The sequence below is a fragment of the Enhydra lutris genome, unplaced genomic scaffold, assembly GCF_002288905.1.
Source record: "Enhydra lutris kenyoni isolate GAN:26980312 unplaced genomic scaffold, ASM228890v2 scaffoldscaffold13, whole genome shotgun sequence".
NCBI classification, from domain to species: domain Eukaryota; kingdom Metazoa; phylum Chordata; class Mammalia; order Carnivora; family Mustelidae; genus Enhydra; species Enhydra lutris.
This window is the reverse complement of record NW_019154097.1, coordinates 49,702,806-49,981,762: the sequence shown is the minus strand read 5'-3', so window position 1 is coordinate 49,981,762 and position 278,957 is coordinate 49,702,806. Positions and strand designations below refer to the sequence as shown.

Sequence of the window (278,957 nt, the reverse complement as noted above, 5' to 3'; positions counted from 1 at the left end):
CAGCTTTCCCTAAAGGACTTCAACCTCTGGTAAGGCCCCTGATGTCAGCTGGTGCCCATCCAGAGTTACGGCACTACTTGTCAAGGAACGGCCCTGTGCAGAGCACTCCAGCACTGGACCGAGACCCTCACACAACCCAAGAGGAAGCTGTCTGCAGCTCCATTTCCACCTGGGACTTAAGGAGCAAACAGCAGACCTCTCCGCCCTGTGCTGTCTTCTACCTCACCCTGGCAGTGACACCAGAGAATGCAGGCCAACAATGGTCAGATCAGGCTGGGGTAGGGGAAGTATCCATGGAGCTGGGCGCTCTGGTGGAAGGGGCCATAGCAGAACCCTCCGTATCCCTGGGCATTACTTCAAGTGCAACATTTAAGTCTGAATCTGTTGTTCTGTTTCTCCCTGCTGGGTTCCTAATGGTGAGAAAAAATTATTTTTGTGTTTTTGGAGAAGTTTCTATAGAGCCTTTAGAGAATGAGATGAAACAAATCTAAAGGCTGAAGTTGAAGCCCCAACCCAGCCATTGGGAACCTCAGAGCCCAGGAGGCAAGGGCAGGGGAACTAGGCCTCAAACACCCCCAAACCCCACCCCCAACATGCCAGTCCCTGGTCCAAGGGCCCAGGTCCCAAGGCCCAGCAGCAGAAATTACCGTTCTCTCCTTGAAAGCTCCTTGGGCCCATCCAGGTCCAGCTGTGTGACCTTTTTGGTTGTCTGTGCCACCCGGTTAGGGTTCTCGATGTCAATGAGCCCTTCCACGCCTTTGCGCTTTTGCTAAGACAGGACAGGAATGTGGCTGTTGAAGAAGTCGGGTCTTGCAGAGCCCCTGAGGGCCACTCCCACCATCTCCCAACAGCCCACCTGGACAGGGACAAGCTCCTACTCCAGCCCTGTCCCGACACGATGCTCAGCCTGAGCCTCCTAGTGGGAACAGCACTCAGCAGAGTTTCCAGCAGCCTGGGAGGTACAAAGACAGCGACTGCACAGGACCAGAGCCCAACCTATGCAGAGTCCCAGCAACTGGGGATTATTCTCTCCGTTTCAGAGGTGACAGAACAGACACAGGACTAACTAACTTGCCTAACGCCAACCAGGGAGTAGACAGCAGATGAGCTGAGAGTCCAAGCCCAACTCACAAGCTCTCAACACACAGCACTATGTCCCCACTGCAAGCCCAGCAACCCCCCCCACCCCCGCCCCAAGCAGCTTTCCATGGAATCCCACGGTTGATGGCAACAAGCACGGCTGGATCCCTGATGCAGGCCGGGCCAAGGACGTCAGGACCCTTTCCAGCTCGCTTCCAGCTCGCTTTCCAGCTGCTAGCCCTCCCGGCTAACAGGACCTAAGTGACTTGAGAATGAGCCATGAGATCACAGTCTATGGAATCGAGGAACCTGCCCCTTCTACCTCCCCTGGAGGAAGTTCAGCCAAGAGCTCAAGTCCTCAATGTAGCAGGTTGGGTGCAAGTTTCAGGCCCTGTCAACCCCTGCTTTTCTCTTTAAGTGACCAAGGAGACAGCTTCCAAACAGCAGTCAATCCGACACAGAGCTCCAGACACCAATGTCCAATCCAGCTACGTGCAAATGCCTCCACTTGCTTAGTGACATCGTGACGTGAACGTGCCTCGTGCACCCTGCTCCTTCCGACCATCCTTAGGCCACAGCCGTATGCCTCCTTCTCTCGGCAAACCCCAATGAACCCAACTCTTAAAACATAGTGTTAATCTGCCCACTCATCTCCACTGCCCCTGCCACCATCCCAACACAAGCCACAATATCTTGTACGGAGACCTACTGCCGTTTCCCTTATAACCTCAGCACCCTACGATTTACTCTCTGCAGAGAAGACAAAACCACTTTTTTTTTTTGGACAGAGAGAGAGATCACAAGTAAGCAGAGAGACAGGCAGGGGCGGTGGGGGAGCAGGCTCCCCGCTGAGCAGAGAGCCCGATGCGGGGCTCGATTCCAGGACCCTGAGACCATGACCTGAGATAAAGGCAGAGGCTTAACCCACTGAGCCACCCAGGCGACCCCCAAACCACCTTTTAAAAGCAAATCTAGTCATCTTTCCCTCCCACTTCAAGGCCTCCACCAGCTGCCCCCCCACCCACAACAGTGAAACCCAAACCCTTTCAAGTGCCACATGGGAGCTGCCCTTGCCAACTGCTCCTCCCTCATCCCTAGCCACTCCTCTCCATATCCACGAAGGCACGCCCCCAGCAGCCTCCTGCTGCTCCTGTTCCCACCCTAGGCCCTCTGAGCTTGCTAATCCAGCCGCCCTGACTGCTCTGCACGATAATTTTCACACACCTGGATCTAGCCTGTTTTTCAGATCTCAGTTTAAACGCTGCGTCCTCACCACACACGACTTTGCTACTACTACTACTACTACTACTACTACTTGTTCACAATACCTGCCACTACTTGAAATTGTTGTCTATTTCCTTATTGTTTGTAACTCCCTATTAGAACATAACCCCTTAAGAGCAAGAACTCTGTCCGCATCTGCAACTAGAAATGGTGATCAACAAGCACTTGATCAACGTCTGCTGACTGAGTGAGTCCAAGTCCCAGGCCCCCACCAAACGCAGTACCTGGTAATCGTCTTCTTCATCTTCACTCTCATCTGAGTCTAGGGATTTCTTCTCCTTTTTGGGGTCACCTGCAGCCCCATCTCCACCTTCTTCTTGCTCCTCTTCTTCCTGTTTCAGAAATGGACAACCTGCAAAATCAAAAATGCACAAACCCCCTAGACTGTGACCCCTGCTCCCACCACCTCCAGACTGTGGACCCAGAAAAATTAAGCCCCCCAGAAGGCTGGGACCAAGCAGGACAAGGTCCTACTCTGCGACCCTGGCCCCTAGAAGGGGACCTGGGTCAGAGGCAGCCTATCTACTCGGCCCCACCGCATGAAAGCCCTTCTCCATGAGAAGTTCACCTCCCAGGGTCAGGAAGACTCAGCTGTGGGGCTGGAAACCACAGTCCCGCTCAGCTCCCCTCCTCCTTCCCCAGCTGCCACACACAGCTGCCAAATGGTACTTGCTTTCCTGGGCAAGTCCTTCCCTGCTTTCCACTCCCACAGTCAGTGGCAGGCCGGCCACTCCAACCTGCCCATGCGGAGGCCTCGCTGCGCTGGCTTCCTAACGCAACACCCAACATGCTGCTTCCTTCCACCTTTATTGCTTTCCTACCCAAAATATGCCTAACAAAAACAGCAGGTCCTCCTGCCTTAGCACTAGCCCACACATTCTCCAAGGTCCTGCTTAGCTGCCAGCTCCTCCCTCAAGCCCTCCTCCCCTCTCTCCCAGCCACATGCGGCCCCTCCCTTCTAGGGGGGTCCCAGGCACTTCACAGCTGTGTCACTCATCATGCCTAACTGTGCTCTTTGTGGCCCTTATCCAGGAGACGATCTAATGGTGTAGTCAGGGATGTGGACATCAATGATGATGAAAACATTCTATTTCCTGACAACAGACTGGAAATAACACTGCAGGAACAGAGTAGAGTGAACTCCTAAGCTTGGAGTAGATAGGGAAGGGTGAAGACCATCAGTGAGAGTCACAGAGGAGATGACGTTCAGCAAGGTCTGCAGAAACGAACAGTACTTTGCCTGCCGGAGGTGTAGGAAGATAGGGCATCACATCATGCTGGGTCTGGCAAGAGGTCTGGCATGCCTAGAGCAAACAAATGGGGACTGCTGGAAGCCTGAGCTGTGGATGGGCTGAGGCTGGCGGAAGGACAGCTCCCAGAAGGCAGGAACACAGGACTAAGAACAGAGACCCACTAAGGCGATCACTGCTATAAGAACAAAGTTCTAATGGATTCACTCCAGAAGATGGCTCTCCTTTTCACTGTCGGTTGTTCTGGGACACCCGCCTGCTGTCCATGCCCCACCCTCCACCCTGAATCTCAGGTGCTGACTTCTCCCTGGGAATAGGTGGTCTTTGCCTGGCCTCTCTGGATGCCATAGAGGCATGGAACCACCGTGGGCCACTCCAGTGGCCTGAACAGGCACGTACTCACCCTGGCCTTCTGCTTCTCAGCCTGGAGCTGTGCGTCGATCTCCTCAGGGCTTGTGTACTGCCTTGCCCGGCCTTTGTGGCCTCCCTTTCTCCCTGTACAATGATTGGCAGTTTAGGAAGGTGGGAAGGAATCGGCTTCCTGGATGGCTGTGGGCCCCAGGGGGCTGTGTCCTGCTTGAGGTGCTCTCATCAGAGGCTGCAGAGACCTCCCCCACCCCCCCACCCCTCACCAAGCATCACCCAAACCTACACTCTCCTACTTTCACACGTTCAAAAGAAGCAACACGTGACCACCTGAGGCAGCTCCAAACTGTGTGCTGCAGGTAGCTTCCTACAAATAAGACCTGAGGGGAGGGTATGGGGGAGGGCACACTGCACATAATAACTGGCCAACTCCCCTGGACCCTTAGAATCCAAACACGGTGGGCCAAAATGCAGTCAGAACATATTAACACTCACATCCCTGCTATGACTACAGGGGTTTTTACTTGCAAATGTTCCGTCACAGCCAGGCACTCATCTGATCCTCAGAATAAACCTATGAGGAGTGACAGCTGGTCCCATTCTACAGACAAGACACTTAAGATTCAAATCTCAGCTCTACCACTTGCTCTCTTTGGGCAGGTACTTAACCTCTTGAGTCTCCATTTCTCCATCTGTGTCCTTATCTCCTAGAGTTGTCATGAGAACGAATCTGTTAACTTAGTAAATCTGCTGGAACAGTGCCCAGCACTGGATAAGCACTACAGAAATGTATGCTACGTTTGTTACTTTTCTAACAGAGTATTTTGGCAGGAGAAAAAAAACAAAGCCACTGACCACATCAGTGATTCACTGTAAACATCACAGAATATAATAAAATACTCCAGGTTCACCTAAATGGTATGGTAGAAAGAAAAAACCCAAAACCTATGGGAAACTTTCTTTTGCTTAGAGTAGGACGCACAGCTGGGAAAGTTAAAGTTGAAAATGAAGCCGACTACCTTCTAACAGTTAAAAATGTAACTGTAAGGGGCGCCTGGGTGGCTCAGTGGGTTAAAGCCTCTGCCTTCGGCTCAGGTCATGATCCCAGGGTCCTGGGATTGAGCCCCGTATAGGGCTCTTCGCTCAGCGGGGAGCCTGCTTCCTCCTCTCTCTCCACCTGCCTCTCTGCCTACTCGTGATCTCAGTCTGTCAAATAAATAAATAAAATCTTTAAAAAAAAATGTAACTGTAAATTAAAGCTCATCTGAGATTATCAGTTTTACAGTCGATCCTCTTGCACCAGGACAAGAGACTGACCCTGCTAAAGCCACCAGCCAGTTTTACAGCAGGATGGCACCTGCTCTGGTGGTCCTGAAGGATGCTGGCGTGGTTGTGGCCTCATCCATCCCCTCTTCTAGAAGCTTTGGCCCAGCTGATTTCCAGTGTCTCACTGAGTGCAGAGAATTTGTAATTAGCCAGCCAGAGCTTCTCGGGACTCCAGAGACAGTAGCACAACTACCCACCTCCTACTTCCTAGACAGCAGCTGCAGAGCTGTAATTGGGCTGCTACAGACCACACCACCCATTTTTAATGACTACCTGGGTTCCCAGGGGTGTCTCAGTCTATGCTCATGAAAGTCCTATTGTGAGAGATCAAGCTTGCCGTTAAAAAAACCCAACACCCTTTCTTGCCCTCTTAATATTCCAGGCAGTAGTCACAACTCAAAACTGGCTACTGTAGGCTCTCATCCTACACACCTGGTTAGGGGAGACTGACCTTAGTCTGGCCTACCATAACTCTTATCAAAAGCTCTTCCTGCCTTTAAAAAAATGTTTCACGTTTACACAATGCCAACAAGAGTGCATTCTTTTCTCTCAGGGAATTTTATTCTTGAAAATTAAAAAAGGCCTTTCCTTTGCTTTTCAAGCAAATCAACACAAGCAAGAAATGTAAATCTTATCTGCCATGAAGCTTTTCACAAGCCAAAGATCAAGTCACTTAACCAAGATATTCAGGATTTTCTAATTGTAATCTCCAACCCTGACTCAAAGTGTCTATGAAACAGGATCCTCAGAACCAAAATTCTGGACCCCGAAGGGTTCATTTAGCATCCCCCGTTGGCAGAACACAGGAATGAGAAAAATGGAAGAGACGTGGCTCTTCCTACCACAGATGAAATCAGTAGGGAGGTAAGTTTAAATGGATTCAGCTCTGTAAACCCCAGTATCTCTGCAAGTAAAAATCAGGAAGTCATTTAGGTTTGAAAAAACTCCAAGTAGATTTCCTGTGGGCAGAAGCATCTTAACCAACATGACACATGAGCTACCACTATTAACCGAACATCTGTTCTGTGCCAGGAGTTAGCCAGGCACTTGGAGTGCTCTATTTTTTTATGACCTCTATATCTCCAGCTCCAAGAGAAGGGTTATTGGCCAGGTGCTCCAGATGAGAAAGACAGGCTGGAACTAAGTGATTTCTTCCAGGCCATGGGGTTAGACAGTGACACAGCCAGACTTCAAATCAAAAACTTCTGACTCTTAGGGAGAAGAGAATGAAGGACTGGTCTACCCTGGATCCTCTATTTTCCTGGCCAAGAAATTGACAAAACCCTACAAATAATGCTTAATGGGCACTTAACGACCGCCCCGCGCTGTAATACGCACTCCACGTGGATTACCTAGTTCAAGCCTCCCACCAGTACTATGAGGTAGGTACAATCGTAAGCTCGGTTTGCAAAATGAGAAAACCCAGACAGAGAGATGAAGCGACTGGCTCAAAAAGCACACATGGAGCCACTACCGAATAGGGGCAGTCCAAGCTAGCTCTGCCAGGCTCGAGAGCATCAAGTTAGGTCTCGTTAGTCAGGCCCGGCTCGCCCAGAGCTCGAGAGGGCCCACATTTTACGCGCAAGGCAGACGGGCCCGGCACAGGCGCGGGACGCGGTGACTCAGTCCCCGGCGAGCCTAGAAGCGGGAGGAAACCCCAGATCCCCCAAGCCAGGAGAAGCGCGCCCTAAACCCGGCCTTCCGTGTCGCCGAGGACCCGGAGCCTCCGAGTCTCCCCAGACCCACGAAGGAGTGGCTCGTGGCCACTCCGGTCCTCAGTTTCTCCAACCGGACAATTGGGCGTCGAGGCCCAAACCTGGCTCTCAGCCGGCGCGGACGTTCTCCCTCTACGCCACTCTCCGAGACGCCCGCGGGCTGAATGAACAGAGGGAGCGGGACTCGGGCAGCCCCTCGAGGCCCGCGGGCCACGCGCGCTCGCCCCTCACCTCCTTTAGGCATCGCGGCTCCTGCGGCTGCGGCGGCGGCGGCGGCGCCTCGAACTGACACCGGAACCGGAAACACCTCGGGCTCGACTTCTTCCGCCCGGCCCAGTTTTCTCAGCGCTTGGCCGCCGCCGCCGCCGCCGCCGCCGCCGCGAGGGCTGGGGACCTCAGGGAAGCCGGCGCACGGAGACTGTCCCGGGCGTCGCCTGAGTCCAGGCTCGCCTACACGCTGCCCAGGCAACAGAGCCTCCGGTCCCCCCAGGTCCCGGGAGACGCGTGAGCCTGCCGGTCCCCCCCGCGGGATGCAAAGGCAAAAGGCAACAGCGGCTGTAAAATTCTATACAGGCAAAACTGCGGACACCTAAGATGACGCAATCTCCGCGCGAGGTGGGGAGGGGCTCCGCGAGGACCTCACCCTGGAGATATCACCTGGGAAGCGGAAGCAGTCTGTAGAGAGGTGGAGGGTGATGGTGACGGTGTTTCGGGTGAGCATTTTTCTGTGTTCTCCAGTACCTTGATAACGGCTAGGGCCAGGAATCGGAGGTCTGCACTGGCCCAGCAGCGATCAGAGCGGCTGGCCAGGGGTGGGTTCGGGCCTCTGGAGCGGAAGGTCAGGGTGAGTTCCCGAGAGGAGGTGGCGCCTCGTTCGTTCTGCCCAGAGAATGGGAGATTTGGGGTTCTCTTCTAGGTTCCCGCTTCTCCCGCTCTTTTCTCTGCTGAGAACGCCTTCTGTCTAAATACTGTTTGTTCTTATAAGCCCGGTTCAGATGCCGTCGTCCCTAGGAGCCTTCTCCTACAATCCCCACTGTCAACGTTTTCTCTCCCTCGCTCCGCACGCCTTTCTGCTCGTTTCTTCTCCCGAGCGCTACCACCTCTTAACACCGCCCGACGCCTCTGGATCTAGTTGCTTCCTACCTGTTACCTCCCCCTAGGTAACACATGGACCAGGGCTCACGAATTTCCCTGGGTCGTAGCAAAGTGCTCATCCCGTATCTCTGTCTTCTCGCCAGTGCGCGCTGGGACAGGGTCCAGATTCTGGCCATCTCTAGCTTCAGCATAGGGGAGACCTGTGCAAAGACCACTGATTAGCGAGTCTGGAGCCTCCCCATCAGAATCATATTCTGCCAGTTCTCAGCTTTTGCGACCCTGACTTTACCTCTAGAAGTTTCATTCCTCACCTGTAAGGTTGCTAATGGAGAATTCATGAAAGGAACCAGGGGATGTTTGTATGCTGGCGGGGAGGATTTTGTAAACTGCCCGGCATCCCACGGAAGGGAGGGACTGGATGTTTGGGAGAGAGGAGTCTGCTGTGCTTCAAAATAGGAGATAATTAACCTGTGTCCTCTTGGCCAGCTAGGGAATGACATGCGGTTTGAAAAATGTTTGTATATTTGTGCTGGCCTGTTGTATGGGCTTTATCTGACTTGCCTTTATGTAGTATTTTTTGGGCGGGGGGGTTCAAAGACTCTTTGCAATCCAGCTAATTCACTCCTCTCATTTTACAGACAAGACCTGAAAGGGAAGCGACCTCCCCAGAGTCACAGAGTAATTGGTAGAGTTGGTCAAGAACCTAAGCCTGTAACTGAAGAGACCAGAGGTCTTTCTGTTAGACTTCTTGGGAAGAGACGGTAAGGTACTTTGGCTTTATACCATCTTTTTCCTTTTTAAACCCCCGGTCTCTCGGCTCTCCCAGCCATAGGCCTTCTCACATTGTATTATAATTACGTTCTTACTTTCTGTTTCCTTGCTAGAATGTCATCTTTCCAATGACAGAAGTTGTGTCTTATTGTTTGTTCTTTGTTCCCAACTTCCAGTATAGGGCCAGGCTCATAGGTGATGTTAAAGGTAATGGGGAAAATCTACTAAACACATTTAATGCAGGCATGTTCCATGTAATTATAATGAAATCTTCACAATGGCCCTCTATGCAGTTTCTAGTATTCCCATTTTACGGATAAGGAAACAGATTTAGGGAAGGGAATGTGCACCAAAAGGGTGGCTGGTGAAGGCCTTTGGGGATTTCAAGTTCAGAAACAAATCCATTTAATTTTCCTCCTCCAGGTCTTTGCAAATTATCTTGTAGAAAAAATGCCCAAAGTGAAAAGGAGTCGGAAAGCTCCCCCAGATGGTTGGGAGTTGATCGAACCAACGCTGGATGAATTAGATCAAAAGATGAGAGAAGGTAAGTGGGGAGTTTCTAATTGGGTGAGCAGCGTCTAAGAGTCACAGGCTTTGATGTCTCCAGGGGGCAGGCAGAAATTCTAGTATCATATTGGAAGAGACACGCCACTGTGGCCTCTAGACACTGATCTGTTTTGTTTGCTTATTAACTCAGGAATATTAAGAGTTCTGGAAAATAAGATGGCACTAATGAAAAGGTCCTCAAAGACATTTTGGGGCCAACTTTGATACAGAAATCTTCGAGAATAAAGATCGAGTAGTCTACCTCTAATTATTTACTGTTTTGGTTAGGTACATATTTAGAGTCTTACAAAATATGTTTACTTGGAAAATCCTGTCCTTTTTCATGTTCACATTTTCTGTAAGAGTTTTATCCAGATTTTTCTTGGTCTCTGACACAGGTTTCATCGCTTTGTTTTTGCATTATCTACTAGTTTTCCAGAATGGGCCATCTTCAGTTCCCTCAAAATGCTGTATGATCCTGAACTTGATGAATCAGTATAGTGTGTTTTTAGAAATCTTATCTGAAGCCATGAGCATCTGTTGGCCTTTATGATCACAGTGTGACCACTTACTCAATTGCTTTTTTAAAAAAAAGAAATTTTTTTTTTTAAGATTTTTATTTATTTGTCAGAGAGATAGAGCACAAGCAGGGGGAGTGGCAGGCAGAGGGAGAAGCAGGCTCCCTATTGAACAAGGAGTCCAGCATGGGGCTCGATCCCAGGACCCTGGGATTGTGACCTGAGCTGAAGGCAGACACCCAGCCAACAAAGCCACCCAGGCACCCCTAAAAATTTTTTTAAGAGAGAGTGAGCGTGAGGCCTGGGGGCTCAGAGAGAGAGAATCTTAAGCAAGTTCCACATCCAGCACAGAGCCCGACTGATGGCTCGATCTTCCAACCCTGAGATCATGACCTGAGCTGAAATCAAGAGTCAGACACTCAACTGACTGAGCCACCCAGGCGCCCCTAAGTGGTTGCTTTTCTAAGAATTTTAAATTAGTGGGACGCCTGGGTGGCTCAGTTGGTTAAGCAGCTGCCTTCGGCTCAGGTCATGATCCCAGCGTCCTGGGATCGAGTCCCACATCGGGCTCCTTGCTCGGCAGGGAGCCTGCTTCTCCCTCTGCCTCTGCCTGCCATTCTGTCTGCCTGTGCTCACTCTCTCTCCCTCTCTCTCTGACAAATAAATAAATAAAATCTTTAAAAAAAAAAAAAAAAGAATTTTAAATTAGTTAAAGATCAAGCATAAACACTTGCATAATGAACATTTAGCTAGATTTTTTTTTTTAAGATTTTATTTATTAATTTGACAGAGAGATCACAAGTAGGCAGAGAGGCAGGCAGAGAGAGAGGGAAGCAGGCTCCCTGCTGAGCAGAGCCCAATATGGGCCTTGATCCCAGGACCCTGAGATCATGACCCGAGCCTAAGGGAGCCTAAGGCGGAGGCTTAACCCACTGAGCCACCCAGGTGTCCGATGTTTAGCTAGATTTTTAAAGAATAACACTTTAAAAGAATTGTTGCTGAGGTTTTGAAGTTAATGGGCCATTTCTTTTGAAATTTTTGGCATTAGCCAAGTGGCAAAAATCTAAATCTAGTCCATGCCAGGGCACCCGTATGTCTAGTTTTCCACTTTGTGTTCCACTTTGTGTGCAGACCTGCATAAAACAACATCCAGGAATGTTCACATGGTCTTGTGAAAATGGGTCCAAAAGGGATTTTAAAAATGGGAGTGCTGCTCTGATCTAAAGATTGAGAAATGACAAAAGCACGGGGAGGGAGGCTCTATTTCCAGTTGCCCTATAAGCATGTTTGCCCCTATCTTTTGAATCGAGATCTAGCTGACATAAAACACTGTATGTTTTAGCTGTATGTGATTTGATGTCTGTATTATGAAAAGATGAACAATAATTTAAGGTTCATTATCTTACAGTTTTGTTTTTTCTTGTGAGAACTTTTAAGGCTTACTTTCTTAGCAACTTACAAATATACCATACAGTATTGTAAACTGTAGTCACCATTTCCCAGGACTTATTTATAACTGGAAGCTTGCTCATGTAACCCCCTTCCCCCATTTCACCCAGCACCCCCTTTGTTTCTTACAGACTCTGATCAGATGCCCCGTTGTGCCTTCTTCGAGCACCTGTATAAAATGTCAGCCCCCACGTCCCCTTCTGCATGGTCTTTTTTGTGGACTTTACCACTTACTCCTGGGGGCCAGTCTGCCTCCCTGCCCTGGAACACCGTCCCCAGAGCTGCTCTGCCTGCCCCACTGCTATGCCTGAAGGGCAGGCCTTCAGCCCACACAGGCTGCACTTGCTCAGTCCGCAACACCTGCCTTTTGCCTGAATCACAGAATCCTGTGTGTGGAGCTGAACTCCACATCCCAAGTAATAGCGTGGCCCCAAAGTTAGAGGAATGGAGGTACAGTTTTCTTGACCACTCCTTCCGTCTCTCCCCTGCTGTAAAAACTGAGTGGAGGTAGTGGAGGTAGCAGGCAAAGATCAACTTGTAGCTGCTAACGGAAAGAATTGCACTTCAAACAGTCCTGTTTAAATCACGTGGCTTACTTTATCTTTTTTCAAGTCACAGCTCTATTGAAATAGAAGTCCTGTTCTGTAAAATGTGCCCTTACGGTGTTAGGGGGTATTCAGTGTTTTCTTACCTCCTGAAGAAACCCTGCACCCTTTGGTAGTCAGCCCCTTCCCGCATCCCCCCAGCTCTCCCAGACTGAGGCAACTACTCATCCACTTTCTGTCCCTGTAGGCCGTCATCTAGTAGGTGGGCTTTGGGGACTAGTTTCTTTCACTGGGCATCATGTTCTCAAGGTTCATCCGTGTTGTAGCGGGTCGTTTCTTTTTCTGGCTGGATGATGCTCCGTGCTGTGGGGGGTTTTGTTTATCCATTCTATCAGCTGATGGACACCGGGATTGTTTCTGCTTTCAGGCTGTTGTGAATACTGCTGTTCGCATGTTCATAGGAGAGTTTTTGTGGGCACGTGTGTTTTCAGTTCTCTGGGCTGTATACCCAGCAGGAGATCCGCTAGGGCATATGGTAACATTAACTTCCTGAGGAAGAGCCAGACTGTCCCCCAGAGAGGCTGTACCATGTTACATTTCCACCAGCAGCCTATGGTCCAATTTTCCTGCATCCTCAACCCTGTGACTGTCTTTTTGATGATAGCCAAGCTAGAGGGTATGAAGTAGGATTGATACTTTATCCCTACTTACAAAAAAACCTGTATCTTGTGCAGTGACCACTGCCTGCCACAAGAAAACAAACACACACCTTTTTTTCCGCAGCTGAAACAGAACCTCACGAGGGAAAGAGGAAAGTGGAATCTCTGTGGCCTATCTTCAGGATCCATCACCAAAAAACGCGGTATATTTTTGACCTCTTTTACAAGAGGAAAGCCATAAGCAGAGGTAATGAACTCAATTCTCTCGGCTCACCAGCTTGAGTAGCTTTCACATTTACTTAATGGTTCCTGTTCTTGCAACCTCAGCAAATGTCAGTTTTCTTATTGGTAAAAAAAGTGGGGAGGGGTCAGCGTTGGCTAAACAGTCTTTTTAGTGAAGAGTAGTGATGGGCTGGGGCAGCTTTGTGATACCACGGTCTGACGCCCTTTCCCTTCTTCTTGACAGAACTCTACGAATACTGCATTAAAGAAGGCTATGCAGATAAAAATCTGATAGCAAAATGGAAAAAGCAGGGCTATGAGAACTTATGCTGCCTGCGCTGCATTCAGACCCGGGACACCAATTTTGGAACAAACTGCATCTGCCGGGTCCCCAAAAGCAAGCTAGAAGTGGTAACGTCTCTACCCCTGTAATGGCTGATGATCGAGTTTGAGGTCACTTTTTCAGTTCTGAAGTTTGCCCTAGTTGGCGGCAGGGGACTGAACGCGATTTTGCTGGCTGTCCTGCTGGCCATGCCCCGGGGAGTGAGTCCCTCTCCTGTGTGGTCCGTGCCAGGCGGTGTCGCAGCTGCCATGTGTTAGGTCTGGGGGCCAACTCCACTGCACCCTCGGGCAAGTTACTGAATTCCGTCCTCACACAGGAATTGGGGGTTAGGACACCTGCCCCCAAAGTGGTGGGGAGGGCTGAGTCGGGGGAGCTCAGGCCGGTCAGCAGGCACTCCTGCCCTTCCCCTCGCATGCTCTCCCCAGGCACGCTTTTCTCCAGGCCTTCTCCTCAGATGTATTACATCGTATTTCTTCTGTCAGAACTTTGTTCTAAAACTTGACTGGGCAGCTCAGGAATGGTGCTGCGTATGCAGCCGCTGAGCTGACGGCGTCAGCCTTTCTGAAGTGGAAGTGCAGGGGGAGGGAGGTAGTTCCTAGGACATTGGCTGTGGTGGCCTTTGAGGGCAGCCCCTTGGCTGACCGTGGTGGGCCAAGCCGGGCTGTCAGGCGGGGCTGCCCACCTCCCTGGTGGCCACCTTTCACACAGGTGCCTCATCACCAGTCCCTTGCAGACCAGTTCTAGTTTGTAGAGCTCTGGGCCAAGGGCTTTACCTCAGCAGGCAGCTCTGTCTCCCTGAATCGTCTGTGAAGTCAGGGAGGAGTGGACATCAAATGAGGGCCCAAGGACATCAGATTCTCCCCTGAAGAATCTGGGTGCTGGTTTTCAGGTGGGGGCAGGGAGAGGTGGTAGAGTGGCGGAAGCCACCACACCCCCCTCACCCCGGGATTCTACAGTGGCATTTGATCAGGGGTGTTGCCCCAGCCCTGTGGCCAGAGTAGAGCCCGCTTTTGTCACCATCTGATCTTGTGCATTTAGTTAAGGGTCTTGCTCCTCCAAAAAAATAGAACAAAGGAAAATATACATAAACCACTGCTCTAGGTCCTTCTGTTGAGCAGGCCCTCAGCCGGACATCCGGGCACACCCGGCCCAGTGGACAAGACTCTTCTGCCATTCAGATTCCAGTGCACATCCTCTGCCCCTGTGCCTCTACTAGAACATTCCCCAGCCCAGAGGCCCTGAGCCCCGTGAGCAGTAGCGGACCCACTTCCAGCTCATTGCAGGGTAGCTCATGCTCACTTCACAGAACAAAAGAATCATTCACAGACTTTTTTCCCTTCTGGGGGCCGGTACGTACAGTGACTGCATAAATTAAATGCACAGAGGTGTAGCTTCAGTGTGGGCATCTGTCACAGAAGACTTTGTGAGGAGTGTCCTGTAGACAGCGAATGTCTGGTTGCCACCTTGTTGGGGGTGGAGGTGGGGGGGGGTGGCCCATGGCAGGAGTGTAGCATCTCAGCTGTCCTCTCTTTCAGGGCCGGATCATCGAGTGCACGCACTGCGGCTGCCGGGGCTGCTCCGGCTGAGGCCCTCAGGCCCAGACCCCTCTTCACCCTGAACTTTTGGACTTCGTGGGTTTCTGCCTGTCGCGCCACCCCCTTTCCTAGGAGCAGCTCTTCTCGCAGAGCAGTGCTCCTGGCGTGAGTTGGAGCACGGTCTCTACGTGTAAAGGCTTTGGTGTTTCTCAGCCGTGATTTGTAGAAATAAAATTTTTAAACCTTCTGCGTCCAGCATTTATTCTGTCCGAGAGCCAGCAGTCTGTGGACCCCAGTGCACGAGCACCAGGCCCTAGAAACTGGTCCCCTTGGGCCTCCATCCTGACTCTACCTTTTAGATGCTGTGTGACTGTGAGCAAGTTCACGTTCCTCATCACTGCAGGGACAGCCACCTCCCAGATGAGGGTGACCGGAGATGGTCTGTTAAGGTGGGCCATGCTGCTCTCGGACCTGCCATGAACTTGTCAGGCACCCTGGGCCCAGCGTGTGTCCTCATACCAATGCCTGCAAAACGCTGCCGCGCTCACTCCACGCTAGACCCTTCCTCAGGCTTGAGGCCACACGAGTACATGCACAGGCCTGATGTGGAGAGGCTCCTGGGGCTCCCACGGGGCCCTGTAAACGACACGCCCTTCGCCCCAGCTCTGATGGAGGCCCAGCACCTCCCATCACCTGCCTCCATGGCCTCCGTCCACATGGACTTCTGTGATGGGGTCTTGGTCCCCCTGGTGCTTGGTTCGGAACTTCTGCCACGGGTGGGGGGTTTCCTCTGCCGGCATCACTTTCAGCCACTGCTTATAATAAGCTCGGAAGCCATCAATCTTCTCCAAGTAGGTGTTTTTCCCTTTGTACTATAAATGGAAAAGCATGGGGTTCAGAGGAGACTTTAGTCACTGCATGCTACCTACGGCTCATCCCAAACCAAGGCAGCCAGCTCCGGTCTCAGGAAAGCTGTTCTCATTTCTAGGTGGTTAAGGGGGGAGGGCAGGAAAACTATGGATACTCAAGTCACCTACTGTCAAGAAACAGCTGCTGTGGGGCAGACCACATTCCCATCTGCTAACCATCCCTTGAAGTCAGTGCTGCTGTGCTACACCCAGGGATGGCCCCCTGGCCCCCCAAGCTAGAATCGCTGGGTGCTAACACTGCCTCCGCAGCCTAAGCGCCTCCCCTGTGTCCTCTCAGCACTGCTGCAGTGGTCTCGAGAAGGGGGGAAGAAACAGAGGAAACGAGAGGTTCGGCAGATGCTAAAAGAAAGCTGGTAAAGAAATGCATAGAAATAAAAAAAGCCAAAAATATATTGAAGATAAAAACAGCCCACGTGGACAAACAACTAGATTCAAAAGATTTAAGAATTCCAGAAGTTGTATGTATCTAACCCAGCCTGAAAGTACATAAAACAAAAACTCGACAGGGACAGACAGAAATAAGTCCCCGTCCTAAGGGAATAGGAGTGTGATCTAAATCCAGTAAGCTTTAGGCCTGCGGTAGGCTGGTATCTGGACTGAACCTGAAACGATGCCGTCAGAACAATGCACCACGGAGTGGGGACAGGTCCACTAACCGGAAGATACTTGCAACATGGAACAAAACATGAGAATCCAGAACACACGAAGACCCCTGAAGAACCAGTAAGGCAAGACTAACCGCTAGATGTTCAGATGCCCAGTTATGCCCTCTGCCTGGCGTACGCTCTGCTGCTGTCTCCCAGATTCTGACTGAGCCCCCAAAATGGCCCTCATGCGTTGCACCTGCACAGTTGTCCCTGACACCATACCTGGTGTGTCCGTGCTCCTCTCCCTCCCTCCCCACTGGGATGGTGTTCCTCCAGGCCACAGCTGCCCTGGGGGCACTCAGCATGGGGGACTCCCATGGCCCCTACATCCGAACCCCCCCCAGCCTGCGATCCTCAGCACAACAGGGAGAGAAGTGGCCGTTACAAAGCAGACTCTATCACGGCCTGGCTGCCATCCCCATTCACTGGACGAACAATGGTCTATACGGGGCACCAGTCAATGGGCAGGTACCGGGGAGCCAGGCGAGCAAGGCGGTCAGTCTCCAGCTCCAGGGGCTTATGGGTTCTGTGAAGGTGACAGTCACCTGTGCAGGTGTAATTACTGGCTGTGAAACACAGCGAAAAGGAACAGCGCTGGATGTGAGGGGCAGGAGGGAGCAGCAGGGCATCCCTGAGAACGAGCCATCCAAGCTGAGACCGACAGGGTGAGGTGCCAGTTACAGGAAGCGGGCAGCCTACTCAAGGCAGAGGGAATACAAAAACCCCAAGGCAGAAGAGACTGTGTCATACAGAAATGACGGAAGGCCAGTGGGACTGACAGTGAATCCAGGAAGAGTGAAAAGAGATGGAGTGGGCCACAGGGACTCATGGGCTGTGGTTTAAGGAATTTGGGATTTCTCCTAAGGGAAGGCACTGACAGTTTAAAGCAAGGGAGTTCCAGCTCCCAGAGGCCAGACCTGGGGCGGGGGGAGCAGGGGGAGGCAGGGCAGTTAAAGAGAAGACAGGCGAGTGAGAGGTTGGCACACACACCCGATCAAAGGAGGGCGGGTACTGGGCGGCAAACTCCAGCTGGCGGATGACCACCTCATTCACAGGGACCCTGTTCTGCCTCATGTCCTTCAAGATGTCAATGAGATAGGTGTAGTCCAGTTTCTTGAGGGCCGCGTTGATGAGGGTGCTGTAGATGTGGGTGTTGGGGGTCATCTGGGATTTCTGCAATAGCACAGACATACGATTAGTGAGCTAATGGCAGCCACTGGGACAAAGCAGCCCTCTGGGTGCGTCGGGCCATTCAGGCCTGCTCTGCAGACCAGCCACCAGGCCAAGAGTACACCCCACTCCAAAAGGAAAGTACACGTGCCCTGCACTGTAGGTCCATCCCACCCGGCCCCAGGGACCCTATCTTCCCTGGCCTGAAGAACTTGCTCAGAGATCAGCAGACCCAGGCAGTAAAGCACATGCAGAAGACCACCTCCTCGGCTCTTGCCTGTGGGTTTACTGTAATCCCTGCTCCCAGAATGCTGTAGCACCCCTGCTCTAGTCATGCCTCCCACCCCTCCAGAGTCGGGGCCAAAACCTGTTCCTCCCCACCACCTCTCCCCACTGCAACCACCTTCAAGACTCTAACACCCTGTTTTCAACGCCAGATCCTGAAGCAACTTACCAGAGTCTACTTTCTCTCCACTTGGGCCAGTGACCTTTCTACACTTGAAGCTAGAATGACCCCACACTCCCTGCCCCCATGCACACTGTTTGGGCTGTTGGGTGCAGAGGTCTGGGGGTTCAGGAGGGCCCAGCTTTCTCCTTGAGCACCCCTAGTTAGCCCCATGGGTCCCCCCAGGCCTGGACCCACTCACCTTCATGTCTGCAAGCAGCTGCAGACCATCCCTTGGCCTGTGGCACCCGATGGCCAAGTTGCAGAAGGTCTGCAGGTTAGGGACAATGCCCCTCTTTGCCAGGAGTGGCAGCAGTGCCTGTGGGGACAGAGACGGCATCCCTGGAAGCTGTGACCCACCAAGCCTGGCAGGAGTCTTCTCAGTTGAAGGCCGTGGCTGGCTGGAGACCTCGGGGGCACAGTTCTGCTCAGAGGCCTCACCACTCCCTCCGGGACCACACTGGATGAGGGTCTCGGCCTGGCTTGCAAGTACGCAGCTCCCCAGAATTTAGCCGCTCTGCGAGGACACCCTGCCTTCCGAACCATCTCCACCATGCCAACCCCCTGCCCCGAGGCCCTTCATATTCCCAAGTCTCTCTGCTTCCCTGCTGGCTGTCCATCCAGCACTCGGCCCTTCAACGTCAACTGAGCACCAGTGGTCTCCCAGGCCCCTGGCCCCACAGTCCAGGGTGGGAGGCAATGCCAACAACAGCGTAGGACGTAAAGCTGAGGCTGTGGGGGCTTGGGGGTGAGGAAGAAGATGCCCTCGTGGCCTGGCTGGCTCAGGGAGGGGCTCTGTTGTGCTCAGCTAGTCTAGAGGAAGGCGTGCTCTCCACTGAGGCCCTGAAGAAAGAGGCTGTGTCCCTGTCACCTTTGATGCCCACAGGAGCCCAGCTCAATGCTCTGACCAAAAAGCCATCACACAGACACATGGACAAAACCGCATGAGGGCTCCGGTGCCCCATCTGTGGAATGGGGGTAGCCTTGTACTCGCAGAGCCTTGTGGCGTGGTCAGTGGAGTGAGGAACGGATGGGAAGCTCTTCAAATGGGCATCTAACACAGAGGGCTGTATCAGAGTGTGTGTGTGTGTGTCTGTGTGTTGGGGAGTGTGACTGAAGGGTGGGGACACTCCTGAGCCACCAGGCTCTTAGGCCACAGGTCCCACGGCCCCTGCATGCTTTGTGCTCCTCAGGCGGTGTGAGGATGTCTGGGGTCTGCCATCTGTGAGCTCCTCGGGGAGGACAGGCAGCGCAGCCGGCCGCTTCACCCCTCCATTCTCAGCTCTGCCCAAGTCCAGGCCCAGAATGGAGGCTTTGGTCAGTCAGCTCACCTACCCCAGGAAGGGGTGACGCCCCCTGCAGGGCAACCAGGTCCTGCAGTCAGAAAGTCTGAGGAGGGAAGGAGAAGGAGGGGCCCCAGCCTTGCACCTGGTGCCTACCTCCCAGCCCCTCACCTTTGCCCCCTCCAGATCACCAGACTTGCTCTTCTTCCTCATCAGGGTGTTGAAGAACGTCACGTCGGCTTCCACCTGGTACGTGTCCAGGATGTTCAGCAGTGAGGACTCTGAGGGACTCCCAGGTGCCACCACCTCAGCCAGCAGCGTGAGGGTTTTGATGTTGGGTCGGAGCCCATGCTCTTCCATCTTGCCCAAGAAGCCCTCTAGGCCCCCCATCAAGGCCAGCCTGTCAGCTGGGGTGGTCACAGTCCCAAAGGAGACCACAGCTGGGGAGACTGGTCCCAAGGTCAGGAGGTTAGCCTCCAGCCTGCAGGGAGAAGGTTCTGGGGCCAAGGAAATGAGGGCCACCTTGTGGTCGGGCTCTGTGTTCATTTCCACCTCAGGCTGGGCCTTGCTGGGGACTCTGGCTTCGAGAGGCTCTGGCAGGCTCTCAAGCACCTGAGAAGATTCCAGAAACAGCTGCCTCTCCAAGGCCTCCACATGCAGCCTGACTGACACACCATCGTTCACCCGGGCCCGGGCTCTCCTCCTTGCCCGAAACCCACGTGCCAGGGGCTGGAGCATGACGGTCTCCTCCCTGGGCCTCAGGAGCAGTGCTGAGGCCACCTCCGGGTCCCCCAAGCCGCAGTCTCGAGCTGCCCCCAGGAGTAGGTTGTAGCCGTGCTGACTCGGCTGGAGCCCCAGACTCAGCATCTGCCTCCATACCTGCCGGAGAGAGGCAAGCTTGGCTCTGAGACCCTTCTCAGAAGAGCCTTCAGCACAGCAGACAGAGAGAGTCAACCACTGCTCAGCAAGTGCAAGGGGCACCGGGAGAAGCTGGACAGCATCAATCCCAACGCCAGGCTCCAGAGAACTAGGAATCCTAAGGACCTGAGGACTCCCTGGGAGATCTCATGGGGGTGCTACTCCTTTCCTCTCTAGCTCACCCCTAAACTGTTCTCCCACTTTCATCTCTCTGCCCTCTCCCAGGGCCCCTGTACTGGGAACAGACTCTCCCTGGGTCTCTGCCCACCTCTGCACTTCTCTGGGGAGGGATGATCACAGAGGCTAGGTTCTGGAAGAGTCTAGGCTGACTCAAGAACCGGATTCAGCAGCACTTTCTGAGCTCCCACTATGGGCTCTGCCTCATGCAGCCTCTGGGAAGGATGAAAGCACAGGGCAGGCACAGCAGAAGGGAGCTCAGCGAGGAAGAGCGCATCCCAAACTGGATGCCCGAGCAGCCCCGTCTCCTATTGAGATGAAATCATTTTCACCCCACAGCATGGTGCCTAGCATAGTATACACTCCACAAAGGACAGCTCTGACCCCATCTATGTCCCTCTGACACCCAGACCACGCCATTGCTAAGATGTCAGGAGATGCGACACAGGGGTCACTAGTCACCCTGGATTCTTTGTCTGTGGGCTCAAAGGGCAGCCACATTCAGGGGGACAAGACTTCACATCCGACTTCCTGTCCTCGTCAGGGCTAAGTGTGCAGACAAGGCAGGGGCTGGTCAGGCCCATGTGGGTACAGCCTGCAAAAGGTCCACTGAGCATCAGACAGAGTCTTAAGGAGGGCAAGGATCTCAGCAGGCACCTTCACAGGAAAACACGGACAGAACTGAGGCTTAGCAGGGATTCGGGCTCTAGGAGTCAGACGGACCTCGGTTCAAATCCCAGCTCTCCTTAATAACTGTGGACCTTAGGGCAGCTACTTAACCTCTGTGACCCTCACTTCCCTTGTCTGTGAAACACGGCTGATGCTGCCTAGCTTGAGCAGCTGAGTAAGTGCACGACACAAACCAGCTATCAGCATTACAGACTGTTTCTAACTAGAACAGCTCTAGAACAGAGATCTAGATCTTGGCTGATTTTCACTAGAAAGCTACTGCTTCCAGAAGACAGGAAAGCATCCGTCCAGGGCTGTCCCAGATCACTGGGGCTCAGCCTCCACGTGGGTTAACCACCTGGGGGTCTTGCTGAAATGCCAATCCGGACACAGCAGGACCAAGGTGGGGCTGAGACCCTGCTTTTCTGACAAGCCCCCAGGTGAGGCTGATGCTGCCAGTCTGTGGGACCCACTTTAAGATGGAGGGCCCTAGGTGAGCTCTGGGTCCTTCCCACCTATGGTACCGTTGCTAATACCGCCACCCCACAGGACTGGGGGAGGGGAAGGTTCTCTCTGGGGATCTGAGGTGGAATCAGAGCTGCGTGTCTCAACTCATGTCCGGGAGAACCTCCCAGGACTACATGCAGACCCCTGGGTCCCACGTGCAGAGATGGTGAGTGGCAGCCCATGGGAGGAGGGACCAACAACCACTCTGGATAAGATGGTAAGCTTTGATAATCTGAGCTAGCTGCCCAGAAGGCCACTTGGCGAAGGCAAGAGCGTGGGCTGTGCCCTCACTTGGAGGCAGCCATGCCGCCTCCGAGGGCCTCCTCCCCCTGCCATCTGGAGAACGGTGGGCAGCAGTGTGCTTTGCAAAGGCCAAAATATTGCCAACATAAATCCACCCAGCATGGGGCAGCCACAGGTGCCCAAATGCCCATGTGATCATCATTTGCGCCCGACACGGGTGCACAGGGGAAGGGGGGCAGCAGGAGGGGCAGGAAGGCAGAGCTGGGAGGGACAGACCTGCAGGGCATATCGGAAACCTGTCTTCTTGTCCTGGATGCAGCCCATGAGCAGGTAACTGAAGGTCTCCTCTGTGACTGCATGTCCTTTCTGGACGATCTCCTGGAGGAGGGAGTGGAGGCTACCGTGAGAACCTGTGGCAGAGCCCAGGGCCCGATAGGTCTGATTCAGGGCAGACAGTCCTGGGGCAGGCGAGACCTGAATCTGGCTCTAGAGTGGCTGGAAACCAGCTCCTGAGCAGACCCATCCAACTCTGCCTGCATTCCCTGCCCCTCTCCTTCCAGGCTGCTCTTCCTGGCTGATACATCACTTCTGGGTAGCCCCTCTGCAAAGACCATGCCAGCAGCCACTTTTAAGCCCTGTGCCCGAGACACTGGGACCACAAAGAGCTGGCTTCAAGTCCCAGCTTTGCACACCTGTGAGTGTGGGCAAGGCAGGGAGCTCCCTGGTCTCAGCCCATCTGTCATGGGCATGACCTACCTCAGAGGGTGTCTGGAAAGCCCCACAACAGACTGTGGTGTCTGTCCACAGCACGTGCTCGAGGTACTTGCTACCCCTGGCCTCCCTCAGACCTGTCAGGGTTGGCCATGGCCTTCTTGAAACGTTCTTCTGCTGTTCTTCCTCTCTTCCTCTGTCTTGTGAGCGTGGCTCCTCCCACACTACCCCACCACTGCCACTCTCCCGTCCCCACCTCTGTCGCCAACCCTGCCACCTTAGTGGTTTTGTTGCTGTTGTTGTTTTAAGATTTTGTTTATTTATTTGACAGAGACAGAGCGAGAGACAGAATAGAAGCAGGGGGACTGGGAGAGGGAGAAGCAGGCTCCCTGCTGAGCAGGGAGCCCTACGTGGGGCTCCATCCCAGGACCCCAGGATCATGACCTGAGCTGAAGGCAGACACTTAACTGATGGAGCCCCCCCCAGGCGCCCCTCTCAGTGAGGTTTTAGTTCGTCCTCCCTCCTCCTGGACAATCACAGCTGTCTCTTAAGTGGTTCCTCTCCCCCACCAGCCGGAGTGACCTGCATAAAATATCAGTGGCATCTCTGGACAGGTCAGAGGCCTATCAACCACACTGCCCTCTTCTGGAAGCTTCAACCACCTGCCTCTCACATGGCACCCTTTGGAGGGATCTGTCTCTCTCAAGGAACTCTCCGGGCTTGAGACCCCATGATCCTGCCTCTCCTGCCAGCTCAAGGCAGCCAAACCAGGGTCTGGTCAAAGGCTGCTGTGCACCACGCAGTGCCTGGACAGCTCATCAGGTCGTCTCTCCTGCCAGGAGGGGGGACCTCACTACGTGCAGTGAGGAAATATGTCAGTCAGCAGTGGAAAAAGCAAGACAGAACCTAAGACCAGAGAGCAAGTGTGCCCATGGGCCTGAGGGAAGACAAAGCTGCCAAGGGTGTGCCAAGGTTCTCCTGAGGTTTGGTCGTGGGGACCTAGAGCCTTCCTGTAGGTGTCACCTCATGTTTGTCTCCCTCCCCACCCTGAGAGGGCAGAACCACCAGCCCGCTCATGCTCCTCCCTACTTAAACCGCCTCACTGTCTCCTCTGAAACTGGGAATAAAAACACTCCTTACAGCTGGACGATAAAAGAAGCCACAGGGGGCATATGCGTGGCTCATCTGGTCCTGATCTCAGCTCAGGTCTTGATCTCAGAGTTAAGAGTTCAAGCCCCGAATGAGCTCCAAGCTCCAACACGGAGCGCAGTTTTACAAAAAGAAAAAGAAAAGAGGGGTGCCTGGGTGGCTCAGTCGGTTAAGTGGTTTCCTTCAGCTCGGGTGATGATCCCAGGGTCCTGGGATCAAGCCCCGCATCAGGCTCCCGGCTCAGTGGGGAGCCTGCTTCTCCCTCTCCCTCTGCCTGCCATTCTGCCTGCTTGTGCTTTGTGTCTCTCTCTCTCTGTTAAAAAAAAAAAAAAAAAACTTAAAAAAAAAAAAAAGAAAGAAAGAAAAGAAAAAAAGAGGCTTTGGGCCAAAGGGCCCTCAAAGGCCAAAGCCCTGACACAGCCAGGCCCCTGCTCGGCACTCCCATGTCCCCCTCCCCTGCTTCCCTCAAACCTGGCACCTCCTGGAAATCCAAGGATTTTTGTTCCCACTGCTCTCACTGAGCAGGAGGCCTTGAGGCACTATGAAGCCCCGCCCCTCACTGTGGCACCAAGGAATCCCACATAACAAGTCCACAGCACACACAACCCACTGCCATCCTAGGGGCAGGGCCTCTTTATCTGTCAGACTGAGGCCTCTGAGCATTGCTGAACCCGAGCCCGACTCCTTATCAGCCTCTGAAACCTCCCGTGAGGGACACAGAGAGCCACAGCCTCACATCCGCCGCGTGAGACCGGCCCCCCATGGGGCACCCTCACCTTGAACACATCAAGGCACATCCTGAGGTCTGCACACATGGCAGCCATCTTCAGCAGCGCATGGTACGTTTTCAAGTTGAGCTGGAAGTTTCGGGCCTGCAGCTGCTGCCGGAGCTTCAGGGCGCTCTGCAGAGCAGAGTCCTTCCAGGGGGACTCGGCGCAGACGTTGAACAGGGCTGTATAGGTGGCATCTGAGGGCTCCAGGTCCCGCTTTTTCATCTGTGGAGATGGGAAGACACCTGGAGGCGGCTCTGGGGTCAGCTGCACATACAGGTGACAGCCGAACGGAGGGAAAGCTAGAGAGGACCCGGCTCCTGCATTAAACAGGCCCACTAGCAGGGCCAGTGCTAAGGTGGGGCTGAGTGGTGCGTCGGAGCCTCCTTCTCCCAGACCCTGACTTGGCCTGAGGGCCTCTGAAAACGGACACTGCATCCAGACACACCAAACAAAGAGTCATCCTCAACACGGCCACCAGCCCACTGCAGGCCGGAGAGGGTTTTAGCAGGATCCTCCTGATGCTCCCAGGTCACCCCGACTCTTAAGACCCAAACAGTGGATCTGGTCTGGGAAAAGGCAGGAGGAGACCATCCAACCCCAGCTCCAGACTTTACTAACTGAGGGGTCACGGGCTAATTAGCTCCTTGTTGGGAAAATGCAGATGATACCGACACCCTGAAAGGCTGTTGCAAGGGTCAGCTGAGAGAGTGGCCCCCAGACCAGCAGTGGCCAGGAGCATGTCACTGCAGCACATCTCAGGACACCCTGTGTCCCCCGGCCCTGCAGAGTGACAAACCACAGGGTGAGGCTCCCGCTCTGCTTCTCAAACCCTCCGGGTGACCGAGGAAGCTGGAGTCTGAAAGCTCCCAGTAAAGCCAAGTGCTAATATGGGGATCAGCTGAGGGACGGGTATTTGAAAACTTTCTTTACTGACTTTGCAGCTTTGGTATAAATCTGAAATTGCTCCAAAATAAAAAGTTTATTGAAAAAAAAAAAAAAAGCAACAGATTGATAGAGAATAACTTAAGAAAGAGGGAACTGTGCTTCTCTGAGGTGAGAGGTAGCAAGTCACTTAAGTCAAGGTGACTCTCACCTCTGAGGTGACAGGTAGCAAGTCACTTAAGGATGCTCCGGAATGTGCAGAAACGCTGCGACCACACCGTGAACTGAGAACCACGGGAAACGCCCCCTGGCACCAGCCGCCCCTCACTTAGCACCTGAACGCTTTTCTGCTGGTCAAGGAAAACCCCCTGCCGCTCTCCACCATGGCGTTTCATGAGGTCTGTTAGAGGATACGTCAGTTTATCATTTATAACAATTCCTCCCCCTTGCTTCTAGCCAGAGACGATCCAGCCTCGAGGACATCCATCGCAAATGACAAGAAGTCTTGCTGGGATGAAGGATGAACCCAGGAAGGAAGCTCCCCCTTCCGGCCCTGGGGCCCCCCCACTTACATCATTGTAGAGCCGGAAGGCCTTCTTCAGGTATCCGGCCCGCCCGCAGCCCCCGATCAGCACCGTGTAGTTGCACTCGAGGGGCTGGAGTCGCTCCTCCTTCAGCATCTGCTGCTCAAACAGGTCCAGGGCCTCGGCCAGCTGGGAGGAAGGGAACATGGGAGGAGGCTCAGGGCAGCCTCTGAGACCCTCAGCAGAGGGAGCGAGACTGAGACTGAGGGACCCTCCTGGGCCCGCCCAGGAGCCACACAGCCACCCTGGCCTTCTGCCACCAGCCTCTTGGTCCCTGTGCTCTGCAGCAAGGGAGCTTCGTGGTGGCCAAGAAGAAAAGCCCACTAAACTTCCACCACCTATGAAGGCTCTTGGCCCCACCGCCATGGCTGCCTTCCCTCCAGCCAGATGATGAACTCCTTGAAAGCAGCGCCATCCATGTCTTTGCCTCTCTGTGGGCCTACAGTAGAGCCAGGGCCTGGCTCTCAGTAAGTCCTCAGAAAATGTTAATTCTGCAAATCCTGGGATCTGTCCTGCCCTTGCTTCCTGGTTGACCCCATCCGTAGTGCCAGCCCTCTGGTTCTAAGCGGGAATGGGAGACCGCATTCTGCAAAGGTTGGTGAGCACACTCAGGGCTACTGTGCTGCACGATCGCAGGGGAGCCATTCATAGCAACAGACTCCTGCAGTGGCACAAGACAGCAGCCCCAAGGGACCAGCTTCCACTGGCTGCAAATCCCTTTGGCCCACAGTCATCTCTACCCCATCCCTACTCCTTATACCATCCCCTTTAAATCCTCGGTTCACCCCTTCACAAGTTAATTTTTTTTTTTCATCCAGTGGTTTAACCAGTAATGACTGAATCCTGCAAGGTCTATTTGCTAGGGATACAGCTGTGAACAAGAGGGAGCTCCTTTGTGGGATACATCTTCTAGTGTGGAAAGACAGACGCCAAGTGAGAAAACTAAGACAAAAAAAAAAAATACTGTGTCAAATGGTGTTAGGTTTTTTGTTTTTGAAGATTTCATTTATTTATTTGAAAAAGAGAGAGAGAGAAAATGAGAGGGGAGAAGTTCAGAGGGAGAAGCAGACTCCCGCAGCGCCAGGAGCCTGATACGGGGCTCAATCCTGGGACTCAGAGGACTCATGACATAAGCCAAAGGCAGTTGCCCAACCGAGCCACCCAGGCACCCTGGTGTTAGGTTTTAAAACAACAAAGGAAGAAGTGCCAAAAGAAGGGGATGTGAGATTCAGTTTTAGATGTGACAGCCAAGCAGGGCTTCACCCAGAAGGTGACAGAACAACAATCTGAAGGAGGTGAGGGAAGGAACAACACTGTCTATGAAAACAGCCAGTGCAAAGGTCCTGAGGCAGGAGTGTGCCTGGGAGTTGGAGGAGCAGAGAGGAGGCCGGGATGGCTGTAGCACCGTGAGGGAAGGGGAGTTAAGAGTAAAGAGGTAGGAGAGATAAAAGGAGACCCTGCAGGCTTCATAAGCTATTGTGAGGGCTTTGGCTTCTCTTTATTTCTCAACTTTTAACTATGGAATGGTTCAAATGTACACAAAAGTAAAGAAAATAGTATAACTACAATGGTTATTAACATGTGACCATGGGGTGCTTGGGTGGCTCAGTTGGTTAAGCATCTGTCTTCAGCTCGGGTCATGATCCTAAGGTCCTGGGATCAAGCCCCGCGTCAGGATCCCTGCGGACAGCCTGCTTCTCCCAGTCCCTTTGCAGCTCCCCCTGCCTGTGTTCTCTCTCTTTCTGTCAAATAAATAAATAAACTAAAAAAAAAAAAAAAAAAAAAAAATCTGGCCAATCTTGTTCATTCATACCTTGTACTCCTGCTCCAAACTGAATTTTCTTATTTTTAACCAGGCTCCACACCAAAATTAGAGCCCAACGTGGGGCTCGAACTCACAACCCTGACATCAAGACCTGAGCTAAGATCAAGAGTCAGACACTTCACTGACTGAGCCCCTCAGGCACCCTGAATATTAATTTTTTAAAGCACATTTCCAGACATTACATCATTCATTCCCCAGATCTTCAACACACACCTCTAAGAGATTTTTGAACACAGATGCGATGTCGTTATCAACACCTAGGTAAGTGAACAGCAGTGTCATCGAACACATTAAGAGTCCTGGAAGGGGGGCGCCTGGGTAGCTCAGCGGGTTAAGCCTCTGCCTTCGGCTCAGGTCATGATCTCAGGGTCCTGGGATCGAGACCTGCATGGGGCTCTCTGCTCAGCGGGAAGCCTGCTTCCCCCTCTCCCTCCCTCTCTGCCTATTTGCTGTCAAATAAATAAATAAAATCTTAAAAAAAAAAAAAAAAAGAAGAAGAAGAGTCCTGGAAGAGTAACATAATTTGCTTTAACAGCGTGGCTCTGTGCTTCGCACATTCTTGGGAGGAGGGGGTAAGGACAGCAGGGAGCCCAGTGGCAACTATGATAGCTGAGGGGGTGAGGATAAAGTGAGGCCTGGGCTTCCAGGGGTAGCACTGCAAGAAGTGTGAGGACTGGCAACATTTTGAAGCTCCCACTGGTGAGAGAAAGAGAAGAGTTAGGGATGGCCTGAAGGCTTCTGGCCTGAGTAGATGGAATGATGGGATCGCCATTTAGTGAGAAGAAGACAGTGCAGGGAAAACAAGGCTGGGAACTGAACTTTCAGGCCCGTATGGGTGAGTGTAAGGGAGCTGGTGAGGTAGCTAGATATACAGACCAGGAAGGCTGGGCTGAAGGTACTAACATGAGAACTGCAACAAGGAGCGGGAACCCCAAATGTCAGGTGGCTGGTGGATCGCCTGGCGTAGCACCCGGGGTGAATGAAGACAGAAGAGCCCTGAGCATCCAAATACTTAGAGATCAGGAAGGTAAGGCAGACCCTCCGAAATACTGGGCTACCAGGGAAGTCGAACCAGGAATCCCAAGGTTCCCTCACCTTCCCTTCTCTGATCAGGCGTTTGCACTGGAAGAAGTACCAGTAAGGCGTGTTTCTCCGGCCCCGCCATATCTCTGGCTCCAGCTCCGTTTCCTCGTCTTCAGCACTCTGTTCCCTGAGCCGTAGGTTATACAACTGGGCTGTTGATTTTTGGAACATTTTCCTCGAGGAGTACTTGTTGGAGAGGGTCCCAAAGCTCTCTTCCTCTTCCTCCTGAGAGGCCACGGGGTCAGGCTGGCTCAGGTCAGAGCTGAGGCTGCTTGTGTTCTTCCCGTTCCCCAGGCCAAGGGGCAGCTGCAAGGGGGAGCTGCTGCAGGGTCGAGTCAGCCCCGCAGCCCTCAGCCATGCAGGCCCCTCCCTGCCTCCTGTGCATGTGGCTCTGAGAGGGTTAAGGTGCTGGAAGGCAGACAGTCCTACAGGGCGGAGTCCAGAGAAGAGCCGGGCCAACTTCGCAAGGTCCATCTCTGGCTTTCTCCTCCAGGGCCTGGCACAGGTCAGAAACATAATGAAAACTACTGGGGTCTGTAGTCCCGAAAGGCAGAAAGAAGACAGAGAAGTGGTCACAAGCCCGAGTGCTGAGGCTAGAAATGCCTAGGTTCAGATTTCATTTTTGCCAAAGAACCATCCGTGAGTCCCTGGGCACTCGCCACTACGGTCAGTCTCCTGCCCTGTGAACTGGGGTTACCTAGACCTAATACCCACACAGCACTGTAGCAATGATCGAATGAGGCCTCCAATACAGAGTGTGGCACGGTGTTGGCAAGTAAACCACTCAACAGATGAAAGCTAGTGGTATTCTCAAGCTATGATCTAGGAGACCGGGCACTGAAGTTAGAGCTGAGTTTGACTCCTGGCCAGAGCCGTGTGACTAGGCCCATTCCTTGACCTTCCTGTGCCTAGATTTCTTCAGCTGCAGGATGAGGACGAACCCACCAACCTCACCACAAGGTTATAAAGATCAAATGAGATGTTTTTAGTACTTCCCATTTAACAGGTATTTAAAAAATTGTAGCTATTTTAATATGTTACTAAAAAAAAAAAACCATTCTGGGCCTCTGTACAGGGAAGTTAACTCAAGCATGGCTTTTCTGCAAAATTTGTGGATAAACGGGCTAGAATTGTGCTGTTAATACACTAACTACTGGCCACATGCGACTACTGAACACCTAAAATGTGTCTAGTCTAAATGAAGATAGGCTTTTTGTAAAAATCACACACCAGATTTCGAAGATTTCATACCAAAAAAGAAGGTAGATTAAACACAATAATCTTGGGGCACCTGGGTGGCTCAGTGGGTTAAGCCTCTGCCTTCGGCTCAGGTCACGATCTCAGGATCCTGGGATCAAGCCCCACATCCCCCTCTCCCTCTGTCTGCCTCTCTGCCTACTTGTGATGTCTCTGTGTCAAATAAATAAATAAAACCTTTAAAAAAAACAAAACAAACAAAAAACAAAATAATCTTTCAACATATCGAAATGATAATTTTGGGTATACCAGGCTAAAAAAAAAATTTAATATTAGTTTTCACAATTTGTAAGCTTTGTTTAATGCAGCTACTTGGAAATTTTAGATCATATATGTGCTTGCATTCTAGTTCTACTGGACAGTGCTACACTAGAGATCCTGGTCTGCATACTTGAAACTCTTCAATAAAAAAATATCAGGGGGCACCTGGGTAGTGGAGAGCTCAGCTTCTCCCTCTCCCTGCTGCTCTCCCTACTTGTGGTCTATCTCTCTGTCAAATAAATAAATAAAATCTTTAAAAAAATAAAAATAAATATCAGGGAACCCCTGGGTGGCTCAGTCATTTAAGCATCTGTCTTAGGCTCAGATCATGATCTTGGGGTCCTGGGATCTGCTTCTCCCTCTCTCTCTGCCGCTTGCTCTCTGTCAAGTTAATAAATCTTAAAAAAAAAAAAGAAAGAAAGAAAGAAAGAAAATGTAAAATTACATATGTGCTCATATTATATTTCTGTTAGAGTGGCAGGCCTCACCAGATATGCAATGGTAAGGGCCCTCTGTACTAATGTCAGCAGGGTGCTGGTCAACAGAGGCTGTCTAATACGCTCCCCAGACCTGGGTTCACAGGCAGCCCAGTTCCACAGCCTGCCAGTCTCACCTTTGCACTCGGCTGAACTGCTACAAGACCCTCAGCAAGTTACTCCCCTTCCTGAGCCTCATTTATTAATCAATCTGCAATCACTTCAGAGGTCTAATTTTACATTTTCAAGTAGCCACATTAGATAAAGTGCTTCTTTAAAAAAAAAAAAAAAGGATTTTATTTTTTGACAGACAGAGATCACAAGTAGGCAGAATGTCAGGCAAAGAGAGAGGGAAAAACAGACTTCCCACGGAGCAGAGATCCCAATGCGCGGCTTGATCCCAGGACTCTGGGATCATGACCTAAGCCCAAGGCAGAGGCTTAACCCACTGAGCCACCCAGGCGCCCCTAGATAAAGTGCTTCAGTGCACTAAATGAAATGCAGCGCATTGCAAGAAAAAACCCCAATGATATTGAAATAACTGTCAAGACATTAAAAAAAAAAAAAAAACCTCCGATACAAGTACACATGCCGCTTTTTTGACGCTTTAATACCAAGATCCTGCCGTCCTGTCACAGCAGTGACAAGCTAAATGATAGCTTGTGGTAGCTACAGGCACTCCGTCTCTAACCATAATTTACACTCATCACCATTAGAAACCCGACTTAGGGACGCCTGGGTAGCTCATTGGGTTAAGCGTCTGCCTTCCACTCGAGGTATGAGTCCAGGGTCCTGCGATCGAGTCCCGCACCCGCTACTTGCTCAGCGGGGAGCCTGCTTCTCCCTCTGCCCGCGGCTGTCCCTGCTTGTGCTCTCTCTAACAAATAAGTAAATAAAATCTTAAAAAAAAAAAATCACGACTTAATTCAGGGCGCTCTTAACGCTACTCTGTCAGTCACGGAAGGAAATGCTCATTTCACACCGAGAAAACTAAAGGTGCAATTTTCTTTCTACCCAAGTTCCTCAACCTGCCCAAGCTAATAACCCCTGAATTAGAGACGCGCCGCCGCTGTCCTCTCTGGGGCACCCGCCCCTCCCTAGACGCTCCACCAGGCGCTCTGGCCAGTCCGACCCCTCCGCACTGGCCTTTGGAGCCTTGGTTGTCTCACTAGACGTCCGACCCCAGCTGCGACACTCCCTGTGCGGACTCCCGCTCCCATGTCACCCCCAGTCCCGCTCCGCGTCACCCCGCCGCGTGGCCCTCACTCCCGCTCCAGCCTCACCGCGCGGCGGACCAGACTCTCCTTCCCAAAGACCTTCTGGTAGGCGCGAGCCTCCGCCGACTTCACGCAGGCGCACTCGGAGACGCGAACTCCCCGCCCCGTGCGCGCGGAGGCGGGTTACCCCGGGCCGCGAGGAGAGGCGGGAATTCGGCTGGCGGCTAGCCTGGCCTAGCGAAGCGTCCCGTACTCCCGGCTCTGTTGGCCGGGTCTGGACAAGCCAAAGGCCGGCGCGGGCTCCGGGAGCTCCCGGCATCCTTCGGGCGGCGGCGGCGGCGAGGCAAGGCGAGGCGGAGGACCGTGTGCGGCGGGGCCGGTGGCGGGTAGAGGTGTGAGGGCGGCGAGGGACCTGAGGAGTAGTCGGGCCGGTGTGGCCGCCGCCGCCGCCATGCAGGAAATCATCGCCAGCGTGGACCACATCAAGTTCGACTTGGAGATCGCAGTGGAGCAGCAGCTCGGGGCACAGCCGCTGCCCTTCCCCGGCATGGACAGTGAGCGCGGGGCCGCGGGCGAGGGGCGCGACCGACTCGGCCCCGGGACCCCTCCCCCTCGGTTCGGGACGTCCTCTCCCTGGGTCCTGGGACCTTCTCCCCATCGGTCCTGGAACTCCTCGCCTGTCCTGGGACCCTCCTTCCCCCATTCAGACTCGGGAGCCCCCCTTTCTCCAAGCTCTGAACCCCTGGGACTATTCTAATACAGTCTTCAAGAGGGCAGGACCAGGTCTGGCTGTTCATATAAGTCTTGAATGAAAGCTGGTGTCCCGGATTGGAAATTACTTCCCTCCCCTAACTAAAAGAAAATAGTTAGGTATTCCTTCTCTCCACCTCCAGCACCCCCACCCCTCCACTTTGAGCACCCTCTTCTTGCTTTCATCAAAACTGGGCGGTTGGAAGAGTCTTACTGGAGGAAGGCCCACTGTCCCTCTCCGCGACAGAGATTCTCGGTTAGACTCTCAAGCTCCTTTGTAGGATGTGCACTCCTGAGAGCCTATCCCTCACTTTTCCTCTGGACCCCAGTTCGGGCCATTCATCACACCTGCGCAGCTGTTTGAGCTCCCTTCATTCTCCACCTTCAGATGATAGCTCCCCCACCCCCAACTTAGGTGCTGTCTAGTGCTTTAAAATAAACTAGCAGTTTTCTTCTCTCCTTTCTGGACATACTTGGAATCTAATGTTATAACATTAAAGCTTAGAGGTCTTTGGGTTCAGTCCACAGATGGGGCATCTGAGGCCTGGGCGGGGGAAGGGACGTGCTGGAGACCACTTGGTTGGTGGCAACTAGGTACGTGGTGGAGCCAGGTGAGCTCTCCAGTGTTCTTGACTGGTTCAGTCTGCAGTTTCCTGTGCCGTGTCCCGTAACTGCCAGAGGCCCTGTTCTCCCACGTGTCCGTGGCCTGGAAGAGCCTCCCTGCAGCCTCATTCCCCTCAAGTGGCCACATTTCTCATGCACATGTGACCTGAGTTGTCCCACTCATGCTGACGCTTCTCTCTAAGATATTGCTTCTACCCCTGAAACATACTTCTGGCAACCTTATTTTATACGCACACCACCTGCATCTCTACAATACACATCTTACAAGCGGCTGCTGGCCCATCGACACATGTGATCACTTCCTGCCTTTGCGTGCACGACCACCTTTGCCCATGTGGCCTTTCCCTGTGTTGATGGCATTAGCCTGAGGCCATGAAACCATCCATGCAGGGCAACTCCTTCCCACCCACCTTTCTCCAGCTTGGGACCGCACATACTTGAGTCTGTGAGGACAGGTGAGTAGCGAGGGGCCTACATACCTGTTCTGAAGAGGGTGAAGGACATGCCTGGCCACAGGTGCTGCCCTAGTTTGGACCTCAGACTTGATTGTCACCCTCAGCACTCTGCCCACAAGCCACTTCAGTGTGTTAAAGCCCTGGGAGGCCACAACCTTTTCTCCTTTGCCGCAGCACTTCATTGTTATCTTAGTTTTGGGAGAAGTGTCAGTTCTCCCCTGAAGGCATACTCTTAACCTGTCTGCCTGAGACCCAGGCCCCAGGACTGTGGACTTCTGGCTTCAAGGAATGAAGCAACGTTAGCCTCTGAGAAGAGCCCAGAAATATTCTTCCATGATGCTTTTCTTAATGTAAGGCTTTTTTCAACTTTTTGAAATGCAAATGAGTGACAACTTTTTGCCTTAAGCTTTTTGAGATGCAAATGGATGATACCCCCTTGACAGCCTTTAGTCTGTCCTAGCAAAATCTGCCTGCTTCCGAGAAGCCAAGGAATCTCGCAAGTTAGCAAAGCGAGGTATGAAAGTGGCTTTCCAAGATGCTGTTGGTGGATTTTCAGTAACTCTAACATGCCGACTGATAGAGAAAACTGTGAAGCCATGGACGGTTTATTCTAGCAGTCATGGCGAGTGAATTCCTGGGCTCATTTTGAAGGCTTACCCCCTGGAGTCACTAACAGATACCATGGCTGCCTCTGGGGAAGCAGAAGACTGTGCCTTTAATAATTGTGTTGGTGTTGCACCACTATGAACTAGATCACGGGCAGCCAGAGTGCCTCTGTGCCTTCCATTATGCTCTTCCCTCCGGAATAGCATCTCCTCTGAGGCCCACCCCTTCTCTGGAGCTTGTTCCGCCTCATAGTCCCCATTTGATTGATTGTGTCTCCTGTGAGCTCATTCCCTCCTTCTGCCTCATGTTAAAGGGCCTGTGAGTTAGCTCTCTGGAAAATCCAAGTCCGAACTGGGGGTACTTCTGTGAATTTGTGCCCCATCCTTCCCACACCCACTCCTAACTCCTTGAAAGCATCTCGCTTAGAGGAGGCTCTCAGAGTAACTGGGCTCAATATCGGTGTCTCACTTTGCAGTGAGTGTCGAAATGAGCAGCTTTGGTGTTTACCAGGCCTTGCTTTTTTTTTTTTTTTTTTTTTTGCCAGCCCCTGAACCCTTCATTGGTCAAAGGCAAGAAGGGTCCCCTCCCCGTGTCTTCAGCTGTCCCCAGGCACACTTCACTTTGTTTGACGCCTCTCCTTTCCTTCTGCAGAGTCAGGGGCTGCTGTCTGTGAATTCTTTTTGAAAGCTGCCTGTGGCAAAGGTAAGAAACCCCTGACTCCCCAACGTTCATCCTAAGGTGCTTTCCACCACCCTGCCCCCTAGCAGACTCGTAGGCCGGCAGACCTCTGGCTTGCATTGCTTTCTAAAGACTAGCTGTGTCCCTAGATGAAATTACTGCACTTCACAGGCGAGGAACATGAGGGGGTATTCTGCCTGAAACCTTCAACACAGGACGGAACCTCACTCTGAGTCTGCCTCCTCACCTCACTTAGCCTGTGGCCACAAGCTGACCTGTGACATGAACAGAAGGGCCAAGCACCAAGGTGTTCAGGAACTTTTCAAGATTGCAAAGTTAGTGAGTAGCTGAGCCAGTGTCTGGACCCAAGCCTTTCTGCTTCTACAGTCTATACGAGCTCATTATCTTCTGTATCATGTCATCAAAAACCCAGCGGTAGTCTGTCCTTGGGAGCCTTGTTCATACTAACCAGGCTCCAACAGGGGCTGCTGGAACCAGACTATCCACTAATTCAGAAAGAGACAGATTGCTTGCCGGGACCTTACGTGCCATGTATAGGTCTGGGCATTTTTCTTCCTGTAGGCAAATTTATTTGGAAACTAAATTTTTATCAGTGAGTAAGGAGCACAGAATTAGAGCAAGGGAATGGTTTTAATGGATGCTTTTGGCAAGTTTGGTTCTATAACTCAGTCACTTACTACAGAAAGAATAGACTTGCTGGGCAGATCAGCCAGGTTGATCGGGGCTGTCTGGTTAGACTATCATCTCCCGCTGGGCCCCTGGTCTTCTTCCCATGTCTGGACTTGGTAATTCTGCCTTCTCACCTGCCACCTTCTGTCAGACAGCTGTCCTTAACACAGGGCACTGCGGCTTATCTCTGTGTTTACTACTACTACTAGTTAGTTAACACATGTGGCCCGGGACTGCCATATTGGACAGCATAGATATAAGAGCATCCCTGCAAAGTTCTGTTAGAAGGGGCTGGTCTAGGTCTTTCCCAGTCACAACCTCATTCCGGTTGGGCCTTCCCAGTGGTCCTGCCAAGCCACAAGTTAGAAATAGGAATTTCCAAGGGTATGGCTCTGTCCCAGCTGGCGGCTGATCGCTCAGGTCCTGCTACAGAAGGAAGACCTCCCCCAGTTTGTATACAGTGCGTTTCTTCAGTTCCAAGGTTGATTTTCTTTCTTAATTCTTGGATGCTAAGTGGGCACTCATAACTAGAGGTGAAACCTGCTCGGAGTCCAGGCTTCTGCTCGTGGGCCTCTTTACCTTGTTTCTTATAAAGGGTTGCGTTTCCCAAACCCCAGCCTTTCCTTTACTACCCCTACAATTTTTTGCCATGTCTGCGTATATCATTAGAACTATAATTCAGTTAAGAAATGAGCTCATTCCCCCACCACCTTTAGAGATGTCTGTGAAATCCCACCTTTAGTTAGGTCTTCGTAAACGAAGTACGAAAACTTAAGATGTGTGGCTCTGTGCTGCCTGAAATCACATAGCCTTTCGCCAAGAGGCATCCACCACCTCCAGGACATGTCGCTCTCAGGTACTGGAGGGATGTGTGGGATGCAGGCCCCGCCCTCCTCATAGCACCCCATCTTCCTCGGCAGGGGGCATGTGTCCCTTCCGCCACATCAGCGGTGAGAAGACCGTTGTGTGCAAACACTGGCTGCGGGGACTGTGCAAGAAGGGGGACCAGTGTGAGTTCCTGCACGAGTACGACATGACCAAGATGCCTGAGTGCTACTTCTACTCCAAGTTTGGTGAGCAGATGCCCGGCTTTGGGAGCCCCGGGGAGGCTTCACGCAGATCTGAGGCCCAGAGGGGAGAAGCAGCTGCTCGGGTACCCGCATTTTCTGCCATGTCCCAGCTTTCTGGCCTCAGAACCTTAGGCCGTTCCCACCAAGTTCAGCTGGCCCGCTAGTTTCCAGTACTTTGGGGAGTTTGGGCGACCGTGCGGGGTAATGTAGCAGGTGCGTGCACAGTGCAGCTGGCTGGAGGCCTTCTTTCTGCTCCCAGTGGCCTTTTCCTCTCAATCAGCTGCTGCTTCCAGCATGGCGACTCCTTGTCCCCGGGGCTTCAGTTGGTTCTTTCTCTCTGGGAAAGTGATCCCAGGTCGTAGTTTGTAAGCGGGGGACTGTCTCCTGGTGGCAAAGAGCTCCACTCCTCACCTTGAGATTGCCTTGATCCCTGTGTAGAGAACATGAGTGCCCTTTCCTGTCCTGAGCGGACTTCGTGGAGAAGCTGGGGTGGGCCAGGGCTCAGCAGAGCTGTTATGCTCCCTGGTGGCACTTGAACCCCCTGGCTCTCTGCTGGGAGCCAGGTTGCACAGAAAGCCACCCTGTTGGTCAGGATGAGGGTGGGCTTTGGCTCTGGGATGCTGGCCTTGTGCTGGGGCCTGGCAGGGGGCCGGACACCTGCTCTACTCCCCACGGTGGGCTGGGTGGTACTGGGCATGCCGCACGGTTGCAAAGCACTGTCTTCGGGAGACATTAATTATTCCAGCAGCCCAACAGGGGTGGCCCACCAGTTTATTAAAGACATTTGTGGCTTTTTTTGTAGAGGTAGTGTAAGCTATGAAGTCAGAGCACAGAGGGTCAGAAATAGCTTCTCAACCCTGCCTCACCCATACTGGAATCAGCACGGGAAGGGGGCATCCCCTTCCATGGGAGCCATCTCCCATCTGGACCCAAAAGCAGGAGCCAGCCCTCCTGGACAGACCTTTCAGGGCACCTCTGCAGCCTGGTCTGGGTTGCTTCATTCCTGCTGGGCCCGGCAGCCCCCCGATGCCTCAGGTGCGCCCCCCGACAGAGCCTCGCCAGGTGCGCGGGTACTGTCTGCAACTCCTCTCACCTGGGACACAAGTGAGGATCCTAGTAAACAGGACAGACCTAGTCCTTGTCCCGCGGTGCTTTTGCCCTAGTGGCCCAGGGAAAGAGGCCGCTGACACCAGTGAGACAAAGATGGAGATTATTGCAGGACGTGCTCTCAAGGAGCTAGACAGTTATGGGACCACACGAGGACTATTGTGTCCTTTAGGCTGAATGGTCAGGGAAGGCCTGTATGAGGGGTGAGAGCAGAGCTGGGATCGGAAGGCTAAGAAGGGGCTGGTCAGGTGGGGGGCCGGATGGGGTGCCAGCATGGCCAGGGAGGGGGAGCCTGGGGAGGGGTGGGCTGCACCTCACAGCGATTTCTGGTATGTCTGGGAAGGAGTACGTACATTTCCTCTGACCAACAGAGATCAGATTGGCCTTTCATGTGTAACATGGGTCGGGGAGGGCAAGCCTGGGGATGGCACAGCCCCCAGCTGGGTCAGTTGCTCCTGAGAGGAGTTGTCATCACAAAGCCTCCATCGCACTCGACCCCAGGGATCCAGCCTCGAGTTCCCAAGTCTTCCCTACTTTTGTCCTGAAAGAAGCAGAATTCTCAGACCTTCCCCTGTCCGGCTCGTAGATGCGAAGGGCTGATCAGAGCAGACCAGTCATCTCCTGGACTCAGTTGGTGCCTTTGCGCATTTGGGGCCCCCCCCAGTGCCCAGGATACCCCATTTAGGTAAGGGGTAGAGCCATGAATTATTTGAGGAGTGTGTACCCTGTGCCCGGCTCTGGGTCCCTGACCCTCAAGGCAGCATGGACACGTGAGAGGGAAGCACCATGTACAATTCATGTACACAGTCCCCGTATAGGTCAGGAGACTATGGCTCTGTGACACTGCCCTGGGGCTCAGGACTTGTCAGGCCAGGAGGGGACATGAGAAGCACCTGACCCTCTGCCACACAGCAGGCCACAGCCTCGAGAAAAGCTGAGGGGGGTCTGAGGCCCCTGTCCCTGAGCTGCCCCGATGGATGTGTACCTGGCTTTCCCTGCAGGGGAGTGCAGCAACAAGGAGTGCCCCTTCCTGCACATTGACCCCGAGTCCAAGATCAAGGACTGCCCTTGGTACGACCGTGGCTTCTGCAAGCATGGTAGGTGTCGGGTGGCTGGGCCCCCAGCAAGAGGCCAGTCCTCTCTTCCTGTGCCCACACGACCCTCTACCTGTCCCACCTGTCCCACCTGTTCCGTCTGGGGCTAGCGAGGCTTTTTTACACCCTCAGGTCACCTGAGCCTCCCAGACCTCCCGCGTGGACGGCCTTCTCTCCCGTATTTTCTATAAGGAAACTAGCATTGAAGAGGTCGTGGGCCCTGCCTGCTATCCTCTGTGAATGGATACAAGGCAGAGCCCGCATCTGGGGCCTTGCTGTCGTTCTCTGCACCCCAGGCAGTGGTGTGGGCAGGGCTCTGACTGGCCCAGGGGCACGAGGGCATCCCCCGAAGCAGGGCGTCTGAATGTCCTGGACACTTGGCTCCGCAGGTCCCCTGTGCAGGCACCGGCACACACGGAGAGTCATCTGTGTGAATTACCTCGTGGGATTCTGCCCGGAGGGGCCCTCGTGTAAATTCATGCAGTGAGTAGCCAGACCCTATTCTCCCACCCTGCTCCTGCCCGAGGCCCTGCTGCCCTCTAGATCTTTCCTGTGTCCACCTGGCCTTTGATCACTGCAGGTGTCACAACTGGGCCTGGGGCGGGGGCCACTACTGCTCCCTGAGCTCAGAGGTGGCTCTGCCTAGTAGGCCAGCACTTAACCTTTCCTGGGTCATAGATCTGAAGAAAGCTGGTCTCCGTGGTCCAGGAAAGCTCATGTCTTGCATGTCAGTTAGGGACCTCTGGTTAAGAACCTGGGCCCTAAAGGAAGGAGACTTCAGTTTGGGGGCCTCCTCTGTGGAGGCCGTAACCTTGAGATTCCATGTACACTAGTTCAGATAGCTCTCCACAAGTGTGTGTGTGTGAACAGAGAGAATAGAGAATGTCCCCATTTCACACCTGAGAACACCGAGGCTCGGGGCTCAGCCACTGGCCAGGGTCTTGTGGCGGTAGGGCTGGCACCTGAAGCTGGGTTCTCTTCGCCCAGCAGGGCTCTTAGCTCCTCTCATGGGCCTTCATGCACATCTGTCACTTGGGGTGACTATGGAGTCGGACTTCTCCGGGTACTGCAGAACAGTGGTGTCCCCCAGTCCCCAGGCTGCTTCCATCCACCCCAGTGACACCTGCGCAGAAGCACAGGTGCCCGGTCACTGCCACACGTGGGCAGGTGGGTGGGTGCTGCGCACTTGGTCCCACTCCCGAGGCGAGAGCCAGGGAGCGTGTCCTGCTAGCGGTGGTCTGGCAGCTGAGCTAGACCCTCGGGAAAAGGGCGCATGTTGTGGGAGGCAGCACTTGCTGCGGGTCCCATGGCTATAGGTATGAGCAGAGCTGGGTCTGAGTCCAGGCGAGTCCATTCGTTTCGCCTCTTTCCCAAGGCTTCAGGGACAGAGCTGAGAGCCAGCACCCACCCCACGTCCAGGCTTGCCCTGTGTCTGGGCAGAGAGGCTGCCTGTGATTTCCCAGAGCCAGAGTTGGAGAACAGTGCCTGGCCTGGCCCCTCACTCATCCCCTCTTCTCCTCCCCTTGTTCTCATACCCTCTGGCTGCGGGGTGACCAGCCCTCGATTTGAACTGCCAATGGGAACCACCGAGCAGCCCCCACTGCCACAGCAGACGCAGCCTCCGACAAAGGTACCGTGCCCCGGCCCCAGTGGTGCCTGCCCTGGCACACAGTCGGCCACTCACCCGGCTGGCGACATGTGAGAGGCAGGGGAGGAGGTGGGACAGGAGGGGAGTCACCCTGAGTTCCAGCAGAAAATTCTGCATCTCGCTCTAGAGGTGGAGGGCTGTCTGCGAGAGCCGAATGCTCCCTGGGCTTCTCTTCCCTTCTGGCCTGGCCAGTGGCCCTGCGGCACCCCCTCGGGAGCCAGAGTGGGGGGCAGCACGAGCGCTATGGGTCTGCTGCTCTTGCTTCAGGTTCCAGCCCTTCCCTTTATAAACAGGGAAACAAAGTCCTCGAGGGCGGGCCTCACTTGAGGTCCCACAGCCGGGCAGGAGCACCTGCGAGCTGACCTGGGGCTGACCGGTCCTCCCACCCGTGCCAGTGTCCTTGCTGCCCCGTGTGGAGGTTCCTGGCAGGGAGGGCGGGCTGGGAACAGGGATGAAGGACCAGCTGGCTCCACCTTCCTAGACAAGGGGGTCCCCTTGTGATCCTCAATCATAAAAGGAAGAGATGCCAGAGACACGTGGGAATCTGCAGCGCCCTCCCCCGACCAAAACGAAGGGCACCCTGGGTTTGGTTATGGGAGTGGAGTGTGGGGGGCCCAGAAGAAAGGCTGTTCAGGTACGCTAAGCAGGGTCTCAACAGGCTGAGTAAAGCTGTCTACTGATCTTGAATTCTTACCTTTTACTTGGTTGACCTCTGAGCCCTTTGCCAGAGCCCTGTCCATCCTTGCGTGCTAACAGGCTAATTCAGGAAGGCATGGGGCCGGCCAGACTCCTTGCACTGACTCCCGCCCTCAGGCGGTTGTGGGATAACTCAAATAGAACCCATCGCAAAGCCAGGAATTCCCGAGTGTGGCAACAGCCATGACAACTGGGGGTTTCTAGCTCACTGCTCCTGTATTTACGAGGTCCAGAGCCAGGAACCCTCTTGGTTGGGAGGTGGCCTAGCCATCCAGTCCCCACCCCAGGAGCCCCTGTCCCCCTTGCTCACATGACTCCCTAGTGGAGGGCCCTCTCAGCCCCTAGACCACAGGTCAGCATGTCAGCCTCCAACTGTTTTTCTGTGACTGTTGCTCGCCGTGTAGGCTGCTAAACATCTGGCTGAACCAAGCGTTCATCCTGACCTGAAGCTAGAACCTCAGAAACAAAAGTAAGGCCTGCTCATGCCCTCGCCCTGCTGCCCCAGAGACCTCCTCGTCTCTTTGGTGTTTTGTTTTCTACTTTTATTTTTCGTTTTTGTGTGTCTGCATGGTGTTTTTCGGGCAGCGGCTCCTGCCATCATCACCAGATGTTTCTTTTCTGCCCGCTCTCCTGAGCGGGGCCGCCACGGAAGCCCTTCTTCCTGCTGGTCATGCGGGAGCAGTCCCGCCCTCTTTTTTCCTGTCCCCATTGGTAGTCTGCGTGCACGTGTTTTCCGCAGTAAAACCGTGTTGTGTAACTCTTTCCAGCAAAGTAACAATCCGCCATTACAAAGGTCGTCCTCCTTGATCCAGTTAACGAGTCAGAACTCTTCTCCCAATCAGCAGAGAGCCCCGCAGGTCATCGGGGTCATGCAGAGTCAAAACAGCAGCGCAGGCAACCGGGGACCCCGGCCGCTGGAGCAGGTCACCTGTTACAAGGTGAGTCCCAGGGCTGGGGGATGGGGCGAGGCCATTCCCTCATTTCCCACATAGTTCATTTTGAAAAATGATACCGTCATTGTTTCTGGACCGTAAGAGTGAAAATGGGCTACTCTGGTGGGCTAGAGACCATCCTGCTTCCTTCCACGACGCACTAAGGCCAAGTGAATGATCACACATGCTGCTGATGAAAGGACGGAGCTTGTAGGAAAGGGAAGCTGGTAATAAAGTAGAAGCACATGTCCCTGGGAAGGGAGTAAGCCCTGAAGCCTCTGGATGTCCTCACATCCTACAAGGCGTCCCCAAGGGAAGGGGACAAAGCTTTAAACCCACGCAGAAAGAAAAGCACTCCTCCCACCAATACACACACACCCCTCAGGGAATGGGTGAACTTTTAAAAAACCTATTTGAAAGCGTCTCATTCTTAGCTCTGGAAGGAAAGGTAGAGGTCAGTGCCTTGAGAGTTTATAGTCACCAGGGGAACCTTCATGAGCTCGGGGCCGTATTCACACCCCAGTGAGGACTAGAAAGCTATAAACTGAGTTTTCCAATCTGAAACAGCCCCACATGGGGGCCCCTGGTGCCTGGCTCTACAAGAAATTTATTCTCAACCCAATCACATATAATTCCCACAGCTAAGTCCTGAAGAATGAGTTCGTAATTAAAAATCACAAAACCTAGAAGGAAACAGCCACCACTGAGGGAAGTCAGCAGAAACAACTGATAACAGAACTAGGCCAGAAAAACTTCAGATTTGGGGATTATTAGACAAAATACAAAGTTACCTTTCTGGTAGAAACGTTTAGATGACACAGAAATGTTGGGAGCAGTGTTGTCCCCATTCCCACCTTTCCTGAACCAGCCGCTTGATTCCGTGGGCTGTGTCATCACAATCTTTGGGTTTTGGTGCTCCTTCACATCCCACGTGGAGAACTGCTGTGGCAAACTTTTATATTCACACAAGCGCAAGGAAAGTCTATTTTAATATAAATAGGGCCCTGGGATACAGAATGTCCTGTAGTCTTTTTTTTCTTGATAATACATTGTGGATCATACTGTCGGAAAACGTAAATCTAATCTGTCTCACTGGTGCCTTAACAGAACTGCAATTTACCAGTCCTCTGCTGGTAGCAGTTTGGTTTCCACTGCTAAAACCAGTGCTGAATCTGACACGTAGAGGTCTGTGAGCTCTTGCCTCATAGCGGCATCCGTGCCTACAAGTAGAAGGTCCAAGTCAGGAGACGTATGCTTAGCTTAAATTGGTCCTAGAACTTTCCCTCCAGGAAGGCTGAGCCACTCCCACAGCCATGAGACACTCACCGAGCCCCTGCTCTGGACCAGCCCAGCTGAAACAGAGTGTTCGCACTCTTTCCTGGGTGGGAGGGGGGTTGTGTTCCGCAGGGAGGGGACGGCAGGGGCCCCAAACCACTAAAGGCCACAGATTTCTGAGTCTGAGTCCCACCAGGTGAGGAGAGTACAAAAAGGGGTTGTGCCTCCAACCAGTCACTACCCAGTACGAGGATGGGCAGGTGTTCTGAGGCAGTGCCACTAGCATCCCGGCCCCCCGCCCCTCTCGTCCCGGGACCCTGCAACAGGCTCTCCTACATCCTGAACTTAGGTGGAGCTAGAACCTACTACCTCTTCTCACCACACACGCTTTACAGGCACCTCGTGGGAATCCTGGGTTCTCCAGGATCGGCTGTGGAGGCCAATGGACATGCCAGGTGCTGTGAGCAGGGGCCTGGTTCGTCCTTCCCTCTGCTTCTCTCACTGGTGGGAAGGGCCAGCTGGCAGCTCCACGGACCATTCAGCCACACAGTCACACCTACAGATCAGGCAGACTTGAGAACACGGGACCTGTGGGCTTGGGAGACACAGCAGGTGGGAGATCCGGGCCGGGACCGGGTAGAGCCCAGCATTCTAAGCCGAGGAAGCCAGGACTGCGAGGGCCCTGGGTGGGTTAGTGCAGAGTGGGTGCCCCCTCCTGTCTCCTCCTGACCCTCTGTTCAGTGCTTGAGGCTGCCATTCAACATTTTAAATCCCTTCTGCTTTCTGAGTAACAAGAATGAATGAAGAGAAGCTAAGGAAGGGCCTGGATAATCAGCCAGGACAAGTCAGAATCCGTGCTAGATTTTTGAAGTGATGCTCTGGGTCTGTTTGCCCAAATCTAACCATTGTCCCATCTCTCTGATCCTGTAACAAACCCATCTGGGGGGTAGCTTGGGCAAGTGTCCAAGAGCCAGGAGGGAAAACTGGGTGCAGCCCACTGTGTCCATGACAATGAGTTGGGGGGAGGAGCCTGGTGGCTTCTCTCACGTTGTTGCCTCCTGTCTCCAGAACAGTGCCTCAGAAAGGTAAGTGACGGGCCAGCCACACAGAGGGGCTTGGTACCCAGGCAGGTGGGGGAAGTCTGGTGCCATGGGATTCTTATCGTCCTGCCACCCACCGTGAGACCTCCCATGGACAGGCCCGTGCGGACATGGGCCCAGCCTGCAGGAGCTCCCCTGCCGTGTGCTCTCACATCAGCCTCTGGCTCACAGATGTTCTTCCATCTGCCGAGTTGCTGCAGCTTCTGGGCCACTATACTCTGGAGCTCCTTCTCCTTCGTGTTTGAATGAGTCTGTGCCACTGAGAATTTCAGAGTCCCATCCCTAACCTGGTGTTCAGTGGGTGCAACCTTACTTGAAAGTTGCATTTGAAAATGGTGTTTTTTTTTCTGTCTCCTCCCTCCCTCCCTGCTGTTCCCAGTGTGGCGAGAAAGGACACTACGCCAACAGATGCACGAAAGGGCACTTGGCCTTTCTCAGTGGACAGTGACAGCAGCTGGAGCCAGCTCAGAGCAGCCCAGAGGGCCCCGCTGTTGGGAACCACTCTGGGCCCTCGCTGGGAGCGTGCATTGAACTGTTTAACGCCAGTGTTGGTGCAGCGCTGGCTGGGGCTGGCAGACAGGCACGCTGGGGCTATCGTTTTGAGGGGCTACGTCTGTCAGTTTCCTTATCACTTTGCTGTAATCTTTTTTTAAAAGGGGACAAGTGCTCTAGTTTGGTCCTTCCAAGTCGGCATCATGTTTATCTAGTATCCGTACCTCCTGTCCGATCTCCCTGCACACCGCCCTTGGGGGAAGGGAGGAGGTTGTGGCAAAGGGCTTGTGCTAAGCAGTCGGTGTGGAAGGTAGCCCTTCCCCTCGAGGCCTCATCATTAAACACCAGTTCTTGGTGACCCCGGGGGCTGGTGGATCATTTAAAGCTTCGACCAGGTCATGCCTGCTTCTTCCATGTCCTGCTGAATTCAGAAGCTATGCCTGTCGATGTGATTTGAACGGGGCAGCCCTTCAGGGCAAACTTAAATGCACTTGTTGCCTCAGCCTGGTCCTGCTCCAAGGTGGCAGTGGTGGAGAGGAAGGGCACAGGGCTCTCCGGGGTGAGGGTCTTTTTCCTCTGGGCTGATTTTCTTGGAGCACCTACTTGACTGTGGGATATCTCAAAGTGTACCTTCAGCTGGAGCTGCAGAGCACCCGTTAAATCGAGGCCACGGTCCATCTGTGCACCTACCTCCTGGCCTGCCGAGCATCTACACAGTCATTCAGCTTTGGCCTCCGGAGACCCCCCTGCCCCCGAACCTGGAAATGTGAAACTGTCACCTGCAACCCACTGGGCAACTGGGCCCATTCAAGTTCCATCACAAGAAGACTTTTTATGAGGTTGATTAAAAGCTTGTTTTTTAAGCCGCGTCTCATTACTTCAGGGACCCCACGCCAAGGAGAGGACTCCGGCTGCTGGCCGCGTGAGATGCCCGGGCACCAAGCTTTGATACCGGTGCTTCCTTGTCCCCTTTCGACACATACATCTCCCGGAGGGAAGGGACTCTGTACTGGCAGCTGATAGTCTGGAAGCTTTGGCCTTGTTTGGAACAGCCAAGTGAGGTTCTTACGTCATCTCAGATGCTGGATTATACCTGCTTATTCAAATTCGGATCTTCTACAAGATAATTAGCCACAGCATCAGTTTGTTCTTACCATACACCCCAGAACTGGTTTCTAACTTCCCTTTAAGGAAGACCTCTGATGAAGGGTAAGGATGGGGTTGGGGGGGAGCTGGATACAGGGGCAGTTGTGAGCTCTTGTCAGGGCCTGTGTTTTCCCTTGCTTCCCTGAATCCTCCCCCAGGCAAGGAAGCTTCCTTAGCAGGAGGGCCCACAACACTGCAGCCTGGCAGCAAGGTGGAGGAGGGGAAGGCGTTCTCAAGCATTCTCAAGCATTGGGGCTTCGGGGCTTCTGTTCTGATGTAAAAGCATCAGCTGACAAAAAGCCGCAAGTGCTTAGAACACTCCAGGTGCGAAGAGCAGGGCGACCCCTCCAGGCACTTCACAGGCTCAACTAGATGACAGCCCACCTCCTGTGAGCAGGGACCGGTCCGGAAGCCCACTGGTTCAAAGGCCTGAGCTGTGGACACGAATGGCCCTTTGGGAACTACTGCAGCAGAAGCTCAGATAGGGCAGGGAAACGGCTACACCAGGCAAGCAGTCCAAGTACCAGTCATCTTTTATTGGACGTTAATTCTGAATTAGGATATGAAAGGATTCAAGGGTGCCAAGCAAAGGTCATGGTCAGGAATGCCGCGCGTGTGCCTCCACACTGGGCCCTCTTCAGTGGTACTTGCGTAGCCGCTCGTGTTCTGAAGTTAAAAAGGCAAGATGGTGAGTTTCTTTAAAGGTGTAGTGAAAGTGCAAGATGACAGGTGGGGGAGAGAAGGCCATCCCGAGAATTTCAGGAGATAACCCAGAACCTGCCTGCCAGGCTCTCAGCAGAACGAGCAGACGTGGAGGTAGCACCCCAGGAGCCAATCTGCTGCCCAGCCAGCCTCTTCCCGGAAGGAACACACGCTCAGACCCAGTCCCCGAGAGCCTGGCCTCCGGAGCCAACATCACCCTGGCTTTCTGACCGGTGGGGGCTGCTGCAGACCCTCTGCCACCATCTCCCACCCATAAGCCCTTCTCGGGCCTCAGACCCAGGACAAGCTGCCCTTTTCCAGAACACAGCACAGACGCCAGACTGTACCACTCCTGTTTCTCTCTTCGCACTGGCTGCTAGGAACATGAAGCCAAAATTTTCCACCAACCCTCAGCGGAGCCTGCAGCACCTTACAGAATGCTTCCTAAGTATTACCTTTATCTGGCTTCGTGTTAGTTTTCCTGTCTTTTCTTTGCCACAATTTTCTCGCTTAAAATAGCATCCTCTATACTATATTTTCATAAGTCCCTCCCAATTTTTCAGCTGCCATAGAATGGACTTGTAAACCTGACAGCGAACCAGTCCCACCCAGCAATGAGAAAACCCAGAGGGTGGGGTGACCAGAGAGACACTCACTGAGTTCCTTATAACAACGAAAGTAGTTGAAGACCACATAAGCTGCCAGCACCATAGAAATCCCAGCGACGCCCCCCTTCTTCACATTGACATACTTGTTGTAATACCGGTAGTAACCTGCAAACACGAGAGGAGGCCACTGTTTGCTGTGAATGCTTCATGTGGTGCAAAGTCGAGTCTTGTCTTATATTCAGGGACCCAGTTCCGTTCTGACTCTTGAAGCCACTCACCCTCAATTCACTGCCTGGTTACGGGAAAGTCCCAGTCCCCCTTGGGTCTTGCCCTGGGAGCCCAGGACTAGGCCCACGTGGATCCTACCCTGATGCTCTGGCCTTCACCTTAACAGACTTGGCTCAGCCTGCCAGCCTTTGATCCTACCTCACCCTCATGTCCAGCCCTAGGGATCCCCTTACCCTAATTCTGACCAAAAATCCAACCCTAAGTAAAGGCCACATGGCTGAGGCTGGCTAGGTCTCCCCCTGTTGGGGAAGAAGGCTTTGTGCCATCATCTCTTTGCTAGGTACCCCCACCAGTGAGGAAACAGTTTCTGCCCTCTTTTGGGCTTGTGGCTTGGCTGACAAAGATTGAAATGATTCTAGAAGGCCCTGGTTTATAGCAGTGAGGGAAGCTATGAAGTCAGGGACTGTTGTCACCAAGTATAGGGAAAAGGCAGAGAATTCTAATCTAAGGAAAGGCCTCAGAGGGGCCTGAAGCCAGAGACTACACAGCATCTGTGGGTTCATGTGAGTCTCTGATTCCTGGAATGAGGACAGGGACCCCATGGGACTGATGTGACCATGCACAGACCTGAGGGACAGATCATTTCAAACATCCATCCTGGAAGTTTTGCCTGACAGGGGGATGAGCATTACATTATGGTCTAATGTCCACTATGCTTTAAACTCATTCTCCTCTTTAAGACATCTTATGACAAAAATGCTCATAGACATTTCTTTAAGATGATGGCAGTGGTGCCAATTCCAAGCAGCAGAAAACATTTTCGTGGCTAAAATTAATCTTAGAACTAGCCTCTGATAGGGCCAGTCACCAAACACCGAGCTTCAGGGGCTAACAATCTGACCCTATCCTCCTCTACATACTGGTCTGAGACAAGGCCTTGACTGCTCGATTAATTCAGGGAAAAGGGAGACCAAAAGACCCAGAAATTTGTTCTTTTTTTAAACGTGGCTCTGACCTCTTTGAAATGCGCCAGCAATGCCCTTAGGGGTGAAATCCCGCATCAGTATCCAGCTGGGCAGCTCTCCTAGTTTCACATCCAAGAGCTTCTTCTCCTTCAGGGGTACTGAAAAGGAAGAGCAGAAAACACACACTGAAAACCCTCCAGTAAGACAAATAGCATCCTTTTACGTCACTTACTTCAACCATCCATAAAGTCACTACACAGAGGCTGCACACAAGGAATATTACAAATAACTATATCACACGAATTCTCACCGTTTTAAGCCAGAGGGTATGTAAAGTTTTACTAATGATCAAGATTTGAAATAACACCTTACTGGGAATAACTATGTAAAAACAGAGCCTAAGGGCCATGAGGAATTAAGTAATCAAGTGGAGGACAGAAGAGAAAAATGCCTACAAAACTAATATTTACATGTATTACCTCATTTAATCTTCACAGTAAGTAGCTAATGCCTTTGTTTTACGAGTGGGGGAGACTGACTCAGAGGAGTGAGGCAACTTGGCCAAGTTCACACAGCATGCAGACAGTAGAGGCAGGGCTCAGCCTTAGGTCTGGCTCCCATGCTCCTGCGGACAATCTGATACTTCAAGCATCCTACCTGGGTCCATAATGTTAATATGCCATAATAAAATGTTAAATGTTAAATGCCATAATAAAAACCACCCCACGTGATCCAATGGGCCCCAGATAATACTCCAGTGAGACTGGGGACAGAACAGGAAGGCTATATCATAATTATCTCGGCTTAAGAGTAGATTAGGAAGGGGACCGGAGGAGGCAGAACTGTGAATGTTCAGATGATCATAAGGAGAGAATAGTCTCCTTTCTCATCCTTCCCACAGAGATCAACTTTAAAAAGCTGCTGGGCAGGGGTGCCTGGGTGGCTCAGTGGGTTAAAGCCTCTGCTTTTGGCTCAGGTCATGATCCCAGGGTCCTGGGATCGAGCCCCGAGTCGGGATCTCTGCTCAGCAGGGAGCCTGCTTCCCCCTCTCTCTCTGCCTGCCTCTCTGCCTACTTGTGATCCCTGTTTGTCAAATAAATAAATAAAATCTTTAAAAGAAAAAAAAAAAAAAGCTGCTGGGCAGGTACCCTCTTCAAGGCAAGGAGTCAAAGACTATTGTCCTTTCTTAAAGATTACCAACCACAGAAGGACTCAGACCAAAATCACTCAAAGAAAGATTTCTTCTCCATTTTGGGGAACCAAGGAAAGACTAAGGCTCGGTAAGGACCAGCCTCACTGAAGGGAACCCCAGAGATCTTCTGACATCTCCCAACACTTAACAAAGGCAGGGGTGGTTGGGCCATGAACAGAAATACACGGCTTGGGGCGCCTGGGTGGCTCAGTGGGTTAAAGCCTCTGCCTTCGGCTCAGGTCATGATCCCAGGGTCCTGGGATCGAGCCCCGCATCGGGCTCTCTGCTTACCAGGGAGCCTGCTTCCTCCTCTCTCTCTCTCTGCCTGCCTCTCTGTCTACTTGTGATCTCTGTCTGCCAAAAAAATAAATAAAATCTTTAAAAAAAAAAAAAAAAAGAAAAGAAATACACGGCTTTATGGCAGCTTCTCATCTGCTATGGGTCACCTGGAGAACCAGACATTGGCCCAAATGGACCAGATCCAGTGTTTGTCAAGAGGCCACAAGTGACAGGTGGGGGAACAAGCCTAAGACTTGCAGACATCTAGGTTGAGGGTTACGGTTTAGGCTGTGTGTCCCAAATAAACGGGCCTGAACCTTCTATCTAGTCTCAATCCAACAATACGGAGCACCTACTGTATACCAGGCAGTGGGCGCCACAATGTGGCTACAGCACTGACCGCAGACAGGGGCCTTGTTCTCAGGAGCCAACATTCTATCGCCAGACGACCATCTCACCCACTCATCTTAGCAGGCTCACCACACTTCCGCTAGACCCCTTTCTGCTTCTTTACCTGAGGGCCTTTGTATGTGCCGTGCTCTTAGATCACCGCACAGCCAGCTCAACTTAAATGCCATTCCCTAAAAGGCCTCCTTCTCTGCCCACTTCACCTCAAGCACTAAACATGACTTCCTAAATAACCTCTGAGCTCCAGTTTCCTTGTCTGTGAAATGGCTTACTCCAAGCACTAAATGAGAATCTACATAAAAACTTTTGGAACAGCACTCGGAACTGTGAACTATTATATTATTCTTGCTGAAATGTCATTACGGTCTATGTGAAACAAATGAAAAAGACAGAAGTAGACAAAGAAATGGCTCACAAACCAAACTTAAGGACATTTTAAGCAGCTGGACTTTAGGGATTAATTGCATCCTTTAGTTCCTTTACAAACAAAACTGTGATGTGATTAGTGTGGTGCTATTTTTCCATATGAGATAGTCTCAAATGAATTTCGGGATATGTTCCAAATCTCTGTTGGAGAGGTTAGTGTCAACGATAGCAATACCACACAATCATGTCATTAGAGAATGGCCTCTACCTTTCTCTGTCACCCTGTCCATGCTATTCTTAGAAAAGTTTAACAAGTACACATTTTTACAGGCCAGTGTTGTCTTCACTTGGTTCAGAAGGCCACGGTCCAAGAATAACTATACCATGTTCCTTCTTGAACAAGAACACATTCAGCACCTTTGCTACAGTCCCGAAGCCTTCTTCCATGCAGTGAGGAGTGCAAACATGTGATTCTAAAACCAACTGGCTTTATATATGGCCACACGGTGGGGAGTGCAGGACAAAAGTATAGATGGAACTAGAAGGGCCGAATGTTGCTAACTGTTGACGCTGGGTAATGAGTCTAAAGTGTTCATTACATTACTGCTTCCCTTCCCTTTGAAATCGTCCATAATAAAAGGTTTAAAAATGCTTTTAATCATAGGACTATGTTGGGGGAGGTATACAAAAGAAACAGTGTTTTAAGTCAAAGTATTTTTGACCAATAAGGCTGGTAACTTAAAAAAAAAAAAAAATCAGGTCACTTCTGATCCCACAAACTTATGAAAACATACTCGGCACTCTCACAACCACATTCAGAGGCTGGCATGGTGCCTTGGCACATCACTGGAGAAAGCAGCCAACAACTTAAAATTCATTTTTCTGTATATTTAGACATATAAAGAGGTTTTCCTTAACAAAAACTAAGAAATTTATAAAGACGGGGGAAAAAATTCACACTGGGCCTAAGGAGAGCCAAATACAGCACCATCATAAAACTCTGAGAGATCATCAGATTGGTCAGAGGCACATCTACCCTTTTTCCAAGACTGTGTCTCTTAATGGAAGAGGAAGACCTCAGTGCTGAGCAGCAGAACTGGAACCCTCCCCCCAACACTTCCCGCAGTGCCGCACATCCCTCCCTCTGCACTCACTGGCTCCCACTAGTAGAGGGCAGTGGTAAACAGGGCAGACTTGGGGGAGTCACGCATTCTGGGTTCAGTGCCATTTTGCTGCTGTGTGCCCTAGGACAAGTACCTGCCCTCTGTGCCTCAGTTTCCTTTGTAAAATAAAGTTAAGAACAGCAGCCATCGGGGCACATGGGTGGCTCCGTCGGTTAGCATCTCCCTTCAGCTCAGGTCATGATCCTGGGGTTGAGCCCCTCATTGGGCTCCCTGCTTCTCCCTCTGCTGCTCCCCCGCCTGTACTCTCCTGCTCTCTGTCAAATAAATAAATATCTTAAAAGAAAAGAAAAAAAAAAAAAGAACACCAGCCACCTTGGTAATTGGCTGTAGGTACTATGTAAATGGAAATTATCTTTCTGTCTATGAGCTATGTGAAGGTGGGAGCAACCCCACACACAGTTCATAGTCATAACAGATTTCCAGTGAAGGCTGAGAAAGGACCGTATGTTCTTGGGAGAGTAGGTGGCTCCTTGGTCTGATTTTATGACTTCAAAAAAAGCATACTGTCCACCTATATGGAGAGACATGAAAATGCTAAGTGTCTTCTGGGTGCTAAATACACCCTAGGGGTCGGCCACAGAGTAAAGAGCCTCTGTAACTTTTTTTTTTTTTTTTTTTAAATTTAAAAAAAACCATTCTATTTCACACGCCATACAAAAACAGATCACAGGAAATCTAACCCATTGGCCACAGTTTGCTGACCCAATCTCATCTACTGCTGTTAATTCATATTTCCATCACTTTGCTTGCTAAGGAACTAGTAGCTTTATGCTCTGGCGAAAGACACCAGCTAAAAGACTGTTGAGTACTTCAGAGACCTGGAGTTCAACTCCTTCACCTAGGGTGATGCTGAATGGGCCAGCCATGGCATGACCCCGCTCAAAGGTCACAGAGTGGAAGCTGAGATGACAAGTACTCTAACAGCAGGCCAGGCAGTGTTTCAAGAACCTTACACGTACTAAGTTGTTTAATCCTTCGTCCACAGTGCTCATCACTTCTCTCTACTGAAGTGATGCAGAGTTGCAATGCCTCCTTTTCACTTGTCCTCTTGTTTAAACAACACAACCACGGCTGATTAATACTCTCATGCTCATTTGTTACAAATGGGAAAAAATAGCACCATTCTCATCTTTTCTGATCCCCTCTTCATTTCTCCAGGCTGATATTAAGAATATAATAACTGAGGGGCGCCTGGGTGTCTCAGTGGGTTAAGCCTCTGCCTTCGGCTCGGGCCATGGTCTTGGGCCATGGTCTTGGGGTCCTGGGATGGAGCCCCAGGTTGGGCTCTCTGCTCAGCGGGGAGCCTGTTTCCCGCTCTCCCTCTGCCTGCCTCTTTGCCTATTTGTGATCTCTCTCTCTCTGTGTCAAATAAATAAATAAAAATCTTTTAAAAAAGGAATATAGAAATTGGGTAAAACACACGGGTTAATCAAAACTCTGCCTCAGGCAGGCTACACACATTGCTGACCCTTATTTTCAACTTTAATATGGGATCAATGTTCCAGACAGAGGCTTACTGACAAGGCTACTGAGAGAAGCGCTGGGACTAAAACATGGTTTCCGTACTTAAAAAAAAAAAAAAAAATCGGTGTGCACAGTCCGGTAAGTGTAGATTTACTCACGCATGTCACTGAAAAACCTGCAGATCATAAAGCCATCCTTGCGATTTAAACTCCGTTTACCACGAGGTCCCAGACTCCTAGGTTTGCATCTCAGCTCAGCCCTCTCACTAGTCGTGACCTTGAGTAAGTCACCTCACCTCTCTAAGCCTATTCAACGCGTATTCCACACATACGCGTCCAACCCGACGTGGTCTCAGGCACCGTCCTAGGCGTTCGCTCCTCCTGAAGAAGCTTAATCTGAGCTTCAGCTTTGTTAAGAAGGGCAGAAGCTGCGCGCAGGGTTCAAATGCAAAGCGCCTGGGCTACGACGGGTCAATATTATTCAGCAAGGAGGAAGAGTGGCCGGAGGTGGTGCAGTCCCCAGCTCGCAGACGCATCCTCCGGGTGCCCTCACTCCCGCCGCTGCAGCCGAGGGATGCGGGCCCTTGAGCAGGTGGGCTGCGCAGCTGAGTGAGCGAAGGGTCGAACGGTGAAAGGCTCTAGACAAAAGGCTCGGTGCACCTCTGGTGAGGCCACAGGGAAGGCCCTGAGCGAAGGGCAGGCGTCTCCGCAGCCCCCTCCCCTCCCAGTGTAGCTCTGAGCCCCGAATCCCGGAACACGGGTCCTGCCTTCAACCTTGCAACCTTAACTGGGTACAAGTACTCACCGACTGACGCCATCTTGGAGTCCTGGGTGTCCGCTCCGCCGGGCCGCGCAAGGACTCCTGGGTAGGGAGCTGGCGCCCCCGTCGGCCGGGAAGCAGAGGTTTATGGGAAGCAGGTCGCGGATGCCGGGAGTCTGGAGCTGCAAGTGCACCATATGGGGGAAGGGCAAGTACCTGGAGGGCAAAGCCCCAAGATTCCGCAGGGGTAGAGGCGGGTGGAGACGGAGGGATACGGAGAAGGGGGACCGGGTGGTGATAGTAGGGCTCAACCTGAGCTTTCCATCCAAGGAGGGAGGAGACTGGAAGGGACCTAAAGATGGGAAGTGAGGAGAAAAGAGCATCCCGGCTTTCTTACTTTGTCGCCTTCAAATTGTTGTGGGAGATTACAGGGGCCTAAGATATATGTCCCAGCTCTGGGCTGGGCTCTGAAGACAGAAAGAAGCAAGACCCTAGGGGTACACAGCTCCAGCCCTTATTTCTTCCACTTTTCCAAACACAATGATGCCTCACCATCATTTTATTTTTTTCTGAAAAGGCAACGATAACCATTCCTGGTTAAGGAGTTCTGACTTGGACAGGACGCTTCGACTCCCTGAACTTCATTCACTTCCTTCTCTAAAGTAGGGGTACAATGCAGCCGGCACCAGCAGACAGTGGCAGGGGAGCTGCCTGCCTCAGGGAACTCTAGGATGCCACAGTTTTCTTCCCTGTTCAAGAAAGAGCCTAAGTGTAAAAAACCAGAAGGATTTGTAGACATAAATAAATAAATAAGGATTTGTGGTTATGTGAAAAACCAGGACTGACAACGCACTCTAGAGTTACCATGCACAGGGTTCCCTAAGACCCATGATTTCTAAGCCTTAGCCATTCACCTTCAGAAGAAAACAGGGACAAGGATCTTGCTGTCCCTGGAGCATGATGTAAACATTCTGGGCTAGAGGCTGAGTGCCATGATCCATGTCCTCGGCAAGAGGGCTGCAATTTTCTCCCTTCATAGGTCCATCAAGAAACTGGACTGTGCACTGGGGCAGAGATACACTTTGTTGATATTTGTTTCCTCATAAAAGTTTAATTCATTTGAAATACCTTTTCTTGGGACACCTGGGTGGTGAGTCAGTTAAGCATCTGCCTGCAGCTCAGGTCATGGTCCTGGGGTCCTGGGATCAAGTCCCACATTGGGCTCCTTGCTCAGCAGGGAGCCTGCTTCCCCCTCTCTCTCTGCCTGCCTCTCTGCCTACTTGCAATCTCTGTCAAATAAATAAATAAAATCTAAAAAACAAAATAAAACAAACAAACAAACAAACAAACCCATGCTCTCTGAGGTGGCTTTGGATGGCATGTTCATGAGTTGCTGGAAAATTACTTCTCCAGTCCTGGTAAATTCAACAACTTGTCACCAGCAATGGATGGGGGTAGGAGGCATCATTACCCATTAACACGTGTTCTTTTGTTTTTTCTTTCTGGTTTTGGGGTTTTTTAGAGAGGGAAGGGCAGAGGGAAAGGGAGAGAGAGAATCTTAAGCAGGCTCCATGCTAAGCATGGAGCCTGATGTGGGGCTGGATCTCACGACCCTGAGACATGACCTAAGCTGAAATCAAGAGTCAGACACTTAACCAGTGGAGCCACCCAGTAACCCCTCTCTTAAAAGGCACAAAGATTACAAATGAAATTTATACCATAAGTCATGAAGACAAAATGAGAGATGAGGGAACATAAAAATAAGTTGTAAAAGGTGGTGAAAAAATTGAAAATGGGAATCAACAAAAATATAGCACATTATAAAGAGAATTTAAGAGACAGTGTTGTAGACGAGGAATGATGTTGAAAACACAACGGAAAAGAAAAGTGGTACAAAATATCATATTTTTAAATGATGAAGGGATCAATAAAGGTAATGGGGAAGAAAGGTGTGAATGTGTATAAAAATGGAGAAATGTGGGCACCTGGGTGGCTCAGTTGGTTAAAAGACTGCCTTTGGCTCAGGTCATGATCCTGGAATCCCAAGATTGAGTTCCACATCGGGCTCCCTGCTGGGTGGGGAGTCTGCTTCTCCCTCTCCCACTCCCCCTACTTATGTTCCCTCTCTCACTGTCTCTGTCAAATAAATAAAATCTTTAGGGGCACCTGAGTGGCTCAATGGGTTAAGCCTTTGCCTTCGGCTCAGGTCATGATCTCAGGGTTCTGGGATCCAGCCCCACATCAGGCTCTCTGCTCAGCAGGGAGCCTGCTTCACCCCCCCATCCTCACCTCCTACCTACTTGTGATCTCTGTATGTCAAATAAATAAATAAACTCTTAAAAAAATAAATAAAATCTTTAAAAATATATATTTGTGGGACGCCTAGGTGGCTCAGTGGGTTAAAGCCTCTGCCTTGGGCTCAGGTCATGATCCCAGAGTCCTGGGATCGAGCCCCGCATCGGGCTCTCTGCTCAGCAGGGAGCCTGCTTCCCCCTCTCTCTCTGCCTGCCTCTCTGCCTACTTGTGATCTCTCTCTGTCAAATAAATAAATAAAATCTTAAAAAAAAAATATATATATATATATGTTTATTTGAGAGAAAGAGCATACACGAGAGAGTGGGGGGAGGGGTAGAGGGAGAAAATCTTCAAGCAGACTCTTCCCACCCACTGCCCCCCCAACCTGCCCCAGTGCAGAACCCAAAGAGGTGCTCAACCTCTCCACCCTGAGATCATGACCTGAGCTGAAACAAGAGTCGGGTGCTCAACAACTGAGCCACCCAGATGCCCCTCAACACGTGAATTTTTAGAAGATACAAACATATAGTCCATCAAAGAAACCTAAAGAAGTGATGTAAATAGAATTAAATGGTAATTCTCCAGAAGAATCTGTCCCCGTCACTCTCAGCTCATGGGCAGAGGAAACTCACCGAGCTGAGTTTGCTGGCCCCAGGGTGCTGGTGATTGGAATTGACTGGCTGTGTGTTTAGGAGGGGGGATGACTGGATCTAAGGTTATAGGGACCTGGTGAAGTGATCTCATTTCATACTAGAATGTGATTGTCAAGTCACCCACAAGAGCCCTGACACTTCCCAGTGTGGACATTTTTGAAAAAAGTTTTCAAAACTATCAAAGAGTGTACTTTCTCGGGGAATTAGTGCTGAGAAATCGATTGGGACATTTTCCAGATGTGATGTTTGTGTTAACAGAACTCTACATGTGAGAGTTGGAGTTGGATACTGTAAAGTTGTTTTTTTTTTTTTTTTTTAAGATTTTATTTATTTGACAGAGAGAGTGAGAGCACAAGCTGGGAGACAGGGGAAGACGGAGAAGCAGGCTCCCAGGGAGCCCAGCACAGGACTTGATCTCAGGACCCCAAGATCATGACCTGAGCCGAAGGCAGCCGCTTAACCAACTGAGCCATTCAGGTGCTCTGGGTCCTATAAATTTAATTCTGTACTGGGGAAGCAACATTATGTTGAGATAATTAAGATACTGGCATAGTACCTTCGATGGAACACGATGCAATATTTAAAGTTGTGATTGAAAGGATTAGGCAAAATGGAAGATGTAATACTTAAGTAAAATAGATTCTGAAATGGTATTTATTATATCTATCTATTTGTTTGTTTGTTTGTTTAACTAATTTATTTATTTTAAAAGTAGGCTCCACACCCAACATGGGGCTTGAACTCACAACTCGGAGATCAAGAGTCCCATGCTCCGGTGACTGACCCAGCCAGGTGCCCCAAAATAGTACTTATTATTTTTAAATAATTATTTAAGACAAAATTTTTACAAGTGGATAATATCTGAAGGGAATGTTAAAATATCCTCGTTAAATGATGGCGCTTTGGTGTTTTCTTCATTTAAAATTTCTTTTATTAAGGTTGTATTTTTAGGATCCCCAACAGTTCTGTACAAACTCTGGGCTCCCCAGCAATCTGACAGTGTGTTGCTCTGACCCTAAACTGCATATCAAAGGTTTTGAGAACTGAAGTAGAGTAAGCAACTACCCAGGTCCCAGACCAACCCGTGTGTAGTGTACACGCAGGACAAATAAAAAAAAAAAACAAAACACTGCAGAGCGTTGGACAAACTCCAACACCCACTCATGATAAAAACTCTCAGTAAACTAGGAACAGGGTGAAACTTTCTCAACTTGAATAAGACTATGTATAAAAAATTCTCCAGCCAACATCATATTCAATGAAGGGAAACTAGAACCTTTCCCACTAAGATCAAGAACAAGGCAAGAATGTCCCCTCTCACCACTCCCTTTCAGCATGGCACCAGAAGTCCTTGTTAATGCAATAAGGCAAGGTATACGACTTTGGAAGAAAGATGTAAAACTGTCATTATTCGCAGATGACATGATTACCTAGAAATTCTGAAAGAATCAACAACATTCATGGAACTAGTAAGTGATTGATAGTAAGGTCGCAGGTACAAGGTTAACATACAAAGGTCAGCTGCTTTCCTATATAATGAACCAACAGAACTTGAAATTAAAAACACAGTATCATTTTACATTAACACCCAAAACTATTAAATACCTAGGTATACATCTAACAAAATATGTACAAGATCTACAGGAGAAAACTTCAAAGCCCTCCCTCATATGGTTGGGGATTATCCCTAAAAGGAGGCCTTGTCTTAGAGAGCACGTGTTTGTACAAGTAGACCGGTGGAATGGGCGATCTCTCTCTCTCTTTTTTTTTTTTCCTGCACATGGATTATTTTTGGCAGACCTATAACATTGAATTCGTTTAAGATATACAATATAATGATTTGATATATGTATATATCATGGAATGATAGTCCACTCTTTTATATATATAAATTTTCATCAATTCCCCACAGAGCTGCTTAGTGCCGGCTCCGCCCAACGATCTGTGATGAGCTGTGAAGTGTAACTGTCCGGAACAATCCTGAGACTTCCCACGATGAAAAGCACAGAACTTTGCGATAAAAACGCAGTTCTTACCTCATGGCTAGTTTTCCTTGGTCCCTGGGTTCTGAAAACGCATTAGTAGTGTCTGCAGGGGAACGCACTTGAAGCTGTTCCTGTCCTGCGGAGTACAAGTATCTCTGGAATAAGGGGCACCCCCCACCCCGTTCATTAACTGAAACCTTGGCTTTTTTATGTATAAAATCCAGGCTTCTGGCCCTCAGCCCTCCACCCGAGGGAGTGGTCATCACGCGCTCGCCTCCGGACTCTGGGGCCTTCCAGGCTCCGGAGGTCTGCACGGTGGGCTCGGGCGACGCTTGTGTCCCCCACGCGTGCCAGGTGGCGGGTGGAGCCGGGGAAGAGGAAGAGGGGACGCAGCGGCCACCAGCCGCTCCTTTCCTCTTGCTGGTGAGCCGCGCGCGCAGCGGTCTCCAGACCCTGCTTTCCAATTCACGCGAGCCAGCAGCTCCAGAGCCTCGCCAGAAGACAAGCGCTGTTCGCCTCCAGGTTCTCCCCTCCAAGCTGCGACCTTGGATCAGACCCTCGGACCTGGCGTGGCACCCGCTGAGGACAAACCAAATCTGTGAAAGAGACGAGGACTCCCGAGGGAGAGTAGGGAGGACAACAAGCCGCGCCCTGCGTTAGGTGTGGAAGATCTGTCGGGTTCCTGCGCCACTGGTGGGGGCTCAGATGCCACCAAGGAAAGTTCATTCCCGGAGGGCGGGAGTTATAGACCTCGGTGCAAGGGCAAGGGTCTCCCCATACTCGGGATGCTTGGGATCAGCAGGCCAAAACTGGAGGTAAGCTCTGTCTAAGCCTCAGTTATACCCCCAGACACCGTCCTGGGTCAACAAGCGCCCGAAGCGAAAATTGAAATGAACTTCGAAGAGAGTGCAGGACACACGAAACCATTTCCATGCAGAAGAGGAAGGGATCCAGGAGATTCGCCTGGAGGACTCCACCCATCGCTCCTTCTCACGCCCGCAGGAGCTCGGCTGGGGTTGCCGGGGCCGGAGGGAGCCTGGGAGGAGCCGAGGGGAGCCGGACGCGGCAGCTGATGGGGCTAGCGCCTGGCTGGGGGCGCGCTCCTACCCGAGGACTGCGGGGATCTGCTCCCGGGAGGCTGGCATGGCCGGGCGCAAGGGAGGGAAGGGTGGAAGAGAACTTGGCTGCCGCCCTCCGCCTGGGGGAGAGTGTACAGCCCCGAACTTGGGTGTTCGCCGCACCAAGGCGCAGCCGCTTACCTCTCTCCCTTTCCCAGATGCGGGGCGGACAGGGGAGCAGACTGTCCCCTGTGGGCCCAAATCGCCCCAGTTGAGGATGAGAAGGAGGTACCGCTGCGAAGGGAGCAAGCGCACAGGGGCACAGCGACAGTTGCCTTCGCACCTGGCTGGTCTTGAAATCTTTTAAGTTTATTTATGTGTTTGTGTGTTTGTGATCTCTACACCCAAGTGGGGCTGGAACTCACGATCCCCGAGATCAAGAGTCGCATGCTTCTCTGACTGAGCGGGCCAGGTGCCCCTGCTCTTGGAGTCTTGAAGGGTGCACTAGGAGGGGGCACTGCCGAAAACCATCAAGGAGCAAGGAAGGTGAAGGCCACTGCACCGGCTGTCGGTGGCAGGATCCTGAGGCCCTTGAGTTCCCTCAGGTCTCCGTGCTGCGCGCATCGTCCTCTGGGTGGGAAAGGGGGAGCAGGAGCGCGGAGATTAGGACTGGAAAGAGGCAGAACTCTCTGATGGAGGTCCAGAGAGTCCTGAACTGCAAATCTGCTGTCTAGCCTTGATTTTCCGGCCAAGGATGACTTCTCTGTGAGAGTCAGGTGGGGATGGGGACTAACACTAAGTCCCATTGTGACCTGTCCCCCCGCCCTCGGCCTCAGCTGGGGACTGGGGGGTGGGGTAGGGGATAAAAGCCCAGGTCATGCCGCCCAGCCAAGGCCCTCCAGGTTCTGTCCTGTTGGTCCCTTCTTTTCTGGAGCCCTTTAAAACTGACTCTACAGAGGGGACCACTCTGGCCCGTTGCTCCTCTTCTGAGTCTCAGGCACAGACTTTGGGTTCCATCTTCTCACCCCTGTGTATTTCCTCTACCCTCAAGGAAGCCAAAGAAAAATCAGGGAAACACCACACTGAGCCCCACTGGCTTTGGAAGGAAATACCAGCTGGTGGAGTAGTGACAACAGGAAGGGCATCACCAGCATGAAGACCAGTATGAGCCAATGACCCAGCATTATGTGACATCTCAGAAAACTTGGCTGACAAGGGAAACTGAAGCCAGGTTATGAAAGTGCTGCCCGCAGTAGTCTGTTTGGAGAACACCAGAGTGAGAAAGATGCAGACCTCTTCCCAATCCAGAGAATAGGAGGGGTCAGATGGGCAAGGGGCTGGATGGACCTTGAAGAGGTTGAATCATGACAGGTCCTTGCTGCATGTGGCATAAACCGGAGAGGAAAGTGTAGGTAGAGTCTTATAACAACAACAACAACAACAACAACAAATCAGAGCCCTAATGAGCACTGTGGTTAGACGTTCTGGGTCTGCAAGAGGAGGAGAAAGAAAAAGAAAGGAAACGCTACGTGCTCAGGCTCACGCAGCATCTTTCCTTCTCCATCAAAGCTGATGGATGTGGAGTGCCTAGGTGGCTCAGTCTTTAAGTGGCTGCCTTCGGTTCAGGACCTGCTCCCAGGGTCCTGGGATGGAGCCCTGAGTTGGGATCCCTGCCCAGTGGGGAAGCCTGTTTCTCCCTCTCCCACTTCCCCTGCTTCTGTTCCCTCTCTGTCAAATAAATATATAAAATCTTAAAAAAGATAAAGTAAGCTTGTACTGAATTCCCAGAAAACTCCTGAAAATTGATCCCAAAGTCTTCAAGACCCATAGACACTGCCCTTCCCTAAGGGAGAATATCTAGTTTTTCATGTAAAGTATGAAAACCTAAAGCCCACTTCATACATCAAGGTGAAAGACTGGATGCTTTCCCCATAGAATCAGGAACAGGGCAAGATGTCTTGTCCTGGCATGTAAGCATCAAGGTCAAGTCTGAGTTCTTGGGGGTGGGGGGTGGCAAGGGTTGGGCTATGTGTCTGGAGGTCCCTACTTCAATGACATTTTAGGACAGGGTGTACATTTTAAATCTGAGCAATATTCAAATTGCGTCAAGTCTGCTCCAAAAATCCTTCCAAAAACTCACCCATAGGTGCAGGCACCAAGCTGCTTGGCACATGGCAGAGCCCAGCCTTCCCAGGCCAGGCCCAGGAAGGTACTGTGGTTTTGTTCCAATAAAAATACAGTTTTGGGGGGCGACTGGGTGGCTCAGTGGGTTAAAACCTCTGCCTTAAGCTCAGGTCATGGTCCCAGGGTCCTGGGATGGAGCCCCACATTGAGCCCACATCGGGCTCTCTGCTCGGTGAGGAGCCTGCTTCCCCCTTTCTCTCTGCCTGCCTCTCTGCCTACTTCTGATCTCTCTCCATCAAATAAATAAATAAATAAATAAATAAATATTTATTTATTTATTTTAAAAATGCAGTTTTTTGAGAAACCAATGGTAGCAGTTTTCCATTGTGAATGTTGAATAAAAGAGAATTTTTTTGTTTTAACACATTTGCCCTTTTCCCTCTTCTTTTAATGTAAGGCTACTGGAGAATAAAAGAAAGAGTATTACATCTCTGCCACCAATACCCCTGAATCGTCTGAGGCCACAAAGAGCTGTTAAGGTGAGCTGTCAAGGTGGTTGGCAGCTTCATGCCCAGTAGGTGGTCCCTTCCTAAGAGGGCATTCAGTGTTAGGGGTCTCCCTGTAAACAGAAATCCAAACACTCGGGGTGGAGCTTGGGGAAAATCCTTCATTTTAGATAGAGAGATGATCCCCAACTCTGTGTCTTGGAGGTGTTCACTTTACTGTTCTGTTAACTTTTTAAAAGATTTTATCTTTAAGTAATCTCTGCAGCCAATGTGGGGCTCGAACTTAACAGCCTTGAGATCAGGAGTTGCGCACTCTACCCGCTGAGCCAGCCAGGTGCCCCTACTGTTCTGTTACTTTAAAATCAATTCCCATTAAAAGGATATAGATCTATACATCTTTTACATCTCATAACTCTATCTCCTCAGTTTAAAATTAGTATCACTTGCTGTATTTGAAAAATACAATATGTTACTGAAACAATAAAGAGGTACTTTCCTTCTTTTTTAAGATTTTATTTACTTATTTGACAGAGAGATCACAAGTAGGCAGGCAGAGAAGCAGGGGAAGCAGGCTCCCCGCTGAACAGAGAGCCCGGATCTGGGACTCAATCCCAGGACTCTGAGATGATGACCTGAGTTGAAGGCAGTGGCTTAAACCACTGAGCCACTCAGGCACCCTGATATTTCTCTTCTTGATGCCACTTTGAGTGGCTGGGTCCAAGCTCTGAGAAATGCCAGCAGAGTGAAGGCTGGTTCTTCCGTCACTACAGCAAATCCACTGCAGCATCTTCAGTAGAAGCTTTGCTGTCGGTGCTCTTTCATAAACAGAATGAGACCTTCTCATTGTTCTCCAGGAGGCCTGGATACATAGGCAAAAAGTAAAGCCCGTGCTGAAAGGCAGTCTTGAACCGGAGACCTCAAATCTTCAGTCTAAAGCGTCCCTGAATAGCGCTAGTCCTGACTGGGTATGCCTATGATGGAGGAATGAGGAAATATCTATAAACTATTCTTTGATCCCAACTCAAAATCGACATCGTGTGCCGCGAGTCCTAAAACTCAGAAGTGGAAGGTTTCTCCCTACACCAGCAGCGATGAGGCAAGATCAGTCTTGGTATTTCACCCAGGAAGCCTGTATGATGCCCAGGGCGGGGACACCTGGGCGTCACATGGCTCCTGGGTCCAGAATCTCCCTGACGTCAGGTCCTCTCCGTTCACTCAGTGCCATCAGTGAACAGAGCACTGCTACCAAAATCCTATTATCCACGGTCACACTGCACATCCCAACCATGAAGCATTACTCTACCCTCCACTACCCATTGCTCTTTAACCCAGGAGATCACATCAGGTGGCAACATGTACAGAGCCTGGTGTCCGCAGGTGCTCTGACACTCCTTACCCTAGTTTTTTTGGTTTGCTTTCCTATCTGAGGAGGTTTCCACAATGAATGAGTGTGTGTGTGTGCGTGTTTAAGCAAAAAGTGAAAAAACTTCTAAGTGCTCCTTTCGGAAAGTGAAAGTATTCTTCCTCCATAGGCGTTACCGGGGTGCAAATCCCCATGGTGCTTGCGTGCTGAGAACTTGGATCCCAGACGCCCCCACTCCTGCCTTCCCTGAGAGTTGCAACGGACATTTTCCAGACGCTTCCCATACTTCGCTCCCTAAAAGCCCTGGGGAGGAGGGTTTCCGGAATCCCGAGCGCGAGGACCCTCCCGCACCCTGAGCTCCCTGCTGGCGTCATTCACATTTATATTTTGCTTTGATTAGTCCCGTTTTAGGAGGGGCAAAGAACTCAGAGTCAATTCCAAGTCAAAATACAGGCGGCTTAGAAAAAACTTAGTAAACGCTGCACCTGACACCTGCTGCGATGGACGTCGTTTAAACGACAACAAACGGGGCAGCTCGCAGGACCTCGTGGCGCAACGGTAGCGCGTCTGACTCCAGATCAGAAGGTTGCGTGTTCGAATCACGTCGGGGTCACGGCCGAGGCTTTTCTGTTTAGACCTTTCAGTTCGTACCCTTATCAGGATTATGCTCCAGATAGGATATTAAAAGAGGGCACGAGGTGACTTTGTTAACAAGTTTTTTGCTTTTTTTTATTGGGCCGCTAGACGGACATGGCACAATATCCCTGGTCGATATTTGTGTGACCTTGAGGGAGATGTTGGTTTCCCAATTCTCCCCCACCCCCAGTCTCGGAGTTTTCATGGTTTGCACTTACTGTCAAAGGCCCCTGAGCAGGGGCACCTGGGTGGCAGAGTCGGTTTCAGCTGAGGTCATGATCTCGGGGCCCTGGCATCGAGTCCCGCGTGGGGCTCTTATCTCAGCGTGGAGTCATTCTCTCCCTCCCTCTCTGCCCTCCCGCTCATGCTGTCTCTCTCTTTAAAATAAATAAATAAAATCTTAAAAAAAAAAAAAAAAAAGGGCCCCTGAACATTGTGGTTAAAGAAGATACTGTGAGCTTGATTAGAAATTTATTATGTCGAAGATGCCATTCTTGAACTTTCTGAAAGCGGAAATTACCCTGGCATTTACCACTTTTTAATTTAGGATTTTTTTTTCTTTTCTTTTTTTTTCTTTTTTTTTTTTTTTTTTTTTTAAGTAGGCTCCATGCCCAGTGTGGGGCTTGAATTCACGACCCCGAGATCGAGTCACATGAGCAGGGACTGAGTCAGCCATGCGCCCCAATTTAGGATTCATTTAAATGCATTCCTCCAATAGGGATTTAAAACAACCGAGTTTCAGACACAAACTAGTTACCCTGACCTGAGAGAGAGGGTAAACACAGGCCAACAGAGATGGAGACGTGGTGGATTTACCAGGATTAAGTTTTCATTGCCTCAGCCTCACTTGCCCTTCGGGTTAAAAGTCTGTCCCTTACTGGGGAGGGTATATACTACGGTGAGGAAAAAAAAAAAAAAAAGTTTGTCCTTGGCTGAGCTTAAAAAAAAAAAAAAAAAAAAAAAGCAAGCATCCTCTACAGATGTATTTTTTTTTTTTAAAGATTTTATTTATTTATTTGACAGAGATCACAAGTAGGCAGACAGGCCAAGAGAGGGAAGCAGGCCCCCCCGCCAAGCAGAGAGCCCGGAGCCCCGCCTCCGGGCTCTCTGCTCGGCGCGGGGCGGGGCTCGATCCCAGGACCCTGGATCACAACCCGAGCTGAAGGCAGACCCAGCCACCCACCGAGCCACCCAGGCATCCCAATACTTTTCTTTTTTTAAAGAGCACTGTCTACACCCAGCGTGAGGCTTAATCTGAGGATCCAGAGATCAAGAGGCCCAGCCCTATCCACCCAGCCAGCCAGTCCCCCCTGTAGGCGTGCTTTTTAAAGATCTCAGTGACTGATGAAATCCTGGAATCGACAGCGTAGCACCTACTTTGAGGTGTAAAGAGATGTGAAGGTGCAACCTTCTGCACCAGTCAGATGGGTTACTGTGGGGTCATGGTCACAAGCTCCAGATCCTTCTTGTGTGTTTAACATAGGGTCATTACCTCACTTTTCAGTTTCACAGTTCAACGTTTGCTATCCAGGCAACCAGACGGTTTGGGATTCTCTGGGTTTGGGAATTCTCTGGGCTTCTGATCCTTTCGTTAGGAGATGTACCAAGTAAGGTGAAACAGTCCGTAAACAGGAGGGGAGGATGCCTCCGGGAAATACTTGTCTTCACCATTCTGAAACATCCCGCCCCTCACAGGAGATTTTGAGGGGCCGGGAGTCCTTCCCCGCAGCGCTGCTGATCCTGCCTCTTCTGCAGGATTTCAGGTTCCAGCATATCCAAGAACAGATTTTACTCAGAAGGAATGTGAGGTGGGAGGGGGAGAGTTCCTTTGATAGACGAGCGTCCTCTGAACTGGCCAGCATCGGGGGAAACTCTACCTCCCCAGGGAATGCGGCGGGGAGCAGACACAAGGAAACGCTGCTGAAAGTCAGTCGTTTTCCTAGGAGCGGCTCTGGGAGCTTGCTGGGATCTTAACTGGAGCCAGAGTCCTACTTGGAGGACACAAAGGTGACCTGGGGACCTGATCTGTGGTCTCTCTCCCTCCCTAAGTTCACATTCCTAGAAGGGACCTGCAGGATTGACTCCCCAAGTCATCCTCCCAGAGACGGACTGGTCAATCTTGACCATCCCTCGTTTCTCTAAGTTCCCCAGCCTAGCCCAGACGATCCTGGGCCTTCCGTAAAGACAAAATTGAGCTCTGCTATGGAAATCTGGATTCTGGACAGGTTGCTTCACTTCTGAAGTTTTTCACAGAGTCATTCGCAGTGACTCTGAGAGTACTTTTCCGAATTTATTTCCTAAATAAAATATTCTGGACAGGTTGCTTCACTTCTGAAGTTTTTCACAGAGTCACTTGCAGTGACTCTGAGAGTACTTCTCCGAATTTATTTCCTAAATATTTGCATAATCGTAATAACATAACTCACACACGAGGCGTTCCAGGATATAAAAGCACCATTCTAAGGGCTTGGGACAGGTCAGAGAACAAAACAGACCCATCTTCCAGGGAGATACCAGCCTCTTCATATATGTGAAAAGATTTGGACAGGTGACAGGCATAACACAAAGGGCCACAGACGAGGAGATCACGTGATGGGGATGGGGTGTCTCTTCCTTCTAGCCCTTAACACAGGAGTGTCTTTGAATTACACCTATGAGGTTTGTTTGCTCTGTTTTATTTTTTTTTAAAGATTTTTATTTATTTGACAGACAGAGATCATTCGTAGGCAGAGAGGCAGGCAGAGAGAGAGAGGGGGGAAGCAGGCTCCCTGCTGAGCAGAGAGCCCGATGTGGGGCTCGATGTGCGGCTCGATGTGCGGCTCGATCCCAGGACCCTGGGGTCATGACCTGAGCTATAGGCAGAGGCTTTAAACCACTGAGCCACCCAGGTGCCCCTGTTTGCTCTATTTCAAAAAGAGGACAATTGCTACTTTTTTTTCTCTTAAAGAGTAAAATATATTATTGATTAACTTTTTAAGTAGGCTCCACACCTAATGTGGGGCTTGAACTCATGACCCTGAGATCAGGAGTCCCATGCTCTACTACTAAGCCAGCCAGACATCCCTAAAATATATTATAATAACAACCCTGACATGAAGGGTCGCCAGCTCTACCCATTGAGCCAGCCAGGTGCCCTTAATGTGTATTTCATTTTATTTATTTATTTTTTAAAAGATTCTATTTATTTATTTGATAGATCACAAGTAGGTAGAGAGATAGGCAGAGAGAGAGGGGGAAGCAGGCCTCCCGCCGAGCAGAGAGCCTGACCCCAGGACCCTGAGATCAGGACCCAAGCCGAAGGCAGAGGCTTAACCCACTGAGCCACCCAGGCGCCCCATTAATGTGTATTTTAAAAACAGCTTTATGGAGGGAATGGAGGAGAGGAGAAAGGAAGAAATCTCAAGCAAGAAAGAAAAAGGTTGCAAAACTTGGCTACCCCAGCAGAGAGCCCAATGTGTTTCTCATTTAAATGTCTGTAGAGCTGGTTTAGAGGGGATCTGCAACCAGTGTTCCCTTGTGAGGTTCTTGGTTTACATTAAATATTATCCATTCATTCCACATTTCCAGGTGTGGGACACCCATTTCTTCCCATTTTTTTTTTTTTTAAGTAATCTCAATGTCCAGTGTGGGGTTTGAACTCACAACCCTGAGCTCGAGTCACATGTTCCACAGCTGAGCCAGCCAGCCACCCCAATTTCACCTTTGTTTGAATTGGTTTCTTTTCCAGAATATCAAAAGAATTCTTTATTAGTCCTTTCAGTATAAGAGAACTCAAAAAAAAAAATTAAAATTTGCAAAACAATTAAGTCAAACATTTTTTCCCCCAAGAGAGGAGATTTCTGGGCTAAAGGACATAAGGTTTCTCTCATTAAAACTTCCAAAAAGAGACGTCTGGGCCTTAGCCGGGAGTCCATTTACTGTGGTGGATGTGGTTCCTCCTCTGAGGCCAGCCCAGCTGGATTTTTCCCTGTTTGTGTAGAGCCAAAGGCTCTGCACACTGGAGGAGTGGAAGAGGCACAGAAGTGACTTTGTCATTCCCAAGACTCAGAGAAGAACAAATGCATCTTGATTCCAGCCACGAACAATATGAAACTGCCCATTTTTTTTCAAGGACTTCCAGAAGTGGCCAACTGGTTTACTGGCTGAGTCTCTGAACCATCAGGCAGGGAGCGGGTTCCAAGGTGTCCTTTAGCCTCTGCTTGTTTCTGCTGTGCATGGTATGGGGAGGCCCTGGAGCGTCTTATCCAGCCCAAGGGGGCACAACTGAGGACACGCTGCTGCTTTCTGTTCAGGGTCGCTGGCCATCTGACCCTCACTCGTCTCTGCTCTACTGAGATACAGGAACGTGTGCTTTCTGGAACTGAGCCCTGGGACTAACATACAGGGACTCCACAAGACTCCTCCACATTCTTTAGCTACATCAGGGGCTCCTGGCTCCTCTGGGATTCTCCAGCCTCTAACAGATAAGAAACAAAACTGGGGGTGCGGCTTTCAGGGTTCTGGACCAGTCACCTGTCTGTCTCACTGAGACAGGACTGAGAATGCAAACCCACTAGTGTGAGCCCGGAAAGCAAAATTTAAGAGGATGCCCAGAATCTCAGTAATTAACATCAATAATATTTTAATTGTGGTAAAATACACATAACATACAACTTAGCATTGGGACCGTTTTTGTGCAGTCATCACAGCCATATATACATAGAACTCTGCATCTTGCAAAACTGAAACTCTGGGGACGTCTGGGTGGCTCAGTTGGTTGGACGACTGCCTTCGGCTCGGGTCATGATCCCGGAGTCCCGGGATCGAGTCCTGCATCGGGCTCCCGGCTCCATGGGGAGTCTGCTTCTCCCTCTGACCTTCTCCTTGCTCATGCTCTCTCTCACTGTCTCTCTCTCAAATAAATAAATAAAATCTTAAAAAAAAAAAAAACCTGAAACTCCGTAGCCATTAAGCAGTAACTCTCATTCCCCTTTCCCCGGCTCCTGGCAACGATCCATCTACTTTCTGTCTCTATTTGACTCCTCTAGATCCTCCTACTTTAGGTACATGCTCACAAAAGTCCAAGAAGGCCCTAACTTCCACTTCTGGCTGATTTCTAGGCTCAGGGCAAGCAGAAAGTGAAGGTTAAGCTAGAGTTGTAAATAGCCTGGCTGAGTGTCTCAAATGAGGGCCCCAGCACAAAGCCAACTTGGAAAGACGGGGAGAGTTTCTCTCCTTCTCTTTCTGGCTCCTGGCCTTCAAGAAAATCTCTGTCAAAACGCTTGTTTCATGCCAGCTGAGCAAACAAGAGACTTCAGAGACTATGGGACCCAGAATAAAAAATTAGTTTAGAAAAGTCTCTAAGCAATCAGCTGCGGCCTACAGCAAGCAACAACGACAACAAAACCCAAAGAGGGGGAAGAACCAGATTTTCAAAGCTACCACATTCTAATATTAAAAATGTTCATTTTCTTTTTTCTTAAAGAATCATTTATTTTTAGAGCTAGAGAGCAGGGATGGGGAGGGCCAGAGGGAGAGAGAGAATCTCAAGCAGACTCCCCACTGAGCAAGCAGCCTGATACAGGGCTTGATCTCATGACCCTGAGATCATGAACCTGAGATTATGACCTGAGCCGAAATCAAGAGTCAGACGCTCAACTGGCTGAGCCATCCGAGTGCCCCTCAAAATGTTCATTTTCAAGCAAATATTGTGAAGCATGCAAAGACATAAGATGTCCCATTTACAGAAGTTAATAGAAATTCTTGGTAATCTCAACTATAGAAGTTTTATTTTACTTTAGCATTATAGGAATATAGAGCAAGCCAGAATCTCCAACTTTTTTTTTTTTTTAAAGATTTTATTTATTTATTTGTCAGAGAGAGAGAGGGAGAGAGAGCAAGCACAGGCAGACAGAATGGCAGGCAGAGGCAGAGGAAGAAGCAGGCTCCCTGATGAGCAAGGAGCCCGATGTGGGACTCGATCCCAGGACGCTGGGATCATGACCTGAGCCGAAGGCAGCTGCTTAACCAACTGAGCCACCCAGGCGTCCCAAGAATCTCCAACTTTTTAAATGTAATTCAAGCCTAGAGAAAAGTTGCAAGAATAGTATATGGATTCTCATATTCTCCCCACTTAGATTTACCTTTTTCTAAAAAACATTCTGGGGGGGGGGGCGCCTGGGTGGCTCAGTGGGTTAAAGCCTCTGCCTTTGGCTCAGGTCATGATCCCAGGGTCCTGGGATCGAGCCCCGCATTGGGCTCTCTGCTCAGCATGGAGCCTGCTTCCTCCTTTCTCTCTCTCTGCCTGCCTCTCTGCCTACTTGTGATCTCTGTCTGTCAAATAAATAAATAAAATCTTAAAAAAAAATGAAATAAAAAACATTCTGCCACATTTTTTAAATAGAGGTATATAAGTCCAAACACATATATACATATTATTTGTGCTATTATTATCATTTTTGCAAATCATTGGAGAGTAAGTGGCAACATCATGACCCTTAACTCCTAAACATTTTAGTATGCATCACACTAAATTTTAGCATGTATTATGCAAAAGAAAAGAGGCATTCTCTCATATAACCTCTGTAAAATGACCAAATCCTGCAAATTAAACATTAATACAATAAAAATATCTAATATATACAACATATTTAGATTTTACAAATTGTCCCAGTAATGTATTTTATAATTTTTTTTTCTAATTCATCATCTAATCCAAGATTATGCATCACATTTAATTTTCACGTGTTTTTAGTTTCCTTTGATCTGGTACATTTCTCAGCCTGCCTTTGTGTTTCATGACATTGATTTTTTTTGGTTTTGTTTTTTAAAGACTCCATTCATTTATTTGACACACAGAGAGCGACAGAGAGGGCTCAGCAGAGGGAGAGGAAGCAGGAGGCCCCCTGCTGAGCAGGGAGCCCAATGAGGGCCTCCATCCCAGGACCCTGAGATCATGGCCTGAGGTGAAGGCAGACACCCAACCAACTAAGCCACCTAGGTGCCCCTATTTTTGTTTTTAATATTTTATTTATTTATTTATTTGAGAGAGAGAACGTGAGTGGGAGGAGGAGCAGAGGGAGAGGACAGGCAGGCTCCATGCTGAGCATCTCAGTCCCACGACCTTGAGATCATACCTGAGCCGAACTGGAGTCAGACACTTAACTGACTGAGCCACCCATGTGTCCCCCCAACATTGATGTTTTTGAAGAATGGAAGTCCATTGTTTTTAGGATGATCCTCAGTTGGGCTTATCTGATTGTTTCTTCATGATAAAACTTACAGGGCGCCTGGGTGGCTCAGTGGGTTAAAACCTCTGCCTTTGGCTCGGGTCATGGTCTGAGGGTCCTGGGATCAAGCCCCACATCGGGCTCTCTGTTCAGTCTGAAGCCTGCTTCCTCCCTCTCTCTGCCTGCCTCTCTACCTACTTGTGATCTCTCTCTCTCTCTGTCAAATAAATAAATGAAATCTTTAAAAAAAACAAAAAAACTTAGCTTATCCTTTTTTTTTTTTTTGGTGAGAATACACAGACATGATATGGTCTTCTAAGGAAATTCTAAAATTTTGGTATTTGGAGAAAAAGATGTTAAGGTGTTTGTACAACAGGAGGATAAAATGGAAGCACTTGCTCCTCTCAAGATAATAACAACTAATAAGAGCTAATATTTGTTAAATGCTTTTTTAAAAAGTAATTTCTAGGCCCAGTATGGGGCTTGAACTCATGACTCCAAGATCTCCAAGATCAAGAGTCACCTGCTTTACAGACTGAGCCAACCAAGTACCTCTAAATGCTCCCTGTGCTATTTAGCCTTCACAATAATCCATAAATTAGGTATAATTATTATGCCTATTTCACAGTTAAAACTATAACTCAGAAAGGCTAAATCACTTATCCAGGGGCACACACCAATAGGTTTTGGGACTGGGATTTAAACCATGGAATCAGACTTAGCAACTGAGTGCTTAACCATTATTGTACACCTGTCTCTGAAAGACTAATAGCACTTTACTGAGAAGGCAGAGGAGGTAGGGTAAATAATGCCATAGAAATCATGGCCTTGGTTGAGACCCAACTGGAGGAAGAAAATGATTAGCTGGGGAAGTTTGAATACACCAAACAAAAAGAGTAAATGCGAGAACTGCTGAAAAAATCACCAGTTCAAACTTCACATGGGAGAAGAAAGTCAGGCTCAAATTCAACCCCTAGGGTACAGTATATGAACTTGATTTAGTAAAGTTGATGCAACGGCTTGGGGTTTCAACAAAATTAGAGGTTGAAAGGCAGTGGAGAAAGACTTCTTCAGGCTCAAGGCCATACATCATTCCCAACCTGCTTGGGTACCTACATAACTCAACAGTTAATATAAACGGATATGATGACCTCAGTTCTCATTAAGGGGAGAATTCTGTCACCATACAAATAGTGCTCAGGTAAACAAGATGAGTCAAACACAATCCATCAAAACAAGTATTTTATATAAAGAGTGGGCCCTGAAAGAGCTGTTGATCTTCAAAGATGACTAAATTGAGTTCTATTTATGCTCAACTACGGGTTTGGACCAGCCCTCCCATGGAACAACTAGAGAAACTACATAAAATAAAACACACACATTTTTGAAGGCATCAGAGAGGTACCCAGGCAATGAAAATTTGCAGAGACAGGATCAGGACGAGGCAAAAGAGGTGAGCTCTACATTTAGTCCACTCTTCTCACTAAGATGATTGCTGATTACAAAACAAGTGGTAGTTAAGAAGTTGAAACACTGAAAAGAGCTACCAGCAACCTCTCCGAGTAGGGGGACAACAGAGTCCAAGGTCCACCATGGAGGAGGAGCCCTGATGAACACCACATGCTTCCACTAGGAGCACTGAGGGGCTGGAGTGTCACTGGGTGAACTGAAAATAGGCCAGACCTCTCCAGGATGGAAGTCCAGCTTAAACCCTGATTGCCTATTTCTCATTACCTAATTTTTATCACTTCATTTTAAATTTCTGATTTACTGACTATCACTGGGTATGGTGTCTTCAGTGATAAATTCATTTTTCCACGTAGTTCAATTTTTTCCCATATATAATTTCACTTACTAACTGCTTCTTAAAACACAGTTTCCAGAATTTTTTTAGCTTATTTCAAGTATTATTTGCTCTTGTTTATTTTTGAATTGATTACGTTTTCATTACTTTCTTTCTCTTAAGTCCTTAAAATTTTTATTTTGGGGGCACCTGGGTGGCTCAGTGGGTTAAAGCCTCTGCCTTCGGCTCAGGTCATGATCCCAGGGACCTGGGATCAAGCCCCGCATCGGGCTCTCTGCTCGGCAGGGAGCCTGCTTCCTCCTCTCTCTCTGCCTGCCTCTCTGCCTACTTGTGATCTCTGTCTGTCAAATAAATAAATAAAATCTTTAAAAAAAATTTTTTATTTTGTTTCCCAAAATGTAATATATTTAGTCAGTTCATTTTTTTCGCTTTCTTTTCTAATAATGAAAATATCCGGGGTTATTGGGTGGCTCAGTTGGTTAGGTGTCTGCCTTGAGCTCAGGTCATGATCCCAGGGTCTTGGGATCGAACCCAGTCGAGCTCTCTGCTCAGTGTGGAGCCTGCTTCTCCCTCCCTGCTCCCCCTGCTTGTGCTGTCAAAAAAATAAAATCTTAATAATAATAATAATAATGAAAATGTTTAAAGTGATATTACTTTTACCTGAACATTTCTTTGGCCTTTTCTTTCTTTTTTTTTTTAAAGATTTTATTTATTTATTTGACAGAGAGAGAGAGAGATCACAAGTAGGCAGAGAGGCAGGCCCGGGGGGGGGGAGCAGGCTCCCTTTTGAGCATAGAGCCCGATGCGGGGCTCAATCCCGGGACCCCGAGATCATGACCTGAGCCAAAGGCAGCAGCTTAACCCACTGAGCCACCCAGGCGCCCCTCTTTGGCCTTTTCTTCATGCGTGTTGATATGGTAGTCTCATATTTTAAAATTACCAAATAGAAATACATTTCTACAATCTATTCATTTTATGAGCAAAATGACCAAAAAGAAATCTGAATCCAGAGTATGTAAACACTGAAACTTATCTTAACAACATAAACAATTCTACACTCTAAATGTTGAGTCGAGTTTACAATAAAAAGTTTGAACACTCCTTTTAAAATTTTAACCTACTTGGTCTAATAATGCCAATAAGTGAAAAGAAGGAAAATGCATAGGTCTATTTTATGATTATAAATCAATGAAATTTGTAATTAATATTTCAGCTTATACCCAGAGAAATTAAGACCTCAACTACTGAGACATTTAAAGTTACCATTTTAGTAATAATTGAGAAAACATGAATAGAAATAATGGCAACTCTTAAGTATGCTCCATTATTGTCTCTGGGGTTTTCTTCTGTTGAAACCCATTCTGACACACCTGTTTACTGGCAGAGGTGTGATGACTACACACTAGAGGCATGTGGCCAACAACAAATGTAAGGTACTTCTGGATAACAGAGATATGAAAATGTAAAAAACTGATTCTAAAAAATTAGTATCAGGGGAAACAGCAAAGTCAGCTTTTCATGATAATACTGTGACAAGCACTCCAGGTTTCTGAGTAGCTGGTAAATTGTGTGTTCCCTACCTGGGATTTTCGGATTCAAGCTGAGAAGTGCCTTCAGTCATACTCTATTAAGTATCTTTGTAAGTCTTTATGAATAGTAGTATTGTGGGTATCTGCACAACACAGGACAGAAAGCTGTGTTGTTAATTCAGTCATCCTTACTAGAATTTTGCAGTTTAGCTGGTATGTGTATTTTTATTATTTCTCTAATTAACAAAAAATTACGTAGGCTTTGTGCTCATCTTGGAGCCCAGTGCTGAGCTTGAACTCGGGACCCTGAGATCAAGACCCGGGCTGAGATCCAGATGCTCAACCAACTGAGCGACCCTGGTGCCCCCAAGCAGGGTTTTATAAACTGTGCTAAGGAGTTTATGTCTTATTCCAGGGCAGAGGGAAGCCGCTGAAGGGTTCTGAGGAGAGTGACATGAACATTTAATTTTTAGAGGCGCCTGGGTGGCTCAGTGGGTTAAGCCTTTGCCTTCAGCTCTGGTCATGATCTCAGGGTCCTGGGATCGAGCCCCGCATTGGGCTCCATGCTCAGTGCGAAGCCTGTTTTCCCCTCTCTCTCAGCCTGCCTCTCTGCCTACTTGCGATCTCTCTCTGTATCAAATAACTAGGTAAAATCTTAAACACACACACAAACACACACACACACACACACACACACACACACACACACAATTTCTAAACGTTCATCTTGGCTGTCTTGAACAGCATGCATTGAGAAAGGCAAGATTAGATGTGGATCGACTATTCAGGTGACTACGGTAATCTGGACTGGCACAATTGATTTCTTTTGGTTTCTGAAGTAAAGAACTGGAGTTTCTGCACAGAGGAAAGGACTATCTTTCATCCGGTTGCCCTGTTGCTCAAGGGGATGGCCCCTTCTAGTACCAATGTTCATAAACCCCAGGTCCGCATAATTTTCCACTTCAAAGCCAATCTCCGTACTTGCTTCTTTTTCACATCTAACTTTTCCTTGTGAATTCATTCCTATATCATGTTTTTTCTTTTATATGTCGTAGTTCAGGACAATGGCTTCTCAACCCTGCCTACGGCTTTTATCAACCAGAATGCTTTCAACAAAATCACAGCACTCAGTTTACAGGTTTGGGGCTTTATTGTAAGAAGGAAAAATACTAAGGAAAAGACTTTGTGTAACAGATCCCCACACCACCACCAATTAATAATCAGACACTGAAAATATTTGGACCTTTTATTTTTTTAATTATTTTTTTTTTTAAGATTTTACTTACTCATTTGAGAGAATGAGATTGAGCGAGCAAGCACGAGGGGGTTGGGAAGGGACCAAAGGAAAGGGAGAAGCAGACTCCCCTGCTGAGCAGGGAGCCTGGCGGGGCTCCATCCCAGGACCCTGGGATCAGGACCTGAGCCGAAGGCAGATCCTTATCTAACCGAGCCACGCCGCTTTTAAACGACACGTTCTCATTTTATTCAGAAAGGAGACCTATCTGATGAGGCATTATCTCCATCTTAACGATGGTACTGAAGGCCTGCAGTTCTCTCCCCTCGCTCTGCAGACGCCCCTCACCAAAGGACAGGCACCGATGTCCCCGAGCCCTCTGGGAAGTGGAGTCCTTCCGCCGGGACCCCCGACCTGGCGCGGTCGCCTCCAAGTGCGCAGATGCGACTCCAGACGGAGCCTCGGGCTCGAGCCTTTTGTTTCCCCGCAGCTCCGCGAGTCCAGAAAGCGACTCCGTCCGCCCCTCCTGTCTTTCCCAGAGCGCAGCCCAGCGGGGACCCGCCCTGTGGCCGGAGCCGAGTGCGCAGCGCGTCCAGGGGTAAGAGAAAGCTGGGCCCGAGGCGAGGTGCGACCCGCCGGTCCATGCGCGCGGCTCCCGTGCCTCTCGCAGCAGCCCCGGCCAGGCTCTCAGATTCCGGCCCCCGCAGGTGAAGGGCCGACCCTGCCCGCGCATCCCGGGCCCACTCCCCGGCGACCTGCGTACTCCTTTCGCTTCCCTAGCTGGGAGGCGAGCCGAGTTCGTAGATTTCGCAGTAAGCTACAAGGCGTCCCGAAGCGCAGTTGCCGCTAATCCCTCTGGGAAGTGGAGTCCAGGAGGTCAGGGGAGGCGTGGCCAACAGGGGGATTCTGGGAGCGGGAGTGCGGAGACGCGGGAGCTTGAGCGCCTCCCATCGGTTTTGGGCTTAAATCATACTACTCTACCAAGAGCCTTACCTGAACTTCTGGGACACAGAGAAAAAAAAAAAAAAAAAATGGGGTCCGTGTGTTACTCATTACCCTTCTGTGCTTTGCTCTGTCAGAGTTTTGGGGTCTTTCTGTTACTTTGGGGCCAATGCAAGGAGTTGACTCTACACACACACACACACACGCACGCACGCACGCACGCACCCTGGAATGCAAGGATTTGGTCAGAAGCAAGGAAAACCTCTGTTGTCATGCAGTTTGCAAACTGGGAAATGGAGCCTTCGTCTACAAACCGAGAATACACTTCGAAGGGGAAGGATTAGGCTCCGGGTTAAAGACGCACAAACCACAAGTTTCAGGTGCCTAGAGACAAGCAGGATAGTTAATAAGTTATTTCTGGTGGCAGTTTCAGGATGTGGCAGCCATTCAACAAGATGTGCTACAGGCGTCCTTTTTTCTTTCTTTCTTCTTTTGCAAATTTTGTTGAATTTTGTGCCATCCTGTCACCTTAGTCTGTGCTGACTGGTTTTGTTCCTCATGGTTATTCAGCCTGATTAAAAGTTTAGTTTTTCTCCCTTGACAGGAGGGAACCCATCTTGTCTGTCAGTTATACTGTCTAATTACCAAAGTCTTTTGTTCTCCTGGCCATGCAAGGGAATCCCTGTCTATACATTTTCAGGGCCTTTATTTATTTATTTTTTTTAAGATTTAAAAAGTATATATTAATTTGTCAGAGAGAGAGGCAGAGAGACAGAGAGCACAAGCAGGGGGAGAGGCAGGCAGAGGGAGAAGCAGGCTCCCCACTGAGCAGGGAGCCCGATGGGGGACTTAATCCCAGGACCCTGGGATCATGACCTGAGCCGAAGGCAGATGCTTAATGGATTGAGCCACCCAGGCGCTCCCATTTTCAGGGTCTTTAAAAAAGAGCAGGTGGGGAATCAACTGCATAAGGGCCCCATCTGTCAACTGCCTGTCTTTATGAATAAGGATGAAGCAATGCTGGGAATCTTGCTTATAGTTACTGCTACCATAATCATAGGCCACCTTATGGCCAGTTTTGTGCTTTAGGGTCTCATGGGAGTTTTGCACAGTCTGGAACCAGGTGTGAGGATCGTAGTTCCCTGCCCTGATTCTCTCCTGGTTTTGTCCTGGTGTGGCATGTAGTGACTGATCTCAGCATTCTAGAGAATGGTCTTCTAGCTGTGGAGATTAATTTAGCCTAAATAATAAAGGTTTCAGGCGCCTGGGTCGCTCAGTTGGTTAAGTGACTTCCTTCGGCTCAGGTCATGATCCTAGAGTCCTGGATCGAGTCCTGCATTGGGCTCCCAGCTCGGCGGGGAGTCTGCTTCTCCCTCTGACCTTCTCCCCTCTCATGATCTCTCTCAGTCAATCTCTCAAATAAATAAATAAAATCTTTAAAGATAATAATTAAGGTTTCAAGCAAAGAAGAATTACTTTTGAGGCCCTAGGACTTAACTGCATAGGAATAAGCCTCCTAGGAGTAGAGATAGAGAGAGGGAGATGCCCAGGGAGCAGGAACCAATTCCAAAGGATGGTGAGCCTAACCTCAAAAATCTCTCTCCAGAGTTTCAGAGTAGAGTTGAATGATTTGCACAAAGAAGCAGATTATGTATTGCTGAAAAGTCCATATCTATCTCATCTGAAACTGTGAATAAGAAGGAAGTCATAGCAATAACAGGACAAGAAAAGAGAAGCTGATCATGGATTATTTGACCATTGAAGCTGAGGAAGAAGGTAAGAATTATAGAAATAGCTGTGGAAGAGAGAATATTACACCTTTCTTGCTTTTATGATAAAAGGCAGCTCACGCCATTCCATTCCCTGTTAAACTCTTCCAAAAGATTGATGAATTGTGGGTCTACAACTTTAGCTTTTCGGGCAATACGCTTTTACTTTATCGTCTTACTCTATCCTCATCCCACCTTTTTGAGTTAAGTCGAGTAGGCCTTGCCTATATAACTTAGCTGGCTTGTGATAGCTTTTGTCTTAGTTAATAGAGTTTACCTCCTTCATGGCTTTCCCCCCCTAGTCCTTCCAGCCATTATCGCTGAGGATGCCTCTCTGCCCCAAAAACAGAACACAGAAGAAATGGAACCTACTGTTGAGCTACTTCCTGTTGAGTTCCAGGCAAGTTTGAGTTTAACTTCCCCCCTCTGAAATCTTAGCTTGACGTTCGTGATGTGTCGTTTCCTTTTTCATCTTGCTTCAGAGGTCCACAACAATCTCTACTACAGAACTGAACCAAAGTAATTTTTCCTTGAAGACTTGAAGTTCTGGGGAGAGCTCAGGCTCAAGCCTTGAATTCGGAAGTAATCTGTGTGAATGGCATTTTAAGCCATGATACTGTGATCACTAAGGGAATAGAAAAGAGATGAAATTTTATTACTGAGCCCTTTAGCTCTTCAACTCTTAATGGTCAGGGAGATGAAGAGGAACCAGCAAAGGAGACTGAGAACGTGTGTGGCCAGTGAGGTAGGGGCAAGTCAAAAGTGTGGCATCCTGGTAACTAATTGGAGAAAGTGTTTCAGGGAGTAGGGAGTGAGGGGCACCTGGGTGGCTTAGTCGTAAGTGTCTGCCTTCAGCTCAGGTCCTGATCCCAGGGTCCTGGGATTGAGCCCCACATCAGGCTCCCTGCTCTATGAGAAGCCTGCTTCTCCCTCTCCCGTTCCCTCTGCTTGTGTTCCTGCTCTCGCTATCTCTCTCTGTCAAATAAATAAATAAAATCTTAAAAAAAAAAAAAAAGGAGTAGGAAGTGATCAGCTATGTTAAATGCTACTGCTAAGTCAAATACGATGAGGCCTGAGAATTGACCATTGGATTTGAAAAATATGACCGCCAAGAACAATTGCATGGAACAGCAGGAATGAGAGCCTGATTGAAAGGATTCAGGAGAAAGTAGGAGAGAAATTGGAGCCAGGGACTATGGACAACTATTTTGAGAGTTTTACTCTAAAGAAGAGGACACAAATACGGTGATAGTGGGAAGGAAGACCAAAGAGGGTTTGTTTGTTTGGGGGGTATGTGTGTGTGTGTGTGTGTTTTGGAGGATTTTCTTTTTTAAATATAGGCAAAATAACAGATTGCTTATAGGTATGTAAGACTGGGTAGAGAGGCAATGACTGAGTTCTGGGGAACTCTAACACTTAGAGCCACTTTTCAAACATTACTTCATTTATTTTAAACAAAAAATCATGTGAGTTAGGGATGATGCCTCTTTCACAGTAAAACTGAGGCTCACAGGTGCACCTGGCTGGCTCAGGCCGTGGAGCATGTGACAGTTGTTCTCGGAGTTATAAGTTCAAGTTCCACACTGGGTGCAGAGATTACTTAAAAATAAAATCATTAGGAAAAAAACAAAAACAAAAACTGAGGCTTGCAGTAACTTGCTCAAAATCATAAGATAGTTGAATCCTAATCAGAACCCAGGAATGTCTGATCCTAAATCCTATGCCTCCTAACCACTGTAGTTTTCTTTCTTTTTTTTTTTTTTAAAGATTTATTTATTTATTTTAGAGAGAGATAAAGAGAGCGTGAGCAGGGGGAAGGGCAGTGGGAGAGGGAGAGACAGAATCTCAAGCACACTTCATGCCAAGTGCGGAGCCCAATGTGGGGCTTGATCTCAAGACCCTGAGATCACGACCTGAGCTGAAACCAAGAGTCAGATGCTTAACCAGCTGTGCCACCCAGATGCCCTTTTAATCACTGTGTTCTACTGACTGACTTCCTCACAAAGTATTCTCCAGTTAATTATGGTCAACAACATATACTGCCATGACTGTCGATAAAACACAGAATATGAAGAACAGTTGATTATTTTCAGTTTACAACCAGTAAATCTGCTCATTCACAACTGTAGTTATTAAAGGATGACTAAATAAATCTGAAAGTAATAGCGCTAAGTAGAGAGAAAGAAGAAGCCTCTGTTAGAACAATATGGCTGGCTGTATACACTCAGGATATCAAACGGAATGTCCTTAAAATCGCTGAATATTCCAGGAATCAGCATAAATTATATATTGGAGACTTATCCCATCTATAACAACTAAGTACAATTAGTAATTAACATTTTGGTTGTCATTCAGTGGTTAATTTATATTGGATTTATTTAGTAAGCTATGTAAGAGACAGAAAAATATAGTTAAGAGTATAGCTTTGATGTCAGATCACTATTGTACACCTGAAACTAATATATTTTATGTCAACTATCCTTTGATTAAAAAAGAGTTAGCTTTGGAGTCAGACTGCCTGGGTCCACCTCTCAGATCTGGTCCTCACTTCTGTAAATAATGTTAATAAGAGTACTTACTTCATAGAGTTATCATTATAAGAGGTAGTTCAAAGGACTTAGCACATAGCAAATATAAATGTTAGCTGATATTATTTTCCTTAACACAGACTAATACTTAGAAATTTTAGACTATTCCATTAAAATAAAGATTTAACCTTCAGATTAAAAAATACTTCCTCTTCTAGATTGTTCTCTTCCCTAAGTCCTATAAGAATGTGCTTGCTCTTCCAGGAATTGGTGACAGTCAAGGATGAGGAAATGGACTTCACTCATGTAGAAGAAGAACAGCTGAATTCTGCCCAAAGGTACATGGGCATGGATATGAAAGTGGAGAATTGTGGGAGCCTGGTATTTTGGGGTAAGGAAGTTATTCTGTAATGCAAACTCCTTACTGGGACATAAGCTTCTTCTGTAACTAATGGCATCGAAAATGCCACAGTTTTGCTTCAGATCCAGAAAGCATTAATGCCCTAGGAGATCCCTGATCACTCTGGGCTCAGCAATGGCTTCTTTTCTCTTTTGACAAGTACAAGTTCACTGTCTCCGGTATTGAAAAAGGACAGTTTCATTACATTGGTTTTAAGATTTATAAAGTTATAGTACTCAAAACCCTGTGGTTCAAATTAATGGAACAGAACAGATGGTCCAGAAATAGACCTACACATATATGGTCAATTAATTTCTGATAAAGATGGAAAAATCAACTCAGTGCTAAAAGGAGAATCTTTCCAGTAAATAGTACTGGAACAATTAATTGAACATCTATATGCCAAAAGAAATATCCATACCTCCCACCATACACGTTACTTTCAATGGATCACAGACCTAAGTATAAAACCTAGAGGAACTGTTAAAGACAGTCTTTGTGACCTTTGTAAGGCAAAATTTTATTAGATAGGATATCAAAAGTTCAATCCATGGGGCACCTGGGTTGCTCAATGGGTTAAAGCCTCTGCCTTCAGCTCAGGTCATGATCCCAGGGTCCTGGGATGGAGTCCCGCATTGGGCTCTCTGCTCAGCAGGGAGCCTGCTTCCCTTCCTCTCTCTCTGCCTGCCTCTCTGCCTACTTGTGATCTCTGTCTGTCAAATAAATAAATAAAATATTAAAAAAAAAAAGCTCAATCCAATAAAGCCATCTGGGTCTTAGGTTGGCTTTCTTGGAAGGTTTTTAACCTTGAATCCTGGTCCCTTGCTAGAGATAGGACCATTCAGATGATCTGTTTCTTCTTAAGTGAGCTCTGGTAATGATTTACCATCTTTCATTCCTGATATTGGTAATCTATATTTTCTCTGTTTTATTTGTTTTCTTAAGAGTTTAACAGTTTTATTGATCTTTTCAAAGAACTGACTTTTGATTTCATTGATTCCTTCTATTGTTTTCTGTTTTCACTTTTATTCATTGATGCTCTTATCTTTACTATTTTTCCCCTTTGCTAACTTTAGGTCTAATTTTCTCTCCTTCCTTTAGTTTCTTAAGGTAGAAGCCTAATCACTAGTATATGATTTTTTTCTCTTTTAATATGAACATTTAATGCTATAAATTTCCTTCTAAGGACTGCTTTGGCTGCATTCCACAATTTTGATAGGTGGTGTTTTCATTTTTTTAAAAAAGATTTTATTTATTTATTTGACAGATAGAGGTCACAAGTAGGCAAAGAGGCAGGCAGAGAGAGAGAGAGGAGGAAGCAGGCTCCCTGCTGAGCAGAGAGCCTGATGTGGGGCTCGAATCCAGGACCCTGAGATCTTGACCTGAGCTGAAGGTAGAGGCTTTAACCCACTGAGCCACCCAGGCACCCCATGGTGTTTTCACCCAGGCACCCCATGGTGGTTCAAAATAACTTCTATTTTCACTTGTCAGTTCCTCCTTGACTCATGGGTTATTTACAGATTTCCAAATTTTAGAAGATTTTCAATAAAATTTGTTTTCAATTCTGTGGTTTGGTTCTGTGTGGTCAGAGATACTTTGTTTGATTTCAGTTCTTTTAAATTTCTGACATTTGTTGTATTACCCATAATATAGTCTTGATGAATGTTCCCTGTGAACTTGAAAATAAATTTAATTAGGTCAAGTTGGTTGAGAGTATTCAGATCTTCTGTATCCTTATTGATTTCCTGTCTACTGGCTTCTACTGATTACTGACAGAGAAGTGTTGAATTTTCTGATTATAATTGTGGGATTGTCTATTTCTCCTTTTAGTTTTATCAGATTTTGCTTAAAGTATTTTGCTTAATGTACCTGAAACTCTTTTGTTAGATATATACACATAACAAATTATCTTCTTGGTGAATTTTTTAATGTCCCTCTTTAACCTTGGTAGTATTTATGTGGAGTTTTATTTTGTATGATAATAATATAGCCACTCTGGGTTCCTGTTTGCATAGTATATTTTTTCTATTTTTTTAATTTTTTCTATTTTTTTTTTAAGATTTTTATTTATTTAGGGACGCCTGGGTGGCTCAGTTGGTTAAGCAGCTGCCTTCGGCTCAGGTCATGATCCCAGCGTCCTGGGATCGAGTCCCACATCGGGCTCCTTGCTCATCAGGGAGCCTGCTTCTCCCTCTGCCTCTGCCTGCCATTCTGTCTGCCTGTGCTTGCTCTCTCTCCCTCTCTCTCTCTGACAAATAAATTAAAAAAAAAAAAATCTTAAAAAAAAAAAGATTTTTATTTATTTATTTGACAGACAGAGATCACAAGGAGGCAGAGAGGCAGACAGAGAGAGAGAGAGGAGGAAGCAGGCTCCCCGCTGAGCAGAGAGCCCGATGCGGGGCTCGGTCCCAGGACCCTGGGATCATGACCTGAGCCGAAGGCAGAGGCTTTAACCCACTGAGCCACCCAAGCGCCCCTATTTTTTCTATTTTTAAAAACCTATTTAACGTAAGTTTCTTGTGGCCAGCATATACATTGGACCCATTTTTTAAAATTAATTAATTTATTTGAGAGAGAAAGAGAATGAGTAGGGGAAGAGACAGACGGGGAGGGAAAAGCAGACTCCCTGCTGAACAGGGAGCTCAACACGGGGCTTGATCCCAGGACCCTGGGATCATGACCCAAGCCGAAGGCAGATGCTCTACGAACTCAGCCACCCAGGTGCCCCATCACCAGTTCTTTTACAGAACAAAGATAAACTGTCAGGAGAAAGAGGATAATTGTGTGAAAATAAGTGATGTAATTGAGGTGCTGTCACTACATCAGCAATCATATTATATGAATATATCAAATTACCATGTTGTGTACCTTAAATTTACATGTCAAGTATATTTCAATTTTTCTAAAAAAGCAATGAATACCATGGACTGGATGAGGTCTTTAATGGAGACAATGTTGTGGGGGATGGGGAGGAGCAACAAAGGAGAGGTTAGATTGAATACCAGGAACATCAACATTTAAGAAGAAAGAGAGGGGGGCACCTGGGTGGCTCAGTGGGTTAAGCTGCTGCCTTCGGCTCAGGTCATGGTCCCAGAGTCCTGGGATTGAGTCCCGAATTGGGCTCCTTGCTCAGCAGGGAGGCTGCTCCTCTCTCCGCCTCTGCCTGCCTCTCTGCCTGCTTGTGTGCTCTCTCGCTCTCTCTCTCTCCCTCTCTGACAAATAAATAAATAAATAAAATCTTAAAAAAAAAAAAAAAGAAGAAGAAACAGAGGAAGTCCCAAATAAATAGAGATCAGGAGTAAACCCTTGACAGCTTAGAATCACAGAAGTCAAGAGAGAACACATGTCAATTATATCCAAATGAAGTTGGGGAAGGAAGGCGGGGGGGATGTTGTTAGGAAGGAGGCAAGGTCACCACTGTCAAGTGCTATTGAGAGGCCAAGCTAAACAAGGAATGAAAACAATCCACTGGGTTTGGGTGACCTCTAAATGGTTAGTAACTTCAGTGAGAGCAGTTGCAACTGAGCAGTAGGGAGAGAATTGAGAACAGGAGCAAGGATGTGATAAGAAAATGTACGAAAGCTTTTTGAGAAATTTGGGTATGACAAAAAAAATAAGGAAGAAAGAAAGGAGGAAGAAAGGAAGGGAAGAAGGAGAGAAGGAAGGAAAGGAGGGGGCAGTGGTTAGTGGAAACACAAAATCGTATTTAAAGTGTATGGTAAAAAAAAATAATAAAATGTATGGTGAACATGAAAAAAGTCTGTGCCTTTAAAAAGGGACTGGAGTGGGGCAGCTGGGTGGCTCAGTCGGTGAAGCGTATGACTCTTGATTTAGCTCAGATCATGATCTCATTGTTGTAAGATTGAGCCCTCTCACTGGGCTCCATGCTGGGCATGGAGCCTGCTTTAGATTCTCCCTCTCCCTCTCCCTCTGCCCCTCCACCCCCTGCCCCCTGCTCTCTCTCTCTCTCAAGAAAGAAAAAAAAAAAAGAAAGAAAAGAAAAGAAAGGGGGACCAGAGGGAACTATTTAAAATTTCAAAAAGTGGTTATTTTCAGGTGATTATTAGAAGTGATTTTTTTTTCTTGTACTTTTTCAAAACTGCCCAATCTCAACTTTTCCTCTTCCCACCCTTCCTCAGATATTTTATATCAATGTTTATTCTCATCCCACCAGGCTCTCCTCCTTCCTGACTTGTCTGCTCAGTTTTCCATTCTCTTAGGTAGATGCTCCTCATCGTCCTCTTCTTGTGTCTTGTAATAGCCATTCTCCCATCTCTGTTAGTCCCTGAGACTCCCTCTGCCATTGCCAGGAGGTGCTTTCTTTCTTTCTTTCTTTCTTTTTTTTTTTTTTTAAAGATTTTATTTATTTATTTATTTATTTGACAGAGGGAGACATGGTAAGAGAGGGAACACAAGGAGGGGGAGTGGGAAAGGGAGAAGCAGGCTTCCCATAGAGCAGGGAGCCCAATGGGCTCGATTCCAGGACCCCAGGATCATGACCTGAGCTGAAGGCAGACACTTAACAACTGAGCCACCTTTCAAATGCCCCAGGAGGTGCTTTCTGAAAACACGCTAAAAATATGTTTAATAAGTGTCATTTTTATTTTCTTTTCCTTTTGCCAACTCAGTCATTTTTTTTCTTTCAACACAGAGAACACAAATATTTGTACTTTTTGTTTATTTCAGATTCTGAATCTATACCTGAAACTAAAGAATACTTTCCGAAGCAGGGACTTTATGATGAAATGTCATCTGAAAGAGATCTGATAATGGAGAGACTTAAGAAGGATGAGTCCTGGGACTCCAGACTGATAGAAACCTGGCAATGCGAAGACACATTAGAAAGGCGGCAAGGAAATCCGAAGAAAGACTTAAGGCAAATCATAATTAAACGCAAGAAAACCCCTGTGGAGGATTGTAATGAAAGTGGTGAAAGTTCAAGCCCAATTCAACATCACATTTACTCAGTGAAAAAGCCTTGGAAGTGCAATGAATGTGGGAAGGGCTTCAGTTACTACTCAGCCTTCATCCTCCATCAGAGAATTCATACTGGAGAGAAGCCTTATGTGTGTAATGAGTGTGGAAAGGCCTTCAGTCGGAGCTCATCACTTATTCAGCATCAGAGGATTCACACTGGAGAGAAACCGTATGAGTGTAACGAGTGTGGGAAGGCTTTCAGTCATCGGTCAGCTCTTATCCAACATCATATCATTCATACTGGAGAAAAACCCTACGAGTGCAATGAATGTGGGAAGGCCTTCAACCAAAGCACATACCTTATTCAACATCACAGAATCCATACTGGAGAGAAACCCTATAAATGCAAGGAATGTGGGAAAGCTTTCAATGATACCTCATCCCTTATTAAACATCAAAGGGTTCATACTGGAGAAAAACCCTATGGATGTACAGAGTGTGGGAAAGCCTTCAGTGACAGGTCAGGCCTCACTCAACATCAGAGAACTCATACAGGGGAAAAGCCATATGAATGCAGTGAATGTGGGAAAGCCTTCAGTTACTGTTCAGCTCTTATTCAACACCAAGGAACCCATACTGGGGAGAAACCTTACAAATGTAATGAATGTGGGAAAGCCTTCAGTGACCGCTCAGCTCTTGTAAGACATCAGAGAATTCATACTGGAGAGAAACCTTACAAATGCAAAGAATGCAAGAAAGCCTTCAGCCAGAGCTCATCTCTTACAAAGCACGTGAGAACTCATACTGGAGAGAAACCGTATAAATGCAATGATTGTGACAAAGCCTTCAGCCAGAGTTCATCTCTTATTCAACACCAGAAAACCCATACGGGAGAAAAACACTACAAGTGTAAGAAATGTGAGAAAACCTTTAACATGCGTTCAGCCTTTCATCAACACAAAGAAATTCATGATGAATAGAATGCAGTAAATTTATGAAGTAACTATGTAGTCTCAGGGCACCCAGGTGGCTCAGTGGGTAGAGCATGCAACTCTTGATCTGTGGGTTGTGAGTTCAAGTCCCATGTTGGGCGAGGTTTTACTTAAAAAAAGGGGGGGGATTATGTATTTTCTCCTAATTGTGTAGACCTGTTCTAAGTATTACAGGGTATACTACAAAAACATGAGGCTGTGTCACGCAAAAAATAGCTCTCTTCCTCGAAAGGTTATTAGGTAGGGGAAGAGGACAAGAAGTACAGTAACAAATCCCAAAAAGCTGAAGCAGTACAGAGAAATCCTAGAGAAGCACAGAAGGAGGAAGTCTGGTTCAGTCAGAGAAACAGACTCAGAAGCTAAGCATCTGATATTATAGAAAAACAAATCAGAGGAGCAGCCTGACCAGTACTTGAGGCTAAAGGATCATTTCAGTAAGGTATGAGGAGTACAGGCAGCTTGAAAGGATAATAACAATCTGTGTCAGCTCTCAAGAGCTCTTTGTGTCCTTATTTCTGCCTTTTCTTTATGTTGCTAATTATAAAATGTCCCCTTCCTTCCTTCCTTTTCTTTCTTTCTTTCCTTCCTTTTTTTCCTTCTTCCTTCCTTCCTCTTTTCTTCCTTTCTCTCTCTCTCTCTCTCTTTCTTTCTTTCCTGACTTTGGATCCTTTTGTTTGGACCTTTTTAAAAAAATTTTTTTATAAACTTTTTTTTAATAAAGATTTTATTTATTTTTTTGACAGACAGAGATCACAAGTAGGCAGAGAGGCAGGCAGAGAGAGAGGAGGAAGCAGACTCCCTGCTGAGCAGAGAGCCCGATGTGGTGCTCGATCCAAGGACCCTGGGATCATGACCGGAGCTGAAGGCAGAGGCTTCATTCAGCCCACTGAGCCACCCAGGTGCCCCTTGTTCGGAGCTTTTTTGTTTTCTCTGACTTTGTGTGAATTGAGCTTCCTGATACTAACTTCTGCTCTGGCCCTCACCCTTTAAGCCTGGATAAAGCTTTCTCAACCACTTCTGCCTATGAGGATCATATATCGTGCTTGCTACCTGTGGTCCACTGGTGGCAAATATTAACCTTAAGAAACAAGAGGAGGACCTCCACACCAGGAATCAGGAGTGGAGATAGAGTGACTAGGAGAGAACCTCAAAGAGTTGAATTTTTTTTTTTAAGATGTCATTTATTTATTTGAGACAAAAAAAGTGAGAGAGAGAATGAGCAAGCACTAGTTGGGGGAGGAGCAGAGGGAGAGGGAGAAGCAGACTCCTAACTGAGCAGGGAGCCCCATGCAGGGCTTGATCCCATCAGGATCATGACCTGAGTCAAAGGCAAACACTCAATTGATTGAGCCACAAGGTGTCCCAAAGACTTAAACTTTTGACTCCAACTATATTGTTGGTATCTTAAAAATTTCCTGAAGTTATAATAAAATTTAGTTGTTTGCACAAATTAATACTGAACTTCAAGGCATGTAGTTGGGAGGAAAGGTCAATTTTAAAAGTTTCTACATTTAATATGACAAAGAATAATAATTCTAAGGAGATTTTTTTAAAAAAGATTTTATTTATTCATTTGGCAGGCAGGGATCACAAGTAGGCAGTGAGGCCGGCAGAGAGAGAGTGGGGGGAAGCAGGCTCCCCGCCAAGCAGAGAGCCCGATGCGGAACTCGATCCCAGGACCCTGAGATCATGACCTGACCCAAAGGCAGAGGCTTTAACCCACTGAGCCACCCACGTGCCCCAATGCTAAGGAGATTATGAGAAATTACAAATGACTTTAAAAAAAAAAGAAATTACAGATGATACTGTAATCCCTATAGAATATCCATTAAATGATAATGTAAGTAGAGGAACTAAATTACATGTTAAAAAAAAAATTTAATCCAAGGAAGGTGGCAAAGGAGAAAGAGAGGCACAGATGGGAAAAATCCTAAACAGCAAAATGGTAGAGCTAAATGCAATCAGTAATTACATTAAGTGTAAAAGAAACACTCCAAATAAAACTCAAAGATTATGACACTGTATAAAGATGCCTGACCCCAGTATATGTAAAAGAGGCACATGTTAAATACAGAAACACAGGTTGAAAGTTTGAAAGATGGAGATATACAGTGAAAACACTAATCAAAAGAAAGTTGGAGTGGACATATTAATATCAGATAAGATAGAATTCAAGAAGGGTATCAGCACAGATACAGAAGGACATTTTGTAATGATAAAATGGTCAATTCATCAAGGTTAGGAATTCTTATGTGTAACTGCATTACATATAGAATATATGTTAATATTATAAATAAGGTTTATAATTTTAAGTTATTGGGGCGCCTGGGTGGCTCAGTGGATTAAGCCGCTGCCTTCGGCTCAGGTCATGATCTCAGGGTCCTGGAATCGAGTCCCGCATCGGGCTCTCTGCTCAGCAGGGAGCCTGCTTCCCTCTCTCTCTCTCTCTGTCTCTCTCTCTGCCTGCCTCTCTGTCTACTTGTGATCTCTCTCTGTCAAATAAATAAATAAAATCTAAAAAAAAAAATAATTTTAAGTTATTAATATATAATGTGCCTCACATCAGGGCTTCCAAAATCACAAGGTAAAAACCAACTGAACTAAATTTTTACAAAGAACAATCCACAATTTTATTATTTGGAAATTTTAACACTCCCGGGGTGCCTGGCTGGCTCAGTTGGCTGAACATCTGACTCCTGACTTTGGCTCAGGTCATGATCCATGTGTCATGAACACAGTTCATGAACACGGAACATGAACCATGTGTCAGCCTCCGTGTTCAAAGGGGAATCTGCTTGAGGGTTCTCTCCCTCTGCCCCACCCCCACCACATGCTTGTGTTCTCATGTGCTCTCTCTCTAAAATAAATGTATGAGTCTTTAAAAAAATTTAATAATCCATTCTCAGCAGTTGATAGAACATCTACACAAAAAATATTAAGGATCTAGAAAAGCTGAACAACACTGTCTACCATGTTGAATTTACTGGCATATGTAGAATACTTTATACACAACTTCAGAGTGCACATTCCCTTTAAGTGCACATGGAATGTTCACCAAGGTAGGTTATGGGCCTTAAAGCAAGGTCAGTAAATGCAAAGGACTGAGAATATTTTCTACTACATTTAATGAAAGTAGAGATCAATACAACAAGATAGGAAATGCCCAAATATTTGGAAATTAAATGCCATACCTGTAATTAACCCAAGTAAAAAAATTTTTTAAAAAGATTTTATTTATTTATTTATGTGAGAGAAAGAGAGAATGAATGAATGAGCGGTTGGGAGGGGCAGCAGGAGAGAGAGAGAGGGAAGCAGGCTCCCCACAGAGCAGGAAGCCTGACTCAGGGCTTGATCCCAGGACTCAGACAGAGACCATGACCTGAGGCGAAGGCAGATGCTTAACTGAGCCACCCAGATGACTCCAAGTCAAAAATTTTTAAAGGAAAATGGGTTGAAATAATATATATTATCCTCTTTGACTATAGTGGGATTAATCTAGATACCACCAACAGGTAATGGGGGAAGAAGCCTCAAGTTCCTAGAAATTAAGAAAAACACCATTAAGTAACCAAAGAGAAAAGAAAAAAGAAAAATAGAAATTGAAAAACGATTTTTTTGACTGAATAAAAATGAAGATGCAATATATTCAAGCTTGTGGATACAACTAAAACAACGTATAGGGAGGGGCGCCTGGGTGGCTCAGTGGGTTAAAGCCTCTGCCTTTGGCTCAGGTCATGATCCCAGGGTCCTGGGATCGAGCCCTGCATCGGGCTCTCTGCTCAGCAGGGAGCCTGCTTCCCCCTCCCCCCGCCCCCCCTCCACCTGCCTCTCTGCCTCCTTGTGATCTCTGTCTGTCAAATAAATAAATAAAATCTTAAAAAACAAACAAACAAAGGGAGTCTGCCTCTCCCTCTGCCTCCCCGCTCAAGCTCTCTCTCAAATAAAATAAAAAAAAAATCTTAAAAAAATACAGAACAGAAGTTTTAAAATACAAAGCAGATATACAATATAGAACATCAACGAAGGCAAAGGTTGGTACTTCCTGTATGCCTGCTTTTACAAAACAAAGCAAAACAAAACAAAACTGAAAGAACATGCAAGAAAATTACATGTGGGGGTTAGAAGGAATGACATGAATGGAGCAGGGCAGAGTGCCACCCTTCACTGTATTTTGGTTTGACTTGAGCCAATCAAAAAAATTTTAAAGATTTTATTTCTTTATTTATTTTAGAGAGAGAGAGATAGAGCATGAGCAGGGGGGAGGACCAAAGGGAGAGGGAGGGGGAAAGAATCTCAAATAGATTCCACATGGAGTGCAGAGCCAGTCGGGGTTTGATCCCAGGATTCTATGAGATCATGACCGGAGCTGAAACCAAGAGTGAGACGCCCAACCAACTGAGCCACCCAGGCACCCCTCAAAACATTTTAATACCTATCCAGTGCTATTCCAAGCCATATTGGATACGGAAGCAAGAAACATACGTACTCCTATATACAAATTGGAAAAGTTAATACAAGCCCCATAATTTAAATGAATAACTATGGGGCAGGCCCCTGGCTGGCTCAGTCAGTAGAGCATGTGACTCTTGATTTCTGGTTTTATGAGTTCAAGCCCCTTGTTGGGCATAAGGTTTACTTAAAAAAATAAAAATCAAAAAATGACTACATACAAAGTCCACATTGCCCAGTCTGTTCACACACCATTGTCAACCTGTACAAAGTAGGATGTGATGGCTTCATGGCCCAGAAACCAGGAGCTGATTGGAAATAACTTCTCAGTGCACAATATAAAACAAGCATTATAAGACAAGCAAACAACAGCTTGTCTTACTTAAAATTCTGATATTTTGTTTTTCATCGATTTTTTTGTATTTAGAGATTTTTTCTTTTAATTTTTGCAGGCTCCCTGCTGAGCAGAGAGCACTATGCGGGGCTTGATCCCAGGACCCTGGGATCATGACCTGAGCTGAAGGCAGAGGCTTTAACCCACTGAGCCACCCAGGCACGCCTAGAGATTTTTTTTTAAAGATTTTATTTACTTATTTGACAAAGATCACAAGTAGGCGGAGAGGCAGGCAGAGAGAGAGGAGGAAGCAGGCTCCCTGCCAAGCAGAGAGCCCAATGTGGGGATTGATCCCAGGACCCTGGGATCATGACCTGAGCCAAAGGCAGAGGCTTTAACCCACTGAGCTACCCAGGCGCCCCTAGAGATTTTTTAAAAAGACTTATTTATATATTTGAGAGAGAGGAGGGGTAGAGAGAATCCCAAGCTGACTCTGAGCGCAGTGTGGAGCCTGACAGGGGTGGGCGGGCTCGATCCCATGATGCCAAGTTCACAACTTGAGCTGACACCAAGAGTCCACCGCTCAACAGACTGTGCCACCCAGGCACCCCCTTTTTAAAGATTTTTAAAGTAATCTCTACACCCAACGAGGAGCCTGAATTCACAACCCTGAGATGAAGAGTCACATGGTCTACTGACTGAGCCAGTCAGGAGCCCCTGCATTAATTCTGATTTAGAAAATATTGCATTAAAACATTTCTCTTGATCACTGAATTTTTTGGTGCCCTCTTAAGTTTTGCACCCAAGGTGCATGCGTCACTTGTCTCACCCTAATCCCTGCCCTGAACGCATTCTATGGGAGCATCTGGAGGTGGGAAAGCTGGAATGGAGGCGATTCGGCGATTTTCAACATGCCCAAGGAAAGCAAAGACTCTTTGTGGACATATTTATCTAAAAACTCATTAAAAAACTATAAAGATACTGGTAGATTTTAGGGAATTCTAAAACTTCATTTGCAGTTCTTAAACTCAGAATCACAGCCTGGAGTTACTGGTCAGTTTGGGTCTTCATCTTTGCGACAGAGGAAATCAACAGAGACATTCATTTGTTACCAATCTCACTCTAGGATTTTCCACTTGGGGGTCTGGAAGCTTCATCTCAGGGGCCATCCAGGGAACCATATGCCTCCAGACAGGACCTGAAAACCCCGTATCCAACTACAGCTGCCAAACTCACCCTCCTCTGCCTCCTCTGATGGGGGATCTCAGCTGGCGCTGTCCATGCCCGTGGCGAGATTGGTGGGACTATATACATTTCCCCAGGTGAGTGATCTGAAGCTCATTTTCATTTTATCACTCTTTACCCGCCAACGTGACCAACCTCCTTGCAGGTTCAACCCAAAGTCGCAGTGCAGCCCCACTCAAAATGTAAATGAGTACACACACATTCCTCCTGAACCTGGCAAACATTTTCCTGTGATTCACTTTCCTACTTCATAGAGTTGTCATGTGGACGCTGTAAATTAATTCATGTAAAGCACATGGAAAAGTCCCCTGGCACACAGGAATCCTCAATAAGTTCCAAGATATTATCTATTAGTTTCGGTCACTAAATAAACTTTCAGTAAAAACATGTAAGTGATTTTAAGGGAGTACCACCATTGGCAAAGAAGTAAAATGCATCATCAGGTAACCAGACAAGTGGTTGGTGATAACTTTGTTTACAGTTTTAAGGAAGAAACAAAAAATTTTTGAGAGTCATGGGAATGAACTGAGAGCCATGGGAAAACAGCAAAAAGAAGTTCAAGGAAATAATCAAACTATACAAGAGAACGAGATATTGATGAACAGATGTTCAAGCCAGCAAAAGCCTAGAATCTTCATGTATTTGCTCAAAGGAGATGAGTAAGGAGTCACTTAAATGATTTAATCTGAGTCTAGTCCCCCTGGAGAACATGACTGTACATGACTGCATAGACTTCCCATGTATACATACTTGCTGAGTACAGGTGTTCATACAAAATGATGCATACTGTTCTTTTGGGGTAAGGTAAAGGACTTTACAGGAATAATTTCGAAGTCATTTGATTTAGCTTACCATCTAATTTCAGAACCTACCCTCCACTGATGTATTTTCACAATAAATAGAATATTTGGGGAATGATAAGATGACGGGTTTGGCTGGATTATGACAGAAAAGGCATGACTCATAATGAGAGGATCCTGAACATTAGGATAAGAAATATGGGGCGGGGGGGATGCCTGGGTGGCTCAGTCAGGTAAGTGTCTGTCTTCTGCTCAGGTCATGATCCCAGGGTCCTGGGATCAAGCCCCACATTGGGCTCCCTGCTCAGTGGGGAATCTGCTTCTCCTTCTGCCTCTGCCCCGCCCCTTGCTTGTGTGCTCTCTCGCTCTCTCTCTCACTCTCTCTTTCTCACTCTCCCTCACACAAACAAATAAAATGCTTTGATGAGCTGCCTTCAATGAACACTTTAAAAAAATTAGGGACTTTATTTTGGGGCCTTCTTATCTAATGATTTTTTTTTTTCTAAGCAGAGGGGTGACAATGGTGACATATCATACAGCAGAACACCAGGTGCAGAATTCCTGGGGACATAGCTATTCCAAATTTATGAAAGCATAATTGTTTCAGCTTCAGCATCTTCTGGGTGCATTTTTTGGCTTTGTTTCCCCCAATATGTGAATTAACGATGCAATATTGCAAGTCACCATCTTGAAATGGTTGCAGTTTGCCAAAAAATAAAATGGCCCAAATGCGTATGCATTACTGAGCAGGCCAGCTATGAGGTCATTGCAACTGTTCATTGTGAGATACACCATCTCGTCCATATCGTGTGGACAGAGCCATTACGACATCATCTGTTGGTCACATTCAGCTTTCAGATTTATTATCTCCTGGCTCCATACGCCATAGGAAATCTTGCTTAAATTATTTTGATCACATGACATTCTTTAATGGGTGATTACTGAAAAAATCCTTTTACTTTTTAAAATTAAGTTTCTTTATTCACTTATTTAAGTCATCTCTACAGCCAACACGGGGCTTGAACGATGAAGAGTCACATGCTACTCTGACTGAGCCAGCCAGATGCCCTAAAAAAAGTTCTTTTAGAAATATATTTGTAGGGGTTCCTGGGTGGCTCAGTGGGTTAAGCCTCTGCCTTCAGCTCAGGTCATGATCTCAGGGTCCTGGGATCGAGCCCCGCATCGGGCTCTCTGCTCAGCAGGGAGCCTGCTTTTTTTTTTTTTTTTAATATTTTATTTATTTATTTGACAGACAGAGATCACAAGTAGGGAGAGAGGCAGGCAGAGAGAGGAGGAAGCAGGCTCCCCGCTGAGCAGAAAGCCCGATGTGGGACTCGATCCGAGGACCCTGGGATCATGACCCAAGCCGAAGGCAGAGGCTTTAACCCACTGAGCCACCCAGGCGCCCCAGGGAGCCTGCTTTTTTCCCCCTCTCTCTCTGCCTGCCTCTCGGCCTACTTGTGATTTCTCTGTCAAATAAATAAATAAAATCTTTTTTTTTTTTTTTAAGAAATATACTTGTATTTGGCTATTTTCTGTATGTAAATTCCCACATTTAAAGTAAATAAATCTTCTGTATTTTTTTTTTCCTTTTAAGTAGGATCCATGTCCAGCATGGAGCCCAACACTGGGCTTGAACTCCTAATCCTGAGATGAAGACCAGAGTTGAGATCAAGAGCCGGATGCTTAGCTGACTGAACCATCAGATGCCTCTAAATCTTTTGTATTCTTGATAGTCCAGGGATGGACTGACCAATTTACGGAGAAATTGCTGTTTAAGAAAAAAAAAAAAAAAACAGAGCATTTATGAAATGAATGAAAGTGCTCCAAACAGCTAACACAGCTCTGCGCTAAAAGTCATCTGTTGTTTGGAAACAATAGATTCCATGTTGTTTCTCCTGTGCTATTGCAATGCCTCTGCCCCCCTTGACAACTGGATGTGTAGCTAATGCGGTTCCACATCCCTCAGGTTCCATCTCTTCCCCCCACGGGCCTGCCCAAGAGGAAAGTGGTGGTCATAATCGCCAGTGGAGAGGGAGGGTGTTTCCAGGACTGCTCTGGTTTCTCACAAGATCTAAAACCGTGAGGGCTGGTGCATGGAGGGCAGAGGAAGTGAGTGTGTTGTTGGGGTTCGGCTGCTTCACACCACGTTCTAATTTTCTACCAGAAAAACACTTAGGAAACAAACAATAATGATTTAACAGGTTATCAACTTTTTGACTACTTTTGTCAACTTACGTGGAGTTGTGTGTGCCTAGGCCCTTAGACTTGTACCAGTTTTACATTATTATGTTGTCAATTAATAAATGCATTCCTAAATAATAAATGAAGCTTTAATTAAGCACTCAAATATTTGCATGACATCTAATTTGAATCATGTTGTGACTGGTTTAAATTAACAATAATTGGAGGCTATCCCTGACTTTGTGCCACCTCCAGATCTATTACCCTCTTTAACTAAGACTTAGCGGTAGTTAAAAGATTAATGTGGCACCAGGATTTAGGGTAAAACGTGGGAGTGAAAAAGAAGAAGCAAGCAGATAAATAAAGGGGGCAACTAAAGCCAAAGTTACCACAGTAGCATAGTTGAGGAAACAGAAAGAAGGAACAAGTATGAAATAAATTACACAGGAATTATGGGCAGAACTCAAGGAAGCTTAGAGATAGAAGATTCAAGATAACTTTGATGTTCTTTTTTTTTTTTTTTAAGATTTTATTTATTTATTTGACAGAGAGAGATCCCAAGCTGGCAGAGAGGCAGGCAGGTTTTGGGGGCAGGGGGAGCAGGCTCCCTGCTGATCAGAGAGCCTGATGCGGGGCTCAATCCCAGGACCCTGGGATCATGACCTGAGCCAAAGGCAGAGGCTTAGCCCACTGAGCCACCCAGGCACCCCTAACTTTGATGCTCTAATCTTAGGTGCACAAGGTACCACTGAGGCCAACAGGGAAGTTAGGTTAGGACGTCAACTTTGAAGGGATAGACAAATAAATGGAAAAGTCTTGATAAGCATTATGGAATAAAGAGAAGGGAATCTGTGACCCTACAATTAAGCAGGAAACTAGATGGTTAAACTCAGGATACCACTACTACAAGTCAAACTCTCCTACTTGGTGGTTGTCTTTAGACTCCAAGAAAGATTCAACCTCCAGTTCTAACTCACAAACCTATTTTACTTGTATTACCTAAATCCATTTGCCTCCTAAGAGCTTTCCGGCTGTACCGCATAGAGCAGAGTTTTGCAGGCATATGGATCACCCAGAGTGTTTGAAAAATTTCCCTCTCTGGGGCCTCTCCTCCAGAGATTTTTTTTTTTTTTTAAATATTTTATTTATTTATTTGACAGAGAGAGAGATCGCAAGTAAGCAGAGCATCAGGCAGAGAGAGAGGGGGAAGCAGGCTCCCCGCTGAGCAGAGAGCCCGATGCGGGGCTCAATCCCAGGACCCTGAGATCATGACCTAAGCCAAAGGCAGAGGCTTAACCCACTGAGCCACCCGGGCGCCCCTCCTCCAGAGATTTTGATCCAGCAGATTTAGCTTGGGCAGGTTGATCTGTATCGTAACATGCATGTGTCTCCGATAATTCGGATGCTCGTGACTGACCACAACTTGTCAAACACTGCTGAAAAGTCTACAAACGTGTGAACACAAAAGAAAAGAAATGGTTTCCCAATGAAAAACCATCTCATGTCTCAAGACCATTTGCACAGAGAAGCTAGGATTCTGAAGCTCTATTTCCAACCGTCCTTAGAGTTCTTAGGCCTTATCTTCTAAACGGACTGTCCCTCAATATAAGATAGACGTTTGCCTTTAAGCTTGGGAATTAAACTCTAAGAGGTGTATTCTAGTTGAACCTAGATTACACTGCCCTCTCCTTGGAGAAGTTTAGGGAGAAATTATTTCCAAGGGCTGAAAATTGCCCCACCTTTATTTAGAAAGTAAGTAAACTGGAGAAAATAATTTACATGTCCATTATGATTTGATATAGAAAAATCATCATAGATGTCAGAAACTCTTTAACTATAAGGTCAGGCTTCACTATTCCTTCTATATGCTTCTGTCAGAATTCATTTCTGATTTTTTGAAAAAGATGTATTCGCTTTCCAGGTCAGTTATGCACCCACGAAAGTCAGCCTCAGTGATAAGACTGAGTTCCTGTTTTTCATAGGACAATATCCAGTGAACAGTCCTAGGCCTAGGAGGTGGCCCTAATCCTGAGCTACTTGAAGTGGACCTGAGTGGGTATTATGACTCAAGATGTTGATTTGGGAACCCAGGGGAGCTCTCCTGTTGGTCACTGAGCTGAAGAAAATGGGAGCCTGTATAGAATTCCTAATTATCATTCCCACCTCCAAGTCTTGGAAGAACATAGAATACAAGGAACTGTGAAGGGCATTGACTTCAAGGTCATTATGAGGTTTCTTAACAGCGTGAGTTCCCTGGTGAGGAAGACTATTTACCGATTCCTATCATGCAGGAGTGGTGTACTGTTGATCTTGACAGACCAGAAGAGAGAACTGGCTTACTTGCTACCATCTTGCGAGGATTCAGGTTAATTTTACTATTATAATTCTATAATAACACCCTTTTGAACGGGGGATAAGAGCAGCAGCCAAGGGACGCCTGGGTGGCTCAGTTGGTTAAGCGACTGCCTTCAGCTCAGGTCATGATCCTGGAGTCCCGGGATCGAGGCCCATATCGGGCTCCCTGCTCAGCAGGGAGTCTGCTTCTCCCTCTGACCCTCCCACTTCTCATGCTCATTCTCTCTCTCACACACTCTCTCTCAAATAAATAAACAAAATCTTTAAAAAAAAAAAAAAAGAATTTAAAATAAAAAAAAAAAAGAGCAGCAGCCAATAGGTATGCTGGAAGGAGAACAGGTACCTTCTCCTAGTATTAAATAATCTTACCCCCTGGTTTGGTCTATGTGAGGCTTAAGAGTAAATAGTCTTCCTTGCCAGGCACTTGCTTGATGGTGCCAGAGGTGAACGGGGGTGAACCCAGGAGAATAATCCCATCATCTAGGACCAAGAGGTCCCCTTATTGGATGCAAATATACATAATTCAGCTTTCTTTCTTTTTTTTTTATTCTAAAGATTTTATTTATTTATTTGACAGACAGAGATCACAAGTAGGCAGAGAGGCAGGCAGAGAGAGAGGAGGAAGCAGGCTCCCCGCCAAGCAGAGAGTCCGATGCGGAGCTCCATGCGGAGCTCGATCCCAGGATGCTGGGAACCTGAGCTGAAGGCAGAGGCTTTAACCCACTGAGCCACCCAGACGCCCCACCTAACTCAGCTTTCAATCTCCTGTAGAGAACAAGCTAAGGATACATAAAATAGCTTGGCCTTTTCCTTTGGAGAATGCAGAGGTGAGGGGCCAGAAAACTGAAGTTCCAAGGCTCATCCAAGGACCTAATGAAGGAGGGGAAATAGAGTATAAACATCCCTAAGTTAATTTATAATGTTAGCATGATACTGGTATAGGTATTTTTTTTCCTGCAGCTGTATTTATGAATCCTAGAACTCCTGTAAAAAAATGAGCAAACATAATAACAATAAAAAATTTTTGAAAAAAGAGCAAATACATTTTTCTATCATTTATAGAAACATATTATAAAGCCTTTCTAAGTAAAACAGTGTGATACTGGCAAATGACCAGATAGACAAATGGAACAGAATAGAAAGTCCAGATATGGATCCAAGAATAAGTAAAGATTTAGTGTATGATCAAAACAGCATTTTATATCAATGGGGAAAGACATTTGTTTTAAACAAATGTTTAAAATAAAATTCTAAAACAACTGTTTTGGAATTTAAATCCGTAACTTCTACCACCTAACAAGTTAAATTCCAAATAGATCAGAGATTTACATATTAAGGAAGCGGAAGTAACAATAGAGGGGAGAACAGTGAGGAAGGGAAGAAAGAGGACGGTGGGGAAAGGAAGAAGAAACCAAAAAACTGGTGAATTCATTTCTAATCTGGGAATAGAGAAATATTTCTTATGATGTCTCAAAATCCAAAATCCCAAGTCTATACTCCAAGAGGAAGACAGTTAAGTATAATTATGGACGGTTCACTCACAAAATGCAAATGAAATTGTAAAAAAAATGCAGTGGAGTAAATTTAACGATTGAATTGGCTTTACTGCATGATTCACAAATTGATAGCATCCCATACAGCAACAGAATGGAGCCTTAGAGGGCTAAAGAAGGAAAGGTTTTGAAAAGCAAAGAGGGGGGCGCCTGGGTGGTTCAGTGGGTTAAGCCTCTGCCTTCGGCTCAGGTCATGATCTCAGGGTCCTGGGATTGAGCCCCAGGTCATGATCTCAGGGTCCTGAGATTGAGCCCCGAATCGGACTCTTTGCTCGGTGGGGAGCCTCCTTCCCCCCTCCTTTCTCTGCCTGCCTCTCTGCCTACTTGTGATCTCTGTCTGTCAAATAAATAACATTTTTGAAAAAAAGCAAAGAGGGTGTGGAACAAGGAAGTCATAAATGAAAAAAAAAAAAAATCTTCTGGCAAGGTAACCTTCCTTTGGGGGACAACAGAACCTGTTAGGAGCATTGCTTCATTGGTGCTGACCAGAAAGTTCCAGACTGACAGGTTAGGATTACATTCCTAGGAAAGGTCAAAAGTAATTAGTTCAGGTATTAAATCCTGGTATGGTGTCATGGGTTTGAGGTAGGGAAACTGAAGGACTCCTGCTTTTTTTTTTTTTTTTTTTTTTTTTTTTGCTCCTTTTCCTGTTTTTATTCTTCCTAGGACTTGCACCCCTACACCCTCACTCCACTCAACACAGGACTCAGAAAGTCCTCCTTATAAGGGACAAGGAGCTAATAATTTCTTTAGAATAGGTAACATCTAAAGAAGGCCCAGGAGAGAATGACCAGAGGAAGCCATTGTAGCATTTGCTTATAGGCAAACAGGCTTGAGTGATGGATTGTAGAAAGGGCCCACAGCGACCCCATAGCTGAATACAGACAGGCCCATCAGGTGACCCACCTCGTAATATCCACAGGCCCTAACTTACCCTAACTTACTACTTACAACTGGGCACAATTACCAAAAAAGGAAACATGCCCTATGTTGCCATTACCTCCTCACCTAACAGCCCCCACCCCTTTCCTCCTTGTAGACAGTCTCTGCTTTGCTGTCCTGCCCTCCGCTCTCTTGGGGGTATATTCATAAACTCCTGTTACCTTTGTTTTGCCTCAGGTGAGTTCTTTCATGCCCCCCCACCGGCTTCCACCTGATCTCTGCCCCACATTTGGGGGCTCCCATCCACTCAGACAGACATCTCATTTAGACACCACAGCCATTATTTGCACATTCCAGACCATGACACAAGACATCTGGATCCTAAGGCCCCTGGCTCCAAGGAATAACACCTGGGCCTTCGTCTTTGTTCTGACCAGTTCCTAGATGCCTGAAGGGACACATTCACCAGACCACTGTCCTTAGTAAAAACTCCCAGACCCTGAACAAAAATGAATCTCCTTCCTTTCCTTTCTGACTCTCCCGGACACTCTGTATCTGCACTTTCTCTACGCCTTCAATAAATTCTGCTTTCATTTCCTGCTAGCATTGTTCCATTTCTATCCTATGCGCAGCCAGGGACTTCCACGGCTGGTCCTGCGGGAATCCCTCTGGGTTTCCAGACTTGGCCTGCTGGCATCAGGTTTAACCCAAGTGATTCCATTTTGGGCCTGTTGCTTCTTCTTCTTCTTCTTTTTTCTTTTAGATTTTATGTATTTTAGAGAGAGAGAGAGAGAAAGAGAGCAAGCAGGGGGAGGGGCAGAAGGAAGGGGAGAGAATCTCAAGCAGACTGTGCACTAAACACAGAGCCCGATGCAGGGCTACATCTCATGACCCTGAGATCGTGAACTGAGCCAAAATCAAGAGTCAGTCACTCAACCAACTGAGCCACTCAGGTGCCTCTGTTGGTTCATTTTAATAGAATTCAGGTATATGAAAATTTTAAGTGCATTCATAATAAAGGAAATGCATGTTAAAACTATACTGAGTTGCCTCTTCTGGATGTGATGCAGTTACTAAGGCTGGGCTTAATGAACTCACTGTAAAAAACTATAAAACTAGACAGAATGTATGAAAAAATGTTTCTGACTGGGGACAACATGCAGTTCAGACCTATGATCCCTGAAAAAAAGCATCTTCTATTCCATAGTATAGGGGAGGAAGGGTCCAAACAGACCACAGCAGACTCTCTAAGATGAGAAGACAGAGATTTGAATTCAAGGAGGTTGAGGTAACTGGGATTTGGGTAGCAGAATCCTAGGGAGCCAGAAGCTACACAGAGAAAATATCTAGAAATTTCTATAATGGGTCGTCTTGAGTCTGTTCCTAGTAGAATCAATGTCCAGCAAAGGATGAACAAGAAACTGTAAGCTGAATAATTCTCAGAGTTCATACAGAGCTGGGAGATGCTCATGTCCTGATTGCCATAATTAGTAAAAGTGTTAAACTAGCCTTAGAGGAAGGTCAAGAATTGCTCAAGCTTCAAGCCAAGGTCACACTCTTCTTGGGGTGACTCATCTTTACAAAGCTACAAAACAAGCCTTGAAAGAGTCAAGCTGATCTGAAAGTAATTTGAACTGTCTTAAAGAAAAAAAATTATTTTATTCTGGTAAAATACATATAACATGAAGTTTAACTTTTTAATTTTTAAAAATTTTTTAATTTTTTAATTTTTTTTAATTTAAATTTTATTTTATTATTTATTTTTTATTTGTGAGTGGACAGTTCAGTGGCATTGACATTAAGGACATTCACACTGTATGCAATGATCACCACAGCCCATCTCCAGAACTATTTTCATCTTCCCAAGCTGAAACTCTGTCCTCATTAAACATCAACTCTCCATTTCCCCCTCCCCTCAGCCCTTGGCAAAAGCCCTTGTACTCTCTGTCTCTATGAATTTGACTATTTTTTTTAAAGATTTTATTTATTTATTTGACACAGAGAAAAATCACAAGTAGGCAGAGAGCCAGGCAGAGAGAGAAGGGGAAGCAGGCTCCCCACTGAGCAGAGAGCCTGATGCGGGGCTTGATCCCAGAACCCCGAGATCATGACCTGAGCTGAAGGCAGAGGCTTAACCCACTGAGCCACCCAGGTGCCCCTGAATTTGACTACTTTAGGTACCTCACATAAGTGGAATCATACAATATTTGTATGTAGCATTTGTCACAATTTCTTTCCTATTTAAGGTTGAAAAGTATTCCATTGTATGGATATAGCACAATTTGTTTATCTATTCATCTGTCCAGGACACTTGGCTTGCTTCTGCCTTTTGGCTGTTGTGAATAAGGCTATTACAAACATGGGTGTACAAATATCTGTTTGAGCCACAATGCTTTCATTTCTTTGGGGTATTAACCCAGAGGAGGGATTTCTGGATCATATGGTTCTAATGCTTTTGAAGAAAAACAACAAACTCTGACACTCAATGTAAAATTCATGATGTCTAGCACTCAATCAAAAATTAATAGGTATGTAAAGTAGCAGGAAAATGTAATCCAAAACCAAGAAAATAATCAGTTAATAGAAACAAAACCAAAAAATGACAGACATTATGGAGTCACGAGACAAGCTTTAAGTAGAATGGAGTGCAGGGATCTCATGACCCTGAGATCATGACCTAAGCTGAGATCAAAAGTCAGGAATCAGAAGCTTAATTGACTGAGCCACCCAGATGCCCCAGAAAACATGGCCTTTAAAATTATGCTTGGGGCACCTGGGTGGCTCAGTTGTTTAAACATCTGCCTTTGGCTCAGCTCATGATCCCAAGTTCCTGGGATCAAGCCCCATGTGGGGGTCCCTGCTCAGCTGGGAGCCTGCTTCTCTCTCTCCCTCTCTGCCCCTCTCCTCTGCTTGTTCTCTCTCTCTCAAATAAATAAAATCTTGAAAAAAGAATAAAATAAAATAATTATGCTCAAGGACTTAAAAGAAACAAACATAACGGGGCACCTGGGTGGCTCATTCAGTTAAGTGTCTGACTCTTGATTTCAGCTACAACCCTGAGATTGAGCCCCAAGTTGGGTGTGGAGCCTGCTTAAGATTCTCTGTCTCCCTCTCCCTCTGCCCCTTCTTGCTCACGCTTTCTCTAAAACAAACAAACAAAAACAGAAACAAATAGAAACAAAAGAAGCAAATATAATGAAAAAAAATATAAGGTAATAGAAACAAATAAATAGAACTTATAGAGATTAAAAAAAAAAAAGACCAATCAGCTTAAAGAGTAGCAGTGGAAACTATTTTAAGATTTACAGTTAGTGATCTCCTCCCTGTAGTGGTCCTTACCTCAAGCCCTGGGAGACTGAAAACACTTCTTTTCCTTTCCCAATGTTTTAGTATAGTTCTTTCGCCTCCTGGTCCATGTAGCTTCAGCTATTGGTAAATATCCTGAGAACGAAATCACCTCTGAATTTGAGGTCCCCAAGTCTCCAATGTTATTATGTTAGCACAGCATAATTTTTCAAAAGTTCAACTGTTTTTTCCTCTATGAGATCAGCGGCCCTTTGCCTGGGCCATGCCTTAAATACTCTGAGTATTTAAATGTGTAATATTTGAAAAAAAATTTTTTTAATTTGACAGACAGAGATCACAAGTAGGCAGAGAGGCAGGCAGAGAGAGAGGGGGAAGCAGGCTCCCCGCTGAGCAGAAAGCCCAACGTGGGGCTTGATCCCAGGACCCCGGGATCATGACCTGAGCTGAAGGCAGAGGCTTTAACCCACTAAGCCACCCAGGCACCCCTATAAACTCTCTTAATAGAGAACAAGCAGAAAGTGCTCCTCTACTTTGTATCCCCCCTTTACCTGTGGAGGGATACATTCCAAGACCCTCCATTGATGCCTGAAACTGTGGATAGTGCCAAACCTTATATATACTACGTTTTTTCCTATACTTACACACTTATGATAAAGTTTCACTTATAAATTAGGTATGGTAAGAGATTAACAACAATAATAAAATAGAACGACTATGACAATATACTGTAATAAAAGTTATGGGAATGTGGTCTCTCTTTCAAAGTATCTTATCGATACTGTACTCACCCTTCTTGTGATGATGTGAGATGATAAAATGCCTGTGTGATGAGATGAAGTGAGGTGAACAATGTAGGCCTTGTAGGTAGCATTCGGCTACCACTGACCTCAGGATATGTCAGAAGGAGGAGCAGCTGCTTCTGGACCGTGACTGACCTCGGTAACTGAAACTGTGGGAAGCAAAACAGGGGATAAGGGGTTACTACGACTCAGAACAACCCTATGAAGTTTAGTCCTAGTCTCATTGTACATATATGGAAACAAATATACAGAAGAGTGAACTAGTTTGTCCCAGGTCAAACAACTAGTAGGATACTGGTAAAACAAACACCCTATCCCTTTCTCTCCCTCTCCTTCTCTCTGTTTCTAGTGTTTTGGCCCACGGAAATCAAGTCTTAAAGGGAGATTTCACACAAGTGTTTTTTCTTAATCTGTTACTTTTTTTTTTCTTTGCTAAACATGGAATCCGATCAAAGGTCAGTCCTACTATCCACTACAACTAATCACCACTGTAAATAAATCCTATGTTGCTTTGTTTAAATAGCATTCAGGTAATTTCCTAATACACAATTTCCGGTAAGTACCTATTTTTCATATTTTTATGTTGAATAACACAGATACGTATAATCATTGTATTCAACATACTATGTTATTCATCTGGTAGGACTGCGTCCAGGGTTAGCGCTCTAAAAAGTTGGTCACTGTACACTACACTCAAAAGAGGAGCTTTTTTTTTTTTTTTTTTTTCCTTAAAGATTTTTTATCTATTTATTTGACAGAGAGATCACAAGCAGGCAGAGAGGCAGGCAGAGAGAGAGGAGGAAGCAGGCTCCCCTAGAGAGCAGAGAGCCCGATGCGGGGCTCGATCCCAGGACTCTGACATCATGACCCGAGCCGAAGGCAGCGGCTTAACCCACTGAGCCACCCAGGCGCCCCAAAAGAGGAGCTTTTAAAATATCCAGCTGATGGGGCACCTGGGTGGCTCAGCGGGGAGCCTGCTTCCTCCTCCCTCTCTCTCTGCCTACTGTGATCTCTCTCTGTCTGCCAAACAAATAAATAAAATCTTTTAATAAAATAAAAAATAAATAAAATAAAATACCCAGCTGCACGAGGGCCCATTCCTAGAAATTCTGATTCAATTGGTGTCTGGGTAGTGGAATTTTAGAGCCCTCAGGTGATTCTTACTGGAGATTCCGGACTGCTCCGTTGGGCGGGAACCGGGTGGGGCGGGTCCTGGGAGTCACGTGGCTCGCCCGGCGCCCTCTGAGGCCGTTGATTGGCTCCTACCACAGCGGCGGGTGCGTGATACTGGAGGCTGCAGCTCTCTGAACCTGACCAAAGAGTTCCGAAGCCTCCGCGCTTCCTAGAAGGTACGCGGGGCGAGACGCGGGGCTCTCCGCGCTCGAATGAGGGTCGGCGAGTGGGGCGGGTTTCTTCCGCGTTCGCGCTCTCGGGTTGGGGGGCGGTCATTGGATCGGCGCCGACCGCATCGCGGGTCCGGTCGGGAACCTCGAGAGGGGAGCCCGGCCCCTATGGCTGCTGCAGGTAGACCCTGAGGACTTCCTGGAGGAGGTGAAGCGGCGGGGGGTCAGAGGAGCGCAGCAGGTGTGGGGGGAGAGGAGCTAGGGGGCGGATAGCGCGGGCGAAGCCCCAATGGCCCCTCCACGGCAGGTGTCAGGGCTCGAGAGACCCTCAGGGGAGGGCGCAGGGCACTTACGGAGCGTCTTCCTGAAGATGTCAACTTTGAATATTTTCCGTGGTGTAAGGAAGAGCAAGTCGGATGAATGAGAGGCTGGTGAATGCTGTGGTTTGGTTTGGTTGTAGGCGAAAAGCAGATGTGATTGGACGTTTCAGGGGTTCACATTATTGAGAAGTGGCATTTAAGATTCTGGCTTCCAAATGCACCATGTTCACGGTAGACAGTTTAGATAATGAAAGGTTTGAGGTCCCTTCCCCAATCTTGAAGTCGTTGGTCAGTGACATTTTTTGGAGTGCCTCCTTGCTTAAAAGACAGAGCATCTTCCAAATAATATTTTTAGGGAACGTGAATTGTGCGAGAGACTTTCTTAAAAATGCACTCACAGAAAGCAAGGTTCACCGGTGGCCAGGAAAGCATAAGGAAAAAAACAAAATGAAAATCACCTCTGTCCCATCACTTGGGTATTCCCAGAGAGTAATGATGTTGAGTTTCTAATGTCAAAGAAAAACCAAAGTAGAGACCACAGTTTGGATATACCCCCAGGCCAACCACCCCAAACTGTGGAATCAAAACTTGAGCTATCCTAATTTCCCCAAAATGCTGACTCTTCTTTTAGGAAAATTAAGCTATCTTCATGTCATGGTGACCTTGTAGCTTCCTAGCCAATTAGCTAAAAACAAGTAAGCTTCTCCAGTGCTTTTTAGTCTAGAAGGATTGTAAGTTTATAGTAAACAGTCACAATAAAAAGCAAGGTACTTCCTCATTTCGTGTGTAGGGGTGGAGAAATAATTTTCTTACTCCATTCTTAGCTGAGATCCCAGCAATAAAAGATTAAGAGAAAAACAAGTTTATTAATATGTATGGGTAGGAAATACAGAGAAATGAGTAACTCCTGCAGTGGGTTAGAATTCAGGCCTAAAAATAAATAAGTTAAAAAAATCTTTAAAGGGGCACCTGGGCGGCTCAGTGGGTTAAAGCCTCTGCCTTCAGCTCAGGTCATGATCCTAGGGTCCTAGGATCCAGCCCTACATCAGGCTCTCCGCTCAGCAGGGAGCCTGCTTCCTCCTCTCTCTCTGTGATCTCTGTCAAATAAATAAATTTTAAAAATCTTAAAAAAAAAAAATTCAGTCCTAAATACCCTCTTAATCGGGAAAGGGGAGAGAGGATGTAGGCCTCTTAGAGGAGAATAAATGAGTTTTAGGAAAGACGAAGGGGTCCTCAGAAGAGCAGACAGGAGATCTGACGGCTTATGACAGTTTGGGGATGATGTCAACGTCTAGTCTCATCTCCTGTGACAGAAGTCTACCTGGGAGGGGAATTTATGACAATTGAGTTCCTTTTCAAGGATCGGTCTTTAGGCAGATAAGGGGAGTTCAGAGAAAGGCTTTCTCTGTGTTTGCTGCTTTTCAAGTGCCTGTAGCTCAAGATAATTACGGGGTGGCATATTCTGCTACACCTTATGCTTTATGAACTAAGCGGTGGCTGCTGAGAGCTCAGCCTCTTCATGCTTTCAGTTTTGAAGTATCCTTGTTTGCTGTATATTTCTCAATAAATATTCATGTCAAGTAAAGCTCTCTGAATATTCTTTTGACAATGATTGCTTCTGTGTTTGTAATATATAGCCTGAAATCTCTAACCGCCTTAAAGTCGTTTTTATACTCTCTGAGTTAATCCTGTAGGATATAGAAATACATGAACACCTTCCCCCACCCCCTAAAACAAGAACAAGCAAAGGCTCTTCATTCAGATCCTGTGAATGATCTGGAATGATCAGATCCTGGTAGCAAGGGAGTGAGCTACCAACCCTTGCTTGGCAGAGACCCAAAGGCAGGCAGGGGTAAGGTTTATGGCGGACAGAAATGGATAACTCAGATGTGCCCAGTGTGGAAGGTGTTGGCTTGAGAAAGCTGGAGGTAGGTTCAATAAATAGAAGCAGAACATCCTATGTGTTTGGGTAGGGGAGTGTATTTGGCTTTCTCTGTTGGTCCTCAGTTGTAGGAAGGAAGTCAGAATTAAGGATAAGCTGGCAGTTACTGACCTGATCTTGGTTTGGGCTGATTGCTGTGTTGGGTGTGACTTGGGTTCTGGGCTGGTTGTTGCAAGGTGTGGGTCAGAGTTCTGTTCTTGCCTATGGTCTTGTCCCTTTGTGTATGCAGTCTTTCAGTGAGGTGCTACGGAACATATTCTAGGGAGAAGGGGAGGGCAGGGCCCTGGGAGAAGGCTTTGGAAATTGAGCTAACTTCAGAAGTTCCTTAAAGAGACCATTCTAACAGCTCCTTTCATTTTTATCTATTTCAGCACCAAACATGGTGACTGTATACTGGCTCAGGTGTGTTTGGCCAGTTGGAATTCCCTGTCCCAGGGCTGCCTGGGGAGAGAGACTTAAATTACAACTGGTCTTACTCATTATCTTTTTTTCTCCTTCAGTCCAGCCTGATGGAGGCAGTCCTGCCCCATCTCGGAGACCCGGACTTGGAAGCTGTATTCCTGACAGCTGGGTGGAAGGTGAGCTGGGCTTTTCCTCCCCTTCCTCAGGGTAGTCCCGGTAGCCAGGCAATGGCTTTGACTCCTTTGTTCAGGTTGAGCCATCTTTATTGATTCTGGGATTTTTCCTTCTTGGAAGGTGGGGTGTGAAGAGCCTGAACTCTGGGGTCAGGCAGGTTCAAATCCAGGCTTTGTTGTCAGCAAGTTACATAAGCTCCCTGGGCCTCGGTTTACTTATCTGTAAATGGGATGATACTGCCTATGACCAAGAGTTGTGAGAATTAAGTGAGGCACTTAGTCAAATAGGTCAATAATACTTTACATAGTATCTAGTTCTATTTTAAACACTCTGTGAATTTTATTTTTTTTAAAGATTTTATTTATTAATTTGACAGAGACAGACACAGCGAGAGAGGGAACACAAGCAGGGGGAGTGGGAAAGGGAGAAGCAGGCTTCCTGCAGAGCAAGGAGCCTGATGCGGGGCCTGATCCCAGGACCCTGGGATCATGACCGGAGCCAAAGGCAGACGCTTAATGACTGAGCCACCCCAGGCGACCCCACTCTGCGAATTTTAGATAATTTTGTTCATTGTTTCTGTCAGTGAGTGTTACTGTGTATCAGATATTATCCTTTGTGCTAAGAGATAAACTTTCTGAAGGAGTTTATAGGTTTTTTGTTTTGTTTTTGTTGTTTTTGGAAAGGTAAATATGTAAACAGACTCTTGCATTACAGGGATAAATTCTGATCTGGGCATACTAAAGGGTACAAGGAAGCTTACTTACTGAATTTGTAACATTATGGAGGGTGATTCTAAAAAGCTGCATTTAAAAGTAAGGAGACAGGGGTCGCCTGAGTGGCTCAATGGGTTAAGCCTCTGCCTTTGGCTCAGGTCCTGAGCTCTCTGCTCAGCAGGGAGCCTGCTTCCTCCTCTCTCTCTGCCTGCCTCTCTGCCTACTTGTGATCTCTCTCTGTCAAATAAATAAATAAAATATTAAAAAAAAAAAAAAGGGGAGACAAGTTAGGAAGCCATGGCAACGATTTTGGAAGAAGGTTGGACAAGAGGGAGGGAATTCGAGTTGTTGCAGTTCGACCACACTGCTCCAGCGTGTCTGAACTTTCTGAGGAGTCCTAGGCTCTACCTGCTTCCCCAGCTTTGTCCCCAGCGTGCCCTGCCCACCAGAGAACCCGAGGTGCTCTTCTGTTCCTCCATTCCTGCGCATAGCCTGCTCTCCATACACAGGCAAACTCACATAGTCGTATTTCGAGACTGAACTAAAAACTTTTCTTTGTGAAACTCTCCGACTTCCTACATTAATAGCATGACTTGTCCCTGTGATCCCAAGTAGGCAGAGGAATAGCTGTTGCAGATGTGTGGTGAGGCCTAAACCAGAGGTTGACTTATGGAGCGACTGGAAATGAGAGTAGTTTTATCCTAGGAGCTGGTTCGGTAAGGGAAGGAGAGAGAGCAGAAATCAGACAGGAAGGCAGACACAGGAATGTCTTTTTAAAGATTTTATTTATTTTATTTATTTATTTCCCCACAGGGGAAAGAGAGAGAGGAGGAAGCAGGCTCCCTGCTGAGCAGAGAGCCCCCTCCCCCCATGCGGGACTCGATCCCAGGACCCTGGGATCATGACCTGAGCCAAAGGCAGAGGCTTTAACCCACTGAGCTGCCCAGGCACCCCTAAATAAATAAAGTCTTAAAAAAAAAAAAAAAAAGAAGTTTTGGCATTTTTGCTGATGAAGGGGAAGGAGTGTGGGGAGTGAGTGTTTAGGAAAACACTCCTGTGTTTCTCTGCTTTCTCCTTTCATGCCGCACTTAGGACACCAGACATGCTGGGGTTTGTCCCACACATCAGACAATTCTGTGACACTAGTGGGGTAGGGACACCTGCAATTTAACTCAGTTTTGACACTTTCTACTTGGAGTTTACATCAGACCCCATGGGGTAAGGGCTCAGTCCCATGAGGCTGCCCCTCCCCCCACTTCTGCCACCAGCCGGTTTTAAGTCCAGGTTGACACACCTGTGCCTTGACTGGCTATATATTTGGAGCTTCCCATGACCCCCTTTGCGGTTTGATTAATTTGCCAAAGTGGCTCAAAGAACTCAAGAACACTGTTTACTTTTACTAGCTTTTACTAGGTTTATTATAAAAGGCTGTGACTTGGGAACAGCCAGACAGAAGAGGGGCAAGAGCTTCCATGTTCTGAGTGTGCCACGTTCCCAGCTCTCCACGCACTGGCCAACCCCGAAGGTGCCTAAACCCCATTCTTGTGTGTGTGTGTGTGTGTGCGTGTGTGTTTAAGATTTATTTATTTATTTGTCAGAAAGAGGGAGCACAAGCAGGCAGAGGCAGAAGCAGGTTCCCCACTGAGAAAGGAACCCGATGTGGGACTCCATCCCAGGACCCTGGGATCATGACCTGAGCTGAAGGCAGCCACTTAACCAACTGAGCCAACCAGCCGTCCCTCTTTTGTGTTTTTATAGAAGCTCATTACATGGGCTTGATTGAGTAAATCATTGCTCTTTCGACTGATTGGATCTCCAGCCCCTCTCCCTGCTCTGAAATGGGGGGTGGTTCAAACACTCTAATCGCATGGCTGGTTCCTTTGGCAACTAGCCTGCCATCCTTGGGGCCTTTCCAAAGATCACCTCATTAACATAAACTCAGGTGTGGTGAAAGGAATTTGTGATGAATGTGGAGATTCTCCTTTCACCTCTGGAGCTATTTCAAAACCCAAGGACAAAAGACCAAACATAAAGAGAGGCTCCTGCTCTTATCCCTTAGGAATTCCAAGGGTTTTAGGAGTTCTGTGCCAGAAATGAGGATGAAGATTAAAACTATATTTCTTTTTAAGATTTTATTTATTAGAGCACGTGCACGAGAGGAGAGAAGGGGCAGAGGGAGAGGAAGAGGGTGAGAAGCAGACTCCCCACTCAGCAGGGAGCCTGGCTCAATCCCAGGACCCTGAGATCATGACCTGAGCCGAAGGCAGATGCTCAACTGACTGAGCCAACCAGTGCCGCTAAATACATATTTCTTGTTAAAAATCACAGCACCACAGGGGAAAGAGAGTAAAGATATAGAAAAGGAAGAGTCCTCATCATTGGATTAAGACCCTGGGGGAGACATGAGGGAATGGAAACTGAGGCAGAAGGGGAAGGATTGCTAGGAGGACAGCTTCTTTCGCTGAGGGAAAAGAGAAAGGGTTGAGTGAGAATGTAGGTAATGCCTGGCAGGGATGGCGGGGGAGTGAATTAGGGAGCATGTGCCCTCTGGGCTCTTTCCTGGGACCTAACTGGCAATGACTTCTGGAAGGGAGTGGTGTGGTGAGCACATGTCCTCCTAGGCCCCTCTGAGTACCTCCCACTGGACTGTTACCGTGTTGACTCCATCTTTCCCCCTGGATGGTCCATTCCCTAAGCAGGTACCTGGGCTACTATAGAATCATACAGATTGTGCAGGTAGCAACTCCAAGGGATCCCCTTCACACAACTGTGATATAAATGGTGCGCTGTAGGTTTGAGCAGTGCACAGCCTGAACAGCTGTATCCTGTGGCCTCAGCAGGAGCTGGAACCTTTATTGCTGGCCTATGGCTTAAAGGCTAACAACTTACTGGTGCCCAGTGTTTCTTGAAAGATTGAGGGTAGTAAAGGTACAGAAGACCCTGGGGAGGAATAGGAGGGTGAGAGTTTGGGGCAACATTAAAGGCCATATAACTGAATGTATAGAGATTACCCTGGGGGAGATGAAGCCATTTTATTCCTCAGTGCTTGCTCACACTCATGCAGCAGCAGAGAATGTCAGCTGAGGAGACCAGCAGGACAGCTCTGGTAGAAGGAGAGACTTTTGGGATGGTGGTGGGAGGGAGCTTGAAATGGTAACTCTGAAAGTCAGGCTTGGTAGGGAGGAAAGAAGGGCCCTGTACTTTGGGACTTCTGGTGTTGGTTTCCTGACGGGTGGTGGTGGTATTTCCTATTACTGAATGTCCTTTCCCTGCTCAGATAGCCCCTCAGGCTACACCGTTTCTCCTAAGGGAAGAGAGTGTGGTGGGCAGACACCTGGCCTCTACCCCAAAGGCTGCAGTAGTGTGAGGCACCTTCTGTTCTCCGCCCACTTGAGTTGAACACGCGTGTAAATGGAAACTTCTACCGTATATATTGTACTAAATAGTCTCTCTTTGCCCACTTTTGCTGTATGCTTCAGCCTCCCCTACTTGGGTCTGTGCCCTCGGAGGCTGAACTTTATACGCCATCAGTGGGTTCTCTTGCCCTCTGGCTTCCGGTTGGATTTTGACAATGGGGTGGAGGGGGTCAGGGGGCCAGAAACCTGGAAGAAGGTGGTGGTCTGTGGGAACAGCTCCCTGCCTGCCGGGCTGTGGGATGACAGAGGCCGCATAGCCCCAGTCTTGCTTCCTCTCCAACAACCTTCTAGATTCCAGTAACCCTCCCCTACCTTCTTCCCCTTCAGACGGGGTGGGTGATTGTTCCCCATGAGAGCCGGCCTTGTTGGTTTCCATGAAGCACCTTCCTTTTGAACAGCCTGCATGCTAACTGATCTTCAGTGACCTTATTTGAATGTGTCATCTCTTTTCCAGGGGACCCAGGGCAGAAACATATTCCGTGTTAAAGGTGGTATTGTATGAGAGCAGGGTCAGCAAACTGACCTGGACCTGGTGGTGAGGTTTTACTGGAGCACAGCCATGCCCATCCACTTACCTGTTGTTCCTGCCGCTTTTGTGCAGAATAATCCTAGCAGAGACCAAATTGCCTAGGAAGCCTAAAATATTTACCCTCTGGTCCTCTACAGAAAAAGTTTGTCTACTCTAATAGAGAAGAAAGAATGAGCTTGGCCGAGTCACTTGACGGCCTCAAACCTCACCTATAGAATCATAGTGATAGCTCACAAAGTTATTGTATGATTTGAGCCTATAGTTAGTCTCTGTTTTCAGGAGCTGGTGTCCTTTGAGGATGTGGCGATGTATTTCACCAGAGAAGAGTGGAACAAACTTGACTGGGCTCAGAAGGACCTCTACAGAGATGTGATGCTGGAGAATTACAGAAACATGATCTTGTTGGGTAATGACTTGGCTTGAAGATTTGACTCTGAGTGTCTACGCAAGTCCTCAGTCCCTTACTTGCCATTCCAAAATCAGAGAAACTCCAAAAACTAGTTTTTACCATAACTCATTTGGCTGCAAGACCCAACCTTGTAAAGTCATCAAGTGGTCAAACCTGATCTCTTCCTCCAGGAAGCTATGTCTCATCCTTATTTTTCCCACTTGGTCTTTGTATCTGTTAAGCATCAGAAATATCACTGTGTTTGATTAAGGGTACAGCTCCAACCCCTGTTGGGGGCGGTACATGATAAAAAATAGACACACCACATCATCTTTCTAAAATCTGGAAAAAATTTTGAATCCTGAAACATGCCTGGCCTCAGAGCTTTCAAATAAGGGATTGTGGGCAATGAATAGTTTCCTTTGGTTTAGAGGTCAGAGATGCTTAATCCACTCCCCACCCTGCTCTGCCTCCTCCACATCTATAAGACCTGTAGAATGGGGCGCCTGGGTGGCTCAGTGGGTTGAGCCTCTGCCTTCGTCTCAGGTCATGATCTTGGGGTCCTGGGATCGAGCCCCGCATCGGGCTCTCTGCTCGGCGGGGAGCCTGCTTCTCCCTATCTCTCTCTGCCTGCCTCTCTGCCTACTTGTGATCTCTCTCTGTCAAATAAATAAATGGGATATTTAAAAAAAAAAAGACCTGTAGGAGCTGAAAAGATTATGGCTGATTGGATTCTAAAAGTTAGCTTCTTTTCTCTTGAAACGTCTTTTTCAGTCTTCTCTCTGGAAATGGGTTCCTTCCTTATTGCAGAAATATCAGGGGTCCAAGAAATGACTCTTAACTGACTTCATATCTGAAACTTCACTGCTTTTTCCCTTGGGGAGCCTGCCTTTGTCTTATTCCAGTGCAGCCTCCTCTGGGGGCGGGGGGGGCAGCATTTCTTCAACAAATAGCTTTCTTTCTGGAGCCACAGATTTGACCTCCACACTAACAGTCTTGCCACAGTCTTGACCACCTCTTGTGGGATTGTCCACCCACCTCTGGAGTTTTTGATGTCTGTTTTCCTTCTAAAGGCATTATAAGAGCAGACTTGAATACACAGAAGGTTCAGGAAATTATGATGGGGAGGGGAGAACATTCAGAGATAACGCTGTTCATATTTTGGAATATTTCCTTCCAGTTTTTCTCCCCCTGTGCTCTTAAAAAATGTAGCCGAACATATTCTTCATATAATGCTGTAATTCCATTAAATCTTAACATTATAGCATCAGCATTTCCTGATGCTATTAAAAGCCCCCATAAATACAGTAAATGACCGTAATGTAATTCTATTGTATGATCTGTAATATTTAATCATTTTCCCATGTGGGGGTATTTAGTTTGGGTTTTTTTTTTATTGTTGTTGGCTTGCTTATAAAGTCACCATTTTCTGTATTATAATTTTCGAATGGATGTTTCCGACCATAAATCCTCATATAAATTTCTGACTATTCCCCAGGATACAGAATTTTGGTGTCAAAGGGTATGGGCACTTTCAAGTCTCTCTGTATTACCCAATGATTTTTCAATAACAGATAGGAAATAAAAATCCTTTGCAGGCCCACTGCCCAGAAATTATCCCCATTAACATTTTGGTTGGACTTTTTCCTTGTATTTTCATATAGATGTATACTTATGTACATAGACATACACATGCATAGTTTTAAAAAAAATTGGATTGTACTTCACATGAGTTTTGCATTCTGCTTTAAAACCTATAGGGAACATTTTCCTATTTTAATATTCTTGAACACATGGATTTTTAGTATCTGCCTAATACTTTTGCCTTCATTGCATTTACATGCCCTGTTGATGTTTACTTTATTTCCAGCTTTGCGCTGGTACAACTCTGCTGAACAGCTCTGGTCCATTCATCTTGGTCCTAATTGTTCCGTAGGCTGTATCCCTAAGAGTGAAATGACCACATCTAAGAGTGTGACGGTTGTTGAGGCTTTCTTTCCTTAAAGATTGTCAGATTGTCAGAAAGAAAGACTGGGCAGAATTCTATTCCCACCAGCCCTTTTGATTATTATCCTTATCTGTTTGCCACTGTAGACCCAAGGGCGTTAAGCTGAGTACCAGGACATCTCTCCCTGACTCACTAACCACATCCCATTTACTTCTCCATGAGTAGGATTTCAGTTTCCCAAACCTGAGGTGATCTGCCTGCTGGAGCAGTGGGAAGAACCGTGGATCCTGGATCTGCCAAGAGCTGGGACTAGGAAGGCTTCCAGTAGTGCTTGCCCAGGTGGGTGAGGAGAAGGCCCAGTTGAGTAGAAATCCTGAAGAGGCAGGAAAGCCACATTAATGAAACCCCTTGTGTGCCCCAGAGATTGAGCCTGGGGTTTGGTGTATCTCCTCCCACTTTTTCATCCCTGCTGCCCTCTGAAAGTAGTACATGTGACCATTAGTCCCATTTTCCAGACAAAAAAACTGAAAGATTCAGGGGCCCCTGTCTGGCTCAGTCGGTGGAGTGTGCAGATCTTGATCTTGGGGTCATGAGTTTGAGCCCCACGTTGGGCACAGAGATGACTTAAAAGCAAATAAATAAACTTTGAAAAGATTCAGATCTCTGTCACACAGTAGATTGAGAGTTGGGATTCGATTTCAAGTCTGCCAAGCTCATTCATTGCAGTAGATTTCTTCTCTGAAGCAGCCCGTCCAAGGGCTCTTAACGCCAAACTAGATATGCCTTATTCTACCCTCGTTACTTTTCCTTCCTCTCTGTTTTCTCTTGTTCCTTTGCTTTCCATTTTATTTTCCACATTCCCATGGTGTTTCTTGACATATCTGCTTTTTCCTACTTACTGTGTCCTGATTGCTGCTTCTGCCTTTTTCCATATCCTTCTCCTCCAGAGTTTCTCAGCCTCTGCTTTGTTGACATTCTGGGCTGGATAATTCTTCATTGTGGGGGGCTGTCCTGTAGGATGTTTAGCCGTATCGTTGGCCTCTTCCCACTAGATTTGAGTAGCACCACCCCAGATGTGACCACCAGAGAGGTCCTCTGACATTGCCAACTCTCCCCCAGGAGGCAACATCACCGCTGGTTGAGAACCACTGCCATATTCTCTTGGCTTTTGTATCTACTTCCCTCTGGTTCCTTTCCTATTCTGTCTTACACTGTCCATTTTTAAGGAGTTGTTCTCCCAGAACTATTGAAAACCTGCTTATTGAGAAAGTATAAGACACCTTTTCTACACTTATGTGACACTACTGAGTATCCAGAGTAAGTTATTTTCCAATGGAGTTGATGGGTTTGTTCCGTTCTCACTTCTCTGGCACACACTTGTGCATTTTTCTGTTGGTTAGTTGATGTCCAGAACTCTTTCTGCTATTGAAGCCAGGAGTCCTGTGAAAATCAGAATTTTGGCCCCTTTAGCCAGATGATGTAATAACTAAGTGAGCACTTTTTAGCTTCATTGAGTGTCTGATACACTGTTGGCTTCTCTTTTTTCCCTTCTGCAGTACACAGGTCATTTCTATGTTTTCTTTTTATTGGTTAGGTTCTGAAGTCAGATGCAGGATGAAAAAGCCAACTCCAAAACAGAAAATTTCTGAAGATTCAGAGTCCTGTAAGACATCAGTGGTAAAGCAAACAATGGCCAAGAGACCTACAGAAAAGTTACATAAATGTAGTGAATTGGGGGACCTTTACAGACGTGCATTCCCTACTCTTGGTGATGAATGCCACAAGGACTTCCTTCAAAACCTTCACCTTAGTCAAGATCAGAATGCTCAAACACGGAAGAAGCAGGGCAAATGCGAGGAGTATGGAAGACCTTTCCATCAGAGATCATTGCTTTTGCGGCACAAGCAAATTCTTACAAACGTAAAATCTTATGAATGCAGTGAATGTGGAAGAGTCTTCAGGCGTCAGGCAAATTTCGTTCGACATCAAAGAATTCACACATCAGAGGATCCCTTTGTATGCGACATATGCGGGCAAGCCTTCAAACAGAAGTCTACTCTTGCTGTCCATAAACAGTGTCACCCTCAGAAAAAGCCATATAAGTGTCATGACTGTGGAAAATTTTTCCGTCAGATGGCATATCTTATTGAACATAGGAGGATTCATACCAAAGAAAAACCCTACAAGTGTAGTGAGTGCGAAAGAACGTTTAGTCAGAATTCAACCCTTATTCGACATCAGTTAACCCACAGCGGAGAAAAACCCCACAAATGTCTCCAATGTGGAAAGGCCTTTGGTCGGCATTCGACCCTTCTGAGCCATCAACAGATTCATACCAAACAGAACACTCACAAATGCGGTGAATGTGGAGAGTCCTTTAGCCGGAGTGTAGATCTCATTCAGCATCAAAGAACCCATACCAAGGAGGAATTCTTTGAATGTAGAGAATGTGGAAAAACTTTTAGTTTTAAGGCAAATCTTCATCGCCACGAGGTCATTCATACCGGAGAGAGGCCCTACAGATGTGATAAATGCGGAAAATCTTTCATCTGGCGCACAAGCTTTATTAAGCATCAGGGTACTCACAGAGATATCAATGTGACATTAACTGGAAAAAGACCATTGGAAGACCAGAACTTAGCACTCTTGTAATTATATGTAACTCATTGTTTTATGAAAATTAATAAACAGGAGTTGAAATGGTTTTGCTGTAGGAGCCCTCTTTTTGTAGCTAACCTTGCTGGAATCAAGAATTAATAGAACATGTAATAGGCTATTGTGTTTGGACTCCCTTAAGCTCCTTATACCTTCATTGTCTCAAGTCCAGGCGGAAGGGAGGCATGAAAACTTTGTGGTTCCTTAGCCTCGAGACCATTTGACGGATCATGAATGATGTAGGAATATTTTTCTTATTTCTCGTACCCCTGGGGGAAAAATGTTTTTAAGTAAAAGAAAGGTGTAAAAAGATACTTTTCTTGGTTTTATGTAGAAAAATTACCTGATACTACATTAACTTTTTTTTTTTTTTTTTTACGATTTTGTTTATTTGATAGAGAGAGAGGTCACAAGTAGGCAGAGACGCAGGCAGAGAGAGAGGAGGAAGCAGGCTCCCTGCCAAGCAGAGAGCCCGATGTGGGGCTCAATCCCAGGACCCTGAGGTCATGACCTGAGCCGAGGGCAGAGGCTTTAACCCACTGAGCCACCCAGGCACCCCTACATTAACTTTTTAAAAGTAAAATAAAGGCCACTCACAAGTAACTAGTGAGATTACGAATTACTAAAATTTGGGTGCCTGGCTGAGACGTCGTGAATTCAAGCCCCACTTTGTGTGTGGAGCCTGCTTTAAAAAACTCACTAAAAATTTATCCATAAACTAAAATTAGTGTGCTACTAGATTCTACTGAGAGTTCTAAGTCAATTGTTGATAGCAGATGCTGTTGGCCTGCCCGCCCTCTGCTTTCTCCCTCTGTTGGGTTTCATCTGACTTGTACCATGTGTCTCTCGGTCTGCAGGATTTTTCCAAAACCACAAAAGGCCACTGCTCTGTAGGGTAATCACATTGTGGGAGCAGGCCCCAGCTAATGCTTGGTGGGAATTTCACAAACATGATCCTTTCTCCCCTTGGGTGGAATATCTCTGAGGCCTACATTTTACACTTGTTTTCGGTTTTGCCATGGGCTTCTGCATTCACTCACCGTGGCAACTGCTTTATCAGTGGGCTTCTCTGCTGTCTCTTCCATACTCCCCTGCCAGTGTTTCAACACCTCTTCTCCCCACAAGTGAGTTGCTTGTGCTCAGAAAGTGTCGACTGTAGTCCTCGAGGAGCCCTAGCCCTTTTGCTTCCAGTTATTTACATTCTTACGTTCAGGTTACATGGGTTGAGCTGACCATATGACTCTTCCCTGCAGCTACCAATACAAGAAACCCATTTGAAATTCTAATATCCTAAACATCATCCTAGGTCTGCATTATAAACTGCTGCTATTTGGATGCTCTCCTATAAATCCCCTCTAGTTTCTTCTTGATTTTACTTTCTTACTCCTACCAATTCTATGACTTCTTACCCAACACATAAAAACAAAGTTCTATTGAGGAAAAGGAAGTGGCACCTCAGAAAATTAAGGAATCTTGAGCCTCGCAGGAGGAAAATAACAACAGATTGTATATTGGTTTCAAAAAGCAATAATTTGGGGCGCCTGGGTGGCTCAGTGGGTTAAAGCCTCTGCCTTCGGCTCAGGTCATGATCCCAGGTTCCTCTCTGCTCAGCGGGGAGCCTGCTTCCTCCCCTCTCTCTGCCTGCCTCTCTGCCTGCTTGTGATCTCTCCCTCTCTGTCAAATAAATAAAATCTTAAAAAAAAAATTTAAAAAAAAAAGCAATAATTTTGGGGTGTCTGGGTGGCTCAGTGGGTTAAAGCCTCTGCATTCGGCTCAGGTCATGATCCCAGGGTCCTGGGATGGAGCCCCGCATCGGGCTCTCTGCTTGGCAGGAGGCCTGCTTCCCTTCCTCGCTCTCTGCCTGCCTCTCTGCCTACTTGTGATCTCTGTCTGTCAAATAAATAAATAAATAAAATCTTAAAAAAAAAAAAGGCAATAATTTTGTACTGGTCAGCATGAACAGGCTAGAAGAACCTAAACAAAGTTGACTTCTGACTGAGGGGGAAATAAGCCATTGAGAGAGAAGTCCCGCTTAAAACAACCTAGGGAGGGCGCCTGGGTGGCTCAGTGGGTTAAAGCCTCTGCCTTCGGCTCAGGTCCTGGTCTCAGGGTCCTGGGATCGAGTCCCGCATCGGGCTCTCTGCTCGGCGGGGAGCCTGCTTCCTCCTCTCCCTCTCTCTGCCTGCCTCTCTGCCTTCTTAAGAAAAAAAAGAAAAAAAAAAACAAAACAACCTAGGGAGACGGGAACCTATGAAAAGTGCTTCCCTCCACTGCTAAATGGAAGCCATAAAGCTCCCTAATAAAGCAATAAATAAATAAAGAAGGGTGCCTGGCAGGCTCAATCGTGGAGCATGTGACTCTTGATCTTGGGGTTGCAAGTTTGAGCCCCACGTTGGGTGTAGAGATTCCTTAAAATCTTTAAAAAGAAATACATACATTTAAAAAATGGCAGCTTGGTTTCCTGATGACAGCTCTCCATTGCGTGGCTGAGAACTGATTCGGAAATCAGCAGTCTGGCCTGGGGAGACTCAGCTACAGGCATACATTCAGCTATAGGAGTACTAGAGGCATGCTCTAAAGGCTACCCTTGGGCTGTGGCCAGTAGCTAAACTAAGCCATACAGTCTGGCAAGTGGGCCTTGAGCAATTAAAAATAAAGTGGGGAGCCCAATTACGATAAGCCTTTTGCCCACTAGAATTATCAGGGTGGGTTCCGAAGAGAACAGATGCTCTAGGCGAACCACTTGAAGTGGCAATAGGAGTATGTGGGCATCCACGATGAGTGGCCACAGGGGCTCTCAAGCCACATTGTGTCATACGAGCCCACACTCCATTGTGACCACCTGCTGGGGCACCGGGGTTGCCAAAGACTGTTCAGAATCCTGCCAGGTTAGCACAGTGGGAAATGGGCTCACCAGCTCAGCCTGGCCCACCCCACTGTATGTGCCTAGTAGATAGCCCTGCCCCATGTCCCTTAAAGGAACCTCAGATGCTGCATGAACTTCTGGTCCCTTACTCTCTGATGGGGTTAGTGAGAGGGCCCACACATGTGCTGCTGTGGTTCCCACCCCTGGGTCCCAGGAGCTTCCCTTTTAACTCTATGCCACTGCCCTAGAGACCTCTGAGTCCTGAGCAGGGCACAGGACCTTCCAGAATAGAACTTGGAAATGTTTGGGCCGCCTGGGTGGCTCAGTGGATGAAAGCCTCTGCCTTCGGCTCAGGTCATGATCTCAGGGTCCTTGGGATCGAGCCCTACATCGGGCTCTCTGCTCAGCGGGGAACCTGCTTCCCTCTCTCTGCCTGGCTCTCTGCCTACTTGTGATCTCTGTCAAATAAGTAAATAAAATCTTAAAAAAAAAAAAGAACTTAGAAATGTTTAAAATGAAGACATACTAGGACAATAGATTCAAATGACCATATCACTCTCTCCCCTAGGTCCAGTCAGGTCTTCTAACACTTTAACAAAAATCTAGCCTTACCATTTTGTTAGACAGGATGCTGTGTGAGATGGGTGGGAGAAAGTGAAGATTGGAAACATTGTTCCTGCCTGTTATGGACCGAATTATACGCTGAAGTCCTAACCCCTGGTGTGACTGTAATTGGAAATAGGGCCTTTAAGGAGGTAGCTGAGGTTAAATGAAGTCCTAAGTGCAGAGTCTTTGGTAATAAAAACTGGTATCCTTTGAAGACTAAGAAATTCTAGAGATCTCTCCATCCACAGAAGCCAACCCTGACAGCTCATTGATCTTAGACGTCTAGCCTCCAGAACTTCAAGAAAATAAATGTGTGTTATGTAAGCCACCCGCTCTGTGGTCCTTTGTTTTGCCTCAGAGCCAACTAATACACTCACCCTTTCCTGTCCAGGGATAGGACATGGCCTATTCACATTAACTTATTGTATATAATAGTTTGCATGGTAAGTGACAAAGCCTGTAGATGTTAGCTCAGTAAGGGAAATATTTTGGGGTAGGATAACTAGGAACTGACCTTTTAAAATTGTTTTATAAGAGTGGACTTCTGGGGCACTTGGGTGGCTCAGTGGGTTAAGCCTCTGCCTTCGGCTCAGGTCATGAACTCGGGGTCCTGGGATCAAGCTCCGCATTGGGCTCTCTGCTCAGCACCTGCTTCCTCCCCTCTCTCTGCCTGCCTCTCTGCCTACGTGTGATCTCTCTCTCTGTCAAATAAATAAATAAAATCTTTAAAAAAAAAAAAGATTTTATTTATTTGACATACAGAGATCACACGTAGGCAGAGAGACAGAGAGAGAGGAAGAAGCAGGCTCCCTGCTGTGCAGAGAGCCCTATGTGGGGCTCAATCCCAGGACCCTGGGATCATGACCTGAGCCAAAGGCAGAGGCTTTAACCCACTGAGCCACCCAGGCGCCCCAATAAATACAATCTTTAAAAAAAAAAAGAGTGGACTTCCCCATTGTTAATTTGGTGCGTTAGGGTCCAGGGAAAAGGAGCTGGGATTACTAGCAGAGGAAGCATCTTGACCAAAGGCATCTGTGTGGAAAATTGCAGTGTGTGGGCAACAGTCATGTGTAGGGAGGGTGAAGAGAAAGGGAAGAATGAAGGGAAAGTTAGAAGTACAGAGAGGCCAGCCCGCTCTAAGTTTGTGGCACTCCTCCAGTGAAAAGAACGCTGGGATCAAAACCTGTACCATGTTACCATTACTACTCTATCGTTCACCACCTCTGTGACCCTGGGCAAATAACCTTGGTAAGCATGGGGAGAACACCAGGGAGGTACAGCTCGTGGCCCATTTAAACTGACACCATGTACACATCTCCTCAGTCTCAGCCCAGTACCAGATATGAAATCTCACTGAAATCTGCAACATTCTCCACATGACTCCCCAAAGCCTGAAGGCACCCAGGCCAGCCCTCTCACCGTCCCTCCTGCTGGTCCCAAGGAGGGTCCAAGAAGGCATGCACTACTGTTCCACCCCATCCAGGATCAAGGAAGTGAGTTCCGGAAGGCAAGTAATTGAGTTTTGGTTTTTGTACATTTGGGGGGAAAGAAAATTAAGATGCAAAGTTGACAAGGCTAAAGTAGGGACACTCAGAATAGAATGTAATTTGGTACTTGCTTTGGGGGAAAGAAACTGGGAAAGTGTACCAGCTCACACACTGACCAAGGAATTCTGCTTCTGGGACTCTAGGCTTCGATTCTAGAGAACAAGGCAAATCACGTTAAAATTACATAGGCCTTCACTGCAGCACTGCTTGCAACAATGAGAACGCCCGAAATGTCCAATGAAAGGAAAATGGCTCCATCATTACGTCCACTTGATGTAAAATGACGCATGCAGCCGTTAAGTGTAAAGGTTATGAGACCCATGTAAAATACTTAAGACAGAATATTTAAAAGATGTAAAATATAAACACTATGATTTTCATTACATGAGAGGTAAGCAGAGAAAAAAATGAGAAGGAAAATGACAAAATGCCGGTTAACGGGTGATCAGGGTGGTAGATTATGGGTAATTTCTTTTCTTGTTATTTTCCCAAATATCCAATAATGTCCTTCTATTTCCTTGGTTAAAAACAAAAACAGGTGGCACCTGGGTGGCTCAGATGGTTAAGTATTTGCCTTCAGTTCAGATTATGATCTTCAGAATATGCTTGTGCATGTGTCAAAAATTCTCCATAATAGGGGCACCTAGGTGGGTCAGTTGGTTAAGCGTCTGCCTTCAGCTCAGGCCACGATCTCGGGGTCCTGGTCAGATTACTGGACAAGCAGTCCCATCACCTGACCTCTTTTTTAAGTAGGCTCCACACGTAGCGTGGAGCCCAGTGCAGGGCTCGAATTCATGACCCCTAGATCAAGAGACGGGCTGAGATCGAGATGGGGGCCCTTAATGGACTCAACCACCCAGGTGCTCCCGCTCACCTAAGTTCCAAAGCATCCGCTGTGAGGGTTCATTTCTTCCTCTCCACCTGGGAATGCTGGAACTCCCTACTTACTCATAGGGCTGTTAGGAAGTCAAATGGAAAAATGTCTGGGGATGCACTTTATGAACAGAATATTTTATGATGCCAGTGTTAATGCTGGTAGCAGAACAAGCAAGTGCTGAAGGAGCTTCTGCCTTTGGTGTTCTTTTGCGGACACCTCCAAGGAGACACTCCAGAGCACTTCCTTCCATCTCATATGTTAAGAGGCCTTTGATAGAAAAAAATGTGCTTCAGGATATGTGATATCACAAAAGCTCCCCTCCCGCCCACAAAGCTTACTTAAAATGTTTAGGGAGGACTTTCATCAAAAACCAAGTTTTCGAACAGCTTTGAAAACGATGCAGTGATGGGAATTAGTGGGTGTGTTTCGGTGGGGCTTTCCTTTGCTTCTACTTAGAAAGGAATCAACAAGAGTTATAAAACAACTCCTAGAATGGGGAAGAGACTCTGCAAAGTCAGTGTTTAAAAAAGCAAAAAATAGAGGCACCTGGATGGCTCAGTGGGTTAAAGCCTCTGCTTCAGCTCAGGTCATGATCCCAGGGTTCTGGGATCGAGCCCCGCATCGGGCTCTTTGCTCAGTGGGGTGCTTGCTTCCTCCTCTCTATCTGCCTGCCTCTCTGCCTACTTGTGATCTCTGTCAAATAAATAAATAAAATCTTTAAAAAAAAAAAGCACAAAAAATATAGAATGCCTCTTGTACGCACCGAACTTTACACGTGTTTTGGATTATCCTACTTGAAATCCCCGTCCACCATCGAGGTGGAAAGACAGTTCTAAGAGACTAAAATATTTCTCAGGGAAATAAGTGGAGCGGGCAAGGTTTGGGTCTAAAAGTGGTAAGAAGAGGGAAGAGGACAGAACTATCATATGTCGGAAGGCCCTTCCCTGGGACCATCCTTTGGAAGGGCTCCCCACTTACACATTCCTGCTTCACTGCAATGTTCTGAGTAGGTAGAGACTCAAGTCAGACTCACTGATCTGTCTTAACTGTGATGCCTGTGGAAACATGACCCACAATTGACTGAAATACTCCAAATGCCCAAGAATGTAGTTTCTGGACAATGGAAGGAACCAACCAACCGAAACAGCCAGGCAGGAGCCATGTCAGAACAGTGGGACTTTATTTCTGTGGGTCCTTTGGTGTCGGATCAGGTGTGAACTCTGTCTAAAGCTTTCCCCACATTCAAGACATTTATAAGGCTTTTCTCCAGTGTGGGTCCTCTGGTGTGTAATGAGGGTTGCGCTCTGACTGAAGCGTTTCCCACACACAGAACACCCGTATGGCTTCTCGCCAGTGTGGACTCTCTGATGTTTAGAGAGGTCTGAACACCGTTTGAAGCTCTTCTCACACTCTTCACACGTATAGGGTCTCTCCCCTTTATGTATCCTCTGGTGTCTGAAACGGTTGGAAGTGCGGCAGGTTTCCCCACATTCGTTACACTTGAAGTGTTTCTCCCCCACGTGGATTCTCTGGTGCCGTTTGAGGTGGGAGCTCTGTCTGAAGCTATCCCCACATTTGGGGCAGGTGTAGGGCTTCTCGCCGGTGTGTGTCCTCTGGTGTTTAATCAGGGCGGCACTCTGGCTGAAGCTCTTCCTGCATTCTTGGCATTCGTAGGGTTTCTCCCCCGTGTGGATTCGCTGGTGTTTAAAAAGGTCAGAACGCTGTTTGAAACCCTTCTCACAGTGGTTACATCTGTAAGGCTTTTCTTCACGGAACTGCTGCTGGGTCTCAGAAAGACATGCCCTGCGGGAATGTCCCTCACTGGCGACAGAGCCCTGAGGTTTCACCCTCTGACGTTTTACCAGGTCTCGACATTCTTTCCAACTGTTCCCCTGTTCGTTCCCATTAATGGGCCTCTCCGCTGTCTGGATGTGTGGACAAGGAACAAAGTTTGAAGTCGGGGCACTGTTGCCAAATTCATTATTTTTGGAGTCTCCCTCTTCTGTGGAACCATTCTTGAGATCTATGGTGCTGGTGAGTCCTTCCTCTTCAGGAGAATTTTCAAGTTTCAGATTTCCTACCCTGTTCTCGTGGGTATCACCACACCTAGAAAACGGGGGACCCTTCCTGTGGAACCCTTCTTGTAGCTGCCCCTGTGGCTCTACTTCTTCTAAAACTTCTTGCTTTGGAATAAATTCTTTGTTCTCAGTTCTGGTTTCCAAACCTGAAACATGAAAAAGAAAGGAAAAATGGCTGACATGTCATCCCTGCACAGGAGTGACACGTAAAAGCAGCCGCAATAAAATACCCCCCTCAAAACCCTTTTAATATTCTCCATGAACCACTCCCCAAGTTAAATTATTTTAATCCATCTGCCAGATGTGCTCATATTTACCAGTATAAACCCCATTCCTTTCCTTTTATACCTGCGCCTACACCCACAAACCCATCTCTTTCCCCCCTGCCCATTTCACTATTATAGGAGTCACAATGTCATGACAGAGGCACATCTGGAAAGGTTGTCAAGAAGGACAGGACAGGCCGTACCCCATGAATGGATGGTTTAACAAGAGAAATTCTACTCATGTAATGAGTTATCGTAACAGACACACCACGTGCCTCCAATGTCTGGAGGCATGGTCTGCGTGGGAGACAGATCTTGAACTGACTCAAAGTTTACAGGGGAGCAGTCTAGCCACCCAATCCAGAATATCTGAAGTTTACACTCCAGGGAGACTGAATCAGATAAATTCTGAGTTGGGGACGTCAGGCACAACTGAGAACAGAGGGCGGGGACCACTTGCCTATCAGGAGAATCAAGTGAAAAAGGACACACAATTGGGAGAACCTCAGTGCACTGTTGGCCGCTCCTGCCCCAACCCTTGAGCTCCAAAGCGGACATCCTCCAGGCAGAAAGGGAAGGGATTTCACTGGTTTTATTCCCTATTATGTCCCCAATACCTAGAACAGCACCTGGCTTACTGCACACTCAAAATATTTGTTGAATAAATCCCTCTGTGGTAAAACTTGCCAGCCCAGGCCTGAAATATGGGAATTCCCAAATAAAACAGCACCCGACAGCCAAAGCAATGCTGAGAAAGAACAAATCACAACATCAGATTTTAAGATATACTACACATCTGTAGTCATCAAAATAGCATGGTACTGGCACAAAAACAGAACAGAGCGCCCAGAAATAAACCCACACTTGTGTGGTCAATTACTTGATGACAAACGAAGCATGAATATACAATGGGGAAAAGGGAGTCTCTTTAATAAACCATACTGGGAAAACCAGACAGCTACACGTAAATGAGTAAAGCTGGACCACTTTCTAACACCGTAAACAAAAATAAATACAAAATCAATACAAAATTAAAGACCTAAATGTGAGACCTGACACCGTAAAGATCCTAGAAGAGAGTATAGGCAGTAATTTCTCTGAATTGGCTGTTTTCTACACAAGGCTCCTGAGGCAAGGGAAACAAGAGCAAAAATAAGCTATTGGGATTATATAAAAATTAAAAAAAAAAAAAAAAAAAGATTTTGCAGAGGGTACTTAGCTGGCTTATTTGGTGGAACATGTGACTCTTGATATCAGGGTTGTGGGTTTGAGCCCCAGGCTGGGTGTACAAATTACTTAAAAATAAAGTCATTTAAAAAAAAAAAAAAAAAAGAAAAGAAAAGAAAAGAAAAAAAACTTTGGGGACACCTGGGTGGCTCAGTCAGTTAAACGCATCCGACTGTTGATTTTTGACTCAGGGTTTTGAGTTCAAGGCCCAGGCTGGGTGAAGAGTTTACTTTTAAGAAAACCCAAACAGGGATGCCTGGGTGGCTCAGTTGGTTGGACAACTGCTTTCGGCTCAGGTCATGATCCCAGAGTTCTGGGATCGAATCCCGCATCAGGCTCCCAGCTCCACGGGGAGTCTGCTTCTCCCTCTGACCTTCTCTTCGCTCATGCTCTCTCTCACTGCCTCTCTCTCAAATAAATAAATAAAATCTTAAAAAAAAAAAAAACAAAAACCAAACAACTTAATAAATTAAAAACAAATAAATAAATAAATGAAATAAGTAAGACTGAGAAAGACAAATACCATAGGATTTCCACTCATAAGTAGAATCTAAAGAAGAAAAATAAACAAACAAAAAACAGAATCAGACCTGTAAACACAGAGAACAAACTGATGGTCGCCAGGAGGGAGAGGGTGGGAGGACTTAGCAAAATGCGTGAAGGGGAGTGGGAGATACAGGCTTCCAGTTATGGAGTAAGTCACCAGAATAAAAGGCACAGCGTGAGAAAGACAGTCGACGATATTGTAATAGGATGTAATGTAATGGGACAGATGGTAGCTACATTTGTGAACAGAGCATAATGTATCAACTTGTCAAATTACTATGCTCTACACCTGAAACTAGTGTAATATTTGTGTGCCAACTGTACTCAAAAATAAAAAACAAAAAAGCGCACAGCACCAGATGACTGACCCTATATTGAAGACCACCAGGTCACAATCCTACCCCAAAACAGTTTTCAGTCAGAATTCTTATGTTTGGGGGAGCCTGGGTGGGTCAGCTGTTAAGCGTCTGCCTTCAGCTCAGGTCATGATCCCAGGATCCTGGGACTGAGGCCCACATCAGGCTCCCTGCTTGGTGGGAAGCCTGCTTCTCCCTCTCCTACTCCCCCTGCTTCTCCCTCTCCTACTCCCCCTGCTTCTGTTCCCTCTCTCATTGTGTTTCTCTCCGTCAAATAAGTAAATAAAATCTTTTAAAAAAATCTTTTTTTAGAAGATATATTTATTTATTTGACAGACATAGATCACAAGTAGGCAGAGAGAGAGAGAGGAGGAAGCAAGCTCCCTGCTGAGCAGAGAACCCGATGCGGGGTTCGATCCCATGACCCTGAGATCATGACCTGAGCCAAAGGCAGAGGCTTTAACCCACTGAGCCACCCAGGCGCTCCTTAAAAAAAGATTTTATTTAATTATTTGACAGAGAGATAGAGCACAAGTAGGCAGAGCAGCAGGCAGAGGGAGAGGGAAAGCAGACTCTCCACTGAGCAGGGAAATTGATGTGGGACTTGATCCCAGGACCCTGGGATCATGACCTGAGCCGAAGGCAGACACTTAACAACTGAGCCACCCAGGCACCCCTGGTATTTTCCTAAGATTGGAAAAACACAAACCACATAATAAAAGATTAAAAATCCGACCATAGTTGATGTTCAAACAAGGGTTTGAACCGTGTAGGCCCACTCATGTGTGGATTTTTTGGTAAAGATGGTACAATACCGAAGGCAAAAAAAAAAAAAAAAAAAAAAGACAATACAGTACTGTAAGGGTCTTTTCTCTTCCTTATGATTTTCTTAAGAACACTTCCTTTTTTCTAGCCCACTTTAAAGTAACAATATAGTATGTATTATACATAACATAAAATATGTGTTAATTGACAGTTTATTTTACCTATAAGGCTTCCAGTCAATGGTAGGCTATGATTAAGTTTTTGCGGAGTTAAAAGTTATATGTGGATTTCTGGCTGTGGGGGGAAGGGGCTGGTGCCCCTAAACCCTGCATGTACAAGTCAACCATATATTAAATTTTTTAAATTCTACATAACTAGAGATGTCATCGTGAAAAGCCACTTATATAACCAGTAAAACAACAAAGAGTTAATATAAAAAATACAAAGAACTGCCACAAAACAATGAAAAATAATAACACAGGAAAGGAAGGGAGATAGGATATAAACAGGCAATTCATAGAAAGTCCGAAACAAAAATCTGGAAAGATATTTAAGCCAGTAGGAATCAGGAAAATGCAAGTTAAAATAATAAGATACCATTCGTTCTCTAATCCACCTAGTATTTATTGAGCACCTACTGTATGCCAACCACTATTCCAAGTGCTTGGGATATGTTAGAACCAAGCAGACAAAATCCCCCCCACCTTGTGGAGTTTACAGTCTAGAAGGGGTGGTCAGACAACAAAATGAGCATAAAATATATTCTATAAGAAGTCAGAGGGTGATAAATGCTGTGGACCAAATTGAGGAAGGTAAGGGATTGGTCAGCAACATGGGAGAAGGAGACAATGGAAGGCAAACTGTGTTATCAAAACATGATGGTCAGGTCAGGCCTCACTGAAGACTGAGATCTGAGCAAAGACTTGAAACAAGTCAAGGAGTCTGCTTAGTGGAGAATTGGAGGAAGATTATTCCAAGGAGAGGTATTAAATAGAGAAGGTAAAGGATGCAGTACGCCCACCATGTTCCAGGAGCAGAAGGTCAGTGGGGTTGAAGTACAGTGAATGAGGGGCACAGTAGGAGAGGGGTGGGCAGGGTGACAGGGCCTTGTCGCATTAGGCTTTTATTCTGTGTGAAATAGAGAGTCATTGCAGGTTCGGAGATGTGTGATATAATATTTCAAAAGGAACACATGAGCTACTGTGTTACGACATCATGCCATCAGCTGAACCCCAAAGTTGCCAGGATGCAGAGAAAGAATTCTCACATATTGCTGGTAGGAGCCCAAACTGGTTACAGTCCTTCTGAACAGCAAAATGGGCAAACATGCCTAAGTCTATTCTCTTAGGAGTTCCAATAAATGAACACGTAATGATTCAAGAATGTTTGATGTAATGCTATTTGTAATGGTGAAAAACTAGAAGCTTTGATGTCCATTGATAGGACACTGGATAAATGAATTTTGGACTACTCATACAATGAAATATACCAGTGTTAAAATGAATGAATGAGGGGCGCCTGGGTGGCTCAGTGGGTTAAAGCCTCTGCCTTCGGCTCGGGTCATGATCCCAGGGTCCTGGGATCGAGCCCCACATCGGGCTCTCTGCTCAGCAGGGAGCCTGCTTCCTCCTCTCTCTGCCTCTCTGCCTACTTGTGATCTCTGTCAAATAAATAAATAAAATATATTATTAAAAAAAAAAATGAATGAATGAGAGTTACATATGTCAACATGGATAAATCCCAAAAATGTAATGCTGGCAAGGGGGAAAAAAAAAAAAAAAAAGGCAAGGTGCAAAAGAATCATACAGGGATATATTAACATACTGAAATATTAAATTTGCTAAACCTGGGTGGTAGATACACAGATGCCCATTATATTTTTTGTATTTTTCTGTATGTATTTTATTTAAAATGAATGAAAATAAAAAGCTGAATCTAGGGGCGCCTGGGTGGCTCAGTGGGTTAAAGCCTCTGCTGTCGGCTCAGGTCATGGTCTCAGGGTCCTGGGATCGAGCCCCTCATCGGGCTCTCTGCACAGCAGGGAGCCTGCTTCCCCCTCTTTCTCTGCCTCCCTCTGTCAAATAAATAAATAAAATCTTAAAAAAAAAAAAAAAAAAGCTGAATCTCTCACCTAACAACATAGAACAGCAAGGTCCTGTTGGGTCACAAAAGAGACAATAACAGCTCTCAACTTGTCTGTGTGACTGGCCCTCCACAAATCACCCACAGCTTGAAATGAAGTCAACACTTACTCGGAGTGACCAGTGAGACCGTGTTTCTACAGTCCTTCAGGGCGTTCTCCCAGCAGAAGTTCCTCTGAGCTAGGTCCAGGTGGTCCCACTCCTCCCAAGTTAGAGACACAGCCACATTGTCAACCATCACCAACTCCTGAAACAACATGAGACCTCCACTCAGCGCCTGCTGTCCCAGGACAGCGTAAGTGACCACTCATCTCCAGATGAGGCCAGACTCCAGAGGAGTCTGCAAACACTGAGCAGGAAGCCCTGGGAATCAAGTAACAACCATGACTGTTGAGTCTTTTCCAGTGAGTCTTGGACTGACTGGAGTTTCAAAGTAACGAAGAGGCTGAAATTCTCTTGCAATCCTGAAAAGCTTTTCTGTGGACTGTTTACACTAATGTGGGGAAAGAGAAAAATCTTCATTTGAGTTATATCACTGTGATTAATCCAAGTGGAAATCTGATATAGATTAAAAATATACAGGTAGCCAGGAAGTCCCAAATTCCAGTGCTGGCTCTGAGACTTGGTCACCTCATGTGTGAAATGCATACAAATAATTTAAGAACATGAGGGTAGCTCACTGACAGCAGCTGTTCAATAACATTTACTTTCCCTTCCCATGACCATTGCCCTATAAGTAATTAACCAGCAAGATGATCTTTTGCGATAGCTTATTTAAATCTAAGTTGACCATTCACAGAGGGTAAAACCGCAGTTCTTAGAAAGGGAAGGTTCCAACACTGGTTTGGGGAGAGGTCAGTCCAGGCTTCAGTGATGGGTCACAAATTGACTCCAAGAATCTCTCACTAAACAACAGGAAAAAGAAATATATTTTAAAATTTCCTTGTGTTGTTTTGATAGCTTTAATTTTTTTTTTTTTTTTTTTTTTTTTTCTGGCTAGGGAGACTGCCCTTCCCAGGGCTAGTCAATTCTTAGAGCAAAAGGCTCAGCCAGGGGGGCCTGGGTGGCTCAGTGCGTTAAGCCTCTGCCTTCGGCTCAGGTCATGATCTCAGTCAGGGTCCTGGGATCCAGCCCCTCATGGGGCTCTCTGCTCAGCAGGTAGCCTGCTTCCCCCTCTCTCTCTGCCTGCCTCTCGGCCTGCTTGTGATCCCTCTCTCTCTGTCCAAAAAAAAAAATTAAAAAAAAAAAAAAAAAATCTTAAAAAAAAAAAAAAGAGTTAAAAAAAAAAAAAAAGACTTAGCCAATACTACTCAATCTCAAGCCATACCTTCTCTACCTGGCCTGTATACTCCAGGAGGTAACACTCCTCTACCTTCTTCATCCTAGGAGCAGGTATCAGGCCAACTACAGACCAGCCCTATAGGTTAGAGACTATTAAAATTATTCAAACCAACCAATTCTAAACTGTTCCCCTGCTCTGCCTTGTCTTTCCTTGAGAAACCTCAGTACAGGCTCTGGCCTAAACCTTCCCCTTGCTCCAGTGTTCTGCCTCCTCACCACCCCTGCTGTCCTTCCCAGGAAGCTCTGAGTGTCATGCTGTGCCTCCTGTTTCTAAGATCTGAGTATAATAAAGCTTGTTCTTTCCTGACCCTTGCCTCTGCTTCCTTGTAAATGAAAATCATACTCCTTCCTGTATGTCTCTTCTACTCTCAGTACTCTGAATACTTTCACCCCAACACTCCTTCACTTCTAACACCAGATTTAGGGGTTCTCATATATCAGGGAATTCTGTAATACCAGCTGCGTATCCTAAAGTTTAACTCAATTCTGGTACTATCTATCTGGATATAGACTCAGATCCCACAGGTTAAGTGGGGTCCCACAAGACTATCCTCTCCTCTCAACTTTGGAAGCAGCAGGTCTCCAGGTTACCCACTATTTCTGACTTGACCATAAATCAGGGATTCCCAAGATCTCCCCCCTACCAATTTGACTCTTTGCTTGAAGAGCTCACAGTACTTTGGGAAACACTTTGGTTTACCAGTTTATTACAAAGAGGTATAATAAAGGATACAGATGAACAACCAAATGAGAAGATACATAGTGAGGTCTGGGAGGGTCCAGAGAGGAGGAGCTGTCCCCCAAAGAGTTAGGGTTTGTGACCCTCTGGGTACATGGATGTGTTCACCCACAGAAAGCTCTCCCAATCTCTCACTGTTCAGATTTTTTATGGAGGCTTCATCACATAGGTATAATCAGTTAATTCCAGTATAGCCCATTTCCCCTCTGCCGAGTACCAGTATCAACTGTAAGAGCAGGGGGGTCGCTAAACTTCTAAAAAGTAAAAGAAAGTGGTGGAGAATTGCTGCTCTAGCCTAAGTAGTTAACAACATCAAGCCACGTTCCATCTGCCATCTTTCTTCCCCAAATAATCTAGTTAGACGACAGCGTGTCTTACAATGGGTAAACAATGCTCCCACGTTGATTTTGTGCTCAGACGTCTATAACTCAAGGATCATTTCCTGGATAGATTTACTTGTCACTGTTTCCCTACGAAAAGGAATTTTCATGCACACCCTGAAGTTAGGACAAAGCATAGTTAGGAAAGAAGGTCTGAAACTCAGCATCCCGGCCACCAAAACACTTTGACTCCTCACCTGGGGTGAAGCCCCATCCAGCGTTCTCTGAAAAGCGCGCACCGCGGCCGCAGCCTTCTCCGCGCTCTGCGGGCAGTGCCTCCGCACCCAGGCCTGAAGCTCCTGGGGCAGGATGCTCAGGAACTGCTCCAGCACCAGCAGCTCCAGGATCTGCTCCTTTGAGTGCATCTCGGGTCTCAGCCACCGGCGACAAAGTTCCCTAAGCCGGTTTAGTGCCTCATCGGGTCCAGCCACCTCCTGGTAACGGAACCGCCTAAAACGCTGTCGCGACTTTTCCGGATCCTGAAAGTCCCCGGACCGGTCGGGCTCCTGACGTTCGGGAGAATCCTCCTCCACTTTCACTATCAAAAGTCCATCACGCAGAGACGGCGCGCCGACCCTCGACCTCGCAGCTGCCATCCAGGCTCCTGTCTCAGCGTCAGTGACTTGACTCGCGGTCAAGCTCGAGCTCATCGTCCTCTGGCGCGTGCTGACTTTCCCGGAGTTCTGCCTTCAGGTGACTAAGACAGCAAACCCTACAAAAAGCCCCGGAACTCATCGGCCTTCCCCAGAACTGCCGCTTCCGACTATCCCGTCCCCAGCAGGGCCCTACTCTGCCCGGCCCCCTCTGATACTCCTCCCACCCGCAGGTATTCCACCCACTACCCGCCTCTCCCCGTGACAAAAAGTACTAAAAAACGATCCCGGAAGTGCGTCACCAACTTCCGGTGGTGCCCTCCCTCCCGGGCATTTCCTGGGCCTCTCTAGGCGCCCGGGAGGAGTGAGGTCCATCTCTGTAGTGTGCCCTTCCGCCCCTTCCTCAGGTGCTTTGTGTGTGTACCCTCCTGGAAGAGTTTGCAGTGGTTGAGCTCAATAGAACTAAGTGATACTCTTATTTTACAGCTTGAATGTCATTTTTAAACACGTTGTCTGTGAATAAAGTTTTGCAAGTGTTGGGTCCCCCAAAATTGGGTCCATGATTAAAGGAGCGAGACTGATACAAAGCAAAGGTCAAGCAAAGCTTTATTTCCCGCCAAGCATCAGGAATCAGACTGACCGTCAAACACACAGGTTCGGCAGCCCCTCCAGAGAGGACTACCCCTCCTTGCTTTCCAGACTAACTTTTATAGAGCAAAGGCCATGTGGTTGGGCCTGGCCACACACAGGAAACTCCACAGTGATGCTAGGCGACCAATTGAATTACAATTTACCCTAGTAGACATTTGAACCAGCCTATCACACCTTGGTTAGGATTGGCGCCAAAAGGCTCCCAAAGGGCGGGGGCCCATACTCCTGGGTAGCTAGGAGACAGTATGCGCCCCCACTGATTAAATACCTCCACCTGGCCTGACCCACCCTTGTACTTGGACTTTGTTACCTGGGACTGGTTTCCAGGACTTGCTTTTAAATAAGTTTCCTGTGGGGAGCAAGGTCAATTTAAGCTTTACAGCAACATGGCAGTTCAACCGGGGTGGGGCTGCTCTGGCTGAATAGGCCCTTACGTAAGTTTTGTCCTAGAAGATTAAAAATCCACCTGTACAGTGATTGGTAAACAAGCGTCCGTCCACGTGGTACTTGTTGATACAGGAAAGGTTTGTAGAGTACCTGCTACACGCCGAGGCATCCTGCCTGACACTAAAATTACAAGACAGAGTAAACATAGTCTCTATCCTCAGTCTCCTAAGAGAGTCAGACACTTAGATCGTTACAGGACAGGGTGGTAAATGCAATATTTTGACATGTATGGACAACCATGGCTGATGGGGAGGGAGGGTACCGTGAAAGACTTCACCTAGGAGATTAAAGCTTAAAATGTCCATATGGACTGAAGACACAAATTTTTGTAAGGTTTTGTTTATTTGACTGTAAGGACCTATTTAGCAAGAGGCTTTCATTAAAGTTAAACTGTCCCTGCTTCCCTACCCCCAGGGATTCACTTAAAAACAAGTCCCGGAAACCAGCTTCAGGTAACAAAAGCCTAGACAGAAGGGTGGGCCAGGCCAGGTGGAGACATCCGATCAGTAGGGGGTTGCATACTGTCTCCCTAGCTACCAAGGAGTAGGGACCCCCCACCCTTTGGGAACCCTTTTTGGTGCCAATCCTAATCAAGGTGTAATAGGCTGGGTCAAATGTCTACTAGGGTAAATTGTAACTCAATTGGCCACCTAGCATCACTATGGAGTTTCCTGAGTGTGTTACAATCTCATTGGTCACCTGTGCGTGGCCAAGCCCGACCGCATGGTTTTTGCCCTTAAAAGCTAGACTGTGAAACAGAGAAAGGTTGTCCTCTCTTGTAAGAGGTGCCGCCCCGAGCGTTCGGTTAGATTCTTGATGCTTGGCATGAAATAAAGCTTTGCTTTACCTTCGCTTTGTATCAGTCTCGCTCCTTTAATCACGGACCCATTATTGGGGCATAACATGACAGAGAGGGAACACAAGCAGGGGGAGCAGGAGAGGGAGAAGTAGGTTCCCCAATGAGCAGAGAGCCCTCCCCTACCCATGGGGCTGGATCCCAGGACCCTGGGATCATGACCTGAGCCAAAGTCAGACACTTAATCGACTGAGCCACTCAGGTGCCCCTGTGTTGACCTCAGCAGAAATCAAGAGTCTGGGTGCCTGGGTGGCTCAGTGGGTTGAGCCGCTGCCTTTGGCTCGGGTCATGATCTCGGGGTCCTGGGATAGAGCCCCACATCGGGCTCTCTGCTCAGCGGGGAGCCTGCTTCCTCCTCTCTCTCTGCCTGCCTCTCTGCCTGCTTGTGATCTCTGTCAAATAAATAAATAAATAAATAATCTTAAAAAAAAAAAGAAATCAAGAGTCTGTTGTCAGCCACAGGCACCCCTTACTGTTCATTTCTAATGAAACTTCACCTTCTTCCTTAATCATGAAAAATTTCCATGAAGTGTTTATATCAGGAATTAGGTAGCATGATGACTTAATTTTCATTTCATCCAAGGAAAGTTTTTATTTTTATTTTTAAAATATTTTTATTTATTTATTTGACAGACACAGAGATCACAAGTAGGCAGAGAGGCAGGCAGAGAGAGAGAGGAGGAAGCAGGCTCCCTGCTTCAGCAGAGAGCCCGATGCGGGGCTTGATCCCAGTGATGAAGTTCTAGAACCTAGGTGAGGTTTGGTGGGCTGAGGTCCGGAGCCGATGACCAAGAAAGAATTCTTGAGACATCTTGGTGCAAAATGGTGGTTTACTAAAGCACGAGGACAGGACCCGTGGGCAGAAAGAGCCGCTGCCCCGGGTTGTGAGAGACGGCAGGTTATGTACCTTGCGGTTGGGGGAAGGGGAGGGGAAGGGAGGTTTCAATGGAACTTTCATATGCTAAAGAGGGCCTACAAGGTGCCAGGATATCGGAGGCCTACCGGAAGCCTTGCCCTTGTGGTTTGATCAACGTTGTCTTTGGGGCAGCCATTAACATCAAGATAGTTGGGAGATTTTTGGTGGGATGTCCCAGTCCTGCTATCAATCGTCTTTGTTAGTGAGATTTAGGTTTAGAAGAGATTTAACTATATTTACATTCCCTTCCACCTCAGCCTCCTTCAATTTTGTTTATGGTGGGGAGGGAGACATTAGGGCTTGAGGAACTGAGTTATTTGCCTCTGGCTATTGATTTGTAAACCAAGGGAGACTCCTGTCGTGCAGGATTGTGATCTCTGCAAGTTAACTATTTGTTTATCGTTTATGGCAGTCAGGGGTGCCTGAGGAATGCTACACACATTACCGAGGGGGAGCGGATGGACAGGGGGTGCAAGGTGCCAGCTTTTGCTTTGTCCTCAGCCAGCCTCTTGCTCCCTCATCACCAGGACCCTGAGATCATGACCTGAGCCGAAGGCAGAGGCTTTAGCCCACTGAGCCACCCAGGCGACCCCAAGGAAAGGTTTTCTTTTTGTTTGTTTTTTTTTAATATTTTCTGATGTGGCACCAAGCCAAGGTGTACACATACCCACAGGTGACAGGGCTGTATGAGGTTTTGTTTCTCAGACTGTGGGCCACAGACAGCACTGGAACCTCCTGGAAGCCCGTTAGAATTGCACAATTTAAGCTTTGCTCCAGACCTACTGAATCTGATTCTGTATTTTTTTTTTCTATTTTTAAAAGATTTTATTTATTTGAAAGAGAGAGCAGGGAAAAGTGGGTGAAGAAGGGTCTCCACTGAGCAGGGAGCCTGGTGTGGGGCTTAATCCCAGGACGCTGGGGATCAGGACCTGAGCCTAAGGCAGAGGTTTAACTGACTGAACCACCCAGGTGCCCCAGAATCTGTATTTTTTTTTTAAAGATTTTATTTATTTATTTGACAGAGATCACAAGTAGGCAGAGAGGCAGGCAGATAGAGAGAGGGAAGCAGGCTCCCTGCTGAGCAGAGAGCCCAATGTGGGGCTTGATCCCAGGACCCTGAGATCATGACCTGAGCCGAAGGCAGCGGCTTAACCCACTGAGCGAGCCACCCAGGCACCCCCAGAATCTGTATTTTAAAAAGATCCCCAAGTGACTTGTATACACAAGAATTGCAAAGAAGAGATCAGATGAACTTTTCTGACCAATACAAAATTTAAATGTTTTGTGTAAATAGATTACTAGGACACATAAATATTTTGTGTGACAGTGTGAAACAGAGTTGTATTTCAGGGGAAAATGTGGAAGGAATGGAGCTCCACCATAGGTATCTTGCCTCCAAGCATTTGAAACTAAACTTTGAGTTTGTAACAGGAATTTTGATCATTTTAAAACTTCATTTAAAAATATTTTATGATGAGGGGCGCCTGGGTGGCTCAGTGGGTTAAGCCGCTGCCTTCGGCTCAGGTCATGATCTCAGGGTCCTGGGATCGAGCCCCGCATCGGGCTCTCTGCTCAGCAGGGAGCCTGCTTCCTCCTCTCTCTCTGCCTGCCTCTGCCTGCTTGTGATCTCTCTCTGTCAAATAAATAAATAAAATCTTAAAAAAAAAATATTTTATGATGATATTGGGGCACCTGGGTGGCTCAGTGGGTTAAGCCTCTGCCTTCAGTTTAGGTGATGACCTTGGAGTCCTGGGATTGAGCCCCACATCAAGCTCTCTGCTTAGCAGGGATCCTGCTTCCCCTCCTCTCTGCCTGCCTCTCTGCCTACTTGTGATAGCTCTATCATATAAATAAATAAAATCTTAAAAAAATATTTTATGATGATATCATTTTGACCGCTGGACTCTGTGACTGTACCCTCATTATAGTATGTTTGAAAACATAAATACCAAAGACTTATGTAAGTATCATGGAAATAGCTTAACCTTTGGATCCTATATAGTCAGAAAAGTCAGAAGCAGAAAATAATCTAGCTATTTTTTTTTAAAGATTTTATTTATTTACTTGACAGACAGAGATCACAAGGAGGCAGAGAGGCAGGCAGAGAGAGAGAGAGAAGCAGGCTCTCTGTTGAGCAGAGAGCCCCATGCGGGGCTTGATCCCAGGATGCTGGGATCATGACCTGAGCTGAAGGCAGAGGCTTTAACCCACTGCGCCACCCAGGTGCCCCATAATCTAGCTATTTAATAGAAAAAGATTTTAGGAGGGTTTTTCCTTGCTTCAAGGAACAGAATTTATAATAAAAATACAATAATCATGTTTTACATGTTTCAAATCCACTTATACTTCAACAATGTTCAGAAAACAAATCATACAAGTGAAATGTAAAATTCTGTACATTGGTTTAATATTTACATTAAATCATCTGCATTATTTAACAAGTGAAGAATTATCCAAGTTATATATTGTACGTAAATTCACTTTAAAAAAATTCATCTGTTTGGGGTACCTGGGTCTCAATGGGTTCAAGCCTCTGCCTTCGACTCAGGTCTTAATCCCACGGTCCTGGGATCGAGTTCCGCATCGGGCTCTCTGCTCAGAAAGGAGCCTGCTTCCCTCTCTCTCTGCCTGCCTCTCTGCCTACTTGTGATCCCTCTGTCAAATAAATAAATAAAATCTTTTTAAAAATTCATCTACTTAAATGAGTACAATTAATATCCTGATTTATGAATGCAAAGTCCCAGGTAAGGTCAGAATTCCATACGACATCTTTATGGACTAAAGTTTAAATTACAAACTAATGATTTATCTTAAAAGTTGTGCAAAAGCACAGGGAGTCAACTTTTAGGGTCCGTGATCAAAGGAACGAGACTGATACAAAGCGAAGGTCAAGCTAAGCTTTATTTCGCACCAAGCATCAAGAATCAAACTGACCCATCAGGGCTGTCTCTTACGAAAAGACGACGACGATGATCGCGACAAGGTCACTCCCAAGAAGGCCACTCCGGACGAGGCTGCTCCACAGAGGAGGCTGCTCCACAGAGGAGGCCGCTCCCCGGTCGGAGCCGCTCCCAAGAAGAGGCCACTCTGGAGGAAGCCACTCCCAGGACGAGGCCACTCCCAACAACGAAGAGGCGATGACGACAGCGACGGTGACAGGAGGACAGCGACGATGACACAGACTCTGCTCCCCATGATGCCACTCTGACAAGGCTGCCCCCCGGACAGGGCTGCTCTGCGAGGCCACTCTGGGGGAAGCCTCTTCCCTGATGATGCTGCTCCCGCAGGGCCGCTCACTGAGGAAGCCTCTTCCCAGACGAAGCCGCTCCCCGGAATGACGCAGCTCTGGCGAGGCAGCAGCTCAGGGTTCCCGGCGAGGTTGCTGGCGTCTAGGCCGTTCCCCGTGGCGCTGCTGCGGAGGGTCGCGGTGTGTGGGCAGGGCCACTGGCGTCGGGGCCGCTGGTGTCTCGGGGGTGGCGAGGCTGCTGACCTCTCGGGGCCGCTGGCGTCTCCTAAGAGCTGTAGGAGCTGTAACAGCTCTTGTCAGAGCTATAAGAGCCGCCAGCGGTCCCAGCGGCCGCGAGCCGCCAGCGGTCGAGACGCCCACACACCACGGCCCTCGGCAGCAGTGCCGCGGGGAGCGCCCCGAGCCGCCAGCGGCCCACACCAGCGGCCCCGCCCACACACCGCGGCCATCTGCAGCGGCAGTGCGGGGAGCAGCCTCGCCGCCAGCAGCCTCGCCACTACCGAGACGCCAGCGGTCCCGAGACTCCGGCGGCCCTGAGGCGCCAGCAGCCTTGCCACCACCGAGACACCAGCGGCCCCGCCGCCAGCAGTCCTAGTGGCCCCGAGCCACCAGCGGTCCCAGCGGTCCCGAGCTGCCAACGGCCCCGACGCCAGCGGTCCCGAGCCACCAGCGGTCCTGAGACTCCGGTGGCCCCGAGACACCAGCAGCCTCGCCACCACCCACACACCGCGACCCTGGGCAGCAGCGCCACGGGGAACAGCCTAGACCGCAGCAACCTCGCCGCAAACGGCCTTGCTGCCAGGAGCGGCCTTGACACCCTGAGCCGCAGCCTTGCCAGAGCTGTGTCATTCCGGTGAGCGGCTTCGTCTGGGAAGAGGCTTCCTCGGTGAGCGGCCCTGCGGGAGCAGCATCATCGGGGAAGAGGCTTCCTCCAGAGTGGCCCTGCGGGAGCAGCCCTGTCTGAGGAATGACCACATCAGCAGTGGCCTCGTCCTGGGAGTGGCCTCATCTGCGGAAAGGCCTCGTCCAGAGCAGCCACGTTGGGAGTGGACTTGCCGGGGTCATCGTCGGCACCTTTTCGTAAGAGACAACTCTGACCAGTCAGTTTGATTCTTGATGCTTGGCGCGAAACAAAGCTTAGCTTGACCTTCACTTTGTATCAGTCTCGTTCCTTTGATCACGGACCCTAACATCAACCCCTACTTTCTGCTTTAGCAACTATGTGGCTAGTCTGGGATCTGTTTTGGTTAGACATCAACACGGCATGAAAGAGGCAAAGGCAGGTTATTTGGGGATTTATCTTTATGACAAATCCACTTCTAGAGAAACAACTTCATTATTCTCAAGGCTTAGGTTTGGCATTCTCAAAATTTGGAGCAATTTATAATAATTTAAAGACCTAACTGGTCCGATGTTTATATCTGATATCTCCAAATGGTCTGAAAGTTCCTGGAAGGCAGAAACTTTGTATAAGTCTACTTATTCATCTCTGTGGGGATGTTACCACAATCTGGCAGGAAGTCAAAAGTTCTTTTCCCAGTATTTCCGGACAAGGCTTCCACTAGGGCCAGGTGGCCAAGGATGGGCAAAGGAATTAAGAACAGAATGCAAATTCCTAAGTACAGGCAAACCTAGCTTCGCGAAATATCCATTTGTATAACTAATTATGGAATCTGGAAGTCAATAACAAGTACTGTGAGAGCAGTACAAGCATTTTTCATCCCCTCCCATCAAGGTGGTCTGCACACCAGGTGATTACCAGTCAGGTTCTACCAGCTCCTGCCTCTGGGTTGTGTAATTATGGGCTCTAACCACAACATATTGTCTCACTTTTAAAAAATAATTGGAAAAATAATTGAAAAGTAGGGCAAGGATAAATGGGGCCAGGGATAAAAATGAGATTACAAGTGGCCCACTGTAAGCACCTACATACTGGCGAAAGATTGCCCACAATTTGGCCCTGAAAAGCCTCAGCAACCAATGCAAAAGGAAAACAAGATCAGTTATGTGATATGCAGTGTGTCTTGGGTAAAAGCAAACTATTAATATTAATAGCTTAGGAGAAATTCAGCTATTCTTGATACCAAGTGGGAAGATAAATTTCCCATGACTGCCCAGGAAAAGGACACTGTGTGACATAGTGGACAGTATCTGAAGATCTCTGTAGTAAGTAAATAAAATTAACGGATTTTAATGCCCTTTCAGTGTTAGCCGATGGCAAGTCCCAAAGCACAAATTCAAAAGAGCTAATTCTGTGAAGGAAGAAAAAGAGTGTCATTTAAGATTCAGCTCTCTGAAGGTCTGGTCTAATATAAAGACAAAATTCAAAGTGCCTACAGCATCGATTTCCAGGTCTTTTACTATGCCATGCAGGCTGTGATGATTATATGTAAAAAGTCCATTTCCAGTACTAGCTGGATCATCACCCTTTTCTCTCCTCTTGATAGTATCTTATTGTGGTATATTGCAAAAATGGCCAAAAAAGTAAAACAAAAAGTACAGGAATAACCCTAAAGATACAAACATAGTGATCCGAAGGGGCACGTGCACCCGAATGTTTATAGCAGCAATGTCTACAATAGCCAAACTATGGAAGGAACCTAGATGTCCATCAACAGACGAATGGATAAAGAAGATGTGGTATATATACACAATGGAATACTATGCAGCCATCAAAAGAAATGAAATCTTGCCATTTGCGACAACGTGGATGGAACTAGAGGGTATCATGCTTAGCGAAATAAGTCAATCGGAGAAAGACAACTATCATATGATCTCCCTGATATGAGGGAGAGGAGATGCAACATGGGGGGTTAAGGGGGTAGGAGAAGAGTAAATGAAACAAGATGGAATGGGAGGGAGACAAACCATAAGTGACTCTTAATCTCACAAACAAACTGAGGGTTGATGGGGGGAGGGGGGTTGGGAGGGGGGGTGGGATTATGGACATTGGGGAGGGTATGTGCTATAGTGAGTGCTGTGAAGTGTGTAAACCTGGCGATTCACAGACCTGTACCCCTGGGGATAAAAATATATGTTTATAAAAAATAAAATTAAAAAAAAATAAAGAAGAGATAAAAAAAAAAGTACAGGAATACACTTCGCAGTTCCTCCTTTCTAAAAGTGGAGTCTATTTTCCCACCATTTGAATCTGATCTTGTGGCTTGATCTGACCAACAGAATGTTGCAGAAGTGACACTGAGTTTCAAGCCCTGGGATCAAGAACCTTCGCAACTTCTGGCCTATTGCTTTTGTAACCTGCCACCACCAAGTGAACAAGTCTAAGTTAGGCTGCCAGGTGATGGAAAACATGTGCCCCGCATGCCTTCTAGAACTCCAACTGACAACCAGCTAGTCCCCAGAAGGAGAAGTGCTTATCTCCCCCGCTGCAGACCACAGACCAAAGGAACCCAGCAGAAAAGTCACCCAGCTAAGCGTGGACCAAATGGCCAGCCCACAGAGTCATAAGCAAAATATAAGTTGTTGCTTTTTTAGGTCACTAAATTTGGTGTGGTTTGTTATGCAACAAAAACTAACAGACACACTTTAACAAGAGCAACCCAATTCACAATATTAACAAAAAAGATAAAACGCTTAGGAATGAACATAACAAGCTGTGTGCAAAATATATGAAGAAAACAAACACTCCTGATGGATCCAAAATTAGGCTTTTTTTGCCCCCCAGAAACGGAAAAACATACCATGTTCTTGGATAGGAAAATCAACTTCTTAAGAATGTCAATTCTCCCTAAGTGAATATAAATTAAAACTGATCCCAATAGAGACTTCTCTCTGGAACCAGAAAAACTGAATCTAAAGTTAAATTTGGAAAAGAACTAAAGAAGCAAAAATACTTTGAAGAAGAAACCGAACTGGGGACATTTGCCCTCAGAGATGTTAAAACCAAGGGCGCCTGAATGGCTCAGTCGGCTAAGCGTCTGCCTTCCACTCAGGTCATGATCCCAGAGTCCTGGGTTAGGGTTCCTTGCTCAGCGGGGAGCCGGTTTCTCCTCCTCCCTGCCACTCCCCCTGCTTGTGCTCTCTCTCTGTGCCAAATAAATAAAATCTTAAAAAGGGAGATTAAAACCAAGTATTAATCCTCAATAAATTAAAATATCATATCATCACAGGGACAGATCATTGCACCAGAGTAGAAAATCTAGAAACAGACCACAAAGCTCGAGGATTTAGGGTACAATAAAGGCAGCATCACAAATCTATGGGAGGTGAAGACACTTTCTCATAAATGATGAGACAACTGGGTAGCGATTTGGAAAAAGACAGAGTTCGATCTATACACCATACACCAAGATAATTTTGAATGGATCAAAGGCTCAGTGTTTAAAAGTGAACGTACGCAAAGTACATGTAAAAAGTGAAACCACACAAATCCTATAACCCACCAGACATATCGCTGTGTCAATTTAGGCGTTTGTAAACATATACACAAACGAGAGGTTATTAAGAAGTGCATCCTTTGGCTAAGAACCGCTGCACAGACGAGTCCTCTACTCCGCAGAAACGTATTGCTCCGGACTCCGTTACCCCCAAGTCTGGAGAGCAACCCACTACCCCATAATCTGCCTTCCCCGCGGAGGCGCTCGAGGAAACGCCTCCTTGCCCTCCCACGTTCTGATAGGCTCTCGAGACCGAGGCTGCAAAGAGACCTGCGGACCTATTGGCTAGCGGGCGTGGCCCGCGCGGGGCTTGCTGGGAGTTGTAGGCTTCTGGACTCTCCGTCTGACGCCGGAGATTTCGGCCCCTTGAGCACTGCGGTAGTGAAGAGGTGGGTGTGTCTGGAGACGGGGTGCGGGGAGGGGCGAGAATTCAGGAGAAAAAAAACCACGAAGGATTTAAAATTGAAGAGAAATTAGGGTTGCGGGCACTCAGGAAGGGGCGAACCTACTTCGAAGTGGGGCGCAGAGCGTTGGAGGTGGAGGAGCACAAGTTCTATGGCCAATCAGACATTAGCCAAACTGTTGCCTTAGCAACCAGTCCGGACAGCTAAGCCCGGTCCCTTGCCCCCACTCCAAGGAAATGGGGGGAGCCTGGGCTGTTTAAATGTATTTGGGCTCGGGTGGACAGAGGCAAGATCCCTTTCCTCCCAGCTCTAGCGGCGCTGAACCTGCGGCTCGGTGGGCGGGGAACGGCCGCGTCCCGGAGCACCTCAAACTCCCCGCCGATTGGCCCACAGCCCCTCCGGGGCGGGGTCTGGGGCGGGCACTCCCGCCCGCTGCGAGGAGAGGACCTCCGGGATTCCTAGAGAGGACTCGGAAGTGCTTTCGGCGGTGGGATTGATGGCTCGACCCCTTCGGACCGGGAAAGCTTGGACTTGCTTACTTCCGGTGAGGAAGTGTTGCGAAGTGTCGGCTTCGGGTTTCTTTCCGTTTGTGGTCTTTCCGAGCGTGGCTGCGGGAGCTTGGTCTCCGGGAGAGCTCCCCGGGACTGGTGCCTGGAGGAAAGGGGATGGGCTTTGTGTCCAGACGGGGGTCCTGTCTCTAACCTTGATCGGCCCGGTTTCCGTGACTATGGGGTCAGGGGCGATTCCGAAGACTCCAGGTCCAAGCCTGTACTTATAACTGTGCTTCTCTTCGGGACCAATGAAGTCTCCTCTTGGTCTGTCATGCTCTTGTGGCATGAAGGACAAGACCCCTTTTGACCGCTGTAATGTTTTTGACCCCTGTTTTGACTTAAGTTTGGCTTGTGATAGAGACAAGCAGAGACTGCGTCTGGACTAGTTAGTAAGTCTTGTCCTATTATTTATATGAAATGTAATGTTCCTCATCACTAAAATTGTATTCGGCTAGGCCTGATGTCAGGTTTTTATTGCTTTTCTTTACATTGTTTAAATGTTGGAAATGTTCTCTATTGGTAGTAATTTTATGGGCGGAGTGACGGCTGTCTTATAGTCTGTATTTTAAAGTAAATTGCACTGTTGAGTTGTCATCTTTAGTACCGATGACCTCTTTGTCATCTCTCTGCTAATAATGATTTCCAATATATCAGTAGGTTGCACACTCACGGAAGTACCCTTCAGAAGATCTTAAAGAGCAGAAAACAGATTTGATCTGTGTAACCCGACTAACCTGGAGAGACATCCCTCTGAGTGGGAATGATAATGACAGAGTCTGGGGAAGTTATAGACTTAGACCCTCCAGCCGAGACTTCACAGGAGCAAGAAGACCTTCTAATAGTGAAGGTGGAAGAAGAAGACTGCACGTGGATGCAGGAGTACAACCCTCCAGTGTTTGAGACTTTTTACCAGCGCTTCAGGCACTTCCAGTATCATGAGGCCTCGGGTCCCCGGGAGGCCCTGAGCCAGCTCCGGGTGCTGTGCTGCGAGTGGCTGAGGCCCGAGCTGCACACCAAGGAGCAGATCCTGGAGCTGTTGGTGCTGGAACAGTTCCTGACCATCCTCCCTGAAGAGTTTCAGACCTGGGTGAGAGAACATCACCCGGAAAGTGGAGAAGAGGCTGTGGCTGTGGTAGAAAATATACAGAGAGAACTGGACGAACGCAGACAACAGGTGAGCGAAAGGGGAGACATTGGTGCAGTGAGGAAGGAGAGGAAGAGAGTTAGGTGCTGCTGAGCAGGGGTGAGATCCTTTGCGCTCTGGTCCTTCATCCATATTCTTTTGTTCTCCTGGGATTAGGTACACTGGAGATTTCCTGCCACTCCAGCAAAGAGAAGCAGTATCCACTGTGTTAACCTGGAGAAGACAGTCAGCGATTTTATTTCTTTTTAAAGTTACTGTATCTGTTTTTTGAATGACATGATGCAAAATTCAAAAGGTGCATAAGGTTGTTATGAAAAGTAAGTTTCCTCTCGCCCCTAAGTCCCCAGCTACCTAATCCTCTTCAGAGGTAGCCACTGTCGCCCAATACCTGTATATCCTTACAGAGAGAGACTTTCTACTGTGTATATATGAGCACACATGTAGGTGATGTGTTTTAAGAAAGCATAGGTGTTTTTAAATCACTGTGCACTTCTGCCTTTTGCTTTTTTCTTACATCTTGGTTTGTTCCATGTTCGTGCAAACAATGCTGCCTCAGTCTCTGAAACTGTGTTATATTTCACTGCGTGGATGAATGTACCAGAATTTTAACTCCTGTTGAAGGCCATTTAAGTCATTCCTTTTGTTTCTGAACTTTTACTGTAACAAACTTTGCTGCAGTTACTTTTACGTACATCATTAATTATAGAATAAATGCTTAGAGGAAGTCCGATTGTTGGCTCAGAGGGCGTATGCATTTGTGATTTTTTTTCTTAAAGATTATATTTATTCATTTGACAGAGACACAGGGAGAGAGGGAACACAAGCAGGGGAGCAGGAGAGGGAGAAGCAGGCTTCCTGCTGAGCAGGGAGCCTGATTCGGGGCTTGATCCCAGGACCCTGGGATCATGACCCGAGCACAAGGCAGACACTTATCAACTGAGCCACCCAGGCGCCCCTGCATTTGTAATTTTGACAGCTGTTGACGGATTGCCCTTGGTAGAGCTTATACCAGTTTTTACTCCCTCCTGCAGGATCCGAGAGAAATTTTTGCTCACAGCCTGATGATGTGATATTATCCAACTTTTTGTTATTGCTAATCTGAAAGATGCAATATTCCATTACTGTGCAGTTTTAGTATGCATTTCTCATATTATGGGTGAGTTTGACCACAATATATTTTAAAGGGCTATGTGTGTACCCTTTTTTTTTTTTTTTTTTTAAAGTAGCCTCTACACCCAGTGTGGGGCTTGAACTCACAACCCTGAGATCAAGTCTCACATGCTCACTGACTGAGCCAGCCAGGCAGCCTATGCGTGTACCCTTTTTTGTGCATTATCTGTTTACATTATTTATCTGTTTGAAAAAGGTAAGCACTGTGTCTGTCATCTGAGTTGCAAGTTTATTTTTCCACTTTATTGTTGGTCTTTGCTCATGGAGATTTTTGTTTTGCAGGGTTTTTAATTTTTAGGTAGTCCGTTTATATCTTTTAATTTATGGTTTCTGGATTTTGTGCCATACTTAGAATGGTCTTCTCCACTACAGTATTATAAGAAGATTTTCTAATAGTCTCTTCTCAGTTTTTAAATTTTTATTTATTTATTGTTTTGGTGCACAGTGTTTGCTATGGTTATAACTTTCTTTCCCCAGATGTCTATCCAGTTGTCCCAGCAAACTTGTATAGTAATCCCTTTTTTCCTCTCTGATTAAAATGCTGTCTTTATTACATACCAAATTTCTGCATGTATTTGGGTGTATTTATGGTCTTTTAAATCTGTTTTATTGACCTTATTATCTGTAAATGTTTGAGTGTTTTAATTATTTGAGCTCTGCAAAGTGTTTTGGTATTGATCGGGCTACCCTACCCCGTTCCAAATTTTGTTCAATATTTTCTTTTTTCCTGATGAACTTTAGAATTACTTACTTTAGTTTTCACCACTCCAAAAATCCTGTTGGTGTTTTTTGGCATGGGAGGGGGGTTTTGCAGTAAATCATGTATTAATTTAGAGAGGATCAATATCTTTATGTTGTTACATTTTCTTATCTATTTTTTTTTTTTGTTAACTTAACGTATTTACTTGACAGAGAGAGAGACCACAAGTAGGCAGAGCTGCAGGCAGAGGGAGAGCGAGAAGCAAGCTCTCTGCTGAGCAGGGAGCCCAAGGCTGGGCTTGATCCCAGAATCCTGGGATCATGACCTGAGCCGAAGGCAGACGCTTAACTGACTGAGCCACCCAGGGGCCCCTCTTCTTGTCTTACTCATTTATAACCTGACCCTCTACCTTCTTGTTGCTAGGGTCACACTTTCTTAAACTTTAATTAATTAATTAATTATTATTATTATTATTTTTTTAGTGAAGAAACAAAAATTGTGAGACCTTAGGTCACAAGAGTTTGAAGTTAGGTGGGGAATTTCCCTCATTCTTTCTTTTTCTTTTCTTTCTTTCTTTCTTTCTTTCTTTTTTTTTTTTTAAGATTTATTTGAGAGAGAGAAAGTGCATGGGCAGAGGGAGGAGGAGGGATAACCCAATTCCCTGTTGAGCGGGGAGCCTGACATAGGGCTTGATCTCAGGATGCAGGATGCTGAGATCATGACCTGAGCCAAAGTCAGACACTTAACTGACTGAGCCAACCAGGCCCCCCCCCTCATTTTTGAGAGCCATTGCACTTCATTGTAAGGTCCCAGTCTCATTATTCTTTATATCTGGGTGAGGGGTACTTCAACATTACAGAACATCCTCAGGCTCTTCAGCTGGCATAATTCCCTCCATGATGCAGGTGGGCAGCAAGAGGGAATTGCTACAGACCCTCAGCCAGACCCTTGGCTATACCGAATGATTATCCTCCAGATGGGAATGTCTGAACCTTTCTATTGCCTCCATCAGGACAGAAAGTAAAGGTTCATGGTGACCTCTGGTTATTCCTTTTTTAAGCCTAATTTGGGACATTAACAAACAAGCTTTTCCCTACTTTTTAAAATAATAATATTGAAAAATACAGTGAAAAACAAAACGGATTTTTGAGACAGGATTGACAGTCACTGTGTACATTTACCTCTCTCATTGTGATATGCAGCCTGTCTTTGGCAGGGACACAGAGAAAATTAATTTCTTGTTGGTAGTAGGGATTTGAGGCCCATAGAGGGGATTTTTTTTTTTTAAGATTTTATTTATTTATTTATTTGAGAGACAGAGATCACAAGTAGGCAGAGACCAGGCAGAGAGAGAGAGGGGGAAGCAGGCTCCCCTCTGAGCAGAGATGCGGGGCTCGATCCCAGGACCCTGGGATCATGACCTGAGCCGAAGGCAGAGGCTTAACCCACTGAGCCACCCAGGCGCCCCAAGAGGGGATTTTCTTAAGGGACCCCACAGCTCACTTTGTTTGCCTTTCTCTCTGCCTGCCATCTGTAACCCCGACATTGTTCCTCAACTTTATCTCCAGGCAGTTCTTGTCTCTGGCAGGCCTTTTACCAGGCTTTATCCCTTACCCCTCCTTCTTGGTGTCTCTGTCCTAGTGTCAGGGAACCTCAAGGGCTGCTTTGCTTTTTCGGTGCTGACATGCCCTTTGACATACTTGCCATCATCTTAACTCTTACCCTGAGTGGGTCCACAAGGACACACAAACTTCCATGCCAAATGATCTTTGCCACAATTGTTTTGGAGCACCCGTTAATGTGACCCCTGTACCATGTTCTGCGAGTGCTAAGAGGGTGAAAATTTAAAGTGCTTTGAAACATAAGGGAGGGGAAAAGGGGGATGGCAGTTCTCCCTCAATGCAGGATCTTAGTATCTGCTAGGATTCTGCTGAGCTACTACCTTCCAGAAAAGATGGATTGCGGAGACCAGTTGTGGCAGAGTAATTGTGTGTCCGCTAGGGTTGACCAAGAGCCCAGAACAAAAACATGGAGTACTTAGCAGGTGGGACAGGAACTAGCTCTGGTCTTGGTGTTGGTCTGTCCTACTTGAATGGGGTCCACTAAGGAACCGAGTGTGGCTTCCTGAGTCTATACTGACCTTTGCAACTTCCCTTCTCACTTCTTTCCCCTTCACTAAACTTGACTCACTGTGGCTTTCTTATGGTTCCTCAACTGTACCAGACTCCTGTTTTCTGCCTGAGAGTCTTTGCTTATATCATTCTCTCGGACCCACACACTTCTGACTTACTTTTCTCCTGGTGGGCTTCTTTTGTCCTTTAGGTGTTTACTTAAAGGTGACACTTCTCAGAAAAGCCTTTCTTGGCCACCCTCTCTAAAGTAGGTCTCATCAGTTCTGTCTTAAGGCACTACTTTCTTCTCCTTTCTAACCATTAACAGTTTGTAATTATGTATTTATTTGTGTGTGAATAAGTTTAATGGAAGTCATCTTCACCTAGAAAGAAACTGTGTTTATTAAGCCACTGTGTAGTCAGTTTGCCTGGCTCATTGTAGATACACATTAAATATTTGGCAAAAATATTTTCCAAAAATATTTGGAAGAGTGGGAATTTACTGGATTCTTCCACAGCCCTCTCTGCAACGTGCTGATCAGTGTGCTTGTGCTTGTTAGATCGTGGTGTGTCCCGAAGGGCTTCCTCAGAAGATGGTGCCACCTGGAGTTGTACAGGAGTCCCTCAGCCACCAGCTCCTGTCCGTGGACCCCCAGTCTGAACAAGAGCCACAGAAGCCTCATCTCCTGGAGGAAAATGGTGAGGACGTGAGATTTGGTGGAGCAGATATGGCTAGAAGTGGGTGGCCAGGCCACGTGGGTAAGCGGTAATTGTGGGAAAGAGACTTTGGGCTGGATAGCCTCTCTGCAGTCAGCAGGTTTGGGAGCTTGGGAAGGGCTGGGGACCTGGCATCGAGTCCTGGGCATTCAGAGAGAGGTCACCTTGTAGGATGGCTAGCAGTGAATGTAGCCCCGTTCGAAAGCTGCCATGATGATGGCAGCTCTAAGTGCGGAGGCTGTCAGAAGACCTGCAGGAGTCCTTTACGAAAGTGTCGTACTTGTTTTACGACAGTTTTCTGGCTCCAACTCGTCGATTTTGTAGTCTTACTGCTTCCGTAAGAACAGCTCTCCAGTTCCTGACTGTGTTCCTTTCTGGCTCCTCAGTCGTTCACCTTGAAATCTTATTTTCAAGCAGGGCTTCACGGTGACCTTTAGAGTGACTGTTCTCTCTCTCTCCTCCCTTGCCCCCCCCTCAATTCTATTAACTTGTATTAGACACATGACGGAAGGAAAGTGAACTGATGAGTCTTATTTATGATGGCAGATGTCCACAGGTCTCTAACCCTAATCCGAAACTCTCGCTATCAGATATATTTTAGAAGTCAGAAATTTTCAGATTAAAGGAATATGGGAATATGATTTATATACCATATAGTACAGTACCAACAGGATTTGAGGTGGGACTCCACAGTGACACACATTAATATTTCGGCAGTGAAATGTATGCAGCTTTGCAGTAAATAGATTAAATAAAAACTTTAAACAGCTTCACATCAGTTTTTTTTTTTTTTAATTTTCAGCATAACAGTATTCATTGTTTTTGCACCACACACAGTGCTCCATGCAATCCGTGCCCTCTCTAATACCCACCACCTGGTTCCCCCAACCTCCCACCCCCCGCCGCTTCAAACCCCTCAGATTGTTTTTCAGAGTCCATAGTCTCTCATGGTTCACCTCCCCTTCCAATTTCCCCCAACTGCCTTCTCTCTAACTCCCCTTGTCCTCCATGCTCTTTGTTATGCTCCACAAATAAGTGAAACCATATGATAATTGACTCTCTCTGCTTGACTTATTTCACTCGGCATAATCTCTTCCAGTCCCGTCCATGTTGCTACAAAAGTTCTGGTCAGGTTTTGCTGCCAAATTGATTCAGAGCCTAACTTAATGCGAGGAAGGCCTTCTTTGGTATTTAGCGCTTGGGGATTTCAGAATTGTGGAGAAGGTATCACAAACATGTGTTCCAGGTTTGGCCGCAGGCTTTCTTGTGTTCTCCCCTGAGGGGTCAGCCCTTCCATTTTGCATGCCCCATGGCTCCGGTCTTTTCCAGCTTTCCTTTCACTGTGGTAATAATAACAAAAGTTGGAGCAGCAGCAATAATATAGTGTTTACTGGGCATCAGCAACTGTCCCAAGTGCTTTACGTGTAGGAATCATTAAGCCCTCAGTGTACCAGAGAAAATAGTTTTTGCTGTTTACCATCTGGGGCCAAGGGACCCTTTTATTTTATTTTATTTATTATTATATTATTTTATTATATATATTATATATTTTATTTTATGAATAATTTACAAAAGAAAGGATAATAAAAAATAATTCTCAAGGAAATTTTTTTTTTTTTCATTCACACACTTAGCATATGCAACTTTAATCAACCAAAAGAAAAAGTCCCAAATGTACAAGTGGAAAAAATCAAATTGTTGACACAGGCTTAACTAATATCAGCTACTTTTATGTACAGCTGTATAAGTTCAAAAAAGCTATCCTATATGTATATACAAAAGTTGTTTATACACAAGTCTGTACATAGGGTCTATACATTTATTTCCTCAGAACCCTTAGGTGCCACCTCTTGGTGAAGACACCAACACTTCATTCACATATCTTACAAAAAAAGACTACTGCCAGGATTGACAACAATGTGCATCCTGTATTCAGACCACATAGGCTCCATTCGATTGGTTAAGATCCTTCCCTCAGTGCAGACCACACCAGGTGCCTGGGCTTCCCTAAATAGCTTCACAGAGTGCTCCAAAGTAAAACTCCATAAACCAACCCGCAATGAGGAAGCAGAGTCCTAATCAAGGTGCCACCATAGGTCCAGGCACAGGTTAGTCTGCCTGCCCTGTTCATTGACGATACTCCAATTCATCTACACTGATGACTTTGGCAGGCATGGAGGGCAGGGGCTGCTGTAGCACATCTGAGCCAAACCATTTGGCAAGGCCCACCGGGGAGCTGCTCCTCTGGCTGGGGCGATGCTCCAGCTGGGAGTGCACGTGGGGCAGGCCTGACCTGGTGGGCACATTCTGAGGGGTCGTCTGAACGCTGACAGCTGCTGCCTGGGAACCAGAGCCTGGAGGATGAAGAACTGAGCGCTGTAGCTGCTGCTGCATCATTGCCAGATGCAGAGGTGTCCCAGGGCGAGGGTTTAGGAGAGGGTGACTAGCTGCAGGTAAAGGGTAAAAGGGTTGACCCAGGATTGGGCCAGATATTCCCTGTAAATGAGTCAGGTCCATCCCAGGAGGAAGTACACCAGCTTGGAGCAAACTTGGAAGATGCTGTGGATGTATTCCCTGGGCCAGCATCCTTTGGACCAACCCTGGGTGAAGCTGGTGAGCAGGCCGCACGATCGGGACATGGGGGACAAGGGGAACTTGGTGGACAGGGCGGAGAAAAGGTGTTCCTGGAACTGGGGATGCCAAGGTGGGTGTTTTTCTCCCAGTTGCTTTAGGTCGATAATCTTGCTCTTTGGTGTAACGGTTAGTCTGAGACAGTGGGGTAGAACATGAAGACCGCTGCAATGTTGGAAGTTTGGGATTTGTAGTGGGAGAAGAGTCCCGATCAGCACTGGGCACAGAGTTCGACGACAGCAAGTTCTCTTCACTGGCCTTCTGAGTGTCGTCTTTACTGTCACCAAGAGCTGCTTTTCCAGATGCTGGCTCCTCCTTGCTTTTCTCTTTGCTTTCATACATCTTACGAATCACTGAGGTAGGGGTGAAGGAAGGAGAAAGCATGCTTGTGATGGAGGCAGCGGGGGCAGGGGAAGAGGAATTCCCTCGGTGCACGGGTGCTGGTGACTTGGTCACTCGCTGTTGCCTGTTTCTGAATCCGTCTCTGGTTCTGTCCACCTGTGGTTTGCCAAAACCAGGCTGGTAGAAGTTGGCTGCCTGCACTGCAAGGTCATGTGGCAGGGCCAGCCCCTCCAAAGCTGCCTGTTGCAATTCTAGCTGGCTCATCTGGGCCGTGACGGGGCTCATGGGCTTGCGCATGCCTTGGAATGGATCTCCGAGTAGCTGCTGTGGTCCTGGTGTGAAACCAATTGGTGATGGTATTCTAGGACGAAGGTAGTCTGCCGAGGCTGCTCGTGTCTGAAACACCTGTGACAAGGGAGGAGAGGGTGCTCTTTGCCCCAGTAAAGATGCTGTAGGCTCCAAACTCCCCATAAGGCCACTCAGAAGATTGGAAGAAGCAGGTCTCTGAACTGGCGGACCCAGAAGTTCCTGCAGGATGTTCTTAGGGACAGGCTGGCCTGGAATCTCAGCAGGGGACATCAAATGGCTTTCAAGGTTTCGGCTAACTTTGGGCTGAGAAGGCAAAGTCCCACTTGCCTTCATGGTGCTCACTAGTTTGTTGAATGCGGTCATATCTCCATCTTTCTTGAGCTGTCGATTACTGGTTACAGCATTCAGGGTCTCCTCTAAGTGTTCTGCCATGAAGGGAGTCGAATTCTTCACTGGCTGGTCAACCTTCAAGCCCTTGAGCCCCGCTTCTACCTCTTCCACTGACAGCACAACTCCTGAATGCGAGCTCTCCTTGAGCTTTTCTTTATTTGCAGAAAGACTGGAAAGAAGAGGTTTTAAATCCACTTTGGCTTTCTGTAGCATTTCTAAAATATCCACTTTATTTTCAGCATGGTCTTCCAGTGGGATAGGAGCAAAATAATTCCCCGAGTTTTGCCCAGGAGAGAGGATGGCTTGTTCCAGACCTGCTAGTCTCTCCAGTTCTTCATGTGGTGTTGACCCAAGACTGCTGGATCGGCTTCCTGACCGGCTTGGGTTAGAGAACCACCTACTGAACCTACTGGCGGAGACTGACCCTTCTCCCAAAACATCTTCTGTCATCGAAGCCAAGCCTGGCACCTTATCAAGGTTAAAGAACTCATTAAAGTCAAATTCTCCTGGGGACTGCTCAGGCAAGACGGCGTCCCTTGGCACTTCCTGATCAGCAGCAGGCTCCTGTGCGAGGATGACCTCCACCTCATCCTCTTCGGCCACTCCTCCATTGCATTCGACTATGCCTTCCTTCATGGAGGCTGTCCGTCGCCTTGTTCTTTTTCTCCCCTTGTGATCTTCTTCTAGTATCTTATCATCAAAGCCAGTCAGCTCAATGGTCTCAGACTGACTTGTGGGTCCAGCTGAGAACCATTCTGGTTCTTCTTCTGTGTAGGAATCATTTCTTCTTCGCTCACCAAAGACGCGCTTACTATCCCCAAACTCCCTCCTAAATCGCTTGTCCTTATAGTCCCTCTCTCGATCTCGGTCTCTCAAGTCCCGCAGGTCCTTATCACTAAGGCGGTGATCCTTCTCAAAGGTCCGAGCAGATATTATCCTCCCACTGCCAATCCTCCGTCCGCCAAGCAGGCGAAGCCCATCACTGTCTTTTTCCAGTGGGCTTCCTGAGTGCCGGGAACTAACAGCAGCCGTCACGTGGCAGCCCCCTCCAAAGCTTCGTCTCTGTGGGCTGAGAACAACATCTAAGTCATCTTCTTTCACACGCTCCCGTGGATCTACTATCCTGCGCACAAGGGAAGGCCGGTCTGGATCCAACTCTTTCTTCAGACTTTCCACTGGTGAATTCCGCCCTGAAGCTGGATAGAGAGAGGCATGCCACTTTTCTGGGTCCCAAACGCCATCACTGTCATATTTTTCTGAGAGGCATGATGGCCTTTGTTTGGAATGAGGGCGTTCTTTTATATCCAAGAGTTCCTCTTTTGTATAGCGATGCGGGGATTTGGAGGCTGGTTGCTTCTTCAGGTCAAGGAAAGCATCTCCATTTTCTGTTTCACCCAAACTTCTCCTATCCATGGCTCCTTGGTCTACAATTCTTTGCACTCGGTGCCTCCGCCGCTCGGCGGCCTTTCGCCTCGGCCGCCGCTCCCCTCCCTGCCGCCGGTGCCGGTCCGAGCTCTCAAGGAAATTTTAATAAGAACTAAACCTCTTTATATCAAGTACATTTTGGTAATAGAAACATAAAAAAATGAAAGAATACTGTCACCTAGTACTGTCCCTTTTCCCTTTAGAAAAATGAAAACTGTCCCTTTTGCAAAGTGAGATGGTCCATAATCTTGTTGCAAAATCTTGCCTGATGAAGTCCTTCCTGTTGAATAATTCCGTGGATGAGAATGTCATATTTCCTTTTTGAAATTAGAAATAGAGTGTTTGTCGTCGATTCTTACGTTTGAGAAAATTTACCTCTGATATTTATTTGTAGAGTCCTTTGAAGATTTGCCCTTTGGGTTCAGTTTCATCGTTATTGTGTAGAAGGCCCTGCTCTGTCTCTTCATGGTGTCTTACTCATCTAGTAATAGTGAAGTGTCTTCAGCTGCAAATTGTCTTTGCCGATGGGGTGGAAAATGAATTCTGGGGGCGCCTGGGTGGCTCAGTAGGTTAAGCCTCTGCCTTCGGTTCAGGTCATGATCCCAGGGTCCTGGGATCGAGCCCCACATCGGGCTGTCTGCTCTGCAGGGAGCCTGCTTCCTCTTCTCTCTCTGCCTGCCTCTCTGCCTACTTGTGATCTCTGTCAAATAAATAAAATCTTAAAAAAAAAAAAAAAGAAAGAAAATGAATTCTGAATTCACAGCTATACTCAATGAAAGCTAAGAGCAAGCATCAGCAGTCTTACACCTTCTGGAAGATGATGCAAAACTCTGCAGTGAATTTAATACTTGGAGACTAGTGAAGAATGATCACTTATTTCACTCTTATATCATCATCCTCAGTATTTCCTTTATTCTCCTGTTTTCTTACTATTTTAGTTTTTTTGCTATCATTGGGAATAATTAATGAATAATGATTAGGAAACATGCAGTAATTCTTAGTATGATGAATTAGGAAAATGTTTTGTGATACGGGAAAAATACAGTCACTCAGATCTCAAAATGTCCCCTCCATGTGTAGAAGAGTCCAGTGGACCCATATAGAAATTATGAGACAGAATGAGTCATATTCTATTCTTTAATAATACTAAAATAAATTTTCTTTTTGTTCTTCAGAAGACCTCTAAAGGAATAAAAGTCATGTAATTCCAGCCTTTAAAATAGTTAACACTGTTCAGAAAAGAAACCCCAAATCCCAAATTGTGTCTAATATACTTAGTTGGCATACCAGGGGTTAATGCCCACACTAATCCAGTGTAATGGGTACTACTGTTATCCTCATGTTAGAAATTAAAAAGCTGAGGCCTGGTCAGGTTAGGTAATTCATTCAAGGTCACGGAGCTCTTAGTGACAGAGCTGGGATTCTAACCCCAGCAAAATCTAGCTCTGCATTTATCCTTTCACCCTATTCCTAGTTGTGCTGCCTTTGCTTTTCCATCAGGCCCTTCCAAGTACACTCCTGTCCTCTTCCTCCACTGCCAGAGTGTCATCACGCCAGGCTACTCTCTCCTGTGCCTAGGTGCTGCTTCTCTTTTCCACTTTGTTAGCTGGACCCAGCCAGATTCTTTCTTCCAACAAAATTATGAGGTTTGTTTTGTGTTTGTTTCGGTTTTTGATTTCCACACACTGGGGAAGGCTGCATTCCTCATGCCTTTAATAGCACTGATGGCAGGTTTTCTGTCTCTGGAACTAATTCCAGCATGGGAGGGGCAAAGTCATTTGCTAAAAAGCTGAAGAAACAAAAGGTTTTATAGGAACTTCATAAAATAAGTGGAATTGTCTGGAGTATAATTATTTTAATTATTGTAGTTGTAATTGGAAGGTAGTCTATACTCAAAATCAAAATTACTGTTTAAGTACAAACTATATTCATCCCTTCTATTTTTTTATTAAGATTTTATTTATTTATTTGACAGAGATCACAAGTAGGCAGAGAGGCAGGCAGAGAGAGGGGGAAGCAGGCTCCCTGCCAAGCAGAGAGCCCGATGCGGGGCTCAATCCCAGGACCCTGAGATCACAACCCAAGCTGAAGGCAGAGGCCCAACCCACTGAGCCACCCAGGCGCCCCTATTCATCCCTTTCTTGGAGTCTTTTTTGACTCTGTAGCCACACTCCTGGATTCAGCTGCTGTCTCTGCCCTCTCTGTTTCTGGCTTTCGTCTCTAACCGTTATCTCTTTTTGTGTCATTGTTGATTACTTCCTAGTCCTTAGAGAGAAGCAAACTACATAAGGACATACATCTTTAGGACCAGGGAAACTGTGAGATTAAAGATTAATACCAGGTGGATTTGTCCCAATCAGGGCATACATAGACCGTGAGATCGTATGCACCCCCAATCTCAGACAAAGAACAAGCAGAGGTGACAGCAGGGGTCAGAAGGTCACCAACAGACCCTCTAGACATTGCACACGCAATTCACTCTGCTCAGAAAGCACCCTCATCCCCCCAACCCCACCCCAACCCTGCTTACCAGAGTCACATTCTGTGGAAAGGCTTTCCTGATGCTCCCACCTCCTGCTGCTCTGGAGGTGCTCCTGCTTTCAGGCTTCTGTGGGAACTTGAGTGAATTTCAAGTATATTACCATTTACCCTGTGCTGGAAGTAAGTGAGGCTCACATGTCTGCTCTCCCTACTAGACAGTAAAGTTTTTGGAAGGCAAGAATTGTTTTATCTTCCTGTTCTTATAACACACAATGTAGACTTAGTGCTTTACTAATTGGCTGACTCTCCATAAACCATGGTAGCTTTGGACGGAAGAGAACGTGGACTAAGACTTTGCTTGTCAAAATGTGGCTCAAGGAGCAGCACCAGAATCACATGGCTTTGTTAGAGGCGCAGGATATGGGGGCCGCTGCAGAACGGCTGAGCCGTATCTGTCCTGTACCAAGACCTCCATGTGATTTGTGTGCACATTAAAGTTTGGGAAATCCTGGGCTCTCCATAGCACTTCAGCCTCGTGGAAGCTGTGGGACTGGTTGTTCTTTGAGATGTTGAGATTTAACCTTGGCGGAGCAAATCGCATCCTTTACAAGTGAATGGCACAGTCTTGAGGTCCCCAGCAGGGATTAGCCTGACTGACTACAGCAGGGAGTCTAGTTTTTGTGGGGGAAGAGTGAATGTAGTTGGTGGGGGAGGAGCCACAACGTGGAGGGCCTTGAGAGCCAAGCAGAAAAATTCGGGCTTGCCGTGGCAAGGCGCCATTGTGGATTCTTGAGCGAAAGTAGACCCTGATGGCAGTCGGAACTGGACAAAGATATTCTTGCTGACGCCTCTTTTTCTCCCCCCTCAGCCCTACCTGCTCTCCAAGTTCCTTCCCTTCCCCTGAAGGACAGCCAGGAGCTGACAGCCTCACTTCTCTCGGCTGGGTCCCAGGTGAGCCGGCGTCCCATGCCCGCAGTGAGGACCCACGTCTGTTCTTGGACAAGTAGCCACCCTAATCCTGAATATCCATCAGGAGTTCTGTCTCTCACTGCAGACCGGGCCCAGCTGGGGTTCCTACTTGAATGCTGCTTTCCCTTCTACCCAGTGCTTCCCTCTCCTCTTTAAAGCACAGACCCTCCTTCTGTTTTTAACCTTCATGCTCCCACTTCTTCCCCTCACTCCAAATTTGAACATAGGGAATGGGAATTTAGTGGTGATCTCGTGTTTCAGAAGTTGGTGAAAATTGAAGATGTGGCTGATGTGGCTGTATCCTTCATCCTGGAGGAATGGGGACATTTGGACCAGTCCCAGAAGTCCCTCTATAGGGATGACAGGAAGGAGAAATTTGGGAGTATTACTTCCATGGGTAAGAATGATTTCATCTGCATGGATTAGGACATCTTAACTTTGTTATAAAGAGTATTTCTGGCACATCATATAAAAGCATGTATGTGACTTAATTATTGTGACTTTGCTTTTTTTTTTCTGTGAAAGAGTAAATTGACATTCCCTTTTTTTTCTTATTCAGCTTATTCTGATTATTTCCATCATCATCATCAGGGTATGAGTGAAGTCTGATAATACTTGGGGGTTAGTATTTGCAGTCCAGCAAATGTTCTTATTTTAGTGCATTAGGATAAAAGAGCTCAGAGCTGACAGGCTTGGGTTTTAATAAATTCGTAGTAGTTAATTGTATTCTGTTCCTTGACACATTGAATAATTCCTAACTGAATAATTCTCATCTGTGAAGGCATCTCAGACTTTGCCGAATAACTGCTTATTAGAGTACATTTGACCTTTGAGCAACATGGGGCCAAGGGCGCCAACCCCCCACACAGTCGAAAGTCTGAGAATAACTTTTTTTTTTTAAGATTTTTATTTATTTATTTGACAGACAAAGATCACAAGTAGGCAGAGAGGCAGGCAGAGAGAGAGGAAGGGAAGCAGGCTCCCCGCTGAGCAGAGAGCCCGATGCAGGGCTCAATCCTAGGACCCTGACTGAGGTTGTGACCTGAGCTGAAGGCAGAGGCTTTAACCCACTGAGCCACCCAGGCACCCCCTGAGTATAACTTTTGACTCCGCCAAAACTTAACTAGTCATAGCCTACTGTTGAGCTGAAGCCTTCTGATAACATAAAGCCAAAAAATTTATAAAAATTTATAAAAAATAAAAGTAAATAATAAATTTTAAAAATTTTAAAAAATCATAAAACCGAGTAACACATAGTTTATATATATGTCATATACTGTGATCTTACATGAAAGTAAGCTAGAGAAAAGGAAGTGTTATTAAAATCGTAAGGATGAGGAAATGCATTTATGGGATTGTATGTATCAAAGGAAATTCACGTGTCAGTGGGCCTGTGCAGTTCAAACTCGTGTTGTTCAAGGGGCGATTGTGTTATTGGAGGATCTCCCCTTTCCCCAGTGCATGGGTGGCTGGTTGTTCACTCCATCATCATTCTCACATCACGGGTGCCTCTTTCATGACATCCGCCTTGCCACCTCCATTTTACATGTCCCCATCCCTTCTTGAAATTTTGTGCCGCAAATGAGATTTTGAGCTTGTTTCCAAATTATGATCCTGCAAACTATTATTCAGTTTCATGCCTGGAGCATTTATAAAAAAATCTCTCACTGTATAAATGCTGATCTCAGCACCAAAATTTTAGAGCTTATAGCTTTTATCTTCTTTTGAACGAATTCTCTTAGAAGAGCCACTACATACTAAGCACTCTGGTAGACTTCAGGTGAAATACACATATAATGTCAAATCTCTGTCTTTTTTTAAAAAGCTTATTTATTTAATTAGTCTCTATACCCAGCGTGGGGCTCCAACCCACTCCAAGATCAAAAGTCTCATGCTTTTCTGAGCCAGCCAAATTTCTTTTAAGCATTTATACCAGCTTACATTGTTGTAAGAGTTTTAGTTCACTTATAGGCTTTTATTTAAAAAAAAATTGACTCCTCCTCTCTGAAATTCTCTGTTTCTTTTACTACTAGTGATACATACTAGTATTTCCTTTTCTTTGATTTGCTTGTACGTGCCCTCTGCGGCTTTATCTTGTAGGGATCTTAGTGATGGTGATTCATCTCAAGGGATTACTTATGCAGCACAAATGTTATATGCAATGCAGATACTTCTTCATTCTCTTTTTATTTTTATTTTTTTAAGATTTCATTTATTTGATAGAGACACAGCAAGAGAGGGAACACAAGCAGGGGGAGTGGGAGAGGGAGAGCAGGCTTTCTACTGAGCAGCGAGCCTGATGCGAGGCTCCATCCCAGGATCCTGGGATCATGACCTGAGCCAAAGGCAGACGCTTAATGACTGAGCCACCCAGGCGCCCCTTCATTCTCTTTTTAAATGAATTTCAAATACCTCAGATTTCACATTTGAGTCTGGTAGTATCGTTTTCTTTTTTTTTCTTTTTTTTAGTTTATTTTCAGCGTAACAGTATTCATTGTTTTTGCACCACGCCCAGTGCTCCATGCAATCCGTGCCCTCTCTAATACCCACCACCTGGTTCCCCCAGCCTCCCAACCTCCGCCCCTTCAAACCCCTCAGGTTGTTTTTCAGAGTCCATAGTCTCTCATGGTTCACCTCCCCTTCCAATTTCCCTCAACTCCCTTCTCCTCTCTAACTTCCCTTGTCCTCCATGCTATTTGTTATGCTCCACAAATAAGTGAAACCATATGATAATCGTTTTCTTTTTTTCAGTTACTTTGCAGGCATTTAATGGGTTTCAGACTTTCAGTACTTGGCACAGTTTTTCTTTATATTGTTTTCCAAGCAGTTGTAAGTCCTTTCTGATTTTTTTTTAAATCCATCTGTTCATTACAAGCTCTTTACAACTCTAGTGTACTCCTACATTAAGAACACATTAAAGTATTTCTGCCCCTTATCTTCTCTGGAAAGGCCACATTAGATTATTTTCATGCCTTTGTGTTCTTAACAGCATTGAGAAGGTCAAGATTTGGGGTGCCTGTGTGGCTCATTTGGTTCAGGGTCTGCCTTTGGCTTAGGTCATGATCCAGTGGTCCCGGGATCAAGCCCTGTGTCAGGTTCCCTGCTCAGTGGACAGCCTGCTTCTCCCTCTCCTTCTGCGCCTCCCCCTGCTCATGCATTCTTTCTTGCTTCTGTCTTAAATAAATAAAATCTTAAAAAAAAAAAAAAGGAGGCCAGGGTTTTATAAGTATCCGTCAGATTCAGAAAGAGAGTTTTAAAACAACAGATGTATCCTGGAGATAGCCATTTCATTGGGGTGTCCAGGATGTTGGGGAACAAGAGACAGTTTCTATTAAGATAGCAAAGGAGAGGAATTGGAGAAGGCTATCACATAAACCTTCAAGAACATTGTTAAGTTAATGAGAAAGAGGGCTTATCACTGTAAGAGTACATGGCTTAGGTGGATAGCTTGGTTTTGTATGTTCTCTTTTTTCTTTCTTTCTTTTTTATTGGGAGGGGCAGAGGGAGAAGGAGGAGAGAGAATCTCCAGCAGACTCCTCACTGAGCCACAGAGCTTGATTTCACGACCCTGAGATCATGACCTGAGCCAAAATTAAAGAGTCAGCCGGTTAACTGACCGAGCCACCCAGGTGCCTCTGTATGTTCTTTTTTTCATTGGGAGAGTTCTAAGCAGACTTAAATGCTACTGGAAAAGAACTAGTAAAGATTGAGTTGAAATGTTGGGGCAAGGAAGAGGAGATCATTGATGAGGGTGGTCCCTCAAAAACAGGATGACATTGGGAGGTCCAGGGTCCAGGAGCGAGGCTTGGCCTTTGGCCACGGAGACAGCTCTTCCCCCATGAGATGATGGGAGGATGACGGAGGAAGGCAGCCAGCAAGTTTCTGGTTGTGGCTATAGGATGTTCAAGGAGCTTTGCCTTTCTTTGAAATAGGAGACAGTCACCTGTTGAGAACGAGCAGGTGATGAAGTAGGTGGCAGAGTAGAGGTTCGAATACATTGGCGAACTTTGGTTTGAAAGAGGCAGTAGGGGCACCTGGGAGGCTCAGTGGGTTAAAGCCTCTGCCTTCGGCTCAGGTCTGATCTCAGGGTCCTGGGATCGAGCCCCGCATTGGGCTTGCTGCTCAGTAGGAAGCCTGCTTCTCCCTCTCTCTCTCTATGCCTGCCTCTCTGCCTACTTGTGATTTCTGTCTGTCAAATAAATAAAATCTTTAAAAAAAAAAAAAAAGGCCATACGTACACATAGTAAAACATATTCAAATAGTATAAATGGGTCTAAAGTAAAAAACTGAGTCACCTACCCCAGTCCTCAGTCTTCTGTTGACTATTACCAGTTTCTGGATTGTATCTCTAGGCATATTCTGTATACACACGTTTTTGCAAAAAATGATAACGTACCATACAGTACTGGAATTTTAAAGTAACAGTGGTATATCTTGGAAGCCATGATGGAGATATTTTGACATCGCTGATGAGAAAAATGAGTGGGGAAAGGAGCCAACCGTAGGAACGTAGAATGCCAGACAGGGCAACAGTGAGGTTGAAGGGCCTGAATATTTAAAGCATCAAGTCTGCCTGATTTGTTTTTATCTCCTCTGCCCCCCACCATTGTATTACTAACTAGCTGGGCAGAGCCTTGAGCAAGCAGCATAGTCCTCTGTCAGATATGCAGATAAACCAAGAACATCAATAGAAAGTTTGTGGTGTCCGTGGTAAAGAGGTGGGGAAAGAGGAAAAAAAGTAAATCTGAACCCATTGGTGTGATAACCTATATAATCACTTTCTCTGGAAAAGGGCAGTTGTTAATAGAATGAGAGAGGTGCATTGGGCTAATCTGATTTTTTTTTTTTTTTTTCTTTGAATTCATCCCTGGAAAAAGAAAACCATGTGCTTTTTTGACTGGTTGAATGGGAGAGAATTCTGGTAAGAATAGAATGTATGGGCATAAGCAGATGTGAATAAAAGAGAAAAAGAAAGCCTGTGATGACAGGAAGATTACCTGCTTTCCTAAATGGGGGAGGAAAAAAACCATTCTTTTTGCATATATGTTTGTTTCTACTATTAAGATGTCTTTTAGGAAGAGAAGTAAAAAGAGTTTTAAGAAATTAAAATTCAATTTTCTTGATGGTATAAGAATTACAACTTCTCACTATGAAAAAAAGGTTAGTAATAGTATCTACCTCAAAAGGTCATTGTTAGGATTAAATACCATAAAATTTATAGGTCTAGTCTGTAGCAGCACTTAGCAAATGGTATCTCTCATTACCATTATTCTGTAATATTTGAAAACAACTTTTCTGTTTACAAAAAGAAAAATCTTATTAGAAAGTTCTCAATAGGCCCTTGTCTCTCTGTCTCTCTCTAGCATATAAAAAATAATAGTCGCTATTTTTTTTAAAAAATTTTATTTATTTATTTGACAGATCACAAGTAGGCAGAGAGACAGGCAGAGAGAAAGGAGGAAGCAGGCTCCCTGCTGAGCAGAAAGCTGATGTGGGGCTCGATCCCAGGACTCTGGGATAATGACCTAAGCCAAAGGCAGAGGCTTTAACCCACTGAGCCACCCAGGCGCCACTGATAGTCCCTATTTTTAACTACTGAAGATTTATCTCTGCAAAGCATAATAAATGTCCATGCTTCAAGTAAAATGTGGGTTGCCGATCAGGTTACATAGGGAGGTGATTGTCTTCTCTCCAGCGTCTGTAGTCATCAATGACTATTAGGTATTAAGCTAGCTCTTAACAGTACTAGATTCTTCTCTGGGTATAGTAAGAATGCCTTTTTTCCTTTAGACTAATTCATACCAAACAGATTCTTTGGGGATTAAAAAAGCTGGAAAGATCATCTTTCTTCTCCATGCTGTAAATGAACAGGAAGAAGGAGGTGAAGATTGGGTTAGCTGCACAACCCAATACCACATTTTATGAAGAAGGTTTACTGTTGCACAGGTGGGCACAGATAGGTCCTGTTAAATACGCCACCAGGAGGGTGTCACCTTCATTAAGTAGAAGGATTGCTCTCCCAGTTTCATCCGTTTGATGCATTCTTGCCAGCGCTTCCGTCCCCAGCCTGTCTGTTTCCGCCAGAGGATTCTTTTCCCCTCCCTGGAGCATAAAGCCTCCTTTGCCAAGTCCTGCGGTGCTAGCACATGTCGGCTTCATAATTACCCATGTCCTTCAGTAATTTTGTTTCTTCCCGTATGGGAAATAGCTAATCCGTTTTCCTTCTATTACTTCAGATTATGAATCTGGGCATGACAACGTGGAACTCGCCGTTAAGCAGATTTCTGATGACGTTGAACCCCACTGGATGACATCAGGAAGCCCTGAAAGAAATGTTCCCCAGAGTCAAGGGTTTGGAGAAGTTAGTGACCTTCACAGCATGGTAGAGAGGTGGCAGGTAAACCCCGCAGCGGGGAAGTCAAGGCAGAACCCTTCCCAGAAAAGAGATCTCAGTGCCATCGCGGACGTTCATCGTAAGCAAAACACAAGTGGCGAGAGAGGTCACAAATGTAACGATTGTGGTAAATTTTTCCTTCAAGCCTCAAACTTCATTCAGCATCGGCGAATCCACACTGGAGAAAAACCGTTCAAGTGTAGTGAATGTGGGAAAAGCTACAATCAGCGCGTGCACCTGACTCAGCACCAGCGAGTCCACACTGGCGAGAAGCCTTACAAGTGTCAGGTGTGCGGAAAAGCCTTCCGTGTGAGCTCACACCTCGTCCAGCATCACAGCGTGCACAGCGGAGAGAGACCGTACGGCTGTACCGAGTGCGGGAAAAACTTCGGTCGGCACTCCCATCTGATCGAGCACCTGAAACGCCACTACAGAGAGAAATCCCAAAGATGTACGTATCAGGGGTTTGTGTTTGGAGAATAGGTGGAGGCGAAAAATGGTTTTATGAGCTTAGAGCAACGGGACAGACAGGTTGTGCTACTGGGAGCAGTAGCTAAGGGGCAGAGATCACAGTCCGTTTTATTGTTTGATACTTTAATGAGTCCAGTGAGTGGGCAGACCTATGCCCTCTGCCCTCCCCAGCTTCTCTCTTCCCAGAGGTTCCTGCTTTCACCTTTCTTTTTTTTTTTTTTAAAGATTTTATTTATTTATTTGACAGAGAGAGATCGCAAGTAGTCAGAGAGGCAGGCAGAGAGAGGGGAAGGGAAGCAGGCTCCCCGCTGAGCAGAGAGCCCCATGCGGGGCTCGATCCCAGGAGCCTGGAATCGTTACCCGAGCCAAAGGCAGAGGCTTTAACTCACTGAGCCACCCGGGCGCCCCTGCTCTCAGCTTTCTTACCTGTTTCTTCTGGTAATTCCCTATTTTTTTTTTTAAAAGATTTTATTTATTTATTTGAGAGGGAGATAGAGCAGGAGCAGGGGTTGGGGAGAGGGAGAGGCATGTTCCCCGCCAAGCAGGGAGGGGAGCCCAATGTGGGGCTCGATCCCTGGACCCCGGGATTATGACCTGGGCTGAAGGCAGACGCTTAACTGACAGAGCCACCCAGGCGCCCCTGGTAATTCCTTCTCTGTCAATCATACGGCTATTGCCCGACTTCCCGATTTTAAACATTATCTCTAGCCTTTCTGTTGTAGTAAATGAGGATTTTTGGCTCTCCCACATGCTTGCTTTTCTCTTTCCCCTTTTCTCGTTTTGCTAACTCACATTTTATTTGAAAATGATAAAATAATACTAGACCAGGAAGTTGGAGGAAAGAAAGCAGGATCCACGGTCCCACCATCCTGACTAATAGAACTGGTATTATGTCGTGTATTCCTTCTGTCTTTTTTTTCATAAGCTTATTTTTCTATAGGTGTACTCGGAGGGCACAGCTAAATATTAGACACACTTTGTCCGTATGGCTCGGCCCTCCTGTTATCTCTGACAACCTGCCGTTGTGTGGAGACGGCAACACTTAACTGTTCCTCAGTTGAACTTCGGATTGTTTTTTGCTTTTGTCCTGATAATTTTTTTTTTTTGTCCTGATAATTTAAAAAAATATATATTTAGGATTATTTCCTTATAGCTGCCCAGAAGGGGATTAGTGAATGAAAGGTCAAAAAAACATTTTTACGGGTCTTTTCTTTTTTTTTTTAAAGATTTTATTTATTGGGGTGCCTGGGTGGCTCAGTGGGTTAAGCCTCTGCCTTCGGCTCAGGTCATGATCCCGGGGTCCTGGGATCAAGTTCCGCATCGGGCTCTCTGCTCAACATGGAGCCTGCTTCCTTCTCTCTCTCTGCCTGCCTCTCTGCCTACTTGTGATCTCTGTCGAATAAATAAATAAAATCTTTAAAAAAAAAAAAAGAGGGGCGCCTGGGTGGCTCAGTGGGTTAAGACCCTGCCTTCGGCTCAGGTCATGATCTCAGAGTCCTGGGATCGAGCCCCGCATCAGGCTCTCTGCTCTCTAGGGGAGCCTGCTTCCTCCTCTCTCTCTGCCTGCCTCTCTGCCTGCTTGTGATCTCTCTGTCAAATAAATAAATAAAATTAAAAAAAAAGAGAGAGAGAGAGAGAGCAGTGATTGATTAACATCCCCCCCAGCCCTCTTGACAGTAGTTTTTACTGGCTCATTTCTCTTTTGTCATGGATCCTGATCAGGTTCCCTTCCAACTCTAACTCGGTAACTCCCCGCATAGTCCTTTGCTTCCCATCTTTTTGTTCTTTTCTGCTCTCATCCCATCCAGCTGTGTTTTTGTTCTGTCTCATTCTGTCTGCCCAACTCAACGTTCGCATTTCAGAATACCTGTCTCTCCTTCCTGTATGACAGAAGTGTGCTACTCCTCCTCCTCGGGCACTTTCCCCACCTGACCAGTGAGCCTCTTCATCTCATTCTTTTCACTAGACAAATACCAGAGTTTCTTTTCACTCCTGCTGGCTTCAGTTGCAAACAGGCATCCCCTCCCTTGGTTACTGCCATCACATCATGGTTTCACCGGATTATCCTCTTTCTCCCAATAGTTTATCTTTGTTCGGTAAAAGAACTAGTGACAGGGGAGCCTGGGTGGCTCAGTCGGTTAAGCATCTGCCTTTGGCTCAGGTCATGATCTCAGGGTTCTGGGATTGAGCCCCACTTCGGGCTCTCTGCTCAGCTGGGAGTCTGCTCCTTCCTCTGCCTGACCCTCCCCCTTCTCGTGCTCTCTCCTCTCTCCCACTCTCTCTCTCAAATAAATAAAATCTTAAAAAAAAACCCACAAAAACTGGTGACATTTGCATTTCCTCTTTATTCTTTCAGGCAATGACAAAAGAAGTAAGAATATAAAATTGAATGTTAAGAAGAAAATTTCTGAATTTTCAGAAGCAGATGTGGAACTATCAGGAAGAATCCAAAGAAATGTTTCTGAAGGTCAAGATTTTGGAGAGGGCCATGAACACCCAGGCCAGTTGGATAGAAAGCAGGGAATTCCCAGGAAGGAGATACTGGGACAGCCCTCTTCAAAGAGGATAAATTTCAATGAAGTCACATATGTGCACAAAAAATCAGCCACAGGAGAGAGACCACATAAATGTAATGAATGCGGAAAAAGCTTTATTCAGAGTGCACATCTGATTCAACATCAACGAATTCACACGGGGGAGAAGCCCTTTAGGTGTGATGAATGTGGGAAAAGCTACAATCAGCGTGTGCATCTCACTCAGCATCAGCGTGTCCACACTGGCGAGAAGCCCTACACCTGTCACTTGTGTGGGAAAGCGTTCAGGGTGAGGTCCCATCTCGTTCAGCATCAGAGCGTGCACAGTGGGGAGAGACCCTTTAAGTGTAATGAGTGCGGGAAAGGCTTTGGCAGGCGGTCCCACCTTGCGGGGCATCTGAGACTCCACTCTAGAGAGAAATCCCATCAGTGTCATGAGTGTGGAGAAATCTTTTTTCAGTACGTTAGCCTCATTGAACATCAGGTGCTCCACATGGGTCAGAGAAATGAAAGAAATGGCATTTGTGAGGAAGCATATAGTTGGAACCTGACCGTGATTGAAGATAAGAAGATTGAGTTACAAGAGCAGCCTTATAAGTGTGATATCTGTGGCAAAGCCTTTAGTTATAGTGCAGACCTTATTCAGCATTACAGAACTCACAGTGCAGAGAAGACCCATAAATGTGACATATGTAGAGAAAGCGCTGGCCAGTGTTCCCACGTAAAACAACATCAAAAAACCTACTCCAACATGAAATCTCATCAATGCAATGAGTGTGGCAGAGGCTTCACTCTGAAATCCCATCTTAATCAGCATCAGAGAATCCATACTGGTGAGAAACCCTTTCAGTGCAAAGAATGTGGAATGAGTTTCAGTTGGAGTTGTAGCCTCTTCAAACATCTGAGAAGTCATGAGAGGACAGATCCCATAAATACTTGAAGTGTATAGATATTTCTGTTGTAGAACAGCTCTTACTCAATTTTAGAGAAGCCTTCCTAAGAGAAACCCTACTCCTATAATGAATGTAATAACTTCCAGCATTCTCTCCAGTGTAACCATCAAACCTACAGATTGGTTGAAATCCTTCAGTTAGAACTTAGGGACACTGGGGAACCCACAGTGAGTAGATACCTATTTGCTTTCCTCATTGAGAAATGCTTTTGTTAGCATCTTCATGCTTAAGAATCTAGACAAGAGAGAACCCATGGATACGGTGGATGAAGGAGAGCCTTCAGGTGGCACTCATTCTTTGGTTGCATCTCAGAGAGCTCACACTGAGAAAAACCTCATGAATGCAGTAGAAATAAGCTTTATTTGTAGTTTCTGCCTTGTTTGACAGCTTATTCAGGGAAGAGCACAGTGAAAGGAAGAGAGAACTCTTCAGCATGATTTCTGTTTTGGTATCTCAGCAACAAACCTTTTCTAGAAACGAGGATCGCAGCCACTAGAATGCTCCAGCTGTTATGCCCATCTTGAGTATTAAAGGCTTTGAAAAGAAATCGACTTAAGGTATTTATATTCTGGCAAAATTGGGGTTCAGAGGCTGGATGGTATGTGTTCCTGTTGCATTATTTGGCCTCTGACTTCTCCATGAAACATTTTCTACCTTGTTTTTTTGTTTTGATTCTACTAGCATCAAAGGTAGCTGGTAGCAAGAGGAGTTAAGTGTGTAAATTTAGGAGAGAAACTGTTGGTCAGTCACATCTTAAGGAGAAGAGAGGGGGGCCTTGGGAAGAGAGAAAAAAAAAATAGGCCAAACTGTGGGCTGGTTTTCAGTCTGTCACCCACAAGATGGCAGGCAACTGGGTCCATGGAAGGACTTGGACCAAATTAAGTTAAGAATCTTGGTCCAAGGAGGATGTGTTGCAATTCCCAGTTGCTCTGGAGATAGACCTTCTCCCTAGGATAATGGTTTGTAGAATAAGTGTCAGTTTGGATTAACTGTTGGATTTGAAAGTGAACCGTAATCGGGAGCAGAAAGGACAACTTCTGGTTAGCCCTGCTTTGTGGGAAGGTCGTGGGGGGAAGATGACATGGATAAGAGGGTTAATTTGAGCCTCTTTTCTAGAGACAGGGAGAGTGTGCTTCTGGGAACTGCTTCCGCTGACTGCTGGGCTTACAATAAACAATAAATAGTTGTTGACTGTATGTTTTGTACACTGGTGCCCTGCCCACATCCCCATTATCAAGCTGGCACGCCCATCCCCCCAGCCACCGAGTTTTGGCTGCTGAGTACTCACAACTCTCCCCCTTCTCTAGAGACTCTGGAAAGTTGTCCTCAGATGATGGGAGATTCCTCCCAGGAGTTAGCTGTCCTCCATACCTGCCAGCCAGCGGCTGATTGATATGGGGATACAAAAGGCCGATTCACTAGGTCTGTCTCAGTTGGGGACGGGGAGAACTGTGGTTCATTTACGCTCCAGAACTCTCCTTTGTGGATCAGGCCAGACTGTATCTGAGACTGCATCCATACTTGGTTCTTGCCTCTCTCTATCCTGTTTCATTCCTTCCCATAAAGACTTTTCTGGAAGGGACTCCTGGCTGGCTCAGATGGGGGAGCATGTGACTCCTGATCTTGGGGTCATGAGTTCAAGCCTCACTTTGGGCATAGGGTTTGCTTAAAAAAAAAAAAATACAAAATTTTTCCTGAAGAGCACTTCCCCAACAAATCACATGGCTCTGAATCCCTTTCTCAGGCTCTGCTTTAGGGAATCTGATCTAAGACATTTGGTGCCATGAGTGGTCCCAGGAAGCTGACTGTAAGAATGGATTGTGGAGTTGGCCACTCAGCCAGGAGGCAGGGAGGACCCCCATCACTGCTGGTGGGTGGAGTACTGGTAGTTTCTGGTGTGAGGTTGTGGGACAGTTGTGGGACACTCACTGTGGTGAACTGGGATGGGATATAGGTAGAAAGGGGTGCACTGCTGGCTTATGTAGGGTTTGGGTGGAAAACGAAATAATAGAAAGGTTATGGAATTGGGTGGCTTTTGCTGAAAGCCATTAGTTGCTTAAAGAGACAATGACACCCTCGGGACAAGTAACCAATTTCATGTAAAGTGAGTGTCTGAGGGCCTCACTGGTAGCATTTAAGAAGTCTCCTACAAAGAGAATCACTACCGAAGGTCAGATACAAGACCTAATGGAGAAGGAACACTTCAGTGAAGACTGGTATTAGTGTTTATTGAGCATTTGCCATGTTCTAAACATCGTGTGCTTTATTGGATCATCTCTCTTTAAAACTGAAGTTTACAATAGTTAATTCACGTGCCCAAAGTCACACAGCATGTGGCAGAACGAGTATTTGAACCCAGCCAGACCACGTTCCACTTTGCCTCCAAATCTAAACTCCTAAGCACTAAACGATATTATGTCTTACATTATTTTTTTTAAAAGCTTTTTTTTTTCTCTCTCTCTTTTTAGAGAGAGCTGTGTGTGCGTGGGCACCTGACCTGGAACAAGGGTGTGAGAAGGGGAGGGAGAGAGAATCCTAAACAGGCTCCACGCCCAGCGTGGAACCCAACTCGGGGCTCTGTCTCACAACACGGAGATCATGACCTGAACCAAAATCAAGAGTCGGTCGCTTAACTGACTGAGCCACCCAGGCACACCTGTCTTTTATTATTAAACATCAGACATTACAACGTGGCAAAACTCTGTTTTTGTCACCTGTGTGAAAAAGAATTCTGATTCAAGATACCATAAAATCATACAGTTACAAAATCTTAAAATTGTCACAGGTCCCATGGGATTATCAAGTGCCGCTGCGGCCCCCCCCCCCCCCCCCGCGCGGATGGAGGAATCCCCAGTTTTCAGGCACGTTTATGTAACAAATGCTTAATAAACATGTTGAACTGGAGAAAACATTTTCTGACAGTTGGTTATCCAGTTTCTGATTGCCAGAAACATCTTCCTGAGCTGACAACTATGTTGATCTGTCTTACAGATCAGACTTACAGCTTTCCTTCATTGCTTCTGGGTGCAGGAAGACAAAAAAAAAAAAGACAGTTTTGTGATTTCAGTGTTTGAAAAGCTTTTTGGTGTTAGTCACCGTATCCATCATACCTTCTCTTCCAAACCTCCAAAAGGAAAGGGAAACAAAACAGGGTCATACATTTTATTTTGCTCGAGTTTGGGCAAGTTAGAATAAGATTTGTTGGCTCGAGACACTACTTTCTTAACCATTTTAATATTGCAAAATTGGAGGGGACTAAGGCAAAAAGGGGAACAGAACAGTAGAATCTATGTTCCAATCAATTACATCAGTAAATGGGTGCATGGAGCATGTTTTTAGAAAATGTTTGCTATGGTACTGGGGGCAGGGAGGAAGCCTGTGATTGGTTCTATAAAAATTTTCTGTTGTTTTTCCAAAAGTACTGGAACCATTTGAGCACAGCTAGGTCCCGGGTCATTATCTCGAGGTACTTTTCCTACAGAAGGAACTTGTGACCTGCACCTTCCACCCTGGAGGCTAGATTCCCCATAGTTCCCTTCCTTCTTTTTCACTGGGGAGGAAATGCTTCTAAACTTTGGTCTTTTTCCCAGTCTGAGGAGACTAAAACCCCCTGCAGTGTAAAGAATCAGGGAACCACCGAGATGGTGAGACCTCCCGGATTCCTAGAGAACACCAATGACATGGAGAGAGGGCGGGTGGGGGGGCGGAGCTGTGAAGCACTTCCGGTGGGCTTTCTGGGACTTATATTTGTCCCGAAGGTCTGGTTCTGCTGGTATTCCTTCTCCCGGGTCGACCCCTCCAGCTCCGAGACCTGGTGTGCGGGGTGGTGGAGGGGTCACCCCAGCAGGATGTGGAGGGAAGCCCCTCTGCCAGGGTGCCCTCGCCCCTGCCCAGCCCGGCTTTGTGCTTTGACTTAAACCTAAATGATGGGATCCATCAGGGAAGGCGTGGGAGGAAAGACATGAGTGTTCTTTCTGCCCTTGTACAGACTTCTAGAATGACTTCACCAGTAAGTGCAGTTCTGGTGGTTTAGACCTGAGGAGAAAGAAACCTAGAGAAGGCCCAGAAAAAGAAAACTACACAAGTCAGGGTGACCACAGATTTGAACCTTCAGATCTCATGTAGTAGAACTAGAAGACACTATTTGAAATCAGAATGATGCAGGGAGAAAAAGGGTAGGAAAGTAAGGAAGTACCTACAGAGATACAGAAAATGTAGCAGATTTTAAAAAAAGCGGGGGGGATATTCAAGGATGAACACCAAAATGGAGGAACTAGCATGTCTTAGACTTGATGTCAAGGACAATTTTACCTCCTTACATCTGCCTCTTGGTACCTCTGAGCATAATAAAGCATGAGTTTGGTGCAGTATAGCAACTGCTTTATTTTATCCTTGGCCAGAACTATCACAAGTACAGTATACATCCCTGGTTGTGAGCGCGACCGGGAGAAAATAGGATGGGCTGTGTTAGTACAAACGCATCACTCAGTCTAGATAAACAACTTTAAACCATTGGGGTTATCTTGTTTCTATGAGAAAAAAAGTTTATATTTGTTGTGCATCCGACAACGTGTTTATTTCTGCGCTGAATACTTTACCTGGTAAGTTAAAGTTAGTAAGTTAGTATGTGAGTTAGTATGGCAAGTTAGTAAATTAGTATGCTCCGCCCCTAGAACTAAATGCTACAGAAAGGGTGACTCAAACAACAGAAGCTAATTTTTTTTACAGTTTTGGAGGCTGGAAGTGAGAGATCCAAGTGACAGCAGAGTTGGTTTCTACTGTGCCCTCTCCTAGCCTTGCTGACAGCGGCCTTCTTGCTGTGTCCTCACATGGCCTTGCCTTTCTCCTGTGTGCATGCACTCCTGGATGTAAGGACATCAGTCCTATAGATGAGGGCCAACCCTATGACCTCATTTCACTTTACCCCCTTGTCTCCAAATGCAGTCACATTGGGGGTTAGGGCTTCAATGTATGAATTTTGGGAGACACAATTCTGTCCTACTTAGGAGGGTATTTTCAACATACTGGCTTCCAGTGTATTCTCAATACATGTAGATTTACAATACAATATATTTTTAATAACTACTTAGTAGTGTATCCCAATTTTATTGTATTTTTTAAAAAAGATTTTATTTATTTATTGGACAGAGAAAGACAGCTAGAGAGGGAACACAAGCAGGGGAAGTGGGAGAGGGAGAGGGAAGCAGGCTCCCCCCCCCGCCCCCACCAAACAGGGAGCCCAATGCAGGGCTCAATCCTAGGATCCTGGGATCATTACCAGAGCTAAAGGCAGATGCTCAGTGACTGAGCCACCCAGGCGCCCCAAGTGCGTCCCAATTTTAGAGTTGGTCAATCCAAGCTTCAGCAGGTTACTAAGGTCAGATAGGTAGATAGGTAGTAAGGATCGGAGACAGAACTCATCTGTCCAGTTCTAGATCCTGAATTCTTTCTCAGCAGCACGTGGCGTATCTTTTTCTTTAGTATTTCTTTGAATACACCCTGTTTATATAGTGCTGTTGGGTCCCCCCAAAATTGGGTACTCCAATAATGGGTCCGTGATTAAAGGAGCGAGACTGATACAAAGCAAAGGTCAAGCAAAGCTTTACTTCGCGCCAAGCATCAGGAATCAGACTGTCAAACAGAACGGTCGGGGCCGCCCCTCCAGAGAGGAGGGCCCCTCCCTGCTTTCCAGACTAACTTTTATAGAGCAAAGGCCATGGGGTTGGGCCTGGCCACACACAGGTGGCCAATGAGATTGTAACACACACGGGGAAACTCCACAGTGATGCTAGGTGACCAACTGAATTACAATTTATCCTAGTAGACATTTGAACCAGCCTATCACACCTTGGTTAGGATTGGCGCCAAAAGGCTCCCAAAGGGCGGGGACTCATACTCCTTGGTAGCTAGGAGACAGTATGCGCCCCCACTGATTGAATACCTCCACCTGGCCTGACCCACCCTTGTACTTGGACTTTGTTACCTGGGACTGGTTTCCTGGACTTGCTTTTTAAAATAAGTTCCCCTGGGGGGAGGGGCAAGGTCAATTTAAGCTTTACAGCAAAATGGCAGTTCAACCGGGGTGGGGCTGCTCTGGCTGAATAGGCCCTTACAGTGCTTTAAGTTGTAAGACTGAAGTTTTGAAGACCATAGGAAGTAGGAATTTTTCCTATGGTCTTCAAAAGCTCTGCAGGGAAAGCAAGCAGTACAGTCCTCATTTTACAGAAGAAGAGATGGAGGCACAGAGATAGGACTTCAGTGTGACTTGTTATTTCAGAAATGGAGGCTGGAGCCTCAGGTCTCCTCAGTGTAACGTAGACAGTGCTCCACACTACGGTGACAGACAAGGTCTGCTCGTGATGTTTTTAACCTTTCTAATTCTGGCAGCAGATTGAGCTTCACTCCCCATTCCAACATCTTCCCAGATAAAAGATGGGTAATACGTGCTCTCTCAGAGGGGTCACTGCAATTCCAAATTGTCCCTGGTTGAACGGTGCTGGTGAGATGGGTGCACTAGTTACTGTCATCATGAAGAAAGCACAAAGGAAGCAGGTATTTGATCCAGAGGGGCAGGATTTTAGTAGGAAAAGACCCTTCATAAACTCAGGAGGATGGCGCTTGGGCAAGCCTGTTATCTTGGAATTTGGCCACAGGCCAGTTGTCACTAGTCAGAAGACAAAAAAAACAAAAACAAAAACTGGATTATGGGCGGAGGAAACCAAAGCAAGCAATCCTTAAGGACACAGAGATAAGACTTGGTCTCTCCTGGCCCCATCTTAGTGAATTTGGATTCTATTCCACAGGGTCCATCCTGCTCCCGAACTTTGCCACCAACCCCTAAAACTCACCCTCTACTGAAGTGGGCAAGCTGCTCCTGATTTAAGCGGCTGGTCTCAGTGTAGCTCACTGAAATTTTGCATGAGTACCTGTTGATTATTTTGCAGCTTTCAAATCTATCAGACGCTTGTTTCTTCTGTTTTCCTTCTATACAATGGCTTGAGACCATGTTAGTTTTCTAACCGTTGGTGGTACCCTGTTACCTGGTTTTGCTGTAGATGATGTCCATGAGTTTCCCTTTGGCTATCTTAGTTGCTCTGTTTTTAAGGAAAAACTTGGGGAGATTCAAAAACTATGCCCCTATCACTATCTTCTCTCTTGGGTCCCTCTGAGAGCAAGCGACACCTTCACAAAAATATACTGACAGAGTTTCCTACATATGCATCTCATTAGCTAGAATTATAACCTGTGGCCATGCTTAAATAAACCCAGTGTGAGCAGGGTGTTAAACCGTGATTAGCATCAAGATTCACTTCCTGGAATTAGAACAAAAAAGGAAGAACACGAAGTACGTAGATGGTGAGAAATTGAACTTGAATGGGCCCTGCCTGAAAGGAAGATGTGCTGGATACAAATACACTCAATTTGTGTAACTGGAACAAGTTTCCTGAAATGACACTTACTACATAGGAAAATGAAACATAGTAAATTTGAAATATAATTTTATTAATACTTTAAATACAATCTACTAAAAAAAACCCTTGGGGCGCCTAGGTGGCTCAATGGGTTAAAGCCTCTGTCTTCGGCTCAGGTCATAATCCCAGGGTCCTGGGATCGAGCCCCACATTGGGCTCTCTGCTCAGCAGGGAGCCTGCTTCTCCCCTTCTCTCTGCCCGCTCTCTGCCTGCTTGTGATTTCTGTCTGTCAAATAAATAAAATCTTAAAAAAAAAAAAAAAAGAATGCCAAAAACATCACTTAAATAGGCCAGTTGTGTTACCCAAATGTCATCTTCAAAAATATTTGCCAAATGACATTGCTTTTCAATGAAGAAAATGTAAATCTCATCCCTGAGTTCATATACTTTGCTCAATAATTTTCCTTGTGACAACCAATGAACTTCTGTATGAAACAGTAAGTGGGTATGGTTAACTCTAATCTCTGAACAGAATATTTCAAGAAGTCGACTGTCCAGGGAGCCTCCTTTAATAAAATTAACAATTTTCACTGCACTTTTCAATACACCCATTAGACTTGGTGGAATTTCCTTGGACACCAAAGCTTCTTGATGAATAAAACCGTGATTCCAAAGAGCCCTGTTATGTGTTACTTCTAACAACTTTTCAATAACCCTGCTGTGTTTTCCAGTCCTATTTGCTGCTCCATCACTCAAAATTCCTTTACAGTTTTTCCAGTTCAATTTATACTGACCAACAATGCACTTTTCTAATTCACCAAATCTAATCCAGTTATGTGTGGATTTAAACTTAAACAACACAACAGAGCCTCTGTAAAATTATCTTGCCACATGTATCTGACATAAACCAGGAGTACTGGACAACTTGTGATATCGGTGCTCTTGTCAAGTTGGATTGCAAAATCAATCCCAGTCCGCAAGCGTGCAACAAGCATCGCCTCCAAGTGTTTTGTAATCGTACAGATTTGATGAGATATATTGTCACTAAGAGGTATGGTTCTTAATTTATTAGCTGATTTATCACCAAAAACAGTCCATATCATATCTATACATGCTGGAAGAATAATTTTTTCAGCAGCTGTGTGAGCCATTTTTTCTTTTGCTACCCGATAGGAAATCAAGTATGATAACAAGGTCCTCTCATTCATGGTTGTGGGCTAAGAAATGGTGGGGATGATTCTGTGCTATTTCTTTCCCTTTGGAAATGGTCGTCTTAATCTTTATCTTCCTCCTCCACTTTCTTTTTTTCTTTAAATTTAATCATTTTTTAAATTTATTTTCAGCATAACAATATTCATTGTTTTTGTACCACACCCAGTGCTCCATGCAATCTGTGCCCTCTCTAATACCCACCACCTGGTTCCCCCAACCTCCCACCCCCCAACCTCTTCAAACCCTTCAGATTGTTTTTCACAGTCCATAGTCTCTCTTTGTTCACCTCCCCTTCCAATTTCCCCCAACTCCCTTCTCCTAACTCCCCATGTCCTCCATGCTATTTGTTATGCTCCACAAATAAGTGAAACCATATGATAATTGACTCTCTCTGCTTGACTTATTTCACTCAGCATAATCTCTTCCAGTCCCGTCCATGTTGCTACAAAAGTTGGGTATTCATCCTTTCTATGGAGGCATAAAACTCCATAGTGTATATGGACCACATCTTCCTTATCCATTCGTCCGTTGAAGGGCATCTTGGTTCTTTCCACAGTTTGGCAACCGTGGCCATTGCTGCTATAAACATTCCTCCTCCACTTTCACTATCACTACACCTTCCATCTCCTGGGTATGCCCTGACTCATCAGTTGGGTGTTCAGCTTTAAAGTACTGGCCTACTTGATCCAAACAGGGTCTGTCTGCAGGACCGTCCTTTTTGTCCTAGATGTTTTAGGAGACCAGTTTCTGCTATCCTGCAGAGTAGAAAAATTTAATGGCAGTATGATAAAGTAACAGCGTATCGCGATGCTAACACCTCATGCTAGGAGACATGAAGACAATTCACTAAATCCAACGTTGTGATATCTGTGTGTGGACAGATTCGGTTCATTACATTATGTTTTCGTATACAGCTCAATACCCATGGAAACCTTATGCAGTACACAATTACTCCTATTTTAAAAAGCTCAGGAAGATTAACTACTGTGTGTAACACCACAGTGTAGTAGATCCACTACTCAAACCCAAATTTGAAGCCCAGGGTCCTAACTATGCTGCTACACTGACATCTAGTCACCATAAAAGAGCGATCTGGTCACTCGTAAAATGACCATGCAAGTAGGGTATACAGGATGACCCAAGGGGGCACAGGGAAAAAAACTAAAACCTGTATTTGTATTTGAAAAATACCGAAATCCACTTCACCATTCCTGATAGCGCCCCCCCCCCTTCTTTGGTCCCCATCTCACAGCACTTACATTCTGTCACCATTTGTGCTGATGAACTTCACCTTCCAACTATTAAATTTTCTTTGCTCATTTCTCGTATTTAATGATAGATCTTCAGAAAATCCCATCTGTCTCTGGTCTTTTAAGATGAAGGAAAAGGCATCTTAGTCTTTGATATCTGGGTCAAGGTTTTAAAGGTGGGAAAGTTTTGAAGGGGGAAATCACATGTTCCTAGATGCATTCCCTCATAATAGGAGTATGAATCAAAATGAAGGGACATGAAGGAAGTGAAACTCAAAAGATACAGGGCTGAGGTCAGGAGCACAGTCACTGCTCCCTGACCTAAAGAGGCCTGCAAGGAATGGTGGTGCTAAGATTCTGGGCAAGAGAAACAGAAAGACGGGGTTTTACTTTACATTCCTTGAATGATCCCAGTACCCAGTCTTCTCTCAACTTTGGATTAACTGTTTCCATTACTAGTTTAGTATATGTAATATTTTTATGGCTTTTACCCTGAAATTTAATTTGTAATGGTTTCATGCCTTATCTTGACTGTCCCTCAAGAACCGACTGTCTTTTGCTCTTATCGTTGCCCTTAAGTCATTCTATGTAGTTCCGTGCAACCCACAGACATTTAAAAAATATTTGTTTGAATACAAGGTCAGTATTTGCTGCCCATTTTTAGAAAGATCAACAAATTCCTTATAGGCTTGGTATTTCAACATCTGGAAGGGCATGGCATTTATAAATTAAGAGACTGTCAAGTTATTTGTAAAACATCTGAGTAGGAATGAGAGGAGTATTATAGTAGCACAAATCTGAAGTACAGAAATTGTGTTCATGGGTAAGTTACTTATGTATCTCCCACTGCACTGTGTAACCAACCTACTTCTCCAGCAAATTAAGTATCATTGATATACTTTCAATTAATTCTCTGCAATTGATTTCTTAATTGCATACAATATTTTGAGCACTGATCTATGTATTTTTTTTGTTTTTGGTCCTCTGCCACTTTCTCTCAATGATGAAACTATCTTTCTGGTGGCATTGCAGGAAAGGGAGATGGGACATTAGGTTTGGGCCAGGTGGATTTTTCAGTTAAATTTATTTATCAATGAATTTCCAAGTTGGAAGGGCCCTTTGAGATAATCTAGTTAATTTTACTTAGGACAAAACTGAGACCTGGTGGTGTTCTGTCCAGGATCATCCTGCTAATCGGTGGCAGAGAGAGCACTGGAAATAGTCTCCTAGTAGCCCAACACACTTTCCACTGCATCCTCAAGAGTCCCTTCACCGCTTGAGGTCAAGCACAATCACCCTGCACAACTGAAAAATCCACCTGATGTCTGAAAACAGACATGTAAAAATCAGAAAGTTCAGAAACTGCAAGGAAAAGAGTGAAGCGTATGTAATCTTTTCCTACTGCGTCCAAATCACTTTATTCACTAGGTTTCGAACACTAATCACCACCATTATTGGCGATGGGTTTGGGGATGAGCAAAAGATCTGCAAACATTCACGAGGCTTAGTAAAGCTGCCACTTAAAAAGGTCCGTGGAGCTTGATAACCTCGTGGGTCTTCCTCATTTTACATTTCAGGGTCTCTGAGAACTCAGGTAAAAAAGCCCTCACCAGAAAGAAAACAAATGCGGACAACTGGGGAACACATATTAGGTCAGGGTCCTTTTGTCCGCTACCCCCTGGAGTGAAAACCGAGGACAGGCGAGGCACGCAGCGGACTGCCTCTTTACGGTCTCAGAGGCACCTCATCCTAGGCCAGAAAACAAAACGCCGTTCCCTTTCCGCTTGGATCCCGGGGTGTCTGCCCGGAGACGGCGCGTCCTCCGGCCGAGGCTGGGATGCAGGATGGGAGATGTGGACCCTCCTCCACCCGTCCGGGGCAGTCTTGGCGAGGGAAGTCGCGGAACACGGCTCTACACATCCATCTCTGTCCCCGCCCATCCTCCCTGGCCGGACCCATGTCTCACCGTAAACCCCGGAGAAGTCTGGGGGTGCTGGGACAGAAAAGGGAGGTGACTCTGGAGGGGTCGAAGGGCAGCACACTCGGACCCAAGCTCCGCGCTCACCACAACTCTGAGGGCGCGCGCAAGTTTGCGCGGCTCACGGAAGCCGGAAGAGCGTCAACCCCAGCCTTTCCGAGTCAGGCTGCCCTTCGGGGTCCACTCTAGGAACGCGGGAGGACTGCGACCTTGTTCTCCAATCGCTGAGTCTGGTTTTGGGGGTCTCTCACTCAGCTCAGCTTTTCCCGTCTCGGAAAAGGAGGCTTAAATGTCCTTTGACACCATCCTGCTCGACTACGTACACGTTTATTGATGGCAATAATCTTAAGAATTCTAGTTATTCTCAAACAATACTGCTCAGTGACGGTGTGTCTGTGTCAGAGGAACTGTAACAAAAATCTGGACAGAGGAATATCAAAGACAAGAATCAATGTTTTCACAACACCCAAGTGGTGGCTTCTCTGGGGACCCTGATTACGTACTGCCACTTCAATGGGCAGTATTTTCAAAAATTTTATGTGGTAACAGACTTCTTGAGTACTAGACAGTGGTGAGATTCTGAGCTTGGATAGTGTTACCAGGGAGTTTTCAGCCTCATAATGATGTAATCACTACAGTTAGTCCAATTTTGCTGTCAAAATGTTAACACAATAGTTATGGCTTTTACCATTACTTAGGGAGATCAAGAAACCTCACCTTTTATAAAACCAGAAACAAGACCTGGAAAGATTGACACTCCAAATTCCAAGTCTGAGCACAAGGGAAAACCCGCAAAAGGAAGAGCCACATGCTACGGAGGCAACCAATGACCAGGTGATATCCTGAGTAACCTTCCAAGCCCTACATAATATCCCATTCTCTATGAGGTTTTACCTTGATGTGGTTGTCGCTCACTCAACTACGGTCCTCCTTGAAGACCCTATAGTCCTACAGTTTCTTCCTCTACATACTTCCTCAAAGTTCCTTCCAGTGTTCCAAGTCATCTTAAGAGCGATTACATTGGGGCACCTGAGTGGCTCAGTGGGTTAAGCCTCTGCCTTCGGCTCAGGTCATGGTCCAGGGGTCCTGGGATCGAGCCCCACGTCGGGCTCTCTGCTCAGCGGGGAGCCTGCTTCCCTTCCTCTGTATCTGCCTGCCTCTCTGCCTGCTTGTGATCTCTCTCTCTCTGTCAAATAAATAAATAAATAAATCTTAAAAAAAAAAAAAAAAGAGCGATTACATTGTTATGCATTCTTTCTTGTCTAAACCGTGTCCTCTCCCCTTCATCCTACTTCCCCCTCCTCTGGCCCCATTCCTAAAGTGCCTAAAAGGTTCAGGAAGGTAGCTTATTGACTGTAGATCACTGGGTGTTTTTGTTATGTAGCGCGTGCAGCAGGGACTGGGAGGGCCTTAATAATAACTCCTTTCTTTGCCTGCTGATCTACTGGCACAAGGAACCTTAAGGAGCCTGGTGATATTCTTACTTTCCAGTTCATTTGAACACTTAATGTAGCTCCTAGAAGAAATGTTCTTCCTGCAAATCAGAACTATAACCCAAAAGACTCTGGGTTTGGAGATATGAAGCACAAATTCCACAAGTGAGTTACTGCATATGATAGTAATAGGGGCTGCCCCTGTACCCCTTGGTTCCTGTACCCACTTAGTCTTTCTATTGGAGACAAAATATTGTATGTGTTATTGGTTCGAGTTATCAGTGCATATACTGTATCCTAGAGGACAGCTCCCCAACGTTGCAAGTTGTAATTTAGCTGAGTCTTCAATATACCATTCCATAGTTTTTTAAGATTTTATTTATTTATTTGACAGAGACGGAACACAAGCAGAGGGAGAGAGAGAAGCAGGCTACTCACTGAGCAGGGAGCCTGACACAGGGCTTGATTCCAGAACCCTGGGATCATGACATGAGCCAAACAAAGGCAGATGCCCAATCAACTAAGCCACTCAGGTACCCTACCCATTCCACAGATCTATCAGATAGCTGCTTCTGGGTGATGAGTAAGCACCATGAATTCTGCGGTTACAAGCTCACTGTCAGACCTCCTTGACCATAAAACGTATTCCTTGATTTAAGGTATGTCTAATGGATAAGGCATTCTATAAACCCTCAGATGATGGTGCCGGTGGAGATAAAGCAGTCAGGGAAAACTCCATGTTTAGAGCTTGTGTCAATTCTGATGTAATACTTTCTCTCTTTTGTAACTATCATACCTAGTTCAATGGTGGGCATATAGGAAAGACTAAGAAAGCGCTCAATCCCTTGGGAATAGTCGTTAATATATTTTTCTTCGAAGCAATGCAGTATAAGATAAAAACGACAACTTTTAAGAAATGGCTAAATGTCGCCACCTGTGTCATCTGAAGAACTGTTGAAAGATAATTTTTGTTCAAAAGCAAAATTAGTTTCTTTTTGTTAGGGACTGATGCCTACTGAAGAGAAGTGGACCCCCCCCCTTTTTTTTTAAAGATTTTATTTATTTAAAGAGAGAGAAGAGAGAGGACATGGAGGGAGGAACAGAGGGAGAGGAACAAGCAAGCAGACTCTTCCATGTGCAGAGTCCGATCCCACAACCCTGAGATCATAACCAGAGCTGAAACCAAGAATCAGATGCTCAACTGACTGAGCCATCCAGGTGCCCCAAGAAGTGGACTCTTAATGAGTGCCTCCCAAGGCCCTCTCACTGGAGCAAATTGCATGAGTCAGCTAAAGCTTAAGACACAAATGCACCCCTGCCATAGTTTGTTCACTTCTGGGGCAGAAATGCAGCTGCCTAATTGGTACAACTTATGGAGAAATGGCAACTCAGGGAAAAACACCAAACTCACAGTGATTCGAGAACATTAGAAGAGCTATTAATGAAGAGGAGGGAGTAATGTGCCATCTACGGTCCCAGGAATCTCAAAAGGCACAACAAGCATCACTAGGGGGTATATTTTTGCTCATCAAAAGAAGAAGTTTCGGACTGACGCTGCACAGCAAGCAACTGACTTCTGACTCCATCCTGCCGGACACCTTGGCTAGAGATTGCGTCATAGTAGGAAGTTGCATTAGATCACTGACCCTCAAGAAGGAAAGGGAATCTCCCTAGAGGCTGTTGGAATTTGAAAAAGCATGTGAATACTACACTTTTGATTTTTCTTGAATTTAATTGGAAATGTCAAATGTCATTAAAGGATCATACTTGATTTGTAAACTTAAAGGACTAATATCTAAAGTCCCTTGCAAAATACTTTTTTTAAAAAAAGATTTTATTTATTTATTTGACAGACACAGATCACAAGTAGGCAGAGAGGCAGGCAGAGAGAGGAGGAAGCGGGCTCCCTGCTGAGCAGAGAGCCCCATGCAGGGCTTGATCCCAGGATCCTGGGATCATGACCTGAGCCGAAGGCAGAGGTTTAACCCACAGAGCCACCCAGGGGTCCCTGCGAATCACTTTTTATTCTTTAAGAGACTTGCCAGTCCAATTCCAACCCAAGATATGCCATTTTCTAAGGATCTGGGAGGTCACAACTTTCTGGCACAGCCCTCTCCTCCCCCCTCCCATCTGTCCTCATGCTCCCTGCTTTACCTGTCCATTTCTGTATAATCCAGTTTTTCCACCAGCAACGCAGCTGTCTTCCAGGCTCAAGTTCTCTGAGGAAACTCCAATTTCCTCAATGCCCTGTCCCTCCCCCCAAATATTAATAGATTCTGATTCCATTTTTTGTGGTCCTCATACGACCCAAACGCCTTCCACCCTCGCTTTAATCAGCGTAATTTTGGGGCTCCCAGGGTAGTACAGTTAAGGGACAGGCTCCCGGTTTCAACTCAGGTCTGATGTCAGGGTCATGGGATCAAGGCCCACAGCAATCACTGAAGAGTCTGCTTGAGATTCTCTCTCTCTGACCTTATCCCCATCTCTCTCTAAAAAAACAACATAACATAACATAACACAACATAACATAAAACATAACATAAAATCTTTTTTTTTTTTAAGATTTTATTTATTTATTTGACAGACAGAGTTCACAACTAGGCAGAGAGGCAGGCAGAGAGAGAGGGGTTAGTAGGCTCCCCGCGGAGCAGAGAGCCCCGTGCGGGGCTCGATCCCAAGACCCCGGTATCATGACCTGAGCCGAAGGCAGAGGCTTTAACCCACTGAGCCACCCAGGTGCCCCCATAACATAAAATCTTAAAAACAATAATCAGTGTATTTTGTACCCCTATCCCGTTTCCCCACCCGCTGACTTAAGGAAGTAAGACCATGAGGTCCGCCACTCCTCCTCACCCCCGAGACACGCACCACCTGGGCGGCCACCACCCCACGGGGGCTCCACCGTTGGCTGGAATCAGGGAAGGGACAGCGGGGTCGCTTTCCCAAATTCGGGGCTGTCGCGGTCACTACTAAGTAGACTGGCTACAAAAGCTGCCAGCGGGATCAGCACCGAGGGAAGTCATACCGGGAAAAGCACACGAAAAACCACGCAAGAAACCTGCCTCCATACTCACCCCTCATCCGGGGCCCTCATCCGGGGCCCTCATCCGGGGCCCTCATCCGGGGCCCTCATCCGGGGCTCTCATCCGGGGCCCTCATCCGGGGCCCGCCTTCCGCCCACGGTCGTCGGACTCCGCCTCCGGAAGTGCCACTGAGAAGCGCCGGGCTCCAACCGGTCTAGAGCGACCCCGGAAACCCCGGGGCTGCTCCTAGAGCGAGGGTGTCCGCGACGGGACGGCCGCCTGGCCTGTCCCTCAGCACGGGTGAGTGCCCGGCAGCCGTTCTGGGGTCGCGGTAGGCGTCGCCGTTGGTTTAGGCTCCTGGGAAGGAGGAGGAGGAGCTCCGTTCCGGCCGACGGCGGTTCCCGTCCCCAGGAGCGCTGCAGGGCTGGGGTGCGAGGGCCTGTTTTTCTTCAGTCAGGTTTCACCCTGACGCCCCGCGGACTAGGGCCTCGCCGCCGGGGCTCGGTGACCCTGCTGTGGTGCAAGCTGGGTGTCTGGGCCCCGCCCCGCCCTTCGGGGAGCGAGTCTTCACCTAACAGGGAAGTGGGAGGAGGGCAGCGCCGGGCGAGGCCTTCCGAGGGCTGGGCGCCAGGGCCGTTTCTGAGGGTTGTGGAAGCGGGACGGAGCCCTGTGGCGTCCTTGGATTTGAAGGACACGAGCCAAACTGTTTGAGACGCAGCTCTTCCCTGGATCACTGTCAGGGCCGTGGGAAGCGGCCTGCCCAACTCGTCTGCGTTGCTGAACTGTATGACCAACCCCCCTCCCCCACCAAAGTGGGAATTTTGTCATTAGGCAAGCCCATTTAGTAAATCATAGTGGGCAGGCAGAGTGTTTGCCAAGTAATGCCTCGGGGGCCTGCTTTAAAAAAAAAAAAAGTAATCATAACTAGTATGTTTCTCAGGGTACAGACTTGACCCTTGAAAGAAGTTTGTATATTTCAGATATTTTAAACTTTCTTCAGAAATGTTTATTAAGTTGAGCTTTTTTTTTTTTTTTAAAGATTTTATTTATTCATTTGGTGGACAGAGATCACAAGTAGGCAGAGAGGCAGACAGAGAGAGAGGGGGAAGCAGGCTCCCTGCCGAGCAGAGAGCCCAATGTGGGGCTCTATCCCAGGACCCCTGGATCATGACTGAGCCGAAGGCAGAAGCCTTAAAAGTTGGGCTTTCTTGATTTTTTTTCCCCCTGAAGTACCACAAATGCTGAATAAGTGGAATTTAAAGCTGTCTAATTGGACCATGTGATTTGGCTCTTAAATATTTGAAACTGAATAATTTCCATTTTTTTCTTTTTGTTTTATTTAGGTGGCTAGTCATTATTAACTGTTTCTGTTGAGTATCTGCAGCGTGTGAGATACTTGGCTAAGTCCTGAGGATGTAAAAGGATGGGCTGACTTAGCTTATTACAGTAAATTCTCACAGTCTGACCTGGCAGTGATGGTCCTTGTCCTTCAGAACAGGGATGGAGGAAATACCCGCCCAGGAAGCAGTTGGATCACCAGTTGTCCAGTTTCAGTCTTTGGAGAGCCTGTCTGAGGGTCTGTCCCCAGAGCCTCCGTTCGCACAGGACACCGACATGGAACAGGAGCTCAACGGGGGTAAGGCTGAGAGAGCACTGAAATCCAAGAGAATGGGGATACAGTGGGGCTTCTGGGTCTGGTACGAGAGAGGCCGGGAACTTCTCTAAGAAGATGGCCCCTAGGGGAGGTCTGGAAGGGAGGGACCAATGTGACTCAGTTCAGTCCTCATCTTGGGCTCTTTTAAGGACAGCCTGTCTTTCTTTAATAGGCAGAGTGGTGGTCATTCACTCTGCTTTGGCTTTTTTTTTCATTCATACAACTTTCACTTCATCCTGGTTTCACATCCAGAAAAATTTTTAAGATATGTTGCTTTTGCTGTATCTCACAATCCTTGCCTCGCTTTTACTTCCTCTTAGAGTTAGGGCCCTTCTCTCCCCCTGTTCCCTTCACTTAGTCTTTTCCCTCCTTGATGACTTTGCGAGCTTTGCCACCTGCCATTCTGTTGCAGCTGCAGTGTTTGTGACTAATCTAAATTTGGCCCAAAAAGCAAATTCTTGGGTCGAGCGTAACGCCTGTATGAGTATACACATTTCACATATTGACTCAACAGTAACATCTTTATGTATCATATAAATAGGTTGATGTGTTTTGTACTTCTCGTGTTTTGTAAGAACATTGTTTTAAATTGCTGTGGCCGACTGCATTGCCTGAAATAACTTCAGTGTCAGCAACACCAGTTGAGTGCTGTGGTGTGTAGAGTGCTGTGGGGCGTTGTGGGAGTGTGGAAAAGGTTGTGAGGAAACAGATGACCATTCCTTATTCTTGGGAGCCTTACGCAGTGGTTACAGAGACAGTGTCCATTCACATGAAGGCTTACTAAAATTTACGTAACAGTAAATCAACTAAGTGGTCATTTCTCTGGACAAGTCACTGCAGGTCTTTGTGCTTTGCTTTGCCCATCTGCAAAACAGGTACAGTACTTACCCTCTTGTTAGAGGAATGTCCTGTCATGAGAATGTGGTGAAATACGAGATTTTATAAGAAAATCCTGAATCACAGGCCTAAACATGGGTAAGGAGGTCATGCTGATGTTGAGAAGGAGCAGAGTAGATGCACTCGGTACCTGAGAAACGTGCACTGGTTTTACTAGAATGTTGATGTGAAGAAGGGTCCCGCTGACTCCCTCTTCTGTCAGGGAGCCCTGGGGAAGGGTTGCTCTCACTCTTGGCTCCTCTCTCCTCCCTCAGCTCCACCTGTTCCCCAGGTGCCTGCTCTTCCCCATGAGGGAAGCCCAGGAGACCAGGCAGCTACGCTCCTGACAGCCAGGTACCAGGTGAGCTGAGGAACCCTCTGCTTTTTCCTCAGGGACTGTTGCTACTGATTGAGTGTGGCCCTTCCCTCATCCCATCCATAAACCCTGCCCTGAATTTTTTTCAATAGCAGACCCCAGTTTCGGAATTGACCCTCTTCAGAGACCTGGACTTCACAGAAACCACCTCCCCATGTCCCCACCTCCACCAGTAAACACTTTTCCTTCTCTATCTCTGGTGCTGTGATGGGCGTTTATTAGATATTAAAGGTTATGGAACTTATTCCCTAGTTTCTAGTCTGTTTTCCCTCCTCCCCAACTTTGTTGTACACTGGTCACTCTCTCTGTGTCATCTCCTTCATTTTCTGGCCAATATGCTATAGTGGCCTCATTCCCAGAGCAGCCAGGCTGTGTTATTTCAGGAGTTTGTGACATTCGAGGATGTGGCTGTGCACCTTACTCGAGAGGAATGGGGATGCCTGGACCCTGTTCAGAGGGATCTCTACAGAGAAGTGATGTTAGAGAATTATGGGAACGTGGTCTCACTGGGTAAGGACTTTCTTATTTTTCAGTTTACCTACTAGGATTTCTTTACTTCCTTGTTTCTGAGGAGGTTCGAGGTCTCTGAGAAAGTAGAGTGTGGCTCAGATTCCAGGTGTTAGAACCTCTGAATCCTCCATCTTCAAGGTCATCTCTGGGAGTGGGTTTTCTTGGGGGGGTGGGTTTCAGGAGGATACCTTGTACTCCTTTTCTTTAATTAATGATTCCTGCTTTTATGGGGCATCCGTTTCCTGTTAGAAAAGGGAAACTTGCTTGTGCTTTGCCTAAGTTCTTACCTTCTCTATCTTTTCCTTTTTTATGAGAGGGACCGACCTTAAGGTCTCCCAATCCACAAGTAGACACGTTCCTTCCTGGTAATTCAGTGCCCCTGTATCTGAAAGTTTTCCATTTTCCTTGGAAGAAGAAATCCTTTTTTAAATAAGCTAAAATCCTTGCTGAATGATCCCTCACCTCTTAACATTCCTAAACTCATCTCCAAGAGGCAGAGTTTGAGAGACTTCATTTAAAGACATGACTCACTGCGAGTCTATTTTCAGTGAGTCATCCAGATGGTAGTCCTAAGTAACCTTACCCGGAGCAGCAGAAGTTTCAGCTTTAAACTGAGTCTCTCCTTTGTCATTTGGGTGGTACAGTGGGCTGCCGGGATTGGGCCCCCAGTAGTGCTCTAGAGGGGCATCAGCAGGGCTGTTGGCAGCCCCCTTGATGTGAGCATTGCTCCTTTTCCTTTTTTTTTTTTTTGCCAGTCTCTGCTTCTGCCTTTTTTTTTTTCCCCCCTAAATATATGTATGTGTTTAATCACATTTTTTCTTTCCTTTCTCTCTCTCTCTCTCTCTCTTTTTTTTTTTTTTTTTGGCTTTGCCTATGCTGGTGGCATCCAGGGTGTTCCTTTGTCTCCTTGATTATGCTCAGGGTTAAAGCAGTCTTTTTACCTTTGGGGAGGCAGCCTGCCCACTGGGAAGGTTTTTAGTGTGTTTCCCATTCCTGGCTCTTTGATCTTTATAGGCATACTTCTCCGCCTTCCTACCACCCGGATTCATAGTGTGAATTCCTGCCCGGCCCTGAGTCATACCCAGGCAAGTGCTTTCTCTGGAGAAACACTTGCAGTTCTTTCAGCAGGAATCTCCAAGAGATGGCCCAAGTATCGGCTTCCCATCGATATTGCTCGTCCCCGCTCGGAAACTCCTTTTCCACGATTGTAAGATATCACACTTGATTGATGCTCTCAGGATGCCACCAGCATGTAAAATTGCAGCTCCTCAGATGACCTTTGTTAAATTTCGGAAGGGCCAAGGAGGCCCTCCGTTGCAACCAGATGAATTTTGAACCTGTGTTCTGAGTTCATTCAAAAGCCATGGTCGGTGGTCATCTACTTGTGTTCTGAGAAACCACAAAGTTCAACTCCAGCTCTTCAGTTAGAATCTTTTCATGTTATTTTAGAATGTGGAACATACGCTGTGCACCCCTCTTTTCTGTAGTGAATATGACCTGCCCCTTCTCTGGTCTGACTTTCCTGTGACCCCTGGGCTTTCCTCATGTTGAACACTCTAGTCTTCTCCTTTAAGTCCCTATCTCCCCGTCCCAAGGCCCTGACTTTGTCCCCTTTATTCTTTGTGGTGCTATACAGATTGATGAATTTAAATGACCTTTCCTGATCAAGTGTTCCTTAGCTCTGTCCTTGATGGATGGGAAATGGGAGGGCGAAAGAGTTTAATTTTTTTATTTCAGGGTATCAAATTGAATGTATATTTAACAACTTTGTAAACTGTAAAGTGATGTAATTGTAAACTACTGTTAATTTTATCTAATAATTACATAATTTCCAACAGTTAACCTGTCTACTTTTTGGAGTAAACTAACTTCTTAGCACTTTAAACAGCCTAGTAGCACAGCGTGCTATTAGACTGAATTTTATCCCATTTCCTGTGTCATCTCTGCACAAGTACAGGACACGCATGCACATGCACACGTACTGGCTACAGATGCATACAAGACCTCCCTCCCCTCCCCGCCGTTCACCTTGCTTTTGTGATCAAGTCAGCAGCATCTTTTTAGTAATTATTTTTTACAGTTCTTAGGAAATCATTTTTATATTTTTAGGGTCAGCAAACTCCACCTGAAATGTAAGTTTATACACGTAATTAGCTTAATGTTTGGTGTTGTAAAATACGGGCATTGTAATTCAGTTCCTGACTTAGCAGCCTCACTGTCAAGTTCACATCTTTTTCCCACGGCAGTAGCTCAGTTGTCACAGACATCAGAACTTTGTTCCTTTGGGTAAGTGCTTCTACTATATAGTGGTAAATATACAGAGTATGAACAGCTGAGTAAAAGAATAAAAAAGTAAAAAGTCGTATTTTTCATTACTAAATCTGAAAAGAAGTGTGTTCTGTTGACAGTGAGTGAATTACTGGCTTGAGGGTCATACCCAAAAGGAAGTTTTCTGTGACTTAGGAAAGTGGTCTGGTTTGCATTTCACACAGGGTCAGTGTGGCGGGTGCCTTATTCAATGACATCATTAGAAACATGCCTATCAGAATTCTGGTTGTTAAGTAAGTTAATAAATCAGGAAATGTTTGGCACATACTCTTTGCTTTTGAAAGTTGCTGTCATGAAAACAAAAATGATTTTGTATAGAATGTCTTTTACTGCCATGTCTATTTACTATTTATTGAAGAGCCAGTGTGTTACAAGGTATGATACAGATCTCATTTAATCCTTGCCATAACCCTGTAAGCAGATGTTATTCTATTTTATACCTGAGGAAACTCAGGCTCAAAAGTTAAGTGATCCACTCAGGGTCAGAACTAGGCGTAGGACTCAGATCTGAATCTGAAGCTCATGCTCTTTTTCATTGTTACGCCCCTTAGGACAATTAGCCCAACCACATACAGTGTTCTTTTTTTTTTAAAGATTTATCCATCTGTGTCTTTAGAGAGAGAGAGAGAGAGAGAGAGTGCAGTGGGGAGGGTCAGAGGGAGAGAAAGTCCCAAACAGATTCCGTGCTGAGTGCAGAGACTGACAGAGGGCTTGGTCTCACCACCCTGAGGTCACCGTCCTGAGATCACAACCTGAGTGGAAACTGAGTGGATGCTCAGTTGACTCTGCCACCCAGGGGCCTCACATGCGTTTTTTAAAAGTAGTCTTGTGGCTTTCTACTCTGATTACAATTAGAAAAATCCATCCAATTAGAAAAATTGGACAGATGGGCATTAGGTTGTACAGTTTGGGAGCAGAAAGAACATGCATTCGAGGGGCGCCTGGGTGGCTCAGTTGTTAGATGTCTGCCTTCAGCTCAGGTCATGGTCCCAGGGTCCTGGGATTAAGCCCCACATCGGGCTCCTTGCTCAGCAAGGAGTCTGCTTCTCCCTTTCCCACTCCTCCTTCTTGTGTTCCTGCTCTCACTGTCTCTTGTCAAATAAATAAAAATTTTTAAAAAACAAAACATGCATTGGAGAAGAAATAAAATTGTGTAGGGATACGTTCCATTAAAATAGGTATCTAGGGGCGCCTGGGTGGCTCAGTTGGTTAAACAGCTGCCTTTGGCTAAGGTCATGATCCCAGGGTCATGGGATCCGCTCCGCTTCTGGCTCCCATCTCAGCGGGGAGTTGCTTCTCTTGCTCGCTCTCAAATAAATTTAAAAACAATAGTTATCTACCTAAGAACAATATTACTAAGGAAAGATTTTGTGTACTAAGGATCAAGAAGAAGGGCATAAAGCTTCTAGGTGACTAAAATCTTAGCATAACTGGTATAGGCAACAAACCAAAAAATGAGGTGAATTGTAAATGCCATTTTTTAAAGACCAGAGTGAGTTAAAATAAATCTCATTGGAACACTGTCAAGGTTTAAATTTCAAAAATCAAAAGATTTTAATAAAGGATCAAATAATTTTTATTTATTTATTTATTTTAAAGATTTTATTTATTTGAGAGAGGGGGAATGAAAGAGAGCATGAGAGGTGGGAGGGTCAGAAGAACAGGCTCCCTTCTGAGCAGGGAGCCCAACGCGGGACTGGATCCAGACTCTGGGATCATGACCTGAGCTGAAGGCAATCGCTTAACCAACTGAGCCACCCAGGTGCCTAAGATTAAATAATTTTAGATAGGAAGAATTAATTGCAAATGCGTATTTTGAAGGCATAGAGTTCTGACTTTAAAATTTAGGAAAATTTTCGCATCATCGGCGATGCATTCAGGGCGATGGTAAGAAAACCAGCCTTAATGCTTCCTGTGACCCTTAGAATGTTAGACTGGAAAGAATATAAACTGTGGAATCAGACTTGGGTTCATCTTACATCGAGCAGATTATTTAAACTGGTATTCATTTTCTTCAACTCTGAAACATGAAAAATAATGTCTGCCTTTCTGGGTTTATGCCAAGGATTAAATTTATGCCCAGGATGAAATTAGATTAAATTACATGTGTGTAAGAACCTGGCTTGTGGTAGTTCCTTAAATGTTTTTTTAGAAAGGACTGCAAGTGAAAAGAGCTATAGATCAGATTAAAAAAAAAAAAAATTTCTTTTTAATTTTTAAGTAGGCTCCATGCTCAGCATGGAGCCCAAAGCAGGGCTTGAACTCACAACCTGGGATCAAGACCTGAGCTGAGATCAAGAGTCGGATGCTTAATCAACTGAGCCACCCAGGTGCCCCAGACTAGATTTTTTTTTTTTTAAGATTTTATTTATTTATTTGACAGAGATCACAAGTAGGTAGAGAGGCAGGCGGGGGGGTGGTGGGGTGGTGGGGGTGGGGAAGCAGGCTCCCCGGCGAGCAGAGAGCCCGATTCGGGGCTCGATCCCAGGATGCTGGGATCATGACCTGAGCTGAAGGCAGAGACTTTAACCCACTGAGCCACCCAGGCGCCCCTAGATTTTTTAATATAAACAAATTTCAGGAGTGTATTCAAATTATTTCTTTATAGTGGTATTTCCTCAAATTGAATGTTGCTCATACTTTTGTAAAGGAGTTTGGATTTTTATTTTAAAGAGACTTTCATTTCTTTGACACTATGTGATCTTTTAGTTTGCTTTTAATTAGAACATCCATGACTGCAAATCTGTTGGGTCCTGGCTCTCCGTGTATTACTCTAATAACTATTTCTCTGTCCTCCGGGCGGGGTGGGGGCGGAGAACAAAGGGAGAAGCAGAGCGGGGAGTCTGAGATGGGACTTGATCCCAGGACTCCAGGATCATGATCTGAGCCAAAGGCAGACGCTTAACCAACTGAGCCACTCAGGCACCACTATGTCTTCTTTTTATTTATTTACTTTTTACTCCATTGTCAGTATGTTGATCTTCTGTTGTCTTTCTGTACGTATGTTGGAGGAAGGGACAGATTTCATTCACAACCATTATTTTTTATACTAGCAGATTATGTAAAAGCCAGGTTCTAAAAGACTGGTGTTGAGCCCTAGGTTCACTAGTTGTGATCTTGGGAGAGTTACTTTCTTTTTTTTTTTAGATTTTATTTATTTATTTATTTGTTTATTTATTAGAGAGAGAGAGAGATCACAAGTAGGCAGAGAGGCAGGTGGAGGGAGAGGGGGAAGCAGGTTCCCTACTGAGCAGAGAGCCCGATGTGAGACTTGATCCCAGGACCCTGAGATCATGACCCAAACCGAAGACAGAGGCTTAACCCATTGAGCCACCCAGGTGCTCCAGGGCAAGTTACTTAAATTGTCAGTCTTAGTTTTCTTATTTGTAAAATGGGTACAATGGTGGTTTCCACTTCATGAAGTTAGGATTACTATTAAGTTAGTGAAAATTTATAAAGTTCTTGGTGTGGTACTGTGGATCTACCAAATGTGCAGTAAGTGTTAGCTTAATTATTTTAATGATACTGATGATACAGATTTTTTTTTTAGATTTTATTTATTTATTTGACAGAGACACAGTGGGAGAGGGAACACAAGTAGGGCAAGTGGGAGAGGGAGAAGCAGTCTCCCCGCCAAGCAAGAAGCTTGATATGGACTTGATCCCAAGACCCGGGGATCATGATCTGAGCCAAAGGTGGCCGGCTTAACCAACTGAGCCACCCAGGCGTCCCAAAACTATAGTCTTTTATCTCTAACTGCCTACTAAGTTTTTTTTTCTTATTCCTGACTGCGTTAACTTAAGCACGATCTAAAATCAAATGCTTCTGGGGTGCCTGGGTGGCTCAGTGGGTTAAGCCTCTGCCTTTGGCTCAGATCATGATCTCAGGGTCCTGGGATCAAGCCCTGCATTGGGCTCTCTGCTCAGCAGGGAGCCTGCTTCCCCCTTTCTCTCTGCTTGTCTGCCTACTTGTGATCTCTCTCATAAATAAATAAAATCTTTCAAAAAATAAAATCAGATGCTTCTTTCCACGTGGAGACAGTCTTTTTTGTTGTCTGTAGGTGATGTAGGTGTAGATACAGAATAAATAAGCAAAATTTGCTTCAGTTATCAAATACTTAGAAATACTTTAGCTGGGGCACCTGGGTAGCTCAGTGGGTTAAAGCCTCTGCCTTCGGCTCAGGTCATGATCTCAGGGTCCTGGGATCGAGCCCCACATCGGGTTCTCTGCTCAGCAGGGAGCCTGCTTCCCCCTCTCTCTCTGCCTACTTGTGATCTCTGTCTGTCAAATAAATAAATAAAATCTTAAAAAAAAAATACGTTAGCTGATACCCGAGGTAAAAGTTACAAATTCTGTTATCAGAATTCAAGCAGAATATTTGCTGTTTCAAGCCATGCTAACCTTTTTTTAAAACTTAGCGACTATTTCATTTGGCATGGAGGACCTCAACTAAATAAGCATCCAAAGGGGGGAATAGACTATTAATGCCCAGCAGGAATTCAGAAACACAGTAAATGCCTTTCTTATGTTGTGTTCTGTATCTGCCTGTTCGTAGGCTCTCATATGGAATCCCAAGAGGACAGCTGTTGGTTTGTCATATTTTCCAGGCCCAGTGCCCTTTTAGAAACCAGTTATCTATGATATGTTGACACCAGGACACACAATTGGCACTCAATAAGTAACTCCTTTTTTAATTGTTTTTAATTTTTTTTTTCAGTAAGAAACTCTTAAATAAATAAATCAAAAGAAGATACTAGATGTGTGGTTCCTGCTAGTAAAAGTTTACAAATAAAGTAGGGATGATAATTCCTGAAACCAATTAAATAAAAAATCTATAATCTCCACCGTATAGTGGCATGTCAGGATAAGAGGAACAACTAATAAATTGTGTAGCTATTCAGTAAGTGGAAAGAAAGGCTTTTGAAGTTGATGGGCTTGAGCTAGACCTTGTATGTGTGCTTCTAGAAGACTTCTGGGCTGAAGATGTATAAAAACTGCCCCTTTGATACTCTTGATAGTTCTGTCTCCCTCAGGATCAGACCGCTTTTTGGTTTTGCTTTAAAAAGAGATAAGATCCTAGCAGTCCCGTTACGTGAGCCAAGAAAGGCAATTTTTTTTTTAAAAGATTTTGTTTATTTATTTGACAGAGATCACAAGTAGGCAGAGAGGTAGGCAGAGAGAGAGGAGGAAGCAGGCTCCCCGCTGAGTAGAGAGCCTGATGTGGGGCTCGATCCCAGAACCCTGGGATTGTGACCTGAGCTGAAGGCAGAGGCTTTAACCCACTGAGCCACCCAGGCGCCCCAAGAAAGGCAATTTTTATGTTAAGGTGCACTTTTATTGTATTTGCCTCTCTATATCGTATTATACTTAGTTGTTTATATCTGTGTCTATATACTTTCCATATGGGAGGCGCCTCATAGATGTTTGTTGAATAAAGAAGAGTGTATGCTCCTGATGGGTAAGAATGTGTTTTGTTGTTTTTTGTTTCCTCATGTGCACTGAAGCAAATTGAGATTGGTGACGTTTCTTAAGATTGGTTCTTGGAATATTTATTCAGTCTTCAGTGATTGTGTTGCTGCAGTTTAGCTCACCCCACAATGGGTGTTTTAGTATTGCCTTTCTCCGGTTCAGCAAAGGTATATTTTGATGACCTCCCTTTTGACCGGGTCTAATCCAAAGATTGATCTATAGGCAATAGCTGAAGAAGATCACTTCTGTGAAGACAGGTACACACTCATGCACCAATTCCCTTGTCTGAGTAATGTTTAAATAAATACTTCTCCCAAAGTCATCAACTTGCCCCATAACACACCTCTTTCTGGAGCACAAGTAGGAGCTCCTTGTAGAGGATCTTTGCCCTTCTCACTCTCCAGGACTTCTCTAATGTCTTCTAAGAATTTACTTTCTTTCTCCATTAACCATTAGTTAAGAGAAAAAGTGGCTTTGTGTAGTGTCTGGGGGATAAATCGCCACATCCCATTTCCTTCTCTGTGAGCAGGATTTCCACTTTCCAAGCCTGATGGGATCTCCCTGCGGGAACAAGATCTACAGGTCTTTGATCTGGAAACTAAGAATAGAGAAGTCTTAAGAGATGACTGCTCAGGTGAGTAAGGTAGAATCAATCAGATGGAATTAGTAGGGAAGTAAGATTCAAATTGTTGAGCCAAACTGTAGCTGCTTTGGCAGTCAGAATGAAGAGCTCGGTCTCTACACTAGATGGCAAGCTCCTTTGTTTTCCCTTCATTTTGATGAATTCTTTGCATTTATTTTATCCCTTTTCACCCACAAGTTGTACTGGGTCCCTATAAATCTTTTGAATTACTTCCCTGTTACCTGCTTTGAACCATCTTAATTGGTTACCTTCTGTGCCAAAAACGTCCTCTGTTTTACCACACCCTGAACCGTTTGTATGTTAACCTCATTGCTCCTGTTCATGCCCTTACATCTGCTGTTCAGATTTTGTGCCTCTGCTTCAGAGTAAATAAACTCTCATTTTAGTAAATTCTAGATTATTTAGTTTTCTCTCCTCTCTGAGGTTCCCCCCCACCTCCGCAAGCACAGGGTACAGATTACATTTGCATTTTCTATTTATATATTGAATCAGATGGAGAGACCAGAGAAGAGAACAAGCTGTTGATTCCTAAGCAGGAAATTTTGGAAGAAGTACATTCGTATAAAGTGAGAGTAGGAAGACTCAAAAAGGATATTGCCCAAGTTCCTGGGACTAGAGAAGTGTCTAAACCTGAGGACAGATTAGAAAGGCTTCAGGAAATCCTAAGGAAATTTCTCTTCCTGGAGAGAGAGTTTAGGCAAATAACAATCAGCAAGAAAGCCTTCACCAGTGACAACAGTGAATGTAATGAACCTGAGAAAAGCTTCAGTTTGGACTCTACCCTTGATACAGATCAGAGAGTTCTTAGAATTCAGAATATTGATGATACTGATAAGTATGACATGGGGGTGAACCAGAATTCAGCTGCTGGGAAACAAGAACAAATAAATCTCATACAGGATGTTCAGAGTAGTGAATATAAGGAAAGCTTAATGGATCTCTCCCACCTTAGTAAATGTGACAGCATTCCTGCCACTGAGAAATCCTATAAATGTGATGCATGTGAGAAGGTCTTCCATCAGAGCTCTGCCCTTTCTAGACATCAGAGAATTCATACTAGAGAGAAACCCTACAAGTGTAAAGAATGTGAAAAATCTTTCAGTCAGAGTTCAAGTCTTAGTCGACATAAAAGAATACACACTAGAGAAAAACCCTATAAATGTGAAGCATCTGATAAATCCTGTGAAGCATCTGATAAGTCCTGTAGTCAGAGCTCCGACATAACTCCACATAAGAGGATTCACACTAGAGCAAAGTCTTATAAATGTAGTAATTGTGAAAGAGTTTTCAGTCGTAGTGTACATCTTACTCAGCATCAGAAGGTTCACAGAGAGATGCCCTGTAAGTGTACTGTATGTGGCAGTGACTTCCACCATACCTCATACCTTGCCGAACATCAGAAAGTCCACTGTGAAGAGAAAGCCTATGAATACAGTGATTGTGGGTTGACCTTTGTTAAACATCAAGGAATTCATCTCAGAGAAAAGCCCTATACGTGTAATGAATGTGGCAAAGACTTCAGACTGAATTCCCATCTTATTCAGCATCAAAGAATTCACACAGGAGAGAAACGACATGAATGTAACGAATGTGGAAAAGCTTTCGGTCAAACTTCATGCCTTATTCAGCATCACAAAATCCACGGGCGAGAGAAATCCTATGAGTGTAATGAATATGAGGAAAGTTTCAATCACAGCTCAGATCTTGTTCTTCAGCAGGAAGTCCTCACCAGAGAAAAAGCCTTTGATTGTGATGTATGGGAAAAGAACCTCGGTCAGAGAGCACACCTCATTCAACATCAAAGAATTCATACCAAAGAGAAACCTTACGAATGTGATGAACGTGGAGAGACCTTTAGTCAAATTCAGGCCTCCTTCAACATCTGAGAGGTTATACCAGGGAGAAAGCATATATGTACTGAAGGTGGTGAAGCCTTCAGTCACAGCTCAACCTTTATTTAGCATCGGAGAATCGACACCAGAGAGAAACCCTCTGAATGTGACGAATGTAGGAAGACTATTTGCCAGTGTTAAACTTCATCGACATCTGCAAACCCATACCAATGAGAAAATCTACGAATATATTGAATGTGGTAAATGCTTCATGCCATTTTCATACCTTAGTCACCATTGGAGAATTCTTAACTGGAATAAAATTCCATCACCATAATAAATGTGAAATAGCCTTCAAAGTAACTACCTTGCTCAGCATCAAATTCATTCCATGCAGGAAGCCTATGAATGTAATAAATACGTATGCACATGGGAGGATTCAGTCATATTCTACCCCTTACTCAACGCTAAAGAATCCATGCCCAGGAGAAGCCATTCAAGTGTAGCAAAGGTGACAGATCTTCCAGTAGGAGTTAAAGTCTTTTTCATCATTAGAATCTCCACACCAGATCACAATCTGCTAATAATGCAAATGGAAAAAATGTACTTCTACATTTCAGGCTTTACTCAACATCAAAATATTGGAGAGAAAATTTTATATAAAGTTGTTAATATATAGCCCTGATCTTTCTCATTGCAGAAGAAGATAGTCTGAAGAGTGACTTGATGCAATGCAGTGCTGATTCCTCATGGCATTCTTTTATTTAATAGGTGGTGTAAGTAGGTATATAAAATATATGGAACTCATTTAAACTATTTTTTAAAATATGGCCTACGAACATTTTTTTTTCCTGCAATTTGGTTCCCGTTACAGCTTCTCTAAGATATTGTTAATATACCAATGTAAAGACATAATTAACTTCTGGAAAGTAGCTCATTTAGCTGTTTCTGCTGTTCTCAGCCCAAGTTCTCTCCAAAACAGACTCTTAGGTCTGCTGTTTCCTGAGCATCCTACTCTCCTGTTCCTTTCCAGGCACAACACTTGGATTCCTGTTAATTTCTCCATTTTCTTAGTACCGTCAAATGATGGTTTTCTAGTTTTAAGCATCTCACCAGCAGGTATGCCGTCCCTACTTGATGTTCGTGTTCTGGTGTCTTTTTTCCTAAAGTAAAGCATCTACCTTTAAAAAGAATTGGAATTCCGCATCCTGTCCATCCATGCGTTTGAAGGATTCCATCTCTGCTCTGTTTGTGGCAGGCAGCTACACATTTTCAAATGACACCCAAGTTCTTAGCTGCCTTGTCTGCATCCACAGCCCTCTAAAAGAGATAAGGACATCAGGGAACCAACAAGACTCCTGGTGGTCTAGCTACATTCATTCAGCACCTATTCTGCATGTCAAGGTTTAGAATTATTTTATATACTTCTGTTGAAGTCCAGCAAAATGCTCAGGTCTGCTTTTGATAGGGGCCAAATAAAAGAACATACACAGAAAAGTCAGAGAACTTCATAAGGGAATGCAGCTTTTCAAAAAAGATACTGCTGTTCTTCTTTAATCTCTCTGGAGAGAGAATTTCAAGAGTGGCAGGTATTCCTGATACAATTTTAACCACTACGATTGCTTCTTCATCTGTTTGGATTTTTGCCCCCCTCTCCCATCAGTCCAGGACAGTATTTGAAGTGTGGGGGCTTTGTGTATAATTGTTTATTCATCATCACATTTTCTGTATTTTATGAGTCTGCAGGCCAAGAACTTGGTTTTTTGATTGATAAAAGTGATTACAGATGTCAGGATGTCCAGAGTTCAGGGTCTCTGTCAACAACTCGCCAAGAATTCATGATTGTTTAGATGATGTTAGAGCATTTTATTATATTTTTCCATCTCAAGTTTCATAACATTTTGTGAATAAGATGTCACTTAAAAGTCTTACTGTCATTCCAGCAAGTGAGGCCTTCGTAGTTCAGATGTTACAATATTTACTAGGGATCCTCAACAAATATATAACAATTTATTGCTTATTCTATAATCCTCTTATGGCTAAGCTCTAAGATAGTTCTACCACCATATTTTGCCTCTTAGCCGTCAGCAAGCATAGAATCTTATCAGGGCAAAGTAGAGATCTAAATGAATTGATTTAAATGTAAAAGCAAATGAAAAATGCATGTTTTTTCCCCTTGTTTATGAATGTGTATGCCCTTATGTACAGAGACCAATGGTCACTTCTGGTGATTATGAAACAGATTAAACCCTAAATAACAGAATATGTAAAAATCACATGTATGCATTTGGTTTAGGAATGTGCTTTTGTACTTCCACTTGAATAAAGGTGTGTTTGATACTCAGAATCTGTTTCAAAAAGTATCTCAAGGCCTCAACCAGAAGCATTTGGAAATCTTGGAATCACCTTCCTGGCTGTGACTCACTTCCTTCCAGAAACCTAGATCACCCTCTTTCATACTGATACAAAGCTTGCTCTTCCACAGACTTCGGGAACAAAGTCCATTGGAATGTTGAGGATTTTAAGATTTGTTCAGTTAGGATTTTGTTGGCACATAAATAGTTTGAGGTTTCAGTAGAACTAGGCAGAGTGTGTGTGTGTGTGTGTGTGTGTGTGTGTGTGTGTGTGTGTTAAATAAGTAAAACATTTAAAAAAATGAGAAGCCAAAATAATTCTGGAGGACAATTAACTTGCCTCTTTAAACTTGTGATATTTAATCAGTCCAATATAATATGAGTTTGTGTTATTAGTCTTTTAATCTTGAAGATTGAGGAGGGAAGAGATCTAATAGTTGAGGTCTACCAGATTTATCTTCTATCAGTCCACCTACCTACATGCGTATGTATGTATATTCATAGTCAGACCTAATTCTTACAACTCCACAAGGGAACTAGCTCCATTTTACAGAGGAACTGAAGTGTAGAGAGGTTGAAGAATCTGTTAGGGTCACTCAGCAAGTTAATGGCTCAAGTCAGGCCTGACTCCAGGCTTTCCATCGTCATGATGTTGGTGTTAGACACATCCCAGAACCCAGAGAAGTTTTCTTTGATAGCTCTTCATTCCCTGTTATATCCTCAGTGGTTGACTATTACCAGTTTGCAGTTAATCTGAATGCTTCCAGAGCTGTCTGGAGTACTACTAGAGTATTCAAGGTACTCTCCATATCTTTGGGGAGCAAGTCAGAGATCCTGCTCCCTGAAACAGGCTTAGATAATTTTGACAATGACATGCCACAGGTCAGAGCTTCCAAATTCTTGACCTCCTGTCAAGCTATCCCAGCTCCCATCACTATACACATTTCCATTTCTCAGTGGCCAGAATGTGCTCTTTTCCCCTGCTAATTGGAACTTGCTGACTGATGGACATGTATTAGGTTTCCTATCACTTCTGATTAAATTATAGCAGTGAACAGGGTGGGTAATGGGAAAATCAAGTTTGATTACTAGGTTTTTTTTTTTTTTTAAAGATTTTTATTTATTTATTTGTCAGAGAGAGAGAGAGGGAGAGAGAGCGAGCACAGGCAGACAGAAAGGCAGGCAGAGGCAGAGGGAGAAGCAGGCTCCCTGCTGAGCAAGGAGCCCGATGTGGGACTCGATCCTCTCATCCGGGGCCCTCATCCGGGGCCCGCCTTCCGCCCACGGTCGTCGGACTCCGCCTCCGGAAGTGCCACTGAGAAGCGCCGGGCTCCAACCGGTCTAGAGCGACCCCGGAAACCCCGGGGCTGCTCCTAGAGCGAGGGTGTCCGCGACGGGACGGCCGCCTGGCCTGTCCCTCAGCACGGGTGAGTGCCCGGCAGCCGTTCTGGGGTCGCGGTAGGCGTCGCCGTTGGTTTAGGCTCCTGGGAAGGAGGAGGAGGAGCTCCGTTCCGGCCGACGGCGGTTCCCGTCCCCAGGAGCGCTGCAGGGCTGGGGTGCGAGGGCCTGTTTTTCTTCAGTCAGGTTTCACCCTGACGCCCCGCGGACTAGGGCCTCGCCGCCGGGGCTCGGTGACCCTGCTGTGGTGCAAGCTGGGTGTCTGGGCCCCGCCCCGCCCTTCGGGGAGCGAGTCTTCACCTAACAGGGAAGTGGGAGGAGGGCAGCGCCGGGCGAGGCCTTCCGAGGGCTGGGCGCCAGGGCCGTTTCTGAGGGTTGTGGAAGCGGGACGGAGCCCTGTGGCGTCCTTGGATTTGAAGGACACGAGCCAAACTGTTTGAGACGCAGCTCTTCCCTGGATCACTGTCAGGGCCGTGGGAAGCGGCCTGCCCAACTCGTCTGCGTTGCTGAACTGTATGACCAACCCCCCTCCCCCACCAAAGTGGGAATTTTGTCATTAGGCAAGCCCATTTAGTAAATCATAGTGGGCAGGCAGAGTGTTTGCCAAGTAATGCCTCGGGGGCCTGCTTTAAAAAAAAAAAAAGTAATCATAACTAGTATGTTTCTCAGGGTACAGACTTGACCCTTGAAAGAAGTTTGTATATTTCAGATATTTTAAACTTTCTTCAGAAATGTTTATTAAGTTGAGCTTTTTTTTTTTTTTTAAAGATTTTATTTATTCATTTGGTGGACAGAGATCACAAGTAGGCAGAGAGGCAGACAGAGAGAGAGGGGGAAGCAGGCTCCCTGCCGAGCAGAGAGCCCAATGTGGGGCTCTATCCCAGGACCCCTGGATCATGACTGAGCCGAAGGCAGAAGCCTTAAAAGTTGGGCTTTCTTGATTTTTTTTCCCCCTGAAGTACCACAAATGCTGAATAAGTGGAATTTAAAGCTGTCTAATTGGACCATGTGATTTGGCTCTTAAATATTTGAAACTGAATAATTTCCATTTTTTTCTTTTTGTTTTATTTAGGTGGCTAGTCATTATTAACTGTTTCTGTTGAGTATCTGCAGCGTGTGAGATACTTGGCTAAGTCCTGAGGATGTAAAAGGATGGGCTGACTTAGCTTATTACAGTAAATTCTCACAGTCTGACCTGGCAGTGATGGTCCTTGTCCTTCAGAACAGGGATGGAGGAAATACCCGCCCAGGAAGCAGTTGGATCACCAGTTGTCCAGTTTCAGTCTTTGGAGAGCCTGTCTGAGGGTCTGTCCCCAGAGCCTCCGTTCGCACAGGACACCGACATGGAACAGGAGCTCAACGGGGGTAAGGCTGAGAGAGCACTGAAATCCAAGAGAATGGGGATACAGTGGGGCTTCTGGGTCTGGTACGAGAGAGGCCGGGAACTTCTCTAAGAAGATGGCCCCTAGGGGAGGTCTGGAAGGGAGGGACCAATGTGACTCAGTTCAGTCCTCATCTTGGGCTCTTTTAAGGACAGCCTGTCTTTCTTTAATAGGCAGAGTGGTGGTCATTCACTCTGCTTTGGCTTTTTTTTTCATTCATACAACTTTCACTTCATCCTGGTTTCACATCCAGAAAAATTTTTAAGATATGTTGCTTTTGCTGTATCTCACAATCCTTGCCTCGCTTTTACTTCCTCTTAGAGTTAGGGCCCTTCTCTCCCCCTGTTCCCTTCACTTAGTCTTTTCCCTCCTTGATGACTTTGCGAGCTTTGCCACCTGCCATTCTGTTGCAGCTGCAGTGTTTGTGACTAATCTAAATTTGGCCCAAAAAGCAAATTCTTGGGTCGAGCGTAACGCCTGTATGAGTATACACATTTCACATATTGACTCAACAGTAACATCTTTATGTATCATATAAATAGGTTGATGTGTTTTGTACTTCTCGTGTTTTGTAAGAACATTGTTTTAAATTGCTGTGGCCGACTGCATTGCCTGAAATAACTTCAGTGTCAGCAACACCAGTTGAGTGCTGTGGTGTGTAGAGTGCTGTGGGGCGTTGTGGGAGTGTGGAAAAGGTTGTGAGGAAACAGATGACCATTCCTTATTCTTGGGAGCCTTACGCAGTGGTTACAGAGACAGTGTCCATTCACATGAAGGCTTACTAAAATTTACGTAACAGTAAATCAACTAAGTGGTCATTTCTCTGGACAAGTCACTGCAGGTCTTTGTGCTTTGCTTTGCCCATCTGCAAAACAGGTACAGTACTTACCCTCTTGTTAGAGGAATGTCCTGTCATGAGAATGTGGTGAAATACGAGATTTTATAAGAAAATCCTGAATCACAGGCCTAAACATGGGTAAGGAGGTCATGCTGATGTTGAGAAGGAGCAGAGTAGATGCACTCGGTACCTGAGAAACGTGCACTGGTTTTACTAGAATGTTGATGTGAAGAAGGGTCCCGCTGACTCCCTCTTCTGTCAGGGAGCCCTGGGGAAGGGTTGCTCTCACTCTTGGCTCCTCTCTCCTCCCTCAGCTCCACCTGTTCCCCAGGTGCCTGCTCTTCCCCATGAGGGAAGCCCAGGAGACCAGGCAGCTACGCTCCTGACAGCCAGGTACCAGGTGAGCTGAGGAACCCTCTGCTTTTTCCTCAGGGACTGTTGCTACTGATTGAGTGTGGCCCTTCCCTCATCCCATCCATAAACCCTGCCCTGAATTTTTTTCAATAGCAGACCCCAGTTTCGGAATTGACCCTCTTCAGAGACCTGGACTTCACAGAAACCACCTCCCCATGTCCCCACCTCCACCAGTAAACACTTTTCCTTCTCTATCTCTGGTGCTGTGATGGGCGTTTATTAGATATTAAAGGTTATGGAACTTATTCCCTAGTTTCTAGTCTGTTTTCCCTCCTCCCCAACTTTGTTGTACACTGGTCACTCTCTCTGTGTCATCTCCTTCATTTTCTGGCCAATATGCTATAGTGGCCTCATTCCCAGAGCAGCCAGGCTGTGTTATTTCAGGAGTTTGTGACATTCGAGGATGTGGCTGTGCACCTTACTCGAGAGGAATGGGGATGCCTGGACCCTGTTCAGAGGGATCTCTACAGAGAAGTGATGTTAGAGAATTATGGGAACGTGGTCTCACTGGGTAAGGACTTTCTTATTTTTCAGTTTACCTACTAGGATTTCTTTACTTCCTTGTTTCTGAGGAGGTTCGAGGTCTCTGAGAAAGTAGAGTGTGGCTCAGATTCCAGGTGTTAGAACCTCTGAATCCTCCATCTTCAAGGTCATCTCTGGGAGTGGGTTTTCTTGGGGGGGTGGGTTTCAGGAGGATACCTTGTACTCCTTTTCTTTAATTAATGATTCCTGCTTTTATGGGGCATCCGTTTCCTGTTAGAAAAGGGAAACTTGCTTGTGCTTTGCCTAAGTTCTTACCTTCTCTATCTTTTCCTTTTTTATGAGAGGGACCGACCTTAAGGTCTCCCAATCCACAAGTAGACACGTTCCTTCCTGGTAATTCAGTGCCCCTGTATCTGAAAGTTTTCCATTTTCCTTGGAAGAAGAAATCCTTTTTTAAATAAGCTAAAATCCTTGCTGAATGATCCCTCACCTCTTAACATTCCTAAACTCATCTCCAAGAGGCAGAGTTTGAGAGACTTCATTTAAAGACATGACTCACTGCGAGTCTATTTTCAGTGAGTCATCCAGATGGTAGTCCTAAGTAACCTTACCCGGAGCAGCAGAAGTTTCAGCTTTAAACTGAGTCTCTCCTTTGTCATTTGGGTGGTACAGTGGGCTGCCGGGATTGGGCCCCCAGTAGTGCTCTAGAGGGGCATCAGCAGGGCTGTTGGCAGCCCCCTTGATGTGAGCATTGCTCCTTTTCCTTTTTTTTTTTTTTTGCCAGTCTCTGCTTCTGCCTTTTTTTTTTTCCCCCCTAAATTTTTTTTTTTTTTTAATCCCTTTTTTTTTTTCTTTTTTTCTCTCTCTCTCTCTCTTTTTTTTTTTTTTTTTTGGCTTTGCCTATGCTGGTGGCATCCAGGGTGTTCCTTTGTCTCCTTGATTATGCTCAGGGTTAAAGCAGTCTTTTTACCTTTGGGGAGGCAGCCTGCCCACTGGGAAGGTTTTTAGTGTGTTTCCCATTCCTGGCTCTTTGATCTTTATAGGCATACTTCTCCGCCTTCCTACCACCCGGATTCATAGTGTGAATTCCTGCCCGGCCCTGAGTCATACCCAGGCAAGTGCTTTCTCTGGAGAAACACTTGCAGTTCTTTCAGCAGGAATCTCCAAGAGATGGCCCAAGTATCGGCTTCCCATCGATATTGCTCGTCCCCGCTCGGAAACTCCTTTTCCACGATTGTAAGATATCACACTTGATTGATGCTCTCAGGATGCCACCAGCATGTAAAATTGCAGCTCCTCAGATGACCTTTGTTAAATTTCGGAAGGGCCAAGGAGGCCCTCCGTTGCAACCAGATGAATTTTGAACCTGTGTTCTGAGTTCATTCAAAAGCCATGGTCGGTGGTCATCTACTTGTGTTCTGAGAAACCACAAAGTTCAACTCCAGCTCTTCAGTTAGAATCTTTTCATGTTATTTTAGAATGTGGAACATACGCTGTGCACCCCTCTTTTCTGTAGTGAATATGACCTGCCCCTTCTCTGGTCTGACTTTCCTGTGACCCCTGGGCTTTCCTCATGTTGAACACTCTAGTCTTCTCCTTTAAGTCCCTATCTCCCCGTCCCAAGGCCCTGACTTTGTCCCCTTTATTCTTTGTGGTGCTATACAGATTGATGAATTTAAATGACCTTTCCTGATCAAGTGTTCCTTAGCTCTGTCCTTGATGGATGGGAAATGGGAGGGCGAAAGAGTTTAATTTTTTTATTTCAGGGTATCAAATTGAATGTATATTTAACAACTTTGTAAACTGTAAAGTGATGTAATTGTAAACTACTGTTAATTTTATCTAATAATTACATAATTTCCAACAGTTAACCTGTCTACTTTTTGGAGTAAACTAACTTCTTAGCACTTTAAACAGCCTAGTAGCACAGCGTGCTATTAGACTGAATTTTATCCCATTTCCTGTGTCATCTCTGCACAAGTACAGGACACGCATGCACATGCACACGTACTGGCTACAGATGCATACAAGACCTCCCTCCCCTCCCCGCCGTTCACCTTGCTTTTGTGATCAAGTCAGCAGCATCTTTTTAGTAATTATTTTTTACAGTTCTTAGGAAATCATTTTTATATTTTTAGGGTCAGCAAACTCCACCTGAAATGTAAGTTTATACACGTAATTAGCTTAATGTTTGGTGTTGTAAAATACGGGCATTGTAATTCAGTTCCTGACTTAGCAGCCTCACTGTCAAGTTCACATCTTTTTCCCACGGCAGTAGCTCAGTTGTCACAGACATCAGAACTTTGTTCCTTTGGGTAAGTGCTTCTACTATATAGTGGTAAATATACAGAGTATGAACAGCTGAGTAAAAGAATAAAAAAGTAAAAAGTCGTATTTTTCATTACTAAATCTGAAAAGAAGTGTGTTCTGTTGACAGTGAGTGAATTACTGGCTTGAGGGTCATACCCAAAAGGAAGTTTTCTGTGACTTAGGAAAGTGGTCTGGTTTGCATTTCACACAGGGTCAGTGTGGCGGGTGCCTTATTCAATGACATCATTAGAAACATGCCTATCAGAATTCTGGTTGTTAAGTAAGTTAATAAATCAGGAAATGTTTGGCACATACTCTTTGCTTTTGAAAGTTGCTGTCATGAAAACAAAAATGATTTTGTATAGAATGTCTTTTACTGCCATGTCTATTTACTATTTATTGAAGAGCCAGTGTGTTACAAGGTATGATACAGATCTCATTTAATCCTTGCCATAACCCTGTAAGCAGATGTTATTCTATTTTATACCTGAGGAAACTCAGGCTCAAAAGTTAAGTGATCCACTCAGGGTCAGAACTAGGCGTAGGACTCAGATCTGAATCTGAAGCTCATGCTCTTTTTCATTGTTACGCCCCTTAGGACAATTAGCCCAACCACATACAGTGTTCTTTTTTTTTTAAAGATTTATCCATCTGTGTCTTTAGAGAGAGAGAGAGAGAGAGAGAGTGCAGTGGGGAGGGTCAGAGGGAGAGAAAGTCCCAAACAGATTCCGTGCTGAGTGCAGAGACTGACAGAGGGCTTGGTCTCACCACCCTGAGGTCACCGTCCTGAGATCACAACCTGAGTGGAAACTGAGTGGATGCTCAGTTGACTCTGCCACCCAGGGGCCTCACATGCGTTTTTTAAAAGTAGTCTTGTGGCTTTCTACTCTGATTACAATTAGAAAAATCCATCCAATTAGAAAAATTGGACAGATGGGCATTAGGTTGTACAGTTTGGGAGCAGAAAGAACATGCATTCGAGGGGCGCCTGGGTGGCTCAGTTGTTAGATGTCTGCCTTCAGCTCAGGTCATGGTCCCAGGGTCCTGGGATTAAGCCCCACATCGGGCTCCTTGCTCAGCAAGGAGTCTGCTTCTCCCTTTCCCACTCCTCCTTCTTGTGTTCCTGCTCTCACTGTCTCTTGTCAAATAAATAAAAATTTTTAAAAAACAAAACATGCATTGGAGAAGAAATAAAATTGTGTAGGGATACGTTCCATTAAAATAGGTATCTAGGGGCGCCTGGGTGGCTCAGTTGGTTAAACAGCTGCCTTTGGCTAAGGTCATGATCCCAGGGTCATGGGATCCGCTCCGCTTCTGGCTCCCATCTCAGCGGGGAGTTGCTTCTCTTGCTCGCTCTCAAATAAATTTAAAAACAATAGTTATCTACCTAAGAACAATATTACTAAGGAAAGATTTTGTGTACTAAGGATCAAGAAGAAGGGCATAAAGCTTCTAGGTGACTAAAATCTTAGCATAACTGGTATAGGCAACAAACCAAAAAATGAGGTGAATTGTAAATGCCATTTTTTAAAGACCAGAGTGAGTTAAAATAAATCTCATTGGAACACTGTCAAGGTTTAAATTTCAAAAATCAAAAGATTTTAATAAAGGATCAAATAATTTTTATTTATTTATTTATTTTAAAGATTTTATTTATTTGAGAGAGGGGGAATGAAAGAGAGCATGAGAGGTGGGAGGGTCAGAAGAACAGGCTCCCTTCTGAGCAGGGAGCCCAACGCGGGACTGGATCCAGACTCTGGGATCATGACCTGAGCTGAAGGCAATCGCTTAACCAACTGAGCCACCCAGGTGCCTAAGATTAAATAATTTTAGATAGGAAGAATTAATTGCAAATGCGTATTTTGAAGGCATAGAGTTCTGACTTTAAAATTTAGGAAAATTTTCGCATCATCGGCGATGCATTCAGGGCGATGGTAAGAAAACCAGCCTTAATGCTTCCTGTGACCCTTAGAATGTTAGACTGGAAAGAATATAAACTGTGGAATCAGACTTGGGTTCATCTTACATCGAGCAGATTATTTAAACTGGTATTCATTTTCTTCAACTCTGAAACATGAAAAATAATGTCTGCCTTTCTGGGTTTATGCCAAGGATTAAATTTATGCCCAGGATGAAATTAGATTAAATTACATGTGTGTAAGAACCTGGCTTGTGGTAGTTCCTTAAATGTTTTTTTAGAAAGGACTGCAAGTGAAAAGAGCTATAGATCAGATTAAAAAAAAAAAAAATTTCTTTTTAATTTTTAAGTAGGCTCCATGCTCAGCATGGAGCCCAAAGCAGGGCTTGAACTCACAACCTGGGATCAAGACCTGAGCTGAGATCAAGAGTCGGATGCTTAATCAACTGAGCCACCCAGGTGCCCCAGACTAGATTTTTTTTTTTTTAAGATTTTATTTATTTATTTGACAGAGATCACAAGTAGGTAGAGAGGCAGGCGGGGGGGTGGTGGGGTGGTGGGGGTGGGGAAGCAGGCTCCCCGGCGAGCAGAGAGCCCGATTCGGGGCTCGATCCCAGGATGCTGGGATCATGACCTGAGCTGAAGGCAGAGACTTTAACCCACTGAGCCACCCAGGCGCCCCTAGATTTTTTAATATAAACAAATTTCAGGAGTGTATTCAAATTATTTCTTTATAGTGGTATTTCCTCAAATTGAATGTTGCTCATACTTTTGTAAAGGAGTTTGGATTTTTATTTTAAAGAGACTTTCATTTCTTTGACACTATGTGATCTTTTAGTTTGCTTTTAATTAGAACATCCATGACTGCAAATCTGTTGGGTCCTGGCTCTCCGTGTATTACTCTAATAACTATTTCTCTGTCCTCCGGGCGGGGTGGGGGCGGAGAACAAAGGGAGAAGCAGAGCGGGGAGTCTGAGATGGGACTTGATCCCAGGACTCCAGGATCATGATCTGAGCCAAAGGCAGACGCTTAACCAACTGAGCCACTCAGGCACCACTATGTCTTCTTTTTATTTATTTACTTTTTACTCCATTGTCAGTATGTTGATCTTCTGTTGTCTTTCTGTACGTATGTTGGAGGAAGGGACAGATTTCATTCACAACCATTATTTTTTATACTAGCAGATTATGTAAAAGCCAGGTTCTAAAAGACTGGTGTTGAGCCCTAGGTTCACTAGTTGTGATCTTGGGAGAGTTACTTTCTTTTTTTTTTTAGATTTTATTTATTTATTTATTTGTTTATTTATTAGAGAGAGAGAGAGATCACAAGTAGGCAGAGAGGCAGGTGGAGGGAGAGGGGGAAGCAGGTTCCCTACTGAGCAGAGAGCCCGATGTGAGACTTGATCCCAGGACCCTGAGATCATGACCCAAACCGAAGACAGAGGCTTAACCCATTGAGCCACCCAGGTGCTCCAGGGCAAGTTACTTAAATTGTCAGTCTTAGTTTTCTTATTTGTAAAATGGGTACAATGGTGGTTTCCACTTCATGAAGTTAGGATTACTATTAAGTTAGTGAAAATTTATAAAGTTCTTGGTGTGGTACTGTGGATCTACCAAATGTGCAGTAAGTGTTAGCTTAATTATTTTAATGATACTGATGATACAGATTTTTTTTTTAGATTTTATTTATTTATTTGACAGAGACACAGTGGGAGAGGGAACACAAGTAGGGCAAGTGGGAGAGGGAGAAGCAGTCTCCCCGCCAAGCAAGAAGCTTGATATGGACTTGATCCCAAGACCCGGGGATCATGATCTGAGCCAAAGGTGGCCGGCTTAACCAACTGAGCCACCCAGGCGTCCCAAAACTATAGTCTTTTATCTCTAACTGCCTACTAAGTTTTTTTTTCTTATTCCTGACTGCGTTAACTTAAGCACGATCTAAAATCAAATGCTTCTGGGGTGCCTGGGTGGCTCAGTGGGTTAAGCCTCTGCCTTTGGCTCAGATCATGATCTCAGGGTCCTGGGATCAAGCCCTGCATTGGGCTCTCTGCTCAGCAGGGAGCCTGCTTCCCCCTTTCTCTCTGCTTGTCTGCCTACTTGTGATCTCTCTCATAAATAAATAAAATCTTTCAAAAAATAAAATCAGATGCTTCTTTCCACGTGGAGACAGTCTTTTTTGTTGTCTGTAGGTGATGTAGGTGTAGATACAGAATAAATAAGCAAAATTTGCTTCAGTTATCAAATACTTAGAAATACTTTAGCTGGGGCACCTGGGTAGCTCAGTGGGTTAAAGCCTCTGCCTTCGGCTCAGGTCATGATCTCAGGGTCCTGGGATCGAGCCCCACATCGGGTTCTCTGCTCAGCAGGGAGCCTGCTTCCCCCTCTCTCTCTGCCTACTTGTGATCTCTGTCTGTCAAATAAATAAATAAAATCTTAAAAAAAAAATACGTTAGCTGATACCCGAGGTAAAAGTTACAAATTCTGTTATCAGAATTCAAGCAGAATATTTGCTGTTTCAAGCCATGCTAACCTTTTTTTAAAACTTAGCGACTATTTCATTTGGCATGGAGGACCTCAACTAAATAAGCATCCAAAGGGGGGAATAGACTATTAATGCCCAGCAGGAATTCAGAAACACAGTAAATGCCTTTCTTATGTTGTGTTCTGTATCTGCCTGTTCGTAGGCTCTCATATGGAATCCCAAGAGGACAGCTGTTGGTTTGTCATATTTTCCAGGCCCAGTGCCCTTTTAGAAACCAGTTATCTATGATATGTTGACACCAGGACACACAATTGGCACTCAATAAGTAACTCCTTTTTTAATTGTTTTTAATTTTTTTTTTCAGTAAGAAACTCTTAAATAAATAAATCAAAAGAAGATACTAGATGTGTGGTTCCTGCTAGTAAAAGTTTACAAATAAAGTAGGGATGATAATTCCTGAAACCAATTAAATAAAAAATCTATAATCTCCACCGTATAGTGGCATGTCAGGATAAGAGGAACAACTAATAAATTGTGTAGCTATTCAGTAAGTGGAAAGAAAGGCTTTTGAAGTTGATGGGCTTGAGCTAGACCTTGTATGTGTGCTTCTAGAAGACTTCTGGGCTGAAGATGTATAAAAACTGCCCCTTTGATACTCTTGATAGTTCTGTCTCCCTCAGGATCAGACCGCTTTTTGGTTTTGCTTTAAAAAGAGATAAGATCCTAGCAGTCCCGTTACGTGAGCCAAGAAAGGCAATTTTTTTTTTAAAAGATTTTGTTTATTTATTTGACAGAGATCACAAGTAGGCAGAGAGGTAGGCAGAGAGAGAGGAGGAAGCAGGCTCCCCGCTGAGTAGAGAGCCTGATGTGGGGCTCGATCCCAGAACCCTGGGATTGTGACCTGAGCTGAAGGCAGAGGCTTTAACCCACTGAGCCACCCAGGCGCCCCAAGAAAGGCAATTTTTATGTTAAGGTGCACTTTTATTGTATTTGCCTCTCTATATCGTATTATACTTAGTTGTTTATATCTGTGTCTATATACTTTCCATATGGGAGGCGCCTCATAGATGTTTGTTGAATAAAGAAGAGTGTATGCTCCTGATGGGTAAGAATGTGTTTTGTTGTTTTTTGTTTCCTCATGTGCACTGAAGCAAATTGAGATTGGTGACGTTTCTTAAGATTGGTTCTTGGAATATTTATTCAGTCTTCAGTGATTGTGTTGCTGCAGTTTAGCTCACCCCACAATGGGTGTTTTAGTATTGCCTTTCTCCGGTTCAGCAAAGGTATATTTTGATGACCTCCCTTTTGACCGGGTCTAATCCAAAGATTGATCTATAGGCAATAGCTGAAGAAGATCACTTCTGTGAAGACAGGTACACACTCATGCACCAATTCCCTTGTCTGAGTAATGTTTAAATAAATACTTCTCCCAAAGTCATCAACTTGCCCCATAACACACCTCTTTCTGGAGCACAAGTAGGAGCTCCTTGTAGAGGATCTTTGCCCTTCTCACTCTCCAGGACTTCTCTAATGTCTTCTAAGAATTTACTTTCTTTCTCCATTAACCATTAGTTAAGAGAAAAAGTGGCTTTGTGTAGTGTCTGGGGGATAAATCGCCACATCCCATTTCCTTCTCTGTGAGCAGGATTTCCACTTTCCAAGCCTGATGGGATCTCCCTGCGGGAACAAGATCTACAGGTCTTTGATCTGGAAACTAAGAATAGAGAAGTCTTAAGAGATGACTGCTCAGGTGAGTAAGGTAGAATCAATCAGATGGAATTAGTAGGGAAGTAAGATTCAAATTGTTGAGCCAAACTGTAGCTGCTTTGGCAGTCAGAATGAAGAGCTCGGTCTCTACACTAGATGGCAAGCTCCTTTGTTTTCCCTTCATTTTGATGAATTCTTTGCATTTATTTTATCCCTTTTCACCCACAAGTTGTACTGGGTCCCTATAAATCTTTTGAATTACTTCCCTGTTACCTGCTTTGAACCATCTTAATTGGTTACCTTCTGTGCCAAAAACGTCCTCTGTTTTACCACACCCTGAACCGTTTGTATGTTAACCTCATTGCTCCTGTTCATGCCCTTACATCTGCTGTTCAGATTTTGTGCCTCTGCTTCAGAGTAAATAAACTCTCATTTTAGTAAATTCTAGATTATTTAGTTTTCTCTCCTCTCTGAGGTTCCCCCCCACCTCCGCAAGCACAGGGTACAGATTACATTTGCATTTTCTATTTATATATTGAATCAGATGGAGAGACCAGAGAAGAGAACAAGCTGTTGATTCCTAAGCAGGAAATTTTGGAAGAAGTACATTCGTATAAAGTGAGAGTAGGAAGACTCAAAAAGGATATTGCCCAAGTTCCTGGGACTAGAGAAGTGTCTAAACCTGAGGACAGATTAGAAAGGCTTCAGGAAATCCTAAGGAAATTTCTCTTCCTGGAGAGAGAGTTTAGGCAAATAACAATCAGCAAGAAAGCCTTCACCAGTGACAACAGTGAATGTAATGAACCTGAGAAAAGCTTCAGTTTGGACTCTACCCTTGATACAGATCAGAGAGTTCTTAGAATTCAGAATATTGATGATACTGATAAGTATGACATGGGGGTGAACCAGAATTCAGCTGCTGGGAAACAAGAACAAATAAATCTCATACAGGATGTTCAGAGTAGTGAATATAAGGAAAGCTTAATGGATCTCTCCCACCTTAGTAAATGTGACAGCATTCCTGCCACTGAGAAATCCTATAAATGTGATGCATGTGAGAAGGTCTTCCATCAGAGCTCTGCCCTTTCTAGACATCAGAGAATTCATACTAGAGAGAAACCCTACAAGTGTAAAGAATGTGAAAAATCTTTCAGTCAGAGTTCAAGTCTTAGTCGACATAAAAGAATACACACTAGAGAAAAACCCTATAAATGTGAAGCATCTGATAAATCCTGTGAAGCATCTGATAAGTCCTGTAGTCAGAGCTCCGACATAACTCCACATAAGAGGATTCACACTAGAGCAAAGTCTTATAAATGTAGTAATTGTGAAAGAGTTTTCAGTCGTAGTGTACATCTTACTCAGCATCAGAAGGTTCACAGAGAGATGCCCTGTAAGTGTACTGTATGTGGCAGTGACTTCCACCATACCTCATACCTTGCCGAACATCAGAAAGTCCACTGTGAAGAGAAAGCCTATGAATACAGTGATTGTGGGTTGACCTTTGTTAAACATCAAGGAATTCATCTCAGAGAAAAGCCCTATACGTGTAATGAATGTGGCAAAGACTTCAGACTGAATTCCCATCTTATTCAGCATCAAAGAATTCACACAGGAGAGAAACGACATGAATGTAACGAATGTGGAAAAGCTTTCGGTCAAACTTCATGCCTTATTCAGCATCACAAAATCCACGGGCGAGAGAAATCCTATGAGTGTAATGAATATGAGGAAAGTTTCAATCACAGCTCAGATCTTGTTCTTCAGCAGGAAGTCCTCACCAGAGAAAAAGCCTTTGATTGTGATGTATGGGAAAAGAACCTCGGTCAGAGAGCACACCTCATTCAACATCAAAGAATTCATACCAAAGAGAAACCTTACGAATGTGATGAACGTGGAGAGACCTTTAGTCAAATTCAGGCCTCCTTCAACATCTGAGAGGTTATACCAGGGAGAAAGCATATATGTACTGAAGGTGGTGAAGCCTTCAGTCACAGCTCAACCTTTATTTAGCATCGGAGAATCGACACCAGAGAGAAACCCTCTGAATGTGACGAATGTAGGAAGACTATTTGCCAGTGTTAAACTTCATCGACATCTGCAAACCCATACCAATGAGAAAATCTACGAATATATTGAATGTGGTAAATGCTTCATGCCATTTTCATACCTTAGTCACCATTGGAGAATTCTTAACTGGAATAAAATTCCATCACCATAATAAATGTGAAATAGCCTTCAAAGTAACTACCTTGCTCAGCATCAAATTCATTCCATGCAGGAAGCCTATGAATGTAATAAATACGTATGCACATGGGAGGATTCAGTCATATTCTACCCCTTACTCAACGCTAAAGAATCCATGCCCAGGAGAAGCCATTCAAGTGTAGCAAAGGTGACAGATCTTCCAGTAGGAGTTAAAGTCTTTTTCATCATTAGAATCTCCACACCAGATCACAATCTGCTAATAATGCAAATGGAAAAAATGTACTTCTACATTTCAGGCTTTACTCAACATCAAAATATTGGAGAGAAAATTTTATATAAAGTTGTTAATATATAGCCCTGATCTTTCTCATTGCAGAAGAAGATAGTCTGAAGAGTGACTTGATGCAATGCAGTGCTGATTCCTCATGGCATTCTTTTATTTAATAGGTGGTGTAAGTAGGTATATAAAATATATGGAACTCATTTAAACTATTTTTTAAAATATGGCCTACGAACATTTTTTTTTCCTGCAATTTGGTTCCCGTTACAGCTTCTCTAAGATATTGTTAATATACCAATGTAAAGACATAATTAACTTCTGGAAAGTAGCTCATTTAGCTGTTTCTGCTGTTCTCAGCCCAAGTTCTCTCCAAAACAGACTCTTAGGTCTGCTGTTTCCTGAGCATCCTACTCTCCTGTTCCTTTCCAGGCACAACACTTGGATTCCTGTTAATTTCTCCATTTTCTTAGTACCGTCAAATGATGGTTTTCTAGTTTTAAGCATCTCACCAGCAGGTATGCCGTCCCTACTTGATGTTCGTGTTCTGGTGTCTTTTTTCCTAAAGTAAAGCATCTACCTTTAAAAAGAATTGGAATTCCGCATCCTGTCCATCCATGCGTTTGAAGGATTCCATCTCTGCTCTGTTTGTGGCAGGCAGCTACACATTTTCAAATGACACCCAAGTTCTTAGCTGCCTTGTCTGCATCCACAGCCCTCTAAAAGAGATAAGGACATCAGGGAACCAACAAGACTCCTGGTGGTCTAGCTACATTCATTCAGCACCTATTCTGCATGTCAAGGTTTAGAATTATTTTATATACTTCTGTTGAAGTCCAGCAAAATGCTCAGGTCTGCTTTTGATAGGGGCCAAATAAAAGAACATACACAGAAAAGTCAGAGAACTTCATAAGGGAATGCAGCTTTTCAAAAAAGATACTGCTGTTCTTCTTTAATCTCTCTGGAGAGAGAATTTCAAGAGTGGCAGGTATTCCTGATACAATTTTAACCACTACGATTGCTTCTTCATCTGTTTGGATTTTTGCCCCCCTCTCCCATCAGTCCAGGACAGTATTTGAAGTGTGGGGGCTTTGTGTATAATTGTTTATTCATCATCACATTTTCTGTATTTTATGAGTCTGCAGGCCAAGAACTTGGTTTTTTGATTGATAAAAGTGATTACAGATGTCAGGATGTCCAGAGTTCAGGGTCTCTGTCAACAACTCGCCAAGAATTCATGATTGTTTAGATGATGTTAGAGCATTTTATTATATTTTTCCATCTCAAGTTTCATAACATTTTGTGAATAAGATGTCACTTAAAAGTCTTACTGTCATTCCAGCAAGTGAGGCCTTCGTAGTTCAGATGTTACAATATTTACTAGGGATCCTCAACAAATATATAACAATTTATTGCTTATTCTATAATCCTCTTATGGCTAAGCTCTAAGATAGTTCTACCACCATATTTTGCCTCTTAGCCGTCAGCAAGCATAGAATCTTATCAGGGCAAAGTAGAGATCTAAATGAATTGATTTAAATGTAAAAGCAAATGAAAAATGCATGTTTTTTCCCCTTGTTTATGAATGTGTATGCCCTTATGTACAGAGACCAATGGTCACTTCTGGTGATTATGAAACAGATTAAACCCTAAATAACAGAATATGTAAAAATCACATGTATGCATTTGGTTTAGGAATGTGCTTTTGTACTTCCACTTGAATAAAGGTGTGTTTGATACTCAGAATCTGTTTCAAAAAGTATCTCAAGGCCTCAACCAGAAGCATTTGGAAATCTTGGAATCACCTTCCTGGCTGTGACTCACTTCCTTCCAGAAACCTAGATCACCCTCTTTCATACTGATACAAAGCTTGCTCTTCCACAGACTTCGGGAACAAAGTCCATTGGAATGTTGAGGATTTTAAGATTTGTTCAGTTAGGATTTTGTTGGCACATAAATAGTTTGAGGTTTCAGTAGAACTAGGCAGAGTGTGTGTGTGTGTGTGTGTGTGTGTGTGTGTGTGTGTGTGTTAAATAAGTAAAACATTTAAAAAAATGAGAAGCCAAAATAATTCTGGAGGACAATTAACTTGCCTCTTTAAACTTGTGATATTTAATCAGTCCAATATAATATGAGTTTGTGTTATTAGTCTTTTAATCTTGAAGATTGAGGAGGGAAGAGATCTAATAGTTGAGGTCTACCAGATTTATCTTCTATCAGTCCACCTACCTACATGCGTATGTATGTATATTCATAGTCAGACCTAATTCTTACAACTCCACAAGGGAACTAGCTCCATTTTACAGAGGAACTGAAGTGTAGAGAGGTTGAAGAATCTGTTAGGGTCACTCAGCAAGTTAATGGCTCAAGTCAGGCCTGACTCCAGGCTTTCCATCGTCATGATGTTGGTGTTAGACACATCCCAGAACCCAGAGAAGTTTTCTTTGATAGCTCTTCATTCCCTGTTATATCCTCAGTGGTTGACTATTACCAGTTTGCAGTTAATCTGAATGCTTCCAGAGCTGTCTGGAGTACTACTAGAGTATTCAAGGTACTCTCCATATCTTTGGGGAGCAAGTCAGAGATCCTGCTCCCTGAAACAGGCTTAGATAATTTTGACAATGACATGCCACAGGTCAGAGCTTCCAAATTCTTGACCTCCTGTCAAGCTATCCCAGCTCCCATCACTATACACATTTCCATTTCTCAGTGGCCAGAATGTGCTCTTTTCCCCTGCTAATTGGAACTTGCTGACTGATGGACATGTATTAGGTTTCCTATCACTTCTGATTAAATTATAGCAGTGAACAGGGTGGGTAATGGGAAAATCAAGTTTGATTACTAGGTTTTTTTTTTTTTTTAAAGATTTTTATTTATTTATTTGTCAGAGAGAGAGAGAGGGAGAGAGAGCGAGCACAGGCAGACAGAAAGGCAGGCAGAGGCAGAGGGAGAAGCAGGCTCCCTGCTGAGCAAGGAGCCCGATGTGGGACTCGATCCCAGGACGCTGGGATCATGACCTGAGCCGAAGGCAGCTGCTTAACCAACTGAGCCACCCAGGCGTCCCGATTACTAGGTTTTTTACTTGAGCAGAGAGTGGATAGATGTAGACTGGAGAGATGGGGACCACTGGAAGAGGAGCAGGGGGAGTATTTCAGGCAAAAGAGCATGTCAGAAGGCCTCCAGATGAAAGAGTTTGGCATCTTCAATGTAGTAAGCTCTCTGGAGGAATGGCTCACCCTAGGAAGTAGTGGGCAACTGAGGAAATGTAAGAATGAAGTTCAAAGGTGGCCCCTTGGGTGTCATAACCGCAAAGCACAACGGGATTCCCACATCTGAAAGTGTGACCTCATCTATCCTTTCATTCATAGTAATACAGTTGCCAGATGCTGTGTGATATTCAGTGCTAACCTGTGGGCACAGTTAAACCATCTACTAAGTAATGAAGACAACATTAGTCACAGCAATGGCTTGAAAATTGGACATACCTGTGTTTCAACTTTGCTGTTTACTAGCTGTGTGACTTTGGACATTTTAGCCTCTGGTTTCCTTGTCCATGTGATGATTAATAATAGCATGAAAATTAAACCAAGTAATGGAAAAGGTACTGGTCATGTATTAAGTGCCAAAGAATTACAAATATAAACATCACTATAAAAACCAGTGAGAATGTAAGTGTTTAGCATGAAGTCTAAAAAAGAGCGAATTAAAGAGCAAGCATTTAGCAGTGCAGGACTAGCATTGTCCAGGGAGGGATACCCTGGGTTTGGAGAACTTAAATATGGGTTGAGAGGTCATCAGGAATCCTAGACTGGTAGGAACTGCCTCCCCATAGGCGCTCCTTACTGGAGTTAGCAAACCTTGACATCTCTTTTCGCTAAGATTTGTACCCTTTGGGATCACATCTTACACTCCCTTCAAAATATGAGTGCATGAATGAACCAGTGTTTAATCCGAGACTGGAAGGATGATTTCAAACAGGTAGTGCACTGTACAAGTCAATGAGAAAATAAATACTGGAATTTTTCATTTTGCTGATGCATCTTGTTCACACTCTTCACTTTTATTTTTTTAAGATTTTATTTATTTGGCAGAAATGCAGCGAGAGAGGGAACACAAGCAGGGGGAGTGGAGAGGGAAAAAGGATTTCTGCTGAGCAGGGAGCCTGATGTGGGGCTCCATGCAGGGCTCATCCCAGGACCTTGGGATCACGATGGGAGCTGAAGGCAGTCGCTTAACAACTGAGTCAACCAGGCACCCCCACACTCTTCACTTTTAGAAAATGGTTGACCTCATATTTGTAATCCATTCATGTTTATAAATTTACAACTTGGGCATAATGCCAGTGTCTGTCTTTTTTCCCCCACACCTGCTCCAATTACAAATCTCCACCCAGTCTAGCCTTTGTCCTTCCCCAGACTCTGGTTTGAACTGGCCAGGGGTCTAAAGGCCGCCTTTACTTACTGAGTCTGCAGTTTGATGCACCTAAAATTGTGAAAAAGTACGAACTTCATGGGATTGTTGTGAAAATTAATGAGACGCCATTTTACTCCATAAGTGGTAACTGCTGTTTCTGAGTTTAGCAGGAAATATCCCTATCAGGAACAATTCATTTCCCTAACATTTTTCCTGCATCAACGTATCAAATATACCTCTGGCAAACTTACCTAGGCACAGTAGGGTGTTTGAAATCTTGATCCTATTTCTGAGGCTTTTCTTCCTCTTTTAGCCCATGGATACCAATATGTTATACCTGCTTACTTACATACTCCAGGCCCAGTTAGGGGGTACTGGAGTAGTGTAGGGGTTGAAGCGACATAGGGAGAGGACAGGCTGGATTGCGGGTATAGATAAGGGATTTCCTCCCAGCAGGGTCATCCCGCCTTGTGATTTGGAAGAAGGGAGGTGGGAATGGGTGGTAAAACCGCAGGGGTCAAGGGAGTAGGCGAATGGGGGCGCATACAGGACAGTAGGGGTGAGAAAGAAGTAACCAATTTAGATCCTAGGTCCACATGGGTGATGAAGGGCAAATAGGGAAATCTAGCCCCATCTCCCTCAATGCCTCCTTGGGGCGGGAAAGAGACGCGATCCCAAGCCGGTCTGGGCCAAGCTCCCCCTCAGCGGCTCCTGAGAACTCGCGATCGAGAGGAGACCTCCGAGCTGCCTAGACGGGACCCGGAAGTGCGCACGGGGGAGCCCGAGTTTCCAGTCGTGCCGGCGGACCGTGGTCGACGCTGCTGCGGAGCGGTTGCGCCAGTGAGTATCGAGGTCCGGGACCGGGAGCTGCCGGCCAGCGCTGTCGCTAGGGGAGAAGCATGGTCCTGCGGCAGGGGTGGGGCTCGGGCCGAGGGGACCCAGGTGGCGTGGGGTGGGGCCTCAGGCCGGACCGCGCCCCCGGCTCCCGGGCCCAGCCTGCCAGCGGGGAGATAAGTGGGACCCTCTTCTGGAAAAGCTTCACTTGCCGGTTCCCCTACATCTGCCCTCTTCTCCCTCCCTTTCCCGCAGTGACTGCCCGTCCGTTGTGCCGCGCTCTAAAGAAATTTTAGAGGTCTTGTGTTTGGAGCAGCACCGGGGATTGGATCCAGCCCATGGAGAAGCTGCCTGAGCAGATAACCCCGGAGTCCCTGTACCCATCCTCCCAGCAGGAGCCCCGAAAGAGCAAGGGTGAGGAGCTGACCTAGCTGGCTTTCTTTGTCTAAACTTTGTCCTTCCAGCCGCGGCCTCGGATCAGATGGACACGATTAACTTTACACTTAGAATTGGCCTGGTGGAAAACTACTCCCCCCACCCCTTTTTTTTTAACCTCAGGGCTCTATTACCTGTAAATAAAGCCTTTAACCAAAGTTTCCTCTCTTGACTGTGTGGAGCAGACCTGCCTCAGCAGTACTATCCTAGCACTAAGTCTTGGAGGATCTGTCATTCCAGCACCTGCCAACTTGCTTGGCTTTTGGAGCAGCTCAGGAAATGTGTGAATAAATGAATGAATGAACTCAGCCGAGTATGTCCCATACCTGAAGTACCAGGAAAAGAGCGGGCTTCTCCGCTCATCCTACCCAAGCTCTCCTTCATCCTTAGGGAAGATACATTTACTACCTGAGGTGTAAACTCCAAGAGGGTGCTTTGCCTGTGGAGTACAGTAGATAAGCTGCCACCTGCTGATGGAAAATGAGGTTAAGCTATTAGTATCAACATTTTTTCCCTGAGTATCAACATTTTTATTTCAATCTGCCATCCATCCCACCATTAAGTAGTATATGTCTAGCCATTAAAAAAAAGATTATTAAAATGGGTAACAAAGACTTAGATAAAGACTCTGAGATGGCTTATTTTTGGGGAGATTTTCTTTTACACATTTATTTGTAAGAACTACGTTTTCAGACTAATTTGTTAACTTGACAGGTATTGATTGAGCTCTTAGTATGAGGTGTTGGGACGAAGTTGGAAGAAAACCAAACCCCTACTCACCCGCAAACTTGAGTTGGAATAGTTATCTGTAAGAGGCTTTGGGACAATAAACTGTAGAAGTTTGCAAGAGGAGATCCCCGTAGACTGGTTTTTGGCCCTGGAAGTCTTAGAAAGTCAGAAGTCTCACCTTGAAAGAATTTAGAGTAAGAAAGGTATGAAGTTGGCGTTTCTCTTTTAAGTAGTATACTATTGTTGTATTTATTTATTTATTTAGAGCAAGTGAGCGAGCGGAGGAGCAGAGGGAGAGGGAAAGAATCCTAAGCAGGCTCCATGCCCAGCATAGAACCCGACATGGGGCTCGATCTCACGACCCTGAGATCGTGACTTGAACTGAGATCAAGAGTCGGACACTTATCTGACTGAGCCACCCAGGCGTTCCAGAAAGGAGTCAAGTTTTTTTTTTTTTTTTTCCTAAAGATTTTTTAAAAATTTATTTATTTGACAGAGATCACAAGCAGGCAGAGAGGCAGGCAGAGAGAGGAGGAAGCAGGCTCCCCACTGAGCAGAGAGCCAGATGTGGGGCCAGTCCCAGGACCCCAAGACCATGAGCTGAGCTGAAGGCAGAGGCTTTAACCCACTGAGCCACCCAGGAGCCCCGAAAGGAGTCAAGTTTTAAATGAGAGGGGATAGATGCTTACCATAGGCTCTCTTCTAAAATACTCATTTACCTTCTAAAATACTCATTTACTCATGTTGGTTCACAGTACCCACTGCATTCAGTCCATACTCCATAACCTGGCATCCAGGGTCCTCTGCAGTGTGGCCTCAACCTACCTTGAAATCTTTCCTGTGTGTTCCCCAAAACAAACCCAGCAAGACTGGTGTGTCTGCACAAAGTAATGCCACAGACCCTGCACTCTCCACCATTGTGCCTTTGTGTCCTTTTTCTCATGTGCATTGCTGTCCCCTACATTCTCTGCCTACCCAAACGCCACATATCCCAGCGTCCCATGCACGGCAGCCTCCTCCATGAAGTTTATGAAACAGACTTGGGCTGTGAGGAAGGAAACAAACAGATGCAAGAGACGTTTACATGAAAACCCAAGGACCTGATGGTTGATTGAGCATTAGGGAGGAATTGGGTACAATCGCCCTCGTTCCCATCACTGTCATACGCCTTAAAAAAAATTATCACTAGTTGCTTTTGCTTTTATAACGCAGGGCACTGCTTCTGCTCCTTCAGAATTGATCAAAGCCATGTTGCCAGTGGCTTAGCTAATGAATCCACTGGACACCTTTTTTCAGCTTTAATTTTTTGGCGCCTTATAACTATTTTTTTGTTGATGTGATCGCTGTTCCTTGCACATCGTGTTCTTTGGTGTTGGAAGTACTCGTGTTCTTTGGTGTTGGAAGTACTCTTCTCTTTTCTTCTGGTCTTGCCTTCTCGGGCCTTCCCCACTCCTGTTTCTCCATCTGTTTTTAAAACATTGGTTTTTCCCCAAGACTGTTCTTAGCCCTCTTTTTTTCACTCCTGTGGGTGATCCTATCCCCTTTCAGGACCTCTCTTAACTGCTTTCTTCTGCTCTTGCTGCCAGCTGGTTCCTGAATACTAGATGTTCATGGGTGTGCTTCGGAGCTCCTTGTTTTCTGCCAGGCCCTCACCTCCCTACCTTCCAGTGACTACCTTGGTTAATTTTAGTAACTGGTTTTCCCAAGCTGGAAAATTTGGAGTTGTACTCTACTATTCTCCTTCCCTCCATATTCAGTCAGCCACTGCCAAATCCTGTCAGTTTTTCTTCAGAAAGGTCTGATTCTGTTGCCTGTGACTGCCATTTCCTCACTTTAGACCCATTCTAGTTTTCTTGGAGCATTGACACATCCCTGTGCTATTGGCCATGTTTCCTACTCTAGGCTGTCCTCCATCTGCTGCCAGAATGAATTTCCCTGGAAACAAATTTGATCAAGTCAGTCTCTGTCCAAAGCCCTGGGTGTGGCATATATGCTTCTTCATATCTGGCTCTACCCTTTTCCTATTTTCCTTTTTTCCTTCCTTCCTTTCTTCCTCTCTTGAGAGAAAGAGAAAACACGAGTGGGGGGGGCAGCATCCTAAGCAGACTCTGTGCTCAGCGAATAGCCCAGTGTGGGCTTGATCTCATGACCCCAGGATCATGACCTGAGCCGAAATCGAGTCAGACACCCAACTGATTGAGCCTCCCAGGCACCCCGTCTGGTTCTCCTCTATTTTTCTGCTGTATCTCTGGCTTCCTGCCCACATGGGCCATATATTTCACTCACATGGAGGTTTTCTTTTCTTTTTTTTTTTTTTTTAAATATTCCTTAAACTTAGTGTTCCCCTCCATGTTGCTGAGCCTTCACAGATGCTGTTACTTTTGCCTGGAATATTCTTCATCTTGTTGATCCTGATCATAGTTCAAGATCCAGGTCAACGTCATTCTTTGAGGCTGCCATCTCCAGTTCACCTAGGTAGGGGTTGTCCTTCCTGATTGTGCTTTGAAGCACCTTTATAAGCCCTCTACTGGTATCTTGCATATAGTAGGTGGGATGTACGTTGGCTGATTGGCTAAATCAAACAGGGAGTATATTCATTTCCTAGGGCTTCCGTAACGAATTACCACAACTTCATGGCTTCATACAGCAGAACTGTATTCTCTTGCAGTTTTGCAAACTAGAAGTCCACGAAGGCTGTGCTGCCTCAGAAGGCTCTAGGGTAGAATCCCTCCTTGGCTGTTCCCAGCTTCTGGTGGTCCCCAGCAATCCTTGCTGCTTCTTCGCTTAAGGCCGCCTCACTTGTCCCATGGCTTTCTTTCCTGTGTGTTTCCATGTCTGAATCTTCCTCTCGTTTCTCTTATATGGATGGTAGTCATTGGATTTAGGGCCTACCCGAATCCATTCTGACCTCGTCTTAACTCTGCAAAGACTCTGCTTCCAAATAAGGTCATATTTGAGGTTCCAGGTGGACATGAATCAGTGGGGGGCGGGGCAGGGAAACGGCACTGTTGGACCCAGTACAATAAGTAATGCTCATTTCTTCTGCTGTTAGAAGTAAATATACTTGGGATCCCACAGCTTTGTAGTTAGGGTTAGAAGAACTACTTTCCCCCCTTCCCTTTAAATTAGAAGATCAGTGAAGAAATTCTTTTTTTTTTTAAAACTTCATCCACAGGGACACATTTGATTTGTTTATTTCAGGGGACAACTGCTCTCTTCTTGGGCTTCTCGAGGTCTGTCTCAGTCTGGCCACTGTCTGCTGAAGCATTCCAGAAGGTCCTACTCTCTACCAGGGTTCGAATTCAAGTTTTTGATATTTTTTCTGTAAGTGGCTCTGACCCATGAGGAGATACATCTCTCTGAATTGTTTGCGCCTCAGTCCTGAAGATGTTTTACAAATGGTCTGTTTGGGCCCCTCAGTGACTTAACGATTCTTCTCTGGATTGCTGGGAGATAAACAGGAGCATTTTTTTAGTTTTGTTTTTTTGAAGATTTTATTTATTTGAGAGAGAGAGAGAGATAGCAAGAGAGATCATGAGTGGGGAGGAGAGGAAGCAGGCTCCCCGATGAGCAGAGAGCTTGATGTGGGTCCAGATTCTGGGATGCGGAGATCATGACCTGAGCCATAGGTAGATGCTTAACCAACTGAGCCATTCAGGTGCCCTAATTAGGAGCATTTTGAAGCGCCAAACTGTGTGCAGGGTTCTTTACATAGTACTGGGCTGGAGACAAAGAAATGGAAGACATCATTTTTTTTTTTTTTTTTATATTTTATTTATTCATTTGACAGAGATCACAAGTAGGCAGAGAGGCAGGCAGAGAGAGAGGAAGGGAAGCAGGTTCCCTACTGAACAGAGAGCCTGACGTGGGGCTCAATCTCAGGACCCTGAGATTATGACTTGAGCTGAAGGCAGAGGCTTTAACCCACTGAGCCACCCAGGCACCCCTGGAAGACATTTTTATTTTATTATTATTATTTTTAAAGATTTTATTTATTTATTTGACAGAGATCACAAGCAGGCAGAGGCAGGCAGAGAGAGAGGGGGAAGCAGGCTCCCCACGTAGCAGAGTCCAATGCGGGGCTTAATCCCAGGACCCCGGGACCATGACCTGAGCCGAAGGCAGAGGCCTCAACCCACTGAGCTACCCAGGTGCCCTGGAAGACACCTTTTAATCTAGAGATACTTTCAATATAAATTGAAGGGAACACACACAACTAAAAATACTTCCAAGGAGAGGCCCCAAGACGATGTGGTTAAATTCTATGAAGGAGGCAGAAAGCAAATGCTTTAGAGATTGAAGGGCGAGCTCACTTCCAGGTGGGATTAGAGTAGGGTTAGGTTTCAGGAAGGAGGTTGCCTTTGAGCTGGGGTCTGGAAGGTTGAATAGGTTTTTGATAGGTGGAGGAAAAGGATGTGGGAGGGGATATGCATGGCCAGGAAACTGTTCACATTGATTGGAGCATAGAGGAGATGTGACAGACGGTGAGTTTGTGAGACAGAGTAGAGTAAGACTGTGGGAAAGGAATGCCAGGCCAAGGAGCTTAGCATTTGTTTGGTAGATATTGAAGTATGTTATGTCGGCTTTTCTTTTGTTTTCTTTTCTTTTCTAAAGATTGTATTTACTTATTTGACAGACAGAGATCACAAGTAGGCAGAGAGGCAGGCAGAGAGAGAGGAGGGAGCAGGATCCCTGCTGAGCAGAGAGCCCAATATGGGGCTCGATCCCAGGACCCTGAGATCATGACCTGAGCCGAAGGCAGAGGCTTTAACCCACTGAGCCACCCAAGCGACCCTATGTCAGCTTTTCTTAATAGGCGGCTAGCCAGTGAGCTTTGTATATCAAGGGAGAGAATCTGATTTGTTGAGTGTGGTACGGGAGGTGAGAGGTGATTAGGATCTGACTTAGGCCGTTACTAGTGATAATAGGAGGATAGGGACAAAAACCAAGGAATGTATTGTAGGTAGAAACAGTAGTACTTATTTACCGAGGGGATGTGGGGCAGGAAAGGGAGTTACTGCTCGTTGTCACCTGTTCCCTTTTTATTTTGAAAACGCTAGAGGAGAGTTGCAAAGAACAATATAACAAATACTCATACACCAGAGGGAGGAGCACGTTTGAGACATACTGATCTCAAGAGACTTAGGGTATGAGAGCCACGTAGAAATGTCTTTTTAGATTATTGGAGATGCTGTCGCCTGTCATAAATATCCCCCATTTCGGGAGAAGGGGACACAATCCCTCCAGCTACTCAACCCAGAGAGAAAACTTTGTTCTTCTGTATTCATACCCATCAGTCAGTAATCCTGTCCATACCATCATCACTACTTTTTTCCAGAATCCTAGCACTTCTTACCACCTTCTCTGCCACCATCTTGGTCCAGGGTGCCATCATCCCTCATCTGGATTATGGCAGTGGCTTCCTGGCTGGTTGTCCTGTCTCTGCTTTTGCCTCCCTACCATCTCTTCCCAACATAGCCGGCAGCGTGATCCTGTTAAAATGTCAGGTCGTGTCTTCCTTTGGTCACAAGCCTCCCAAGGCTTCCTGTCTCACCCAATAAAAGGACACCTCTTAAAATAGCCTATCGGGTCCTATGTTCTGTGATTCCTTTCTATGTCTCTGACCTCATTTCTCACTACTCTTCCCCATGCTCATTGCGTTCTAGTCATACTTGACTCCTTGAAGACCCCAGTCCTTTGAACTTGCTGTTTCTTCCATGTGTAATGCTCTTTTCCAGAAACCCTTAGCTCCTTCAAGTCTTTGCTTCAGTGTCATTTTCTTAGTCCTCCTTTGACTGTGGGGTGTAAAATTACAACCCTTCTGCCCACTCCCTCCCTCTGGCTCTCTATTCTTGATTTTGTCTCTGTACCACTTGTGTCATCTAGTAGTATGTAATTTACAAGGTTTCCTAGCCAGCTCCCTTACTATAATGAAAGACCTTTAGAGGGCAGAGTTTTTGCCTGTTTGCCTGCTGTATCTCAGCACCTGGAACTGTACCTGGCATGTTGTTGGTACCAGCTCAGTAAGGTAAATGTGAATGAGTCAAGTGGCACAGGACTGGTAAAGAGAAGGATTCAAGAGTTGTAGGGGAAGGATCACCTTCAGCTTAATGGAAAGAGCAATATTGAACAGGGCCTGAGAGCTGTAGGATTTACATTCTTGAAGATGTCAGGCCGGCTGTCAGTTCTCTGGCAGTGGGCCACATAAAAGGCTCATCCTCTAGGATACTAAGCCTTCACATGTTGGGAGAGAACAAATAGCATGGTCCAACAGAAAGGAGAGGAGGCTTTGTGTAGGGGAGGAGAGGGGAATGAGGCTGGAAAGATGGGCCAGGCCAGGGAGATGTAGAAGAAACCCTCATTTTAATATTTGCCCAAGCCAACCACAGAAGGCATGTCTCCTGCTTCATGAAGTATTCCAAATCCAAGTCCAAATGGAGGCATTCCCGGGCTATTGATCTTTCCATTTTTTTAAAAGATTTAATTTAAAATTAAATACCATTAAAAGTTCAGCTGCTCAGTTGCACTGGCCACATTTCAAGTGGTCAGTAGCCACACGTGGCCATTGGCTACTGTATTGGACAGTGCAGATGTGGAACAGCTGTATAACCACAGAAAGTTCTGTCGGGACCATGCACAGTGAGTGACTTGAATTCATAGTACCAGTTCATTATGATCTTGCTAAAAAGAATTGGTCTGCCTAGCTAGTATTTAGACTCGATCGATGCCTTTATCTTTCTTTTTAAGTTACCTAACTTTTTAGAGCTAGCTGGTGTTCTCTGTTTGCAATTTGTGTGACATATAAGAGAAACAGTTAAACACATGTACAATCGGATGTAAAAACATTAAGTCAGTAATCACTCACACTGGTAGAATGGTTATCGCGTAAAAGACAAGAAGTAACACGTGTTGGTGAGGATGTAAATTGGTGATCTACCAACAGAACTACATATGATCTGTCAGTTCCACTTCTGAGTATTTATCTGAAGGCAATGAAAGCACTGTCTCGGAAAGCTACCTGCACCCCTACGTTCACTGCAGCATTATGTACAGTAGCCAAGACATGGAAGCAGCCTAAGTGTCCATCAGTGGACGAGTGGATAAAGCAGATGTGCTGTGCCTACAAAAATATATGACTATACACAGTGGAATATTGTACAGCTACAAAAAGAAGGAAATCCTGCCATTTTCGACAACACGGATGAACCTTGAGGGCATTACACTAAGTGGAATAAATCAAACAGAGACAAATACTGTGTGATCTCAATTATATGTGGAATCAAAAAAACAAAAAACAAAAAACAAAAAACCCAACTCAGACACAGAAAATAGACTCGTGGTTGCCAGATGTGGGGAGTGGGAGGGGGGGGAATTGGATGAATGGGGCTAAAAGGTAGAAACTTCCAGTTATAAGATAAACAAGTCCTGGGATGTAATGTACAACCTGGCAATTACACTTGATAATGTTGTATTGTGCATTTGAAAGTTACTGAGAGAGGGGATCTTAAAAATTCCTATCAGAAGGAAAAATTGTTAAAAACACAATATCTAAACAACATACAGAGGATGAGGGCATATTTGGAGGTGGAAAACAAGTGTGAATATGGTTCTGTGATAAGACAGCACAGATGATTATTAAATTCTTAAAATGACCATTGACAAATAAAATCAGGACTGCTTATGTGTTACGCTTTCACTGCTGATGGAAATGCGACATTGGCTGTTTCACAGCACCTCCTCCTTTCATAAAGATCCCTCTTAGAACAGAGCCTCCTTTCTCTAATTTCATTGCAAAACAACCTCTCTAGCTTTAGTTAAGTGGTATTTCAGTTAAGGGGAGAAATGTGTTAAATAGGAGATGTTTTTCCTCTCCTGTCTCCCTTGAATGCAGGGGTACAGGATTTGTTTTTGTATATTCTCTTAGAGTTGAAATCAACTTGGGAATATTTCTCTGTACCCCGTGGTTCATATTTTAAATAACTTTTCCTCCTCCCACCTCTTCCTTTATCAAATCTTACCCATTTGCAGTATTTCTAAAAGATGCATATGAGGTCCGAGTTTGTGTTCATGAATGAGCATGTGAACATCTGAGTGTAGAGAGAGATATTCTAGTGAGAAAGGTGTTGGTCTCTGATACACGAAGGGAGTCTTCCTCAGGGATGATCATGTGGCCAGGGTGCTATGTGGGCAGAACCTCTACGGTGAGGATCTCCTCTTTAATTTATCTGTTCAGACCCTGCCCCACCCCACATGTAGCTCCCAGCCTCTCCCTTCTAAAGTTCTGAGATGACTCCACTTCCCTCAAACTCTGCTTCCCTTTCTGCTAATCCCAGTATGTCTGTCTGGTTATCTACTTCATAAACCCGAATTTTAGTTTTCCCACCACTTTCTCCAGATCTGCTCAACTTGTATTCATCTTTTCCCTATATTGCAAGGACATTTTTCATACTTTTTTAAAAAACAAATACTTCTGGAATACTCTGATCATCCTGTTCCCCACCAGGAGTTTTTCTTGTTACATTTTATTTTTTTTTATGTTTTCTGTCAGATGGTGAGACCTGGTTTGAGGATCAGTTAATTATAAAAGCAGAAAACTCTCAAAGTAGGACTACAACTACACAAAGGAGATGAATATGAACAAAACAAACATAAGGGGCTCTGTGAATATGGACAAAACTTTCATAACACCACAAACTCTATCCAACAGCCATAAATTCTTAATTGAAGAGAAATCCCAAATGTGTAATATTTGTGGGAAGTTATTCAGGTAGAACTCATACCTTATTCAGCATGAAAGGATCCACACATAAGAGAAACCTTGTGAGTGTCATGAATATGGAAAAGCTTTTGGCCATATTTCAAACTTTATTCAGCATCAAAGAACACATACTGAAGAGAAACCCTATGAATATAGTCACTGTGGGAAAACCTTCTGGTGCAGCTCACACCTTATCCAGCTTCAGACAATTCATACAGGAGAGCTGCCTTATATGTGTGATGATTGTGGGAAAACTTTTGGTCGGAGCTCAAGACTTGTTCGACACCAGAAAATCCACACGAGGGAGAAACCCTATGTGTGTAGCGTGTGTGGGAAGGCCTTCAGCCAGAGCTCAAGTCTAATAGAACACCAGCGAGTTCACACCAAAGAGAGACCATATGAGTGCAATGACTGTGGGAAAACTTACAGTGGTAACTCACACCTCATTGAACACCAGAGAGTCCACCCAGTGGAGACTCCTTATGATTGCAGCAAGTGTGGGAAATCTTTCAGTAGGAGTTCACTTCTTATTAAACACCACAGGATTCACACTGGAAAGAGACCTTATGCATGTTGTGAATGTGGGAAGGCCTTCAGTTGGAGCTCTTATCTTATTTAGCACCAGAAATCTCATGGTGGAGCAAAACCTTCTGAATACAAAGAATGTGGGAAAACCTTCAAGTACAGTTCATATCTTTCCAATCATCTAGGAATCCACACAAGAGAGAAACTGAATGAAATGAAGTAGGTAGAGCCCTTGGTCAGAGTTCAGCTCTGATTGAATGTCAGAGCTTGCAACTGGGGAGAAAGCCTTTGGGTTTCATGAGGGTGGACAGCCTTCTGTGCTGGCTCAGCTCTTATTAAAACCTGAAAATACAGATGGTAGACAAACCTCATGGGTGTGTTCAATGCACAAAAACCTTTAGATGGAGTTTCTGCCTTACTCAACATCAGCAGATTCACTTTGGAGAAGCGTGTGTCAGAGAGGGCTGTGAAAGGAACATAATGCAGCACGACCAAGGTGGTGGCTAAGCAGAACCTTCAGTTAACACTATGATTTGGTGTCGAGAATCTGCATCAGAGGGAGATTCTGTGGTTTGGTGTCCAAATCTTCATAGTGTTCTGGAAATGGAATGAGTTAGGTCCATCCCAGGGAAGAAAGAATCAGGAAATTGTAGATTTGGACTAGTAGGTCAAGAAAGCAGCCAGGTGACCTTTGAACCCAGTAACTCTATCTCATCTATTCCATTTGTTGTAACTATCAATGGAAGTGGCTCTTGGATCTTGCACCAGCATGTCACTCCTCAGTGTTCTGCAGACTACTCTGCAGACTCTCTTTTTGCTTTATAGGACATATGCACTTAAACAGGCACATTTTCTAGACCAAACAATCTCTCAGGATGACACGTTATGGGCTTTGTTATGTGTCAACGTGGGCTGAACTGCATTTGCCAGAATTCCCTTTTCTGTATTTTTTCTGGTTCTTGTGGGCTCGAGGGAGATTCTCAGGAGACCAGGAGGGCAGAAGAAAAGCAGCAGTTATTATTTTTGTGGCTCACCCACGTTGTTGCTAATCTGCTGACTCAGCTCCCCAGGGAGCGGCAGCACCTGGGCCTGCAACTCACCTACCTTCCCCTGGATCCTGCTCTGCCTTTGCTGGGCTGTGTGTGTGTGTGTGTACACATGTGTGTGTGTGTGTTCTCATGGTTTTACTTCTCTGATCAAATCCTAGTCATACACGCGCTTACTGTTCTTGAACAAGTACACACTGACTTTCAGTTTAGATAGAGAGGAATGGTTAATTTCTGGCTGTTTTTGGAAAAATAATTTTTATGATTTCCTTTGAGAAAAAGTCACGGTTCAAACACCTTCACAACAAAATTTAAATCATAACCTGAGACAGAGCTTCACTACTGTATAATTGTCCAGGAAAAGGTTGAATAGCCAAGCAGTTGAATAGTGTGATACATAATGGATAAAACTCTTAAAAATATTTTTTATTTTTAAGAAATCTCTACACTCAACGTGGGGCTCAGACTCATGACTCCCAAGATCAAGAGTCACACACTCCACTAGCTGAGCCAGTTGGGAACCATAAAATTTTAAAAAACTTTGAGCACCCATTTATCATGAAAATTTAATTAATTAATTAAATTTATTTATTTAAAGATTTTTAAAATTTATGAGAGAGATACAGAGAGGGAACACAAGCACAGGGAGCTGGGGAGGGATAAGCAGGCTTCCCGCTGAGCAGGGAGCCGGATATGGGGTTGAATCCCAGGATGCTGGGATCATGATCTGAGCCAAAGGCAGGTGCTTAACGACTGAGCCACCCAGGTGCCCCTAGCATGAATATTTTAATCATTAAAAGAAATTCCAGGGGCGCCTGGATGGCTCAGTGGGTTAAAGCCTCTGCCTTTGGCTCAGGTCATGATCCCAGAGTCCTGGGATAGAGCCCCACATCGGGCTCTCTGCTCCGCAGGGAGCCTGCTTCCTCCTCTCTCTCTGCATTGCCTCTCTGCCTACTTGTGATCTCTGTCTGTCAAATAAATAAATAAAATCTTTACAAAAAAAAAAAAAGAAATTCCAAAAGTACCTCTACTGGGTAGTATATTGTTAGGTTAGTTATCTGAAAGAAATACCTACTTTGTTGTAAGTGCTTTTTAAAAAAATTTTTTTAAAGTAGGCTCCATGCTGGGCATGAGGCCCAATGGGGGGGCGGGGTGGGGTGGGGTGAGGGCCGTCAAACTCACGTCCCTGAGATCAAGACCTGAGCTGAGATCAAGAGTTGGATGCTTAACCGATTGAGCCATCCAGGCACCCCAAGTAAATGCTTATTTTTCGTTACAAAAAAAATCAGATTATTTTTCCTCCAGTTAGTTTGGATTAATGATTATCTAAGCTATCAATGAAAATTATACTTACAATGTGGACTCTTAAAATGGAAAATTGCCAGTCTCCTAGTCCCCAAGTCTGGTCTGGTGCTGTGCACACAGCAGGTACTGAGTGAATGGCTCTGGAGTGAATCTGTTTACCAGACACCACAGTCTTCTTTATTTCAGATATCCTGTCTGCATTCCTCTACTTTTCTCCCTCTGTAATCGATAGGTGATTATCAGCACTCACTGAGGGTCACCTTGCTCTAAGGACCGCCTTGCATCTGGATGTCCTGAGAATGGACTTGCCCTCTGTGAGGTTGGGTCTGAGCTTAAGTGCCCACTTACTGCACTCGACACATGACACTCCTTGAGTCCCTCCCCACTCCCTTCGCCACAGAAAGGGCTCTTCCTTCTGTGGGGTCTTGAGATGTGTCAGGGATGAGGCAGGGCTTGATGAGTTGGGGTTGACGGCTGGGTGGGATTCTGATTGGTGGAGAGTAACAGAGAGGGGCTCCCCAGGACAAGGCAAGTGCGTGGGGTCAAATGCCAGGCTTCAAGGGCAGAGGTTTCTGTGGAGACCAGGAAAGGAGAGAAAAGAGTTTGTCTAGCAGCATCAAAAGCACTGAGGTTGGTGTTGGTGTGTGTGTGTGTGTGTGTGTGTGTGTGTGTGTGTGGTCGGGGGAGATGCCTGGCTTGCTCAGTCAGTAGAGCATGTGACTTGATCTTGGAGTTGTAAGTTTAAGCCCCATGTTGGGTATAAAGATTACTTAAATAAAATGTTAAAAAAAAAAAGACAAAACAAAACACTAAAGTGGGGGCTCTGATTCTTTGGGCACAACCATTACAAGTGGCCAAGCAACTGACCAAGCTCTTAGATTTCAGGTAAACACAAGGGCAACCACTCAGCCCAGTTGTTGGTCAGGCCTTTCTCTGTCTTAGTACTGAACATTCCACACCAGGAAATGTTCGGTCCTGGGCAAACTGGGATGACTGGTCACCTGACGCCATAGTAACCCCACCTCCCTGGTCCCTCATAGCTCCCAGCTGCAAAAGGACCCAGTAGAGCAGGAATTCTTAACTTAGGTTGCATACTGGAATCACCTGGGTAGCTTTCAGAAGACTATTGCCTCGGTCCCAGTCCCAGAGATATTAGGTGTTTGGCTTGGATATTGGCATTTTGCAAGTTCCCAGGTAATTCTAATGTGCATCTAAGGTTGAGAACCCATGCGATAGAGGATATTAATGCTTTACAGGTGCTGAGAGAAAGGCACAAAAAGACCACATAGGATCTGTGCCTTAGTCACTAAGGGCTAGTAAGAGGACGGGGCTGGGACTGTGGAGTGCATCAGGGGCCCCATGTGAAAGTGGAGGGAGGGTGTCTCAGGAGGAAGGAGTTGTGGGAGGGGGTTCTGGCCTTGGATTTGGAGCCAGCTAGTGAGGGGGTTCCCTAGGGCAGTAAGCTCGGTCTGGCGGGGGAGGGAGCAGGCACCTGCTCCCTTCCCAGTTCTGTTACCTGGTAAAACTACAGTTTGGTTGACTTGGGTTTTCTCTTTGAAACTGGCCGGAGGAAGCACAGAGCCTAGGGGAAGTCAGAGCCCCAGCTCAGGGGGGGTCCACCCCGTTTTCCAGCAGGCAATTACTCTTCCGTTGTCCATCCTCTACCCTGGAGCTGGGAAAATATGAAAATATTTCTAGAGGAGGCTATAACCTAAACCTATGCACACATTCTAGAATTTCCAGTCCTAGTGGCGGCTGGCCTGGTAGCCCCTAGCCTTGCTGTGTATATAGCCTTGGGACCCCTGGGTGAGAGGCATTTTCTGTGCTCTGGTTAAAGAGGTAGGAGTCTTTGGGCAAAGGGAAGATGGGAGGAGGAAGAGGAATTTGGGTACTGGCATCCAAACATGACTGCTTTCATCTCACCTGTCATGGCCCTTAGGATGAAATTCTACAAGACCCTTCACGTCCCAGCTCTGCCCATTGATTTCTTCAGTCCTCTTGGGGGTACTCCTTCCAGTCATTTTAAAATTTGTTGGGTCCCTGAACACAGTATTTTTCAAATGTAGGTCAAAGCAACTAATGGGTCATAAATTAATTTATCACAGTGAGTTGCAACCAGCACTGAGGGTAAAAGAAAAAATTAGGCAGGACCGGAGGAGGATAGACAATATTTGCATGCATTGAGTGTAGCAAAGGTAAGTGAAGCTCTTCTGTGTGCATGTGCCCTGTATAGCAGTTCTTGCTGTAGAGCCAGTGAAAACCTTTGCACAATGCAGTCCCCCTTCGGGGATAAGATTCTGCCTAATCCTGCCTCCTTTCAGGTCTTCCCTTTAACCGTATTTGCCTCTGCAATCCCTGTAGCTATGTTCCTTTGTGCACTGATCACATCTGAAAAAAAGAGAAAGATTTATTCAGTTACTTGTCTCTGTGCTAGATTGCAAGCTCCATGAGGGCAAGGACTGTATGCAGTGAACATCTTATCGGTCATTGGAGAAAGCACTGAGATACCGCGTAGCTGAATGATAAACCTGAATGATAAAAGTTTAGCGTCCAGCTGTGTATATGTCCTTTTTAAAAAAAAATTTATTTATTTGACAGACAGAGATCACAAGTCGGCAGAGAGGCAGGCAGAGAGAGAGGGGAAGCAGACTCCCTGCTGAGTAGAGAGCCTGATGCCGGGCTTGAGATCATGACCTGAGCTGAAGGCAGAGGCTTTAACCCACTGAGCCACCCAGGCACCCTGCTGTGTATATGTTCTTAAACAATAATTTTGGGCGCCTGGGTGGCTCAGTGGGTTGAGCCGCTGCCTTCGGCTCAGGTCATGATCTCAGGGTCCTGGGATCGAGTCCCGCATCGGACTCTCTGCTCAGCAGGGAGCCTGCTTCCCTCTCTCTCTCTCTCTCTCTCTGCCTGCCTCTCTGTCTACTTGTGATCTCTCTCTGTCAAATAAATAAATAAAATCTTTAAAAAAACAAAACAAAAACAAAAAACAATAATTTTATCTGAGAGATTTCAATATACCAAAAAGCTGGAAAAAAGTATAAATGAACACCCTATATATTACTCAGATTAATAATTATTACTGTTTTCCGGTACCTGCTTTCTATCCATATACTTTTTTCTGAATTACTTGAAAGTGAGCGTGGATATAACCTTCACCCCTAAGTATAATGTCATGCTTCTCCTAAGAGGAAGGTGGTTCTACATCATTGTGACCCTAGTAACATACCTCAGAAAAAGAATTTAATTCCCTAATACTGTCTGAAGTGCAGTCCATATTCAGACTTCCTCCAGTTGCCCCAAGAATGTGTTTTATAGCTCTTTTATTTTGAATCAGGGAAAAAAAAATCAAGGGTCCTGAGGAGTCGGGGTCTTCTTCCAGGCACTTGCCATTAGGTCCTTTCAGCCATCTGGCTGGAGGAGTTATTATTACCATTGCTGTTTCAGGAAGGAGAAAACTGACACCCAGGAAGGAGAAATAACTTACCCAAGGTCACCCTCCTGGTAATGGCAGAGCTGGAATTCGAATTCAGATCTGCCTGGCGCCGGATCGCTTCCACCTCCTTCAGCGCACCCACCGCGAACAGCTGCGGAGGCCAGGGACTGCCGAGCCGAGAGCCAGGTGAGTGGCGGGCGGGTGCGTTCGCTGGGCGGGAGAGTCCCTGCCCCCCTCCGCAGGGCCCCGCGGGCTCCGGGGGCTCCATCCGCAAACTGCGCATCCTCTCGTTCCTGGCCTCCGGGCCCAACGGAAACTCGAAACTCCGGGCCGGGGTCCAAGGCGCGGGTGAGGGGCCCTCCTGGAGGGAAGCCCTGCCCCGGAGACCGGGAGACCCTGACGGTTCCCAGGGAGGGAAGGGAGGCCGCGGGGGAGGGAGGGGCAGGGTGTCTCCGCGGATAAGGGGTTGTGAAAAGGGCCCCCAACCCCCCACCTCCAGGCCGCACAGAACCCTACGGGCTGTTGGGACCCACTGTGGGGTGGGGACCGATTGTCAGATCTGGGTCCATTTTGGGGTCTGGAAAATGTCCCCGTGGCTTTGGGGCCAGAGAAGGGCCAAGGAAGCTTGTCGGCAGGAAGGATCCTCTGACCAAACCGGGGTCAGTTTGCTGCCCAGGTTGCCCCGAACCACTGGTGGGAAAGGGGCTGAGGCTCCAGTGGCCCTGACAGGTACCCCCACTGTTCCAACCAGATGTACTTTCTTTCGTCCATCCCTTTCATTCCCAGTACAGTTCCCTGCTGACCCCGGGGATGCGTGGGGCCTCCGGAGGGAACAGGGCTGCATCCGGGCTCCTGCAGGGTGGCTCAGGGACTCTCCCAGAGGGAACCCCGATGGAGGAAGCTCCCCCAGGCCCGTGGCTCGCGGCTGGTCCAGGCTCCACCAAGCTGCAACTCTTTTACTTTCCTGGGTCCTTTTAAAATAATAAAGACAGTGTGATAGTTGCTGACAGTTGTTTTTGTTTTGTTTGGAATGCCTTTTTTTTTTTTTTTAAGATTTTATTTATTTGAGAGAGAGAGAAAGTGACCACAAGCAAGGGGAGCAGCAGAGGGAGAGGGAGAGGCATGCTCCCTGTTGAGCAAGGAGCCCGAGGCAGGACTGGATACCAGGACCCTGGGATCACGACCTGAGCCCATGGCAGAGGTGTAACCCACTGAGCCACCCAAGTGCTTTTGGCAAAATTAAAAGTTTTAGCAATTCTGTAACCCAGCGCACACCCCATTCACTCTCTTTTTCTCACTCATGCAAATGAGCTTATCTAGTAGGAAGAATTCACTGGTTCCTGATTTGAAAGTCACGGAGCTGACCTCTGGGCCTGAGGCCTGAAGTGGGAGGGAGGGGCAACCCTGTGGGCTTCTGGTCCTTGCCCCTGCACTGACCGACTGTGGTGGGTCTTACTCTCCTGTTCTCTGTTTCAACAGTACAAAGGGGTCCCTGTATACAAACAGGATTCCCTGTTGTATTAACATGTCTAGGGTCCTTTGAGTCTGGCCTAGATCAGTGCATCCCCCAAGTTGTATGTCCATGGGGTGCAGTGGTCTAATCCCTGTGCTAAGGGCTGTTCCAGAAGGCTGGCAAGGTCCTCCTCACTGGAGAGCTGCCAGGTGGCGGAGGGGGGCAGATATGAGGTGGCACGCTGGGTACATCGGCCCTGAAGTCACCCAGGCAGGGGGGGAGGAAAGCTTTGTACCCAGTGACCTGTTTTTTGTGTCTTTCTCCCCCCTAGTTAACAAGAGCCTGCGAGTTCCTGTCTTTTTTCATCCCTGAATCGTTACCGCTGGCCTAAGCTGGGCATGGGGCGTCCGGTAAGTGTGGACTGAATGACAGGTAGTGGCTGGTGGCTGGGAGGGCTGGGTGCAGTGGATGTTGGGGCCAAGCTGAGCTTTATGGGAGAGGCAGAGGGCCCCCCCCCCGCCCCCCCCTGGGGAGGGAAGGACCACAGGGAGGCTGGAGCTGCTTGGGAGGGAGACCTGTGGGTATGGAGCAGGAAGAGTAGGGGCTTGGGGACTTCCTGGGAGGATGGCCGATGAGATGGAGGTGTTGTGTGGTGATGGAGCATGACCAAAACAGGGAAAACACGAAAGCCTGTTTTAGGCAAGTTGAGGTTGCGGGGGAGCAGGCGGAGGTGCAGACCATCTGTTGACAGTGTCTAGAGGACTCCGCCCCACCTGGAGAAGGGGTGTCAGGATGGCTCCAACCAGAGGGCTGTAGAGCTAGGACTGCTCTCGGGACTGCCTGCCTCCATCATTTTAGAGCAAGGAAACTGAGGCCCAGCAGTGAGGTGACTGAGTGGTGTGGCCTGGGGGGTGGAGGGAAGATCTAAGGGGAGCTTTGGACAGAGCGAAGGATTATTCGGGTGGGAAGAAGAGAAGCTAGTGACAGGAAGGAGGGCAAAGTGCAGGAGGCTGTTTCCAAATCAGTCTGAGAGCACTCAGAGAGGAGTAGCCGTTCATGAGTTTATAAACAGCAGATTTTTTGGGGGGTGTGTGTGTGCATGAGAACACCCCCCTCTCTGCGGGTCCCACAGCCTCAGAGACATTCCCTGCCCCAGCTGCAGTGGGGGGGGGGTCTGCCTTGGGACCGTGGAGAGGCCCCAGTGCCTGGGGGGGATTGCACAGGGTGTGGACCAGAGAGAGCAGCCCACTCACTCTCGAGGGCCCTGTCTTCTGCACTTCAGACCCCGGCCTAATGACCACCCCCATCGTCTTCCTGAAATCCCCAAAGCTATTGGCTGTTAGCTGCCTGCGGAGCACAGTGCAGGGGGTCTTTGCAGGTGGGGTGATTGTTAACAGAATTCAGCGGTGAGAACTTTAGGGTTGGTGGGGCTTTGGGACTGGCCTAGTCCAACATCATTTATTGAGGTGGAAATTGGGGCTCAGAGAAGGAACCCTACTTGCCCAAGATCCCCCAGTGACTCAGTGGCAGAAAATGTTTCGTGCATATTTTAGGTCTGCTGAAGCGGTCTGTAAGGTTGTCAAGTTTATCCAGGCCAAGAAATCAACATTCCCCGAGCCTCACTTATGTACTAACATTTCTACAGGCATCATCTCCTTCCCCTGTTCCGCATGAGAAGCCCTCACTTTTCCCTTGAACAGGTGATGATGACTTTAGAGAACAAGGATATGAAGGGATTCACGTGGGCCATAGCCCCAGCCTTGACCTCCCTGGGCTACCTGCTCATACTGCTGGTCTCCATCTTTCCCTTCTGGGTACGGCTTGTAAACGAGGAGTCCCATGAGGTGTTTTTCAGTGGCCTGTTTGAGAACTGCTTCCATATCAAGTGCTGGAAGCCTCGACCCTTATCAGGTAAGGAGGGATGGAGGCAGGGACAGGACAGGGGGAGATGGGCCAGCATGGGGACTTGGGTGACAGAGGACCAGATAGAGTCAGAGAGGACAGAATTTAGTAAGTGCATAAGGACATTTTCTGAGTCTCTGCTCTCTAGGTTAGAGTAAAGTACGTGGCTAGCAAAAAGTTAATAGTATCAAGTCGACCACCAGGGTCAGGAGCAAATGTGTCTGCAAGGAAGTTGATTTCTGGGGTAGGAGTGGCTTTACCTAGGATGGAGGGGCGGGGGTCTTGCCCTACTGCGTGAGGCTCCACCACCTCCCAGGGCTGCTGTTAGTTCCCGGACAAGGGACCCTTTTTGGTGGGCACAGCTCCCAGCCGGGGAACAGCCTTGTTAGTAGAACCCAGGCTGGATTTCAGCCCCCACTTGTCCCCTGTGCTGAACACCTGTCCGACTGCAGGTGGCAACCCGGCAGATAAGGTGCTCAGGCCCGAGTACCACATTTTAAAGGGAAAGCAGGCGGATATGAGCCCAGTGGACCAAGGATGCACTTGAGGCTGTGTTTTACAAGGGATTTAGGGAGGTCAGGAGGATGTCTGTCTTGGAAAAGGGGTGAGCCTCTTTGGGGAAGAGTCCTCTCTCCTGGTGACAAAAGAGGAGAAACCTCTTTGGGGAAGACGGGCCACGCCATGTGTGCTCTTCGATCTGGGGGTCCTCAGCCTCGGTGCTGCTGACACTTTGGCTGGATACTCTTTGTTGTGGGGGCGCTCCTGTTTCATGCAGGACAGTTAACGCACCCTTACCCCCTCCGACCCGATTGATGCCTCAGTTGTGACAACTAAAATTACCTCTTAGCATGGCCAGATATCCCCAGCAGGGGCTATAAAACTGCACCTGATTGAGAACCATTGGCTTAACCCTAGAGTAGATTCTAGAACATTTGGGTCTTTAGCAACACCTTTGTCTTTTTGTCCCACCCCTAGCTGTCCATCTCTCTGTGCTTAGGAGGGCGTACAGACGTGTTTTAATGTGCGTCTGAGTCACGCCAATAGTAGGGGATCATTGAGACCCTGGCTCTGCCATTTTGGATTGTTTCATTACTTCTGTTAACTGGGATAAATAAATAAGCATTAACCCCCCCACCCCCTCCGAGTTCAGAACATCTTAACTGCATAAGTTCTGATTTTCCACCAAGGGCTTCTTTCAGTGTGACCAATACTGATACAATTCCTCACATTTCCACATGCAACTTTTATAATTTTTATTGTTTATTGAAAAGACTGTTTGTCCATCTAGTTTTTTTTTCCCCCATACACTTCCATGTCATGGGGAACAAAATGTTGGAACCAGAGCCTTCTCGGAGGCCAAGTGGTGGGGTTGGAGCCGTGGTCCCAGGCCACAACTGTGGGACTGAGGGTGGCGAGCTCCGGGGGCCTTCTCTGCAGGCTCTGCGGGGCTCTGTCCCCGGTCACGGGTCAGGGTTTCCAGCTGCAGCCCAGCCTCCCTCCCCTGCAGTGTACATCATTCTCGGCCGCGTTTTCCTGCTGTCTGCGGTTGTCCTGTCTTTCCTCACCACCTTCATCCTGGTGTCCTTTGCGTCTCAGCTGTTTCCCAGGACCTGGAAGCACAATCTGGTGTCAGCCTTCATCAGCTTCCTCACAGGTGTGGAAGAGGCAGGCAGGCCTTGTCCTCAGGCAAGCCTCGGCCTTGGGAAGGGGTTGGGGTGGCGGGACCCCAAAGCAGGGAGATGGTTGGTTTCTGTGATGTCAGGAGAGAGGGAATTTTTAGGGCCCCTCTCACCTGCTGCCTTCTCTGAGGCTGTCTGCCCCCCAGGCTGACAGTCGCTCTCCCCTGGGGCCACTCGGCCACCTGCACTACAGCTAGCACAGCCCTCACTGCGTTGGCTTGGGGTCATCGGTCTGGGGTTCTTTTTTGCCATCATCTCTATCCCAGCCACTGTCATAGAATCTGGCGCAGAATGACAATGTGGAAGTGAAATATATAAGATGAGTGAAATATAAGTGTTTCTTGGATGAGTGGACGGAAGACACCATCTCTGCCCTTTGGAACCTTTTGACTTTAAAAGGCTGGCCAAGGCCCTCCCCCGGGAGGCTCCCATCACATGGAGAAGGTGGAACGCTCACAGTGGGAGAATCAGGTTGAGTTGCACCCAAAGCATTGCACCCAGGGGCCCCAACTGGAGTCAGCCAATAGCACGGGCACAGAGGGGACCCGGGAAAGGGATTTCTGGTTATGGGGCCCCTGGGAGCTGAGGCACATGGGCTCTGAAATGAGTTGGGATGGAGGCAAAGATAGGCATGTGGGGTAGAGGTTATGGGCTCTGATAGGGCATAGGTGTGGGCTGGAGAAAACAGCCTCCGCACAGGAGCCCCACCGGTGTGGACCATGTGCCTCTGTCAATTAAGAGCAAAGGTGGGAACCATGGGAGGAGAGCAAGAGTGCCTCCCTGTGACCCTGCAGGGGTCTGTGCCTTCCTGGCCTTGTTGCTGCATGCCCTGGAGATCCAGAATCTGAGGATGAAGCCCAGCCCCCCCCAGTTCTCCGTGCAGTGGCCTTACTACGTCCTTGGCTTTGCCATCGTTCTGTTCCTAGTGGCTGGTGAGTGTCCTGGGGCTGGTGCCCCTCTCCCTGCCCTCTGTCTGGATTCAGGAGCCGTGGACGCTCTAGAGCGGTGCTGTCCAAAACTCTAGTCACTAACTACTTGTGGCTATTTAATTAATTAAAATGAAATATGTAGAAGTTCAGTTCCTCAGTCATGGTAACCACACTTCAGGTGTTTGGTAACATTATAATGTACTAGTAGCTGCCATATTGAATGGGACGATGTGGAAATTTCCATCAGTGCAGAGAGTTCTACAGAACAGCACTGCTCTGGAGCCTCAGCCCTCTCTCTTACCCTTGTCCTCCCTAACTTTAGAACCAATCTCCATATTTCATATTCTATCTTATTCTGTCCTGACTCCTACAGGTTTCTGTGCCTGTCTCTATCTCTGTCTTGGAATCTGTGATCTTATTCACCTCACCATCACCTTACTGTCTTGTCTTTTTTTATTTATTTTTTAAAGATTTTATTTATTTTTTTGATGGAGAGAGACCACAAGCAGGCAGAGAGGCAGGCAGAGAGAGAGAGACAGGAGGAAGCAGGCTCCCTGCCGAGCAGAGAGCCCGATGCGGAACTTGATCCCAGGACCCTGAGATCATGACCTGAGCGGAAGGCAGAGGCTTTAACCCACTGAGCCATCCAGGCGCCTCCTGTTTTATCTTTATAGACCATCACCATCTATGCCCTCCATCCTATCTAATTTTGTCCTTTTCCCTAATCTTCCTGCTATACTAACCTGACCCATGACATAATCTATTTTAACTTGATTTTATTATACATTGAATATGTAAAAATATTTATCATATATGAAGTAGATAATTAAAAATAAACTGTATGCCCATTTCCACCATATAGTTTTAAGAATTAGCCATATTTTCATGGAGTCCATGGTTTGTAAGTTACATTCTTATTTATGTGTCACTGAGAAAGAAAAAAAGGATGCTAAGAATCATTAATTATAAGGTGCTGTAGTCTGTAAGGCACATCCTTATTTCAGAAACGTGAAAAAAATGGGCTTGTTAACATTGATGAAATATGGTAGAATATTAAGTATCTTTGAAGTCTTCACCTCTTTCAACCATGTGGCTCTTCGTGATCTCGTCCTCTTGTCTCTCCTCAGAAAGCAATTATTCTGAAGTTTCTGATAATCATTTCTACTGCACACATGTTTGTCCTAAAAAAATATAGGACTTAGTTTTACTTGTTTTAAAACTTTGTATAATCATACTGTTTATACAACATTATAACCTCCCTATTAATACAAGGAACTCTAAGGGTCACTCATTTTTAACATCTTAAGTACTTAATTGTATAAACTATAAGCTTGTCTGTAGAAGGAGTATTGGATTTCTCTGTGGGAGAATTTTAAGCTCATGGTTCAGTTTCTTTTAATGACTATAGGACCATTCAGCTATTTGATTTCTTCTTGAGTTAGTTTTGGTAATTTATATATTTCTATAGGTTTATACATTTTGTATAAATTTTGAAATTTATTGACATAAACTTAACACGAAATGTTTTCTTTCTTAACTTTATTTTGTGTTGCATCTGTAGTTACGTGCTTCATTTTTTATTTTTTTATTTTATTTTATTATTATTTTTTAAAGATTTTATTTATTTATTTGACAGAGAGAGAGAGAGAGATCATAAGTAGGCAGAGAGGCAGGCAGAGAGAGAGGGAAGCAGGCTCCCCGCTGAGCAGAGCGCCCGATGTGGGGCTCAATCCCAGGACCCTGGGATCATGACCCGAGCTGAAGGCAGAGGCTTTAACCCACTGAGCCATGCTGTGCTTCATTTTTCATACTTAATTTTTTCTTTTTTCATTGCCAGGTTTGTGTCAGATTTACCACATTTTTTTTTAAAGATTTTATTTATTTATTTATTTGACGGAGAGAGAGAGAGAGCACAAGCAGGCAGAGAGGCAGGCAGAGGCAGAGAGAGAAGCAGGCTCCCCACTGAGCAAGGAGCCCGATGCGGGGCTCGATCCCAGGACTCTGAGACCATGACCCGAGCCGAAGGCAGTGGCTTAACCCACTGAGCCACCCAGGCACCCCGATTTACCACATTTTTAGTCTTTCCAAAGGTCCAGCATTTAGCTTTCTTGAACCTTCATATTTTATGTTTGTTTTCTTTTTTTTTTTTTAAAGATTATTTCTTTATTTATTTGACAGAGATCACAAGTAGGCAGAGAGGCAGGCAGAGAGAGAGAGTGGAGGAAGCAGGCTCCCTGCAGAGCAGACAGCCCGCTGTGGGGCTTGATCCCAGGACCCTGGGATCATGACCTGAGCTGGAGGCAGAGGCTTTAACCCACTGAGCCACCCAGGCGCCCCTTGTTTTCTTTTTTTAAAAATTTATTTATTTTTTATTTTATTTATTTATTTAAATATTTTATTTATTTATTTGACCGACAGAGATCACAAGTAGGCAGAGAGACAGGCAGAGAGAGAGGAGGAAGCAGGCTCCCCGCCGAGCAGAGAACCTGATGCGGGGCTCGATCCCAGGACCCCAAGGTCATGATCTGAACCAAAGGCAGAGGCTTTAACCCACTGAGCCACACAGGCGCCCCTTATGTTTGTTTTCTATTTGATTAATTTTTGCTTCTTATTTTGAACCTCCCTCCCTACTGCTTTTTTGCATTTATTCTGCTATTCCTTTTCCAGCTTTTTTTTTTAATATTTTATTTTATTTATTTGAGAGAGAGACAGTGAGAGAGAGCATGAGCGAGGAGAAGGTCAGAGGGAGAAGCAGACTCCCCATGGAGCCGGGAGCCCGATGTGGGACTTGATCCCGAGAGTCCGGGATCATGACCTGAGCTGAAGGCAGTCATCCAACCAACTGAGCCACCCAGGGTCCCCCTTTTCCAGCTTCTTAAGTCAGGATCTAAACTCATTGCTTACTTCTTCTTTTCTTTTTTAAGATTTTGTTTATTTGAGAGAGAGACAGAGCATGAGAGGGGTGAAGTGCAGGGGGAGAAGCAGACTCCCCACTGAGCAGGGAGCCCAATGCAGGGTTCTATCCTGGGACTCCAGGATCATGACCTCAGCCTAAGGCAGACACTTAACTGACTGAGCCACCCAAGTGTCCCTACTTCTTCTTTTCTAAGTAGGCAATTAAAGCTTTAATTCCCCTGTAAGAATTGCTTCATTTGCAGCTCTCATTTTCTTACGAAGTATTTTATGTTATTATCCTATTTCAGATATTTTTTAGTTCCCCTTATGATTTTTTTGATCCATAGATTATTTTAAAGTATACTTTTAAATTTCCAAGCATGTAACTTTTAATTGTTTTTTGTGTTAATGATTTTAACTTAATTTCAGTGTGATGAGGGATCATGGTCTATATAATCCTAATGCGTTCTGATTTATTGAGATTGTTTTATAGCCTAGTTGGAAGTCCATTTTTTTAAAAAGATTTTATTTATTTATTTGACAGAGAGAGATCACAAGTAGGCAGAGAGGCAGGCAGAGAGGGGGGAAGCAGGCTCCCCACCCAGCAGAGAGCCGGATGCGGGACTTGATCCCAGGACCCTGGGATCATGACCTGAGCCGAAGGCAGAGGCTTTTAACCCATTGGGCCACCCAGGCGCCCCTGGAGGTCCATTTTGATGTTTGATGTTGAACGCAACTTTTCACTTATAAACATTAGATCAAGCTTATTTATTATATTATTCTAATCTTGATTTAGAATTGTTCTAGTTTAAGCTAGTCACAGAAGGAGAAATACAAAGGTTGTGCAATATGAGATGACCGAAATAGTCAAGATCATAGAGGCAGAGTAGGATGGCAGTTGCCAGTGGCTAGCAGGGCAAAATGAGATGTTGTTCAATGAATATTATGTCTCAGTTATTCAAGATAAGTAAGTTCTAAAGATGTGCGGCACAACATAATACCTATAGTTAACAATACTGTACCGCGCGCTTACAGATTCGTTAAGTAGGTAGATCTCATGTGAAGTAGTCTTACCACAATAAAAAAATCAAAATAGATGAAAATGATGAATTTGTTTTTCAAAAAATGGAAATGATAAACATACCCAAGTATATTTTTTAAATGGAGAAAATTAACGTTAATTTTAAAAGGCTGAAAAAAAAAGTACAATAGAGCCTACCTCCTATAGGCAGTTCTCAGTCTCATTCACGTAGACACCCTGGGTTTGTGGTTTTGTTTTTTTTTTTAGATTTTTATTTATTTATTTATTTGACAGACAGAGGTCACAAGTAGGCAGGGAGGCAGGCAGAGAGAGAGGGGGAAGCAGGCTCCCTGCTAAGCAGAGAGCCCGATTCAGGGCTCGATCCCAGGACCTGAGTTGAAGGCAGAGGCTTTAACCCACTGAGCCACCCAGGCGCCCCAAGACGCCCTGTTTTCCTTTCTCATTGCTTCCAACTTAACGTGATAAGAACCATCCCTGACAATTCAGATGCCAGCTTCAGAGGGGCAGAGCTTACACATAGATGGAAACTTTTCTTTTGATTTTTTTCCCTGTAAAACTCCTCTAAACTGTCTTTATAAGTGGCTTAATGACAGCCTAACAATTGACCTCGTTTGACCACACAACGCACAGATACGGCTGGCATCTCTCAGGCCAAGAAACAGAATCAAAGCCATGTGGAAAGGTCCACAACGACATGGTCTGCTACAAAAGCATACTTTTCCAGAAATCCAGTTATTAGTAAAGTTAACTCACATTTTATTTTATTTTTTTAAAAGATTTTATTTATTTGACAGACAGAGATCACAAGTAGGCAGAGAGGCAGGCAGAGAGAGGGGGAGGCAGGCTCCCCGCTGAGCAGAGAGCCCGATGCGGGGCTTGATCCTAGAACCCTGGGATCATGACCTGAGCCGAAGGCAGAGGCTTTAACCCACTGAGCCACCCAGGAGCCCCTGAACTCACGTTTTAATCGTATCATACTTGTTTCAAGGCTAAAGCACGTGAAAACATGTGAGTTCAAGTTTACCAGTAAAAGAGACAAATACATGTATAGTGAAACTATTCACAACTTTTTATAAGCCTAGACTCATGCTCACAGGGAAGTGAAAAAACCACATCAAGGGAGGGGCGTCAGCAGAGAAATTCACAGGTACACAGATTTCAGTTCAACACAAAGAAAGAAAGTCCAGGAACTATAACTATAGAACAAGCCTTTCAAAACACAATGAAATGGAAATACTAGCGCAAGTATGGGAAAATACAGGAATGTTCTCTGCAGCATTATCTAAGGAAGAGAAATAGATAAACTTATGTTACATTCATGTAATGAAGTACTATGTAGCTGTTAAAAAGTATAGTAAATCTTTATGTATTGATGTGGAGGGCCCTTCATGCTCTATTAACTGAGGGGGAGAACAAGTTAGGAAAATTGTGTATAAAATGATTTTAAAGGCAAAAAAAAGAGTGGTTCTGTTTTACTGGTGAATTGAACTTTTAATCATTATGCATGCTGTGATCTTTTTTATTTCTAGTAATCCCTTTTGTGAAAGTCTGTTTTATCTGGTATTACTCTAGCTAGTAATAGTACTCTAGTATTTGCCTGTTATAGATCTTTCTAATCTTTTACTTATATGTAATCATACAGCTTATGATTGTATCTTTTTCATCTAGTTTTATCATCTTTGTCTTTTTTTTTTTCATCTTTGTCTTTTTAAAAAAACATTTTATTATTTGGCAGAGACAAAGACAGTGAAAGAGGGAATACAAGCAGGGGGGCGTAGGAGAGGGAGAAGTGAGCAGGGAGTCCGATGTGGGGCTCGATCCCAGGACCCTGGGATCATGACCTGAGCCAAAAGCAGACACTTAACGGCTGAGCCACCCAGGCGCCCCTAATCTTTGTCTTTTAACTGGAGCATTTATTATTGATTTATATTTATTGTGACTACTGATATATTTGTATTTTTTTCCTACCATCTTACTTTTTGCTTTGAGTTTTTTCTGCTCCCCACCTCTCTTGCCTTGCTTTGAATTGATTGACTTTTATCGACAGAGTTCTCATTAAATATTTCCTCCCTCTTTAGTTTGGAAGTCATGCGGTCTATTTGTATTCTTGTAGTAGCTACTCTTGTCATTTTAACATGCTTACTAAACAAAGTTGAAAGTTCACCAACATATTTATTCTCTTTGTAAATAATACAAGGTAATGTCTTCCCAATTTATATGCTGTTTCATACATTTTAGTTTCTTCCATTTCCTTTTTAATTCTATACATTTGATGTTACTGCTATTTTTTGCATTTGATATTTATTGGCTTAAATTTACCCACATATTTACCAGTTTAGTTGCTCATCAACCCTTCTCAGACCTTCTGTCCTTCTGCCTGAAATACATCCTTTATAATGGGTTTTAGTGAGGGTCAGTTAGAGATACATTCTCATATTTTGTTTGTATGAAATTATCTTCCTTTCATTTTTTTAAATATATTTTTTAAGATTTTATTTATTTATTTATTTGACAGAGAAAGAGAGAGAGAGATCACAAGGCAGAGAGGCAGGCAGAGAGAGAGGGGAAGCAGACTCCCTGCTGAGTAGAGAGTCTGATGTGGGGCTCGATCCCAGGATCCTGGGATCATGACCTTAGCCGAAGGCAGAGGCTTTAACACACTGAGCCATCCAGGCGCCCCAATTCTGTGTCTTTTAAGTTTAACAACTGAATGATATGCAGGTCTGTGTCCGTCTGCTGCTATTTCTACCGGCTCTTGTTTCTGGTGCCTTGTTTCTTGGTATGTTTGTGAATTCATTTTCCTTGGAAGTTTTTTTTTTTTTTTTTCCGGGTAGAAACTCACTGAGGCCTGTATTTAAAGTGTTCTTTTCAAAAAGGGTTTTGCGGGATGCCTGGGTGGCTCAGTTGGTTAAGCAGCTGCCTTCGGCTCAGGTCATGATCCCAGCGTCCTGGGATCGAGTCCCACATCGGGCTCCTTGCTCATCGGGGAGCCTGCTTCTCCCTCTGCCTCTGCCTGCCATTCTGTCTGCCTGTGCTTGCTCTCTCTCCCTCTCTCTCTCTGACAAATAAATAAATAAAATCTTTAAAAAAAAAAAAAGGGTTTTGCATTTGCTCCTGTTTGATGCTCAGATGTACAACTAGGATCACAACAGGTATTGTGAATTTGGTTGCAGACCCACAGAACAGCTAGCCTCTGTTTATGAATTCTCAGTCAATACAGGTAACTTTGAAGTTCTAGCTCCGTATGGCAGACCCTTGTTAGACTGGTCATCTTGAGCAGGCCCTGGGCTTTTCCTCTCACTTTGTGTCCCAAATGTCCAAAAGAATGGAAATTCAGGGTCACCTGGGTTGAGTGTATATCCCTACGGTGAAGGCTGATTGTATGCTTGCTTAAACTCTCTAGGTTTCTGTTTTCACTAGAGTTTTGTTCCTAAGAATGCCTTACCCTGATGCCAGTTTGATGCTATATTTACCAATAGGTTTCTGGAGAAACACCTTCTATCGAGTTTTTGGTTTTTTTTCAGTGGGAGAGTATGTAGTCTGCTATCACACAGAACATAGAAGTTGTCCTTTCCCTTAGCCTTAACCTTAACACAGCATTTATTATTCGCTCAAGCTATCTCCATTTATGACACAGTTTTCTTTTTCCTTTCTGCCTCGCTGGGAGTCTTGAGCGGGGCATCCAGAGGCCTGGGTTTTGTGTCTGACCTTCCTTCCTAAACCTTGTTTTCTTACCTATTAATAGTTAGCCTGTTGCTAAGATGCCCTCCAGCACTGGCTCTGGTTCTGTGAGTTTATCCATCTGTTCGTCTGCCTTGTCTTGTGATGCATTCTGTTTTCCTTCTGTCTCTGTAATACTCTCTGTTGGAGGGGAGAACTAGGGAGGTTGGATGCAGGCCAGAGGGGGTCACATTCGAGGAGGGCATTCCTGATGTCACTCCCTAACCTGACCCAAACTTTCGCTGTTACCCAGGTGCCATCTGCCTCTTCCAAGAAACAACCTGCCTTAGCTGCCATTGGTTGCCCAATTCCCGGAGTATCGAGGAGAGCCAGGGCGTCCCCCACCTGGAGAATCTGGAGAGTTTGGGAGGAGACCTAAGCTCCATACAAAAGGAGACACTGCTGAAGGAAGAAACGGTTATCTAGTCCAGGAGAGCATCCTCCAGGCGTCCTCAGCTGTATGAGCCTGCGAGACCTAAGGGGCAGCTGGTCTCCACCGCTTCCGAGGAGCTTCGTGACTCAGATCAGTGCTTCCCTTCCCTGTACTCACAGCTATTCTGTCTTGCTTATATTTGCAGTTTATTAAAAGTTTTTTGAACTAGTCTATGTTTCCTGAGTGTTTTGTCTTTTTTTTTTTTAAAGATTTTATTGATTTATTTGAGAGAGAGAGAGAGCACAAACGGGGGTAGTGGCAGAAGGAGAGGGAGAAGCAGACTCCCCACTGAGCACAGAGCCAGATGTTGGGCTCTGTCCCAAGGTCCTGGGATCATGACCTGAACCTAAGGCAGGTGCTTAACTGATGAGCCACCCAGCGCCCCAAAACTCAAAATTTTGATGGAACGTTGTGTTGGCTAAGCTGTGGGGTGGCAGGAAGTCAAGTGTTGTAGATGGAAGTGCAAAATGACATAACCCCTGCTGAGGGGACTCTTACAATGGGTGCGAAACTACAGAAGCATTCCTGCTTTAACATTCTCAATTTAATGATTTATCTGACAGATATACCTACACACATGTTTAAAACTGACATCGGTACAGGGATATTAAGGGATGCATTTGACACATCAAATGAGCAACTCACATGTCCATTAATGGGGGACATGTTAAATTACGTTATATCCACACTAGCTTAAGGGAAAAAAAAAAGAGTGAGAAAGATATTTATGTACTGACATGGAAAATTTTCTAGGACATATTACATGATAAAAAACAAGGTATCTGGTGTAGTTCCTTTTATGCAAGAAATGGGGAGAAGATAAGGAAAATATACAAATATTAGTATTTGCAAATAAATGCTTGAAGCCTATATGATAAACTAATAAATCTTTGGAGATGGAGATAGATTAGGGAATGGGCTGGAAGGAGCAGGCAGATATAGGAGCAGTAATTCTCTGCGGGTAACTTTTTATATGATTTTGACTCATAAAACATGTAAATGTTTTACCTATTCAAAAACTCCTATTGAATTGTAAAAGCTAAATAAGTAAGGGTAATATAAAAAAAAAATCCCCAACTGTCCATACCAGCACTCTGAACTTATAACCTTCATATTTTTTTTTTAAAGATTTACTTACTTGAAGTTGTGGGGCATAAAGGTCAGAGTGAGAAAGAGAATCTTAAGCAGATTCCCCACTGAGCCTGACTCAGGTCCTGATCTTAGGACCGTGAGATCAGGACCTGAGCTGAAATCAAGAGTCAGTTGCTCAACTGACTGAGCCACCCAGGCACCCCTATAACCTACACTTCCATTGTTAATGCTAAAAGAACTCTCACATGTGTCATTTTACTTTGTCCTGGCAAAGATAGGCCAGGTATAAATAATTCTACCCATTTTTTAAATTAAAGAACCACAGAGGTGATGTCTTGTCAGATAATTTTCTACCCCTCTCCCTCTGCCCCTCTGTCTCTTTCTCCCTTCCTTCCTCCCTTTACCCATTCTTTTCTCTCAGGGCCTCATAATGCTCTCAACTCATTCAGTATCATGTTCCTTGCTAGGAAAAAATGCCCTCATTTGCTCGGCATCCCTGAAATCTCTTTCCTTTTTGACATTGCCATTTCCCTAACAATTCTTTGGTTATAGTCTGACCTCTCAGGGCCAGAAGCATGAGATTGGAATTTGTCTGGTTTCCTTTGCAGTTTTCAGACTGCTGTTCTTAATTTTTCTTCAAAAATCTTCTCTTCACAGGGACGCCTGGGTGGCTCAGTTGGTTAAGCAGCTGCCTTCGGCTCAGGTCATGATCCCAGCATCCTGGGATCGAGTCCCACATCGGGTTCCTTGCTCGGCAGGGAGCCTGCTTCTCCCTCTGCCTCTGCCTGCCATTCTGTCTGCCTGTGCTTGCTCTCTCTCCCTCTCTCTCTTTCTGACAAAATAAATAAAAATTAAAAAAAAAATCTTCTCTTCACATCATGGGAAAAAAGGGCCAGTGATGTAGAAAAGCTCTTCCAAATATAAAAGATAAATATATATCTGTGGTTATTAAATAATTTGGCAGGTCCGGACATAGGAGCTAGATTAAAGAATAAGAGTCCAAACATAGAGGCAACTTTATACAGGGATAAATAGAGCCTTCAACAAATGGTGTTGAGGGAAACTTGCTAGTCATTGGGAATATGGAAGGCATAGATTTTTTTTTTAAAAGATTTTATTTATTTGAGGGAGTGAGAGAGAGAGAATGAGATAGAGCATGAGCAGTGGGGAGAAGCAGAGGGAGAGGGAGAAGCAGATTCCCCACTGATCAGGAAGCCTGACACAGTGCTTGATCCCAGGACCCCAGGATCAGGATCTGAGCCAGGGGCAGACACTTAATAGACTGAGCCACTCAGGTGCCCTTGGAAGGCACGGAGATTTAAAATAAAGAATAAATGAAGGGCATCTGAGTGGCTCAGTCGCTCAACCATTTATCTTCCACTCAGGTCATGATCTCAGATCCTGGGTTTGAGCCCGCCTTGGGCTCCCTGCTCAGGTGGAGTCTGCTTCTCCTTCTACCTCTGCCCCTTCCCCTCCAAGCTCCCCCTGCCCCATCCCAGGCTTGTGCGTGTGTGCGTGCACACACTCTCTCTTAAATAAATAAATAAACTCTTAAAAAAATAAAAAAGGATGAATGAATTTGAATACATAAAACATACAATCTTTGGTCATGCATGAAGTTCATTAAGAAAGACAAATGGCGGGGTGCCTGGGTGGCTCAGTGTGTTAAGCCTCTGCCTTCGGCTCAGGTCATGATCCCAGGGTCCTGGGATCGAGCCCCACATTGGACTCTCTGCTCAGCAGGGAGCCTGCTTCCTCCTCTCCCTCTGCCTGCTTCTCTGCCTACTTGAGATCTCTCTCTGTCAAATAAATAAATAAAATCTTTAAAAAAGAAGAAAGACAAATGGCGGGGGGCACCTGGATAGCACAGTTGGTTAAGCGTCTGGCTCTTGGTTTCAGGTCAGGTCATGATCTCAGGGTCCTGGGACTGAGTCCCAAGTTGGGCTCTGTGCTCAGTGTGGAGTCTGCTTGAGGATTCTCTCTGTCCCTCTCCCTTTGCCCTTCCCCCTGTTTTATTTCTCTCTCTCTCTCTCTCAAATAAGTAAATAAATCTTAAAAAAAGACAAATAGAAAAATACTTGCAAGACATTTGGAAAAGGGCCAATTGTCTTAATGTCCAAAAAACACATATGTCAATAAGAAAGAGATAAATAACCTAACAGAAACAGAGGGAAGGATAAACATAGCTAGTCCACGGAAAAAGAAATACAAGTAAATAATGTGGGCAGGAATAATGATTGACTTTCCTTATAATTAAGAAATGGAGGTAAAAATTGTGGCATCATTTATTTCCCTCATCAGATTGGCAAAGATGGAAAAGTTTGATAACATCCAGTGTTGATGATATTGTGGGGAAATGAATGTTAATCGCCCATTGTCAGTGGGAATGGAAATTGGCGCAGACTCCTTGCAGGAAAATTTGGCAGTAGCTGACAAAATTCCAAATGCAAATAATTCCAAATGCATAGACCCAGCAATTCCATGTATGGAATTTATCCTTTGATAAAACTTGCAAGAATGTTTAACAATGTTCATTCTAGATTTTTGGCAAATCTTAATGCTGGAAACATCCTAAAAGTCTACCAAGAGTCTCCATAAGTCATGGCAAATCCATGCACTGGAACACTATGCGGCTGGTTAAAGAGAGTGGGGTAGATCGATATGTGTAAACACGGAAAGAGATGCTGTTTAGTGAATAAAAGCAAAGTGCAGAACAGAATATAGCAGGATTCTGTTTATGGGAAACAAACAGGATATGCATTTTATGCTTAGTTTGCCTATAACATTTCTGGAACCTGCTTCACAGCCTCATCCCAACCTCTGATTCCTCAGCTCTTCCATTCTTGTTGGTTTCCATCCCTCCGCTCTGCTCAGCTTAGACTCCTGGTCACTCAACATAAACTTTTCCCACCAGAGTCCTCATTCCCTCCATTCTGGGATTCTCTATGTCAAATCCCAACATTAGATCAATCCACCTGCTTATTTTAAGCAGATTTGCCCCAGATTGCACAAACAATTGTGTGGCTTGAGTCTATCACTTGTTTGGTTTCAATCTCACTTGGGTGTTCAGTGTTGCTTGACAATCTTTCCATTCACCTCACAATTTTTTGCTTTTTTCTAAAAGATTTTATTTATTTGAGAGAGAGAGAGAGAGGAGGAGAGAGCACAAACGGGGGGAGGGCAGAGAAAGAGAGCACACGCAGGGGGAGAGGGTGAGGGAGAGGGAGAAGCAGGCTCCCCACTGAGCAGGGAGCCGGGTGTGGGGCTTGATCCCAAGACCCAGAGCGGAAGGCAAATGCTTAATCAACTGAGCCACCCAGGTGCCCCTACAGCTTTTTCTTACATTATTTCAATATCACAATAGATATTTCAGTTTTTTACTTCATTATTTAAGCCTATTATTGTCCTGTGCGTTCTCAGCAGGTAATATCACTGGGGAAAGAGGCCAAGAATGAACTCCTCAAACACCTCTGTAGAATGATTTTAAAACCATCTACTTCAGGGGTCAGCTAGCTACAGTCCTTGTGTCAAATAAAGTGCTGGGTGTGAGCTAAACATGGCTTTGACATTTTTTCAGGATTGCAATAATGAAGAATATATGAAAATGCATCCAGCAAAACTTAGGATAGTTATTTCTGGCCTTTCGTGGAAAAAGTTTGCTGAGCCCTAACCTAGACCATTACTCTTTGAATCTTTTTGAATCTTTTCTTCCCAATTCCTCTCCAAAGCTGCCCTGGAAACCTGTGATCCGATCCAATCTCCTCCTGCCTCTGCCAGAATGCTCTCTTCTCTGTGTCTTCTCCATGGCAAGCTGATGGAAAGTTTTTGATATCACTAGGAGTAGCTCAGTGTTCCCAGATAGACTGAGCCAATCAGGCAGTTTCATTTGGCCCTGGATGTCAAGGTTGTCTAATAACTCTCAGATGTGAGTGCATGTTAGCGGATGGAGGCTATCCAACACTATTCCCAAGGTGGATTGATTACATAATTTGTAATATAAAAAAAAATCTGTGATCCTCTGAGCCCAGTGGACTTGGTCCCGAATGCGTCATAACGTATGGACCCAACATTATCTCTTTTCAGATAACCAACAAGTTGTTTGCTTTTAAAATGTTCATTCTTATCGATATATGTGGCTTTGGCCATTTACCAAATTATTTCACCTTCTCTCTCATCCTCCAGATCCAATCAATCCTCAAACCGTGGCACTGTTACTTCCCCAGTAAGTTTCCTGTTGAATCCCTCTTGGCAATTTCTGGTCTCAGGGACTGTCCCAGGTCTGTACCATCCTCTCTCTCCTAGACTGCTTCTTAAGCTTCTTTTTACGCAACAGTCAGCCATCTCGTTTCTCCACCTCCCTCCCCTCTTGCTCGGTCTTTCTTGAAGGGTTCTCAGCAGCATCTTCGCAAAATGTGTCCCTTCCCGCCTTGAAACCTTTCCATGGCTCCCCATTGCCTTTAGCTCACCAGCTGAAACACCAAGTTTAACCGTCTGCTCCAGTGGCCCAGGTGGTGTGGGAATGCCGTCAACCCCTCCCCACTCACTGGGGACACTCACCTCACTTTTTAAAAACTCACCCTTCAGGGGCGCCTGGGTGGCTCAGTGGGTTAAAGCCTCTGCCTTCGGCTCAGGTCATGATCCCAGGGTCCTGGGATCGAGCCCCACATAGGGCTCTCTGCTCAGCGGGGAGCCTGCTTCCTCCTCTCTCTCTGCCTGTCTCTCTACCTACTTGTGATCTCTATCTGTCAAATGAATAAATAAAAAAATCTTAAAAAAAAACAACAACTCACCCTTCAAATCTGAGCTGAGGTTCCCCTCCTCCAGGAAGTCTTCCCTGACTCCCTCCTTCCAACTACTCGGGGGGAGGCCCCTCTAATGCGAACCTATAGAATTCGGTGCTTCCCTCCGTCACCCTCGGCCCCTGCAACTCGCACAAAGTACAAGAAGCGCAGAATAAGCACGTTTTGGCCTATTAAGCCCGCTGAAAGAGGATTCATGTCCAGTAGTGTGTCCGGAGGGACCTTCTCACGAAGGGAAAGCAGATGCCAAAGCGCGGAGGCGCCAAAAGACCTGACGACCGTGAGGACCTCGAGCCTCTACCGCACGAGTTAGCCTGGGAACAGACGCTCAGTCGGCCCGGACAGGCCCAGTGCACCGGCGACCATAGAGACTCCCCGACCTCCGGGAGTCCTAGAGAGGAAACGGAAGGGGGCTCTTTCCTCACGCACCTATCTGACAGCGTCCGCGGCCCACATCCGGTCCTCTGAGCGCTCGGGCCTGGCAGGCGTTGCTGAGGGGCTGCGGGTGAGTGTTGGGTTGGGGCGACGCGGGGCGGCGGGCGAAGACGGCCGCGGCGGCGGGGCAGGATTTCGGGGCCGTTGCGGGCTGAGGCGGCCGCGGGGCAGCGTTTCGGGGCCGCTGCGGTGGCGGCGGCGGGGCTGAGGCAGCGGGCGGCGCGTCTCCCCGGAGTAACCTCCCGCGGCATAGAGGCCTTGGTGGGGCGGGACGCAGGGGCTCAGGTGGGAGCGGACTTGGGCCCGCCTGGCCAGGGTTACCTCAGCGCTCGGGGCGTCCGCGAACTCGAGACCTGGAACCAGCGCGGCCCTCTCAGAAAATTAAAAGTAGCCATTTTAGATCAAGACGTGGGACGCTCACGTAAAGAATAGCTTCTCTTTCAAGCCTTCTCTTCGTGAAGGGCCAGGGATGAAGGATGAATAAGGACCTTGCGCGCCTTCAGGGAGTCTGGTAGTCGGAGACACGCTGGTATACATTTACGCTGTAGCGCCCTAATTTCAGCAGGGGAGTGAATGGGAGTGAGTACATGCAGTAGCTGGGAGGTGGCGAGAGAAATCTCTCGTAGTGCAGCAGAGAAAAATGAATGGACTGAAAATGAAAAATGGGCTTAAGAAGGGTGTATAAGTGCAGAGCACCCAATAGGATATTAAGAAGTTTTGGAAGTACCTCCTGCCAGGTTGATTATTCTCTGTGGGTTAAGAGTGATCTTTCCCTTCTCTAAAAACCCAGCCCCTTCCCCACTTTCGACTCCCAAGTCTGTCTCCCCAGCCTGGGTACCGTGCACCCCCAACCCGAACCCGTCATGAAATTGAATAGTACTCACCCAGTCTAGTATAAGACCCTTCTTTTTTCATGAGTACTTGAACCAACATTAACCTTTCTCTCATTTTGGCTCCCCCTGTGGTTTATCTGCACCCTATCTTTTGGGAGGCCGACCTTGGCCATCTAACCTCTTACAGCTCCAGTTTCTTCATTTGAAAAGTAGGGGGAGTAATACTCCTTATACAGAATGATTATTAAATGGTATTGAATGAGAGTGTGTGCTCACAGGCTCTCTACCTGGTAGAGCCTACAGGAGTTAAAAATCTTAATTTTTTTTTTTTTTTTTTAAATTTGAGAGAGAGAAAGCAGGGGGTGGAGGGGCAGAGGGAGAGGGAGAGAATCCTGAAGCAGACCATGTGCTGCGTGAGAACACAAAGCAGTGCTGGATCCCAGGACCCTGAGATCATGACCTGAGGGAAATCAAGAGTCTGTCCTTAACTGACTGAGCCACTGAGGCGTCCCAGAAGTTAAAAATCTTTTGATCAATTACAATGATAATATATGTGTCACTCTGTTGTTTTCTTTAGGCTGAGCACACGGTCACATCCAAGCCACTAGCAAGTCTATTGGTTTTACCTCCAGAATATGTCTTGACTGACTGCTTTGTCACCATCTTGAGCCTCTCCTGCTTGGACCACTGTAAGTGCTGCTTCCCTTCTTGTTCCCTCTAAACTATAGTCCATTGACATACCACAGGCAAAATAACCTTTTTTTTTTTTTTTTTTTAAAGATTTTATTTATTTATTTGACTCACAGAGAGAGAGCACAAGTAGGCAGAGGGAGAGGGAGAAGTATGCACTCTACTGAGCAGGGAGCCTGACATGGGACTCGATCCCAGGACCCTGAGATCAGACCTGAGCCGAAGGTAGCCACTTAATCGGCTGAGCTACCCAGGTGCCTTGCAAAATGACCTTTATAAAACATGCGGCTCCCTGCTAAAGTAAGATTAACTCATAATTTTTAGTGTGTCCCAATTCCTGGATCATCTGGTTCTGCCTGCCTCTGCCGCCTCTTCTCGTACAGTCACTCACTTAACTCTGCAGAAGCCATACTGCACTTTGGCTTGTTCTCAGATAATCTCAGAGTAATTTCTGGTCTCAGTCCTTGTGCCTGGGAAAATCTGAATGACTGATTCATTCTCATCCTTTGGGTCTCAGCCTACATGTCATATTTTCAGAAAATTGTTCTTCAAGTTGTTCATCCTCCATTAACAGAGCACCGTACATATTTCGTTTTGAGAACTTATCTCCATTTATAATTTTAATTTATTTGCGTGTATATATTTTTTTCTCTCTGCTGTGCTAGTATATGAGTATCAAAGGGTAAGTGCCGTGTTTGTCTTGTTCTATATTTTATATATATATATATATTTTAAGATTTTATTTATTTATTTGAGAGAGAGGGAGAGAGAACACAGAGGGAGATGGAGAAGCAGACTCCCTGCTGAGCAGAGAGCCTTATATAGGGCTTGATCCCAGGACTCCAAGATCATGACTGGAACTGGAGGCAGATGCTCAACCGACTGAGCCACCCAGGCACCCCATCTGTATTATATTTCTAGTTTTTGCAGGTTTGGCATATACATTTACTGAAAATGTATTACACCTTTGGAAGAGTAGGTCTGTGTGACTGATCTAATTATAACCTATTTTATATTCTCTGATTTTAGTGTTATTTCCCTAATGAGATCCTGCAGTGTTTGTGGGCATAAAGTAAAGTCTCTACATTTTTCTGCACATACTAGGTAGTTAGCATATACTTACTGAATTGAATTGATGTAATTTTCAGGATATATGTTCAGTTTTTTGAAAGTAATTGTCATGTTCTCTAGCAGAAGAGCCATTGATGGTAGGCACAGAACTGGGATGGACTGACTTTTCCTTTTTCTCATTTATGCTTCCATTATTGTTTGTCTGGCCTTCCCAGCAGACACTCAGTCTTCTGGGAGGGTGTGAAGATGCTTAAGGAGCGTCCAGGGATGGCAGAAGACCCTCAGCAGCCGATGGGTGTTCCTGTGGTAAAGCTGGAGAAAGAGTTGCCATGGGGCAGGGGAAGGGAGGACCCTAGTCCAGAGACTTTTCGTCTGAGGTTTCGGCAGTTCCGCTACCAGGAGGCAGCTGGTCCCCAGGAAGCCCTCAGGGAACTCCAGGAACTCTGTCGCCAGTGGTTGAGGCCTGAGCTGCACACCAAGGAGCAGATCTTGGAGCTGCTGGTGCTGGAGCAGTTCCTGACCATCCTGCCTCGGGAGTTCTATGCCTGGATTCGGGAGCATGGCCTGGAGAGTGGCAAGGCTCTTGTGGCCATGGTGGAAGACTTCACAGAGAGAACATTGGAGGCCAAGGCGGTGGGTGAGAAGGGGGAATCTGGGTCTTGTTTCATTGGTGTGGGAAGGGGAGATTTAAAGAATTGAAAGGTTTGAGGAAGCAGTGGGAGTCGATGAGGTATACAGTCTCCTTCCTCTGCTCCCAGACTCCCTGAAGTACTTTCTGGAGGGCAGTGGACTTTTCAGCAAGAAAATCCATTCTCAGGGAAGGTGCAGGGCTTGTAGAAGGGCTGTTAGCTTCCTTTTTTGGTCATCAGGACAGCGGCCTGGCCATATTTCCCTTGTGAGCCTCAGGCCTAAAGAGCCTTACTTTTAAGGTTCCTCGACTCATTCCTCTTTGGGCAGGATGCATGTGAGAATGCAGAGAATTCCAGTTGGGTGAATATTCTTACTAAGAAGCATGGTCTGCACAGTGCATTTTCCACATCTGGAATATCAACTTAAGTGGCTCACATCAGTGATTCTATGGTGGTGTTCTGGTGACACCAGGCAACTGCATCTTAGATACTTCCTTGGGAGTTTGGCCAGTGTCTGTGACTCTTTGGTATAATCACCTGATTATTGTCTGGGAATGAAGAGAGCAGGACTTAACATTACTGTTTTGCTTGCAAGTAACTGTCTTTCTTAACTTCATCTTTCTTTTCCTGCTGTAGTTACCCCAGACTTCCTCCATAATCCTAAGAATTATTTTTTTACTCCCAGCCCAGAAGCTTAAAAGTAGACCCAAAGGGGCCTGTTTTTATGAGTGTATCTCAATATGAGTTGTCCTGATTTTTCTTGCTATTTTTAGAGCTAGTTTTTCTCACTAGGTAATTCACTATGGAATCAGGGCTTGTATTTTTTACTTTTAGCATTTGTAATTGGGGGATTTTTTTTTCCTAGTAGGGAGTGTTTTGGGCTAAAGTTCTCAACCAAACAATATTTAGCCTCTCTGACATTATGCATGGTGGAATTCTGTCAGGCCAGAGGGACCCTTGCAGAATGGCATGGACATATAACAGTTGCTCATAGCCTTCTTACCCACATCCTGTGAAAGAACCTAGCCAGCTTTTTCTTCCCCTCCCTTGCAGCTGGAATGGTTCTTTTCTTGGTTTTCTTTTTAGGTTTTAATTCAGATTCCTCCCCCAGGCCTCATTCTAATAGGTGTTGGGGACTGTCCTTAGGTTCCGTGCCATGTGCAGGGAGAGCAGCAGGAGACAGCACTTGGCAGAGGCCCTTGGGAACCGGGTGTGCACCTGGGGCCGGTGGAGATCAAGCCCGAGTGGGGGATGCCCCATGGGGAAGGAGTTCAAGGCCTAGACCAAGGCACTGAGGAGCAACTCAGTCAGGACCCTGGAGCTGGGACACAAGCCTTCCAGGAACAGGGTAAGATGCAAACAGTAAAGTAAGGACATAGAAAACCGTGCTTTGTGATCCTATCCTTTATAAGCCCAGCAGTTGTTAAATGAAGTGACCTGTGGGCTGTAATTCTGATTTTTCCTGGTTACTTCCTTGACTTTAGTAGGAAACAGATGAAGTGAAATCGTTTTCTGTATCTTGATTCTCTGATTTCTGCAGGGGGTACCTGGGATTGTGTTCTCTTACCATTTCTTTTCTTCTCTTTTCCCTCACATCCCTTTCTAGAAACCTCCTATAAATATGCAGGTGACATGTAGGGATATTTTTTAAGTGGGCAGATAGACCATATCCCTGAAAGTAATTTATGACTTCATTGTGTTAGTGAATCTCAAAGGGGCTTATTGCCAGAGTGTGACCAGGGAGCTTGGCTGGCCTTCAGGGGCAGGGCATATTGGGTTGGGATTGTCTTCCCAGTGGAGAGCAGGATAGGCTGTACCCGCACCCAGCTTTAAGTTTCCTAGGATTCTGTGTGTCAGGCAGTGGACACCTTTGAACAAGTTAACTGCAAGACAGCGCTAATCTTTCTTATGCTTTTTACCCTTTGCTTAGCTCTGCCAGTTCTTCAGGCTGGTCCTGGCCTCCCTTCAGTGAACACCAGAGACCAAGAGATGGCAGCTGGGTTCCTTACAGCTGGATCCCAGGTGAGTTGTACCTCTCCCCTTGGGGACCGTGACGTTGTTTTGAGTGAGGTTCACTTTCCTTAAGGTTTCTCTGCACAACAAAGTGCTATCCACAAGTTGAATTATTTCACCTTTCTTGTTCTGACGGTTGTGACAGGTTTGTTTTCTCCACTTTATCATTCTCAGTTGTTAACTTGAGGTGAGCCTTATGCCTTAGGGTCCAGGCATAAGGCTTAATACACTTGCTTTTACGGCTCTGTGACTTTTTTTTTTCCCCCGATTGACTCAGGATTACTCTTTTAATCGTGAGGAGGAAGACCTTATGGATAGAAACCACTAGGCTTTAGATGAGGGGATAAATAGCAGCTCTGAAGCATTTGAAAAATGGAAATTGGGTTCTGTGGTTGTGAGGGTATAAGCTTAGTGGCTGCAGCAGAGACTTAGAAATACAGTGGCTCAGACGAGTCCATTACTTTCCTGTCATTAAACTGTTGAGAGGTAGGCCTTTTTGCTCCTGAGAGCACTAGTGACCCAGTTCCTTTGGTCTTCTTGCTCCATTCTTCCCTAGAGTGTTGTCCCCTGTGTTCTCTCCTGCTTTTAGACTCTTCCTACCTTGGGATTATTTCTCTATCCATAGCAGTCTTCTGTTGTTTCAGGGGTTGGGGACATTTAAAGATATGGCCTTGGCTTTTCCCGAGGAGGAATGGAGGCATGTGACCCCAGCCCAGATAGACTGCTTTGGGGAATATGTGGAACCCCGAGACTGTGGGGTCTCAGCTCCAGGTAAGGCTGTTTCCGTTCCAAAGGTAAGAAACTGAGGAATTTTGAAAGCTACAGGTCAGGGTACTTACCCTTGCCCTGGATTTTAGAACTACTGACAGAAGATGAGTAAATGGGTCCAAGGAAAGAGAGTGGACCCAGGTTTAAGGAGCTGGCCACGTGTTTTCCTGTCAGGACAGGAGCAGTCAAGGAGGCAAGGTAGTTACTCTGGCCGTGATGAGAGTGGCTGCTCATTAGGACTCCTGGAGCACCTACTGTGTGACTGAAGAGTACCCAGGCTTGAGAGCAGAAGAGGAGCAAAAGATGACCCTCTGATCTTGTTTACTTGGCAGAGATTTATTGAGTGCCCCCCTGGGTGTTGGCTCCACCTTAGCAGCTTTGTTTTGGGGCTGGACTAACGGCATGGAAGCCTTTGGAGCACGAGATGTGTGTACAGAGGATGGCAGGAACTTGGACAGAAGGATGTTAGAAACCAGAGAGGTCCATGTGGGCCTGTGTCACAGAGCGAGCAGAGTATCACTCTACTTCTTTAGCACATGTAAACCCATCCTGGCTCCATCACTTACTGATTGTGACCTGGGGCATCACAGGTGACCTTTTCAGGCCTCTGGTTTTCAGTCGCAAAATGGGAATGTCTATAGAAATCTCACGGTGTTGTGAGGATTAATATTTGGTGAATATAGTAGTGTCAGATATTTTTATTGGTTGTGCAAATTTTTTTTGAGTCAGCATGTATTTATTGGCTCAAAAATGTTTATTTGGCATTTTATGTGGTCAACATTCTGCCTTAAAGGTGCTTGCCTCTGTGATCTTAGCAGTTCAGGTGAAGAGCCCAGGTGTATATAATAATGGTCATTATGGAGTAGCGTAAGGGGCACTAGAGGAGGGACTTAGGAGACTTGGGTCCAGGACAGGGTTGTCACGCCATGGTAGTGATGTGAGTGGCCAAAGGCTACCAGCATACGTTACAAAGAGATGTAAGACTTCTGTAACAGTAGAGGATGTGGAAACCCCCAGACATAACTGTGCAGTGCAGGAGCTCGTGCAGTGGCCCAGATGGTGGTACTAGTATTTCAGCACCTTGATCCCCCTTGGGATGAAATTCTACCAGTGATCTTGCCATGTGCTGGAAGTATTCTGTTCTCCTCCTGTTCCCAGAGGGTTTTTATGTGTCCTTGGCCATTCTCATTGTTCTAGAGAGTCTGGCTGTATGCTTGTCCTCTTCCCATTGTTTCAAACAACCGCAGCACTTCCTTAAGTGTTTATGCTGAGTCTGGGTGGGCCAAGGTCCATTTCCCACCCATAGTATCTACCAGCTGTCTCCACCTTCAGATCGTCCTGGGATTTAGTCCCATTTACCTATGGCTCCTGCATTCACAGGTATGTAGGATTGGGCCTGAGAAATCAGAATTCCATGCTAGGTAATACCTGGCACATACTCGCATCTCCTCAGGGTCCAGGTAAAGCTTGTGCTTTGCATTTAGTTTCAGTTTTATTATTCATAACGCCTCAAAACTGGAAACTACCCAAATGAACATCAGCCAAGTTAATAAAGAGATTTCAATATATTCTTGACAGTGTAAAAGCATATACTACCAACAGCAAAAAAAAAAAAAAAAAAAAGTGTAATTATAGCTATGTTCCACCATGTGGGTGAATCCTAAAAGCATAATAATGAGCAGAAGCAGCTAGAAGCAATATGTGGATCCAGTGCATAAAGTTCAAGACCAGGCAAAAGCACTTTACGGTGATCAAAGTCCGGATAGCATGTTTGTCTGGTGGGCAGAATATAGTCACTGGAGGGTATGGGAGAGGGCTTTCTGGATGCTGGTAATGTTTCTTGAGTTGGATGCTGTTTACATGGTTATATTCATTATGAAAATTGGAACTCTACAGTTATGTTTTGTGCAGTTGTATTCCCTGGAAAGTTTATGAAAGAATCCATCTGAGGTGACACTGGTGTCCTTCATCTTTGTTTAGGTCCAGAGGCATGCGAGATTTTTCTTTCTGTGTTTTAACAGCCTCACCTGAAAGGACCCTTCCCATTCCTAAGTTCTGCTTGTTGTCTCTCTCTCTTTCTCTCTTTTTTTTTTTTTTTTTAAGATTTTATTTATTTATTTGACAGAGATCACAAGTAGGCAGAGAGAGAGGAGGAAGCAGACTCCCTGCTGAGCAGAGAGCCCGATGCGGGGACTCGATCCCAGGATCCTGAGATCATGACCTGAGCTGAAGGCAGAGGCTTTAACCCACTGAGCCACCCAGGCGCCCCTCTTTCTCTTTTTAAAAATTTTACTTTTAAGTGATCTCTACACCTGGTGTGGGGCTCGAATTTACGACCCTGAGATTAAGAGTCGCACGCTCCATGGACTGAGCCAGCCAGGCGCCCATTGTCTTTTTTTTTTTTGCTCTCTTGGCTCCTTTGCTCCCTAGAGCCTTCCCTTTTTTTTTTTTTTTTTTTTTTCCATCTTCCTCCTCTTCTATAAATATTTGTTCTGTTTAAATTTAGAGAGAGTTAGAGAGGGATCAGAGGAAGGACACTGAGAAGGGTTGAGGCATTTCAGTAGCATTCACAGGCATTTCAGTCTGGCCGAAGTCAGTGACAGAGTGGGTTCATTCATTCATCCAGCAGCTGGTAGGCCTGTGCCAGGCTCCTAGGAGACCTAGATTAGTAAGATCTGGGCGCAGAGGAAGCAGTTTGAGCAGGGACTACTTGCTGAGCAAGTGTAGGGAGGATATGTAGAACTCCAAGTAGTTCATCCCAGGAACAGGTTTATAATCTCTAGGGAAGGCAGGACACCTTGATGGATGTAAAATATCATTTTCAGTAAGATTGTGTATAAATAAGTGTAGGATAGGGGCGCCTGGATGGCTCAGTGGGTTGGGGCCTCTGCCTTCGGCTCAGGTCATGATCTTGGGGTCCTGGGATCGAGTCCCGCATCTGGCTCTCTGCTCAGTGGCGAGCCTGCTTCCTCCTCTCTCCCTCTCTGCCTGCCTCTCTGCCTACTTGTGATCTCTGTCTGTCAAATAAATAAATAAAATCTTTAAAAATAAATAAGTGTAGGATAAGCAAAGTGCTTGATCAGTATATATTATATATATATTGATATATATTGATCAGTATATATTAGCTGAAGAGAGCAAGCAGTGCATGTTTCTTCAAGGAAATCACTGAATTAGATTTAGAAGGAAATGAAAGTCCGAGTTAGTAGAAAGTTAAGTGAGTGGGTGTTAAAGTTTGGCAGAGTATTCTGTAAAAAGGTACAGAGATCATCTTGTCTTGGGTTGCTATAGTAGAATATTATAGACTGTGTGGCTTAAACAACAGACATTTATTTCTCAGCATTCTGGAAGCTCAAGATCAAGGTTCCTGTAGATTAAGTGTCTGGAGAGTGCCCTCTTCCTCGCTTGCGGCCAGCTGCCACCTCACTGTCTTCACAGGGTGGACAATTGAGGGATCCATCTTGTGATTCTGCCTCTTCACAAGGGCACTAATCCCATCGTGAGGAATCATGCTTACATAACCTCTGTGTAAAGCACTCTGGTTTCTCTCATTTTCTTTCAGGGACGCTAATCCCATGGAGGGCTCCACCCTCATGACTGTACCTTATTACTTCCCAAACACCCCGTCTCCTGGTAGCATCACATTGGGGTACAGGGCTTCAACCTATGAATTTGGGGGGTTAGGGACACAAACAGAAACAGATGGCGAAAAGTAGAGCAAAGTCTGGTTTTAGAGTCAATGAAAGGAAACTGTATTGAGGTTTTCAGTCAGAGGGAAAAAGAATGAATTGTGAGGGGGACACCCTTAGGAGCCAGATTCTAACGTATAAATGTACTTTCATAGTTCCTGTAGAATCAGCTTGTATCTCCTTTGTCCTGTAGGCATTGGGAGCAAGGAAAAGGAGGCTAAAACCCAGCAGTCAGACCTCAAAGGGGCGCTTGTTCGGGTGACATCAGAGAGGTTTGGGGACGCCACTCTTCAGAGCCCTGAGCTTGGAAGAACCTGTGAGCAGGAGCCCAGTAGTTCTGTGGGAAACATGCCTGGGCTGCCGCCGTCTCAGCAGGGTGTCATACCCCTGCCGGATGACCTCAAGACCCACAGCTCCTTCTGGAAGCCTTTTCAGTGCCCTGAGTGTGGAAAAGGCTTCAGTCGGAGCTCAAATCTTGTCAGACACCAGCGAACTCATGAAGAAGAGAAATCCTATGGGTGTGTCGAATGTGGGAAGGGGTTCACCTTGAGAGAGTACCTCATGAAGCACCAGAGAACACATCTGGGAAAGAGACCTTATGTGTGCAGCGAGTGCTGGAAAACCTTCAGCCAGAGGCACCACCTCGAGGTCCACCAGAGGAGTCACACGGGGGAGAAGCCCTACAAGTGTGGTGACTGCTGGAAAAGCTTCACCCGGAGACAGCATCTGCAGGTGCATCGGAGAACTCACACGGGGGAAAAGCCCTACACCTGTGAGTGCGGCAAGAGCTTCAGCAGGAATGCAAACCTGGCTGTGCACCGGCGAGCCCACACAGGCGAGAAGCCGTACGGGTGTCAGGTGTGTGGGAAGCGGTTCAGTAAAGGGGAACGGTTGGTCAGACACCAGAGGATCCACACCGGGGAGAAGCCCTACCACTGTCCTGCCTGCGGGAGGAGCTTCAACCAGAGATCCATCCTTAATCGGCACCAGAAGACTCAGCATCGCCAGGAGACCCTGGCGTAGTAAGTGTGCCATGCTGAAATGCACCTTTTTTTGCCAATAGAAGGTCCTGGAAAGTGCAGAATCTTTCAGGATCGCAACTGGAGGAAGACCTCATTGGAAGATGCATTTGTCCTTATTCACTGAAGGGCTTTGAGGTGGGGGCTGAAGAGTGATGGGGTGCAGAAAGGTACTTTGACCCATTTTCTTTCCATTTGTTGTTAAACAACCAGGGAAAGGCCTGATTTATTTTGAGTTTCCAGAGAGCACAGCTCCTCATGTCTCTTATCCAAGTGATGTGAACAGTTTCTCACCGTCTTTTGGAGAAAGGATATCCTGAATTTCAGAGCCTCCGTTGGTGGGATGTTCATATCTGCCTCTTTAGCAAATCTGGTAGTAAAGGCAAAATTTTGTCCCATGTTGACAGCTTAAGCCTCTTTTTTATGAGGGCTGTTTCTACCTGCAAGATCATTAGCTCAGACTCTTTCTTCTTTTCCATTTAACAAATATTTATGGAATATAAATATGTGCCTGGTGCTGGGAACACAGTGGTGAACAAGACACATGAGACCTGAGCTCCCCGGAGCTTGTGATTTAGTGGTGGATACATACAGAAACATTAATAACTCCAGGAATTCTAAGTTATGTTTGTGCTAAGTGCTGTGTGAGAAGATAGTCTTCTGGTGCTTAGTCGTTCTACCCTGCTGCTCAGGTGCTGGATCTTTCCCTCCCCTGTTGGGATCTCTCAGGCAGCTTTGTTTATTTTACTTTATTTGTAGCCCCCTTTGTCTCTGTACCATTGTACTCTCATCTGTAAAGTTTCCCCATTATTCCTTGTACTGTAACAACAGTTCACACATCCATTAGGAAGTTAATATTTTGTTATTGATCACTGAATAAACATGAAAGTATTTTAAAAAACATTCAGTTCTATATAAAGATACAATTAAATGAATCTGAACAATGAACTGGTATTAATTAATACCACTTAATGTCACTGTAGCATGTAAGATGATTTTTTTTCTATTCTTACTTTATTCATTCTACACATTTATTGAGGCCCAACAGGAACTTGGCTAGGTGTTTCCTGTATCAGTGAATAAAATAGGGGGAAAAGATCCTTGACCTTGAACTTATGTTTTAGTGAATAGATTTGCTCTTCAGAACCACCTAGGGTGGAATCCACTGATACTTCTGTAAACACTGTGGACCTGGGATCTGCACTTTTGTCCTTGGTCCTATTAGTGTCTTGCCTTGAAATGTGTTTGCCACCTACCTCTTGTTACTAAATAGTCTTGGTATATCTAGATCCTTGTCATCTGAGAGGCTCTTGGTCACCAACTGGGGATGATGAGGTGGTAGTGATCTGTTTTGCATGAGTGCCAATTCAGGAAAAATAAAAGATGTTTGTAAGCACTTAAAATTACATAATAACGAGAAGATACAATATTTGTAACTGTTTATGCTCTCTTATTTTGCCATTACTAAAGGGTTTCATTTCTGTATAAAATTCCGGAATATTCTGCTTAAAATTCTGTGTAATGAGCATGGACCACACTACAATATTGTAATGCTGTGCCATCGAATGCTGGCTGTTGAGTGAGTGAGTCTGATTACTATAATTACAAGGTGTGATTTGTCTTGTGGTGCCTTTTATTTTTATCTATTTATTTATTTTTAAAAAAGGTTTCATTTATTTATTTGACAGAGAGAGACAGTGAGAGAGGGAACACAGGCAGGAGGAGTGGGAGAGAGAGAAGCAGGCAACCTACTGAGCAGGGAGCCCAATGCACGGCTTGATCCCAGGACCCTGGGATCACGACCTGAGCCGAAGGCAGATGCTTAATGTCTGAGCGACCCAGGCTCCCCATATTGATTTATTTTTTTAAAAGTTTACTTGAGAGAGAGAGCTCAAGAGCATGAGTGGGGGGAAGGTCAGAGGGAGAGGGAGAAGAAGACTCCCTGCTAAGCAGGGGTTGGGGTGGGGGGAGCCTGATGCTGGTTGATCCCAGAACCCCCCCGGACCATGACCTGAGCCGAAAGTAGATGCCTGAGAGAGCCATCCAGGTGTCCCTTATGGTGCCTTTTTTTTTTTTTTTTAAGATTTTATTTGTCAGATAGCTACGAATAGAGGGAGCAGCAGGCAGAGGGAGAAGGACACTCCCCGCTGAGCAAGGAGCCCCATGTGGGGACTTGATCCCAGGACCCTGGGACCATGACCTGAGCTGAAGGCGGCCACTTAACTGATGACTCCTTGTCCTTTGGGTGGTGAGAAAAACCAGGTAACTTTCTGCCAAGGTCTGTCCTGGGGAGTTACTACATTAAACATTTGCTTTTCAAAATGTATGCCATGACGGTTACCTGCAGCCTGATTAACTGTACTTCAGTATTTCCAGTTTGTCTTTTATCCCATCCAGCCTAGGGGCAAGTAGAAGAACCCTTGTTTCTTTTCTCTCTCTCTTTTTTTTTTTTTTTATGATTTTATTTTTTTGTCAGAGAGAGAGAGTACACACAAGCAGGCAGAGAGGCAGGCAGAGAGAGAGGAGGAAGCAGGCTCCCTGCCGAGCAAGGAGCCCAATGCGGGACTTGATCCCAGGACCCCAGGATCATGACCTGAGCCGAAGGCAGTGGCTTAACCCACTGAGCCACCCAGGCGTCCCTCTTTTCTCTCTTTTTTTAAAAGATTTTATTTGACGGGGAGAGAGAGCGCTCACAAGAGTGCACAAGCAGGGGGAGCAGGAAAAGGAAAAGCAGGCTCCCCGCTGACCTGGGGCTTGATCTCAGGACCCTAGGATCATGACCTGAGCTGAAGGCAGCTGCTTAATCGACTGAGCCACTTGGGGCCCCCAGAACCCTTGTTTCCTAACAAGTAAATTCACCATGTAAGTTTCCTAACAAGTTTCAAGTTCACCATGCATCGCAAGCTGACTTCATCCACTTCTGAGATGACGAAAGTAACCATCAGGAACATGTTGCTCTAGAGTTTACTTGCTCTTTTAACCTTAGCCAGTTTCTTGACCGCTGCACTATTGACATTTTATTCCAGATAGGTCTTTGTTTTGGAGGCTGTCCTGGCTGTTTTGTGCATCATAGGATGTGGTGTGGCACCCTTGGCCTCAACCTGCTAGAGGCCAGTAGCACCCCCAAACTGTAACAACTAAGGTTTCCCACCATTGCCAAATGTCTCCTGGGTGGCAAAATTGACCCTTGGCTGAGAATCACTGCTTATAGTATTCGGGATAATAGCTGAAATAAATTAGATGGTTTAGTTATTAAAAGGACTGGCCTCCCAGGGACTAGAGCAATTTCCTGCTAAGCTTAATGCCCCAGCCTAACTTTATAGAAAACAAAGGAGTTTTATGAGAGATCACATAGATTAATTGTATTATTGCCGTGCAGAGCCAAGAGCTATTGAAATAGAATCTCAGGATAGGGGGCTGGAAATCTAAAACCCAGGTGGTTTCTATGCAGGCGGCCTGGCTTGTTGCTTTGAGTTCCTTTCAGGCAGGCATCTCCCGTGGACGCTCTACATCACAAAGAACTTGCTTGGGGCCTAGATTCATCTTCTCTGTAAATGCATGTGCGTTGTGGGGCCACTTAGTGCAGCCAGGGGCAGCCTTTTTTTCTCCATAAGGTCTTCAAGGCACACAGACAGTAAATATTTGAATGCATGAAAGTTCTGGATCTCTGCCTTTTTTCAGTAGCTAGAAGGATCGTCAGGATGCCTGAGGAAGAACCAAGATATCGTGTAGCCTCTAGTGGCCTTCCTGATACGGCAGTCATCTCTAGCTGTTGTGCCACCAATTACAGTCCTATTAAAATCACTTAAGAAATTCTACAAGCCGAAGAAATTTACTGGGGCTTCCTACAATTTTGTATTCCCGTCTTACTTTTTTCTCCCTTTATTATCTCAGTTTCTGAAGGACACACTTCTAGAGATTTATTGTGTCCAAACTGTCCCTAGTATGGACACATTTTAATAAATTTCAATTAAAATTTGTTACAACAGGGAGGACAGGCAATGTTCTCCCTTGTGTTTGTTGCTGGGAATTTAAACTGCCAGGAGAGAGAGGGTGGAAAGGGTTGGGTAATGCAGGTGTTGGACCTTGAAAAGCAGGACTTGGGAGAAGCAATTTCAGTTTTCTGGAAGAGCAGATAGACTCCAGTAAAAGGGCTGCTGCACTGCTACATGCTCTTGCCATAGCACTGTCGTCTGAGAGACCAGAGACCAGGAAATGACAGCAAACGCAGGAGCTCGTCTTATTTGTTTTTCCTTCCTTAGTAAAAATTGTAATTTCTGAAGAATGTAGTAGATTAACCTTCAGATAGATTGGGAAAAAGAGGTGGTACAATTTATACCTCCTTGACACCCATCTCAGGGAGCCGTCTGCGTGTTATTTCTGTCTCGGAAACAGTTGAGGAAAACCTGATCTGTATCATCTAGAAATATCATTGATTCCTGCAAAAGGGCTCAGCATGTCATATGAACAGGAAAAGTAGAATGGTAAGTAGTGTATCATTGAGAGCCAATCTTCTCACAAGGTTTCTCCAGCTTTTATTTCAAAGGGTTGCTGCTGCCTGAATTGAGGCACTAATGGAAGGAATGGGAAATAAGTGATGGGAAAAAACCCAGCAGGTAAAACTGTGGGATTTGTGTGTAAATAGACCAATGGGATAGCAGGAAGGGTTGAGAAATAGCCCTCGGTCTGTACAGAAATCTAATATGTAATAAAGATGGACTCTCGGATCACTGGGCAGATTTATTTATTTAAGATTTTATTTGTTTGAGAGAGAGGAGTAGGGGGAGGGGCCGAGGGAGAGGGAGAAGCAGACTCCCCGCTGAGCGGGGAGCCTGGTGTGGGGCTCAATCCCAGGACTCCGAGATAGGACCTGAACCGATGACAGGTGCTCAGTGGATTGAGCCACCCAGAGATTTTTTTTTTTTTAAAGTCATATTGGAATAATTGGACAGTGATTCAGGGAAAGATAAAAAAAAATAGACCCATTTCTTACATCACATTCAAGAATAAACTCCAGATGAATCAGGAATCCAAATATGAAAATGAAAGTATGCAAGCACCAGAAAACAATGTGGATGTGAATTCCTCTAAAACATGGGTTCAGGGAAAGACTTTCAATCTAGGAGTGAAAATCCAGAGGCATTAAAGAAAAGACTGATGCATTCCTACATAGAAATTTTGAGAACTTCTGGATGGCAGAAACAATAAGCAAAGACAAATGATAGGTTGGGAGAAAGTAATTGCAACATAACACAAAATTCTAATATTTCTAATATACAAGGAACTTAAAAAAAAAAAGGCAAAAAAGAAACCCCAAACCAATCCCATTGAAAAACTGACAAACTTGACTTCATAGAAAAGATGAGAAAATGGCTATTAGCCATATTCAAAGATGCTGAGCTTCACTTAAATTCCAATTAAAACTACACTGCGAGATATTTTTTTTCCCGTCAGATTGGCCAAAATTCCAGAGCTCGACAGCTCGTGCTGTGGATAGTTTGTGGGGCAACAGGAATTCTTACGTGTTGCTAATGGCATGCAAAACAGTGCAACCTTGTGCAGAGAATTCCGCAGTATCTAACAAAATTATGGATGGGTTTGAAGAGATGCCTCTAATAACATGAAAATACATACACACATTATTCATTACAGCCTAATTACTAACCACAAAAATATTGGGAGCTGCATAAATACCCAAGATAAGTAATTTAAAAAACTGTGGCACATCCACACCTTCTAGTGTTGTGCAGCCTTAAAAAGCATTGTTGGTTCAGTTTTCACAATTGCAATATGGATCTAGATTAGATAAAATTATTGTATTGATGTTAAAAGTACTAGTGTTGATAACTATGTTGTGCTTATGTAAGAGAGTATCTCTGCTCTTAGGAAATACACAGTGAAGTATTTAAGGATAAAGGACCATCATGTGTACATACACAAATATATACATACATCTATATACAGAGGGGAG

General features: G+C 46.0%; 13 protein-coding genes and 1 non-coding gene across 46 annotated transcripts in view; 9 read left to right on the top strand and 5 right to left on the bottom strand.

Moving 5' to 3' along the window:
* The window catches only part of LOC111146310 (PDGFA associated protein 1), a 10,771-nt gene extending 3,446 nt beyond the window's left edge, over nucleotides 1-7,325 (bottom strand). Inside the window, exons 1-4 of the mRNA XM_022501810.1 lie at nucleotides 7,253-7,325; nucleotides 4,018-4,109; nucleotides 2,589-2,696; nucleotides 648-769 (exon numbers count right to left, since the gene is read on the bottom strand). Coding sequence (XP_022357518.1) covers nucleotides 648-769; nucleotides 2,589-2,696; nucleotides 4,018-4,109; nucleotides 7,253-7,265 — 335 coding nt within the window. The 5' untranslated portion in view covers nucleotides 7,266-7,325. The remainder of the gene's footprint in view (nucleotides 1-647; nucleotides 770-2,588; nucleotides 2,697-4,017; nucleotides 4,110-7,252) is intronic.
* Nucleotides 7,326-7,649: 324 nt separating this feature from the next.
* LOC111145873 (BUD31 homolog) lies at nucleotides 7,650-14,951 on the top strand. 3 transcript variants are annotated; one of them, XM_022501157.1, is made up of 7 exons: nucleotides 7,650-7,734; nucleotides 8,755-8,877; nucleotides 9,001-9,082; nucleotides 9,311-9,431; nucleotides 12,729-12,851; nucleotides 13,071-13,237; nucleotides 14,705-14,951. In XM_022501157.1, the coding sequence occupies exons 4-7, from the start codon at nucleotides 9,338-9,340 to the stop codon at nucleotides 14,753-14,755; spliced, it is 435 nt and encodes a 144-aa protein (XP_022356865.1). In that variant the 5' UTR covers nucleotides 7,650-7,734; nucleotides 8,755-8,877; nucleotides 9,001-9,082; nucleotides 9,311-9,337; the 3' UTR covers nucleotides 14,756-14,951. The 3 variants fall into 3 exon arrangements, with proteins under 3 accessions (XP_022356865.1, XP_022356864.1, XP_022356863.1); XM_022501156.1 differs by lacking the exon at nucleotides 9,001-9,082 and having other exon boundaries at nucleotides 8,755-8,882; XM_022501155.1 differs by lacking the exon at nucleotides 9,001-9,082 and having other exon boundaries at nucleotides 7,651-7,734.
* Nucleotides 14,952-15,017: 66 nt separating this feature from the next.
* LOC111145870 (pentatricopeptide repeat domain 1) lies at nucleotides 15,018-29,633 on the bottom strand. The gene is made up of 8 exons (XM_022501148.1): nucleotides 28,712-29,633; nucleotides 25,780-25,920; nucleotides 24,329-24,547; nucleotides 21,969-22,070; nucleotides 19,350-20,057; nucleotides 18,098-18,214; nucleotides 17,271-17,453; nucleotides 15,018-15,576 (listed from the first exon to the last, which is right to left on the bottom strand). Exons 1-8 carry the CDS (start codon nucleotides 29,213-29,215, stop codon nucleotides 15,394-15,396), a joined length of 2,157 nt encoding a protein of 718 aa, XP_022356856.1. The 5' UTR covers nucleotides 29,216-29,633; the 3' UTR covers nucleotides 15,018-15,393.
* A 2,619-nt stretch (nucleotides 29,634-32,252) lies between these two features.
* LOC111145872 (cleavage and polyadenylation specific factor 4) lies at nucleotides 32,253-46,708 on the top strand. 5 transcript variants are annotated; one of them, XM_022501154.1, is made up of 8 exons: nucleotides 32,253-32,464; nucleotides 34,997-35,047; nucleotides 36,634-36,786; nucleotides 38,892-38,987; nucleotides 39,374-39,467; nucleotides 40,542-40,614; nucleotides 42,174-42,266; nucleotides 45,015-46,708. In XM_022501154.1, exons 1-8 carry the CDS (start codon nucleotides 32,362-32,364, stop codon nucleotides 45,081-45,083), a joined length of 732 nt encoding a protein of 243 aa, XP_022356862.1. In that variant the 5' UTR covers nucleotides 32,253-32,361; the 3' UTR covers nucleotides 45,084-46,708. The 5 variants fall into 5 exon arrangements, with proteins under 5 accessions (XP_022356862.1, XP_022356860.1, XP_022356859.1 ...); XM_022501152.1 differs by having other exon boundaries at nucleotides 42,171-42,266; XM_022501151.1 differs by having other exon boundaries at nucleotides 42,141-42,266.
* An 80-nt stretch (nucleotides 46,709-46,788) lies between these two features.
* On the bottom strand, nucleotides 46,789-54,524 carry LOC111145874 (ATP synthase, H+ transporting, mitochondrial Fo complex subunit F2). 2 transcript variants are annotated; one of them, XM_022501158.1, is made up of 4 exons: nucleotides 54,474-54,524; nucleotides 48,827-48,934; nucleotides 47,632-47,748; nucleotides 46,789-46,939 (listed from the first exon to the last, which is right to left on the bottom strand). In XM_022501158.1, the coding sequence occupies exons 1-4, from the start codon at nucleotides 54,484-54,486 to the stop codon at nucleotides 46,911-46,913; spliced, it is 267 nt and encodes an 88-aa protein (XP_022356866.1). In that variant the 5' UTR covers nucleotides 54,487-54,524; the 3' UTR covers nucleotides 46,789-46,910. The 2 variants fall into 2 exon arrangements, with proteins under 2 accessions (XP_022356866.1, XP_022356867.1); XM_022501159.1 differs by lacking the exon at nucleotides 47,632-47,748 and having other exon boundaries at nucleotides 54,474-54,513.
* Nucleotides 54,525-64,953: 10,429 nt separating this feature from the next.
* Nucleotides 64,954-65,025, top strand: TRNAW-CCA. The gene has a single exon. It is a non-coding gene; the product is annotated as a tRNA-Trp (tRNA).
* Nucleotides 65,026-87,180: 22,155 nt separating this feature from the next.
* Nucleotides 87,181-120,158, top strand: LOC111145597 (zinc finger protein 789). 8 transcript variants are annotated; one of them, XM_022500603.1, is made up of 5 exons: nucleotides 107,743-107,830; nucleotides 110,385-110,462; nucleotides 115,398-115,524; nucleotides 117,680-117,793; nucleotides 119,049-120,158. In XM_022500603.1, exons 2-5 carry the CDS (start codon nucleotides 110,394-110,396, stop codon nucleotides 120,104-120,106), a joined length of 1,368 nt encoding a protein of 455 aa, XP_022356311.1. In that variant the 5' UTR covers nucleotides 107,743-107,830; nucleotides 110,385-110,393; the 3' UTR covers nucleotides 120,107-120,158. The 8 variants fall into 8 exon arrangements, with proteins under 8 accessions (XP_022356308.1, XP_022356305.1, XP_022356304.1 ...); XM_022500601.1 differs by having other exon boundaries at nucleotides 107,746-107,803; XM_022500600.1 differs by lacking the exons at nucleotides 107,743-107,830; nucleotides 110,385-110,462; nucleotides 115,398-115,524; nucleotides 117,680-117,793 and adding an exon at nucleotides 87,181-88,273 and having other exon boundaries at nucleotides 119,544-119,842; nucleotides 119,927-120,158.
* Nucleotides 120,159-127,168: 7,010 nt separating this feature from the next.
* Nucleotides 127,169-136,572, bottom strand: LOC111145598 (zinc finger protein 394). 2 transcript variants are annotated; one of them, XM_022500604.1, is made up of 3 exons: nucleotides 136,042-136,572; nucleotides 133,496-133,631; nucleotides 127,169-128,229 (listed from the first exon to the last, which is right to left on the bottom strand). In XM_022500604.1, exons 1-3 carry the CDS (start codon nucleotides 136,492-136,494, stop codon nucleotides 127,169-127,171), a joined length of 1,650 nt encoding a protein of 549 aa, XP_022356312.1. In that variant the 5' UTR covers nucleotides 136,495-136,572. The 2 variants fall into 2 exon arrangements, with proteins under 2 accessions (XP_022356312.1, XP_022356313.1); XM_022500605.1 differs by lacking the exon at nucleotides 133,496-133,631 and having other exon boundaries at nucleotides 127,926-128,229.
* An 11,320-nt stretch (nucleotides 136,573-147,892) lies between these two features.
* Nucleotides 147,893-173,194, top strand: LOC111145592 (zinc finger with KRAB and SCAN domains 5). 3 transcript variants are annotated; one of them, XM_022500573.1, is made up of 7 exons: nucleotides 147,893-148,291; nucleotides 148,561-149,080; nucleotides 153,592-153,730; nucleotides 162,195-162,277; nucleotides 162,557-162,692; nucleotides 168,532-169,140; nucleotides 171,517-173,194. In XM_022500573.1, the coding sequence occupies exons 2-7, from the start codon at nucleotides 148,667-148,669 to the stop codon at nucleotides 172,632-172,634; spliced, it is 2,499 nt and encodes an 832-aa protein (XP_022356281.1). In that variant the 5' UTR covers nucleotides 147,893-148,291; nucleotides 148,561-148,666; the 3' UTR covers nucleotides 172,635-173,194. The 3 variants fall into 3 exon arrangements, with proteins under 3 accessions (XP_022356281.1, XP_022356282.1, XP_022356283.1); XM_022500574.1 differs by lacking the exons at nucleotides 162,195-162,277; nucleotides 162,557-162,692 and having other exon boundaries at nucleotides 147,913-148,295; XM_022500575.1 differs by lacking the exons at nucleotides 147,893-148,291; nucleotides 148,561-149,080; nucleotides 162,195-162,277; nucleotides 162,557-162,692 and adding an exon at nucleotides 149,305-149,367.
* On the bottom strand, nucleotides 155,355-158,913 carry LOC111145593 (eukaryotic translation initiation factor 4E transporter). 2 transcript variants are annotated; one of them, XM_022500578.1, is made up of 2 exons: nucleotides 158,540-158,879; nucleotides 155,355-158,050 (listed from the first exon to the last, which is right to left on the bottom strand). In XM_022500578.1, the coding sequence occupies exons 1-2, from the start codon at nucleotides 158,831-158,833 to the stop codon at nucleotides 155,876-155,878; spliced, it is 2,469 nt and encodes an 822-aa protein (XP_022356286.1). In that variant the 5' UTR covers nucleotides 158,834-158,879; the 3' UTR covers nucleotides 155,355-155,875. The 2 variants fall into 2 exon arrangements, with proteins under 2 accessions (XP_022356286.1, XP_022356287.1); XM_022500579.1 differs by having other exon boundaries at nucleotides 155,355-158,913.
* Nucleotides 173,195-189,186: 15,992 nt separating the features above from the next.
* On the top strand, nucleotides 189,187-203,447 carry LOC111145596 (zinc finger protein 655-like). 7 transcript variants are annotated; one of them, XM_022500587.1, is made up of 6 exons: nucleotides 189,187-189,255; nucleotides 190,449-190,591; nucleotides 191,761-191,846; nucleotides 192,245-192,371; nucleotides 200,698-200,802; nucleotides 201,304-203,447. In XM_022500587.1, the coding sequence occupies exons 2-6, from the start codon at nucleotides 190,456-190,458 to the stop codon at nucleotides 202,695-202,697; spliced, it is 1,848 nt and encodes a 615-aa protein (XP_022356295.1). In that variant the 5' UTR covers nucleotides 189,187-189,255; nucleotides 190,449-190,455; the 3' UTR covers nucleotides 202,698-203,447. The 7 variants fall into 7 exon arrangements, with proteins under 7 accessions (XP_022356295.1, XP_022356300.1, XP_022356296.1 ...); XM_022500592.1 differs by lacking the exons at nucleotides 200,698-200,802; nucleotides 201,304-203,447 and adding an exon at nucleotides 193,386-195,296; XM_022500588.1 differs by lacking the exons at nucleotides 191,761-191,846; nucleotides 192,245-192,371.
* Nucleotides 203,448-206,355: 2,908 nt separating this feature from the next.
* On the top strand, nucleotides 206,356-220,617 carry LOC111145594 (zinc finger protein 655). 7 transcript variants are annotated; one of them, XM_022500580.1, is made up of 6 exons: nucleotides 206,356-206,424; nucleotides 207,618-207,760; nucleotides 208,930-209,015; nucleotides 209,414-209,540; nucleotides 217,868-217,972; nucleotides 218,474-220,617. In XM_022500580.1, exons 2-6 carry the CDS (start codon nucleotides 207,625-207,627, stop codon nucleotides 219,865-219,867), a joined length of 1,848 nt encoding a protein of 615 aa, XP_022356288.1. In that variant the 5' UTR covers nucleotides 206,356-206,424; nucleotides 207,618-207,624; the 3' UTR covers nucleotides 219,868-220,617. The 7 variants fall into 7 exon arrangements, with proteins under 7 accessions (XP_022356288.1, XP_022356292.1, XP_022356289.1 ...); XM_022500584.1 differs by lacking the exons at nucleotides 217,868-217,972; nucleotides 218,474-220,617 and adding an exon at nucleotides 210,556-212,466; XM_022500581.1 differs by lacking the exons at nucleotides 208,930-209,015; nucleotides 209,414-209,540.
* Nucleotides 220,618-225,589: 4,972 nt separating this feature from the next.
* LOC111145609 (transmembrane protein 225B) lies at nucleotides 225,590-256,110 on the top strand. Of its 2 annotated transcripts, XM_022500616.1 has the most exons (9): nucleotides 225,590-225,667; nucleotides 225,917-226,075; nucleotides 241,907-242,081; nucleotides 243,680-243,758; nucleotides 245,049-245,259; nucleotides 246,758-246,904; nucleotides 247,329-247,400; nucleotides 247,724-247,861; nucleotides 255,769-256,110. In XM_022500616.1, the coding sequence occupies exons 4-9, from the start codon at nucleotides 243,747-243,749 to the stop codon at nucleotides 255,939-255,941; spliced, it is 753 nt and encodes a 250-aa protein (XP_022356324.1). In that variant the 5' UTR covers nucleotides 225,590-225,667; nucleotides 225,917-226,075; nucleotides 241,907-242,081; nucleotides 243,680-243,746; the 3' UTR covers nucleotides 255,942-256,110. The 2 variants fall into 2 exon arrangements, with proteins under 2 accessions (XP_022356324.1, XP_022356325.1); XM_022500617.1 differs by lacking the exon at nucleotides 247,329-247,400.
* A 6,193-nt stretch (nucleotides 256,111-262,303) lies between these two features.
* LOC111145599 (zinc finger and SCAN domain containing 25) lies at nucleotides 262,304-274,607 on the top strand. Of its 2 annotated transcripts, XM_022500606.1 has the most exons (7): nucleotides 262,304-262,344; nucleotides 263,685-263,796; nucleotides 265,087-265,501; nucleotides 266,644-266,845; nucleotides 267,428-267,519; nucleotides 268,155-268,281; nucleotides 272,161-274,607. In XM_022500606.1, the coding sequence occupies exons 3-7, from the start codon at nucleotides 265,115-265,117 to the stop codon at nucleotides 272,988-272,990; spliced, it is 1,638 nt and encodes a 545-aa protein (XP_022356314.1). In that variant the 5' UTR covers nucleotides 262,304-262,344; nucleotides 263,685-263,796; nucleotides 265,087-265,114; the 3' UTR covers nucleotides 272,991-274,607. The 2 variants fall into 2 exon arrangements, with proteins under 2 accessions (XP_022356314.1, XP_022356315.1); XM_022500607.1 differs by lacking the exon at nucleotides 268,155-268,281 and having other exon boundaries at nucleotides 272,161-272,984.
* Nucleotides 274,608-278,957: the final 4,350 nt, after the last annotated feature.

What these genes read in the sequence shown, in the direction of transcription:
- LOC111145597 (XM_022500595.1), top strand. Translation starts at nt 87,208, where the DNA reads ATGTCATCTGAAAGAGATCTGATAATGGAGAGACTTAAGAAGGATGAG. An exon ending in AACCCATACGGGAGAAAAAC is followed by an intron (nt 88,280 to 119,381) that starts ACTACAAGTGTA and finishes CAAACGTAAAAT; the next exon opens with CTTATGAATGCAGTGAATGT.
- LOC111145594 (XM_022500580.1), top strand. Translation starts at nt 207,625, where the DNA reads ATGGAGGAAATACCCGCCCAGGAAGCAGTTGGATCACCAGTTGTCCAG. An exon ending in TGGGAACGTGGTCTCACTGG is followed by an intron (nt 209,541 to 217,867) that starts GTAAGGACTTTC and finishes CTCTGTGAGCAG; the next exon opens with GATTTCCACTTTCCAAGCCT. An exon ending in CTTAAGAGATGACTGCTCAG is followed by an intron (nt 217,973 to 218,473) that starts GTGAGTAAGGTA and finishes ATATTGAATCAG; the next exon opens with ATGGAGAGACCAGAGAAGAG.
- LOC111145874 (XM_022501158.1), bottom strand. An exon ending in TGCTGGCGCATTTCAAAGAG is followed by an intron (nt 47,749 to 48,826) that starts GTCAGAGCCACG and finishes TCGTGTTTGCAG; the next exon opens with GTTACTACCGGTATTACAAC. An exon ending in TCGTTGTTATAAGGAACTCA is followed by an intron (nt 46,940 to 47,631) that starts GTGAGTGTCTCT and finishes TTTTAACTTCAG; the next exon opens with AACACGAGCGGCTACGCAAG.
- LOC111145592 (XM_022500573.1), top strand. Translation starts at nt 148,667, where the DNA reads ATGATAATGACAGAGTCTGGGGAAGTTATAGACTTAGACCCTCCAGCC. An exon ending in TGGACGAACGCAGACAACAG is followed by an intron (nt 149,081 to 153,591) that starts GTGAGCGAAAGG and finishes TGTGCTTGTTAG; the next exon opens with ATCGTGGTGTGTCCCGAAGG. An exon ending in TGGGAGTATTACTTCCATGG is followed by an intron (nt 162,693 to 168,531) that starts GTAAGAATGATT and finishes CTATTACTTCAG; the next exon opens with ATTATGAATCTGGGCATGAC.
- LOC111145870 (XM_022501148.1), bottom strand. Translation starts at nt 29,215, where the DNA reads ATGTTTCTGACCTGTGCCAGGCCCTGGAGGAGAAAGCCAGAGATGGAC. An exon ending in GTTTCCGATATGCCCTGCAG is followed by an intron (nt 20,058 to 21,968) that starts GTCTGTCCCTCC and finishes TCTCTCCGGCAG; the next exon opens with GTATGGAGGCAGATGCTGAG. An exon ending in ACCCGCCCTCCTTTGATCGG is followed by an intron (nt 15,577 to 17,270) that starts GTGTGTGTGCCA and finishes TTCCATTTATAG; the next exon opens with TACAAAGGGAAAAACACCTA.
- LOC111145598 (XM_022500604.1), bottom strand. Translation starts at nt 136,494, where the DNA reads ATGAGCTCGAGCTTGACCGCGAGTCAAGTCACTGACGCTGAGACAGGA. An exon ending in TGGATGGGGCTTCACCCCAG is followed by an intron (nt 133,632 to 136,041) that starts GTGAGGAGTCAA and finishes ATGTTGTTTCAG; the next exon opens with GAGTTGGTGATGGTTGACAA. An exon ending in GGTCTCACTGGTCACTCCGA is followed by an intron (nt 128,230 to 133,495) that starts GTAAGTGTTGAC and finishes TTCATGTTTCAG; the next exon opens with GTTTGGAAACCAGAACTGAG.
- LOC111145593 (XM_022500579.1), bottom strand. Translation starts at nt 158,833, where the DNA reads ATGGATAGGAGAAGTTTGGGTGAAACAGAAAATGGAGATGCTTTCCTT.
- LOC111145873 (XM_022501157.1), top strand. Translation starts at nt 9,338, where the DNA reads ATGCCCAAAGTGAAAAGGAGTCGGAAAGCTCCCCCAGATGGTTGGGAG. An exon ending in AGATCAAAAGATGAGAGAAG is followed by an intron (nt 9,432 to 12,728) that starts GTAAGTGGGGAG and finishes TTTTTTCCGCAG; the next exon opens with CTGAAACAGAACCTCACGAG. An exon ending in GAGGAAAGCCATAAGCAGAG is followed by an intron (nt 12,852 to 13,070) that starts GTAATGAACTCA and finishes TCTTCTTGACAG; the next exon opens with AACTCTACGAATACTGCATT.
- LOC111145872 (XM_022501149.1), top strand. Translation starts at nt 32,362, where the DNA reads ATGCAGGAAATCATCGCCAGCGTGGACCACATCAAGTTCGACTTGGAG. An exon ending in CTACTTCTACTCCAAGTTTG is followed by an intron (nt 36,787 to 38,891) that starts GTGAGCAGATGC and finishes CTTTCCCTGCAG; the next exon opens with GGGAGTGCAGCAACAAGGAG. An exon ending in AGACGCAGCCTCCGACAAAG is followed by an intron (nt 40,615 to 42,170) that starts GTACCGTGCCCC and finishes TCTCCCAATCAG; the next exon opens with CAGAGAGCCCCGCAGGTCAT.
- LOC111145599 (XM_022500606.1), top strand. Translation starts at nt 265,115, where the DNA reads ATGCTTAAGGAGCGTCCAGGGATGGCAGAAGACCCTCAGCAGCCGATG. An exon ending in TCCTTACAGCTGGATCCCAG is followed by an intron (nt 267,520 to 268,154) that starts GTGAGTTGTACC and finishes CTGTTGTTTCAG; the next exon opens with GGGTTGGGGACATTTAAAGA. An exon ending in CTGTGGGGTCTCAGCTCCAG is followed by an intron (nt 268,282 to 272,160) that starts GTAAGGCTGTTT and finishes TTTGTCCTGTAG; the next exon opens with GCATTGGGAGCAAGGAAAAG.
- LOC111145596 (XM_022500587.1), top strand. Translation starts at nt 190,456, where the DNA reads ATGGAGGAAATACCCGCCCAGGAAGCAGTTGGATCACCAGTTGTCCAG. An exon ending in GGAACAGGAGCTCAACGGGG is followed by an intron (nt 190,592 to 191,760) that starts GTAAGGCTGAGA and finishes CTCCTCCCTCAG; the next exon opens with CTCCACCTGTTCCCCAGGTG. An exon ending in TGGGAACGTGGTCTCACTGG is followed by an intron (nt 192,372 to 200,697) that starts GTAAGGACTTTC and finishes CTCTGTGAGCAG; the next exon opens with GATTTCCACTTTCCAAGCCT.
- LOC111145609 (XM_022500616.1), top strand. An exon ending in CTTCATCAGCTTCCTCACAG is followed by an intron (nt 246,905 to 247,328) that starts GTGTGGAAGAGG and finishes TGACTTTAAAAG; the next exon opens with GCTGGCCAAGGCCCTCCCCC. An exon ending in GCTCACAGTGGGAGAATCAG is followed by an intron (nt 247,401 to 247,723) that starts GTTGAGTTGCAC and finishes GTGACCCTGCAG; the next exon opens with GGGTCTGTGCCTTCCTGGCC.